The sequence below is a fragment of the Pararge aegeria genome, chromosome 10, assembly GCF_905163445.1.
Source record: "Pararge aegeria chromosome 10, ilParAegt1.1, whole genome shotgun sequence".
Taxonomy (NCBI): Eukaryota; Metazoa; Arthropoda; class Insecta; order Lepidoptera; family Nymphalidae; genus Pararge; species Pararge aegeria.
The window spans coordinates 14,454,315-14,698,737 of record NC_053189.1 but is presented as its reverse complement, the minus strand read 5'-3'; the positions used below and the strand labels follow the sequence as shown (position 1 = coordinate 14,698,737).

The 244,423-nt window shown below is 35.8% G+C and overlaps 9 protein-coding genes and 1 long non-coding RNA gene across 22 annotated transcripts; 4 read left to right on the top strand and 6 right to left on the bottom strand.

The window, feature by feature from the left end:
* Window positions 1–1,879: 1,879 nt before the first annotated feature.
* LOC120626793 (tyrosine-protein kinase Fer) lies at window positions 1,880–77,360 on the bottom strand. 5 transcript variants are annotated; one of them, XM_039894540.1, is made up of 14 exons: window positions 77,343–77,360; window positions 74,357–74,547; window positions 15,132–15,228; window positions 10,355–10,556; window positions 9,262–9,399; window positions 8,158–8,415; window positions 7,471–7,681; window positions 6,565–6,747; window positions 4,995–5,195; window positions 4,652–4,828; window positions 4,186–4,399; window positions 3,251–3,526; window positions 2,544–2,666; window positions 1,880–2,228 (listed from the first exon to the last, which is right to left on the bottom strand). In XM_039894540.1, exons 2-14 carry the CDS (start codon window positions 74,516–74,518, stop codon window positions 2,092–2,094), a joined length of 2,379 nt encoding a protein of 792 aa, XP_039750474.1. In that variant the 5' UTR covers window positions 74,519–74,547; window positions 77,343–77,360; the 3' UTR covers window positions 1,880–2,091. The 5 variants fall into 5 exon arrangements, with proteins under 5 accessions (XP_039750474.1, XP_039750470.1, XP_039750472.1 ...); XM_039894536.1 differs by lacking the exon at window positions 77,343–77,360 and adding an exon at window positions 75,596–76,166; XM_039894538.1 differs by lacking the exon at window positions 77,343–77,360 and adding an exon at window positions 74,937–75,139.
* A 1,989-nt stretch (window positions 77,361–79,349) lies between these two features.
* Window positions 79,350–94,253, top strand: LOC120626794 (eukaryotic translation initiation factor 4B). The gene is made up of 14 exons (XM_039894542.1): window positions 79,350–79,394; window positions 79,864–79,974; window positions 81,855–82,042; window positions 83,090–83,197; window positions 83,783–83,871; window positions 84,406–84,527; window positions 86,241–86,352; window positions 87,088–87,156; window positions 87,776–87,849; window positions 89,584–89,770; window positions 90,099–90,183; window positions 90,368–90,407; window positions 90,710–91,374; window positions 92,628–94,253. Exons 1-14 carry the CDS (start codon window positions 79,382–79,384, stop codon window positions 92,688–92,690), a joined length of 1,926 nt encoding a protein of 641 aa, XP_039750476.1. The 5' UTR covers window positions 79,350–79,381; the 3' UTR covers window positions 92,691–94,253.
* A 1,702-nt stretch (window positions 94,254–95,955) lies between these two features.
* On the bottom strand, window positions 95,956–113,224 carry LOC120626687. 2 transcript variants are annotated; one of them, XM_039894305.1, is made up of 6 exons: window positions 112,741–113,224; window positions 101,096–101,174; window positions 99,591–99,839; window positions 99,320–99,452; window positions 97,368–97,972; window positions 95,956–97,069 (listed from the first exon to the last, which is right to left on the bottom strand). In XM_039894305.1, the coding sequence occupies exons 3-6, from the start codon at window positions 99,750–99,752 to the stop codon at window positions 96,488–96,490; spliced, it is 1,482 nt and encodes a 493-aa protein (XP_039750239.1). In that variant the 5' UTR covers window positions 99,753–99,839; window positions 101,096–101,174; window positions 112,741–113,224; the 3' UTR covers window positions 95,956–96,487. The 2 variants fall into 2 exon arrangements, with proteins under 2 accessions (XP_039750239.1, XP_039750238.1); XM_039894304.1 differs by lacking the exon at window positions 112,741–113,224 and adding an exon at window positions 104,585–104,796.
* A 1,320-nt stretch (window positions 113,225–114,544) lies between these two features.
* On the top strand, window positions 114,545–131,723 carry LOC120626721 (transmembrane and ubiquitin-like domain-containing protein 1). 3 transcript variants are annotated; one of them, XM_039894370.1, is made up of 9 exons: window positions 114,545–114,561; window positions 120,256–120,437; window positions 121,080–121,139; window positions 122,728–122,874; window positions 123,132–123,296; window positions 124,160–124,382; window positions 125,535–125,712; window positions 126,309–126,442; window positions 127,097–131,723. In XM_039894370.1, exons 2-9 carry the CDS (start codon window positions 120,263–120,265, stop codon window positions 127,251–127,253), a joined length of 1,239 nt encoding a protein of 412 aa, XP_039750304.1. In that variant the 5' UTR covers window positions 114,545–114,561; window positions 120,256–120,262; the 3' UTR covers window positions 127,254–131,723. The 3 variants fall into 3 exon arrangements, with proteins under 3 accessions (XP_039750304.1, XP_039750302.1, XP_039750303.1); XM_039894368.1 differs by lacking the exon at window positions 114,545–114,561 and adding an exon at window positions 114,597–114,909; XM_039894369.1 differs by lacking the exon at window positions 114,545–114,561 and adding an exon at window positions 120,143–120,161.
* Window positions 131,724–133,537: 1,814 nt separating this feature from the next.
* LOC120626947 lies at window positions 133,538–134,439 on the bottom strand. The gene is made up of 2 exons (XR_005658881.1): window positions 134,070–134,439; window positions 133,538–133,600 (listed from the first exon to the last, which is right to left on the bottom strand). It is a non-coding gene; the product is annotated as an uncharacterized LOC120626947 (long non-coding RNA).
* A 201-nt stretch (window positions 134,440–134,640) lies between these two features.
* On the bottom strand, window positions 134,641–136,445 carry LOC120626946 (60S ribosomal protein L15). 2 transcript variants are annotated; one of them, XM_039894761.1, is made up of 5 exons: window positions 136,355–136,445; window positions 135,914–136,106; window positions 135,381–135,517; window positions 135,128–135,238; window positions 134,641–134,941 (listed from the first exon to the last, which is right to left on the bottom strand). In XM_039894761.1, exons 2-5 carry the CDS (start codon window positions 136,083–136,085, stop codon window positions 134,747–134,749), a joined length of 615 nt encoding a protein of 204 aa, XP_039750695.1. In that variant the 5' UTR covers window positions 136,086–136,106; window positions 136,355–136,445; the 3' UTR covers window positions 134,641–134,746. The 2 variants fall into 2 exon arrangements, with proteins under 2 accessions (XP_039750695.1, XP_039750693.1); XM_039894759.1 differs by lacking the exon at window positions 136,355–136,445 and adding an exon at window positions 136,336–136,354.
* Window positions 136,446–137,992: 1,547 nt separating this feature from the next.
* Window positions 137,993–161,035, top strand: LOC120626690. 4 transcript variants are annotated; one of them, XM_039894313.1, is made up of 21 exons: window positions 137,993–138,043; window positions 138,597–138,896; window positions 140,256–140,371; window positions 141,159–141,342; window positions 141,972–142,158; window positions 142,494–142,606; window positions 143,139–143,272; window positions 144,225–144,327; window positions 145,199–145,361; window positions 146,197–146,417; window positions 147,193–147,312; window positions 147,688–147,775; window positions 150,106–150,177; window positions 150,769–150,888; window positions 151,259–151,327; window positions 151,710–151,838; window positions 151,921–152,283; window positions 152,986–153,167; window positions 154,168–154,260; window positions 155,303–155,476; window positions 156,743–156,868. In XM_039894313.1, the coding sequence occupies exons 2-21, from the start codon at window positions 138,639–138,641 to the stop codon at window positions 156,866–156,868; spliced, it is 3,015 nt and encodes a 1,004-aa protein (XP_039750247.1). In that variant the 5' UTR covers window positions 137,993–138,043; window positions 138,597–138,638. The 4 variants fall into 4 exon arrangements, with proteins under 4 accessions (XP_039750247.1, XP_039750246.1, XP_039750249.1 ...); XM_039894312.1 differs by lacking the exon at window positions 137,993–138,043 and adding an exon at window positions 138,301–138,382; XM_039894315.1 differs by lacking the exons at window positions 137,993–138,043; window positions 150,106–150,177 and adding an exon at window positions 138,301–138,382 and having other exon boundaries at window positions 156,743–161,035.
* A 1,747-nt stretch (window positions 161,036–162,782) lies between these two features.
* LOC120626830 (ATP synthase lipid-binding protein, mitochondrial) lies at window positions 162,783–166,646 on the bottom strand. Of its 2 annotated transcripts, none has more exons than XM_039894594.1 (4): window positions 166,515–166,646; window positions 165,986–166,062; window positions 165,042–165,228; window positions 162,783–163,407 (listed from the first exon to the last, which is right to left on the bottom strand). In XM_039894594.1, the coding sequence occupies exons 2-4, from the start codon at window positions 166,028–166,030 to the stop codon at window positions 163,244–163,246; spliced, it is 396 nt and encodes a 131-aa protein (XP_039750528.1). In that variant the 5' UTR covers window positions 166,031–166,062; window positions 166,515–166,646; the 3' UTR covers window positions 162,783–163,243. The 2 variants fall into 2 exon arrangements, with proteins under 2 accessions (XP_039750528.1, XP_039750529.1); XM_039894595.1 differs by lacking the exon at window positions 166,515–166,646 and adding an exon at window positions 166,376–166,514.
* A 72-nt stretch (window positions 166,647–166,718) lies between these two features.
* Window positions 166,719–173,877, top strand: LOC120626829 (juxtaposed with another zinc finger protein 1). The gene is made up of 5 exons (XM_039894593.1): window positions 166,719–166,976; window positions 167,339–167,527; window positions 167,971–168,079; window positions 169,243–169,389; window positions 172,272–173,877. The coding sequence occupies exons 1-5, from the start codon at window positions 166,877–166,879 to the stop codon at window positions 172,759–172,761; spliced, it is 1,035 nt and encodes a 344-aa protein (XP_039750527.1). The 5' UTR covers window positions 166,719–166,876; the 3' UTR covers window positions 172,762–173,877.
* A 7,884-nt stretch (window positions 173,878–181,761) lies between these two features.
* LOC120626936 (vacuolar protein sorting-associated protein 16 homolog) lies at window positions 181,762–197,645 on the bottom strand. The gene is made up of 15 exons (XM_039894746.1): window positions 197,331–197,645; window positions 196,089–196,275; window positions 195,175–195,321; window positions 194,507–194,633; window positions 193,547–193,680; window positions 192,148–192,323; window positions 190,725–190,971; window positions 189,847–190,103; window positions 188,971–189,109; window positions 188,490–188,624; window positions 186,904–187,065; window positions 184,520–184,739; window positions 183,790–183,967; window positions 182,588–182,788; window positions 181,762–181,946 (listed from the first exon to the last, which is right to left on the bottom strand). Exons 1-15 carry the CDS (start codon window positions 197,378–197,380, stop codon window positions 181,805–181,807), a joined length of 2,502 nt encoding a protein of 833 aa, XP_039750680.1. The 5' UTR covers window positions 197,381–197,645; the 3' UTR covers window positions 181,762–181,804.
* Between the last annotated feature and the right edge of the window lie 46,778 nt (window positions 197,646–244,423).

The following is a 244,423-nucleotide window of genomic DNA, read 5'->3' as shown; positions in this document are numbered from 1 at the left end:
CTTCACGATGTCTTCCTTCACCATTCAAGCATATTTTTATTGCTTGTAAAGCATATCACCTAAAAAGTTAGAGGTGCGTGCTGGGATGCGAACTCGGCCCTCTGAAAGTGCAGTCGAATTGGGCTATCACCGCTGCGTTTTTTGCTTAATGATATTATAAGAGTATGTTCCTTTTTTTGAACGCCGCTGTGGTTATATCTGCCGCTACGCAGCATTGTTGCATCGCTGAATAATTTTATGAATTACATAAATGCTTATAATAAGTATAAAGTTTATCTTTACCCAGCCACTGAAAAACATTTATATTCATCACACAAACATTTTCCAGTTGTGGGATTCGATCCCACGGCCTTGGACTCAGAAAAATAAGGTTTGAGTAGAAAAAAAAGATGAATTCCAAAAGTATGTGGCACTTTATTAATATCATATTATAAGTATATTTACAGCATTATCATCGTATATCCATTATTGAAATACTAAACACTCATTAAAGTAGATCAATATATCACTTCCAGTTATGTATATTTTAATACCTACGACATAAAACTAGGCAAGAAAATATATAGAATAAATGGAAGCACGAAAGTTATCACATTGTCTATTTAATTCATAATAATTTTATATAATATTAAATAATTTTGTCAAAATATGAAATAGATTCGATTCTGGTTTATAATTATTATTATTTAACATTATAAGAGAGGTGTATGAATGCATGAATAATAACTTTTTGTACAATTTAATAACAGGGCTATAATTGTCCATGCTTTGACATCATTTTAGTTTATACAATGGCAACAATTTTAGACAGAATAAAGACCCTGGTGTAATGAAGATATAAACACTATGTTAGCCCTGCCAGCTCACTACTTTTGCAGAATTAACCAAAGTTGTACTATTTAAAATTGTTTACACATAACATATTCAATCAATGGTTTTACATCTACCAAAAAAAAGCATTACAATTTTTACTAACGAGAGCTTCAACAATATTAAAATAATACTGTTAAACGTGATGGTAGAAAGCCCCCAGGAGTTTCTCTTTTTTAAAACAATTTCTACACTCAGTAACAAAATATCATACAAGAGATCAACACTACAAAACATTCAAATTCAATTAATACCAATGAAAATACATAATATGTTTCTAAATAACTATTGATATACGATATTCTTATAAAAAATATGTAACTTACAATTCAGTAAGAAATTACAATTTCTTTTTATGAAGTCCTATGAAGGAGGAAAAAGCTATGACATGGAGTTGTAAATTAATATGTAAATAGGTACTAACTAACTAAACCCAAATTTCGAATTTATTATTTTTCCTTTTTCAGTTTTATCACAGAATAGGTAGTCTATTTTTAATATATATATTAAAGTGTAAACAACATTTACGTTGGTAGGTACTTCTTAATGGAATTATAATATTTAGAATATTTAAAACTTTGTAACGTACAGATTATTTAAAAAGAACGATGGTTTACACTAATTGGACAGATAATAAAAAAAATGTACCTACTCAATGTCTATCCTTTTCACGTTGCTTCTTTTGGAAAAGGATGCTATTTAAGAATGCGTAAATCCTAATATTTTTTTTTTAAATGAATACCATCCTTCACTCAATATTCGTTGCGTAAAATGATGGCACAAGTTTTTTAGCTGTCTAGTTAAGTTAGTTTTCGAATTTGAGTACCTGAATGAGCACAAATTATCAATAATTCTTTCTAGCGCTTTTTAAGACTATATATTTATATAAATGGGTGAATATTTTATACCTAACTTAATGCCTTCTAAAGAGTGTTTTTTAAAATAAAATAGACACATGGTTCTATTTGTGCTGTACCTACTCAAATCTCAGAACTAAAGTGACAGAATTGTGTGTAAGAATTGCCACTTATGAATTCTTTACAGTGCATAAAACCTTCTATACTTATTTCGTCTATATTTGAAAATACATATATAAATGATTGCACGATTTTGCCTGGTTGTACAACCAATGCAACGTTACCCGCCGTAAATGTAACGTTACCCGCCGTAGATGTAACATTACCCGTTGTAGATGTAATGTTACCTTTTGTAGTTGTTAGGTTACCTATTGTAGATACTGTCAATGAGGGTGTATATCTGGTGGAAATGTGGGCGTTTGTCAGGTTCGTACTCCCAGCAGCGCAGCATTAATGCGTACACATCCTCGGAACAACCTTCCGGCGCGGGCATACGGAAACCTAGAAGGAAAAATTATATCAGCGTTGGCAGAATGTTACTTTTTACGTTTCATATTACCTCCATGTTACACGACTCAGAATGTTACTTTTATGTTACCGCACATCCGAAAACTCGGTCTCCGCGAATGGAATGGAAAGCACAAAGCCTTACCCACTAAGCTATCACCGCTTCAGTTAAATGTAAACGCATGTGTTTAACTCCGAACATCAAAGAAGCGTGCCGCTAACCTAACTAACGATTGGGGGAACCGAAGCTCTAACCACTAGGATATCATAACCACTGCGATAAAAATTAATCGTTTAAAATAATCTTACCATTGTCAATTTTCTCCCTGGCACGCGAGTTGCTCATGCCGGCGTATGGCGTGTCGCCCTTGGAAAATATCTCCCACATCAGCACGCCGTAGCTCCACACGTCACAGAGGGAGGTGTATTTGCCTGGAAAACCAAACAGAATCCATTAATTTGGGTATTTCTTAAAGTTACACTATCGAACTTGTCCGGCCTGAAGTTTTAGTCAACGGATCAATGTGTTTTTGTAGTTATCCAAATCCGAGACGAGTAGCATAACATTTTAGTTTCTGGCCTGTGTCAGATAGTAACATATATTGAGCTACTCATTTACTGGATAAAAAAGAAAAGACGATATTTCGAAAAGCTTGAAACTTTCATTGCGGTAAAATACAATCATGGAATACGAAAACTTTGTTTAAGGAGGGAAAGTTTGACGTGCCCTTTGAAGTGTTATATATTTGTCTAATGTTTAGAACTAGAGCAACGAAATTTCTTAAAGTTGTATAATTAGGTAGATATTTAGGACCATCATTTTCTTGACGTATTTGTATGAGAAAAGATGCGAAAATGAGTGTAACTAAACATAATTATCTCATGTCATGCATGTGAACCCCAAGGGTCTGAGCAGGAGAACATAATAAATAGATTTTTTTTGTAAGAGTTTAGCATGAGAGGTTAAGCTGTTTAGAAAAAACGCACGTCGTGAAAGATTAGCTTCATTAACTTACCAAAGTTAAGCGCCTCCGGGGCGGTCCATTTGATCGGTATTTGCTTCATTCCGCCAGACACGATATACTCCTCCTCCTCTCTCGACATGCCAAAGTCAGATATCTTCACAATATTATCGTCTCCAACTAGACAGTTCCTCGCGGCCAGATCCCGATGGATGCAATTCTTGGACTCGAGGTAACGCATCCCGCCTGCAGCGTCCCGACACATCGCCAGAAGAGATCGGGAGCTGAGGTTCGACGCTCTTGTTCGCAAAAATGTGAGAAGGGAACCACCTGGAAATGACAAACAATTACTGCCCGTTTTCAGGAACAAGGCAATGCTTACATAAATAACGCCTAATCTAAGGAGATTCTTAGGCATGCATCAACCGTTCATCAATAGTTGTCACCTAAGAGTTGGTGAAAGATAATTTCTACAGGCATCGCCTAAATCATTAGGCAATATAGGCGATGCCTAGGTTGATGCCTAGGTTATATGAAAAGGGGCATACGTTTCTTATCATCATCCGCAACCTAATAATGTCCAACTACTGGAAACCGTTCTCCTCTTGCATAAGAGAGCTTAGAGCCTGATGCACCAATGTGATTAATGCCCGTTTTAACTAACGACGTACAGAGAAATGCCCAAGAATGTAACGCCTAATCAAAGAAGATTCCTAGGCATACATATAACCTAATTTGTCTATCGTTCTTGCCACAAGGCTTGTTTGTATTATCCTATTTTTCGTTTTTCCTTATGGATTCAAGGTTTATTACGTATATGTACATGTAGAGCATTTATTCGAATTATCCTATTTACACATCTTCAATTATTATATCAATCCCCATTATAACAATATATTGTGTACAATGTTTTCCATCCTACGGTGTGTGATGGCACTCATATAGTTTTAATCTTGGCTAATGCTTCAACTGCATGTATCAGTTCTTACCAGAGACTAGTTCCATGACGATCATGATGGGTTGCTTCTGCACAGCAATCCCAATAAGGCGCACGATATTGGGGTGTTGGTACTGCTTAAGGATACGGCCTTCTTGTAAGAACGTGCGTTTTTGCTCTTCGGGCAGTGCGACGCGGCAGGTCTTTACTGCAACTTCTTGGCCTGTAGTTTTGAGCCGTGCTTTGTAAACATCACCGAAATTACCCTGGGTAAACAAAAAGTTTATTTTTAATTTCCCACTGACAAGAAAATTTAGAGAGACAGTATTTTGAACTCATATTTGTTTAATAAAATTGGTAAACTTTATTTAGTTGTTTGGTCGACAACGATTTAGATTCGACCTTGATTCAAGATACCAGTGGCGACATATTCATTCATGCGAATTATAGATGTGAGAAGAAGCTTGCAACAATATTAAGCGGGTAGATATTCATTATTCTTCTTTATCATAACGTACCCGTCCTATCTTATCTAATAACTGCACATGGTCGTTGTTCAGCTCCCACGTCTCTCGCGGCACAGCTCTTCTCAGTAAAGCTCCTGAACGCGCAGTGACGGGTACGCCGCTCGCCCGCTGCCACGCTATCAGTTCTGCTACTGAAGGAAAAGCTGCACCTTCAAATCTGTAGTGACCCTGGAACATATTTAAATTATTATTTAAACAATTATCTCAAGAAACAATTGTTTAATGTTTTAAGTGGGACTGATCTGATCTGTGGTATTCATGGTCCCTAGTATTAAATAATGGATACTTTATTGACATTTGGAAACAACATTTAGAAAGTGTTTTATGATCTTACCTCTGGCGTGGTCTGTACAATAAAGTGTTTGTGTTGTCCCCAACATACGGACAGCACTAGTTGCCTCGCATGATTCCTCGTTGTTTCTCGAACCAAATAATCTCCATCCGCTCTCAGCAGACGAACCACCTCTTCTCTAGGTAATACCCCATGAAACCATTCCTGGTCCACTAATGACCGCTCTGTCTCACTCACACTGACCTGTTAACATAAGAAATAAGGAACTGACTAAACGATATGACATTATTTGACGTGTGTGACTTTATCATAACGACACAGTTTCACGTGCGTAGGCGCATGTGCAGTGCTGATAAATAATTTATAATATATAATATGCAATTCTGATCAGAAATATGTCGCACAACTTTTGGATTATAAGTAGATATATAGATAGATGGATTTGGATAGCTACAAAATATGAAAATAGATCTTTCAAATAAATTAAGAGTAGAAAACTTGCCTGAAATCTGTTGATATAATTAGTATCAAAATCTACATGCACATAACACATTGGTTATAAAAACAACAATAAAAGCACGACACGACATACACCATCTCTCTCGAGTTCTAATTCCAGTTCCAGCTGTAATTGCTTCAACCTTTTCTTCCGCCGTGGAAATGCAACCGGCGGCAGCAAATCCGCTTGTGTAATGTACATTTCAAAGGGATCCACCATTTCTATCACGGTCTAACACTTTTTATCACCGATGTATCATTTTATGACTAAAAACCTACGGCAATTGTCTGAACTTGAAAAAAATCTCCGACTGACACGCAAGACGCACTCGTGTAACATTTCTGGAAAGACGGAAGCGGCTTCACCTTGATTTTGAAATTGAGTTTTAGTGTGAACCAGTGCTATTTTAATTTTGTATGAAAGCATATTCCGGTGTGAAGTTAGCGCAACAAGCCGCCTGAAATACAGAAATAGACGTCGGGAAACACAGTGCACGGAACGTGTTCTAACAGTTTTTCCAGAATTTGGCTTTTGGAACTCACGTATCACAACCTATTGTAGAAAGTAGACTTACCTCCCTTGCACTGAAAATTATTCAATTCAAATAATTCAATTTTAATTTTGAACTTTACTTATAGTATACCGACATAAGTCGATAGTTGAAGCGTGACAACTTAGGGTACGGATTGCGTTTGTCGCAAGCATTTTATAATTGCATAAAACTTTGTAATTAAGGCTTTTGCTGGTTCTGTGAACGACTATCCTTGAATAAATCAATAATTAGATAGATCAAAGATATCGTGGATCAAGGTCAGAGCTGTCGCCAAATACAAAAGAGAAAGACATGGCATACAAGAGCTGCTAGTACCTATCGACCTATGCTTCACAGAGGAATGAGAATATCCTCATTTTCATGCATGTTAGACGTGACATGCGTGCGAATAACATTTGGTTAGTGGCACTCACCACGCGGTTAGGACATTTACAGCGGATCTTTCTCCGCTTCTTAAACACATCACTCTGCACTCTACATTGCACATAGACATCTAAACGTTTGCGAAAACGCCTTTTTAAGACCACTCTCTGTTTCCGGAGGGTCGATAACAATTTTACCGAGTCTGCGGGACCTTCGCTGCTGCTTCTGTACGTTTTTGGTGGTAAAGCTGGACTTGATGGGACTGATTTACGTCGGAAGGGACGTGTGAAAAGTCTGAAGAACGGCTTCGGTGGTATTATAGAGTGCAGGTGCAACCGCAATGTGTCCATTGACGCTTTCGACCCAAGTGACGCACCGTCCTGATGATTCAAGGTCTAGTTTTAACCACAAAGCTACTAAATCCTTTTCATATTCTAACAAAAACAACCTTTTATTTGAGTAATTAAATATTGTCAATATCGCATGCAGGTCGCTTCTCGCCTACGGCCACTCTTATTCAAATTACATTAAATACATTCAATGAAAACCATTTACTTTTATCAGTCTAAATTTAAAATGTTCTGTATTGGGCCATTAGGAATAAGCTTGAAATGTCATAGTATTGCTGATCTTATCGATCAGGTGACAGCTGTCAGAACTGGCTGACAGTAGATATATACCTGGTTCATTTGTTACGCAATACTAATATAATGTCAAAGACTTGCCGCTCATATATTCGAACTTATGATCATGCAATAAAGCAATCTAAAAAGTATGTTATTTTTATTTGAGACTTGCACTTCTGCTGAGTTAACAGATATCTATCTTTAGAGAAACAATCCTTCTAAACAATCACATTTTTCTTATTCCCTTCCTATTCTCTCCTCTTATCTCAAGTTTCCATTATTTTTACGACTTTTGTCGTCTTTAAGTATATCGTTGCTTTAAGTTTAGACAAATTTTAGTTAACTTTATAATAAACTAGCTCTGTTGTATTTTTGTCTGCGGTGTTTCTATAAAAGTGTATTAATTCATTTGTCTTCAATTGTTTGAATTGACCATTATTTTCAACGAACAAAGTTTGATTGTTCAGAAGTTCCTACCTGATGATCGGGTGAGCTGCCATCTAGACTGTCAACGCCAACCACCTCAGCGGAAAGGTCGGGACAGCCGCTAGGTGCTTCTTCGCAGCCTAATTCAGCTAGAGCTGCTCGAATCATCTCGGCCTGTTTAGCACATTTGCGTTCAGAAACTCGCAACTCCAGCAATTTCATAGGCTCCGGTGTTGTTACAGGTAGTGGTGGCGGTGAATGTCTGCAAAAAATCAAGTTTAGTAAATCTCGATACCAAGTTAATGGTTAATTCAGGACTAAACTAAAATGTTTTTAATTCAGTTATAGTGCGACCATGTTCTTAATAGTCCGATTAATGTTTTGAGGAAAGGTATTGTGCTGGCATAATTGTTCAGAAATTACAGTAAAAAGGTTTGTTTTTTCTATGGGATTTTTGAATGATCACAGGAACAAACCCTCCTACTTCCTATATTCATCTTTCTAAGAGAGTTATTGAAATTTTGACAAGATATCTGTCGGATCATCAGTACATTTATGTAGCTTAAAAAACAGTCAAATGATTCTTTGAATATTTATTTTTGGAAGTACCACATACTTACTAACATTAACGAAAGAAGGCTATCCATATTACGTATTCATAAATAAATAAATATTAATAGTAGTTCCACTGAAGGTACTATGAATGACCTGTGCCTGATTACCAAAATTTTGACTCACCTGTCTATGCCGTTAACACCATTTGTCATCCCTGTATTATTATTCTTACAGACGCCATTCCCAATAATCTCGGGTCCCTGTAACGCCGTCTGTTTCTCCCTATTGTCCAGTAGACTGGTCTCCAGTTCTGTTAACTTTTCCTTTAACCACTCGACTGTTAAATTATCCACTGTGAGCTGATTCGGTTGAAGTTTGCCGCTGGTATCTTCAACTAGACTCTCGTCGAAGTTGAAGGTAATTGGGGTGGAAGGTGGTGATCTGAAAATAATACATCGTCCAAATCTGGTATTGTTCTGGTGATTTAAATTGAGTGCATATTTTCGAGCACAAGAACTATATTTATGGATAAATAATTAGGTTTCCATAGTTGTTGTTCCTATACAAAAAGTATCGAAACCAATTTTTTCCCCCAACTATCTATCAAATGTTTTCTATTTGCTGTAACTATTAGTCCCAAATCTTCTTATATATATTTCAGTATAAATCAGAACCAGGTACTAGTTATTCAATACCATAATGATAAATAAAATAAACCAGTATTACCCTTGCCACTAACCGTGATATTGCATTTTGAGCCATGCATATTCTTAACATTAGAATACTGCCTATAATACCCTTGAGTTGCCGAGGCTGATGGTATTGGCCAAAAAGTGGAATATTCTACGTCTATCAGGGTTATAGGCAAGGGCCGCTACTTATAACGTACGTTAATAGAACTAGAACAAATTATGGTAAAAAAATCCCTTACCTTTGAAGACGCCAATTTTTATAATAAAATACCTATAGTTATAAAAAATCTAAACTCATTAAATGTATTCAAAACTAAATTAGCTTCTTATATATTAAGTAATATTAATAAATTTAAAGACGAATACATTGAATGAGTAGATAAAAGTAAAATTGAATTTAGTTTAGTCTAATGGGGAAGTGTATTAATTTATTGTAGAAAATTAAGTTTCCTATGTAAGTGACTTAGGTCTTTTTATGGGAATAAATGTCTTTAAACCTAACCTAATAGTCTTCTCTTCTAAATCCAACAGTCAACTGTAGTTCAAAATTTCATTCATTTTTTTTTTGTTTCACAGCGTGATTCAAAGTACTTACTTGTACTTCTCCATAAACTCTTTGTATTCGTCCTGTGGCCTCAGATTTTGTACAGTTGACTCCACTTTCGTTTGAATCTCCCTGAACTTGTCCGTGCTGAAGTCTGACCTCTGGACCACTTCTACCAATATTCCTTTCCTACGACAAAAATAATTGATTGACAATCACTTTCATGACACTATTCCTAGTAACAGTAGTATAAATAATGATAATACCGTGTTTTACAATGATGCATGTATTTAGTGTAAACACTTTACTTCGACCAGACATGAAACTTTCTACATCAGTCTATAAGACTCTCACAAAGAACTATTTACTGAGAAATACCCACTGAACAGACCTACAGAACCCTCATTCTGCTATTGTTGCATGCAGTACATTGTGTCCAAAAACAGTGAAAACGCGCACGTCTCAATTCACACCCGAGTTATGTTTTTAGCTTACAAACTTTTCCCATTTTTCTCCATTTTACGGTAAACGTTTAGAACATTGAGATAAAATAATTACTGTCAACTGCTAAATGGAGTGAAGTAACTAACTGCCTGTTCGGGAATATGGAATGGTTTTTGATGCTTCAATATTAGTTGTGAACACGGTTTTATTACGTTCTTAATTATTTGGAAAAACTCTTTACTAGAAAACCTGACACTTAGCAGACAGACATTACGACATCTATTCCAGGATTTACTAATTTTAAGAGAGGAAAAAATCCATTACATGAAAAGCTGTACCTGGGTTCAGCGGATGGACATTCAGAAAAATTGAAATACCTATTCTATTATAGTCTAAAAAAGTGAAGCGGTGATAGCCCAGTGGGTAGGACTTCGACTTCACGCACCTCTAACTTTTCTAATTTATATTCGTTTTAAGCAATTAAAACATCACTTGCTTCAAAGGTGAAGGAAGTCATTATGAGGAAACATGCATTCCTGAGTTCTCCGCAATGTTTTCAAAGGTGTCTGAAGTTCACCAATTCGCATTGGGCCAGTGTGGTGGACTACGATGCTGACTTAACCCTCTTTCATTGTTGGAAGTGACTCGTGCCCTGTAGTGGGCAGATAATGGGTTGATATGATGATAGTGTTTACTATACCATGAAGATGCAGTGGCTTCACCCTGTCTCCTTTGCTGGTCCAACAGAGCTGGTAGTGAAGCGGTGCGCAATGCCCGCTCGCATTCCGTCGCTTCAGCCAACAACAGCACATACTCGTTGTGTGCTCTGTGCAACCGACGACATGCTTTGCCATATTTGTCGCGGGTTTCGTCCAGCTTGCGACCGCCTCTACTCGTTGGACCTGTAAATAAATCTTTAATTAGCAACTAGCTTAGTAAGAATGAAGTCTGCGGAAAGTTCTGCTGAATCAACATAGAAAAGATGAAGTGGCGAAAAGCACGCATGATGGTATTGAAGGCTAAGATTATTTAAGCTAAGGCTAAGAGCATCTGAGTCAACTATAATTACATTAACAAATACATTTTGTAAAATACTGGGGGAATATAATAAGTAGTATAAGAATAATTCAATACATTATCAAGATAATATTAGGTTGTTAAATTTTAACTCTTCGTGAGTTTACAACATTATCTAAAACTTAACTTACTTAGGTTAGCCCTTGACTGCAATCTCACCTGGCGGTAAGTGGTGATGCAGTCTAAGATGGTAGAAGGCTAACCTATTAAGGAGTATTTTGGTCATACCCCCTAATCGGTTTTTACACGACATTGCACCGGAACACTAAATCGCTTAGCGGTACGTCTTTGTCGTTAGGGTGGTAACTAGCCACGGCCGAAGTCTCCTAACAGACCAAATCTTTCTTTGGATACTGTAAATACTGACGGATTAAAATTGAAGACTGCAAGAGTACCCATCTGGTTCTTGGGTATTAAATTTACCGAGAAATTTTTATTTCATGTCGAAGTTACAAATGCGTTCTTCCTCGGAAAAACAATTTAGATCTCTGTTCTGGATCTTAGTCATTACGTACATAGTTGCAACGGTTTTAACGGTAGTTAAACGTTAAAAGTGGTTAGTTATACTTTTTCCATAATTGCGTAAACGCTATAAACATTATAAAATGGCGTACGAACGGTTCGAGTGCATTGACACTAAAAAATTGTTGACGAAACAGCTCTCGCGCGCAATTTGTCTGAATGCATTTAAAGCTGCATTAAGGATGCCGTGAGCATATTATGTCTCGCGACCAAGAGACTTTCCTACGAATTTCCGTTCGCAGAAATAAGGCAAGCATCATAGGTAACAACATTGGATTTAGGTGAATTAGTTCCAGGAAAAGTTTATGTCTATTAATTTGCATATTGTAATGACATATTGAAGTTTGTTCCAATTTTCATATATCATAAAGGAATGTTAAATTTTTTAAGCTTTGTTAGTAATTATTTCAATGTACATATATATTATTACTTAGTTTTTATCGTCATCATCATCATCGTCATTATCAACCCATTACCGACCCAAAACCGGGAACGGGTCTACTCTCAGATGAAGGAGAGTTAAGTCTGTAGTCCACAAAGATGGCCTATTGACGATCTGTTGACATAACAAGCCTTAGAGAACATAAGAGAGAGACATAGGACATGCAGGCACGATGTTTTCTTTCACGAAAAAGCAACTGTTATTTAAGGACATTATTAATAAATTATTAACGATCAGTGCATAATTAGTTAATCCAACAAAATAATGAAAGAAAATCTTAGCCATGACCTATTCTTGTAATTCCTAAATACACTATAATTAGCTATGTGTCCCGCTTTAATTCGTATAGGTATGGCCACAGTTATATGGTGCATGGAGGACTGAATGACGTGCACACAAATCTGACCTGTACGTGAAATGGGAAGTGTTTAAAATAGCGTGAATAATTGCACGTATAATGGAGCTACTCGAGTTCGCATGTGTACTGATAAATAGGTTCACATTTGCGAAATTACGTCCCGGTGGCGCCAGTTAAGCTGTGTAGGGTGGTCAGTGCAGTGGTCTGGTCGGTATCGCCGAGATAATGTATGCCGATTAGCCGGGCAAATTCGTGTGCGTTTCATTTTAGCTTATGCCACTAATACACATGCCTGTAGCTCGTAAACACGAACTAGCAACTGAGGTGAGTAAGGTTGCTAAAGCACATGCTAATGGATAACATGCGTTAGGGTTTTTTGAAACTGAAATGTGTAATATTCCTCGAATATGATGTAACTACTTATACCAACCCATTTTCAAAACGACGTATACGCGCATTGGGATTATCTTTCTGTATTTTTTAAAACTATATGGGCCTCATAAGAAGGCTCAGAGTAACTCAGCGGGCGATGGAAAGAGCAATGTTGGGAGTATCTCTACGTGATCAAATCAGAAATGAGGAGATCCGTAGAAGAACCAGAGTTACCGACAAAGCTCAGCGAGTTGCCGACCGAGTTGGGGACCAATGGACGTTGGGGTTCAAAGGTGTTGGAATGGCGACCCTGCACAGGTAAACGCAGCGTTGGTCGGCCCCCAACGAGGTGGACAGACGACTTCAAACGAGTCGTTGGGAGCCGCTGGAAACAAGCGGCCCAGGACCGTGGATTTTGGAACTCTCTACGAAAGACCTATGTCCAGCAGTGGACTTCAATCGGTTTGAGTGAGGATTATGGTTTTTTTAAACTATCCTACTAAATTCAGATGGAGACAAGAAAAACAAGCTAAAGCAGTAATAGCCTAGTGGGTAATGCTTCGGCTTACTTTTCGGGGGACCGAGTTTGATCCCCGACGCACATTTTAGGAGTTTTGAGCGTTTCAAGGAATCAAATATCACTGCTTCAATCGCCAAGAAAAAAACCGTGATACAACAAGGCTGGTGAAGTCAACCGATCGACGCGTGGTGGCCTAAACCTTTCATATTCTGAGAGGAGACCCGCGCCCTGTATTTGACCGATAATAAGTATAAATGATGATTATAATAAATTAATAAGGTTCACCTCACTTTTTTACAATAAGCAACGTGGGAACGATTTGTCATCTGCATACAAAACGCAGCGATCATTGTGCAATCGACTCGCCGCTGTCAAATAAGGAGTTTTGCATGGACATACTGAGAACGTGATTAAGTTGCTAAATGTCCTAAGGTACTTATATGGTTATATTATGGATCCTAAATGGATAACGATCACCAGAGGAGAAATACTGTACGATTTTCAGTCCATAATACACTTGTCTAATCTGTTAAGACCTGTCATCTCATATAAATATAATGTCATGTTGATAGGGATGATTGCTCGTCAATGTCGCTATCATAAGTCATCTAAGTACAATCCTATAACACAAGCTATGCTTACTTTAGGTATGGCGAAGTATGTAATAGTTATTTATATGGCGTACTTTATTTATTTGCAATAGGGATTATTTTTTATAGATATACATTTATTATTATTAATCTTGCCAACTCTTCCTTATTCTTTTTAAGCTACAGGCATGTGTATCACGCACCTTATAGACTAATTATTTTCGTCTGCGTCGAACGCTACACTGTAGTAGGTACATATTAGCACCTGGGTGTTGGCGTCAGGCGTAGTCGGAACAATTGGCGGGCATCAATGTGGGAGTAACATACAGCGTTGTTTATACCGGCGGACATAATGGATATGAAATATGAGCGCTAATGGATTGTGCGAGAAAGAGAAATGGTTTTCAGTTAATTATTGGGTCGAAGGTTAGCTGATCTACTCCAGTACAAACTTTATACAAATACATAAAATGAATGTCTGCCATTATCTGCCAGCTGCTCATATGGGATATGCTGTCGGTTACATGTTATTAAAGGTTATTATGTCTATCTGTTTTCACGGCCTAATCTTTAGAACTGCTGGACTTACTTTAACAAAAACATTACAAAACACTTTTTTTAATTGTAATATTGTTTTAATAGTAATTTTAATTTTTTTAATAGTAACTGACAAAGTTGATTGCAAATCTCATAGTGAGATGTCTCTCAATAAGATTAATGTTTATATAAAACGTAAGCTAATAGAAAAATCCTATAATATAATATTAAGGATTACGCGTATGATAAAAAAGCTGTGGGTATGATTTGCTCTTACTTCATAGCTCAACATTAACTAGATTGTGAGATGGTGATAACAAAAATAACCTGACTCAGTTTGTTGTGGGCTCTTCTTAGACCAGGGCGCGTTTGGAACCCTCGTAGCTTTAGTTTTAAGTTAACGAATTCAGTTTTCACCATCATTAGTGTTAAATGTATGAACGCTTCATAAGTGACAATAATACATTTACATGTTTTCGGCAAGGATGAAGTGCAGTGAAAAGTGAATGTGGTGTCAATTTTTTATAGCAACGATAATAATATATATCAAACAAAAAAAATTAAAATTTTCTTTTGAAAAATGCAACCATTCCATTAGTATTTTCTTACGACGTTGTCACGTTCAACTATCGTCAGTAAGCCGACTTTACAGACAACCAATTTTTTAATAATTGGAAAACCATCGCCTATATACAGAGCAACTGAGAGAGCTTTATAGGGCCTCCAAGAGACACGTCCTAGAACGTGCCGCCCTTTGTCCATCAACCTGAGGCAAAGGTGTTTAGCCTAATTTGCCTGGAATTTCTCCGGTCCACCAATCCGCACTTGGCCGTGTGGTGGACTACGGCCTCAACCGCTTCTCATTCTGGTAGGAGACCTGTATCCTGTCGTGGGCCGGAAATGGTTTGATGTGATGACACCGGCAACTACAACATACTGGAACACAGCATTGCAACAATGCTGCGTAGGTGCAGAAATAATATGGCGGTACCACTTCCCCGCACGAGCTCTGTCACAAGCTCTTCAAAAGGTAAGCCTTTACCAGAATTATTCACTTACATTTGAGATAGTTCTCTTCGAATTTCGCCCTCATCTGCTTGTATGACTCGAGACACTTCTGATACTCGCTCTGCTTTCTTTGCACCTCTTCTGAGAGCTGTCAACAATAAGAAAATAAAATAAATAAATACACTTCGACAATACACACATCGCCTTCTAGCCCAAAGTAAGCGTAGCTTGTGTTATGGGTACAAAGATGTCTGATTTTTATGAATAATATACATATAATAATATACTTATAATAAACATATAAACACCCAGATACTGAAAAACATTCAGTTTCATCACACAAACATTTTCCAGTTGTGGGAATCGAACCCACGACCTTGGACTCAGAAAGCAGGGTCGCTGCCGACTGCGCCAATCGGCTGTCAATAATATAAACAGGAAATCAATAACAATATAATAAATCTCAAATGTAGGACCTGATCCACGCCGGTAATTAATAATTGATCTAAGATTGGTTTTAATCTCTTGACAGAGATTAAAACCAATCTTAGATCAATAGGTGTCGCTCGATCGATCTTTAATCCATTGGCTAATAATGAAATTCTGCATTCAATAATTTTTATATATTATTAGATCGTAAGCGTTTCGTTCTTAGCACAAAATTTTATATAAAACACATACAGACATATTTTGTATAAAAACAACCCAGTATAAAAATTTGTAGTCAAATTCAAATGTGTAGAAAACGATTAGGGGTATGACTACCATATCCCCTATCAGGTGAGCCTGCTACCATCTTAGACTGCATCATCACTTACCGCCAGGTATCATTGCAGTCAAGAGCTAACTTTTAGTGGAATAAAAAAATACAATACAAATTACCTACCTAGTACTTACGAACTTTCCTTATTTAACAAATCCATGTCAAAAGTTCTACTGTAAACATTTTTTTTATCAAAAATAAATACAACATTCTTTAATTAAGAGTTTGTTCTTGTTCTTTATGGGTTCATAAAATTAAATACAAACACAAACATTAATTGTCAACGGTACCATTTATCTTTACAATTAGAATAAATCAACAAACACATTCGTAAACAAATGTGAAAATATACACATAAGTGTGAAAAGATTTAATGGTCACAACATGTTAAAAACTACTTGAAATATCAGTCAATGCATTAATTTATGCTTTTTAAGCAAGCGCTTTACGTAAGGGTCTCACGTATACGTGAGATGGTATCCAATTAAGAAAAGCAGGTGACCAACCTTCAGCCAAAATAATGTATTAGTAAAGTCTTATAGATCAAGTAAAACCATCTTTATTAGTGAGCCTAATAAACAGTTCTTTAAAAACAAAGTTATCTCAAAGATGATAGTAACTGACCCTGATTGACTAACTGAAGTAACTGGCTGGTCTGACTCCGGGCCAATTTGGAACCAAAAGACCTTGTTAACCTTGAACTACTATAGGTTTGAATTTGGAGGACTAATATAGGTTTTGCTCTGCATTGCGAGATGGTGATAACAAAAAAAACACCCGGCTAAGTTTTTTGTGGGCTTCTTCTTAGACCAGGACGCGTTTGGACCCTCGTAGCTTTAGTTTTGAGTTTACAAATTTGGTTATCGCCATCATCTCACTACCGTGTAATTCTTATGTACACATCACCTATGGGCCAACTTGAATAAAGATATTTTGGACTTTGACTTTGACTTTTGTGGTGTGGTGCACTAAAAAAGATTTTTCGAAACGACAACTATATAAACTGAGTTATAGGGTGAGATCTTTTGATTAATTGATTATTGATTGATTTGTAAGTAATTGAGTTTGTTATTTGTTGGCAAAATTGTCTATAGCCGGATCATGATAGATTTTTTGAATTCGTCATCTGGCAAAATTTTTGAACAGAGTTTAATAGAGAAGTTCTTAATTAAGCTGGTAACCCTAATTTAATGGAATAACTAATCTATAAATTCCGCCGTCTTGCGCAAGTATTATAAACATGATTATGTGAGAATAGCATAGCGTATAAAATTCGCAATAAAACTACTGTGCTTAATTAGAGTAACGCAATATAAATCTTTTCACGGAAGACGACGTCGGCGGGTTTTGACATACAAATCGTTTTAAATGTAATTTTTATTATGCCTTACTAATTAAATTTAATTATATTATGTAGGTATTTACTTAACATGGTATCTGCTTCGTTAGGGAAATATTCGATCATTCGTTATGCATAAACGTAGCTTTTAATAATTCTAACTCAATAAAACTGACCTTAAAACTATTAAATATATGAAGACCTGGAATTCTTATTTAAAAACAAAAACTTCTGTTCATTTATTTTTAAAGGCCTATGTTATTTAAAAACCCGGGATGTGGAATCGAATTCGAAATCGAAGAAAAAGAAAACAGCGATCTATATTTTAAACTTAAAAGTATCATCAACCCATTACCGGTATAAGGCACGGGTTTCCTCTCAGAATGAGAAGGGTTTAGGCCATAGTCTACCACGCTGGCCAGGCTGGCTGGCGGATTGATGGTCTTCACACACCCTTGAGATCATTATGGAAAACTTTCAGTCATGCAGGTTTCTTCACAATGTTTTCATCGTTAAAAACACCGAAAACAAGCAAGAAATATTAAAATTGCTTGAATTAAAAACGCACATAACTCCAAAAAGTCAATGGTACTCACCATTGACTTTTTGGACCGGGGCTCGAACTAGGTTTTCGCGAATAGAACCAAAGCCTCATCCGCTAGACTATCACCGCTTCTGTAAGAGTGTCGTGTTATACAACGTGGAAATGAAAACAGAAATAATACTTCAGAGGCTTTAGAGGTACAATATTTATAATCTCTGAGTGTTATCATTGCCATAGTTGTTACTGAAAGAAATCAGATACCGCCCTAACATCACATGCAAAAGTACTGACACTTAATTGAGTACGCGTCGCGTAGCGTAGGTACTATGCACGTGTCTGTATTTTATCTTCAAAAGGACTGGCATAACTAAACACTTAGAAAGTTTTGATCTAGCTATTATAAAAAAATAAATACGCTTCTTTCGATTTCATATTTTTACAGGGTGATTCCTTATTAAATATACTTATGCACCTTTCAACATTATTTCTTTTTATTTTTTTCATAAAGTATTCTTAACCCCAAAACCTCTTTTTGCGGACATATTCCCATACCTATCTAATAATTTCACCCATGAACATTAAACGATTAATCAGACTATCGTTACGAAAGTCTCTCACGGCATCTGGAACAAGCTAAGTACTTAATAATGATCAATTTGCTCATTTGCAACAAGAAAACCCGAAGAAAGGTCTGCACGTATTCGGAGCTTTGTCGCAATGTTTAGTTTCACGGTTATGTATAAGGTATATCACGATATTTTATTTAATTAGCTCAATATAATAAATGTATATTTTGGGATCGAAGGAAGCACAAAACAGAGTTTGCTGAGCGGTTACTTCTTTGATATTTCGGTAAGGTTTAGAGTACAGCCACTGAAATTTGACTATCAAAAATGCGAGAGAAACCTCTAACTTTTTGGAGTTACTTATCCGTTATAAAACATCTCAGTTGACAGAAAAATAAAATTACGAAATCATGTTATTCTTATCACATAACCCATGGTAAAGTGATGATGCAGTATGAGATGGGAGCGGGTTAACGGGTATGCTAGTGGGTTTCTATGCGGCAACGTATCTGAACGCCAAATGCGGTTTGCGGCATCTATTTGTAACTTATTATATTGCCACTTCCTGACAGGGCCTCATGGCTGTGTAAGATTTGTGAAGAAATGCACTTAGGAAGTCCAGAGCGCCAGGGAAGTCAACAATAATAGAAAAGTATAAAATAATCATCATCATCTATCTTCATGAAATTAACCCTTTAACGGTCCACTACAGACCCACGGGTCTCCTCCCACAATGAGAAGGGGTTAAGGCCGTAGTCCACCACACTTGCCCAGTGCGGATTGGTGGACTCCATACACCTTTGAGAACATTATGAAGAACTCCATGCATGCAGGTTTCCTCACGATGTTTTCCTTCACCGTTGCAGCAAGTGATATTTTTACTTAAAACGCATATAACTGCGAAAAGTTTGAGCGCCCTGGGATTCGAACTCGAGCCCCCGAAAGTGAAGTCGAGCTTCTACCCAATGCGCTATCACCGCTTCGATGTATATAAAATAATATGTGGATTTAATTATTGCCTCACCGACTGTAACATGATGATTTTGTTAGCAAAAAAAGGTAAATTACTTAATAAATTAATAATAGACGCGGCAGTGACGAGTCGAGTTGGTGGTCGTGATTGGTGACGTAAGCGCAGAGCTTGGGAATGTATGCCAACCATTTCCGGTTCCACTGGAAGGCTGTCAGCGTGTAATGTAATATCATTATATTTATTACTAGCTTTGGCCCGCGATCTCATCCTCGTTTGTTTATTAACTTATCTTCCTCAGATTCAATCTCTTTGCAAAACTTCGCTATGATCGGCTTAACTGTGAAGCAGTGCACGGGTAACGAAATATATGTTTTAATGCCGCAGGTACCACTTTTACCCGGCTATTTTACTGGGACAATACATTTTATTACTCCATCTCTCTGCCAAAGGATGCAGGCTATCTCTCTGTTCATCAAGAATTGAAGTGGGTGAGCCAACATAGGCGAAAACAAACAAAACAGACATTTTCGCATTTATAATAAGTAGGTATTAGAATGAGTATGGGTTAGCAGTTTGGTTGATAATGATAAAATTATATATTTAGATGTATATTGTCGCAGACTTGCGGGCCCCTTATATCCTCTACAACTTTTCTATAGAAAACATTCATACCTACCTACCTACCTTTTACTCCTAATATAATTACTCTATACAACGTGTAACCGAATTACGAAATAATGTTAAAGGATGCATAAGTAAATTTCATAAGGATCATCCTGTAAAAATATTAAATAAAAAAAGCATATTTATTTTTCCATACAAACGAATACCAAATATTCTAAGTGATTACTTATGACAACCCTGTTGAAGCTAGAAAACCGACACGCGCATAGTACTAGCGCTACGCGACGCGTACCGTTACAATAGGTTAAATAAGTGGCAGGAGTCACTTGATTTTAATTTTGCTTGTGATGTTAAGGCTATCTTTTTTCATTAAAAACTAGGGCACTGGTTTACTTAAAAACTAATAGCGTTTCGGTTACACAAATAAGTCTCAGAGACAGTAAAGAATGTGCGTCTAAAGGCTGTGAAGTATTATTTCGCTTTTCATTTCGACGATGTATAATAATCGATTTAACAAATTATGTGTTTAATTCCTTGGGAATGCTTATCTGCCTCGTTGGTCTAATGCTTAGCATGTGTAATGGATCACGAAGTACTGGTCTCGAATCACTGGTCGGGCCAAAACTTGATAAGTATTGGGTTATTCAGTTAGAGAATTCTCAGTTCCAGACCGGAGTTAGGAAAGTGGCGATGTGTATCCCCGTGGCTCGGAAGGCACGTTAAGCCATCGGTCCCGGTTTTTATCCTTGTGATGATAGTCGTTAAAGCCCACCAAAATGCATTGGTGGGTTTATGATCTAAAACTCTATTTCGAATGAGAGGAACTGGCACATGCCCTCCTGTTAAAGGGCTGAGGATGTGGGTAAGGTGTAAGAAATCCTTTGTTTTCTCAATCTGTATATTCCTGTATGATAAAATCCTTCAAAATCGGCAGCTTTGCAGTATATCGGAAACAAATAATCGAACAAACAAACACACTTGCGTTTTCTAATATTAGTGTGTAAAATCATTAATAAAATTGACAGGAATTCCACATAGATATTTTATTGATTTATGCATTGTGACTGATTTTGGAAATGTTTTAATTAAATGCTTATTAATTTATCGGCTTGCAATAATTGGCTTGTAACTAATGTAATCTATAAAAAGACATGAACAAATATATTGGAGTAAAAACTTTTGGTAGTTATTAGAAAAAATAATTACAAAAAAAAAAAAAACAAACGAGATCTGAACTTTTGATATGGAAAAATTAAAAAGTAGAAAAAATATTTAATTGATGTTAGCAATTAATAGATAGAAATAATCGCGAGATAAGGGCTAGTTTCTGATAACGAAACCCTAAAATGGATAACGCAAGAAATGTCACGGGTTGAGAGGAGGGACCACTTTCACCTTTCATTCTTATCTTTATATATATGTTTCTTGTGTGCGTGTGTATGTCACTGATCTCCTCCTAAAAGGCTGGACCGATTTGAATGAAATTTTCGGTATGCGTTTTGGTGGCACCCTGGATGGTTTAGATTTACAAATCAGCCCCACAGATGACGCTGGGGTCCTCTAGTTATTTATAACTTGCATATTCCCAAGAAAAATGTCTATACAACATCCAAACAATTCTTTCGTTTTTAATTTTCAGAATCATCCTGAATAGTTCAAACTGATACTAAAATAAAATAACTCAATGACTAATTCAAGTAGATATAGAAATTAATTATTAAACTTGCTAACGTATGAAAAATTCGATAGGCACAAGCAAAATGTCTTTGTTGCTTATAATTGTGCGATTGCAACACCATCAAACAATAATACCTACTTAGTATATAAAAATCAGCAATATTTCTTGCAATACGTGAAAATAGACGGTTGTGCAACTACCTATACAAGCTGTTTAGACTTTAACACGTCCAATGCTCACAACAACCCATCGACACCTTAATTATTATAATAATTATAATATTGTGACCGTGGTAACTAATGAGTTGTTTTGTTGATTGTGTTGTGAGATACGAGGAAAAAGATGCAATATTATAAACGCTAATAGATACAAATACACAAACCTAGCTAACTTCCGTACCCGAATAAAATAACAGCAGGCAGCAGCAAAATCAATCTGTTTTTGTACCCACTCACTCATTCTTTACAAACCAAAAGTAAACATACTAAACTGACCTGTAGTTAAATAAATAGTAACGAGTACAGTCAATGCCGGTCAGTACAATATGATATACCGTTATTTTTAAACCGATACACCGAATCCATTCGCACGTGACTTGCACGCAATCACATAATGAGCGTCATGAGCACTCGGGCTGCGACTACATTAGAGAGCGATTTGAGAAGCGACTAGAACAGCAGATGGAAAGAGTTTTGGAAAAATCATTTTTAGTTCACTTCTATTACGCTGGTTGATGGAGCCTTATTTCTTAATAATGCACACTGAAGTTTTAGTTTTAAATCAGGTCTATTCAATTATGGTTTGTTTTATAAATTATATGTGATCTGTAATGACAGTTTTAAGGCCCTTAAAATTAAATTGTTACAACGTCGGAATAGTTATGCAGTGTTAAGTCCACACTACAACTGACAGCACCTTTCAAATGTCAGAGCGTGATAAAACACTGACTAATTATTTCGAATTTATTTCACGTTCAATTTTAAGGCACTTTATATACCTACTGTCAACAAAACTAAATAATATGACCGTATTAGTAAAGCTTATCTAAAAGTGGTAAATTATATATTTTACAAACGTACTTCGTACTACATAGGACCGACCTTCTTAAATAAAAAATATTAAAATAATTAAGTGTTCTAAATCTCATATTCTTTATTGTCTAACGTAAAGATTCGCTCGAGAAATCACACTGATGGGCTTGTTTAGCCGTAGTAACTTATATACAAACTATCGATTTGTAACCAAGTATATCCAAGTCTATGTTAAATCAACAAATATTGTTCACGGTATTCGCTGCAGTGTGTAGACATTAACATGATAATAGTAGTATTTGCTTTGATCGCTTGTGTCGCAAATCGCGACGTGGCCTAATGTGGCATTGGCCTAACGACGCGGTTGTATTGTGAATATCAATCCACTACGTAGAGTAATATTTTGGGAGCGGTCGGTGTTTAGGTGAAATTATTAGGAACTACATTTATCTTATAGCGCCCTCATCAATTCATCATAACCATTATTAATTCATTGCCACCCCACTTCAGGGCACTAGTCTCCTCTCTTATGGATAAGATGGGTTTATGCCGTAATCCACCACGCTCTAAGTCCTAATTGGTAAACTTCACACACCTTTCACGATCGTCACCACCCTATTACCAACACTACAAGGTGCGAGTCTGGGTTTAGGAAAGATTTTTTTAAAAGAGCGAAATTGAACGCGTTCTTAAATAGCATTGCAGGCAAATAGGTATAATGTTTTATTTCAGCACAACAGGTAGGGATATAAACCAGCATCATCGACTATTTACCTACAACAAAATGGAAATAAATGTTAAAATATTGTTAATTATTACAAATTTTGTCGTACAAAAAATTACACGGTTTTCGTTTTTTATTGTTTAGTTTAGATTGTCAATCTCAAAAAGTATTATTTGATTATGATAATTAAATAAGCACATAGGTAATTTTATGAAAATTTTCAAATGCCCACTTGATCAAACAAGTAACTACGTCACGTTTTCTTCCTGTTATATTTCGCTATGTATCTCATATTTATGATGTAGTTTAGGTAAGCTTAATATTTATTATATAGTTTAGGTAAGCTACAATTTTGTTCGTTCCCAAATTATCACCCTATATAATAATGATCACATTGACACCGCCAGAAAGTGAAGACGATAAAAAATAACAAGTGTACATTGAAAACGTTCGATGAACAACACTTTTTACAACAATGCAAAATGGCCAATCACGCGAAAGCTGTCCGATCATTTTAATTTCGCTATTGCCGATTCTGAGAAAAATCTTTTGTCTATTTAAGGTTTTCAATCTAAACGGGTGTTGCTTGTTGTTAAGGTGACTAAATTTAGTTCAAACCCTTTGACATTTTATCATTTTCGTGGTAATGTGTCTAGTATAATTATTAAGTATTAAGTACTTCCGATATAGGGTTAAACCAATTTGCGTATAACCTCACGTAAGTACAAGATTTTCGACATCTTGAAGAGATTGTTTTTTTTTGTCTATCATTTATTATTTTTCTTTTTTTTTTTTTTAAATTATTAACAATGCTTAAGAATAAATTAAAAAAACACTATTAAAAATTTATAAAGAAAAAAAAAAAAAAACTTCCATCCTCCGCTTGCGGGGCTTTTGAATGCCCAAGCAACCGGTGGTCAGGGCTCCAGAGTGAGAAACCTCCTCACAATACGCGCCGTTTCAAGGAGTACCTTCTGTATCCGACCCTTGATCCAACAACCAAGCGAAAGCTTCTTGAGATGTTTGTCGAAGCTTTTCGCGAGAAGACCATTGTCTGAAACGACTATCGGAACAACAACGGTCGACTCAACATTCCACATGGCGGTAATCTCGTGAGCAAGGTCCAAGTATTTAGATACTTTTTCCTTTTCAGCTTTCACCAGATTATCGTCATGTGGAATAGTTATGTCAACAATTATTGCACGGCGCACTGATCGATCGACTAGCACTATATCAGGTCTATTAGCTGTAATATACCTGTCAGTGATAATCGTTCGATCCCAGTAGAGCAATGCACTGCTATTTTCAAGAACTGACGCTGGGTCGTACCTATAGTAAGGCATCTCAAGATCGATAAGGCCAAACCGAAGAGCAAGTTGTTGATGAACTATCCTGGCTACTTGATTATGTCTGTGCAAGTATTCGCCGTTAGCAAGATGAGAACACCCGGAAACTATATGCCTGAGGGACTCCCCAGGACGATGACACGCTCGATATATGTCTAGAGTGCCATCTTTCATAATGTGTTTCCGGTAATTTCTCGTCTTGATGACTTCGTCCATAATTGCACAGACAAAACCCTCGGTTTCCCCAAATAGGTCACCGAACTGTAACCAGGAACACACCGAACCAACTGTAACAGATGCGATTTGATCTACATCTGGTCCCGACAGGGCCTTGTAGAATCTGCCATGCAACTCCTTACTCTTCCATACCGCCACACGATCTGAGTTGCTAAGTACTTTTGGCTTGCGCCAGTTCTCTTTGCCAAGGAATAGTGGAGTAAGACCCTTATCTACTGCAACGACATCCTTACACATACCCATATTCATTCTAAGAAAATGATCTCTAAGATTGCACACCTCACGATTATGAAGGTTCTTGGCATTCAGAAGACCACGTCCTCCACACTTGCGTGGGATGTACAACCTCATTACAGAGGAACGTGGGTGATGCATACGGTAAGCCGTCAACAGTTTGCGAACTCTACAGTCCAGGGTGTCCAGTTCAGTTTGAGTCCACTTTAGAATGCCAAAAGTGTATATGAGTAAGGGCATGACCCAGCTATTAAAGGCACGCACCTTATTATCACCTGATAAAAGACGAAGAAAAGACGAAGAGATTGTTATTATTATGGCTAGGATAATCTCCAGATGCGGAGTAGGTATAGCAAATTAAGCTTAATTTTCATAACATATCATTGAATTACGCAACTAGCGTCTGCTTTTATCCAATTTTTAAAATTCTTTTGACTGGATTCCCAGAATGAAATAATAACGAGAACTATAAGGGGATTACAAGTTTATAGGAACATAAGCTGAAAACAAAGAGCCATATTTTTAGCTTTTGCACTGTCGGTAATATAATCGACCGCAAACGACTTGTAACTATCGGCTTACGAATATTTTTCTTACATTTAGAGCTGTATTCTGTACACCTACATGGTAAGTTTTATTACGTTTCACTTTGGTCAGTCGATAATTCCAATGAAAAATAAAATATCCAAGTACCGAGTTCTAATTGATATATAAAGGCGAAAGTGTGTTGGTCTGTTTGTTTCTAGCGCCCAAAACTAAGCAGCTAAACAACTGTATTTTCGGCATAGGCTAGTTTTAGTCCAGGGAATTATTGATTTTCTTTATTTCAACGTGTACAGACTATTTCAGCATAGCTAGTCCTTACTAATATCAAAGTGAAGACGATTTAATAGTGAAAGTGTGTTTGTTTGTTTCTTTGTTTCTCCTCCCTTTACGTCCTATGTAATCAACCAATTAAGCAGCCAATTAAGCAGCAAACGACTATATTTTTGGCATAGAGCTAGATGAAAGGTTGCAAAGTAACATAGACTAGTTTTAGTCCTGGGAATAATTCATTTTCTTTTTTTCAGCGTGTACAGACTATTTCGGCACAGCTAGTCCTTACTAATATCATAAATGTGAAAGTGTGTTTGTTTGTTTCTTTGTTTATCCTCCCTTTAAGGCTTTACGTCCTATGTAATCAACCAATTAAGCAGACAAACGACTGTGTTTTTGCCATAGAGCTAGTTGAAAGGTTGCAAAGTAACATAGACTAGTTTTAGTCCTGGGAATTATTCATTTTCTTTTTTTCAGCGTGTACAGACTATTTCGGCACAGCTAGTCCTTACTAATATCATAAATGTGAAAGTGTGTTTGTTTGTTTCTTTGTTTATCCTCCCTTTAAGGCTTTACGTCCTATGTAATCAACCAATTAAGCAGCCAAACGACTGTTTTTGCCATAGAGCTAGTTAACATAGGCTAGTTTTAGTCCTGGGAATTATTCATTTTCTTTATTTCAACGTGTACAGACTATTTCAGCACAGCCAGTCCTTGCTAATATTATAAACGAGAAAAGAAGAAAAATTAGCTTAAAGTGCTTGTGAAATACACTTATGCATCCTTCCACACTTTATTTCGTAATTCGGTTAAACGTTGTATATCTTATTTTATTCTATAAAATAAGATATGATAATAATATATATCGAGATGCGTTGCAGATGAATAATGACACTAATATATTAAGTAAACACAATAATATAATGAGTTGACTTAATATTGAGTTGAAAAGAGAAAGTTAATGTTGCAGCAAATTCACAAAGGTATTGTGCAAGCTACCTAGAAACCTGTCCAACAACACCCGGATTGAGATTAAAATAAATATTAGTACTATACCTACCTGCCTACTTCATGTTAAGGCTGACTCACAAGTATTAAGTAGCCAAGTAGTCAATTAAGTTTGAACTTAATACTTTATAAGCTGGCGGATTATCTTTATCACCCTACCGAAAAAAGAGTGCCGCAAAGCGATTTAACGCTCCGGTACGATGCCGCGTAAGAATATAACAACTGCCAAACCCCGCAATACAGCAAGTCCGCAAACTTCTTGGACGGCATCAACATTTACCAGGTGAGATTTTAGTCAAGGCATAAAGTTGTATCGGAACAAAAAAACCTTAATTTTAAGTGATTTAATCCCTATGTAAATAATGAACTAAGTAAAAAGTTTGGCGTGCCAGTAAATAAATAGGTACCTACCATTACCATTACAATTTTGCCTTTTTTCATGTATTTTTTTTTTAATTATCTAAATTAAAGTGAAGTATGCATTAAGTTTACCAAGGTAAAATATAAGAGTTTGGCAAAGACTTTGGAGCTAGAAATTAATACCCATTGTTTCTTCAACTAGGTATTACTTTTTTAAGTTTTCTCGCTCATAACGAATTTATTTCTTTTTTCTCCAAAATATTACTATACTAATGTAAGCATTGAATTTATGAATGCGTTAAAATCATGTAAAAATTCTTACTTCAAATTAAGCAAGGTACTTGAACTTGAAACGTGTAAACCAGCCTTGACCGCTTAAATTAATCAGATAAATATCTAAATGCAGATATTAATACCCTTGGGCACCGAAACTCTAATCTAAACTACGCAGACACAAAATGCATTAAGTGACGTAAATTTTGGCACCTCTTCATAAAAGAACTGTAAATTTTACGTCTCAAATTACCATAATAGATTGTGTTACGATTTGAACATAATAGATAATCGGAGACTTACTCGTAAAGGCTTCGATCAATGGTAGTGGATGAGCAATCCTCAGAAAGTGTCCATTCAAATAAGTTTTACTAAAGAAAAGTAAAATTAGAGCATAATATTACCCAGTAGGTACATTGTAGTAATAGAGATTTGTGACAGAGTTCGGTCGGATGGGGTTCCAGTCCAAAGGGCATGGTTTGGGGTGTAATTACAGGCACAAAAGTCTTAACACCCATGCCAAAGGTTCCACCGTCCGATCAACCTAACGTCCGATCAGTCCACCAAATTCCGACGTCCGCCTAAACCGAGGTCCGAGTCTCGCAGGAGACGCCCCTAGGTAAACGTCACCTAGATATTCCTCCAGCCTTTTTATCAGGCGATGCTAGCGCTCGCCCCAACCCACCGGTGACGCTGTTGAGACCCATAAGGTTCACAGCTAATAACATTTGGAGTCCACACGCTACAGGCTGATGGACACAGGACGACACTTTGTACGACATGTACTTGGATCTTGCATGCCCTGCGAAGTATTTCTCTGTTTATAGGCCACGGTTTTCCACTTACCATCAGGTGACCCATCTGCTTCGTCTGTCAATTATTACTACAAAAAAAAATTGTTTCTAGTTAACGACCGAAAAAGTATATACACATTTATAAAAAAGTAGACATTGTCCGCGTTTTCTAGCGGTTTTTTTTCTAATCCCTTTCTTTGATTACCTGGGACAAAAAGCCCCTTTCAATTAACTACATGCCAAAAATCTAGTAGTAAGTAAGTAGCAAGAACAAACAAACAAACAAGCACACTTTCACATTTATAATAACAGTATGGGATATGGAAAAAAACAGGACTGACACATTTCGTTCATTACTGATCGAGGCTTAAAGCTTAAAAAGCTCGGAGGATACCTTGTCTTTTGGTTAAAAAATAAGTTATAAACCCTAAATGCGTCAGGCGGTTTGACAAACAACATAAAACGAACGGTATTTTATACTGTTTCCTTGAGCGATTATGGTTTGTGTTTACATAACTTGTTATCGTTTTGTATTTGTTCACATTTTTTACGTCAAATTTAAATTTAAAAATTCCTATTTAATAAAAATGAAGAAAATCCCCAGTACGTGTCATTAATGTAGGCTTTTTATAACTCTTACAATGCCTATCCTTAAGTTTTTGATAACTCTTACTGGAGATTTTCTTCATTTTATATCATCTGCATACCCTGTGCATACCCTCTTTGCACGCCACTGCACGTAAGTACCCAAACTGCCTATTTATTTTTCTTAAACATCATTGTGTTTTACCCAGGCTTGCGTAGTTGAAAGGTTTTGTACAGAGAACAAAGTAAAGCGGATCCTTTTGTTTATTGCTAAACATTATCTGAATGCTTATGACGAAGATATTGCTTTACCGTAAATTTATTGGTAACCTACATAACATTCAACGGTGAACAAGATGTTTAGATTACAGATTAGATGCACGTCCTACATGGCTATGACATCAAACCGTTTATTATTAGTTAATGATTACTGTACTAAATATTCTAACTTCTAATAATACAGTAGTATCCTTTGTACATTATTTACTCGCTCGCAATCGAGGAGTCATTTTTGCATATCAAACTCTGTATATTCAAAGTAAATTTAACTTAAAATCATTCGAATTAGAGTTGCAAATCCTGTACTTCTGATTTATGTTTTACAAACGTTCTAGCAAAAGAACTATAGGCAAATTAGAGCTTTAATGCAACTAGAATAAGATCCATTTACTCGGATGTTTAAATATTTCCAAACTCGAAAACGATTCCGATTGCGAGCGAACAAATCTTGTATTAAGGCTACTCGTTCTCAATGGCGACCTACTTACATTGTTGTCAATATGCCAATCCATAATGATATTATAAATGCGAAAGTATGTTTGTCCTTTCTTTACGCCCTAACTAAGCAACCAATCGACGTCGAAGGGCGGAGAGTAACAGGCTACTTGTTATCTCAGAAAAACAAACGTGGTTTCCAGGAAAAAAACCAGTACCAGTAACCAGGTTGTAAAAACCAGGCACTAGTTACTAGTACAATAACTTTGACTAAATTTATAACATTGTTAAATACCACGTGAGTAAAAGTCGCGAATTTTACATTTGGATCGTTGGTACCGTTTCTTGTATGAACCATTTTAATTTTTAACTTTACTCTATTTATCCTTTTAGCGTCGAGAGAAGCATTCTGTGAAAGTTTCAGCGATATAACTGTCCCTCCATCACGAGATACAGGCCGCTGACAGACGGCCAGATGGACGGACACACGGACAGCGAGCCTGAGCAGAGGCTTAGCCCCGCAAACAGAAGCGTGAGATAATCCTGTTTCTATAAAATGCCAGGATCTTTATGAGCATGTAAGACATTCCATCTATTCAAATGCCACGTTGATTAAAGTTTAAAGTTCATTGGTGGTATTTGCAAGCGAATATGACGACCGTTTTGCTCAAGCATCCATTGATAATATTCAAGGCCATAGCAAACAAGAAGAATGCCATAATTGAAATCAAAAGGGGCTAGGTATCCTTCATTATTTCTTTGCTGTTTATAAATAGAAAGATAATTTAAGCTGAATCAAACATGTCTTAAAAAAACGTGGCATTTGGCTTAGCTTTATAATTTCATTTTCAGCTATTTCTGTCACATAAAAATTTTGGCCAAGCGAAATTTTCGGATGCCATTTTTAAAACACGCTAAGTTGGACAATGTCTCAGTGAAATTGAAAACATTTAACATAAAGTTAACAAAACGTTCGTGTCACTAAACTCTTAACGGCACATATAATTCGCGAATTTGTCTCGCTGAATTTCAGGTCAATTACCACGCGCAGTTTTATTTTTTGTAAAACTCTCTCTCACTTAAAACGATACAACATCCATTCAGAAATAAAGTGAATGTTTTCTTCTACTACAAGTTAGAACAGCGGGTCAGACAAAAAAAGAAATGTTGAACCTGGGCACTGCTACTCATCTGAGCCAAAGAGAAGAAGAAGAAGAAAAAGAAACACTTTATAGCACGTATAACATACAGGAAAAGAAACAGTAAGGAATATACAGCAAACAATGTAGACATGCAAAAGCGGCCTTATTGCTGCTCTTACAGGCAACCTTTGATTGAAGATAGGACTTAGGTTAAGGAGGTTGATAATCAAAACTATATATCTACGTGCAAAATAAAATGCTCACGTCAATCCATTCCTTTTCAAAGAAGGACTTAAATTGCATTTGTACTACAAACTTTAAGCACTCAAAAATGTGGAAGTTCTAAAGCAAGGGTGAGACCCTTGACTCCTAAGATTTTGCTATTCAGTAATTTATGAGTGTATATTAACCTAGTCATTCTGCGTTTATTACGGTTTTTTGTAAAACCCGTCGGAATCTTTTGTTTTCCTGGGATAAAAGTAGCCTATGTTACTCTCCGTTCTTTCAACTAACTCTATGCCAAAAATCAGGTTGATTGTTTGCTTAGTGCGTGAAGGAAGGACAACCAAAGAAACACACAATTTTTTAATATTAGTTAGGATGGACGAATCGTCTCCCCAGGTCTCATTGCGCATTCAAGAGGATACATTTTCCTTACGCATAACTATTTAGCTATTTTACGAGCTGATTTTCTTGTAACCATACTCATTTCTAACTGCTACAAAAAGCCTGAGTGGTAAAAGAATTGAGATTTAAAAAAAGAAGTGCGTTGTATTGTTGAGCGTTTGCTTCAAGACATAAACTTCGAGGTAGGATTTTAAATGTAAACATCCCAAATGCACGTTATATAACCACTCGCCGCTACCTGTTGGAGAAAGCGCTTTTCTAAGAAAACCCGTCAAATCATGCCGACCAGCCACTTTGAGAGTCGAGTCCACTGTCACACAGCAAACAGTAAGCAGAACCATTAACGCGCTTCTAAATAAAATTATAACGATAGAACACACAAACTTAAATCATATTAAGTACCTACCTACCTTAAAGCCGTAAAACAAAAGAAAGAAAGAATATTTTTTTACCCACGAACAGTGCATCTTATTGTGGGTTACGAAAAGTTTGGTTTACAAAAATTGCATTGTCCATAGAAAACAGTAAGAAAATGTTTAGTTTAGTGTAAAGATATCAATATGTACATCCAAATTCGCGGTAAATCAAACTAATAACATCCATACAGATAAGCCTAAAGTTGTTTATACAAGATTACTGGATGATAGAGTAGATAAACTTCTGTTACAGTATCGTAACAGTAGATAAGCGAAATAAATAAAGTTATCACGGAAACTATTTAAATATAAAATATATTTAATAAAAGTCTTTGGTGTGAATATATAATAAACCCGGTAGCGATATCAGAGAGAGGGCTAAAAGGGTCTAAGAATGGCGAAGGAGAGTTGGGAAAGTAACACCGTGAATAAAGCAGGAGAGAGAAAATAGATTCACCTAGAATAAAATAGATCAATTGTTCCTCAATTAAGGAGTTTCCTCGCAATACTTCCAAAAGAAACTGCTGGAGGATCTTTTTAAGATCTAGTTAGATAGTTAAAAAATGATACCAAAAGTTTATAGACACCGCATTGGGAGCTTTAGATTAACTTAAAATATAATTAAATCACGTAAAATCTAAACAACGACGTAGGAAGTTGTAACTAAAACCCAACAGCCTCCATTTTAATATACTCGAATTATAACCATCAACTAATGCATAAACAAAACCGACATTGAATTACAATTTTTCCCACGTTTTTATACAACATTAATAAACAATTATATTCAATAAAATTTATAAAATCAATTAAAACGGAATATAAGGAGATGTTATTCAATGAAAAACCAATACACGGCGGATATCGGATAACATACTCGTAGGAGGAAAAAATTATCATGACAGTTTGTACAAGAATGCCGATCGTTTGAGGCGAGTGGCGAGCACGCACGTTTCATAAGTTACATTTTAATTGATGAGGGCCTGAGTCCTGTGTTGGAGTCATGGCTGTACGCATATTTACTGCTTAGTGATCTGACTTTCGGTACTTGGGAGACAATCCTAGAATAAAATTCATAGCTTCACTAATTCATAGTTATTAGTGAATGCCACTAGAAAAGCCTACTCTTCAACATCATTAACAACCCAGTAGCGATTTACCTATCCTAGAATGGGAAGTATTTAGGCCGTAGTCCAACACGCTCGCCAAGTGCGGATTGGTGGACTACACACATCTATGAGAACATTTGCCCTTAACAGCATGATACTTAGTAGCATAGTTAGGAGATAACGAAAAATTTATATGATGGGACGGTCGGAAGGGGTCTATAAATAAGGCAACCGCGCTGCAATTACATAACGACTTTTACAAAATGCGAATGAAAACGCGGATAACAGCTAGTGGGTAGAATTAGAAGATTTATAAGTTTATACGTTTCCTTCGATATCTATTACGTAGTAGCAAGGTGGTAAAAGAAAGAGGGACTACTTAGATCTTTTTTTTTCTCCGAAATACGTCTTGTAGACTACCGATAAACAGGCCTTGTGTTAATTCTGCAACAGTAGATTAGTATCGACTATTCTTGTTTTCCAGCAAGTCGTTTTCCTCAAGGACCCCTTCAAATTCAATGGGCAAATAATAGCACCATCTAATCTAAGTATGGTACCTGCAAGGGTCAAGGCAAAATGCTGTCCCGGCTTGCAGTGCTGCGTGATCTTATTGAGAAACCAAGTCTCTTGCAATCTGTTGTCGCCTTGGATGTTCAACAAATAATGACACTTTCAGGACACACCACTTAATATACTGTCCTTGGTAAGTGGTTTGTCTGGAGTCCCTAGTGGTGTAATTATGAATTCACCGAGTACATAGTACGGCGGGATACGCCCTGGGGCAAGTGACGTGATAGTATTTAAAATTCCTCATGTGATGCGTCTGATCCCTGGAACCTTAGTGTTGGCGTACTTGTGTCTGGAACCGTTGCGATAGCTTTCATTACGTAGGTTGTTGTAATACACTTCTGATCTGACATATTTATCTATTGCCAACTTTTAACTGCTTTAGGAGAACCAGGTTCTACTTTATCTCTGTTGAAAAATAGCCCGAACAAAGTTCTAAAGTGATTGAGAAGTTCTGAGGTTAGTTTTTAGTGCGTTTAACCCATTAGCCCGGAGTAAAAGCTCCAAATCCTCTTTTAAAAAATTTTGCTTTCGGCACAGTTACCTTTTTTTAACCTATAGCCGAGTAATTATTACTTCCATATCCTATCTTTAGCAACTTATTACTTAGATGATAACAGTCATCTGCACCTCTATTCTAGAACTATTAAAACATAAAAAAAAAAATTGTAATACAAGTTAAAAGGCAATTTGTTTTCGGCATGCTATAACGAGATCTCGTCTAAGAATTGATTAGATAAAGCAAAAATCTTATTCCAAACATTTGGCCCGCAAGAAGACAAGTGCGACGCTCTACAGAGGATGCATGTTTCATTTACATGTTTCATTTACATGTTTCATTTACATGTCAACTTGTTGATGGAACAAAGTTTTAAATGTGAATGAACAGAAAAGTCGATTGCAAGGTGTGGTCGGCTGCTTTCACCGATGACTATGAGCCGCGCGGGTGTCGCAATGCGCTTACGAACAGCTTACATGCATTTAGAATCCGCCACTGTCAACGCCCAATACGTAAATCAGAATGAAATGTTATAAAGAAATTATGGTGATATGCAACTTAATTCATGTGTTGCAAATAGTTATGTTCAATATAAAGACTGCCAGCCTCAGCTGGGCTGGGGAGCGTTCGGCAAACTCCGCCGAGTCTTTTCATCACCCATACCGCAATGCCTGAAGACAAAAGTTTTCGACAGCGAGGGGCCTCGCTGTCAGCGTGGACACTGACAGCGAGGCTAATTCACAAACTTCAAGTCGCTCAGCGTGCTATGGAAAGAGCTATGCTTGGTATTTCTTGGAGAGATAAGATCCATAACGAAGTGATTCGCCAAAGGACTAAAGTAACTGACAAAGCCTTTCGTGTTAGCATACTGAAGTGGCAGTGGGCTGGTCACGTTTGTCGGAGGACCGATGGACGTTGGAGTCGAAAGGTCCTCGAGTGGAGACCGCGTGTCGGTAAGCGGAGTCTCGGACGCCCCCCAACTAGATGGAGCGACGACCTCCGAAAAGTGGCAGGCATCGACTGGGTGAGGAAAGCCCAAAATAGGAAAAGTTGGCGCTGCTTGATGATGAATATAAAGAATTAATTTTTTTGACGACTTCCCTAGCGCAACGGTGAGCGCTGTGAATTTAAGTTTGAGATCCCGTGTTCGATTCTGTCGCAGGGGAAATTTGGAAATAATTTATAATTTCCGAATTTTCTCTGGTCTTGTCTGGTGGGCTTTGGCCGTGGCTAGTTCCCAACCGACAAAGCGATTTAGTGTCGCTTTGCAACTGATATGACTACCATACTTCCGAACAGGTTAGCCATCTTAGACTCCATCATCACTTACTACCAGGTAAGATCGAAGTCAAGGGCAAGTCAACTTGTAAAAAAATAAAAAAAAGGTTTCACAGATAGACAAAGCAGTTTAACTTTCAGCTGAGGTCAAAAAATTATGGTCGATTGTAGTACCAACAATTTGATCTGACGCAATCAGCCTTTGTCAGTCCTATTGTTGTCATTTCAACGAAACTTGAATGAAACTTTTTCCTCAAAGAGTAGCTCAGCGCTCGTAAGTTTTGAAGCAAATTTTCCTCTTAAAACATGCTTAAAACTCATTCATCGCCTGCATTCGCCGACGGCCCTTCCCACGGCTTGGAAATATGCCAATTAGATGCACTCCGCCTATAACCTGATATAAACTCACAATCTAATAAAGACCGAGCAAAAAGTTCAACGCTTACGTAACAACGGGTTTATTTTTAACTGCCGTCTGCGCGTGTTTTTAAGAACTATTATTGTTACATATTTTGTTCTAGATTTTGTCTTTATTTAAGTCAACCTTTAACCAGATGCCAGGTATACCAGGTTTTATTTGGTCATCATATTAATTACTCTTTCCGTAAACATCCGTTTTTTTATGTTTTTAGATATCGATTTACTTGCCTTTATATTTTTAGTATGTTTTAAAAAGGGTTTTATATGATGAAAACCCGGACTCCAAATTAATGAATTTATACACAAAAAATGCTTTGTTTCTTATTCTTCTACTAAAATCTTTTTAGAACTTGCCCTATCCTCAAAAACCTTATAACTATACTAATCGCTGCAAATACTTAGTCGCGGAGCTTCGATGTAACGTTTCCGACATAATGAATTCGATTTCCACAACTGGAAATTGTTTGTGATGAACATGAATATTCAGTGTCTGGGGTTTTATATGTATATCATAACTAGCTATTCATATATTATTCATAAAAATATTCATCCGTCGACTAATTACCTACCCATAAAACGAGCTATGCTTACTTTGGGGCTTGATGACGACCGTGTATTGTCGTATTATATTTATCATATCGATAACCTTTTTGTAAGCGATAGGCACTCAGAGAATCTATTCTGGACAAGCCATCGCAAAAAAATAAACCTAGACGCTTATGCAATATCACAAGTGAGTTTACGACAATTGTATTAAAATTCCAGGAATTCAATCAACAATATAATTCATTATTACTCATCACGCTGTATAAAAACTCTTACCACCATTCGTACTTATAGCAATTTTCAAGGAAATTGTACTTATGCATAAGTGAACATAAATTAATAATGCACTCAAAATTTATTGTTATTCTAAGAACGTGGTTGATGTACTTAACGTATGGTGGTGGTAGGTTAGAATATAATTCTCGCTATCCCTCTTCCTCCCGTGAGTTTTGTACGAACCAACTAAGGGAATATAACGGAGAGTTACTGCGATCACCAACCCGTCTGCCCAGCGTGGTAAAAGTTGGGAGAGGGCTTTATTCTAGCAGTGAACTGTTATAGGCTTTCGCAAGGTAAACGCAGCTCATGTAGACCACCAATTAGTTGGACTTAGACAGACGACATCCAACGAGTCGCAAAGACCCGTTTCATCTTCTTCTCGAGTCGACGGTTACCTCGAATAAGGGCAGCCCAAAAAGCTACAACCACAATAGCTCGGTCGGTAACCTCGTGCAGCTCCTCGACGTACAAGTAAAGTCCTCGGAGTACAGGGCATGTGGGGCACCCGGTCTTGAGCGCGATGGTTACGGATAGGTGAAACCCCACCTTGCATGATTTTCCTCGCCCTACCTAGCACCTACCCACCCCCGCAAATCTAGAATGGGCAGGAGACAATTATCTCAATGGGAAAAGGATAAAAAATTATCTTCTCCCACAGCTTAGTTTAATATCTTGTCATATATATGCAATAATAATAAACGGGGGTAAACTTCTCATATTCCATGTTCCCGTGCTTTACCAGGTGGACACGTTAATATCCTTTGTCAGGGGATATAATCGGAGTATATAATTTTGGTCTCCTGCCTGTGAACTTCTCCTGTTCCATGTTCCCGTGCCTTACCAGGTGGACACGTTAATATCTCTTGTCAGAGGATATAATCGGGGTATATATTTTTTAGTCGTCTGCCTGTGCTAGCCCTGCTGGCCTCAGGGGGTTGAGCGGTTTTCCAAATAGGCCCACTAAAGTTGTGTTCTCGGCTAGTCAGTTGTGTCCTTCAACTAGTCGTTGTGCTGCCCCTCGGCTAGTCACCTTTAAGAGAGCCGCTGCACACAAGCGGCTAAAGGATAGCAGGTAGGTAGCTGTTTGATATGTAATACAGGCAGGATACCTACAAAGTAGATATTATTTCGCTTTGTTGTCGCGTGTAAACACCATGTCAGGACGTTGACATGGCGTGCCGGCACGTAGTAACTGTCTAACGCGGCTTTCTGGACTTTTTATTACTAAAAACTGTTTGTTTATTTTAGTTTTATTTGCTGTATTGTTTTACTAAAGTATTGAAATGGTATCCTCAAGTGTCTACAATACCAGTCTTACTTTAAGTCTAGTTCTAAAGTACAGTTCAGTTGTGTACAACTGTTTATTTCAATGGTATCTAATAAATAACAAAGCAGATTGCCCACCTGATGCTAAGTGCCAAATCATCGCCTATAAACAGATCAACACTTTGCAGGATATGCAAGGAGTGAAGGAACACGAATAATGAAGATGTTGATCCTCATGTGCCTGTTATAAAACCGGCAACCACGCCGACTGGAACAATGAAATGCTGCTTGGCGGAAGAAAAATGCATAAAAATAAAGAAAGAAAAATTTATCTTTAGCACCACATATGTTATGTGTGGCACAACTTAGAAAAAAGGTGCCAGCTCAGTCTCTTGCTGCATGCGCCAGTGGGTGCATACAGCGCTGATTTGATTGATTTTCAGTTGGCACCTTGTACCAGGTAACACTACGGAAATACGTAGCCATCCACTGACCACATTTTAATATTTTAATTTAATAATAAACTAAGCAAAAGTTATATAAGTAACAAGAATCAATCGGAAAAAAAAACAAAAATTAATAAAAATACAACAATAATACGAATACTACTAAACTAACTAAATAAACCCACAACTTGCCATGAAATTACTATTTATTTAATGGTTCCCATAATAATAATTGTCGTCGGCTACAAATCTTTTCAATACACAAATATGTACGTTCACCGATTCTGAGAACGTACGCCCTTGTTTGAACATTATTTACCGCTTTATTAACATAAAACCGCTTAGTTACTGATACCGATTCCATTGTTTGGTATTTGTAATGCTCACTGTTTGGAAGAAAAGAAGAGTAAGTACCTGTAGCCTGTACCTACAGGCGGCGCTTTGAAGTTTGAACGTTGAAATTTCTTGGCAACTGTTAAGCTTTATATATATCAGTAGGGGATGCAATTCTCACGCCTACATTAGTGACGTGAGTTGTTAGCATCACGTACCTACCTATCCCTTGATTATGTATTGTTGAATTTCCTTAAGAGTAGCGTTTCTTGCTGGCTTCTTCTCAATAGAGTCTGCCTTCCGAACCGGTGGTAGGTATAAAAAAATGGCGTAAATCTGTGACGTTAATAGACTTATGTCTGAAGTTGTCTAAAGTATAGCCTCTAATCAATTCCACACATTAATCAAAATAAGGGCACCAATAAAAACACATGAGTGTATAAATTTATAGGCTGTGTTAAATATATAAGAGAGTAAGTGACAAGGTAAATAACCCGACCTAGTTCATAACGTTATTTATCGTCTAAAACACAATGGTAACTATTATTTTACCTGTAGTTACTTTTCTTTACCGGCGCAACTTCGTCATTACACTTTGATATAGCACAGCCATTTGCACCTGACCTGTTGAAGCACAACAGCACGTGGGTTTTATGCTCTAGTTTTGTCGAGACATAGGTCACGCAACGGTGGTTGCTGATAATAACAAACACTTAAAGTTTGCTTAGCTGTTCAAATATCGTCGTTTTGATAGCACCACGCGCCGATAATGAGAACCTTTCATTAATTTACATTTACTGGTTAAAACTAGTATGTTTTTTAATAAATATCTTTCGAAAAAATCTTCTTCAAACACATAAGTAGGTACTACTACGTATGCCTACCGGAATTTCGATTATGTACAACTAATGAAAGAAAGAGGAAAATCATCATCATTCATCACCTTGAACATAGGCTAGGCTAGAAACCAACAAGTTTTTTTTTAAAGTCCACTACGAATTAGCCCTTGACTACAATCGTAATTCGATCTAATCGGAAATCGGGCTAATCGCTTGACGTCAAGTCTTAATCGGTACGCTGGTAACCAGCAACGGCAGAACCCACCAGACCAGACCAGATAAATATCAGAAATTTAGCATCGAACCCGTTCCCTCGTTTATATTTATAGGTCGTCGAAATTTAATAAATACCAAGTGTATGTAACTAAAGCAACGTCGCATTAAATCGGCATTAAATCGTTACAAAAGCCGGAGCTGCTTAAAAATTCGCAAACTAATCGGCGCCCTCTTTGCAACAATATAAAGCCAGGAATTTACGTCACAAACGCACCAACGTAATAACATAACGTTAACAACTTATTGATAAATAACAAAATGACGTCATCAATATTAAATAATACGCGCTGCTTCTTTGTTCCATTCGACATTCGTGTATATTATTTGCCAGCTACTTGTATCTTATATGTATGGACAGCCGATTGGCGCAGTTTGCAGCAACCCTGCTTTCTGAGCCCAGGGCCGTGGGTTCGATTCCCACAACTGGAAAATGTTTGTGTGATGAGCATGAATGTTTGTCAATGTCTGGGTGTTTATATGTATATTCTAAGTATTTATGTATATTATTCATAAAAATACTCATCAGTCGTCTTAGTACCCATAACACAAGCTACGCTTACGTAGGGGCTAGACGGCGGTGTGTGTATTGTCGTAGTATATTTATTTATTATTTATTTATTGCGGAGCGTCATGTGAAATATAGGTACACTTCATCAACTCAATACTAGCTCACCACAGGGCACGGATCTCCTGTCAGATTGAGAAGGGTTTAGTAGCCGTAGTCTACTACGCCGGCCAAGGGCTGATTGGTAGACTACGCACGCCATTATAGAGAACTCTAACTAACTCTAACTTCTGTTCGCGGAGTTTAGCAAATGATAAACGACTAAGACACCGGGAGGTATCTTTGCATCGTTCGAGTCCATGTAGGACTGCGGTGCATCGATAATGCAGTCGTATTTATATCAAAATACCCACCAACTCAATGTCAGTTGTTATAGTTATCAAAAGTTTAATTATTTACCCACTTTATACATTTACTGTAACACAAATTAAGCTTAATTTTCATAACATAACTCTAAGCCAAGCAGGTTTAATCGCGATGTTTTCGTTTACCGTTAAAACAAATGATAAACGCACATAACTACGAAAAGCCGTGCGTGCCGGGATCGAAATAGGTCCTCCCAAAAGTCCGAGCCACTAGGCTATGCTTTTTTCTGCCCCAAAGCAGAATTGCTGTCGCCAAGCAGCATGGCTGTTATTCGGTTTGAAAGGTGTTGTTTGCCGGTGTAACACAGGCACAAGACAACTTCATAGATTGATCGACACAGGGCGGCACATTGCGACGCGTCTCTCGCATACCCTGCGAGCGAAGTGTTGGATTTTTATAGGCGATGGGCTGTCCAGTTACCGTAAGAATGTCTATTGGCTTGGTCTAAAATATCAATTATTACTATTAAAAAAAAAACATACGGGGCAGTCTTTGGGGACTACCGATGAAGTGAAAGCGGTAATAGTGCATTGGCTAGGAACTCGATTACACTTTCGGGGGGCCGAGTTCTTATCCCAGCTAGCACCTCTAACTTCTCTAAGTTATGTGCTATTTAACTAAACAAATATCACATGCTTCAACGGTGAAGGAAACCATCGTGGGGAAACCTGCATGCCATAGAGTTCTACATAATGTTTTCAAAGGTGTGTGGAGTCCACCAATCCGCACTGGGCCAGCGTGGTAGACTACAGCCTTAACCCCTTCTCATTGAGGAGTAGGAGACCTGTGCTATATTGAAAGCCGGTAATGGGTTGATGTGATGATGATCATGATATAAGTGAAAACTAAATCGATGCACATATGTGTACACAGTATACATATAGCTCATGGAAAGCATTCGGTGACGATGAGGACAGTTCCATGATTTTTGTTTACCCAATAAGTTCTTTACGCGCCTAAAGTAGACTTTTCACTTCGAAAAGGCTATCACCGCATCTAAAAATAAAGATACACTTATGTGCTTATAACGCAATTTTACGAGACAGAATTTTAAATTGGTCACGCAATGTTATAAAGGCGTCCAATGAATTCATAAGGTATTACACATGTTACATTAGCGGACCTTTCCCAAAGCAACCTAACCGCGGCATAGAGTCACTTTTACTTTTTATTGATCAGTATTCAGAAAGTTTTAACTTTCCCTCGCGCTGTCGAAGACCAGACAACTCGACCTTCGTTCTTTGAATTTTCTTGTTGCCTTTTCTGAGAAAATTGTAAGGTGTATACACACGGCGCGGCGTATCCTATAAGCGTAGAAGATGCGCCGAAAACACGCCCTATATAGTTTCCCAGAATTGTAACCAGATGATGCTCCTTCGAGACCGTATAAGAAGTAAACTTAAACGCGCTCGAATAAGTAAACTTAGGTGTCTTAGGGTCCCGGTCCCGGTCTCCTCCGTTTCGAATTAAACTATCTTAACAATGAAAAAAAATACCTCTATACTAACATAATAATAATGGTGTGTGGGTGTGTATGTTGATGTGTGTGTATGTGTGTGTGCGTATTTTTTGTTAAGCTCTAAATTTGCAACTTTAATAAAATCTCCCACTTGGCACTCTGCGCATTCGTCTTGACTAGTAACGCACTTCTAATTAAGCCATAGCCTAGCGCCTCTCAATTCGATACAGATTTAAAACGCGTCTCTACCAACGGCTGCCGACTCTTACATGCCTTACATGCAGTAAAAATATGAAAGAAAAGTTTTTATAAGATTCGTCGCCGGCCGATTGACGGTGACACCATTGTTTTTATACAATAAAATTTAAAGTGAAATAAAAAAAAAATTAGAAAGTTACTATGTATAGATTATATACTTCGCATTCCTTTTTTTATAGAAGCAAGGAAAATGCAATGATTTATGTTATTCATACGCCACAATAACGCACAAATGGCGAAAGAATAAAATTGGAAGGCGAATTTTAATCGTCAGGATTTGGCATTCATATGCCTAATAGCATGTCCTGTGAAATTTTGTCGTGGTTGTCGATTTATGATTAGGATGGCCATGGGGGCTTGATCCGCCAATTATTTATGACTAAAAAAATTGTGCCTATAATGATACCTACTTTGCCGATTGGCGCAGTATGCTGCAAGCCTGCTTTCTGTGCCCAGGGCCGTGGGTTCGATTCCCACAACTGGAAAATGTTTGTGTGATAAGCATGAATTTTTGGCAGTGTCTGGGTGTTTATATGTATATTCGTATATTCTAAGTATTTATGTATATTATTCATAAAAATATTCATCAGTCGTCTTAGTACCCATAACACTGTGTGTGTGTGTGTCTATTGTCGTAGTATATTTATTTATCTTATTTTACTTCCAAAATTGTATGAAGCCGTCATGAGTATGTCCTTTTTATATACCCCAATTACCAGACTGGGCCAGAATTAGCGAAGCGTAGAAGGGTGCAGCTAGTGTTTAAAAAAAACGACTAAAAAGCTAACAAAACACGATACCCGTTGGGATTTGGGCGCCGCTGCGGCCGCCGCCTGCGCCACGATGAGCTTCTAAACTTAGCGTAAGATCACACTGGGTTGTCTCTAAACTTTTTATTCTATTATGTCGCCTTCCGGTCGACGACATGACATTCTTTCAATGCTTAAGTGAATCTTTTTAAATAGATTACTGACGGAGAATATATAGCCCTACAAGCTGCCGCTCTGTTCTCTGATCTACACAAAGTTTGGGCAAAATTAAACACATATTATAACATCTATACCTAGTACTAAAATAATTATTTAAATCGGTTGTAATTTGTCGGAGTTATAATCTAAAATGTCAAACACTTTCATTCCCCTATCCCAAAGGATCAGAGCTTAATGTAATAAAAAGTATCCTATATTACTTCTAACACATCCAAGAATATGTGTACAAAGTTTCATGAGGATCGGTTAAGTAGTTTTTGCGTGAAAGCGTAACAAACAAACTTACATTCATATTTATAATATTAGTAGGGATGTTATATTTTGTGGAACCTTCAACTTTTGAAACACACACTTATCATGTCGTGTGTATGGTAGAGCTATATTATGTCTCGCTATAGTTATACATGGTTATTGCAAGGGTTTTTATTGAAGTTTTCATATAAATATCTCATATTTTGTGGAACATTCAATATTTGAAACATACACTTGTCAAATGTCATTACGTATGATATAGAGCGAAAAATTAAACAGGGGTAAGCTAGGGACAGGTTATGTCATGGCAAATATTAGAGAGAGTAAGATTATACAATGGATCATATATCTCTGTGCGGAGAATAAAGGTAATTCATTTGATCAACAATTGGTTAACTTTTTGATCAATCTTGAAAAATTAACTAATGAACATCCTAATGATATGTTCTTAATTTTAGGTGATTTTAACATGAGTTCCATTCGATGGAATGAAACTGAAGAGGGCCTTCAAGCTTATAATTTAAATGATAATAATTCAAGGAACTTTATTGATACATTAAGTTTATGTAACCTTAATCAATTTAACAATATTAAAAATAACTTCGGTCGCATATTGGACTTAGTCTTATCGAATGATTCAGTGACTGTTTTACATTGTGATGACCCTCTAGTACCTGAAGATCCATACCATAAGGCCCTTTGTATCAATTTACCGTTCTTTTCCATCCAGACACTTCCATTGTCATCTAGAACTATGTATAATGTATGCATATAAAAGAGGTAACTTTTCTCAGATTAATGAAGCCTTATCGAATTATGACTGGGATACTCTATTGCATGTCGGGGATCTTGAATCTGTTGTCAAATCGTTCTATAAAATTTTGTATGAACTGCGAGATAGATTTGTTCCCTTAATCAAAAATAAAAGTAATAAATATCCATCCTGGTATAGTATTCCACTTATTAAAGCAGTTAAAGAGAAATACAAACATTTAGTTAAATATCGTACGTATAAAAACCTAGAAGACAGGCTTTCATTCGATATACTAAGAACCAGAGTCAAACTACTTGAAGATAACTGTTACTCATATTACATTAATTCACTTGAAGAGTCTCTCACGAAAGATTCTCAATTATTCTGGTCACATGTTAAGCGTAGTATTGCCAAACGTGCAACTAGCTTCTATCCTAAGTCTAAATCTGACACTGGAACAGGTATATGTGAACTCTTTTCATCATACTTTCATTCAACCTATCAACAAGTAACTTCTTCATCTTCGCATGTGCAGCCAGGAGATTCTATTACAACTGACATTTATACAATTGAATTCATTCCCCAAGTTATAGAAAAAGCCCTAAAATCTTTAAAACCTAATAAATCAGCTGGCCCAGATGAAATTCCTGCCATTTTTCTGATTAGTTGTGCGCATAGTTTATCAGTTCCCCTTTCTATTCTTTTTCGGAGGTCTATATCTGAAGGATATATGCCTTCTCTTTGGAAATCTGCTTATATTACCCCTATTCATAAGAATGGCCCAAGAAATATGGTAGAGAATTATCGCCCAATCTCTAAACTTTGCCTTGTGGCCAAAGTTTTGGAACGTATTGTTTATAATCAATGCTATAATGTCCTAAAGTCGCAATTTAGTCAGAACCAACATGGTTTCTTAAAGGGTAGACCTACGGTCACAAACTTGGCACTATTCTTAGATTTTCTTACTGATAAGTTAGATAGTCGTGACCAAGTTGATGCTGTATATACTGACTATAGCAAAGCTTTTGACAGGATTGACCACATCTTGCTTCTAAAAAAACTGGCCTCCCTTGGGATCAGAGGAGATTTGTTTCGCTGGTTTTCTTCTTATATTAATAACAGACTTCAAACAGTTGTGTTAAATGGTTTTAAATCAAATTGGATGGCAGTACCGTCGGGTGTGCCCCAAGGGTCCTTGTTGGGACCCTTTTTATTCACTATTTTTATTCATGATATCGATCTCTGCTTTATACATTCAAAATTTTTACTTTTTGCTGATGACTTGAAGGTATTTCGTACAGTCAATAATGTTAAAGATGCGGAACTTTTACAAGCTGACTTGTTTAGATTAGATGATTACTGCATTCAAAATAAACTTGATCTTAATGTCTTTAAGTGTAACTCTATATCTTTTACTAGGAAAAGGGAACCTTTTCTCTATGACTACACTTTAAAACATCAAAACCTTAACAGAACTGATATTATAAGAGATCTCGGGGTACTCCTCGACACTAAACTAATTTTTGATTATCATATAGATGCTATTGTGACCAAAGCATTTAAAGCTTTAGGTTTTATTATACGTGTTAGTAAACCATTCAAAAAAATGAAAACCATCAAAATCCTCTACTGTTCACTGGTCCGTAGTCAACTAGAGTATGCTTGCCAAATATGGAATCCTGCGTATCACATTTATATCAATAAATTAGAAAGTATTCAAAAGAAATTTATTAGATTCCTTAAGCACAAATTTCACCTTCCTAAAACTTCCTACGAAATATCATGTTCGGATTTACACCTTGTACCCCTTTATACACGTAGAAACATTGCCGACGTTTGTCTCTTACTTAACATTGTTAGAGGGTCAATAGATAGTCCGGAATTACTTACTAAGTTAGATTTATTTGTACCCTCGCGATTACCTAGGCATAAAAAGATTCTGCACGTACCCTTAACTAAAACTAAGAATAGATTTAATTACTTTATAATCCGTGTCTCTCGCCTTCTTAATTCTGTTTACAATGACCACGAAATTGACTTATTTTATGGTAATATGAATAGTATACGTCGCAACTTAGTAGATAAACTGTTGCATGCTAGGTAAACTTAACACTTTGTTTTAGTTTGCTGCGTTTTTGCTGGGTTCTATCAGGTACCCTTGTTTATATAAGACTTATCTGTGGAAACCTGTTATTAGTTTTAAGTCAATCAATCTGTTAACTAGTTAGTATCTACAACTGTTGGTTTTCCAATTAAAGAAAAAATAAAAAAATAAAATAAAATAAGTTAATCAGGGGCCATGGACAAACGACACAAATATAACCACACCTTATAATGTTTAAGTTTATATGTATGTTTATTCCAAAACACACACTTGCGTTGTGACAAATGTTAAAAAAGGACGGGTGAATCAGAGTTAGAGTATCCAAATAGAACTACCGGCTTGACCTTACTCTCATAGGCCTTTATCTTATTAAATTTTTGATGAAAATCTTATTGAAATGGTTGCAAAAGCAGTTGGATACACTTTTATCGCCACAATGTAGATCAAGACTGTTGAATTGTGAAAGGTTGATATGTGAAAAGAGCAACTGCTGACTTCCTTGCTCTTCTATGTAGAATCTGCGTTTCCAAACGGTTATAGAATACAAACAGACAATCCTTTTGTTTCCAAAGGGCTATTAATTTAGTTCTACTTAAAATAAATAACTTGAGAATTTGATATTTCATGCAACGCAATGAACGCTACTACGAATAATCTCAAAGAACTTTTGGTCGAGCGACAAGTCGCTAATAGGATCTCGTCTCTGGAGTGTTTACAACAAATAAGTGTCCGATACACAAACGCACACACGTGCAGTGTCGTGCTAGCCCGCCGGCTCTGCAGTGCCGACACCACACAGACACACGTGACACGGGTTTACTCAATGAACTGTGGCCAGGGCTGGGCAACGCTTATTGCCTCGGGATTTATCGACGTTGAAAAGCAACACAAGCATCGGCTGCTAGTGTCATGTTTATTACACATTTATTACAAGGTTTTAACTCGTTAGATTTTTGTTTTCTTCTTTTTTGTAATTTATATTTGAGTAGGGTTGTCGGCAAAACCAAAATTTGCACAATAGCAAGTTATATTGTAGAAGTTTTAGTAGGGACTAGGAATATAGAAGTAATGTAAATTTTGACTTACGTCTGGGTGCTAGATTCGACTCAGTTAGTGACTAGCTCCCTCACATAATGATCGTAATGGAAAGTGTTGGTCCAGCTTTAAGTGGAACTAGCAAACTAGTTATAGAAGTTTACTTTTGCCTTTCTTGCAAAGTTGCGGGCAATCATCAATTAAATCATACTTTTAACTGGTATCTTTCTTCATGACACAAATTTATTATACCAAGCGGCTACACATTTATCAGAACAAAAAAAATGATAACAATGTTGTAAATTTACATTGACCTTGGAAAAGAGCATTTGCTTTTCACGATCGAAATAGACTACCATGTCGTGTCTATCTCAGTGCCGGTAGTAAAAACATTTCAGATTTGATCTTTGAAAAAAAACTGTAACTATCTTCCTAATTAAAAAAAAAAAAACAAAATAATTTAGTCTCTAGCTATCCACATTATAAATTATTTAACTGTCGTAATCAATTAGCACCTGTTTAACCTGTATATGCGTTACGTAGATCTAATGCATTGGATAATTAGGCAGATGGATTCTCTTGTCAATTATCAGTCGCTTAATAGCTATCAGTAACGAAAACAAACATAGTATTACAACGTTGAAATCCACATGTGCTTGGAGCCTTAGTACAAAATTTGCTCGCTCGCTTATTTAGCTTGAGCTTTCTACAGATCGTTTGGAACTCTAAATAGAGTGACATTAGGTTCATTTTACTTTTACGATACCAATTTTAATACTCAAAACGACTCTTCAATTGCGAGCGAGCAATCTTGTACTAAGGGTACTGATTGAGAATCACTGCCAATATATTTTGGTAGATGCGTCATGATCGTTAAATGCGGCCGCGACAAGGCGATATCAATAGACCAGTTTCGTTTATGATCAGTTTGATGTCAGTCACTTATTTTTATTTATCATCTGCAGCATCACGAACAGAAATAATAAAAGATAATAAAGATGCCTACGTAGTAAACGTTTGTTTGATATGCCCGCAAGTGAGCGTATCATTAAAGTTTAAACGAAACAAGTAATAGGTAAGGCATGATGTTAGAATTGTTTACACTTAATACTTACTCGTAATGTTAAAACTTACTATTACAATTTACATTACATACATAATTTAAATTACAATACCAACGTTATTGGGATCATGTCTAGTTGATAAACTAAGCAGGTACGTATTAATTTATCACTAATATTTTATAGTCCAAACTGACGCGACGCGGTTTCCTGTAATATTCTTGGTACAGCTATGTTCACAGCTGGTCAGTCTCAGTGCATTAGTAGATATATAAGAGCATAATCTATGGATATACCTACTTCATTTTAAGGAAATTCCACAACTCTACTCTCTCGGGTCGTGATTTCAAATGCTGCAGCTATTGGTTTTTTTGCAGTAAGAATGTTGTAGGGCTTATTCAACGAAACATTAATGTGACATATATAGATTATTTTATCCAGCTTAGGAAAAATGTACTACAGTCTGCATATAAGTCTATATAAAATTCAAAGATACATAGATTGATTTGAAATTTGTACACAACTTTGTATTACATAACAGTGTTTATATGTTTATTACACTTTTTATCCCTAAGGTATAGCGAAATGCATAAGCAGCGCCAAAGCGAAGTGGGGTGCAACTACTCATAAATACTATATAACCAGATGGTACTTAAAAATGTTAGCGTCCCATAAACAATCGAGTAACTAAATCGGTAAATAAGGACACTGAACAACACTACCCTTTGGAACAGGCGTGATTGGTGCATTGACTAGCGGTGCTAACGCGCTCTCGCTCGCACGCATCCACAGTACAGATTGATAAAGGTCTCTTTACACCTTCGGATGATAAAAATCGGTATAAAAACGTCATAACTCGGATATATATCTAAATAGTGCCTATCATAATGTGTAACTATACAACATTATCATCTAATATCTAATATTTATTTTAATTTTCAACTCTTATCTTACGCCAATTTCTCTAATATTAACAAAGCTTATGGTAAATGTTAAATGTTTTGCTTTAACAAAAATTATATTATGTAGTTTAAAAAAAACTAGCAAAACAAGCATATTTAAATAAACTAAATTTTAAGGTGTGTTTAAGTTATTTGAACTATTAATTTATTTTTTGAAACATTGTATGAGACGTAAATTTATATGAAAAATGCCAGTAAGTAAATACTTTTTAGTAATACTTTTTTTTGTGCACGTATTGAAAGAGCCGAAATAAATTATGTCAGCCGAAGCCACTAATTCCTCAGCAGGAATAGTATGTATGTATTGGTAAATGGTGTTCCTAGTCATAAATACGGGCGCGATAAGTATCGCCCGGGACGACCGGACCGAAGCCCGGGTCTGGGTGGTCGACGCGAAATTCGGCGGTGCGCTGGCCTCTAGACCGGTTCCGAGAAGGCTCTTGGAAGGCTCGGCTATTGTCTGCCCTCTACACGTTCCGTTTATTACTAACCGTCGTCTGACTACATCAATGTGTTAGTTGATAATGGGTTAGCTTGCGATTTAAAAATATTAGTGTCTCAAGCGGACGGTGTGAAACCCGAAATAAAAAAAAATTAGGTGTATGAAAAGATTATAAACAGATATTTATCATTACTCGCCTATAAAAGTCCACTACTGGACTAAATCTCCCAACGGGAAGGTTTGCCTATAATCACTACGCTGGGTAGACGGGCTGGTGATCGCAGTAGGTGGTAGTAGTAGCACTGAGGAAAAATGAGGATGCTGCCCGTTCTCATGTCAAAGTCAGTCAAAGTGAAATATTTCTGTATTCAAATAGGCACATAGATGGCACTTGTGATGCGTTGATTATATTAAAAATGTGTACATAGCAGTGAGTAGTGATGGCGATAACTACAATCGTAAACTTAAAACTAAAGCTACGAGGGTTCCAAACGCGCCCTGGTCTAAGAAGAAGCCCACAACAAACTTAGCCGGGTGTTCTTTTTGTTATCACCATCCAACATGTATATTGCCTTAGTCGCCTCGTAAGACCCCCGCTGTTGACCACTGTACTCTAATCTGCTATCACCGCACGGCACAGATAAAAATAAAAAAAATAAAAAAAATTAAATTTCAAGTAGGCCTAATAAGATTTTAAACGTCAAGTCTGTCTGTTTGTAGTGACTCTAGCACCGGTTCGGAAGGCAGATTGTACCGAGAAGAAACCGTCAAGAAACTCAGCAGTTGATAGATACACAGTATTCCAAACAAAATAAAAACAAGGTAAAACTGTACCATAAACAGACATTCTTATTTAGTGATTCTAATAATTAGTAATGTTAGCTTTTAAACAGTTATTTTATAATTATACCTTGATGCAAGTCCTTTGTTTTATGGAAAACAATATTAGCAACTTTTTTTTCAAGATGTCGTTTTAGGCAAAGGAGAAAATAGTTTTTAGGATAGAGACATTAAAAAATGCAGTTAAGTCTCGGTTTAAAATTACCTCTTCAAATATGTTTTTAGACAACCAAAAAGAGATGAAAAATTCAATAGTACCTACAATAATTCATTCATTCAGAAGTTTGCTTAAAACAAAGTCGCGGTTAACCACATATTTAACCAGCTCTTTTAACTAAACTTTTACTCACTTCAAATACCTGCGGATTATTAGAGATTAAATTTAGTAATTTAGTCCTTTATGTAGAAACATCGACCGTGAATTAAAACTATAAAAGTAATAAAGTTAGTTAAAATATATTGGTGAAAATTATGTTGGACCAATATATTTAACCCCAAGTATTTGTTAAGAGAATAAAACAGATAGATACCTATTATAACTGTTACTAGAACTATATTCCCACCCAACTAAAGAAAAAATTGATTTTGATGAATTTCTTACCGTACACCTGATAGATATGATAATAAATATACGACCATAATGTTATAATAATGTCTTCTTAAAATATTTTCGTCGCACAAAGGCGATAAACTATCAGATATGATAGATGCTGTGATCATAGGAAAACATTGAACCTTCGTCACGGCCAAACAGGTGATTTAAAAAAAAAAAACGTGACAGGTTTAGAACGGCAAACAGTGCCGCCATGGCCAACAATAGACGTAGAATATCGTCCACCTAATCTCTTCTACTTTCGTAACACTTGTAGAAGGACGAAAGTTTTGAGTTTTTATGCTGGGTCTCTGAATCTCTATGACATTGAAATCGTAAAGTAGTAAAAGTCAATCAACTATGGGCCTTTTTGACATCACAAAATCGAAATTATTTTTTTTTTTTTTTTACAAAAAGAACCGACTTTGTTATAAAACTAGCAAGAAATAAATAATACTGCATTTTTAGGTCGGAGCCAAGTAAAATGTAGAGAGTTACTGTAGATCATGTACTTCGTATTCTGTCTTTTATAGTAGTAGCACGGAAAGTACTAGTAATTTTCTGCATTTTACTTGGCACCGACTTACTTGTTGTAGAAAATATTGAAGAGTTCCCTCAATTTATCCGGGATGCCTCGATCAACCGATCAACAGATCTTCACCTGATGAAAAAATCTGCTTACTGGAGTCATTGTTTTAGGTATAATAGACAAAGTCAAGTCAAAGTCAAAACTGTCCCAAGTCCAAAGAATATAGCTCTAAGTGCTAACCTTCCTTCAAATTTACCTACATTCTATACGGATTAATATGTTATGTCCATCGTTTAATTTTCCTATTTGTGGTGAAAAATTAAAGTGTATAAATAAATTATTATGGGATGGGATGGAAGGATTCCATGCACATTAAACAACCAAGCCATATTTATTTTTTAAAAAGGGAGATTTAGATGTTGAGTTAGTAGTAGAAAATTAGAGCGCCAAAGCTTATAGATAGAGTTATTCATTGTTATAATTATACTCCAGAGTCTGACCTCAAATCTCGAATGGTGATTCATTGTAAATTTCGAACGATGTTACCTCCTAACTCCCGTCCTACCTATTGCGCCATTTTGAAAACTAGCTTTAATCAGAATCTAAAATGGCCGTAACGTGATATAAGCTATTCTTTATCAATATGTCAGTCATGCTGCCTCTGGAAAAATTGCATCTCAAACCTCTGTCCAGAAGTTTAACAATGCACGAAACTTTGTGTTTTTAACAAAACACTGGAAAGTAACGCGGTACCACATAACCCGAAGATTTCGTTACCGGCGCGCCATATTTCATTCTGGCAACCATTGTCAATAAGAGCCGAGGTCAGAGGCAAATAGGAGAAAAGAACCACGCCAGTTTTTGTTTTCTTTACCAAAAGACTCAAACAAAATAAACCCCGGCACAGTTGCTTGAACGCGCCGCCGTTTAAAATTCGAATCCAATTTTTTTTTACTCCATCTTTTCATTAATATATTAGGTTGGACGGGTGATGTCATTTTTTTTTGGATTGCCGGAATTAGTTACCTGAGCGATATAGCCGGAGGGCTGGTGGGAAATTTTGAAGAGGCACCTACCTAAGTAGAAAAAGCTGTACTTACTTAATATCTTTTTTGACTACGGGATCGAGGGCTTAACTTAGCCAATAAGGTAAGAATTGCCTACCAGCCCGAAAACGAACTTGTTAGCAATAGATAAGCAGTGGGTATATTATTATTACCTGCATAGAAGGTATGCAGTATATATAGAATAAAGAAAATCTCTAGTAAGAGTTATAAAAACTTTAGGGTAGGCTTTTTATAAATCTTACTAGCCTATTCTAAAGTTTTGTTTATCTCCTACCCCAATATTCCCGCTTAGTGCATACCTTGTGCATATGCACGCCACTGTAAATATGCAAACCACACTTCACAGCAGTTTGGAGGGTTTACGACTTAAATACCTCCTACGGTGTGCACATTATAAGAATGATGAGGATGAGAACTCCCTGTTGTTCCTTAATGTTTTTTTTTTGCTTATACAAAAAGTTATCGTCCCTAAACAAGCAAACAAAAAAAACACATCCGTTTAAATTGCGATTATGATTGCAGGAAGCGAATTTTCAATTTATAGCTAATGGGTACAGTTTATCATATTATATACATCAGAATGCTGGGCTAGAATAGAATAAACCTTTTTGTACTCTTAAGATGTGCCCTTTAGTATGTATTCTAGGTAGGTTATATCTTTGGCTGAATCAATTACATTGAGGCGGAATTGCTGTCAAGAAATGAAAGAATAAAACATTGAGCAATTTGAGATCTTTCATATTAGTAAGATGTCTTCTTACTACAGGTGTCAACCGATTTGTGTGATTCAAGAATTTAAGCCACCAGCTCTTGGGCCAACGTTTATTATTCTAAACGGAAGATAGGTATTACGAAGTATGCTATCTAAACAGTTTTGCGCTAAGTAATAAATTATTTTACGCGGCCATTAAAATATTGACGTCAATTGCATGTTTTAATTACCTATAACGAATTCTTTCAACACTAAATTTGGATAAGATGCACGCGTAACTTTGCGGAAGTCTATACAAGATACATATTACAAGAAACTAATAAGTAGGTAATCTGAAGTAGTAGTTTAGTAGTAGGTACCTAGCCTTTAGTGACCTCAGACTCCTGAGGCTTAACACCGCCTCCTGAGGCCTCAAATTGATAGGCACAGGGCGGCACTTTGTGGATCCGTATACGGGTACAGGTACGGGGGTACGGGTATATAACCCATATTCAAAAGAATGTCAAAATTAGAATAAAAAGAAATAATAAATAAACTCAAATTTAAGAAAAAAATTATACTATATTCGAAACAATTATTGGGATGCAACTTGTGTTGATACCCTAGCTGCATCACACATCCAGGCCACCTCGTCAATGGTGGGTGCGGCTGCTACCAGTGCTGAGCTGGCCAAGAGGCGTAAATATGATAACCTGGATAGCAGCTTCATTTTTGTGCCTTTTGGAGTAGAGACTTTGGGACCGTGGGGTCCGGAGGCAAGAGCTCTTTTCAAAGAATTATCGAAAAGGGTTATCCAGTCTACCGGTGATCCTAGACCGGGCAGTTACCTTGGCCAACGAATTAGTTTGGCCATCCAAAGGGGCAATGCTGCCAGCATCTTAGGAACTGTGCCTCGCTGCGGTGGTTTCGAGGACGTTTTAGATTTTATTTAGTTTTGAATAGTTTATTTTAGGTTATATTTATAAAACATATTTATTTTAAAGATTTAAAAACAATTAATAATTAACATTAAAATTACAGTACATTTCTATTACTATATAAAAAGAGATCTATTTTGTATTATTTTGGGTTCGGAATCTGGTGCACTTTTTACCAATGTTTCCAATTTTGGACTGGATATAACTATAAGCATAAACCTAAAATAATAAAGGTTTGTAGTTTATATCTTTATAGCGGAATAGCGCGTAGATTTCGAATTTGTAAGATCTGTGTGGTGTTGAAAAATATTCATTACATTAAGCCTGTAATGGACGCGGATGGACGCTAAAATTAATTTTTCGATCTATCACAATAATTTTTCGAACTAAGTGAGCTGCGTTAGTATTCTAAATATTACTACTGATAAGTAAACAGTTCCACAATCTACATACCTAACTATTACCTATGTGGAATTACTTAGATAGGATTTACTCATATTAATTACTGTGAATCATCAATCGTTACTTCATGGAATAAAGTCTGTTTGCACCGTGCTTTCACTATTTATTAGAAAGCTGAAAATTCTCTTATTAAGTCTCGACCGGAAATCAATAATCTGAAGATGAACTTTGTTGTACTTAGATGACCCGTATGCGAGTCCAGGGCGAGTCAGCTAATCAGCTCAGTAATGTAAACAGCTAATCAACTTAGAGCTATGATGAAAAATGTTACTTAAGACATATTGTTTATAATTTGTTACAATTCTTTGATTTCTGCCGTAGATCGTAAAAAGCATTAAAAAATTGTAAATAGCCGAATATGGACATCGATTAAGACAAGCATCAATTTTAACGTTTTGTTTTTATTATTTAATTTGATAAAATAGGTGATACTAAGTCAACTTTCAGCTTTTAATATTTTATAGCATTACTTAGGGGCTTCTAACTAACTCCTCTTTTCAACGGATCCCTACTTACTGGCCCTCCATATTTTTGGCCAACGGGTAGCCTTAGTATACGATTTGGTTGCTCACAATAGAGGATTAGTTTTCTCATTTCAAACTCCATATCGTGAAATAAAAATGGGTCTTACGTTAAAAGTTTTAGAGTTACAAATCCTGTACTTCTAATTTTCATTTTAGATCTGCCAAAAGCTAATGAATTGCAGATAAATTTGAACTTTAGTTTGATAGCATTAAGATTAATTTTACTCTGAAATTAAATATTTCGATACTTAAAAACTATTCCTCGATTGGGAGCGATCAAATCTTGTACTAAAGCTAGGTACAGTTATTTGTTATTCAATTCGATTTTTATGCCCGATAAAGTATTCTGCTGGTCACTTGCCTAAGCTCGTCGATCGTATTATGTAATATTCGAAATCCGAGAAACTGTCAGATAAATCAATTACATTGAAAAGTGCGGTTGCTTCTCTGTCAAGGCTAACGATTTGCGGTGGGAAAACAATGGAAAGCCTTAACCTTACTGCACCGCCAGTTTTTACATACTTGGGTAGGTAGTTAGTAAACAAGTGAACGACTGCCATACATTTCCTTACAATGTTTTCGCATTAGGCGGAGCATTGCGGATGTTGTAGGTTACTGCTAGTTTCTACTGTAACCTATAACGTTTAGGTCACTTCATGTCAAAAGAGCACTGACAATGTAAAACGATTTTAATCGAAGGGGAAGGGTTAACTTTGTATTTTCGATTCATAATTCAACAATTTCTCTTTATATTTTTTCAGACATGGCAGCACTGGTACTTATAGCAAATTAACTAAATCATGTTCGTAATTAAACCAAAAAAATCATAAAAATATTTCATTTGATTTGAATTTGAGGATTTCTCTCAATTTCCCATATTGTATCTAGCTACTCCCTGCGATTCTAAACCTGTCTTAAACATAGGTTTTGAATCTGCGACACAAAACGCTAAAATATATATATATATAACCTAGCTATGGAAAGGGCTATTCTAAAAAGTTACTCTTCTTGATCAAAACTAATATTAGGAAGTAAGAGATCAAGCTGTCCTTATCCCCTCCTCTTAAACCCGGGAGCTCCGGTACTCGGCTGAGACGGTTGACAGACGTCCGGGAAGGAAAGAATAGTTTCTTGAGCGTCTCGCAAAGCCAACAATAGGGACTTGTGGTTGTTTTTAATTCGAGTTACTGCGTTTCGGTACAAATGGGGGAGTTCCACATAACCTCATTCCTGTTCAAAGGACGGAGGTAGCTATAATGCTTTTCCACCACGACAAAAAAAGGCAGGTACCCACAAATGGGCAATGAACATGTCCCATTGCTTTAAGGACCTACAGTGGATGGTGTAATATTCTAATTAGTTCACAAGCATCACGATATGATCACGAGCTCAGCAGATTCACAAGTCTCAACTGGACAATTAGACGAAGACAATCACAAAGGAAATTGCCAATTGACCCAGCGTTTGACCACGGCAATTAAACGCGCCTATCCCGAGCAGAAGCTCCAAACGGCATACAAATTACGAAACACAAGTCGCACTCCATGTACTGCAGCCAAGCATACTAGGTGCTCGAAACATGGGATACACTTTATTGATACGCCCCCCCCCCTGGAAATCTGGCAGAAAATTTATGAACTCTCTTGGAAAATGTGTTAAAAAAATAATTGATTACAGAGGGCCCTTAAAAAAATGTTTGGCAACTTGTCATTAAGCAATTTACCAATACTAGGTACTAAGCTAACCTCGATGTACTAAGTGTAACCTCGGATGTAAACCCATACGCCTAATTGGCTTCTACGCGACATTGTACCGGAACCCAAAATCGGTTAGCGGCATTTATTTGCTGTTAGGTAGGCCACGGCCGAGGCCTCCCACCAGACCAGAAAATTCTAAAATTATAAGTTCCCAAATATCCCCCTGCCGGAGATCGGACCCGGGGCCTCGATTACTCCTGCGCCATCAGGAAGGTTCTTATTTTTCACAAATACTTTATACACTAAAGAAGCATATTTAGATCTCAAACAGATCTTTATATTTACCCAGCATTAAATCGCACTATCAAAGAATTACGCCAATTTTGAATAAAAAAAATTTAGTCTCGTATAAAAAAAAGTCGTATGTATGCGCTTAATACCCAAGTCCTAATAATCACAATTTTATTTAAATAAAGACACCTGCCTATTTGAATTTGTAAAATTACAAGTTTCGAGGTCAAGTGATTGCCTAGGTATACAAAAGAAGCTAGTTGCTAGAATACAAAAAAAACTACTTGGGTATCGTTAAATGTGTTACATTATACGCTACCTACCAACATAACGTAGATGCAGAGATGTTCTTTAATTATTATTTTGTTGCAGATAGGATAATTGTGACCCTACATCAAATCGTTGTAGACAAGTGGCCATTTATTAAAAAGCCGTCGAAGCATGCCGTCTGGTGACGGCGATCAAAATCACCTCCCCTCCTCTTCCCGCGGGTGTTGTACGAGCGGACTTAGGGAATATGACTGAGAACTGAGTGCTACTAATATCATCCAATGCAGCCACCAACCCGTCTGCTAAGCCTGTTAGTTTTTGGGCAACCCCAAACCTTCCCCTTGCGATATGCCTTTAGTCCAGCAATGGACTGTTAGTCTATTGAAGGTAATATTAGATATACCTTTACCTAAGTATAAACAATAAATAAAAACACATTTAACCGATCGCGGTTACTACACGATTGATGAATTCCGCAGCTACAAGGCTGCTTGGAAGCAGGCCACTCCGCTCTCATCTCTCACAAACAGAAAAATTATAAAGATTGTTAATCTATAAAATGATGTTGGAAAAGAGCAATCTGCTGAGTTGCTTGCCGGGTCTTCTCAGTGGAATCTGCCGTCCGAACCGGTGGTAGCGCCACTACAAAGAGACGTTTCAAAAGTGCTAAAGATAGATAAATATGAAATAAATAAATATACTACGACAATACACAAATCGCCATCTAGTCCTAAAGTAAGCGTAGCTTGTGTTATGGGTGGTAACATAACTGATGAATAATTTTATGAATAAGATACCTACATAAATACTTATAATATATAGATAAGCAGCCAGACACTGAAAAACATTCATGTTCATCGCACAAACATTGTCCAGTTGTGGGAATCGTTGTGTATCATTGGACTCAAAAAACAGGGTCACTGCCCACTGCGCCAATCGTTAATCAATATATATAATATAATAATAAAAGATTATACTTGAGAATGTTCACAACAAAGTTACGGGAGTCACAATTATTACGGCCGATGACATAATTGAATATCTGCCTAGTTTCAAATTGAATAGAGATGCAGAGCGCGGGAATGAGAAACTACGGCCTTAGTAACATGTGGGTTACTATGTTTGTTTCACGCATGGCGTTGTGGCATTTCGAGCGTTATTTCATTAGATTCAGCTTCTTAAGAGCAGTGACTTTTGATCGTTTACACTGACTTCCAAAAAAGGAGGCTATGAATTCGAGGCTTAACTACCTCAGTATATATGTTTTCTAAATAGGCGATGTGTTACATTACCGTTAAATCGGAACTGATTAAATCATACCATTTAATATTTTTCCAAGGAAATCTGATGAATAATTACATAAAACATTAAAGACTATTTCCCTTTCTTTTGTTTTTGATTTATATGTTATTATATGCGTTATTTTCTTTCCTAAGTATCATTTATTGTTTTATTTTAAGTAAAACTTTAAGAGATATTTTAAAGACGAGAATTGACTCAAGAAAAATATAACGTCGTGACGAAGCATAGAGCATTTATTCTTTTTTTTTACTAACGTAGGAACATCAGGTGCAAACTCTTAATGGTGTTATTACAATTCTGTCAGTTTAGTAGTATAGAGATTCCTATATTTCTGATATCGCACTTAAGAGTGCATTCCTTAAAATTTTTCTTTTGTTAAAACTACCCCGAGTTACGTCATGTTTTATAACATCCTTTAATAAATACTGAGCTTTGGTGATAAGTTGATATAAGGTTACTTCTGTGAGTCACTAGATATTTAGTTGAAAGTACACATGCAAGTCTCGGCCCCCAACTGAGTTGACAGACGACATCAAGCTAGTCGCTGGCAGCCGCTGGAAACAAGCGGCTCAGGACCGTGGATTTTGGAACTCCCTACAAAAGACCTGATGTCCAGCAGTGGACTTCAATGTGTGAAGTGGATTGAAGAGATGATGATGATAATGGTGCAAGTCTGTATCTAAGATATTTTTTATTCGACTACAAGTTAGCCTTTGAATGCAATCTGCCCTGGTAGTAGTAAGATGGTAGCGGGCTAAACCCGTTAGGGAGTATAGTTAGGGCGACATTGTACCGGAACGCTGAATCGCTTTGCGGCACGTCTTTGTCGCTAGGATGGTAACTAGTCACGGCCGAAACCTCCCACCAGACAAGACCAGGGAAATTCTGAAATTATATATTCCCAAATTGCTCCTGCCGGGAATCGTACCCGGGACCTCCTACTTAAATTTACAGCGCTCACCGTAGCGCCAGGGAGGTCGTCAAAGTATGTCAATAATTCGAAGACAGTTATATTACGAAACGAACTATTGCTCTAATTGTCAGGTTGATCTTAAGAACAATGGTATTTTGATTTTACTTATAAAAGTTACAAACCTATGTGTCTGACTTTTAACATTACGTATAGTCAGAACATATCAAAGTACGCTCTATAGATCTGTAAATGTTCCTCTCCACAGGGATCACATAGAGATACTAGGAGCAAAGCTGTTATAATCGCTCACTGAGTGCCGACATTGAGCTTTCTTTAAGCTTAGAAAGTTAAAGTGAAATATGCCTTAACCACTATGCCAATTACTTGCTTATTACAGTCCTAATCAGTATCTTTCTCCAATAACCGTAGCCACTATATTACTACTAAATCCTCGTTTCTATATATACTATGATTGTAAATGATTGTGAGGAATATGCTTAGTGTAAGAAAGTTCCTATGTTCGGCGTGTGATCTGATGGCTCAGTGTGCTTGGAAAATGTAGGTAAGTTTAGAGCTAATTCTTAACTAACGTTTTATTTATATTATTCGTAAAGGAAGGAATGCACCTACAAGGAGCGGCACGTAAAAAGGGCTCTGACTGACTTACATAAACAGGCGAATATCAGTGATCAGTTTTTTGTTTCATTATTTATTTATAATAATACCTATGTTTGTTTATTGTTTACACTAAAAAAACATTATTTAATGTAATTTCCGCAATGGCAGACAATTTTAAAAACTCGCTGGTCGTTCGTATCAGAACTTACTATACTGGACATAGGAGATGATGAGAAGATCTACATGGTTATCACAAAAAAATGTTAGGTTAGGTACCTACTCACAAATAAAATTATACAGTAACATCAAAATAGCATGTTCAGTACCTATTTTTTTAATGCATACCCTGACCGAAAACCCTATGCACGCCACTGACTACGAGTATATATACTATTGGCAACGTTGCGTTCTTTAATATCACAATATTCTATCGAAGCAGGCGTTTGCCATTACCGGCCCACTACAGGGTTTCCTCCCACAATGAGAAGGGGTTAAGGCCGCTGGCTTAGTGTGGATTGGTGGACTCTACACACCTTTGAGAACATTATGGAGAACTCTCAGGCGTGCAGGTTTCCTCACGATGTTTTCTTTCGACGTTGAAGTAAGAGATATTTAACTGAAACGCACAAAGGTTAAAAAAGTTGCGGACTGGGATTCGAACTCAAACCCCCGAAAGTGAAGTCGAAGTCCAACCGCTGGGCTATCACCGCTTTATGTATTCTTTACACACTTTTTGATCCAACATCGGAGCATCCTAAGGAGATATTGACTTAAGTTAGGTACAATGGCTTAGTAAATTGACTATAACTCTTATATAACTCACGTTTCCCTGTTTAAAGGCTTAAGTTCGTGTAACAGCTAGCTGCTAGAGCCAACTCTTAAAGCGGAACGTTATACAGATCAGCGGGCTTACTACCATCGTTAAAAGCAGTACTTAATAATTTAAAATTACTTCTTTAATTGACGTAATATTACGTCCATTAATTAAGGATATATCCTTATAATTCTGGAAATGAGAATCAGAAAGCAATGATAGTCTAGTAAGCATTACCTACAGAAATGATGATCTTAAAAATTAATAGTTCAAAAAACTAAAAAAAACAGCTTAAAAACCAACTAATTTCTACCTTTTAGTTTATTTATAAAAACGTAAAAGCAAAATTAAACATTAAAAATCAAATTAATAATTGGAAATTAAAAAATTAGTATCATTACTGCCTTATCGATGATAATTAAATAAATTAACTAAAATCTTATTTAGCAAATTTATAAATGGAATGATCTTATCAACTTAGTGTATTATCATCGGTCCTCGATATATCTACAAAGTCAGAACGAAATCAAACCGTTTGAAGAGGCTCAAAATAAAATCCAAAGGAGTCGGTTACAAACATACACACATACATACGAACATACAGTTGAAGCTAATAAAAAGCGTGTAAAAAGGGAATCGATCCATATATTGCACTTCTATGTTTTAATGTTTCACAATATTTTGAACACGCTTATTTCATACTAAGATTGTCCTAATTTTGCACGCTAGCTGTCTTTACTTACGCAATGTGATTTAAACTGATAAATGTATCGTTATTAATCGATAAGTTATTAATTCGATCTAGTCTTAATTCATTTCGACGTTAAACAAACGATCAATGACGCAACTTTATTAATGAAAATAAAATTTACTAGAACAATCCGACATAGTAATTAGTTATATTGTTATATTTATAATGCACTAATAATAATTGGAATAACCCAAATAAAAATAAGGACTTGACTTTAAAAAAAGAAAGCAAATGTCAAAAAATATAAAATTACATGTTTAAAATTAGGGGCTTACTCCTCAAATAAAAGGAATATGGTCTAACTTTCTAAACACCTGTGAATGGTGATTAAACATTTATTTACCAAAAAGGTAGCCTCACGTCCCTTAACACACCGACAGACTTCAATTTCAAACTACATAACTTTTTTAACATGGAATGGATATTTTAACTGGAAAAATATCGATGTCGTCAATACAATTAAATAAAACATTCGCACGTTCACTCCAATCTTTTTTTTTACTCCACTACAAATGAGTCCTTGACTGCAACCTCTCAAGCTGATAACTGATGATGCATTCTAAGATGGTAACGGGCCCAGCTGTTAGGGGTAAAGAGTATATTAAACCTATACCCCTAAACGATTACGCTAAATCGTCTGTACGTCTTTATCGGTAGGGTGATAGCCACGGCCGAGGCCTCCCACCAGACCAGACAAAATTCAGAAATTATTAATGCCCAAATTGCCTCTGCCGGAGATCGAACCCGGGGCCTCTTTAAAACTACAGCGCTCACTGCGCCAGGGAAGCTGTCGAAACTGAATCTGAAACTGGCTTTTGCAATGTGATACATGCGAAGTTGGGAAACCAGAGGAGCGAGGCCAGACGACAGTGCAACGAACTATTTAGAGCAGTGCGACATAATTCCCAGAAGCTCGGCCGGGAGCCAGTCTTTCAATATGAACTCAGTTGCGCCAATTAACAATATTTTATCGCTATGTCGGCCATGCAATTAATTTATAATAATAAATAAATTACTGAACATTACATTAATATGAACACTAACTATAACATGATATAATCTCGTTACTATTTATTAGAGAAATAAAATATATAATACACAGATTTAACACAAAAATAGGCAGATGATGTTGTTTAGATTAAGAATAAAATATATTATAATTCTATTTTACAGCAATACGGCTTAACGGAATAAGCAGAAAGAGCATGGTGGTACTACTATGAACATTGCTCTACAATTAGTATTTCTAAACACATACTTTAGAACCTAACTAATTAATTCGTTATTTAACTAGAACTTTTACGTAATATAATATCTTCATGCATCATAATATAAACTTACGGCGTTGATGAAAACGTGTGTGCCTATTTTTATACCCGACATAATAAACATGACGAGAAATTGATATCGATGTTACGAAACATGAATACCTACATTAATAAACCATCATCGATAAAAATAAAGGTTCACAGTTAGAAATAATCAGATGATATAAGAACGGAGCAATATGAAATTGTTCTAAAATCTAAAATACATTCATCATATCAACCTATTACCGGCTCACTACAGGGCTCGGTTCTCATCCCACAATGAGAAGGGGTTAAGAATGTAATCCACCACGCAGGCCGAGTACGAATTGGTAGACTCCACACACCTTTGACGACAATATGGAGAACTCTCAGGCATGCAGGTTTCCTCACAATGTGTTCCTTCACCGTGAGTAGCATGTGATTAAACGCACATAGCTTAGAAAAGTTAGAAGTGCGTCCTGGGATTCAAATTAGGCCCCTCGAGAGTGAAATCGAAGTCCTACCCACTGGGCTATCACTGCTTCTCTAATCTACATTGAAACACAAAAAAAAATTAATAAGTGATACCAAAACTTCACACTATTGGAGATTTCTTATATTAATAATACAACTTCACTGATTTTTAATTTCTACATTAATACCGCATGAGAGATCTTCATAATGACCTTACACGTTGAAACGTGTAAGGTCTACCAATCCACACTTGGCCATCGTAGTAAACGTGGCTTAACCCTTCCCATTCTGTGAGGAAGACCTGTGTTTGTAACGGACCTGTTGATGGTGATTTCAAGAGCCAAAGTTTTTAGAAATCTTAGACACAAAACCGAAAGAGCTTTAATTTACACCATTTCATTACCTACATAGCTTTTAATGTTCCTGCTGTTATTATGTTATATAATATTGATGTGATAATGAATAAAACGAATAAATAATTTGAGATCAAAAAGAAATGAGATAACAACAGTTTATGAAGGTCAATGTGCAAATTAAGCGGCGAAACTCAAGTTTATTTCGACAGTGGTGAATAGAAATCGAACGATAAATTACCTGTTCGATCTGGTTACATTGACAAGATTTCGTTCTATAAAAAGAAACTGCACGTAAATGACCTATTGTGAAACGTGAACTATATAGGGGCACAATGAAAACATAACAATAGCATCGTGGGAAAAACAACACAAATTGGCAAGGGTCAAGTGGCTACGGTAAATGCATTTACGTCATAACTCATAAGACGTGCAAAAAGTAGATCAGATAAGTACGTTATAATATAACGTACACATTGTAATTCGGACGGGATTGTACATTATCTAGCACACCTAAGAAATACACCTTCTTTCTTGTTATTTTCCGGCCTTTTCCAAGTGGAATCAGCATTCTAAACTGTTGGTAGAGTCACAATAAATAGACATACTTAAATTTTCGAAATAAGGAAAGGCAGAGCTACTTGAGAAAAAATATTTGTGTCGCGTGGATTTGAACATTTAAAAGATAATATTTATAAACTACAAAAATAACCCAGTTTAAAAATCTGTTTTGTTCGATTAATATTAGCCATTTTATTAGTACATATTTGCAATACGTAATCGCTCTAGGATTAGTTTAAAAAAATTCTGTACGATATAATCTTTATGTATAAATATGTGTATGCATAATCTCTGCATCCTAAAAGCCTACATAATCATAAAACAACGGCGTCATAAAAAAACGGAAAAACAAAAGTATTTTCTCGTTATGCCAACAGAAAGTAACCATCCAATGACCTTGGCATTTGCATGGATAAAGTCATACAAACATAGGAGCGATATTATTATCGTTAAAAGGAAATTCCAAAGATAAACATAACCAGCTACGAACAAATGGTCACTTATTGAGTCAGGGACTAGAATTGTAGATAAAAAGCCCTTTGTGGCATAAGCAACTCTATTGTTCACAGCAGTCACGATTTTAAGTTATCTGTTGCTATTTTGTTCGCAAACTGGTCTACTGTCTACAATTATAAAGTCTTCATAATACCTGCTTTTGCTTGGTTATCGAATTTAGATAACTGTGAGCGGTACTTTCACCTATCGGCAGCGTATTTCACTTTCTCGAGATAGACTACTAAGATGATTTGAGATTTGCGCAACAATACAATGTAAAGTAGATCCATCTGTGTGGGTCCCATCCATCTCTTTCATCCCCTCTTTATGGACAATAAATACCGTAGTCGAAGTTAAAACTATTTTACTTGGTTGTTGGTACATCTACCTAATATAACCTATAATCGCCATACAAAATTATTAGGTCTCTAACGGTAGAATAAATCATAATAATTATAGTTTTGTAGTATTTAATTAAAAAAATAAAATTATAAATTCTAGAGGCCAAATTTTCTAGATTAAAGCTTTCAAATAATATTATTACGTTCCACTTTTTATTTATCGTCGTGAACATAGACTATAGAGTTTCTATAAGCATTCATTAGAAAGTCTAGATATTTTCTATCTTTTCTATACTTAGACACACTTAGAAATCTAAAAAAAATTAGAAAAATACTAAATTTGGGGCTGAAATTTTAAGGAGCAAATTATATTCAGCGACGCGTCGTTGTGATATTTACTTATTAAGTTTTACAGTTTTGATAGCAAATAATTGTAGTTATTGTGTTGTTATTTGGTAGAAATTCTTATAGTCTGCTCTCCAAGCTCTCTAGATTGTTTTATCACAAAAGGCTACTCTTAGTGCGATGACGGGCATAATGCCAATTTTTTCGTCGACATGTAAATAAAACAGGCTATATTCGCGCCGCTTGCGACTAACCGGACAACGACTATCTAGCATATGTTTGAAACTATAACTGGAGTATGAAATTGGGATGGTGCCCTAGTATTTATTTTGAAATATCTGTAATAACTATTACAAGCACTTCTGCATAATATTTAGATTTCAATGGATTACATTATACAATTTTATATATTTAATTCATCGAATTGAAAATAATTAATAACCTTAGGCACTGTGTCTTGTATTTCGTTAACAGCATTTAACAACACGTCATGAAATTCTTATACATACAAGTTAATTCAACGAGCTTTGTCATGTAAGCCTTTCAATAAGTATAATATTATTATTGTGTCGTAAATGAAGTCTTTGAGGCTGACTGTCGTCGCCTTGGCATTTACTCCGATACGTAATTGTGCACAATGCACTAACAATAGCGTGCCAATCTATAAAAGCCATATAAAACATCAATGTCTTTAGCATTTAAATGAATAGTACATCGTTGTTATCTTGCATTCTATGTTTATCATAATTCCTTACGTATTTGCACTAAAAGCTCTGAAATTGTTAGTGAGCAAATAGTAATAAACAAAGGAGCGCAGATTACTTCACCTAGCAGCGATGCACATCATAATCCTTGCGTTGCATGGCTCTCACTCTTACGTATTGTAAGGACAGTGATCCAGAGTAGGAGATGAAATACGTAATTCTGTAAGCTCTAAGTGAATCGCGTAAAATCTTTGGTCTGTAGTGTATTGCGATTGGCTGCGCAGCACCTGTCATCGTTCATTGGCCCTGCGCCCGCAACGTCTCGTGCAACGACGATTTGTTTCTTTAACAATCTTTTAGTTTTCGTTATTGCCATTACATTCAAAAAAATATATATTTCTTGTTACTACTCGTTTCTCTTTTAGTTTAAAGCAATCGGTGTAATCTATTAGTTCAAACGTATTAATATTTTTGTATTCTAAATAGCAGCCAGATTTTATTTCCGTACAAATTACGTTTAATTCTTTTATAGAAATATTTTACGCGATCTTAAAAAACGTCAAGTCTGTCCGTTGATAACGTTCTTCTCGCTATCGGTTCAGAATATAGATTGCGTTGAGAAGCCGACAAGAAACTCGTAGATATTTAAATTCAAAATGATGCTATTTGGCCAAAATTAAATATTGAACATGCATTGAACGTTTTAACGATATGCCGATGAAATTTCGATGTGTCAATCGCATCTATGGCGTCGGCTCGGTCTGATTGGACCGGATCTGACCCAGTTGTTGTTCCACTACTTGGCGCGGATTGAAAATCGAGATTCCCGTTCGTGTCTGTGTTACCAAGTGAATAAAATGCAGGAACTAGGCCAAAAGAATCGCGAACAACACGCTGTCTACTTGAATCTCTGCAGCTGTTAATAGTACCGACCCAGTTCAATCTAGCCGGCGGGTGGTAAAATCTATAACTTGAATTGTATCGATAAGTAGGTACTCGTACACAACTTTTTGTTTTAGTTTTGTCTCTATATCAGTTCTTGGTAATAACTAATAACTATTTACCCAAAGCTGTTGCCCGCTTTCTCCGTTCGCGTTTATTACCACGTTTATCTCCAATCCTATGGGAACCATTTGTTTTCCTGGTATAAAATAAGTTACTTTCCCTCTCATGTGTTGACGGCCGATTGGCGCAGTGGGCAGCCATCCTGCTTTCTGAATCAAAGGCCGTGGGTTCGATTTCCACAGCTGAAAAACGTTTCTGTGATGAACAGGAATGTTTTTCAGTGTCTGGGTGTTTATCTGTATTTTATAAGTATTTATGTTTATTATATATATAACATGTGACCGTCAATTAATTATAGACAAATAATTTGCAATAAAATAAAATTACGACTATAATTAAAGATCTAAGCTATGATATCTGTTAAGTTGGACCAGCCCGCTCACGGTGTGCCAATTTAATTTAAAATCGGTTAAGTAGTTTAGGAGTCCATCGCGGACAAACATCATGACAAGAGATTTATATATATATAAGAATATCAACTAACTCTATACCAAAAATCAAGGTGTTTGGTTACTTGGGAATTGAAGAATAAACACAAAAACACTAGTTAAATAGTTACTATTAGTTTTATTATCAATGTTATCAATATTCATAGTTTTAAGCAATATACTCTTCGTATTTTATTTTTATGTATTTCGACTATGTTATTTTCTACCATATTTATAAGTATGGCTAAGAACACGTGTTGTATTTTTTACTATCGCATTTCAAGTCATAAAACATAAGCGACCGTGACGAATGCACAACATAACGCTTTGAACGTTTAATTCAATTACACCAAAATATCGTAACTAAAGACCATGGGAATCGGCGTGTTCTTCTTTGAAATTGTTAAGCTTTTTTCATTAAGACAACTTTGGTATCTAAAGTATCTTTTGCAAACTACGAAAAACCTCATTAACCTTTAACGAACGAAAGAATTTGAACTGATTGAACGATTGATGAACGATTTTGTTACTTATGATACTTTTTCGGTCCTTTTTAATCCATAACCGTTTGTACAATTGCACATAGCTACATAAAAAAATATTTCCTTATACCAATAGACACATAGATGCAAAAAAAATGTACATAGAACTGAGATGATGGCGATAACTAAATTCGTAAACTTAAAGCATTGGTCTATAGTCAAATTAAACATACTTTTTATGGTTATGAAATTTATGTATATCCTATCTAATTTTATACTTTTACTCGTTTGATATTCGGGGAACTAGTCTTTGCAGTTTTATCATTGTTACTCTTAGATATTTCTCACTTGTCCCACAACCTAAAATATTTGAACATTTGCCAATAAGGACGTAGTATCTGACATTGTTTTAATTACGTAACCATGTCGATGATTTAAGATAACTACTGGATACTTGGATAGGTTTGTTTAAATAATTAATTGTTGTAAATGGTTTTAGGCTTTTAAGTATAACACTATGCTTACTATCTTTTAAAAGCTTTTACTTATATGACTATTTTTTCTTTCGGATGTCTATTTTACCGGATAGAAATTTAATAATGTTATTATGATTTAGAAATATTTAACTGCTATCGTAAGGAGTTTAAATTTGTAAAAGATATGTTAAAGAAAATAAATCGGTGTATGAAGAAACGCCCTATAGCTATAGCGACTGCGCCATTGAAATTATAATTTGAAGACACTAGTAATCAGTGGCGTGCATTTCATACATGCACAAAAGCACTGCATACCCAAATTATTTTATATAAGTCTAGTATTGGAGGGGAATTTTTCCATTTTATGCCATGTACCGGCTTTATGCATACCCTGGTCAAACACCCTGTGCACTACTAGTAATGTACTAGTGTCTTGAAATTATAATGAATAAGATAAAATTCATGATCCATCCATGATCCATGGCTATCATAAAACTATAGACCTCCTAGTGTAACAGTCGATAAGAGCGTGTAAGATGCAAAGTTCTTCACTGTGGGATGCAATCGTAGTGCATCGTTAGAAAAATTTAATTCAAACTTATTTACTAATTTTGTAAATTCACTGCTTTAAATAGACGCGAACATAATTAATTAAATAATCAGCAATACATATATATTTAATCCTATACAGTTATTATTATTTTAAAATATTTTAATATATAAATCGTCAAAAATCTTAATAAAAAATCTGCTCCTTCATCTGGGAAATAAGAGTAGCTTTGACATTTATTTTGTCGGGAAACTTTTACTAAATCGTGTACAGCGAATAACCTTTTAGTGAGAAATATGGTCTGGAAGGACATCACACATTTATGCGGTGATAGCCCAGTGGTTAGGACATCTGCTTCACTTTCGCGAGGCCGAGTTCGAATCCCAGCACGCCCAAACCTCTTTAACTTTTCTAAGTTATGTACCTTTTAAGTAATTAAAATATCAATTGCTTCAACGGTGAAAGAAAACATCATGAGGAAACTTGCATTCCTGAGAGTTTCCATAATATGCTTAAAGGTGTATTAAGTCCACCAATCCGCACTGGGCCAGCGTGGTGGACTACGGCCTAAAACCCTTCGTATTGTGGGAGGAGACCCTAGGAATCTAAATCTAGGAATCGAATAATTGAATGTCTAATCGTGATTTAGGTGATCGTGGGTTAGAGAAATTAAACGTTTCATGAACTCCTGTGTGACACCGATTCACCGGATCGTAAAGTTTAGGGGACTTTCAGAAAAAAAAAAAATCTGTTTTTTTTAATAACCTTAAATCCATACGACAAATGAAATATGTGATAACACAAACACTACTTATATGATTTTGTTGTATTGTAAATCAATTGGTGAAAGGTAAATGTAGGCCTAGAAATCTTCTAAGATTAGGTGTTCCTTACCTTGTTTGTCGTCAGTGACGTGCACAGGGTTTTCGACCTGGGTATACATAAAGAAGGTAGATGGCATAAAATGAAAAAACCCTTCGCATTTATGAGTTAATCAAAAATTTTGGGGTAGGCAGTGCTTTTGTGCATGTATGAAGTGCACGCCACTGTTTGTCGTTAGTGAAAGATGTTAGTTAAGATGCTAATACCCGTTGCATTAGCATCTTAAGGCGGCAATATACTGTTAGTTATTTGCAGAATCCGACATCAACAAGATTGGAAAAGCTAAGTCGCAAACTAACCCTGACACAGTTCTTTCTTGCACCATTCTAAGACCTAATTACTAGTACTCAGTAATAAGAGTAGATCGACGATAGGAAACCGACGACTGAACTAGGAAACGTGCTAAACCGGTCAATAACGGAAAACACTTTAATGGTTCTACTAACAAGTTTAGTCGTGACGATACATGAATTAAAACATTTACCTACCAACGATTGGGAAATATATGTAACATAACCGCGTACGAAGTGGGGAAATTAGAACAATTTAGAGAACCATTAAACGCATATCCGTGTTATATTAACAAAGGATTAATAATGGGTACTAAACTCAATTTGCTATAATCCGCGAAAACCAGCCAAATAGGGCGTAATTGTGTAAGTTTGTCCATGATGCGTTAATGTATTGGGCATAGTTCGTGTTGGGCAAATTTGCATTGTGTTGTACATTCAGTGAAGCCCTTAAAATATCTGGTAACGTTATAATAATATAAATGCAAATTTTGACGCAAGTCACTATATTCATCGAAATAGTTATTTACTTTCATCATTTAAAGCATTAAATTTAAATAAAAATGATCGATATACAAATGAAACGAATTGAACTTATACGATTTTCGGAGACTACCCCCCCTGTACAGGGTGCAATGTATAATTTCTTCAATTATTATACACCACACAACCCAGAATTAGCAATTGTACAGACCTACCTCCGGTGTTGCCTTTTTTGTATAAAGATTAAAGAAATTATAAATTGCACCGTGTAGATTTGCCTGGTTTTTGGGGATTGTAATAAATAAAGCAATGTTCATTGTACATTATGAAATCCCGGAAAGTAACGCCTGCTTTTATCCAAACGATTGGGATGAATCCACGTTAACCAATAACAGCATAACATATAGGCTTCTACAAGTACAGATTCTGTAATTCCTTTCAAAGGGAAACATCCAAATCGGTTCAGATTTTCGGAAGTTTCTTCATAATAAATAAACTAGCTCTTGGTGATGAAGCCTAAGGTGGAAGATGCGTGCTTAGAAGACAGAACCCTGTCCACTCTTGATTGAATAGTAGTACATTAGACGGCAACCGGTAGTTTCAGGTATTTGCGGTGCGTATTAGAAACGAGGAAGCAGAACATAGGTGTCCATGGAATAACAACTATGTATCGTTTAATTTTTAAATTTCCTCCAATTGTAGGTTAAAACATTAAAATAAATAACACACACATCGCTTGCAATTAAGCAAATAAAAAGAATACATGGAATTAAAAAAATTTATCTAGGAGTCAGATTTCCAAAACGCATTTTCACTTTAGGAAGGTATTCCGTCAGTTCAAAGTAGACGTTAAGTTGAGCAGTCCCATATATATATATTTATTAACACACATCCGATAATAATTGTTAAAGCCTACCAACCTGCACTGGAGCAGCATGGAATTTTACCCTCTTTCATATATAATGATAAAGGTGATAATGGCATAACAACATTGACGAATTATTAATAACACGACGATGATTGACTTCTTCCACAGATACCAGAGAACTACAAGATAGGAGAGCATTTTACTTTTTTAGCTATACGAAGCCCAACGATGCGTTTTAAAAATTTAAAATGGAACGTGATGCAGCAGGAGATTCGGTACGCATAACATAGGGGAAAATGCTGAATAGACTAATGAGTCAGCAGCCAGCGCCGTTATCGACAGCGGAACGTGATTGGACACGCTGATAATGCGGCCTGATAAACCTACTACGGGTACGATATGAATAATTATGATGCCAAACACGCTAATTAAATAGGTACTGATAGGGATTATCAGGAATGGTAGTGAAGAATGACTAAGGATATAAAACCTATTTAGTTTTGAAGTAATACAATTATTGTTTATTTATTTTTTATTGAACTAGTGTCAGCATGTTAGTGTATGATTTATTTACTCTCAATTTACGACTACAGCACCAATACTTAACACTAGCAGCAAGAATAACAGTAATATTTTGTAAAATCAGGAGAGCATTCGAAAAGAGAAGGAACTTCAGGTAACGGTTTAAATGGCTAGTGGACAGAGCTATGTTAAAAATACATCCACGTTATTCATTCCGAAATAAAGAGGTCCTTAGAAGGAACACTCTTAATAAAATAGTTGCGAATAGTTGCGAAGTTAAAATGGCATAGCTTGCAGGACCAAGCGCCATTGCAGTCTAAAGTAGTAATGGCCACTATATTCTTACATTTAAAATTCTTGGTGGTGGCGAACGCGCACTAGTAAACGAAGCGTTATTGACCCCTCAAAAAGTGGACATACGAAATGTGAGTCACAGAGAGCCACTGGAAGGAGCGGAACAAAACCTTGGCTTTTGTCTTAATACTTTCAATTCATAGGTTTACATTAACAAATACGTTAAGCGGGTACTTAATTGCCTGTTCCGAGTGACAAGGGACAAAAGAGCTAGGTAATTTTTTTGCTTCAAAATTTACATCAATCATTAGGCTTTCAAACTTGTTAAAGCCTTCCCGTCTCTAAGGGTTGTAGAGTACTTAGTTATGTATAATACATGTTACATGTTATAGTAATGTTTGAAAATATGTTACAATATAAAGAATGAAGATGTTGGTTACAAACTGTCCAATTTGTTTTCACATTCAGCTATCGATACATTACGCATTACTCAATTATATTATGAATCCGTAATAATTTGGTTAAAAATTAATTACAATTTTTGAAGTTATACTTCTTTTGGCGCGTTAGGGAAATTTTAACGATGCGCGCGCACACCGACACCCTGAAGTTAGCTATAAGGTTTAACAGTGTACACATTCAAGTGTCAAAATCTGCGGGCCCATTCAGGTGATTTAATTGATTCAATTGTACAAAAATCTCAAATTGTAATGTTGAGTGAAATTTGGTCGTCCGATAATTAGTCTATTAGTATTCCAAATTTAATTATGTTTATTATATCCATTTCTTTAAAAAATTAGAAATATTTTTATGTGATATTTAAATAAACGTTATTTAGATTATGCGTTATTATAAACCTTTCAATATATTAAATACCTTTTTCTATTGTTAGTGTTGTTTTTTGTAGAATAAGGCGAAAGATAAAATTATTTAAAAGTTTTTTATCTTGTTACGCCAATGAATTATAACTTCTAACGCTTGTACATAAGTACACACACGCTTTTTTTTCTTTGCTTATCTTAATCATAGTGTAGACAAAAATACCGTTAAATTAAATGATCCTGTAAATTAATGTAAAGATAACAATTTTCATCCATTAACAGTTCCACCTAAACGGGATTTGAATATTATTACGTCACGAGATTTCACGGGCTGTTATAGATTCTAAAAACTTACCTGTGTGAACTGCGAAGATATCTTTGTGTGATCTTCCTGATAGACCTTGCGTGACTTCCGTCGTTCAGTCATAAGTGTGATCAGACGGTCGAGTGCCCTTGAGTCTAAGGCTTCAGCGTTTGCCTTGATCAGACGGCTTGTGTTCTCCCATTCTTCGGTCATCGTCCTCCATGCTGAGGCTATCACTGATCCTGTACGACAAGTAACATCTTAATTTCAGTTAATATTATTCATTTGGAACTTAGAACTGCAATACCCCCAAATTAATCTATGTACTTCTTCACAGAGCAAAAATAATACGTTATTTTTTTTAATTGTCTGCCTCAGAAGTTGTCGATGAGATGGTATCAAACTAGGTACAATGAAATACGTACCTAGGTACCTACTGAAATATATAAAGTACATGGGAACGACATTGTAACTGTTTGTTATTGTTCGGTTCTGCACCTATATTTTTATTGATAACAAACTATAACTACGTAGTACATACCAGCATTAAACGTTTCCTTTTTTCCCTTTTGGTTAAGTATACTTTTGGGTAAAACCGAATCGGAATTACTTTAATTAGGCTTCTACTTACCTACTTATTTAAATAACATTCGACAAAATAACTTATATGCAGTGTAGGTAATACGTAGTTCAACATTAAATTAACAAAACAAGTTTTGTATGGAAATTAATGCGTCAGTACGTATTACTTAAATTATTTATATTCAACTGAACTTCATTGCTAACAGAAGCAAATACTAGTTTTAATAAATAAGAAGTTACAGTAAATCTCGATCTCTTTGTTCTATAGTTAGCAATTTTTAACATAACGGCTACGCGAGTCGCGACAGATTTATGAGGGTAGTATTTTATGCTTTTTTGTTTACTGGTAATAATAACCGATTCAATGTCATAATTTTAATTGTTTAAAACTCTTCATCAATACCTAGCCATCTTATATACCTAAGTAATACTTAATGTCTAATTAAATAAAGAGTGAAAGTTTTTTTTGTAAGAAATCATCAGATTCTGCAATTAAATGTTGTTTTATTGAATTTTCTATAATTATATCCACACGGTGACATTGCAAAGTAATTATTTTCACATTTAACTCACTTAATTAAGTATTTGTTACACTTGAATACTTAGTTTGAAATTAATCTCGTTACATTTTTTAATAAACTAAAACAAATTGTCCTAAGTGAGCAATAAAAACAAACAAGAATAGAGTTGAACTTTCGTGTTCAGTACCGTGCAATTCCTCGCATTTGTCCATCTTTTGTCCTTGCACCGCTGCAGCGGACAGCGCCAGCGCATATTCTCTATCGCTTTTCATTTTTGCCTGGAGGCTTCGCTTCATAGTCTCCATGAGACGCAGTTCCGCATCCTGTCGTGCCAGTAACGCCTCGTGGGCCGCGCGCCCCGCACCGTTCGACGCATACCCCATGATATAGAGCCTCCTACACTATAACGCACATCGCAACGTAAACACAACACAAATCACATCACTCCCCGTTATCACTGCACCACAGGACAGGCTTTACGTCACCAACGAAACTATTTCACGAATTCAATTATTTGAACGTACTGAAAAAACGAAGCTTTTTCCAGGCCGGAAACTAAATAAAACGTTCGGAACAAAAAACAGACCCGACCAAAGTTCGTGGCGAACGCGAGACGTCCGTTCAGCAACGGCGCACGACGTGAATGCCATGAGCCATCTATCGCAATAAATGAACTACGAAGATCGTGTCCACTGTCCGCGTCTGGCCCAGTCACCCGCGGCTACAAGGATTCAGACAGGCTACTCCAGAATACGGAACAAGTTTTTTAGTACTTATCCTCCTCTCAATTTATCCTATTTATTACGTGAAAGAGATCGAACCAGTCTGCGGAGCGGCCGGATCGAGTTACGCTTCTGTTGATCCAATTGAAAATTCATCTCGCACATTCATATGTATGGTCTCATAAATTCCTCATAAGTATCTAGGATATAATAAAGTTTTATATACATATATTTTAGCAAATTTTTTACTTACTTTATATTTATTATTTTGTAAAAATAACAGAAACCTACGACTGATCCAGATGATTAAATATAATTTTCATCATTAACGATATATTAATTTCTTTCAGTAGTAGGTAATTAACTTCTGTTCATTACTTAGAAGGAAAAAAACTTAGTTAGTTTTAAAGACATAAAGTGGAAAATTAAACCCTGTGGAACACCGCTATTGAATGCTATGATGAAAAAATGTTAATAGAGCATTAATGCATTAAATTGCCGTTTGCAATTATAGGCAGATTGTACGATTATGAACAATTTATTAATTAACAGGGGTAGATCATAAATGTGCATTGCAAAACATTGGTTAGCATCTATAAACTTCCGATCATATTCATTCATAAATTTGACTATGAGTGTAAATAATTGGAAAATATTTTTAAATTAATACTTTGACTCACGTAATACTTTAGTCTTAATTTTTTATTGCTTTTTTCAATTTGCTCCCTAAGTTTTTACGTTTATACTTATTCCTTTTGAGATACAGGTTCAGTTTCAGCTAAGGTTAATCGATCTTAGAAATCAATCGAGAGATTTTGGATGAAAATCTCTAGATTGATTATTAGTACGACGGGCTGATAGGTATGTGTTTGACGCGTCTGTGTGTGTGTCACACAACTGCTGTGGCATCGTATTTACCGAACGGAGGAACCGAATTCAATTTTTTTTTTTTTTTAAGTTGAATAGTGTATGTTAGTTCTTACTGTTTTATGAAAATAAGTCCAAAATTACTGCCGCTACAATGTTGGTGGACTACATATTGTTTCACAACTCCCTCAATTTGAGTATCAAATGAATAGGCTTTACTAGGAGAATACTATAATACACGAAGGATACTATTATTCAGAGGATTAAGGATAATATTATTTAAGACATATTTCAAATCCAAGATGGCCGCCACCACAAAATAGCGAATTACTTTTTTTTACGTACCTATCCCTCAATATGGGTATCAAATGAAATGGCTTGACTAGTTGAACAACGTACTTAAACTATATTGAAAGTCAGAAGTTTTAAATTCAAATATATATTATATCATGTTATCTACACTCTCTACTTAAAAACCACGATTCGGTTTAAAATTAAAAACCACGATTCGGTCACACTAATTTTAATAATTTATTTAATAAGTAGGTACTAATACTTATTAAATAAATTATTAAAATTAGTGTGACCGAATCGTGGTTTTTAATTTTTATCCAACATCTTAATTCTTATTATTCAAATTCTAATTTGATCATAAACAGACATGAACAGAAGTTCTTCTGTTTATATGCTGTGTCACAAACATTATCTAAAATCCTGTTAGCGACATCTAGTAGTGGTGCTTTGCGATTTTATAATATTCGTAGACTGAATTACTTAGTCTACGGTATGGAAGGTAGAGGTAAGGAGGATCATCTGTGTATATGAAAAAGTGTCGTCAAAATGTATTAAATTAGGATGGCGCCACATTTGCATCAAGGTAACTCTTAAAAGAAGCGCCAAATATAAATATTGTTAGAGTAGGCTTGAAAAATAAACAAGGAAGTAAGGTTATATTAACCTTACAGATTTATTATAACCAAACGTGCGTTTAGAGTGATTTTATTTCGTAAACAGTAAATAGTACGGTATTTATATTTGGCGCTTCTTTTAAGAGTTACCCTGATGCAAATGTGGCGCCATCCTTTAATACATTTTGACGACACTTTTCATATACACAGATGACTCTGCTTACCTCTACCCTCCATACTGAAATGTCTCAGGCAAAATATTTTAGCCGCCAAAGAGCATTCAAGTAAGTTAGATGCCAAAGAAAATATATTTACTTTAAAAGTTAGCCAAAGATTGTTAGTATCTTCTTTGGCACCAAATGATCACCACAGTTTATAGAAGAGATCCAGTAGTTCAACTTTGATCTGGTGGTAAATGTTGTTCAAAACACGACAACTGGGTGTATGCCTACAAAAACGGCTCATCACTCATGAACATTAATATTATCTTGTCAACAAGAAAATAGTTCCCTTACTATTATGGTCATTAAGGGTCACAGTATTTATGGAATACAAACTATGCTACCCCGCACTCATCGCACGATTGATCTGCCTATATATCTATTGTTCTGCGGTCTTGTCAATTTCGCTTCGAAGGACCTCTCAACCACCGGCCAAAGCTATCCTAAGCTTGTGCTACCTTTACAATCCAAGTTTATAGCGCCAAGTAATAGCCAAGAAGTGAAACTTTATAGAAGGCCTTTCGATATTTATTTCGGCTGAGACTAGAAAGTATAACTGGAAACAAGGCTGCATTTAAGCATGATATAAACAAAATAGTAACATAAATAGAAAGAGAAAGAGAACTACACTTTAGGGTGATACCAGACGCTTAAATTCAAATTCAAATGCGCGCCTGCCTCTTCAAGGCGAGTTTATACCTGTCACTCAAACACATGTTGATGGGCTTTAATACATTCTAAATGAGAGAGATTAAACTATAAAAATATTCATAAAAGTGTGCTCAATAGAAATTTTTAATACCGAAGTTTCCCTTACAAACTTTCGCTGCCTATTCTACCAATAAAACTTCAGCTTTATTACTAATTTTTTTAAGATAACTTTAATAGAAAGAGGATACAACAACACTACAAAGGTTTATATTGGATAAAAAGCTTCTTGAACAATGCGAGATGCAAATCGAAGTTTTTTGATTTTGATCGTTTTGAGGGATCAAAAATAATTGATTTTTTTAATGAAACTCTTAATAAACAAGATAAAGTGTTTTTACGGTAGGAGTTGCAAATTCTAGTTCATCGTGTACCAAACAAAATCATATATGAATATCCCTGAAACTCTCAAATCTTTTGTCTATAAAAATAAAATAAAATGTCATAGTTTGGTAGCATTTGGTAGATATTTTAATTTTATGATATGGTATGCTGAAAATTTTAAATAAGTTTATGTCAGTAGCAACACTGGCCTCAGCCTTGTAATATGGCCGCTACAGGTTAGTTTTATTAATTTTGTCATTTGAAAAACTCTCGAAATTTACTATTTCCCCTTGTATTTTTGCATTTATTCTGCTTTTATTATGTTGTTAATAGTCCTGTAAGTTTTACACGTAGTTTTGTCAAGTATTGATTTTAATTAGGTAATGCTAACGTGTCATCAAATTCACCTCTGCAGACGTTTGGATTTACCGCGTGGCCACATTTCCTAACTTTTAATTTTCAACTTTTTAAGTACTCCAGAATTTGTTAAATTTAGAGGCACCACACGCATATTTTGTGAATATTGGCCAAATAACCAGGTGTTTGTAAAAAAACGTATATCTGGCCGTCCACGAATAACCACTTTCCAAACTCGGAGAGTAGGTCGATCACTTGCTATGCGTCATCGCATTTTACCCTTAATGCACACGTATCGACTCTCTACAGCATCGCTGATATTTATTTAATGACCATGTACCCTTACAGGCAAGAAATCCAAGAAAACAAAATGGATAAAAGCAGACGCCACAAACTTCATCGCGGAGTCGACAACAATCCCTACTTCAACCAATTGGGCAGAGTCTGTAGATGAAGAACGTGAGTTTTCATCTAACTTTTAAAGTAAATGTGTTAATAGTCTATGGTACCTACCGACATGCCCAATGATGAAATAAAGGGTAATGGCAAGCCAATGTTAATCTCGTACATGGGGCGTACATGCTGGGTGCTTGTCACTCCCTTCACCCCGGGAAGGTCTGAGGAAAGGTCTTTGTGTTTTTAATACATCCTAGCAGGATGCTTCCTCTATAAGGAAGGCGAGGGAACCAGAAATTACGATGCTGTGCCGAGCTGAGGAAGCCTGACAAGTTGGTTAAGGTGGAGGCGTAGTCACAGTGTTGTTGGAAACCCTTGTGACCAGCAATTTTAGCACAATCTACGAGATGGCTATGGTCATAACTCAATTCAGACTAGTCTTTCATTGGCTTGCTCCCTGTACTAACTGAGGGTATCAATTTGTCTTTTGTCTTACAATAAAAAACAAAGAAAGTCTACAAAAATAGTATCTTTCAAATTGTTACTTTTATTGCAATCAGCTGATTAGTGTTATAAATAAATGTGTTATGTAGCTTAGGGGGCTGGTTAGAATATGCCATGTGATGCTCATTATCAGCTAAGCATTTATATAGCATTATGGATGTCAAGGAATTGTTGGATGTAATTATATTATGCTTTCTTCAATATTTTGTTGCAGATAAAAGGCTAATAAACAACAATTTCATGATCTTTATAATATACATTCGCAAACAACAGTACAGTTATTGAAATATGTAAACAGTTAAACATGATTATAGTTGATGCCATGTGTTTTTAAAATATACTTACTGATTAGGTTTTCTTATTATATCCAGAATAAAAAATTAATTGTCCAGTAAAAATTCCAATGCTTAATACTATATTTTATCAGTTGGACTTTAGTTTAAAGCAGTTATAACAAACAATTGCTTTAGTTGTATATTATGTTAAGGATTATAGTACATTCTAGTGTTCTTAACCACCTTTTGTACAAAACACACTATGAATTCTTTGATTTGTTACTTTTTGATAGGCTAAATACAACCTACTTTTCCATTCTAATATTTTTTTGAGATAATAAATAGTTATTTACCAGTTATATACAATTCCACAGTAATAAAACATAATAACTTTGCTTACTGCAAAGTGCAGTATATCTATTACATAAAATGACATGACGTCATGGGGACAAATTATAGTTTTTAGTCTAAAATACAAACAGTTGTTGTCATTGCAAATTTGCATAGCCAATAGCAATTTTATGTCACTATACTATATAAATGATAAAATTAAAAAAGTGCTTTAGTTTCAATCCATGAAATTTTTTAATGACAAAGATATTTGTAGAAATTTTTATGCCTTATATTATTCTGTAATAGTAACAGCAATTTTACAATACTATTTTGGTATAGCCTATGCCTAGAATGTAATTCCGAGCTTAGTTTGTTATAGGCTTCTTCTCAGACCAAGATATGTTTCAAACCCTAATATCATTTGGCAATCTAATTGCCAATACTCAAGATCAGTTCAATGGTTTACAAATAATAGGTAAAAACAGGCAAAAATTCATTTACATATTACTAACTAGTAAACTTGTTTTACTTTGTTCATGGAAAATTTGATGTTTATGGCTATGTTATTATGTGACCCCTAAACTACGACTATGCAAAAATCATGTTAATGTCTCGTTCTGTGAAAGAAATCTGTCTAAAAGGTACAGTTCAGGTTTCTGGGCTGAAAAAATTGCCTATGTACTATTTTGGACAATCATTTTGTCTCTTTGTTAAGTTACACCCAAACCCGTTCAGCTGTTTTTGCAATATATTAGTTTATTAATTAAAAAAAACATAAATTGTTAAGCATGGGACTTATGGACTCATAGCTATTGGTAACATCCTTGTCAGAAAGCTACTCGTCGTCGACGCGGCACCGCGCGCCCGTGGTGCTGCCATCGGCCTCTCGCGCTGCCCGCGGTGGCATGGCCGTCGACGATGAGTCCATACCGCGCCGCCCGCCATTTATCGCCCACATCTCCAACCTGCCTTACGATGTTGAAGAGAGTGCGATCATGGAACTCTTTGCGGGACTCAAGGTAAGTTTGTTACCCGTCCTCTTGAAAATGTGACTGCAGCATGGTTTTTGGCAGGAGAAATTTTCTCCACAGGCAAGGGTTTATCTTCCCCCACAGTTTTATCCTCTTGTTTGTGAGCATTTGCGTGTTATTGTTTAATATAAAATGTTGCTAAACTTATGTTTCCACATGGACCGGAAAATTTTATCCCTGTTTGTGAATGTAATCTGGTATAAAAAAATTCTCCCCTAACTGGTTTCAGTCCTCGTCACATGACCCATTACTAATCTTTTATAAGCACCCAGTAGATAGTAGTCAGAAATGTAGACGATGAAGTACCATGGGGCAGATTTTTTAGATACGGGACAAATATGTGTAATTTATGTATGTTAAGATTATAGTGAGTCAAATCAGCTTCCCAACAGTGCAATGAATGGGTGTAGGGGCCTTACCACCCCATCTTACAGATACAGTGAAGCTATTTTCCAAACCAATAAACTTGTGCCTTGCTAAATTAAATCATTGACCATAATAATATGAAATTGAAATGTTTGTAGTTACATATTTTTTGGCCTTGTGTTTAACATTTGTGTCAATAGACAAACTTAATAAGATATACCATGTATTTTATTTTGATATTCTTATGCCCCATACCAGGACTGCCAATGATTTATTTTGGGGCTGTAAATATACAATTTGATTAAAAAATCTGGTTGAGAATTGTAGTATTCTGTAGAATTAAATTTAGGACTTAATATAAATATCACCATCACTTCACAATGATTTTTTTTTATTAGTTATTCATAACAGCATGTAAACACTTGCCTATTAGGATAAGGACTGACTCCCATATTTAGGCACATATAAAACTCCACCTAGCAGGATATAGTTACAATTAACTATTTCATACAAATAAGTGGGGTTTTATTCCAGTAAATTATTAATGTAAAATCCAAACATTTTCATATTTTTTAATCACATAAGCTATATACTTGTCATCTGGACAATTGTGTTTAAATACTTGTGGCTATGAATTTGTATGCTCAAAAGGCATTTGTTTGTTTACAGATCAATAACTTGAGACTGCCAAAGGAAGGTGGCCGTCTTAAGGGCTTTGGAGATGTAGACTTTGAAGACAGAGAGAGTCTTGTCAATGCTATGAACATGCCTGACTTGGTAAGTTTAATAAACATCTTTTGCGCCTTAACTTACAACTTATGATTATGTGGCTGTATAGTTACAGAAAATGGCTGTCGGGACTTGAAATACTGATGATGAAAAAATATTTAAGCTTAAGCTGAAAAACTGAATTTCACTATTCTACGTGTTGTAAAAAAAAAAAAATTCACCTTCATTCAAACAAAGAAAAACTAAACCATTGGTTCATCCTAGCTGTCAGATAAGGCCAGTCAGATTACTGAAATGTGAAAAATATGTTGACCACGTTGAACAATTTTTGAAAACAAAGTTCTCACCAAGCAGTTATAATGCCTTTAACGCGCGTAGGATTACAATCTGAAGATATTATAGAAGATGGAATTCTTGATGGGACAACAAAACAGTGTAGCAGTAGCAGTCAACTATTAGTAATACATATCACATGTCAGTTATAATTTTTCATGTTATGTAAGGTTATTTTAAAGATGAAAGTTATTAAGAATTACTAATATTCTATTTAAAGAAATGATTATAGTTCAAACTTCAAAGTTCATTTCAGTTTTCTAATCAAAGTAACCAAAAAACCTTTTTTTTTTTGTCCAGCTAGTAGGTGGAAGAAGAATCAGAATAGAGGTTTCCACTCAAGACAATGATCGTCGTATGGGCAGAGGTGGCAGGAATGATCGCGACAGGTTTGTTAGACTTTTTGGTTGTTAATTCAAAATTCTTGTATTTCAAGTAGGCCTAGTTTAATAAGCACTTTATAACATCCAGTCAGTCTGTTTGTAGTCACTACCACTGGTTCGGAAGGCAGATGTACCTAGAAGAGCCGGCAAGAAACTCAGCAGATTGCTCTTTTTCAACATCATATAACAGTTTACAATCTTTTCTATCTTGTAAACTTAGTAGTCGTTACACATGCAAAGAATCCTGTAAGCATTCAAGCAATTTATATGACATGTTTGAGCTGAACATAGGTCAAACATATCCAAATGAATAATTGTTAAGAATAATTATTCATTGTAAAGTCAACATCTCCTGAGGATTCTCCGTTGTTGGAGCGAAACGTGGGCAGACAGTACATTGCCGTAGATCTGTTTGTTTTTTGTATCGACTATAAAGATTGAAGAAATTATCTTATCTATTCTGTATCTCCTGCTTTTTGCCTAGTATAGCGCATTAGGCTTAATTTTCATAATAATATTAGTATGCATTTTCTCGATCAGAGAATATGATCCGGAGCGTACGATGGGCGACTGGCGATCGGGCCCGCGCGCAGTGCCCGTGAATGAACGCGATGCACCTCGCGAACGCAACCGAGACAGAGAACGCGAGCGTGAGCGAGACTGTGAGTATTACAACAACTTGTTTGACAGCAGACAGCGCTGTGGTTTTTAGTGGGAGGCGCCAGATTCGAGATCCGGCAGAGGATTTTGGAATTTAGATAGATGATAAATACTTTATTGCACACAATTAAAGGATAAAGATACTAAATATTTTTTTTAAGATATAAGAAATAATAAGAACAATTAAAGTTGTCACAGTGATGATTGTAAGTGATTAGACTATGGAGCAAGCTGCAATGTCACACTTGGGATGCACATACAGAGTACAGCGTATTGATTTTATAAATTAATACTCAGTTACTCTATCCATCTCGGGAAGGTCTGAGTAAAGGGCACGGTGAAATATAGTAGCCATTCCTCCTAGCCGGAGGCGTTGTTTAAAACAATGGCAGGGCACCAGAAACTATGACTTTATGGTTAGTCAAGGACTCCATAGAAAAAATGTACAGAAATTCATAACTATGACCGTATTCTGCAGTTGATTCCACAATATAGAAATATCTTTAATTACGCCAGAGACCTCTTGTGTTAGATATATGTATAATTTTATATGTGACAAAAATCTAACTAAATATATAAAATTCAAAGTCCTGACTGACTGGTATATCGACACAGCCAAAACAGCTGGGGTTAACTTGGAATTTTGTCAGCAGGTTTCTTTTATGATGAAACCGCACACTAATAAAAGATATTTCTGACTACCGACTAAAGAAAGGATATATTTTGACAATGGTAAACTGTTGGAATTTCTTCTTTAAAATTTGTATTTCTGTCGTATTGAAGAATAGCATTATATATAGCTTAGTTAAAGAGTTCAAATAACATTCTTCTATGGATGAGATGTAAACCTAATTATCATTGGAACTACCCTGTGTCCAGCGGTTTTAGTTTGATCTGTGACGCGGCGTTTATGTCGTAACTCAATTCAGACTAGGCTTGCTCTAGTTTAGTCTCATTTCTGAGTGACTCAAAAAAAGATCGATGGGTTTTGTTACCACTAAATCTTGTTGTCATAGCACCTTGTTAAGAATTGTATACGCTTATTAGAATAAAGTTTTCATGTAAACGTGTCGTTTATGTTAATCTTATCATTGTATATGAAAGCCCCATGGTCAGGAAAATGTAACATTTATGTAAGCACACATTACATAAACTGTTTAGCCAGTTACCCGTGCGGCTAGCCATCGGGTTGATAACAAGCAAATAAGAACTAAATCTAATTTTTTTTGCAATGCCCGCAAATAAAATGTTAGCTATAGCGGTTTTGTGAGTGAAAAAGTTACCTTTTTTTGTTTAGTAAAATTTTATAGATTTCGTGCGAGTATTGACTGAGTTGATTGCCCGCCATATAACAAATATTCAATGCAAATAAATGCTTCTTGCTGGTGCGGATAAACACACAGTGCGAATGTGCCATAAGTCAATTTTCACGTTTATTTACACGAAAATTCAACTGGTAGCACAGTATATAGAAGCGATACAAGAGTCCGACGCCTTTGATCTTGTGGTGCATGCCAATAGCATCGAATAAGTGTATAGATGTTATGTAGGACCCTTTATACTGAGGCCTGCAAAAGGTTGTTGTTTTGCTATTTTGTCACGATTTCTGTCGTGTCTTTTAAAATCTTAAAGTTGCCTGCTATAACATACATAGTCGACCTTAATGCTACAAGCTTTATCTATAGTTTCCTATCAAGAATTTGATTGTTTGACAGCGAGTGCGGACAACCGTCCTGGAGGCTGGCGCGACGCGGAACGACCAGCCGAGCCAGCTCGTGCACCCTACGGTGGACGGGACTCTTACGGCAGAGACCGCGAACGTGACGGGTAAGATATTTTCACAAGCTTATATTTAACTTGCCATGAATTTAGTCTGTGTGGATGAAATTTTGCAATTGAATTTTAAATTGTGCATACAGATAAATTGAGTTGACATTTTCAATCCAATATAACGAACTTTCATATATGCGGTCCAATTATTTTTTATGCATCCCTATTGGGCTGGATATAAAATTAAAGTAGTTGCTGAGAAAAATATGGAAAGCTGGTTTTCATGTATATTAAAGTCAAAATCAAACAAGACCTTTATTAAAATAGGCCTAGAGACTTGTGATACAGTGTAAGATGGCCTTAACCCCTTCTCAATGTTGGAGACCCGTGCCCTGTAGTGGGCCGGTAATAGATTGATATGATGATTGCAATGCGCGCCTAACAACAGTCTCGTTATAATATCGAGCTTGTTCCCGAGGTGTATGTACGCTTCAACGCGCAACAGAAAGCAAGGGTCAACTAGACACCGTGGCATGCCATTATGCGTGATTCGGTCGCTTTATACCCACATCTTTTAAAACTTCCTTTTATCTTGTTGATGACCAGCCTGGGTCTTACCTTCTATGTTGCCTGTAACTTCTTTTTCTAGGCTATCTTTGATTATTGTCTAAAATCAATGAAAATAGAGTGAGAGTTCCCCGTAAAGTTCACAAAGGCATGTGAACTCTAGCAATCCGCACTTGGCTGTTGTGTTGATGATAATGTTTGTATAGATGAAATTGTTGTTTACAGTGGGCGAGAGCGCGGCTATGGTGGTCGCGACGGTTTTCGCGCAGCTGATAGAGAAGGTGGTGGGTTTGGGTGCGTATTCTTTACGTTAGGTGCACAGATAATGTGTCTCTTCTTATTAAGATTGTAATATGACGGACCGGCTGATTGATTACGAATCTCGTCTCGTGTATATTTGTTCGCCTATCGCGAGTCACGTAATCAATCACCCGTTCATACGATTCGATTTCAATATGTAACGTTGAAATTTACATTAAAAAAAAAATTGACAATTTTTTATGCACTTTTAAGAGTCGTCGAATGCATCATAAATTAAATTACACATTTTCTTTAGAGGTAACAATTACACGGCAATAACACCTTTTTTTTTCTCTTGAAAGGCTATGGACTATATTAATATAATTCTTTCAACCTCATTTAGTAGCACCAAGCACTTAAGTCAACAATATTTTCATTGCTTCTTATGCCCGTTTTCACTAAACCTAGGCATCGCCTAAATCGAATGTCAATAATAAATTCGATGTCTATGGAAAAATAACGTTTCAACAACTCATATAACTATTGGTGAACGGATGATGAGGGCCTTAGATTAGGCTTTACTTATCTAGGCATTGCCTTGTTCTTCGTTTGTGAAAACGGGCATTAGTGTTAGCATAAAAATATAACTAAGAAAACTAAAAACATTTTATAGTAATCGTGAGCGAGACAGCAGAGGCTTCGGCGGCAGAGGTTTTGGTGACAGGGAACGTGACCCACCCAGAGAAGGTAAATGATAATAATTTAATAACAAATAAACTCTACATTATAAATACTTGAAATATTTAAAAATAATGTATTGGAATTCTTTTCTGCAACTTTTCTTTTATTTTTAACTATCTGTGCTCCACGGTGAATTAGTCTGTCATTATCATATCAACCTATTACCGGCCAACTGTATGGCACAGGTCAACTCCCATTATGAAAAGGGTTTAGAATGTAGTCCAGCATGCTGGTCTAGAGGTAAAGAATGATTTCTGGGCATAAAAGAAGCTTAGGTTAAGCTCGTTTCTTTCAAAGTATTTATCAAAAATGAAGTAAATACCCAATATGATTGAAAAACTTTAACAGTTAAATAGACAGTTCATTGATGGATGGTGATTGAAAGATGGTCTAATAAACATAATTATTATACTATACTCATACATACCTAAACTGACTAACAATGGGAATATTAGAAGCAAAAATAAGCTTGTGCAGTTTCATAGGCTATATAAAATTGCTAATTGATTCATATATTATTTTATAACAAATTAACGAATAAAATCTTTTTGATGTCGCTCAATAAGTTCAAAGTTTATATAAAACTTAAGCTTACAGCAAAATCCTATTTTAAACCTAAGGATTACTTAAACGTTAATAAAGCTTGGGTCTGAATTGCTCTAATGCTGTAGCTTAATATTAATTTACTGTGAGATAGTGATAACAAAACAAATTATCCTGCTAAGTTTGTTGTGGGCTATTTTTATACCAAAATGTGTTTGGAACCTTTGTAGCTTTTAGGTTTAAGTTGGCGGACGAAGTTATCACCATCCCCTTACAATTATGTAAACATATATGTACGAAGGCTTCATAAATGCCTGTGATAAGCATACATGAATAAAAAAAAATTGAATTTGAAATATAACCAAAAAAAAGCTATATTATCCTAATAGACTTTTGATACTGTTATATTTATTATTAGTGGGTTGGTACTGAATATATTTTAGTATTTTTTGACCTAGCTAAAGCTAGCTACAAACTTTACATACGCGACTGAAGAACTATCTTACAGCTCAGAATATCTAATATTGGTGGCTGTCAAAATTACTTTGACCCCATACTCTTGGCTTGTACGCATTTCTGCAAATAATGATGGTAGTATTATTATTTTCTGATCTTTACTACACTGTATTGCATTGCGCGCCTAAGAAAAGTCTCGTTATAATATCGAGATTGTTCCAGAGGTGTATTGCACGCTTCAACGCGCAACAGAAAAGCAAAGGTCAACTAGACACCGTGTCATGCCTAAATGCGCGATTTGGTCGCTTTATACCCACATCTTATATTTAAATATCTCTAAGTTGTTTCTGGTCAATGTTTTATAAGCAACACTGGCGATAGAATATTTGTAGGTCGGTTTTTGAAGCGAAATGTCTTGAAAATACTTACGAATTCAACACAAATAAAGTAAGAACTCCCAAGTTGATCTAGCTGAAAAATATTAAAAAAGCCTTTATTTCTAAAAGAAATGAAGAAGAAAAGAAGAAGAATATATATTCAAGACTAAAAAAGTTAAAAGAAACAGTGTATTAAAAAAAGGCATACGACACTTAAAGCGCCCTCTATTTTGACGCCCTTGGTGACTCACAAATAAATCTGGGTAATCTGTTGGATAGGTCGTTTCGTAATTTTTAGTACAACTAATGCATTTCTTATTTAAGTTCTCATTTACTAATACATACAAACTAATAAAACATCTAGATAGCAAGCCTCGTGAGCGTCCCAAGTTGAATCTCCTTCCAAGGACAGTTCCACGGGAGTTAGAAACACCCACAAAGCCAGCGGATGGAGCTCCTTTGGATGATAAAGTTCCGGAGAAACCCTTAGCCAAGCCTGTTCCAGCTGAAAAAGTATTTGGAGCGGCCAAACCTGTTGATACTGCTGCTAAGTAAGTGCTCAAATACTTCCAAATTTTCATACCCTATTTCATCTCCTTTCAAACCCCTAAGATGTCTACAATCTTCCAGAAATCTACTTTCCAGGTTTTAATGTCTCTAAAATAGATGACTACTTTCAAATTATATACATTTTTCCCTGAATACATTTGGAAGTAGTATTGCAACTTATATTTCTCTTACTAAGACATGCCTGTAAAGTCACATCAAAAACTGCCCTGAGTTTAGTCTTGGCAAATAGCATATAATACTTGTTGACTTTCAAATTTCATAAACAGTTTTATTATAACCTATTTCATTTATTTATATTATCAATTTTAGGGAAAGAGAAATAGAGGAGAGATTAAGGAAACAAGAAGAAGAAGCCCGCAAAGCTACAGAGGATAAAGAACGCTGGGGTCGTAGGGTAAAACATTATTTTTTCATAATATTTAAAAAACAATTTGGAACATTATTAAGACTATATTTGGTCCTTAATGTGTGTTATCCTACCTTTACTATTACCATGCAAAAATGTAGAAGGCCCTTGTGGAATAATAATAATTACACATTATTACTCAAACTTACAAACATTTTTATTTATTTTACAGAATGATCATTCTGGGGACCGTCGAGGGCCAGCAAGACGCGGTTAGTAACTATTATTATTTTAATTCATATAAATTAAATAATGCATAGTATGAATTATTATTCAGATTCCTAGAAGTTTAAGTATGAGGATTTAATAACATTAATTAAATCTAAAATATTCTACATAAATAAGGCTTATTAAACGACATGTTGTTAAATAATCCTAAACGTTAATTTGGTTCTCTTCAAATAATAAACTAACAAAAGTTAAAATATCTATCCCGTTTTTATTTATAAAGTATAACTTTTCACAGCTAGTAATAATGCATAAAAAAAAACTCAAATTAATGTTACATTTACAGATGATCGCGATCGCGGCAGAGACTCTCGCAGTTACAACAGAGATAGGCGCGACGACGACAAGCGCGACTACTCTAAAGACAGTGACCGACGCGATTATTCCCGTGACGACAGGGATCGACGCGAAAGAGACGACAGCCGACGCGACAGGGACGATAGAGACCGGCGCGATAGGGACGATCGAGACCGACGCGACAGGGACGATAGAGACAGACGCGACAGGGACGATAGAGACCGACGCGATAGGGATGATAGAGACAGGCACGATAGGGAGGATAGAGACCGACGCGAGAGGGATGAAAGGGACAGGCGTGATGACAGGGACAAACGCGACGACAGGGATAGGGATGATTATAAGGATGGTAGACGCGATAGTAGGGACGACGACAAACGCGACATTAGAGACGACGACAAACGCGACATTAGAGACGACGACAAACGCGATAGGGACGATGACCGACGCGACCGAGACGACGATAGGCGAGGCAGGGACGTCGACAGACGCGACGACGTTAAACGGGATTCGTCACGGGATAACTATACGCGCGGTGCGTCGCCGGAAAAAATAGAAGACGAATCGCAGCGCAACGGTCGCCACAGTCGCAGTCGCGACCGACACGACGCGGACGATAGACCAATGCCCAAGTTGAAAGAACAAGAGAAACCGGTATGTTTGTGAAATCACTCATGTACTCATACCTCATAATAGTTTATAATGTCTTTTGGACCGCTTTTTCTGTAGCGCCCTAATAGAAGAAACTATAATTTGATACTTTGTACATTATGTATGTATCAAGTGAAGGCTTAGATATTTTACAGCACTTGTTTCCTAAAAAGTTAATCCTAGGATCAGCAGGATTTTTTGTACCCTACAGGTATCACCCCCAAAGGCTGGTCCTAATTATGTATATTAAGGTTACTGGCCATAAGAAGTTTATTTAAATGCAAAGTTGATTTGACATATAAGGATGTCACTGCTCACAGCAGCCTGCAATTGACTACAAAGGACTTCTCCGAAATGCTTCTTCTTAAATGATACTTCCTCTTCTATGTACGAAAAGACATTTTCGTACATAGAAGAAGAAGAAGTATCGTGTAGTTACAACAGAGATAGTATATAAGTATAATTTATCAAGAAGTATCAGAAAATGTCTTTTCGTACATAGAAGCAGGGTAATTTCGAGTGAACTTAAAGCAAGATATTTTGTTAAACATGTAACCAAATTAACTTTTCATGCGTAGGTTAGGGTATGTAGGTAGATTCATTAGAATTAAAAATGGACCCATCAACACTAAAAAAACGTATATCAGAAGAATCCAACAGTCGAAGGACGACTTTAAACCTACCTACGTCGAACAGATATTATTCTTTGCATCTATATTTTAGTTGGGATTCAGAATGTATTGGTATTGGTTTCTTTATTATAAATAGGTACAGGACACTCCATTTTACTTTCGTTTATCTACCCATATCTTTCCTTGTCTTAATTATTCATGTTCGTATCTATTATAATAACCATAAGAATTAAATAGCAAAATAGTTTATTTAAGGTACAAGTACTGACATAAAAACAAAATTCACAAAAAAAAAAAGGCGTCCATGTAAAATGCCAAATTCTCCTGCCAGTGTACAAACACTATCAAATTGAAGATACTTTAATGTATAAATGTCGATGCATAGGCATCTACATGGACTTCGCGACGTCACAATGGCTATATAATAAAATAGTTCTAGAAGAGCAGACGTATCAAACATGAACGAAGCACCGTAACGCCGTAGACCCCTCCTTACCTTGCCTCAATAGGTGTAACGTTGGCTTGCGCGGTAGCATCCTATTGCAGTATACAGCATACATAGTAACAACTTAAAAGTAACTTGCTTCGTAAAAAGTCTCTAAACAATAAATTTTTCCTTTACAGAACTTTGTAGCATCAAATAAATTCAGCTTCCTAGAGGCTGACGACGGTGGTAACTCCAATTAACGCACGAGCGACCAACGTGCTCCAAAACAGTTGTTTTATAATATAACAGTTGGTTTACTGTTACTGACTCGAGTGTAAAGTGAAAAATTGCGAGTAACAAGTGTTTAAAGTTAAACAAAACTGTTCAGAGACTGCTTATGAAATAGAACTCATTAGTCTCAATACTTAGTGCGGTGTGTTGTGTCCGTGACGTGATTGCGGTCGCTAAATGCTGACACTGCCTCGATGGCGGCCCCAGCCTCTATTGTGACTTCTCTACTTGCGCGTCACGAAAGTTGTTAAAAACTGGTTGTATATTTTTAAGGCCTGCGGTATTCACTTCCCTTATTGATCTTTAGTCTGTATGTTGAACCAAATTGTCAATGATGACAGAGACATTTTATTGACATATTGCTTAGCTAATATATTCACTATTTGCTACAATTCTGTGGGCAAAACATTAAATTTCGCTGAAAATCAAATAGTAAAATCGGCTCTTTCTACTTTCGTGGTGTGTACTGTACTGGTGTATCCATGCAGCTTCGTCCTAGCAAATCTCATTTTGTTTTCATATTATTAAACTATCACTTCAGAAGAAGCATACAAAGCTGTCACAGTTTAGGCTGGGGCTTGCAACCGTGTTCTGATTGGTGTAAATTTTTCTATGGGTTTGTTAAATTGTAATAAATATAAGTGGGGTTGCATATAAACGATCGGCCGAGAGCATGCGATGTAAATTAATACTCTGGCACACTTATAACTCACCCGGCGCTCACGTAACTTGACGTATGATGAGCCGGATTAAATCATAGTGTCCTATGTCCAGAAACACTAAAAACGCGACAAGTAGTGTCGGTTTTCCAGTGTATTCTGGTCTAGAAAAATTCATGGTGCCGAGTAGTGTGTTATAAAAGATTTCCGGCCTTATTCCTAAATAGTCTTATAATATGAACTGGGCCCATGACTCTATGATATTGAAATCGCAAAAAATATTATCTTCGTAAGAAGCCTTCATATAATTAATTATACAGGCAAGTTTGTTAAAGAATCTATCAAAAGTTAATTACGGTTTGAATGTCATAGCAAATAAACGGCTTGAATACTGGAACAGGTGCTCTCGTTTATATAATCCTTTTGTGAATAATATTTTTTTATTTTTAATTAATATTGTTGATTGAGGTCTCATATAACATGAATTTTCATATGAAACATTTCAATGCCACCACAGGAAATCTATTTTTATTTTTTTATTTTTTATTTTAGAATATGTCTATACCTAAATATTTAGTCGATTTAGAATAATGTTAGCAAGTTAATTGTATTATTTAATATTAAACACACGAATTCATCAAACCAAGTGCTATTTCGGGCGCAATATTTAGCGCATACTGCCATAGTGTGCCTGAAAAATAGTTAATTATAAATAAATTTGAAGTATCTAATAAAAAAATTGGGTCCGGTCACAAGATATACTACTGTTGTAAAGTATATCAATATATATTTTTGTTTGTAAAATCTTCAAAATGTGTTTGGTTCATGTTGTCTTAATTGTGAATTATAAATAAATTACTCTTTTACAGCCAATCTATAATTTTTAATTCTTTCATTATAAAAATCCTACGATAGAATTTGGTTATCATTTATTTCTTTGTATGATATCTAAAAACAGCTTACGTGCACATTTTTCATTCACCTGCCAAAAAGCAAGCAAGCTTATTTTTGAAGTTGGGAATTCATATAATAATGGCTAATAATGGATTCACAGTACTAGTACTTCCTGTACACTCTACCGCTCCTATACCATAACAAGATTGGCTCGCTCGCAATCGAGAAGTCTTTTGGAATATCGAAACATAAGATCAATAATCTTACATACATTGTGTTTAAAGTTCTATTCTACGTTTGGCAAATAATCAGTAGTACAGAATTTATGACACTAAAACGAGTGACGTGAGGTCCATTTAACTTGGGCGGTTTAGTTGTTTAGACAACTGAAGATACAAAATTCATTTATTCCAGTTTATAAGTCCTTTAGAAACGTTAAGTCAGTCTGTTTGACTGACTTAACGGACTCAACCACCGGTTCGAAAGGCAGATTCCACCAAAAAGAGCCAGCAAGAAACTGCAGATTCTTTTTCAACATATTTTTACAGTTTACAATCTAACATTTTCTACATTGTAAGAGATAAGAGCAGAACCTGCTTCCAAGCAGCCTTGTCGCTCAGAACGGTTACCACGGTTTATTAAATAAGTTTTAGCGCAGTGTTCAAACTTATGCATTGGTCCAAAGTTACCTTTGGAATCATATTATAAAAGCACATATATACTCCATCCCACAAATGACTTCTGCATTTTCTGATAAAAGTTTTAGTGCCATTTTAGCAGCGTAGAATTTATGAGCTTAAGCACTTTTCTCCCACCGTCATGGCAATCTGCCAGCTTCGAGAAAAGGCCAAAATTTTCTGAGTGGTGTATTTAGATATAAAATAAATACTGAATCCGAGTCTAATACAATCATCATCCATGATATTTATCACATTAAAAGTGTCTCCACATAAATAAACATCACAACACAATAATATCATCACGTCTATTAACGTCCCATTGCTGGGCGCTGAAGGAGAGATAGTGTTAAGGATCATTTCGCCACCAAGCTGCTCCAGTGCGGGTTGGTGAGCTAGTTTTTCAAAATAAAACAGCCTCTTGTGAATAAGTGTTTAGATTTCTTTTTCAAAGAGTAATTAACCCCTACAATAATGACATCGATTATTCTAATTACTTTGTCTTTTTCATCATCTCTTTTATCTTTACTTGGAAAATCCTTTCCCAGTAGATCAACTTACTCCAAAAAGGAAACGAAAGGCCTAACAAATTAATTTATAATAAATAGGCTTCATCTAAATAATATTTATGATTTTTTTAGTTATTTGAATCTTTTAATCTAAAAGCTAAATTAAAATTCTTTAAACATAGAACTTTGAACACGTTCCAATTTCCATTACACTATCGGTAGATAGATTCTCAACTGATGCCAACGACCGAGGGGGATTTAAAAATAAACCTTTAAATTATTTTTTAAGTATAAAGGAATTCTGTCCTAATATTTAGAACCAGCAATTTTATTAGGGTTGTGCATTGATATTGTTCGTTCTGAGGACTAATATTACAAACGCAAATTGAAAAAGACGAAAAAAAATGCTCATTACAGCGAAGCTCAATTATAGATATGCAATGGTGTTGCATACAGTTCCTGTAATATGCAACCAGCTTTAAAAATAAAACCTCATTTAACAAAATAATTTCATTTATTTCCCAATACGAAAAAAGAACAATAAGCTATAGGGTAAACCTACTGCAATCAATAACCATGCACGTTTTAATTTAATAACTAATTATAATTGATAGGTAATTTAATTTTTTTTTTGTTTTTATTACCATTATTTCCGAGCTTCATTGCGGCATCGAAACGGCTAAAATTATTAAGACTAATATAAGTATAATATAACTTATAAATTCAGAACACTATCAGAAAAAACATATATCAAGTGCTTGTAATATTGAATTAATATAATTAACAATACTTAACTAATTAGGTATTACATCAAGGTCAAATCCGGGTAAAAATATTTTGTCATGTCCGAGATGTAAAAAAAAAAAACAAAAATAACACGTCACGACCTTAAGAGCTTTCAGAGCTCAACCAATAAGTGTAATATGTAATGTACATAACTCCATTTGCTCTAGCTCTCAAGACGCCAATATCTATAAAATAGATATAATCTATTACATCAGTGCATAGCACTTCGTCGAAACTAGTTTTAACCCGCTTTCTTCTGCACCGCCGACATAAATGCTTCGCGTAACTTCGTTGTCATTTTCTCTAGAAGCTCTGCGCGTATTTTCAATTTATTATTTCGTTCTTCTAGCTCGTCAGCGAGCTGTTCCCATTGGAGTTCTTTTAGCTTCCTATTCATCCTAGATCGTTTTGAGGCTTCATTATTCTTGTCTCTCAACTCCCTATATTTAACCTCGTGTGTGGATGCAGAAGAATTGTTGCTGACGGTTGACATGGTGCTTTGTCTTCTACCAGGTGGTCTGCCTCTCTTCTTTGGTTGTTGCTGCGCGCCCTCCAGTGCCTGTATCATCTGTTTGATATCCTTCTTGGGTGCTTTGCGGCTGACCTTCTTAACGCGGGGTGTTTCAGTGTAAGGTGTGTACGTCTCGTCAGAGTCTTCGCTGTCTTGTCTCGGTCTTTTCTTCCGAGGAGGTTTGCTGTCCTCATCGGACTCTGACTCAGTTTTCGGCGTAATCGGCAACGAATACATGACCGGTGTTGGTATCGGCGATTCATCGAATTTCGTGATTTCTATGGAGATGTCTTGATCTAGCACCGGCTGAGCCTGTTAAAAAAGAAAATGAACGTTAAAAATCATTATTAGTTCTTCTTTAGCTAAGCTATTGTCGGTTTAGCCCTTTCTAACCTTCCCCAAACCCAACCTTTCGTTTTATTTGTCCCACGAAATCAAGTCTCGGTCATCCTCTCGCCTCAATTATCTGTTACATGATAAAAATTTAAAATTTGATTTAAAAGTATTTGCGAGGTTAACAAGCAGTTTTAACCGGACCATAACGAAAACAAATCTTAATTGGACTAAATCAGACAAGAATATACAACAGAAATTCAAAATATAATCTTACCGAGTGGAGTAGTGGACATTTCTCTGTTTCCAACTGCTCGACAACGCTTAGGACTTCTGGCGTGCTGATGAGGTCTGCGGGCCAGGCCTCGCGCGACACGTCCACGGACAGGGCACTGCGGGACGGGACTGGCGCGGGAAAGGACCCGTTCTCCTCGTTGATGACAATCAGATTACTCTCCACTTCCTGCGGCGTCACTGATACGTATTTCATGTCCATTGAATCTTCTTGGTGGATGAAGGGCATTGTGTTATATGTGTTGATGGATTTTGTAAAGTCTGTGTCGTGGTGCCACACGGGGTCCGTCATTGGCCACGGATCCGCGTGGACCACACTCTCCGGCGCTAATTCGCCAAGCACCACGGGTAGTGTATTAAAATCTAAAAATGCTTCTTGGAACGGCACTTTATCGTTAGTGGACGGTTGGTTAAAAAGATCTATATTAAATTTCGCCATCTCGTCCACGCTTTGCGGGACGGGAAAGCTTTGAATGTTGTATGTGTGGGCCGGCGGCGAGTTAGCGTCGATTGTGTCCCAACCCTGAGGTGAGAATGGTGTGTGCAGTGTGTCTGTGTGTGCCCTTGCGTCGGTTGATTTGGGGGGATCTGTTAAAATTAAAGAATAAAAAAATTAATAAGATTATAGAAGTTTTTCCCATCAATCATTTTTCAATCTTTTCTCCAAGACGTATATGTATAAAAATACGCTTATATACTATCATTAGTACATTTGAAATCTTCACAAAGTTTAATTTTAGATTTCAGATTTTCCGTATCTATATCTCATAAACAAAAAAAAATTAAGGCACAATAACTTTTCATTATTCAATTCAATTAAAATTAAAATTGAACAGTAAAATTAAGTTTATAAGTTTTACCTTGAGGCACATTCAGTTCGATTAAAAACCCCAGTAACTAGGTACTCCCCACTCACTTCGTACATTATGATTCATCTTTGGTCGAATGCGGGAAAAAATTGTTGCCAACTAGATACCACACAGTCAAGAGTCGCACGGTTGATTCTCGTGGATTTTAAAGTAGAGAGCAATAGAATCTATGTGTAAAAGACACGAGCGTCAAGCGACAACTTCGATGCGCGTTTGAAAACGCCTACTGTCCTCAGTGTATAATATACATCAACATGAGTGTGGAACATTTAACGCACGTCGAAACATGTCAGTGCGGGTTGTGTGAATTGTTCAATTCGTTCGCACCAAACGGGGAAATACGTTAAGGCAATTTGAAACACCTCAATTCAAATACGCTAAATTTGAAATGTTTGCCCAAGAGAATCTTAATAGTTTTAAGATAACATTTGAAAGACTTTTGTCGTGATTATGAAAGGAACTCCTAAAAAAACAGTTAAGTACACGACTTAAATTAGGATGCAAAATTAAATTAGGAATTACTGTTTGTATTTATTTAGCAGATTTAATTGGAAAATCTAAAAGAAATCTCAAATCCATTATATTTAAGTACTGGGTACAAAAATATACTGGGGATATACTTGGATCTACTCAGATGGCTCCCTCCCAAAATCGTAGAGTACAAATTCATCTTAGATATTTGACATCGCCATCCAGTCTATCGCCTATCACTATTTGAATTTTTACGATTTTGCATTTAAAGAGTTTTAAGGACTATGTTTGACACTAGAAAGATATGGGTGCATTCCAATACATCAATTGAAACTAACAGTTCAATTACTTTACGAGATCAAATAAAGATCATGATTGTTGTATCATTTTCACTGATTGAAAGATCTATAGGTACGTGATACGTAAGAAAAGGTGCTGCCAATTTGCAATATTCTCCCAGGACATGATTTGTGCACTAATAATGGTATGTTACTAAAAGTTTTTTTGAGGCTTTAACTGTATGTATTGTGGTTATCGTATTTTACTTTAGTTTTCTTCAAAGGATTAAATTTTGTACACACAAGTACAAACTTACCAGTGGACTGTACTACTTCTTCCTGCGCGAGCGCGTCGCACCACTGAAGATCCAGTTCTTGGAAGAACTCGCAGTCCGATTCGTTGAGCATTGTATTCTGGAATATCGGCTCCGGTTTCAGATACTCGTAATCCTGAAAATCATAAAGGATATGTTAGAAAATGCCTTAAAAAGTTGCGGACACTTAAATAAATATAAAAGAATAATTAAATTAACAAATCAATAAATAATAATTGCGTTTGTACTCACGGCCGTGGTGATTCCCCCTTACCTCTGAAAGACTCGTAGCTGGCGCAGGCGATTGAATTAACTCGGTTCTCAGGTCGGTAGTGCCTCCGTTCTGAACCTGTTGATTCTTTTCGGACTCTAAGCGATTTAGTTCTATCAGTTTCAAAAGATGCTGTGTATTGAGACACGTTTGCGAAAAAACCATGTCTTTCTTTTTGTAATCTGTACTGTTTTCCGTTATCGTCTCCAGACGGACAGACGGTGATCTTTTGAGCAACCATTTTGAATAGAACTACAAACAGAAATGATACGACGTAACATAATGTATATATTTATATGAAGCAAGGGTTTGGAGGGTGATGGGTGTAGAGAAATTTAAGCATAAGAGATGTTAGTGAAAGGTTTTGAATGGAGTGGAGTTTAGAAAAAAATGGATTTTAGAAATGAATATGTTATGTTGTGACTTTCATGGTTTGTGTACGAAGGTACGCAGGTCAAAACCTTACAATTTTAATAACTTTATAAATAAAATTAATCTGTGACATTTGAAAAAATAACTGTTTACTAAAGATTACAATTCAATTATTCTTTTTGCTTATATTGTAATATCTGAGAATAACTCTTTAATGGATAACAGTTTCGAGTTGATTAACCTCCATTTGACTTTGAACTGCGCACACATGTAAATGCCCCCAAAAGTGCATAAATAAAAATTCGTTTACATGACATTGTAATGAGCGGCGAATATAAACATAAATACAATTTAAATATATATCGATAATGCGCTCATTTCTAAAAAAAAAATTAAGAATCGCAAAGGAAATACATGTAACATCAAAGTCATGTAACCGACACGAAAGAGTATTACAAGTATGAAATGATTTTAAGCTTGCAAGCCTGTGAAACCCTAAACCGTCTGTTTATACGTTTTTGAACGAAGATTATTATCACATTGATAAATGAGTTCGATTGGTTAAACGTCATGAGGTGGCATGTTAATTGTTACATAAGAAATTTTAAAAGTAACAAAATTATAGTCAAATAAACAAGAAACATACTAAAAAAGGAATTCTCAATTATTATCATTTCCTTATTTTATCTTATCTAAAGATAAGTCTAGTCTTCAGATATTTTTTTATTACAATAACAAGTAATAGTTATTTAATTATTATTCTTGATTCATTTGAAAAGTAACAATGTGACCTATTTTTTATAATCCTTATTTTTTCATTTGAAATGAGTGCCTACGTTGATAATATAATAGAAAACACAGTACATTTTTATTTTTTGACCAAAATTTCTGTACCAGAATCCAAATTCACCTATTCAATTATTAATTGCCAAAAAAAAAAAAAAAAAAGAATTTGCTGAATTTAGTACAATTTTGTACTTCAATACGATTGAAGTTGGTAATAAAAACAAAATTTTAGTTTATGACGTTTTCTTTGTAGATTTTCGTTTGATTTCTTGTTCAGCATCACGCTTTCCTTGAGCTTCTGCAACAGATAAAAGATTAGGGGAACTGACCGCCGTAGCGGCATTACTTACTTTGTTGAACTCTTCGTGAGTCCCTAAGGAAATTGCAAGTCTTTAGGCTCCCAACCACGAAACGGTGACTGTAGTTGGCCTGAAACAAGAAGAAAACTTACGTTAGCAGATATTCCCGTACTTTAGATTTGTATTAAATATAACCATAGATACTTTATAAGTACAAAAGTAGTTTCGGTTATTATACGTGTGAGTGAAAACCAATTTATACTTCACAGGCTTTAGAGATACATTATGTACGGTCACTGAGTTAACGAAAACCTTACAGTTTTCGAGTTGACTGAAAGAATTAAGATACAGCCCTCATGCAAAATTAAAATCATTTACTTGAGTCACTTTATTAGGTAAGCGTCGCGTAGCGTAGATACTATGCCCGTGTCGGTTGTTTATCTTCAATAGGGTTGGACACTTAGAATGCTTTGAATTCGCTTGTATGGAAAAATAAATATGCGTCTTTTGATTTAATATTTTTTCAGGGTGATTCCTTGTGAAATATACGTTAAATATAGAAATTTAGCTCCGATTATACGAGCATTTTTATATCGAGCGTATCCCCGGGAGTAATATAAAAAACATCTTTATATATTCCGTAGTATAGTGAATAGCTAATTATATAAGTAGTATAGCATTATGTTAGAAATTTTTAATAGTGTAATCTACACGAAAAAGTTACGGGCGGACCTTGATGAGGCAATAGTTACGACCTTATGTGTAGCGGAGTAGTGGGCGGCCTTAATTATGTATATTATTTTAAATATGATACGACAAAATTTATTCACGATGGACTAACGGCAATAAAAAATGTTTATAAGTAAACTGGCCTTTAGATTATTTTATAATATGGTTCTGCGTATAAAAAACTTATCGACGAAGACCACGAGGTAATAGTGGAAGATTTTTATGAACTAGATATGGTCACGCGAACAACAAATGATTCGAACATGGAGGCATTTATCGGCAATTGAAATCGTAATATATTTATCAGGTCCACGTTCACGTATAAAACTAACATAGGCTTAAGGTTATAAATTCACAAGATGGTGGTCATATTTCAAAATGTGGTCATTAGACTGAAATGTATAGAATCCCATTCGATTTTGCTTAGACTTTAGAAACAATTAAAAGAAGATAAAGTTAAGCATCTGGCCTGTATCTGTTTAGATCCTGCTTCCTGATATTCGTGCCTCAGACTTAACTTGGGCCACAAACCCTAACTAAAGTCGGTCTGAGGTAATGCAAAGTGTTCTTTGTATATCTCAGCATTAGAAGTACCTACTAGTAGTTTACAATTCACAATATTTTCCACGTAGTTGTTAATTGTACTAACTGCAACTCCTAAAGCTCTGACGTATGCCTTACATAATTTCTCTTGCTTTCATTTTCCATGCGTTTAAATGTGACTTCGAAATTTAATATCTGATTTAAAGAAAATAAAAAGCCACAACTTAATACAATCATCGACATTTACTTGTGTCCGGGCCAGACTTCGAATAGTAATGACCTAAATAATAAAAATAACAATCATAAAGTTTCAACTAAAAGCACACGGCGATGATGGGACTAGATCTGAAGATGTAATTATTTATGTAGTTAGACTAATAAATAAGTAATCAATAGTTAAAACTTTCATTAAGTCAAAGAAAACAACCCTTGCTATCCAGAATCGCATGGCTTTAACCGGCATGTCGCTTTCATGTTTGTATATAAAATTTGCCGGTAGATATTTTCATTAAATTATGCCCTGATGACGTCAAAGCTCATATGACCTCGAACTGGCGTTGGCTGCCCCCAGCTATTGATCCGTACACGCGATTTCAAAGAGTCTTAGTCATCATCGATAAAGTACTGAATCACCCATATCTATAGTGCACTTCAAAATGGAATTGATGATTACTTTAATGCCACGATTAAAGTAATTAAACAATGTGTTATCAGGAATCTACAGAGGTTTATTTGATACGTTCGTAATGGGACCTACCTATTACTTTTTATGAGTCAGATTATGAGAATGAGTTTTAGGTGAATAAGTTCATTGTAAGAAAGTAGCTATTGAATCAATTTTCTATAGTAACAAGGCACAGAGCACCCATAAACAAAAGTTTCCTTTATTTATAGTTTAAGCGTTGAACTGAAATCAGAAAGGTCTAAGATTCAAATTCCATCCGTTGAATTATTGTCGTACCACTCCTAGCTCAATATTTCAAGAATTCTCATCTTGAAGAAAATGGTAAAAAAAAGCCATATGAGATGCCTCATTTGGAATACCTTAAAAAAAAAAACAAGTACACGAAGTGTTGTCAGGTTCACTCCAAAATATAACAATTGTCCTTGCGATGGTTTTTAATTATAATGAAACAATTTTTGAACTGGTAAACCTTGGTTACCCCTGCGAGTACAACTTTGTGAAAATAAAACGTACATGCCACTTTAATCAATTATAATAACTCCATTCACATCTACTTTCACATTTTCATAAAAATCCACAAGGTCGTTTGTGACGCACTGCCCAGAAATGTTTGTAGCTTGTTTTTTTTATGAATACCGAAAGATAAAAAATAGAAACGGTCTGATCTGTTAAATGTAATGGATAACTAATGATAATTTAATCGCTCATCAAATTATAATTTCAGCTGGTAATAAATATTGCTATGTTAATGGTTACAAAAGGTTCAATTTACAAATACAAAACTATGGTGCAAAACACCAAATAGCAATTTGTTTGGAAATATAACGAATTATAATTTTAAACCTAGTCTAAAGTCACATCGATTTCACAGTAGTGGGGTACGTTTTCGGAACATTCACCGTAGTAAATGGCCAAGGTTTCTATTCCCCTTAATTTAACAAATCCCATTGCCAATAACTTTAATTGCAAAATGGACACAAATATCATTGGCCTTGAGACAGTCACAAACACTAATGGTAACATCGTGGTATCTACGTTCCGAGCCTGAAAGCAACAAAACACGCAAGGTATCCTATATTAAAGTAGAAATAACCCTCTAAATCCAGGAAAGACGAGTTATATAATATTATTTTCTGTCCGTTGCACTACTAATAGATCATCTATTTAGAAAAATAACCTCGAATTTAACTCTTAAATTAATTCTTGCGCAATCGAATTTTTTCTGATAAGTAGGTACCAAACTAGATAAGTGATCAAAGTTCAGACAAAAATATTTAAAAGTTAACATTTCGTGGTTCAAACGCTATTAGAATACATAAAAGTATACAATTATCTAGAAAACTCTACATTTATGGGTACATGAGACTCTTAGAAAGTTGGAACACGCGTGAACACAGCGTGAGCGCGACATGTCGAAACACGCTCACGTGCATATTGTTAACTATTAATAAAGTTTCTGAACTTTTAGTAGTACTTTCTATGTCATATTAAGTGAAATATGATATTTTTGTAAAGTTTATTTTCAAAGTAGAAACGAATTAGAACAACGAATGAGCACAACTTAATTAGCCTTTCCAACTCACCTTACAAGAAGTATCTCTTTGCGGGCTTATGGAGCACAGAAGAGATAAGTTACTCTTTAAAATAAATGAAAAAGAAGTAACTAAAAGCACTTTCGTATTGCTTGAAAACTTTACATAAAAATGCAAACTTTATAGGCCTTTTGGAACACTTTCCAAACTGGCATGCGTGCGCTCCGCGTGAGCTCAGAAATTGTTGTGCAAGAATAAACGAGCCACGACTCGAGGATCCGCATACAGTTTTCCTCAATTCCCCTCCATTCGCTTTCGAGTTCTAAAAATATCTCTGCTTCTTTGCGATTGGACCGTCCGTATGACATCAACTTTGCAAGCCAATGGGAACGGAGAGATTACAAGAATCACGAGACCGCCGCGTTTTCATTTAGCTATGCAATATAATGTACGTATATATTATACTTCAACTACTGTAAGTTAATGGAGGGGTTCATCGGGGTTTTACACCGCTCAAATTTGCCAACTCTATACGTATAACATGCAACATAGGTTTTACGCTATTCTTCCTCATGTTTGAAATGCCTTCGATCAATTTAAACTTTGCATTGTTTTTGTTATGCATTATTAACAACGTTAGTTCGGCAATAGTTATAGTTTTTATGTTATCTTTCCTGTTTACTTTATGGATGACGAAACTCAAGTCAATTATCTTGTTACTTTGATGTGTTTTCTATCTACATTTTTACGGACATATAAGGTTATTGCACTTCTTGGAATATAGACTTGGTTATTTTATCAGAATCTACCAATTACAGAGGAGAAATAGCATAAATCAATTTGTTTCTTAGTAGATTTGACTTCAATTAAAGACGCATCAGTTGATGCATGCGCAATTAATATTGTTCATTTGAATTATTCATCTTTACTTTATAATCACGAACTATGGTAATACCAAATGATTATGTTAAAATATAAGGATTCTTTATATATAGCTAATGCTTATTATTATACTTATAAAAGTTTTATTAAGTTGTTTTCCGTCTTCTGATGCTTAAAAACAATTCAATGGTTTTGAATGCAATCCCCAGATTCCTGAGATTGAGATTTCATACATTACATCTCTGGATTAAAATTTATCGAGATCTAGAACAGAACTCATTAACAGCCAACAGTAAACTCTTACATAAGACTTCTAATAAATCGATTAGTGACTACAACAGGTATAGATCACTTGATATTAAAATATTAGAGATCAAAATGGTTCTTAGAATAACCTTTTGCATACGTACCAACTAAGAGTAAAATTTTTAATTCTTGTTGTTCTTGAATAAGCGCATAACTTGAGAACAGTAGGATCAATTAATCTTTGTTTTAACCCTTTTCTTAACGGTCCTATTAAAATTTAAGGGTAAATTTGAAAGATACCAGGAAAGTTGCATGACTATAGACTAATCCCTATCCCTATCCCTACTAATATTATAAATGTCAATGTAAGTATGTTTGTTACGCTTTCACGCAAAAACTACTTAACAGATCCTCATGAAATATTGTACACATATTCTTGGAAGTGTTAGAAGTAATATAGGATACTTTATATCCCGACATTAAGCTCGGTTCCTTTGCGAGAGGGGATGAAAGTGTTTGACGATTTTACATAACTCCGACAAATTATAACCGATTTAAATAATTGTTTTTGTGCTATAGAGGTTATAATATGTGTTCAATCTTGCCCAAACTGTGGTTGGTGATAGAGGACAGAACTCCTCAGCGGACAGCAGCAAACCCCTTTAATTTTTTTAGAACTACAACTAAATTGAATGCCACATCAAAAAACAAAATCAAACGTAAGCGAAGTTGCGGGCAACTAGTATTACGATAAATTTTATAGGTTTGCTATTCCAAAGCGGATGCGTAGTATGATGGAATTACTAGTCTTCCATGAATTTTTTTAAACCGTCCCTTTTTTACGTTAGATAAATCCCTTATTGTATAGTAACCACGATTTATTAAATGTTTTTCAACACATATTTTAAACTTATAATGCATAAGTTTAAAAATTGTGTTGGACCTATAGTATTTAGAATTCTATAGGTCCAAAACTAATGCATAATGTTACTAAACATATTATACTGAATCCCACAAATGACTTGCACCTTTCTTAGACGATATGCAGATGCGACTAACTTATGTCCATTTGGAGTAAGGCGGTTGTTTAGAGACGCTTCTGCCCGTTCCCCGTTATAGTTAGTTATCTCCTACGATACCCGCGGGAAGAGATGCCGTCACCACACGGTACATATTACGTTTGAGAAACCAAAGACACAGCTAATATTGAATAAGTTCAATGGTCCTACATACTGCAAACATTTACGTGGTTATCTTATCATTTTCTAAGAAAAATTGCTTCCACTAACATCTTAACAGATAAGTATAATATCCATAACGCATACGATGTTTTTCGGTCAACTCATCACAGCCTGTTCCCACCCACGTAATTTTTAAGCTTTCCTGCTCGATAATTTCCTAGAAAATTACAATAACATGATTATTCATGACTTATTTTTACATTACTAGGTACACAAGGTATCGTGTGACGTAATACAAGAAAATTATGTGTTTTCAAGGACAAGTTCGCATTATCTAGTAGCTCTAACTGCGGTCTGCGGAGAATAATACTGTACACGTAATTGCAAAACAAATCATGTAGTACACACTATATCGCAGCAGGTAGCATCGCGACGCGGAAGGAAAGACGATATTTAGTGTACAGATACGAATATTTCTGTAAACTACCCTTAGAAATTTCCTAGATCTTTGGCGAGGAGGTAGCCTATATTCTTCTCCGTCCCATCCTTCCAAATATCTTTGGGCCAAAAACCAAGACGATTGGTTGTTCAGTTAGGGTGGTGAAAGCGCAGTGGGTAGAACATCGACTTCAGTTTCGGGAGGCCGAGTTTGAATTCCAGCACGCACCTCTAAATTTTCTAAGTTATGTGCGTTTTTTTTCAAATAACACTTTACCCAACAGTGTTCATAATTTGACGCAGTAATAGGTACGTGCCATAATAATTGTTCAGCTTCAATTATAATAACACTTACTTCAATCTCTCTCTCAGAGTTCTCCATAATTCTCTCGCACTTGGCCAGCTTGGTGGATTACGGCCTTAACCCCTTCTTATTCTGTGAGGAGACCCGTGCCTTGTTGATCAGTAATTTATTGATATGATGATGTAGTCATTTAGATATCGATTCCATTACAAAAAAATATATAACAGATTGAAAAGAAGTATGTTTTGATTGATAAAGAAAGAGTGCCAAAATCTCTCGTTATAAAATGACTCATTACCGTGATGTTCGTTTAGGCAATAAAGGTTAACAACCTTAAAATACATTTGTTTTCGTCATGATGTTGTTTTGTAACGAAATCTTACGCGATCCCAATTTTTAGGATGTGAGGGAACGTGTGAAAATAATAAAGACGACATCTAATGATCAATAATGGCGGTATGATTACAGTGTTGTTGCTATAATAACAATACATTTAGATATGAAACGTGTTCGCATGCTAGGTAAACAACATAATGGAACTCAGCCATTGTTGATTGCTAGATAAAAATATGACGTCACGTATAACCTTGAATCTTTCAGTTTACTCGGAGAGGAAACTACTACGTGGAACCCGTTTATCTACTTATATCAATGTTCTGGAATGATAGTGTATTCCTGTGCATATAGACTCAGTGTCCGTAAAAGTATTATACGATTATAATAAAAAAAAAAATTCAACATTCTTTAAACATCTTTTCGTTATATAATTTCGTTAGAAGTTCGTTAGGTAAATCAGAAAAGTTCTACTCTTGGTATTTCAGCAGCTAAACAAACAACTCGTTCATTCTCAGTGTATTATCGATCCACAGGTCTCCTCTCCCGTAAATGGGACTTACACGCTGTTTTGTAGTTAAGTTAATCTTTTGTTAATGTTACAAAATACATTTTTCAAGACGTACAATAGAACAACTAATCGAGAGTCCGCATTTTCTTACACTTGATTCTGGAATTCTGGCAAATTTTGGAACAAAAATAATTTTAAAAATTTAAAATAATAACAGTTAATAATGTAAACATATTTAAACATTATACATAACAAAATAAAGAAAACAAATGCGTATAATAATCTTAACATTAGAAGGAAAAAATTTAGATGTAGTGCACAATACTATCCTTTTCCTACTCTTCCTTGTAGATAAGGACAGCACTACTTAATTCAATCTGTCATCAGTAGATTTTGGATTAGGTTTATTTTAATTATTAGGTTTGAGCCATCTGAAATTCTAATTTTTGCTTTCATATTCATCTCAAAACCTTTCATTTATAAACGAAATCACTTCTCGTATCATGTACTTACATTTCAATACTTTTTACTAGATATTGGCTTACACGTACGTGGCTTTAGTTTCACACGTATTTTTAGCGTGTTCTGGTTTAGACAATTCAGTGTTTAGGAAAATGACGCCTTATTAGTTAATGTAGCAATGGCGGATTTGTTTATATAGCTTAGGTATATTTTGCCTACCTTTTGCGCGGCCTCTGTAGAGCTCGAGACGCGACGCCATCACATTTTGCCATGTCATGGTGTTAATGATAATACGTTTGCTCCGAATGTTTCGTTAATTTATAGTAATCGCAGTTTTCACTTGATTTTATATACACACACATCCATAACGAAATGTATGACCAAAAAAGAATGATTGATGAGTGTACCTTCCTAAATAAAAATGGCCGACCGGAGAACAAAGATATGAACGATTATGAGAATATTAAACAGCTTATGAGGTTTATTATTACCTATTAAATCAATGGGTTTTACTACAGTAAAAAGCACTCTTCGTTACTCTAACTCTCAAAAAATACGGTAACCTACGAATTAAATTGCTTTACTTTGTTTCAAATTGCGCGGACAAGCTCATGAATAAGAATCCCGTGAAGTTTCGAAAGTTGTCGCGCATAGACTGACGAAAGTTCACGTGAGTTTAGTTCTTCTATCCTAAAATTGCAAAGGTGAAGTTTCTTTTGAATGTTTGTTTCATTGAACGAGCTAATCTCAGAAAATACTAACAACTGACAGATTAAATTAAAAAAATATTTTTGTGGTGGACAGCCCAATTTTTGGCTATCATGTCGACCCATTACCGGCCCACTACAGGGCACGGGTCCCCTCCCACAACGAGAAGAGTTTACCGTAGTCCACCACGCTGGCCAAATGCGGATTGGTAGACTTCACACACCTTTGAGAACATTATAGATGCCAGTTTCCTCACAATGTTTTCCTCCACCGTTATGTTAAAAGTTATATTGTAATTGCACATATTAAAAACGCACATCACTCTAAAAAGTTAGAGGTGCGTGCCAAGGATCGAGCTGGGTCCCCCCGAAAGGAATGCCGAAGCTCTAACTACTAGGCTATCACCGCTTTTTTAAGCCTTGCATAGGGAGTTCCAAATGTCACTGTATTATGGCGCATGCGTCCAGCTACTCTCTGCGACTTATGTGATGTTATCAGCCCATATACTTGGAGTAGAGCCCTTGTAGTGGGCCGTAAAAGGATGATAATGACGATGACGAATGATGGAAGCCTTAACAAGATCTTTCATAGAGACAGAAAGCGTTCCAGAGACGGACATAGAATACTTTTTGAGCAGGGAAAGCTAACGAGCTCTCGAGATTATTAAAAGAAACTCAAATAAAAGCAGGCACTTCTATAAATAAAATCAGACAGATTGCAAAACGACTTAGTCTTGTAATTTCCAAACAGGGTTATGTACTTATTTTTAGACAAATTCATCTAGTACAAACACGTGATCTAGGAAAAATGAGTGCGTCATAACTCACATGCCTGCAGGGTACGAAAACACGAGGTTTGGAGAGTAGTGAGTAAAATTGATTGATTGATTGATTGCAGGTTGATGTTAGATGATGTTTCGAGAGCGGCCTAGAATTATTATTTCGACGATTTCTTAAATCCTTCACTAATTAATCAGTAACTCACATTTAGTAAGTAGAAATAAATATTGAATCTATATATCACTGTAAATGATATCTATCTGTAAGTGTTTTTGTATCATAGTCAAAGTCAAATATTTCTTTATTGAAATAGGCACATAGATGGCACTTTTGATTTTTACATTACATGTAAAATATGACAAATAAGTGAGTTGATGGTGATAACTAAAATCGTCAACTTAAAACTAAAGCTACAGGGGTTCCAAACGCGCCCTGGTCTAAGAAGAAGCCCACAACAAAGTTGTTTTTTAGATGACAATAAAGATGAACTGTTTGTTCATTGTTGGATAGAAGCAGGCGTTACTTTGCAGAATTCCCTGATATATAAAGAAAATAAAGCTTAATTCGCTATACTCCGCGAATTTCTTTAATATTTATACTCCACACCCAACAGATCTTCGGCAATGTACTGAAACCGGAGCATCCTCAGGAGTTGTTTACTTTACAATGAATTATGGTATAGGTCCTCTCTCTTTTCCTCTCTTTTTCAACTGTCAATTTTCTGTTTATAGGTCTATACTTTACGATCCGCCGAATTGTGGTCGTAACTTTAGACGGTGCTTAACGTCTAACGAGTCGAAAGTCGTCATCTAGCTATCTATATCACATAAAAGTTCGTGAAAAGCTTTTTTTAAATAGGAATCACCTAAATCACTAGAACTCCGATTAAGAAGATTCCTAGGTTTATTGAAAACGGACATAAGTCTATCTATATATCTATAAAGCTAGTTTAGTGAGCTAGTTAAAATGCTAATGGATCAAAGCAAACTTGTTTAAAAAACTCTGCATGGCTGACCTGAATGATGAAAGTGAAAGTTTTATTTAGGTTTTTCCATTGCGCTAAACCGGTAAAGATGGAGGACACAAAACACACTAACAATTAACATAGGTATCACCACAGAGCAGATTCTTAGATGCCTTAAAAATATGGGCTGCTGTAGAATATTGTGTTATTGTTATATTACTGTAAGTTATTTTTGGTACATACAGCTAATTGCATATATTTCTTAGCTTTGCACACCCAATCAGATTTATTTTTACCTTCTATTTATGATATGATTTGTTAATAATATTTTACTATTAAAGTTTTCTTATTAATGAATTTGTTGGTAAAGTAGCCTACAGGCTATGATATGGTATGTGATAGCCAAACGTTTATACTGCTCATAGCCCACCAACTGTAAGGTAAATATAATAAAATAAAAAAAGTTCCTATCATCATCCTTAGCCTATAAATTGATATGAAGAAATAGATCATTTATACCCTGGAGGATAGCTATTTTTTGGACTAGTCAGCTTTGTTCCATTTAGAGATTTATTTACAACATAGTTTGTCATAAGCACTGTTGTAATTAAAACTAAATCCACTAAAATTCAGAGATATAAAATCATTAAACTATATCTGCAATAGCATGCATAGAGACAAAGAATATCATCAATTTTGGTCTAAATCTGAAAGTGCCAGCAAATAAAAATAAATGCTGTATTCCATTAGACCTTGGGCACCAAAACATTTCTTATTATTACATTGAATCTGTAGAATCTATTATTTGATTTCTAAAATCCAATGAAATATTCACTAAATTTTTTTTATAAAGATAAAATACAGATGTATTATCTAATACATTGTGGAAAATGCATTTACCGAATGCATTAATTAACGCATATGTTGTGGAAATCAACTAGTTATATATAAGGAAATGTGGACTAAACAGTTATGCCATAATAATCATTGTGTTTATAATAACAAATTTTAAAGAAAAATATAGAAAAAATATAATTGACTTTCACTTTTGCACCAAAATTGTATGAATTGTGGATAAGTGCTTTATTATGTGGTCTATAAAAACAGTAATATTTTTTCCTGAGGTACAAATTGTCTGAGGACTTAGCCACTGCAGGATCTCTGAATCAGATCAAGATTGACAAACATCAAAAGAACAAAGTGCACAACAAGATTCACAAAAAATTTCTGAGTGTAATATAAATAATAATAATAATTGAGAATTAATTCCTTAAATTATAGCTGGTTTCACCTAGATATTCTAGGCTTTAAGTACTAATTTATATAACTTATTTAGGTCCAGGTTTGTTTTATGCCTTAGATTAGTCTTATACTAAAAAAAAATAGAAGTAATACTTACATCTTTATATGTCTTCTGTAAATAACTCTCTTAAATATCTTGACCTTATTTATTTGCATGGAAAAGTGGTTCATCTGATGCAAAATAAGATTATGTATGCAGCACTGGTGTTTTGAGTTGTTGTTCAAGTTTCGCAAATTGTTATAATATTTATTATTGTTTAGTTCAATGTACGAGTAGCTCATCATAAACTTAACTTGTATATTCTCTTCTCACTATTCGATTATTCTTTCAATTCCAATTTTATAATAGTAAAAACAACGGCGGTCTTGAGAACTTCGCTCAAAACCAAAAGGTGAGAAATTAAATGAATTAAATTATAAGAATTCGACCAAACTTTTTCAGCTCGGAAGTTTATAACTTTAAATACAAAATATTGAGCTTATTTGCTATGAATAAATGCATGAACGCTTTTGATAAAACTTTTGAATAGGTTGAACTTGTGAATTATTATAATTTGCAAATGCTAGTTAGGGCACTAGATGATATTCTTTAGAAATTGTAATTGATAATGACGAAATTCGAAGCTCGGACTCCGGAATAAACTTTCTGATGAAATTCAAAGAGTGAGATAGGACATACAAAAAAGGCTGAGTATGAATGAAATAGCGAATTTTTAAAAGCTACTTTTGATTCACATAGAGCAATAAGTTTGTCGGCTTCATGTAATCGAAAATGACGTTATATGTTATCCATTTGACGCATCAAAAAATAATGTCATTCTAAACTTATAAACATTCTTGTTTTAGTTTTGTGGTGAATGATGAGTTCATAGCGCTTAATTTATTCATGACTTTTTGTTAAAATTATTCGCTTATATATTATTACTGTGCTGTTGGTTTTTAAGTTCCTATTCAGAATAGTTACAAGATATGATAAAAGATATTTTGCGTAAAAAGATATTCACTCGCCAAGTACACCTTTGTGGTTTAGATACAAATCAATAAGATGAGATGAAAAAATTATGCACTTTATTGCATCATCTTACTCTTCATAAATTTTTCAGAATTCATTTTTTTCCGACTATTTTATTATTCTAACTTAGACCCTTGGGCGAGTTTGGTGCCTGCAACGCACCTCTAACTATTCGGAGAAATTCGGAGCTATGTGCGTTTTAACTCTTGCTGCAACGGTCAAGTGAGGACATCAAACATCGTGAGGAAAACTACATGACTGAGCATGTACAATAATGCTCTAAAAAAATATTTATATTTGGCGCTTCTTTTAAGAGTTACCCTGATGCAAATGTGGCGCCATCCTAATTTAATACATTTTGACGACACTTTTTCATATACACAGATGACTCTCCTTACCTCTACCCTCCATACTACTGGCTAAAACAGAAAACTATGGAGGGTAGAGGTAAGGAGGGTCATCTGTGTATATGAAAAAGTGTCGTCAAAATGTATTAAATTAGGATGGCGCCACATTTGCATCAGGGTAACTCTTAAAAGAAGCGCCAAATATAAATATTGTTAGAGTAGGCTTGAAAAATAAACAAGGAAGTATGGAGATACAAGGAAGTAAGGTTATATTTACCACAATATTTTGTACAACGTAAGTTGTTGAAATTCTCAATAATTAACTACTTTAGTCGATAATGACATGAAATTTTTTAACTCGGCATACTTCAATTCATCTACGATTGCTACATTCATACCATACCCTGTGCATCCACCAGCGCCATTGTGGAGGATTTTTGAACTGTTATTTAGCGCAACAACTGGACACTTTTTCAACTTTTCTCCCATATAAGATGACTCTCCTTACCTCTACCCTCCATACAGAAAACTAAAACACAAATACCACAGGCTACTACGGGTAAGACTGGCTCTGACCATAGACAAGAAGTTCTGAGTTCTGACACATTCTAAGTAGTTTTATGAAATGCCTAATAATTTTTATTATTATCAAATTAGTGTAAGCTGCATACACAAATAAATAATTATTTAACTGCGACTGTGTAAATGTTCGTAATTTATCGTTTTTGCAGTCAAAAGTTTTGCTTTCCTTTATATTTCCGAAGTTACAATGGGTTGTAGACGATCAACGTAATTGTGTTTTCTGCTGGTTTAGAGATGTCTTCATACTGCGCTATTGATTCTGAACCAATGGCATTATAAACAGCTGTTTTAAATTTCTTGTCAATAATCATTATTTGCAAGTGAGGTAAGTGCGGTGAAATATGTTTTTCATTGTAGGTACCTATTGTATTTCCGTTGTCAGGTATGTGACCTTGAACAATATCGAATGCACTTTGCACAAGTAAATAAAATTGAAATTTAAAAATATTGAAAGATTACGATGAAAATATACTTTCGTAGTGATTACGCACGGCCTATGAACTCAGAACCTATTTAATAATACCAAATCAATAAACGAAACACATCTGTATTAAGTTTTTGAGGAGTTGGGTATCCCTCAAAGTCTTGGTTTTAGCATCTAGCACCAAATTTCTTGCTGTTCAAATGTGTGGAAGAGATACTGTATAATTTGTATAACTGAAATCACACATAAAGAATCCCAAAAATATGCCTTGAAACTGTATATGTTAGTATTGTTTTATTTATTTATTTGTGAACAATAACATACCTTAACTGCTAATAAATGTTTAATTGCATATAACTAGAAATCTTCCAAACCAATGACAGGCCTTTATTTGGTGTTAGTTTAAAATTACAACAGTCGCTGCATAAAACAGTACTGATAGACACTAGACTGACGGATTGTTGTACTCTCAAAAGGTCAACAGAGTGGTCTCACCCATCATGTTCCACTTTCTTTCCATTGAACTGGAAACTTTTAAAACCAACGAGAGACCATTAACATGATTATTTGGTGTGATTTTCAACTACATACCTAAAGCTGTCTTTTCCTGTAAAAAAACAGTAGTAATTCACAGACTGAAGCATGAATATATAGACAAAGGGACAACAGAGACATGTTACCCTTAATATTGGTCCATCCATTTAATTGCTTAAATGAAACACCCAGCGGTTTGTAAAAAAGTAACAAAGTACCAAACATCTACTATTGCTGGAATGGCAGCCCCGTACTGGTAAGCGCAGCGTTGGTCGACCCCCAACGAGGTGGACAGACGACATTAAGCGCGTCGCAGGTAGCCGTTGGATCCAAGCGGCTCAGAATCGTGGAACTTGGAACTCCCTACAAAAGACCTATGTCCAGCAGTGGACGTCTATCGGTTGATGTGATGATGATGATGATGATGACTATTGCTTGATATATTCTACATACTTTATAATAATTTGTGTAATCCAGTATCTTATAATTGAACCATATTTATAAAAATCTAATTTAGCTTTAAATTAGTACTTTGAATACAAATGTTTTTAAAACAATGTAATAAAAACTTCAACAGCTCCATCCTCAACTAAATTTTTTACTTAAATAAAAAATATAAATTATGCAAATTGGTTCCGAAATAGCTGAGTATATTATATTAATTTAATTTGCATATTTACCTTGTTGTGTAAATTGAATAAGTAATCTTTACAACTAATAAGTACATTTTATGATAGATTGTCGTACCTGTTCTGATCTTCCCACACCCTAGTGCTAATGCTGCTGGAATAGATTCTGTCATCTGGTTTCTGGATTCTGTCTGTTATCTGGTTTTGGTCTGGATGGAGGCTTTGGCTGTGGCTAGTTTGTGTTGCTGTGTGGAAACAATCTAGGGGAATGTTTTTAATATAAATGACATACCCTAAAAAGTTATCCCGCTACCATTTTAGACTTGCTTACCACCAAGTGAGTCTTCAAACGAGAGTTAAAAAAACCTGTATTATAATGTTCACATATTTTTCATAGGACAATAAGGGTCTTTTTCTTATCCATACCCCTTTACGAGGGATCAGTACAATGTGCATGCTTCAAACTTGAACACAGACTTGTTCTTTTAACTGGAAGCGTCAAACCCTTCTTGGGTATGTTTTTGTTGATGGAATAGCCATGCATGTGTTTTTTGTAATGTATAACATGAGAACCTCCAAGCTATTACTAGGGTACTACCTCATCATTGCTTATCATCAGACATAATTATCATCTGATGCAAGAGCCAGCACTACCTTAGAGTCTACCACAAAAGCAATCAAAAACTTGAATGTTACTTTCGCTGCTCAAGGAGTATTAATTCAACTATGTATTTCAAAATACCACCAACATTTAATTATATGTTTCCTTCCAAGTTACACAACTCTCAGTGTGCAAATCTGACTTACTTGGGCTCTTTTATTTTATGGGGCTTTTGTACAATATTATGATTTATTTTGCATAAATGAGTCCTTATCGGAAGCAGTAATAGCCCAGTGGCTGACTTAGCAGCACATTATAACCACACCACATTTAAAGGCACTTTATAACCTGCATAATTCTTAAATTCAAAATTGTTCCTATTCCATAATAAAATTTAGTAGACATATATTTTAAATATTATTATTATTATTATCATATAATAGACTAAGCAGCTTTCGCTGATGCGTCTATATCATTTCTTGCGCTCTTTGTCTTTTTGATGTTTATCCAGTCTATTCTTAAACTGATTCAGTGATTCTGCAGTCACTACATCTTCAGGCAAGGCATTCCACATTTGTATAACTCTATTGCTGATAAAGTGCTTGGAAGGATTAGACGATGCCTGCTGATATTCAAGTTTGAGACCATAGCTCCTTAATCTGGGGTTACTCTTTTTTGAAAATATTTCCTCAAAATTCGGTATGTTGTAATACTTATTTAATATTTTATAAGTTTCAATGAGATCACCTCTTTCTCGCCTACTTTTAAGGGTGCTGAGTCCCAGGTTTGCAAGCCTTTGCTCATATGAAAGATTTCTCAATTCTCTTGGCAGTTTAGTGGCTCGTCTCTGAACCTTTTCAAGCATTTCTATATCCTTAACAAAATAGGGACTCCAGACCTGGAAAGCATACTCCAATAAAGGTCTTACATATGTCTTATATATCTGTATGAAGGTTTTCTTATTTATATTAAAAAATGCTTTCCTAATTGTGTAAAGGATAGAGTTGACCTTACTGACAATAGCCACAATGTGCGCTTCCCATTTTAGATCACTGCTTATGATCACGCCTAGGTCTTTTTGTGTATCCACCACTTTTAATTGCTTATTACCTAGATAATATGGCAGCCGTGGGTTCTTCCTACCAAGATGTAAAACAGTGCACTTATTGACATTTAGCGATAGTAGCCATTCCTTCGTCCACTTTAAAATAGCATTCAAATCTTGTTGAATCATTTTATGCTGATGCATAGGGTTCCCGAAGAATTTTGTGTCATCAGCGAACAGGGAAAAAGGAAGATGTAAAACATTTTGCAGATCGGTTAAGTACAGGGTGAATAATATCGGCCCTAGTACAGAACCTTGAGGCACGCCGCTGCGTACTGGGCGAATACTTGAAAATTCATTGCCAATCCTCACGCGGAATTTTCTTTCGTTTAGGAAGTCTTTTATCCAGATAAGAAGTTTACCACGTATGCCGAGGTGTTCTAATTTATGTACTAGTCGACTTATTGGCACCCTGTCAAAAGCTTTCTCGTAATCGAGATAAATAATATCAGTTGGCTGGTGATTGTCCCAGTTTAATATCCATTTACAAAGACAGCTCAGAAGATTAGTAACGGTAGATCTTTTAGGTGTAAAGCCTACGACTACGACTCTTGGTTGTTTCTCTTTCTGGTATTTTTTGTCACCATTTGTATAAGGTGTGTGTCTGTAATTATTTCAACAAACTCTTCATGTAGCTTGTTATAACCTGCAGTTTTCTGAAGAGGCCACTTTATATCAGGTAGATTAAAATCACCAATTATTAACAAGTTTGAGTTAAATCCTGAAGCTTTTTTTATACTGTTAAAAAGATTTTCATCAGATTTTTCAAGATTGTAGTGAGTGGGTCTATACACACAAGCTAATATGAGGTTAAAGGTTTGGTATGTGATATCTAGCCAAAGTGCTTCGACAGAATCATCATGCAATGATTGGTTGAGTTGAGCAATAAAGGGCTGGTTATTAAGTGTCATAAGAGTATATACTGCAACTCCACCTCCTTTTTTATTTTTTCTATCAAGGCGGAAAAGTGTGTAGTTAGGTAAATTTATTAAGCTATCATTAATTCCAGCGTGTAAATGTGTTTCAGTTATAAGTATGATTGTAGGATTATGAGTTTTAATTTCCATTGAGAATAAATCGAATTTAGCCATTAACGATGCCAGGTTGGTGTATAAAATAGTTAAATTAGTTATAGGAGACTTCACTAGTTTTTTGTAGCAACAATGATTTTTGGTTGTTTGTTGATGTACTTAATCGTAAGATCCTTTTCTCCATTATTAGTTCTTTTTGCTAACTCTAATCTCAGTTTTTTTAACTGTTCTCGTTGATAGGGTGTCATATCCGATTTAACAGAGACTGATGTAGGTAGTTTATTTTTATTTTTCAAGATTTTAATAGCATTATATTTATTGCGAAGTATAACTTTTATTGGTCTGGGTTTGTTGGTTAGAGGCTTTCCAAGACGGATGGTTGTTATCAGCTCCGCGTCTTGGAGTGGGACCTGAGCAAGTGCTTCTAAAACTCCGGATTTGTCATGATTTTTAATATCCTCTTGAGTGCCTGAGCTCACTTCCTCAATGCCAAACAAAATAACATTGCGGCTTCGATTCTCACGCTCAGCCATTTCTTGTATTATAGCATCAACATTTATCGCAGACGCATGATTTTCTTTCAAATCCATGACTTGCTCCTTTAATTCCGATACAAGTTTACGTAGTGCAGGCACTTGTTTTAAGCCTTCCTGGCAGTCAGCACACAAATACGAAAGCTTAGGGTTTTGTAAACAAAAGACGCGCAGCTCTGTTGCGGATAGTTCACTACACTTCCCACAAATCTCTCGGATGCAGCCTTTGCATTGAATTTTAGGGTTTTTGTCATCATACTTTTTAATTTGAAAACATTTATAACATGCTGCCATTTTTTTTACGATTAATTTTAGTTTGAAAAATAATAAATCAGATGAGGGTATGTTGAAAACCGTTTGTTCACTGGGTTGTTATTCTAACACTTTGTTTGAGTTTTACACTATAATTCTTGAGAACTATCACTGGATAACATTTCCCAAGGTGCAGGATATGTTAAACTAGATTTAAACAGGAAAAGATCACACTTCAGTTTAAATAAGACTAAAAAAAATAATTAAAATCTCAGAGCACAAGTTTTGCTGTTGACAGTTGACAGTTGTCATCAAATATTATGTTTTCACAGTAAAATATACATCTGACATAAAAATACTTATAAGTTATTGTACTTAACATACGTACAATTACAGTAATTGTACTTAATAAGATTTTTACGTTAAAACATTATCTGTTATACCAAACTTTGAATCCCTTTATATTTGGTATGTGTCTGCAAAATCATATTTTATTAGCTATAACAATCTTATATATATTATAGTAGTGAAATAATTATCTTTAAATTGTTGTTTGTTTCAGATACAAAATGACACTGATAGAAGGGGTGGGCGATGAGGTGGTGCAATTCGTGATAGTCTTGATAGTTGTGCTGGTGGCGTCGCTAGCATGGTGGTCAACTAACGCCAGGCCTGACAGATATCAAACTGTACTTGTAATGCGATCCCGATCAAACCACCCTGTCACAGTTAGCATACTTACAAGTAAGTAGGATTAAGGTAGTAGTAGTAGGAAGTTATATAAGGACTTCAAGGTGTCTTTCTGGTACATTATATATGTGTTTTTATACATTCCAACCTACATGTAATCCAACAATACGACATATGAGGTTGGTCTACAATTTTTGACACTGTATCATTTGAGCAAAAACGATTCAGTCCTGAATACATATTAGTGTATTTTCAACACTCGTTCGAATAGATAAATAAACATTGGATTTCTTCTGGATTTCATAATAAAAATCTCAAAGTAATTTATTCAGTGGCTGGCAGCAACCAGTATTATAATGGTCAGTGGGAAGCGCAGAGCATTCTTTTTACTTAACGTAAATTCATACTTAAACTAGTGGTAACAAGATATAGATTCTATATCTCTATATCAAAGTAGATTTCCCGGGTCAATATGGTCTAGTCAAGTACTAATTAACAGTGGGTACAGATAAAAAAGCGATACAGGGCTGTTAGTAGACGAGGAACAGTAGCAACTCCAAAAGCAGCAAAATAACTATAGAGAGAGAGAGAGAAATAGAAAGAGACCTTATCTCTGTCTCTCTTTCTCTTTCTCTTTCTCTCTCTGAGATTTACTCAGCATCATTTATATGTACATAAGACATTTATTATTTGCAGGGCCAAATGTATCCAATTCTCGTTCAGTCATTACTCCAGTACAACCACCGGAACCTATAGGTAAGAATCATATTTTAACACAGTTTTTAGCTTTATAATAGCTGTCCAGAGATGATGATAGATGATGAAGATGAAATACTCCTTCATGCTCCAAAGTTTGCGATGCAAAATTAGTGACATTTTTATATTAGTGTCACAATTTTTTTATCTCCAAACAACTACCATATAGATGTCTGAGAGTCTTGAGTCTTTTTCTATGTACCAAAGTGTCTTTGAATCATGATGATGATCATAATATGTCCCACTGCTGGATGCAGGTCTTTCTCTTGGGATAGACATTATAATACTCCAATAACAAGCTCTAAAAGGGCCAGAAAATAGTTACCTATTTTCTGGCCCTTTTAGAGTCAATCACAGAATTTAGAACATACAGAAACCGCGTACACGACTAATATTGAACCATAAAGTGAAGTGGTTCACTTTAGAATGGTTTCTCGAATAAACGGTTACTCATTTCATACTATTTAGCAGTTGACAATAATTATTTTACCTCTAAGGGGGCGTCCATAAGTTACGTGAGGTGTTATTTTTTCAATTTTCTGCCCCTCTGGTGAGATGTCGTGAGATTTTATTCAACCCCATCCCCCAATCTCACGTGAGATTTTTTAAATTGTGGGTTTTTTACGTTAACACGTTAAATTGTTATTGTAAAAAGACCAAGGGACCAAAATAGTTGCAATCAGGAAAAAAAATTGCGTGATATTTGCCGAGACCTCTCTGCAACGTAAGATTAGATGAGATTTGACTCTACCCAATCCCCCCCTTTAAACATCTCACGTATTTTATGAACACCCCCATTTTATGGTTACGCTTAGAAAAGGTTAACCATAAAATGGGAATACGGTTAAAAATTTGTGAGCTAGCAACACTGCGCGGGTGTAAAGTGAGACGTTCGCGGGGCGTTTTCACTGTTTTCAGACACAATGCACTGCATACAATAATGGCTGAATGAGGATTCAAAGTCAAAGTCAAAAATATCTTTATTCAAGTAGGCCCATAGGTGGCACTTTTGATGCGTAGGTACATAAGAATTACACGGTAGTGAGAAGATGGCGATAACCACATTCGTAAACTTAAAACTAAAGCTACGAGGTTTCCAAACGCGTCCTGGTCTAAGAAGAAGCCCACAATAAACTTAGCCGGGTGTTTTTTTTTTGTTATCACCACCTCACAATGTCATTTTAAATTATTAGAAGAGCAACCTGGGTAGAGCAATAATTTACACCCAAGCTTTTTTATCGTTTACGTAGTCCTTTATACTATAATAGGACTTTTCTATAAGCTTACGTTTAATACAAACTTTGAACTTTTTAAGAGACATCTCCAAGATGTCCATTGCAATTTCGTTTAAACGAATTATAAATTTTATGTAACCTAGTATATTGCACTGTAAGTTTATTCTTACTTCTAATGTTTAAATTATTGCAGTCACATTTTTTCTTAAATTTAGAAATGTTTTTATGAACGTACATTAAATTTTCAAATATGTACCTACTGACTATTCTGTATGTTACTAATTCAATAAAGCAGACAACAAAGGCAATTAACTCTGACTTTTGAAACATCCTGTATTATTGTGGTTTGGCAGCTGCAAGCAACCCTGTACCTGTCAGCAACAGCAGTAGAGACAGTAGAGACAACAGAGTGATACCGCTGCAGGAGATGGACAGTATCGTTGACGCAGATATGGCCATGTTAGACAACAATCGCTTGCACTTCTATCGCCGTATCGACTGTGAGTTTATCACTTTTCATTATCAAATATCCTAAATGATTGTCATTTGACAGCTGCAAGTTACTAAAAACCATGCTTTTATAATATTATTCCTAAGGTAATTTTGGACCTACCAATGCATAAGTTTAAAGAATATGTTAAAACACATTTATTGAATCCATCAATTGAAATCCTTGTAAATTCTTATAAAAAGAGTATAAAATCTATCCGTTTTCTTTTACCATCGTTGTTCATGTAAGCGACCATATTCATTATAGCTCCGCAAAGCATTCAAACTACAAGGGAGTCGACAAACGAAGAAGCAGAAAGCATTGAGGAGCCAGAACCAGCCAGCAATGCGCAGATACGGGAAATGGACAGCATAGTAAGCGCCATGGAAGCCGATGTCACCACTGGTTGCGATTTCTTTACGAGGTCTGGTGGTAAGTTGATCTGCATCTTAATTTATATTTTAGCCCGTGTTGTTACTTACTAGAAACTTTCACATGAGCATGCCAGTAAGTTTGAACTAGTGGAATGTATAAAGTGGTTTTACTAGTAGTTCGTATGATATAGGTATGTATTATACAACGTGTAAATGAAAACCGAAATAATACTTCATTCTTCTTCTTCTTCATTCTTACTTCTTCCTCAAGGCTTTTGAAGTACATTATCTACTGCCCCTGAAACTTATCTGTGAAAACTGAAAACCCAATAGTTTTTGAGTAAACTGCCATAGTTTTTACTGAAAGAAATCAGATACACATCACATACAAAATTAAAATGCGTGTTTCGGTCTTTTATCTTCAATATATAATAGGGTTGTCATAAGTAAACGCTTAGAATGTTTTGAATTCGTTTGTCTGGAAAAATAGATAGAGGGGGACGCGTTTGGAACCCTTAGCTTTAGTTTTAAGTTTACGAATGTGGTTATCGCCATCATCTCACTACCGTGTAATTCTTATGTACGCATCAAAAGTGCCACCTATGGGCCTACGTGAATAAAGATATGTTTGACTTTGACTTTGACTTAGATATGGTATATTTTGATATAATATTTACTACAGGGTGTTTGTTCCTTATTAAATATACTTATGCATCCTTCAATATTATTTCGTAGCCCACTTGAGCTAGATAGATGTTAGGCGTTTGCATTCGTGCAGGAAGTGGCAGATCATATGTAGAGGTATTTCCAGGGCCTGGAATCGGCCTGCATATATATGTCCTGAAGACACTAGTTTATCAGACCCTGATCACGTATCAAATAACATACAAAACATTAATCAAAGTCTCACTATTTATCCAGAGACAAATAGTAAACCGGGTGTCTCGAAACCAAGCAACATCGAAGTCGATGATTCTACAGAGCAAGACGCATCTGGTGACAATAATCCAGTAGACGCCGGTAGCTCCAACGATGAATCCATACACAGAGATGAGAAGAAGATTGTAATCAAACTCAAATACCTAAACGACACTCTCAAAGAAGTGGAAGGAAGTCTCGATGAGCTCCTGAAGGATTTTAAGAGGTATGTTTTTTTTGGAACGTTCTAGTATAGTATGCTACCAACCTTAGAGTGTTATGAGGACTGGAAGTGGGAATGTCAAGAGTTAACCTAAAAAATATGAAATGACCTTGAACTGCTCCTTTTGGATACATTATCTGATCGGAACTGGGTATGCTTATAACATTGATTCAAAAAATAGTTGTACCCGCACAGACTTGCATCCGCTATTCTACGGAACTTATACCACGACCCACCGCGTAGCGTCGCCCGCCCTCATGATTACTTCGTTAGCTCGGCTCTTAAGTGCTATAGCGTGGTGTTAAATAGTCTCAAGAATAGGGTTAACAAATCCAGAAAAGGCTTTTCAAAACCGACTGTTGTTTCAGAGTTTAAATAAATAAATATACTACGACAAAACACACATTGCCATCTAGCCCCAAAGTAAGCATAGCTTGTGTTATAGATACTAAGGTGACTGGATGAATAATATACGTAAATACTTATAACATACATATAAACACCCAGACACTGAAAATATTCATGTTCATCAACATTTTTCCAGTTGTGGGAATCGAACCAACTGCCTTGGACCCAGAAAGCGGGGTCGCTGCCCCTGCGCCAATCGGCAGGACAAACTTAATATAATTACGCTCGAATCGCATTGAAATTGTAAAACGTTTCCTAAAGTACAGGTTCTTCGTTCGGTAGAGGAATAGAATCAATGAAATTTCAATAATTAAAGTAAGTTGGAAGAGAAAGGAAGCGGTTATGGCACATTGGGTAGGAGCTCGACAAGGGGGGCCCAGCACGCACCTCTTCGAACGCAACTTTTCGAAGTTATGTTCGTTTTAAGTAATTAAAATATCACTTTCTTCAACGGTGAAGGAACACATCGTGAGGAAACCTGCATGCCTGAGAGATGTTCTCTTAAGTGTGTGGGGTGTCCACCAATCCGCACTAGGCCAGCGTGGTGGACTACTGCCTTACTCCCTTCTCATTGTGGGAGGAGACCCGTGCTCTGTAGTGGGCCGGTAATGGGTTGGACGATAAATAACTTGACGTTTCAAAAGTGCTTATATTAGGCCTACTTGAAATAATTGAATTTAGAATTTTTGAATTTTGACTTTTGAAATATGTAACGATTAATATAGTAATTAATGATGCGTGTTTTAGACGCCACTTCTCAGCGGAACTCGGCGCGGAGAGGCGCGTACGGCTGATATTCCGAGGCCGCGTTTTAGTGGACGAGGCGGCCACGCTTGGCGCGTGCGGACTACACCACCGGGCCGTCGTTCACTGCCTCGTGCATCCCTCGCGACCTCGAAACCGCGCCCGCCCCGCCGCTACACAGGTCAGTCTTCGTTTAAGGTTTTAAGGTTCAGAGTACATACATGAGTTTCATTCCCTATTCCTATCTTAACCTAACACTTTGAACCGCCAATTGTTACGCACAATCTGGTATGAAGATTTGTCACAAGAAGCGTCTCACTAAATATATCAGTTAAGGTTAAAATGCAATAAAGAATCGGGGTTCAGACCTTATACTCTATGATATCAGATATGGCTCACTCGTAACGAGTTCTTGTCTGTTTATTAACAGAAAATATGCCAATGCTCGTATCTTCTCATGACGTAGTAACTATGTCTTTGTGTATATTAATAACACCACTACATTATATATTGGATAGAAGCACGCGTTACTTTGCGGAAATCCATTGACAATATTATGAAAATTAAGCTTAATTTGCTATACTCCGCGAAAAGCGGGAGAATCGTGTGGTTTAATTTATAATTTCCGCTTTTCTTCCTGCTTTACGCGGTGTATAGCAAATTAAGTTTAATTTTCATTATATTGTCAAACCCTATCTGAGTTTTCTGCTATGTGGGTCTTACGGACTTACAAGTTACTTTATATAGTTTCTAACGCAGTCCATTTGTCTCGTTCAGCAACAGCCAAACAACCAACGCGCCGCGACTCACGAGCTGGTGACGGAGGGAACCGCACTTGAGCGCGCGTGGGACTTGGAGAACATCCTCATGACACTCGTTTCCGTCGCGCTCACCGTTGTGTGGTTCTTCAGGTGAGGTATCTTCTTAATACATAGAATAAAACAAATTCGCACTCGCCGTTTGTACGCCTAGATCTTTTGAACTACACGACGGATTTCAATACAGTTTTCAGCAATAGATAGAGGGATATGTGATTTAAGAGGAAGGAGGATGTTGTAAACATGCATAGAGAAATAAATAAATAAATAGAGAAAATCCAAGAAATTTTGAAGACTTTTAATGGTCGGGTTAATTATGGACACACTTTTCTTGTACTTACGCACAAAAACCACTAAATCATACAAACTCATGCCCGTTTTCACTAAACCAAGGAAACGCTTAAATCGGTTGCCCAATGTATTGGGTGATGCGTAAAGAAAAAGAAACGTTTCTTAAACTCTTAGATGATAAACGATGTTAGGCGCCATCTAAAATTACGTTAAAGTGCGTATGCATATATATATGCATCTAAAAGTGCGTAATGTGTAATCTGACACTTGACAGATGAAAAAACTATCAATTCTGTTTCTTTTTAGTAAAATCCGTACGAAAAAGACACTTGACAGATGAAAAAAACTATCAATTCTGTTTTTTTTAGTAAAATCCGTACGAAAAATGGAAACTGTGATAATACAAACACACCTTATGGCATATGGAATCATAGACAAGATTCTTATTGATTTCAGATGCGAGTATTCGAACATGTTCACGGCGAGTGCGAGCGTAGCGCTGTTCGGTCTTACCGTGTTCTACAGCGTCGCTATCTTCGGCCTCTACCTCTCGGACACCTTCTACGCGGACAGACGGCCCGCCCAACCCGCGCAGCCCGTACCTAACAATTAAATACTTACTGCATAATGACGACCATACTCCTGGCTATATCCCCAATCTATCGTTTCAGGTAACACTTAACGATAAGTCGTCGCCTAACTAAGCTAAATTAGCAAAGTTTCAAGGACACGTAAAAATCCCTCTTTCAATGTTATGCATAAATGCAAAAAAGCTTTATTTTTAACAAACCTCACAGAAAGCTATATGATTTGACATGTTTATAGTATTGATGTACACCATGTACATGTCCGATCACAGAACGGTTTTAGCAGTCTGAATGTTCCTTTGTCATATCACGTCATGACATATCCAAAATGGCGGTCATGACTAGCCAAATACTAAGATTGAGACAACGGTGTATTGCGTTTTATATCAAAGTAAAAGATTCATTATTTTAGCAGTCTGAATGTCTGTCATATAATGTCATAATAGCTATAAGATGATCGACGTGTTAAGCAAAAATTAAAATTAGATAACATCGTATCGTATCTTTTTGTCATAGGCATTTGTGATATGACAAGCCAAAATACTCTAATTGAGGATGTGCAATTTAAATGACAAAATTCACAGTTCACCCGTGGTGTGTGCAATTTCAAAAGTACTCACTACTTTTACCTCTTTCAGCGCCTCTTTGATCCGGCGCTGAAAGACGGGAAAAATGTTTCCATTCCATATCTATAAATATTAATTTATATCGATGAAAATATTATTGTTTATTAACAGAAAATGATTTAAGGCCCGATTTTGTTGATACGAATGATTGGATGATATGTTATCAGGTTTATGATCACCTTATAAAGGCATCTCACATGCGTAATTACGACTGGATCGAAACTTCGTATTCTGTCAGTAACCGAAATTAATAGACAGCCGATTTCACGTTCAGCTTAGCATTGCGACTCCTACATAGTACGAGTTTCTTAGGTCTTTGTAACCAAAAATTCCATATACAGTTTTACATACATCTCCATCTATCACATTATTATTTTTTCACGATATTTGTAGATAAATATCCGGAATCGTGATAGCATATTAAAATGATCATCTGAACAATCAATATTGATAACAAATTATGATTCAAACATCGCGTTACTGGATCATAAATAAACTCCAAGTTAACTCTAAGTTAATAATTGTGTAATTGAAGGTATTGGATTAGACTGATTATTACTTTGGGCGTTAGACTTTTGCAAAGGAATCTAATACAGATTCATTTTACTCCGTAAATAAAGGTTAAAGCATATTGTATCTTACTAACGATTTCTGTTTTAAAATGGGTTCGTTAAGCTATGGGCGCTGGCTAATGAGGTATAAACGAACTCAAACTATAAAATAAAGAGTATAAGGTATATTTTACTCTGACATTATATGTTCGAAAACCATATTGGTGAGGACTCACACGGAGTTATGCAATCTTAGTGCCTAATGTGAAATTTTCTACCTAAGTTTACTTATTCGATCGCGTGAAATTTAAATACGATTTGTATTAAATCTATAGAGCGCCAGCTAGTAAGGACAGCTGGAAATAGTATTGTTACTAAATGGAACTGTTGATGGTAAAAAAAAATTCACAGTAGGCAACATGGCACTAAATGTATAGTTAGTATTCGTAAATAGGTACAAAACTAAGGATGTAAACTCCGTTTAATATAATAAAATTAATTATAATTAACCTAACCGCCTTTTGTAGAAACTAAAAAAAATTTAGAGGATAAATAAACCAAAACAATGTACGACTTATCCCAAATAAGAATGAGAAAAGATTCGCGTCAAATTGTGACGTAATTTTAGTTACCTAAATAAAAGGCCATGAATAAGTAAATCAGCGATCTTTAAACAAGCCCGAATTCTCTTATTTTTTTTTAAATAGATTTTCTTGCACTTAGACATTGAAATGGTATCACATTCATTTATTCGTACGTGTTTTGTTCGTTTTTAAATTAAATTACATTCGCATAGATTATGGAGAGTCAGTGCCATAGGAGCTTATACTATAAAACTTGACAATCAAGATTTCCAGACAAGTTCGATGTTGAGAAAGATTCTTCTGAGCTCTGATTCGAATTCGGGGGATTTGGTTTGAAATCCTGTCAGCTGATAGCTTTTCTATAAAAATCAAGAATTGTAGGCCCGTATTAATAAACTGAAATCGTAATAAGACCATCAAATAACGGTAAATCTATGCTTAGGAATGATCTTGAAAATCTAAAGTTAGATAGGTAGATAGATGTCTGTTGATACGTTCCTAAATAATGAACAACGATTGTTCAATCACTGTTCTAACAGTATAATAATGTAGTGGTGTTTTTAATATTCACAAAGACATGGTTAACTACGTCATGAGAAGATATGAGCATTGGCATATTTGCAAACAAGAACGCGTGATTACGAGTGAGCCATATCATAGAGTATAAGGGCTGGACCCCGATTCTAAATGGCATTTAAACCTTAACTGACATATTTAGTATGACGCTTTTTGTGACAAATCTTCATACCAGATTATACGTAATTGGCGGTTCAAAGTGTTAGGATAAGATTGTAATAGGGAATGAAAGCCCATGTATAGTAACTCTAAACCCGTATGTCCATTTGAGCAGCCGTAGGCAGAGTAGACTAGTCGAGAAATAGTTGCGGAGGCTGCTCAACCTGATTCAGTACGAGACGTATTATAGAAAAAACAATGGTTACTGCAAAGACGTCTTTATTTTAACAGGCATTCTGAGACACGTCCTGAGGTCCCTTTCAACGTCACGAAAGTTGAAAAAGTTGCGGTCACTGTGTAGATTAAGGCTGTTATCTATGCAGACATCAGGGTGTCTTCCACACCGATCAGCGTAGTTGGTATTAGCTCTACATCAAGTTCTGTTCCAAGTGATACATTCAAATTATTTCCAGAGCTCTTAAACACCTTTGTATAGACAGACCTTTAATCCGGCGGTTTCTACTCTCGTGACGAGAACTCTGATTATTGTGAAGCCACACGCAACGTCATTCATAATCGAATTATACCACTAGAATTTTCCAAAGTGACTGTAAGTATGTAAATCTACAAAATTCTAGTACCTAGTTTATTAACATTTTAATATAAATTATAAAGAATGCTTACATAAATGATGTTAAATAAATTGTATATAGATATAATTTGTATTGAAAATATTGGTGATCTTAAAAATTGTCCCTATTCCTGATTACTTGTGTTTCGATACTGTAAATGCAAATTCCCTGGCAACTTTTTCAGTGTTTCTGAATAAGGAATCCAATTTTCTAACAGTGTCTAAACGGTGCCGATCTCCTACAACATTTTTAGTAAGTGTAAAAGTATCGGAGAAAAATTCACTACTTACTGTTCTTTCCTCTCATACGCAAATAACGTCAAACTTTCTCCAAACGCGTTTTGCATAAAGACAACAGGTTGGCAAATTTACTCTAAAATTGTTGGCAAAATTGCTAAATTGGACAGTACAATGTACTCATCGCCCACGTTCTGATCCGTATATCTGGACTACTGTCTGAAATCTGCATACATAACTGCAGCTCTGGACTGTATAATGCGATTGAAGTGGACAAGTGTAACATATAATATATATATGATATAATTATCGGGTGTCTTTGATCTTAGTTACGTACGTTTTCATTGTTTTACGGAAGTTTTGTTCATTTTGTGGAGTTTGGCCGAACATACTTCGGCCGATGACTGAGTAGCTTTTCGCTGTAGATATGGCGTTATTTCCTACATTCTCGAACGTGTTTCCCTAGGACGATTTGTGAACGCGCGCAATCCGATGCCGCGTTTTCACAATGTTACTCGATCAGAATCACGCAATTGTATTTGTCGTGGGGTTTTTAAAATATTTATTTTATTTCTTGTATATTATAATATCAAAGAAATATCCACGTGTATTTAAATATTCAATGATAATACATATGTATTAATATCTGTCATCATAGAAGCATGATTAAATAGCACAAACGCTTTTAATTATATTCAATTTTAACCGTCCAAGTAATCTCAAACAATTTGCTTAGGACCATTAAGCTGCTGAAGAAAAAAATGTTTTCATGGAAATACGTTAATCCAGTCAAATATTGCATAGGTATTAGAAATGGTATCGATTATTTTCAAGACTTTGTAACATCGACACGAGTTAATAAAAATAATGTAAGTTTTTTCAGTAGCAAGTCTAAAAAGGGTTGTTCTAGGCGGAGAAATATTCAGAACTATTGTCATAATTATATTCAGCAAAATGTAAATAAAATAGGTTAACTTTTTTTTTATTTATTTAGATTTAAGGTGATTGTTTTGCACTATCAGTTATTTAAATTTCTATGAACTTAATTTACTTCTAATATATATCTAAATACTTACATAGCTTAAATAAATTGTATTAAACTTTCGTCATTTATGTACATTTTTCTTTCTGCTATAACGCTATTGTTATTTAATTTTGTAAGGTCCTGAAATAAAACTATACCGAAGGCAAACCCGATTTTTATTTAATGTACTTTAAGGGTGCGCGACCTGTTTTAACTCATTTTGATTCTACCAATTTTTTTTATGAGAAAGGTAATGTCTCATTTTTGTTCTTTATGCGTGAAGGCCAGGAGAATACGTGTTGCCAGTAATGAGTCATAACCTCAAAAGACTCAAACTCAATTAAGGATTTACTTGAAACATCCTAAAGTTTGGTAATCATAGTTGTCAATGGGAGAAAATTATGAGAATCCTCGAATGAATCTTTCGGTGGAATGTTTCGTTTGTTTTATTGCCTAACCTATTATAAATGTTACTGCAAGTTTGTTTGTTACGCGTTCACGCAAAAACTACTGAACCGATCTTCATGAAACTTTGTACACATATTCTTGGAAGTATTAAAAGTAATATAGGATACTCTTTATCCCGACATTAGGGACGGCTCCTTTGGGAGAGGGGATGAGTGTTTGACGATTTTACACAACTCCGATGAATTATAACCGATTTAAATAATTATTTTTGTACTATAGAGGTTATAATATGTGTTTAATTTTGCCCAAACTGAGGTTGGAGATAGAGGACAGAACTCCTCAGCGGACAGCAGCAAACCCCTCATTTAAGGCTTAGCGACACTGAATACTTTAATTTTTTTTAGATCTACAACTAAATTTAATGCCACATAGCCTTAAAAAACAAAATGAAAAGCAGACGAAATCGCGGGCAACAGCTAGTCGGTATATAATACATCGGTGTCCAATGAAAACGGTCATAAAATCAAACTAACAAACCGATAGTCTCGTTACTTCTGTTTCGCGAAAAAATATTGATATATTTGTTTTAAGTGGAATGCTTGGAAACAAAAATGTTTCGCTCAGTGTTGTGCTGTGGTTCTAATTGTTGCAGAAATAAGAGTTTACTATTTTGAAATGGACGCGTTTATTAAGTTTGCTAATGAAAGTGAAGATTTGTTATATTATATTAATTAGTGAAAGTTCCTTCTTAAAAGTAATATGCAGTTGTAGGTAAATCGTATATACATACCTACTTATAATAAAACTGTAACGGGTTGAATTCTGTACATTGAAGATATTTAAAAAAAAATTGGGGGGCACCGATAATGAACACAATACAATTTTTATTTCATTCGTTTTTGTATTTGGGCTGCACACCACGCTGAAACTACCTACAGAATGAATTCAAATAAAACTTGGGAAGAGTTCATACTACAGGGGATGAAAGTGTTTGGCGATTTAACACTATAGTTACTTATATTATAAACTTTCAGATTTACCGAAATGTTATTTTTGTACCTACTGGATAGGTTATACGAACAGTTTAGTTTTGCTCAAACTTTTGTTTTACAAACGTTCCACCAGAAGAGCTCGAGAATTGTAGGCAGATTTAACGAAAGAGAATTTAATGTTACATAGAATTTTCTCGAGTGGCCCAGCGTAGGTATTGTAAGTTGCGAGCCACGAGATAATTGTCTACCATTTCCTCGTACTTGGATTTGATATCGTGCCTCAAAGCCGCAATTCTCTTATGGAGCAACACGGTAACATTAGATACTAACTATCTGTAACTTTTGTGGCTATCTTGTCGATTGGTACTCATCGCGTCCATACAACCACAAAAATAAATAAACTTCTAACTTTCGGCCACGTCGCCCCAGGAGCCCTCACCTTTTTTCCGCGGTCATACTTTTTGATTACCACGTTTAGATATTTCGTTAGAACCAAAATTTTAACTGACATTAAGACTGCTTAAATTTTGGCCAGGCCAGTGTTTTTATACAGGTAATAATGGAATAAAATACGACAAATAGAAAAAATAATTTATTTCTGGTACCAAACTTATCTACAGTAGTTTTGAAGGGCCGTAATATTACCTGCAAATAAAAAAAAAACTATTTAGCACTTTGATATAACAAAGTTAACAAGTATAATTAATCTGGTTAGAGATGGTGTATCTCGCCGGATTGAGGTTTATTGAAAATGTAAAGTAACAATAACCTCACCTAGACAAGAGATTAATCTTTCCAAATTAGCAATCACATTAACAAAATGCTAACGTCACAATAAAAACTGATTTGGATTATTTAAATGAACTTTGTATTAAAAATAAGTTGCATCTAGCCATTTCATTACAGAATATTCATTTAGTTGAGTTTTCTTGGAATTGCAAATAAATCATAATAGCTAATGTTAAACGAACCACTGTCAAAAAATAGATATGGCGTTATTACACTAACACAAACGTTAGTGTAAAATTTCTGGAACGGGAAACGCTTTTCTTTTTTAAATTCTTATCATTCATTAAATAAAAAAGTAAATAATAATTTCTGAAAATATAGTTACCTTTTTACATATGTGATTGCCTCCAGGTTAACTGCAAGCTGTCAACAAAGAAATTAAAGTTTATTAAGTGAACACATTATAAAAATAAATCTGAACATTTTAATCTTTATTTTCAGCCATCCAAGGAAGTTAAAAATGCGTGGTAATCATGGTTGCGCATTTCATAAAGCATTGTATCATCACTATATAAAATAATGTTCTTATATTAGCCCGTATGTAAATTGTTGGCCATTGGGAAAACAATGAGATGAAAAGAAAATTTTGAAAATACTAGTAGACAATTTTAACAAAGTAAAGTAGTATTAGAAGAACGTTCGTAATTTCCTTTTTTGTGGTGCATGCTGTCTTCTTTTAAAATAATAAAAAATAATTTTCAATTTACCTGTTTTTCTTTTTTCCTTCAAGTATATCCAATTTTGAACACCTTGACATCTGAAATAGAGACCAAAATCACTTTCTACATTGAAAATAATAATTCAAAGTCAATAAAATAAATACTTAACAGGATACTCACATGTAACTTTCACTAAGGTTAGGTGGCAGATCTCTACGACTGAATAAAAATAGAAGCTAATAGTAAATTTGTTTTATTAAAAACTACTGACTTTCCATTTGAAAATAAAAAAGAATACAGAATATGAACAAATGGAAAATCAATAGCCAAATATGACGTGTTTTTATCGCTTGCGGCGCAGTTGTAATGTGTTTCTTCTGATCCAGGAAGCACGCCTTGATCCTCCCTTGGTCTGGGAATAACGATGGCCTTTTCCAAGACCACGAGAGCTCTTTCCAGCAGAGGTAAGCCCACGCATCTCACGATGCTTGTGTACGGCGTTTACGATCCAGTTGATCTTAGGATCACGGCGGATAGCCTGAAAATTAGATTAGACTTGTAAATTTTGTTATGCACGATTGTTATGAAGATTGTTTCATGTTCAAGTCAGATATACTGGTAGGTGATTATTCAGCAAAACCTTTCAGATTGGTGCATGACAAATGTTCATCATATGAAAATCTTGTAAAGTTACAAAATGGCAACATTTAAAATTATAATTTACCTTGTGTGATGGATCAACTAGGATAACTTCAAAGTATTTGTAAGAAGAATCTTGGGCAACCCAGTAAGAGTTGAGTACGCGAAGACCTCCGCAGCGGCGACCTACACGCTCCTGTAAATTGTTTGCAATTGTTATAAAAGTGGAAAAAGGGGCAGTAAAGATAAAAAATCTTAGTTTCAAAGTCTTTCGGATATTCTGGAGCAATTTAAAAGAATTGTTTATGATCAATAACTGTCAGCAAAACTATATTTACCTCGGCGATAGATTGCAAGTTGCGAGTAGGCTTCAGTTGGTTGACTCCATGGCTCTTGGGCTTTCCGTAGGTGGCACCCTTGGCAACCGGGCGTTTGCGGCCACCGCGACGTACGCGGATTCTGAAGATAACGTAACCTGTGGAGATAATTTGATTTACATTAACCATATAAAAGTTATGAGCAACAAGTGTAATAATAATGAGGTATCGCGCATTGGCATAGCTTTAGAGCATCTCTTAAAGCTTCAGATGACGGTACCAGGCAAAAATAAGCCTAGCGGTAGTACTTCCTAGGATAAGCTGAATTCGTAGGTGTTACACCTCCATGCTTGAAGGATCACAATTATGGAGTCCTCGTTAACATGTGGATGATTGGAATGTTTAGTCTGCCTGCAATTGCCTAGTTATCAGTGTAAGCGGATATAGGACAAGCGTGTTGAAAAACAAAGATTTTAATGTGGAATATGTACTAACAATTAAGTACACAACCATGGTCTGAAACGTGGCTTAAATATAACCTTAATTTTACTAACCTTGTTTGGCGCGGTATCCCAATCTCCTAGCCTTGTCCGGTCTTGTAGGCCTAGGAGCCCGGTGCATGCGGGTCAACTGCCGATACTGCCATACTCTCACACGCAACAGAAAACGCATAACATCGCTAAGCTTTTTTCGATATAACTCTTGAATATATCTGTAGGCACCCATCTTGGGGACACTGTGGCAGACCTAGCAACAAAATCAATACATATTGATCAGAAGTCACATCATCGGTCTGGCCACAAATACGGAGATTCGAGATCGAGACCCGTCACAAACATGCCGTGTAACTCTGTAATCAGCACGTTAAGAACAATAAAATAACCAAAATAACGAATAATTAACAGCGCTACACTAGAACAATTGGTGAAAAAACATTAATATTGCCATTAAATTCCACGATTTAACTGATATTTACGGATAAAAATTTCACATACGTCTCGCGTGCTCCACAGGAAAACCAGAAAAGACAACTGCTGCTGACAATCTGAGCACGGACAATATATTTAAAATTATTGCCAGTTTTTAAAAATATCATTATAAGGTGTCCCACAAAAATCTCCAACATAGCGACCGAACGGCTTCTTATAAAATATGATTGTAAAAACCATTAAATATTTAAGTATTATTTTATTTCTATAAGATTAATCAGTTAAACTGTTTTTAAGGTTGACACACGCCGATCTTATTTACAATATTCTATATTTTTCGGAACCGACAGGAGTTGAACCTGCGACTCTGGCAATCGCGGCCTGATTTATAAAATTGATAATTCCTCCAATTGTAGGTAAAAACACTAATAAAAATTATAAAATTTTCTATATATTGACAATAATATTGACTGTGTGCTAACAGATGAATACAGGTAATATGAATTACAATATTCTGCATATTGTCATTCATATTACCTGTGTGCGGCGTATTGAAAAATTACCTCCTGGCATATATTATGTTACATAGGCATATGTAAATAAACCTAAATAAATAAAAATATAAAAATATACTACGACAATACATACATCGCCATCTAGCCCCAAAGTAAGCGTAGCTTGTGTTATGGGTACTAAGATGACTGATAAATATTATTTTGAATAATATACATAAATACTTATAATATTCAGATAAACACCAGGACACTGAAAAACATCCATGTTCATCACACAAACATGTTCCAGTTGTGGGAATTGAACCCACGGCCATAGACTCAGAAAACAGGGTCGCTGCCTACTGCGCCAGTGCCGTATCGCATCATGTTTCATTTAGTCTTAGATTCTGACTGCTAACTTTGAATCGTGTTCCGACACCTTTTTCTATGACGCTTCCAATGGAAATTAATTATTAGACCTCGGACCTTCGTGTTTCCCAATATTCTATTGTTTTTCGGAATTCATTACATTAAGTAACTAAGTAGTTATAAAAATAAAATTCATTTATTTGATCAAATATTCACTAGATGGAGTCAACGAACTGTACTATTTTACCAACATTTGGTTGATATGCCAACCAAATGTTGTAAAATGATTCGTGTGGTGGTGTTCCTGAACCCGTTGGCTACGGATTTCTAGTTTTTGAACAATTTAATTTACTTTTATTTATTTGAATAATTTTATTTTGTTGATTTATGTGAAAAACATTTTAATTTAAACTTATTAACATTTGATTCTTCTTAAAACTTTAATTTGTGTTGATTATATAAGAACTTACTATTTGTGTTATTTATTTTAAAATAATGAAACTATTGATATACTATTTATGGCGTTCATTTCATTTAATATATGTAACAAAATCAATTATTTTCTGAAGAAAAATCGATTATTATACAAGTCGATATTTCTCGGTAAAAAGAGAAACCGATTAATTAAAAATCGTTTTTTATGTACAATGACACATCCCTAGTCTAGAAACATTGCCATTCTTTTCAATTTGGTAGTAGTTTTTTTGAATAATATTGCTAGTCACTGGCTGGATTTCTATGAAAGATTGAACGATTAGGAACAAAGTAAAGTATAGTCGCTTATTGTATATCATATTGTATATGTAGAGACACATGCAGGGACTCCAGCAGGGCTAGCACGTGCTGTTGCTGATCGAGTCGCCCTCCGCGCCGCGCCTAGGACTGTGACATTGTACATAAAATTCAATTTTTAATTAATAGTAAATATATATAATTTGGTAGTAAATTAATCAATGATATAAAATATGTGTCATTAGAAGATAAAATAATATTTGTAGTAATATTATGTTGGCAACATGACATTTCTTTTAATCAATCGGCGTATTCTAAGTAAATACTAATTACTAAACTTAACTAAAATGAACTTAAGAACTGAACTTTAAGGTTTCTGAACGAATGTGACGGTTCATCATTGATTCATGAACTGTCGCACCGCCATCTTGAAAGTGTAATTGTTGTCATGTTTACGTTGTATGTGGATGTTAGAAATTGTTATTTCTAATAAAAATAGGTAAAAATGTGTTATAATCGAGTTTAAAATAAAATTTAATGCCTGTCCAATGCTCTCATATAGAATTTGTAGCCTTGTTAGTGTTGTATTCGTAATTTATTTGAGATATAGAATAGGCGCCAAATTAGTCTATAGAGTATTGGATTTTTGTTCATTTGTTTCAATGGTGATTTACAAGTAATTAAGTGAAGTGTGATCTGGTAATTGTTCGCAGAAATAATTTGATGTACCTGATCGGATAAAGTGAACTGGCACGATGTTTTACGCACACTTTGTGCTGGCCAAAAAGGGCCCGTTGGCCAAAATTTGGCTGGCAGCTCACTGGGACAAGAAGTTGACGAAGGCCCATGTTTTTGAGACCAACATTGAAAAGTCTGTTGATGGAATACTAAAGCCGAAAGTGAAGATGGCTTTGCGTACTTCTGGCCATCTTTTACTGGGTGTGGTGAGAATCTACTCTAGGAAGGCCAAGTATCTGTTGCAGGATTGTAATGAAGCCTTCGTTAAGATCAAGGTAAGTTTAGTTTTTCTTTATTCATTCATTAATAATCTTTGAACAATTCATGAAACACTAATGTTAAAGAGAAACTTCTGTTTCACTTCTTAATTAAATACACTGGATAGAGGTATTGCCTCACAAATCATGATCTCACTATTATTAATCTACCATCAACCATGGCTTGTGCCAAACAAAACCTGTTTAAATGTTATATATTGTGTCGAGATGGTGTGTCACAAACTATGTTTATTTATTCAAATCTGTGATCTATATTAAATGTGTGTTATTTGTCCATGGCTCTAAATGGGTTCACGATAGTGTAAATCTGTTAAGATACATTAGACTGATGAATCAGATTTAAGAGCTTTGTTAGCTGTTGTATTCAACTACACATTTGAATGGTATGATTAAAGGGTAGGTTCTTGTACCTTCTACATGGTGCATGAAACGTTAATAGGTTTATGAACAGTAATCATATTAAATACTTATATTAACAACGGCCAGAGGTTGGTGGATGAAAGATCTTAAAAGAATTATTATTTTTTATTCGTTTATACTCTTTATTTGAACACCACTATACAATTGAAATAGGAATTAAAGAAAAACAAAGATATGAAAGTAGTAGAATATAAAAAAACTGCCTTATATCGCTTATTAGCTCTCTCTGCCAGTCAACCTTAGGATTGAGACAACATGAACAAGAACAGACAGGAGGTGTAATATTATTATAAACCAACCATAACTAACTACATGAATCCATAAAAAAATAAGAAAAATACATGCATACAAATAAAACAAAATATTAAAATAAATGTAATTATATAGAGCTTAAAATTTTATGGAGGAGAAAAATTATCAATTATACTTAGTAATTAAATTTAAAGTGTCTTAAAATTAAACTTAGGTCTGATTCAAAATGAGACTACAGAATGTGATCCTAAATGGTGCCGTAGGAAGATTTGGCAGATAAACAGACAGATGCGGAAAGGGAGTAGAGCATGTAGCAGATTGGATGTAGAGAAGCTACTGCTAAATAGTAGTTAAGGGATAATTGAAGAACAAGAATCTTAAGACAATGTGATATGTGCTGCAGCTGTGTAATGTTGCTGCAATGGAAAGCAGCTGATTTAGCTTTTGTCCACATTTGCACCTGGGGTTTGCATATTCAGCTAAGCCTGTATAGTATTAATGTTTTAAAACAAAACAAGTGAGCATTAAACTTTCCACCAAAACTTTTAAGGCTTATCTAGCCATAAAAGTTGATGTTAGACTGACAGAAAATGCTTAATGTGCTCAATCAATTGATTTGCAATGTCAAAATTAAGCTACATTACCCTCCAAGAAGTCAATATTAATCTGATATTTCCATTTCAGATGGCCTTCAGGCCTGGCATGGTTGACTTGCCGGAGGAGCATCGAGAGGCAGCTATGAACGCTATCACTTTACCTGAAGTGTTCCATGATTTTGACACTGCCATGCCTGAGCTAAAGTAAGAAATTTTATATTCTATTATTTTGTTCTTCTACTTGTGGCTCAGGTTCACATGGTTCCTGCATGGTTAGCATGGGCAGGAGACAATTATATCCCCGGGGAAACAATATTATTAAATCTTCAAAAATTAATCTTCTCCCACAGCTTTAGCAACTCTCAGAGCACTGGCACACAAGTGGAAATAATATCCAAATAATATATGAGTATTAATAAACGGGGGTAGACTTTTCCTATTCCATGTTCCAGTGATTTAGCAAGGTGGGCACACTAATTATATCCCTTGTCAGGGGATATAATTTTTATGTCCCGCCCTTGCTAGCCAGCCCTGCTGGTGTCTTGTCAACTGGTTAAGATCTATTGTGACTGCTGGAAGAAAAAGCAGTAGCATCTTTTGGCAGTATTATATGTTTCTACCAAAAGTTTGCTACATTTATGCAATATAAGGCAGGAACAGATTAAGTGTAGCAGCAACACCATCTCAATTTCCAAACATTGGAATCTTTATCTTTATACAACTGGTTACATATAAATTTACTTTGGGCAAATATAACATGATCTATATTCCCTGATGTTCCTGTCTGCATACTTCTTCTTCTTCTTCTGCTTGCGGCTCAGGTTCGCCTGGTCCCTGGTGTCATGTTGAACGGTTAAAATCTATTGTGTCTCCATACTTAGATGACAGGAATTATTTCTTTTATGTAGAGCTGCAACATGTGACAAAGTACAAATTATGATATTATGTCTTAATGTAGAATATAATTTCTAATTGATAATTTTTATTACAGTGAAGTGGATATAGAAGCCCAGTTCTCCCTAAATCAGTCTAGGGCTGAGGAGATTACGATGCGTGAAGACTATGGTTCTTTGAATCTGGTCACACATGATGATGGATTTGGGGATATGGGTTTTGATGCTGACAACCCTGATATTATGCGAGAGGCTATTGGAAATGAAGGGGGGTTAGAACAGGTGATTACTAATTTTATTTTATTTTAAAAGGACTGTTCATCATTAGATATTTGCTTAGCATGGCTAATTTAACTGTTTCATAAAGTACCAATAAATAATTCATTTGAATTGTAGGAAATGAAAATTTAATACAAAATTTTAATAATTTTGTTCAGCTAAGTACCTATCAATCTGGTTTAACCAAAAAGTGATCACTCTAATCACTTTTTGTTAATACCTTAATTAGTTAAGATTGTATAACATAGAGTTATTAAAATTAGAAAATATATTAATTTTGTTGAATCCTATCTAGGGAACTGTGGTATTACATAGTATCATTTATCAGAGTCAGTAGAGCACCAAAAGACAAACAATGAACCGAATGATAATTAACATAATATATTTAAAATTAATAACTTATCTATGAAATCTATAAACAAAATATGTGTTAAAACTAATTGATGTATCCAGTGATTTTAACAACTTGGAGTGTAACTCTCTCACCAACCATATATATTTATTTTCTACATATATATATATATACTGTTCACTCGTATCTAGGTCTCAATTTATTTGAAGGAATTAAATGCTAAATTTGCTGTAACAACTTTTACCAAAAACAACAGCTTTAAACTATATTATTGTTGTAGAGCAACTTGCTGTTCGCCGATGGATCGTCCCTGGAGCTAGCAGGCAAAGATTCTGTGGCCAGTACCAGCGCGGCCGGGGTACCTGCCTTGGCCACACCGGCGCACGAGCCCCGTATGGAGACTGCGCCACACGGAGCTATGGATGACGGCTTTGGGGGAACTATCGGCGATGTCGGGGATTTTGGGCGTAAGTTTTCCTTTTGTCTATCCAAATTAATTAGCTAGTTCAGTCTGCAAGGATGACTATATATATTAGTATATTAAAATATTTAAAAACAGTACATATTTTTAAGATTTTCATACCAAATTTTTGATTAAAAAGTACTAAAAGAGTTTACATTAGAAAGTGATGTGACTTATAAGAACTCCTTCCTCTTCACTATTGAGCCCTAAAACTTTTTCATATGTAGATATTATTTTTTTATGAGTGTGTGTCACTGATCTCTGCCTAGTGGAGGTCCAATCAGATTCCAGGTTTTTTTTTACAATAGTAGTAATAATGTGAACATTAACATATTTCAGATGCGGGAGGTCTATTTGAAGGGGACCTGTTTGGCGATGTGACCGCTGGAAGCTCGACTGGTGGCACTGCCGCTGGGATGCAGGGCACTTCGGAACAACCACAGTCTTTGCAGGTTGGTATTGACTTATAACTTGGGATTTTAGATAAAATACCATATGTATGGAAACTTAAACTATGTATTAAACATCTATTATTATTCGCGTGGCAAGCTTTTATAAAAATAAAAGAGAGAGACTACAAAATGATAGAGAGATTCCATTGATTTTATCATCCAACTTAATTGGTTATAAAGGAGATAAATATTGAAGAAATTATAAATTATACAATTCTGCTTTTCGTGGAGTATAGCCAATTAAACTTTAAGTTTTTTGTTTAGCACCAATTGATACGAATTCTCCAAGTTTCCGAACTTGTAACATGCAAAATGTTTTGAATCTTCAAATTTTTTATGAATTTTTGAGAATATAGTAAAAATGCGAGCAGCGGGCCGGAACTATTTCAATTTTTAAATGTTGATGAAAAATAAAAAAAATAGGCCAAAACAAAAAAGTAAAATTTTTGTTTTGGCCGTTATGCTAATTCGGCGGTAAAGGCTTGATATATTGGAACCCTACATGTATAAAAAAGTTATTACTCATAACCAGGCGGAGATAGAAGCCGCGGGAGGAAGCGGACAAACGGAGGCTGGCGCCGCAGACGAGGGCGCCGATTCAGATGACGACATGCCCCACTACGATGCCCCACCTTCCCCCGGATCACCCCCATCACCGGGCACCAGGTACAAGCAGCCTTAAAATTCAAAATTCAAAATTCAAAATTCATTTATTTCAAGTAGGCCTAATACAAGCACTTTTGAAACGTCAAGTCTGTCCGTGTGTAGTGACTCTACCACCGGTTCGGAAGGTTGTTATCGGAACCTTATCATTACAAAGTTCATCTATTGTTTATTTATTATTTATCATAGTAATTTATGCAACGTTAAGTAATTACTAATTACGTATAGTTAGTTGCATTTTATTTACTACTGGGAAACAAATGAAAATAATAGTTTAACTACTATGGAAGAAAACAATTACATTAACCATTATATATAATATACATAATATACTATATTATCTTCTTCTTCTTCTTCTTATATACTATATATATATATATATATATATACTATATATATATATATATATATATATATATATATATATATATATATAGAAGAAGATATACTATATTATTATATATAATATAACATATGGGGTTTTGAAAATATGAATATTTGCACTTAAAATTGTTGATGTGAGTTTTTGTCGCGTTTTACCCTGCCCATATTACCCTGACTACTTTCCCATTATCTGTCATATGACGAAGACGTTTGTATTTAAACTCAATCAACAAATAATAATTTTAAAAGTAATCACAAAAAAAAATAATTTTTGCCGCGACAGTAAATATGTAGTACCAACCTATACAAATAAAAAAAAATATATGTTAAGATATTACGCATATACAGCCAAGTTTTCTGCATTAATACAATTTATAGTTATTTATTAACTGCCATATATATCCATATAAAATTATTTTACTTGTTGCGAATTTATAATCAGAATTTTATGGTTATTTAGTTTTTATTAATCATATTATTGTAATAGATAAAAATGAAATTAAATATTTATTTTATAAGGTGTTTTGTTCTTCAGGATAATTTGAGTATGCTTATTGGATTTAAATGCTAGTTGGGGCGGATCTCCCGCGCACGAGCCGGAAACGCCGCGGTCGGACGACGCGGGCCTGATGCCGCCGCCCGCCGTGCCCAGGCCTCCCTCGGTCAGGCCTATGGTGAGTTACAACTAGGGATCGATGTAGGCAACATTAAAAAATAAATAAAAAAAGATTCAATAATGCCTGAAAATATATGCATTAAAAGGACATCCATTTGATGGCCGATTAGCGCAGTGGGTACTGACCCCGCTGGCCCCGTTCAAGGCTGTGGGCTCGTTTCTCACAACTGGGAAATGTTTGTGTCTTGGACATAAACGTTTTTTGTGCCTGGGGGGATGTTTATAAAGTACGGCTTGTACCCTGCCACGGTTCGCTGTGGCACATTGTGATTGAATAGATAAAAACAATCCTTGATGCGTATTATATATCATGCTAAAATTTCAGCTGAGTTTTATGAAGCTTACACAAACCAACATAACATTTTTATATATATATAGATATTATAAGTTTTTATGTATAATTATTCATAAATATTGACCACTTATCATATCTTTACTTTTGGGGGTCTAGATGCCGATGTGTGTGATTGACTTAATTTATTATTTTATTTTATCCATCATCCATTTTGGCATAATTATTAAAGTGGCGGCCAAAAAACAAAATTTGCTGTATTGTTTGAACTTGTCATTTCTTATTATCACAGCAATCCCCCGCATTGCTGTGATAATAAGAAATAACAAGTTATAGCCTATATTTTTTCTATAAAATATTAAAATTTTTGTTGTTCGAAATGTTTGTAAACTTTTCGGGTTTAGGTTTCTGTAAATGGGTTAAAAAATCTTCAGCATCACCATCACATGTACAAGCGTGCGCAAGCGTGTGTTTAAGTTGAACTAGTTTTTTTTTATTAAAACCAGGGTGGTTTTGATAAAAAAAACTAGTTCGACTTAACTATAATTAGTTATCAATAAAAAAAAAAACTTTCCAGGATGTGGATGGTGTGGATCCCGCTGAACCAGGATGCTCCTCTTCATCAGCTCAGCCGGCAGAAGCTCCAGCCACCCCCGCCCCTGCGTTGGACAACACCACTTTACTGCAGAACGAGGAGGAATCCTTTGCATTGCCGCCCGTTGATACTACCGTACTCAAAGGTAAGGAATTATTTAATCGTACCACAGCGGGTTTTAAATTTGCACCAAGCTTCCTGATTTAGGCGCAATTTCGTGTGCCCATCTTTTCATCTCCCATCCTTTAATATTTTTTCCGCCCACCCTTGAGTCATATTCAACATCATGTCAAAATATGGATGTCCACTAACTGACCACAGTGTTTTGCCACTCGGGTACAACGGCGCCCTGAGACTTGTAATATGTCATATGTATGTTATGACGAACTCCCTGGTGCAACGGTGGGCGCCGTGATTTTAAGTTGGAGGTCCCGGATTCGATTCCCGGCAGGGTCAATTTGGGAATTTATAATTTTAGATTTTTTTATCTGGTCTGTGGGGGCGGCTTTTTCCGTGGCTAGTTACCACTCTACCGACAAAGACGTGCCGCTAAGCGATTTAGTGTTCCGGTGCGATGTGGCGTAGAGACTGGTGAGATTGCAGCCAAGGGCTAACTTGTAGTAAAATTAAAAAAAAAGTGCAAGCACGGGTGAAAATAATATACGTATAATGTCAAACGGGGGAGAACTTCTTTTTTCCCCTGTTGTAGTGATTCGGCAAGTGGACAAGTAAATTTTATCCCTCGATAGTGGATATAATCGGGGGAATAATTATTTGTCCCTGGTTTATGTCTGTGGGCCATCATCTTGATCTGTCAATTATTATTATTTTTTTAATTTGATGATGTGCGTGCCGGAAAACGAACTCGATCTCCAAGAAAGAAAAGCCGAAGCCTCACCCACTAGGCTATCACCGCTATCGCACCGCTTCTTCCTTCTATATATCTTTGGCATAAACCCCGTGTACGCTACTCTCCGTAGGTATAACCAAAGCGAAACGCAAGCGAAAACTCATCGTCGACGAAGTAAAGAACATATCTGGCGAAGAAATGAAGAACCAACTAAGTAACACTTCGGATATCGTCACTACTTTGGACCTCGCGCCGCCAACGCGTCGATTGATGCACTGGAAGGAAACTGGAGGCGTTGAGAAGTTGTTCACACTCCCCGCTAGGCCCATACCTTCGAGAGTTCTTTTCAAGGTAACCATATTGTAACATTTTCTTCATCCATGATCATAACCATTCTTAGAATATCAGTATACTTATGCAGACCTCATGGTCAGGGGAGTGTAAACTACTTCAATATGACACTAGAGAGATGACTCTCTAGTGTCATATTAAAGTAGTTTACACTCCCCGCTAGGCTTATACCTTCAAGGAGTCTTTTCAAGGTAACCATAGTGTGTCCCATTTTATTTATCCATGATCATAATCAATATTAGAATATAATTATGCTTATGCAGGCCTCATCTCTCTAGTCATGTTAAAGTCGTTTATACTTCTCGCTAGGCCCATGAATTTTTCAAGGTAGCCGTAGTGTATAATTTTATTTATCCATGATCATAATCGTTCTCAAAATTTTAAAATACCATTACTGGCTTCCTATGCCTGGGGGTATTTTCATTTTAACCGTTATTGACCAGGCCAACCAATGTTTTATAGTTTACTGTTTGTTTGCTCAACCTGTTTCCGCCCGTCGGCTCGGCATATACTAAAACCCATTTCCTTATGTTAGTTACGCAAAACTCGTGTAGTAGTTTCTAGAGTTTTGCGAACTAACTTACCGTTTGCGATTTGAGGCCATACAAAATAACGCGGTATAACGCCGTTATAGTTTTATTTACACTAATAAAGTGTTTTATCACTTTCTGACGTTTGAAAGATCCTCTCAGTTAAAGACTCATTTCACGTTTATTTGACCTTTTAACTTTAATCTTAGTTCAAGTGTTATAGAGATGATATTTATTTGTTCTAGAAATATCAACGCAACATGACGCTGCGTACTGATCCCGAGGAAGGTGAGGCGGCGAGTTCCCCCGGCCCGTCCGACCAGGCAGCGTCAAAACGCGGCGGAAGGAAACGAAGAAATGAGGAAGTATGTTGTAATTTTTCTGCTAGTATGCAGCTGACTGACTGACTCACTCACTCCATGACTCACTTGCTCACTGATTGACTGACTGCCTGACTGACTGACTGACTGATTGACTGACTGACTGATTGACTGAGTGACTGACTGACTGATCGACTGACTGACTGATTGACAGACTCACTCACTGACTGACTCACTCACTGACTGACTGACTGACTGGCTGACTGACTCACTCACTGACTGACTGGATCACTCACTGACTGACTGGCTGACTGACTGACTGACTTACTCACTGACTGACTGACTGACTGACAGACTGAGTTTTTACTTCGATGCTGGAGTATTTATATACTAAAGACAAAATATATTTTTTTCGTGTAGGCCGTTAACACCCCCGGCACATCAGCACAAGCTACCCAAGACATGGAGCCACCTACTCCCGTACCTCAAGGGTATGAACCCTCGATCGGTAAGTGTTACATTATTACACAAATAACCTGCTTTTGAATAAACAAATATACTAATATACATTTATTAAAATTGGTAATTTAATAGGGCCCTGATTCTCTAATTAAGGCAATTGAAACATTTTATACACTAGAAATGCATTTTATGACATATATTTTGACACTTCGTCATATATTACTGCAACTGTTAGCGAGTATAATTTTCATTGACTATATGATTAGAGTCGTTTGGCAGCGCTCGTCCGGGGAAGTACTATCGCGACGCTTATTTGCTGGTCGCCGCCGACCAGCATTGCTGTGTTCTGAAGGGTTGGTGGTGTAAATATAGGCACATGATCCTTAAACTTACCATCAGATTGATGGACAGGGCGGCACTTTGTAGGACATGTTGTTACTCGCATGCCCTGCAAATGGTTGTTCTGTGCTTTTGACCATTTTTGACGGGCAATTGACGCAATGGGCAGTTGATGAACAGGAATGTTTTTCAGTGTCTGGGTGTTTATATGTATTTTTTAAGTCTTTAGATAGATAGATATAAATACTTTATTGTTCATACAAAAAAAAAAAACAAAAAAAAAAAAAAATGTTCATAAAGACTATTCATTATTATTATTTATCAGTCACCGTAGCACCCATAACACAAGCTACGCTTACTTTGGGGCTATATGGCGATGTGTGTATTGTCGTATATTGACTTATTTATTGTTTTCACACAGGTGGGCCATTTGCTTCATCCGTCAAATATTTTTTAATTATTAAAAAAAAATTCTTTATTTTATTTCTGATGTCTTATAGCGCTTACGCAGAGTTAGCATTGCTATAAAGAATCAGGACCCTCACTCTAATGAGTTCACAGTTTCAGCTTTTGTGGCAAATACTGTATTTATTATGTAAATATAATCGTGGTGATTGTAAATTTTTTGGGCTCATTCACATTTCGTTCCTAGGTAAAATGTTCATTCAACCAGAACACTAAGTGTAATTTTTTCAAGTTATCAAGAGTCACACCTGCGTTAGTGTAAGGCTGTTTTAGCTCAGTCATGTGTGGTTGACCAAGCGTCAAACCAATAATTGAATTGACTTGTTAACTTGAGAATCTAACACTTGGGGCTTTTCAACGATTTTGATTGACTGTTAAACTGTATAAAATTTGACATTTCCATGTTCCAAACTAAAAATCTCATTATAACGCTTCAATTTTAACGGTATGTTAAGTACGGAAAGAAACAGCTGACGCTCATACAACACTTGAGGTTGACTTGCATTGATCGCGGCAGATATAAATGTGAAAGTGTTCGTTTTACCGAAGTCAACACCTGCAGTCATACTTTAAAATACATTGAAATCCGCAAACAGAATTTGTTGATGATGAAGCTGTTTCTTTCATCTCGAAGCAGGCCATATACCTTTACTTCTGCTTCAGTTCAGGTTTCCGTCACTCGACTATACCTCGAAGCACCCACAGTGCATCGTACTTGCTATTATGCTATTAGACAATCGGTTATCGTGGAACCAAAGTCTGCAAATTCAGTGTTCGCATTACGTATTGTTTAGCTAAAGACTTCGTGTTTTTATCGTATTGTACAAATTTAGCAGCTTCTCAACAAATCTTACCGGGCTTTTATTATACGCATTAAATTTTGAACTGATCATGCGCGCGCGCATTTGATGCGTGTGAAAAAGTCACACGCGTAGAAGCAAACCTTATCAAAGAAAACATTAGTTGGCGTTCCGCATTCCGTTACGTAGTTTGGCGGGGATTTTGAAACATTTAGCGAAAGACGTGAATAACAAATTTGGCACGGTCTCATAACATCTTACTATGTCCAAGGCCGTGGGTTCGATTCCCACAGCTGGAAAATCTTTGTGTGATGAACATGAAAGTTTTTCAGTGTCTGGGTGTTTATCTGTATATTATAAGTATATATGTATATTATTCATAAAAATATATGCATCAATCTTAGTACCCATAACAAAAGCTACGCTTACTTTGGGGCTAGATGGCGATGTCTGTATTGTAGTAATATATTTGTTTATCTATTCTCACTTCATTATTTGTACGCACGTAAGAAATTAATCTTCTAAAGCTTTACAAGTCAAATAAGGTTGAACTGAGTTTCTTAATTCGACAATATTTCGCGTTGTGTCAATAATATTTTCCGTGTGCGGGGGGCGTATTGAAGATTGAAGAAGTATTGATAAAAAATACATCTTGATATTTATATTATCAATAAAATATTAGACACTAAGAGTATATGGCCTGTCGATCGTACCCTGCCTTTATATATAACATGCACTGTCACTAACTCACGGTGTGGTCACGGTGGCGTAGAGTCGGAGCGCGTTCCGGAGCCGTTCCAAACGCCGCGCCACGAGACAGATGTGGAGCCGCCTAACACGCCAGGTACATCACTAATCACTATTAACACATCACGGGTGTATCCAACTCAATACTTATTTCTGTTAACTTCCCTGGAAAAACTAACAAATTATAGTGTAAAATGGCGGCAAACATCACTTTCCCTGTTGCCGTACCTTGGCAGGTGGATAAGCATATTTTATCGCTTGTGTGGATATCGTTGGGGGGTCTTCCGCAAACTGGCAAAGGAACTCAGCATTTTTTAATAAAGATCAACATTTTATTATATTTCACGACACATCGAGTATTTAAGTTGAATTTTCATTTGTTTAGGATCTCATCTATTTAATGTATGCTTGGCCATTTCTATTGTTATTACAATATTAAATTGGTGGATAAAGGCAATTGGTGTCAAACCCCTTTCAACACGTTGCTTTTTGTATTTGTGTATTCATTGGGATCATTTTCTCTCGATCATTGCTATCTCATTGGGAATGGTTTTTAGAACTTTAATTTGTACAGGAATCTAAGTGAAAATAATGAGTTTTAAATTTAAATATTCGTATTTAAACATGTTGTATCAACTACATTAACTATTAGCATTGATCGAGACGATAATATTAAATACAAATTTAGGTATGCTGAGTTCACTCGGTGCTCCGCTCACTCCTGGCTCGTTGGGTCCTCTGACGCCGGGAACCTTGCTGCAGGGAGGAATCACTCCGGGAAGCTTGCAGCATGGCGCTATGACCCCAGGTATGTAGATAAACTACAGGCCTGGACAAAAAAAATCCTAGGCCTATGATAACAAAATGGGGTGGCTCAAAACAAGGTGGTGGTGTAGTAGAAAAACTTGTGTCTCTGCATGGTGTACGGAAAAACCTAGATATCAGGAAAATGTCCGTCCATGTGTGGAAAAACACCCGTGTGTAAAATAAAAAACAGGTATATTACAATTCTCTGTATAGTAACAATGTAAACGTGTAAATGAGTCAGGAATGCCACTGTGAAAACGTGGCAAAAACACCGTATATGAGCCGCGCAATTAAAGAATAGATTTCAACTAACAAGATAAACTTGTTCATAAAAATAAATATAAAATTTAAAAGTTAACTTTTTCTAATAGGAGGATTAACACCTGTTGGACTTCACCACGGAGAACAACCAGAACTGGCCCTAAACGCTTTACATGGAGGTATGTCAACATGACCATTAACGTGCTTTGACTTTATGAAAAATAAAGCTTAGTTTGCTATACTCCGCGAAACATCTAAGGACGCTTGGGTTTTGGAGCGACGTGGTGTGCGTAGAGGGCACATTGAGAGAGAGATTCTCCTGCTTTTCGCGGAGTATAGCAAAATAAGCTTAATTTTCATAATATATTATGGAATTCCAATGCTTTGACTTTTCCAAAATATCGCAAAGAATAGGCCAGTATAATATATTTCAAATGCAAGTGATGTCTGGTACTTTAACATCAATTCTAAGTCATAAATTGATTTCTTCAAATTTAATTGAATGGCCATTTGTGCCTATGAATGTTTAAAAATAATAAGACCAATGTGTTATTCGTTTAGGAATGACGCCAGGAAGCATGACTCCAGGCGGAATGACTCCAGGATTAGGGCTAGGAGGATTGACGCCAGCGGGACTGGCTCACGGAGGATTGACACCGGCGGCATTACATCATGGATCGATGACGCCAGGTAAACGCATAAACTCTCGTTAATGAAGTCTTAGGGCACACAAATTCAATAAATACAATAACCACAAATATTTCCGTATTAGGTGGCTTAGACCATGGCGGTATGACGCCAGTTGGACTTCAGCACGGAGGAATGACGCCAGCGGGACTTGTCCATGGAGGCATGACTCCGGGTGGACTTGTTCACGGAGGAATGACGCCAGCGGGACTTGGACATGGAGGAATGACACCAGCCGGTCTCGCACACGGAGGAATGACGCCGGCGGGACTTGGTCACGGAGGAATGACTCCTGCGGGACTAGGGCATGGTGGAATGACGCCAGTGGGCCTTGGACATGGAGGAATGACGCCTGTAGGTTTGGCGCATGGAGGTATGACACCAGCGGGACTCGCTCACGGTGGAATGACGCCTGGTGGATTGCAACATGGAGGCATGACGCCATCAGGTTAGCTGCGTTGTCAATATGATACTGTTTTCGTATTTTAAATAAGTGAAGGGACCACTTCTCACGGAAACGCGTCTCCCATTATGGCTAATTTTGATTTTTTGGCTGCTTTCTAAATATTGATGAATAGATAGAAAATATTACCACAAAGAAAAACTCCTTTCTAATTGGAAATTATTCTGGATTAGAGGAGGTGATAGCCCAGTTATTGAGGCTTCGACTGCCTTATATCGGGCATCGAGTTGGGAGTCCGACACGAACCTCTAATTTTTAGGAGTTATGCGCGTTTTAAGCAATTAAATGAAATCTATTGCTTCAACTATGTAGTAAAACATCGTTAAATCTGCATGCAAGAGAGTTCTTCATAATGTTCTCAAATGCGTTTGAAATCTACACATCCAATGTTGGCCAGCGTGGTGGACTACGGCCTAAACGCTTCTTATTCTGAGATAAGAAGCTTGCTCTAAAGTAAAGGGCCCTGGTTAACAATAATTTATTCACCCTTAGAAAGAAATTGTATCATAATAGTGGGGTAGTTTACCCCCCAAGAAAGAGATTTTATCATCTACATTTATCCTCACAAAAATAAATTAATACTTTTTATCAAGTCTCATACACATAAAATTGTGTTTATGCATCTTTTTACAACATTTTTGTGATGTTTTAGCAAAGATTATAAATAAAAACTATCAACTTCCTCAGGTCTTCAACACGGGGGACTTCTCCAACACAGTTTGGAGCAGCTACCGATGATGCCGCAAATGGGGGGTGAACAACACCCTCTCTTGGCGCATTCGGTTCCCGCGCCACATCAAACACACCACGACCTCAACACTGGCCCTATGGAACCGTTGCCTATGCCATTGGACCAGGGAGACTACCAGGTGGGCATTGAAAGAGTCACCGTAACATATCTTGAGAGCAGATTTTGAAAGATCTGTTTGGTGAAATTATAAGTAACAGTCAACTCAGAGTACGATGTTGACTCTTATTTTAACAATTAGCAAGTATTCATTGTTAGTGATAGAAGCTGAAACCGACTAAAGTCAAATTCAACTGCAACCTTGCTACTTACCCAGCGCAACTGACTATTATTTGATATTGCTACTAGGCCACATATCTCACCCTGCGCAATTAACTATTTTTTGATACCTCTACTAGACCACATATCTCACCCAGCGCAACTGACTATTATTTGATACTGCTACTAGGCCACATATCTCACCCAGCGCAATTGACTATTTTTTGATACTGCTACTAGGCCACATATCTCACCCAGCGCAATTGACTATTTTTTGATACCTCTACTAGACCACATATCTCACCCAGCGCAACTGACTATTATTTGATACTGCTACTAGGCCACATATCTCACCCAGCGCAATTGACTATTTTTTGATACTGCTACTAGGCCACATATCTCACCCAGCGCAATTGACTAGTTTTTGATACTGCTACTAGGCCACATATCTCACCCAGCGCAATTGACTAGTTTTTGATACTACTACTAGGCCACATATCTCACCCAGCGTAATTGACTATATTTTGATACTGCTACTAGGCCACATATTGGCAGTTATTCGTGATAGTGAATAGAATCCTAACTAATATTATAAATGCGAATATATTTTGTTTGTCCCACCTTTACGCTTGAAATAAGCAACTAAACACTTTGTTTTTTGGCATAGAGTTAGTAGAAAGCATAGAGAGTGACATAGGCTACTATTTGTCTTTTTTTTTTTTTTTTTTTTTTTTTTTTTTTTCTCTTTTCTTTTTTACTTTTTTTTTTTTTCTTTTACTTTTTTTGATTTTTTTTACTTTTTTAAGAAATTATAAATTACACCATACAGATTCAGCTGCTTTGACTCCTAATTTTTTTTTCAGAGTGGTATGCAAATGACGAACTTAGGCTACGATGACCAACAGGGACACCAGAGTCCAGCGCACGACTACGATTTGCCACTCAGTGTGGAGAATGTAAGTATGATTGTTTTTTTAAACCACTACAAGTTGGACCTTGACTTCAATCTTACCTGATGTGAAGTAACTATGCAGTCTGACGTTGTAACGTATAGTATGTTACGTGTATGGCAGTTATCGGTATATACGCAACATCGTACCGAAACGCTTAGCACTACGTCTTTAACGGTAGGGTGTTAACTAACTAACTAACTAGCCTCCGAGCCTCCCACCGGAAAAAACGTACTATGGTTTTTTTTTAAAGGCACATTCAAAGCTTTCAAGTCCTAAAAGCTGTGATATCCTAGTGGTTAGAGCTTCAAACCTCAGCACGCACCTAGGATTTTTTGGAGTTATGTGCGTTCTATGTAACTAGATATAATTTTCTAATGGAGAAAAACATAATGAGGTACCCTGCTGAGTTTCCAATTTCCAAACTTACTCAAAGGCGTGGGAAGTCTAATAATCCGCACTAAGGCATCGCGCCAGACTTCAAGCTTAATCCCTTGTAGTGAGCCAGTAATTTATTTATTGTTTATGCACATGCTACATGCACTTACATAAGAGGCATGACGCCCCGCCGGAGCATTGCAGTAAAATTTGTCGAAATTATTTTTATTTTTTACTTAATTTATTTTACATCTTGTTAGTAAGACAGGGCCACTTACACTAACTAGATAGAACTACATAATTTATGGATAACTATAAGACAAATGAATGAAAGATGACATTAAACTTTATAATTTTTTTTTACATTATATCTATCTGCCATCGGCTTTTCCAGCCATAATCAGATTGTATGTTTACATGCTCTTTGATTTTGAGAGGTATTCCAGTGAATATCCTCCCCTATAGAGTTAATTATGGTCCGGTAAGTGAAGCTTTAGTAGTTTAGCTTTTCAGACGCTTAGTATTTGTGTCTGTAAGCACTTTAAACTTTATAAAATACATGATATTAATATAGTACTATAGTGATACTCTGCGAATATTGAAGTAAAGGACATTCAATGTAATGTTTTGATAATGATGATGATGATGAAAGTTTACATCCTCTTTTCAGCCGGAAGAGAGCGAGCGAGAGGCACGCGAGGCGGGCGAGACGGAAGAACAATTCGAGGAGCGGGTGTTGAATCGACGTGCAGCGCAACTGTTCTCAGCGATGCGGCCCAAGCTCGTCACCGGTTTGGAACTGTCCTTCGCGGAGCTCGCGCCCAGGCATAACATTAGAAAACAGGTATGTGTACATAACAGTTTTCTGTCACCCACACCTGTACGGCTGGCTTTTCTAATTTTTATTCCACTACTAGTTAGCCCTTGATTGCAATCTCACCTGGTAGTAACTGATGATGCTGTCTAATATGGTAGCGGGCTAACATGTTATGGAGTATGGTAGTCATACTCCTAATCGGTTCCATCGCACCGGAACACTAAATTGCTTAGCGGCAAGTCTTTGTCGGTAGGGTGAACCTCCAACCAGACCAGACAAGAGAAAATTCAGAAATTATAAATTCTCAAATTGCACTGCAGGGAATCGAACCTCGGACCTCCTACTTTAAATCGCACCGCTCATCGTTGCGCCACGAGGAATTTACGTCTACCAATTATCTCGTCAATCTCTATAGTCACATAGAGGATTTGTGGCCATTCATAATCACACATCCAGTTAAGGCTAGCAAACGCACCACGAGATAATTATGTCTATCTCGTGGCCACACATAGAGGTCCTTGGCATTGTATATACCTACTCACTCTCCTGAGGGAGAAAAAGGGGGGCGTGGAGATGTAAATTAAAGGGGGGTCCGGGTCATCGTCGCGGTCAGCCCCTGCCAGGTGCGACTCACTGGTGGGCGACCTGTGGTGGGGTATGGGGGACTGGAGAGTTATCAGCAGTATTGGTCTTGAGTTTTAAGGTTAAGCTCGTCCGGGGAAGCACTTTGGCAATACTTATGCTTGCCGCTAAGCAGCATTGCTGTGTTCCGGTCTGAAGGGCGTGTTTCCGGTGTCAAGCACATGAGGCTTAACACCTATCCTTCAGGTGGTCAAAAAGCGCCACTTTGAAAGACGCGTTCAAACTTGGTTTCCCTGCGAAGTGTAGACCCGTTTATAGGCGATGGTTTAACACTATTCGGTGTACCCTCCGCTTGGTCCGTCAATTATTACAAAAAAAATTAAGATCGTTCTGTAGGCCATTCGATGGCGGACTGTCGCAGTGGGCAGCGACCATGCTTTCAGAGGCCGTGGGTTCGATTCCCACGACTGGAAAATGTTTGTTTGATGAACATGATTGTTTTTTAGTGGCTGGGTGTTTATCTGTCTATTAAAAATATTTATGTGTCTTATTTTCATAAAAAAATTCAACAGCTATCTTACCCATAACACAAGCTACGCTTACTTTGGGGCTAGATGGCGATGTGTTTATTTTCGTAGTTTATTTTTACAAACCCCAATGCCATTTGCTTAGTAGAACTTTGAATTAACTTAATAACTTTTATTTCGATAGGTTGCGCAGAAATTCTACAGTTTACTCGTACTCAAGAAACACCAGATGCTCAAACTAATGCAAGAAGAAACGTATGGACCGATAACAATCTCAAAAGGCGCACAGTTCGAAACTGAAGCCATATAGTTAGAATTAAGTCTAGAAGTTTCTATATTCGTAAAAGGGTGCACCTATAATTTATATGGAGAGGAGACGGTACAGCTAGTTTTACAATCAGGTAGAGCCAAAAATTTCGTGTAAGCGATTCGAATTCATAGAAACTTTATATAGGACCAAAATAATGTATTGCATGTTGATCTCAAATCGGATGCCCGGTATATTGTTTTGCAAAGTAAGGTCCACTTTATATCAGAGTTGATTTTATTTTTGTTGTTAATTTTTGCAATGTATAGATTTTCCCCTAGTATAACTTACACATGATGATGTTAGATCTGAATTTTGCGACAGTTTACAATGCTTTTTTGGTATTCATAAAAGTAACTTTACAAACCTACATTGATATATGGATCAGCCACCTATAATCACAAGCCATTCTTTAAACTAATTACAACTTAATAACGGTTGATAAAAGCCCAAACAATAAAACTCAGTGAATATAATGTTCCTTCAAGCATTACCTTAATAAAGTTTAAAGTATTGCTTAAAGCTAAATATCATGATTGCAACATTGACCCCAAATTGCAGTACCCATTCCGAATACTGCTAATCAGAAAAAAACTATACTAGTTTCAAGCGCAGTAGTTTTTGGGATAAGTGATGTTATCCAAAGTAAATTTGACCTAATATTCCTCATTTTTTGGTTGGTTGCATACTGTACTGTGAATATGAATACGCAAAAGCTTTGTACCCCTTTTTACGAACAATGCGCTGACGAAGGAATATGAAATTTCCCACACTTATAGCCTATATAGAGGAACGCAGAATGCTTTTTTTTGTTTTTATCATGCATATAAATATATTAAATCAATAAACACAGCATTACACACTTTACCATGTATTTGAGACATAAGACAATTTTACAATGTAATCTGTGATTATGGAAGTAAAATCTGACAACTGAACCTTAATAATGTTCAAACTTATAATTTAAATTAATTATGGTTGAATTTCGACCACTGGGGGACCACTAGTTTGTTTAGTTATGCTTAATTGGCCGTGGAAAATCCCACGACACTGAAATTTTTCGAAGGAAACAATAGTTTCGCTCGAAGATGCAACACAGCATGAAGTTGGTCTTTGATGCGAATTATTGAAGTAATACTTCTTTTGGCGCGTTAGGGAAAAATGGTGAGAGTACATTTTTACGATGCGCGTTTTTTTCGCACACCGTCACGAAAAACCGACACCATGAAGTTATACTCAACATTTTAGTTTTTCTAAAAAAGGTTTGACAGTTGACTTTCAATAATTCAAACAATACCAATACACACTTTTCAACGTACAAAGATGGAAGAACATTACTAAGTGTGGTAATTATGTTACTCTGGTAACTTAAAACCTTCGGTATCGGATCGGCACGCTGTGAGCAATCGTATTTTTGGGGTTCCGAAAAAATACGGAGCCTTAATCAGGTCAATCCATTGTTTGTTCTTCCGTCCGTCCTTAACCGGTCTCACTCTCAGACTTTGAATTATAAAGGCGTAACGTATACCAAAAAAAGTCATTGGTCTCTTATTGGATTTAGAATTTAAAGCCTCTTGTCATTTCATGTTAAAGACTATTTCATCTAAGTGAAATAGACCTAATGGCTCTCGTTTTATTGTAGGTACGATTGATTTTTGTTTTTAAAAAGTTCTGGAGTATTGTGGACTTTGGTAACAAGTAGTCTAGGTACCGTTAAACAGGGTGAATAGATAGATCTTCGATATTTTGTAATATTGCAGAATTAATACCCAACTTTCTAAGCCTGCATTTATTGAGTCTTAGGTCAACCTACTGAACTATATTTTATTTCTATTTGGATAAATTTATTCTTTATAAAAATAAACCATAAAATACTCGAGATTTCCATTTATCTCCCATTAGGGGACAATAGACGTTATTCTCGCTTTGGGGGAGATTGGAAAAAAATCGTAGGGCTGCCTAATTGTTGTTTCCCTAAATTTTTTGACAAACTTGTCAGCTGCAATTTACTCATGTTTATTATTGTAATATTTATAATTTAATGATGTTATATTAAATCTCTTAAGATCCATCCGATAAGCAAACAATGATGTCTAATTTATTTTTGAATTAAAAAACGTGTTTGAGGAATCAACAAAAGTGGACTTTTCTTTACGATCAGTGCAGTTTCTGTGGAATTGAATGGAGGAAGTGAACAGTGTTTTGTTTGGTGGACAATATTTTTTAGATATGTAGAGAATTTGCCTTAAATTTGTTTTTTGCTGTAGAGATAAGTGAAATTACTTCATTGTTTCTTGATCAGATTTATAATGTGTTGTTGTTTCCATACCACAGATGTATTTGGCAAGTAGCGTATTTTAATCTACTGTAATATACTTCTAATATATTGTGAAGATTTATAATATCCGGCAGTAGTTATATAGCACTACGTACTAACTTGCGCCGAGGTCGAGTCTGGAGATTCCAGTCGGAACTGTCCAAATGTAAATAATTGGCTTACAAGATTTTGTCGTAGCAATCATAAACACGCCAATATTATTGACAACTGTATCGTCTATGTGCATTGAAGAATTGATAAAAAAATATTGACAATAATATTGACTGCGTGGAGTCATAGTTTTTACTTCTGCACGGCTAGCATGGGCAGGAGACAATAACACCCCGGGGAAAGGATAAAAATTTTTCGTCTCCCGCAGCTTTATTAACTCTCAGAGCACTGACGCACAAGTGGAAATAATATATATGTAATAATAAACGGGGGTAAATTTTTTCTATTCCATATTCCTGTGCTTTAGCATGCGGACACGCTTATTATATCCCTTGTCAGCGGATATAATCAGGGGATATAATTTTTGTCCCCTGCCCGTGCTCTAGCCCTGCTGGATGTTATGTTACATGTATAACCGTGCATATCTGGTTTGATTGTACTACATTTGTTATAAGTTAAGAAGTCCTAAACGATTTGCCGTAATGCAAAACTAACTCAACATTTAAGATTACCAACAGTATATAGCTATTTCTCATCGTTTAGAACTGGTTAATAAATATCCATTTTCTCTTGTACACCACCCAAAGAGGGTGTAGATGTCTTTGTTTATTTGATGACTTCATCTGTAAATAACAGTTCATCCCTTGACGTGAATACAAGACAGACTACGGATAATTGCACCACCCAAAATTATTCATCATTATCAGTCTGTTTTTTGTCACTGCTCCTATAATGCGGATTGGTAGGCTATACAATCACGATAGTTGAAGTGGTAACAACTGCTGGCTGACTGACCCGAGGTCTGAAAGCTCCAGAGCAACTGATCATTTCCTAAACGAGAAACTTTACTTTATGAACAGCTTTAATCAATACTTTAATTTATTATATGTACATAATATAACCAGCAGTATCAAAGAATAGATTTATCCATCAAGTCGGATGTCGTACTGTCTCATTACTCTTTTGTACTATTCTTTAATAGCGCGGGTTATGATTATTCAGTGGTTAGCTGTACGGCAAATCGTTTTTTAAGACGTCGTGTTAAAATTTGTTTTAATGTTATCAACCGTTCTCTATGTTAAATTATGGTGTAGTAATAATATTATATAAGATATACTTATCAAGTCTTATTATATACTTAAGGTGGCTGAAGGGAGGGCAAGATTCCTAGTGATAACAAGTTTGAATATTCTAAATACAGAAGATATCAGTTTTTGAATGTAATTAAAATTTGTACAAGTAGAAGTAAGTTGTAACTGATGGGAAACACCAAATAGAATCATGAAAACATCGTCTATTATGAGAAGATAAAAAAATATATTTACATGTTTATACAAGGTTGTCGCGTGCAAGATGTGTGAATGAGTTCTGAATATTATGTCTTAAACACTTATGGTAGTTTGAATCGGTAAACCCAAATTGCATGGATTCCATACAAACAATTGGATTGCATTCATTTTGGTTTATTTTTGTCTTCATACAAAGTTGTGTAAAAAAATGATAGAGCATTAAGAATGCCTTGACGTGTTTAAGAAATTAAGCAACATTTATGTTTATTATATAACATATCTAAGTGTGGACGTCCGTTGTGAATCAAATTGACTTCACAATGTCGCGGACGTACACACTTAGTTGTTTTCAAGTAAATTTTTTGCAATAAAACTGTTGATTGAAAAAATACATACATTTCTTTTATTTAAGTAATACCCTCCAGTCTATTATTGTATTACAATAATAATGATAGAATTTTGATCAGGACTACGCGATTTCACCCGAGATTGTTATAAGACACTACTTCATTTAATTTTTTAATACGTTATTATGTTTTCCATCGAGGCGTTGAATTTTATGTCCACAAGGCGAAACATCCCTAGAACAAAAATGTACTGTGTTCTCAGGACTTGTTCCTTCAACTCTGTCGTATGCCGGCTGTTTGAGCTCGGGTTAGTTTTGAGAGTACGAGACAAATGCCACTGCCCCCGTTGACAAGGATAGATAATGGGGACTATTTTATAGTACGTTATATTGCATTTTACAGTCTAGGCGCATAAGCTAAAATTGAATCGACGGCTTTTTTTTCGCGCGCCAAGGTAAACCGATATACAGCCAGCAACTTCCGCTGCATAGCCTATATTAAAAATATAATACATATAGAGAATATTTTCGTATTTAATACCGGACTAGTAAATAGTGAATAATTTGATAAAATTAAACGTTCATTTATCATAATTGAGAAGGTAAAAATGTTTGTACGTTTAAGGAAATGTCCATTATTTTTAGCTACATAAAACCGGTTTGTTGGTTATAAAAAAAAATTGTATTACCCGGCTTTATTTAGCCGGGTAATACAATTTTTTTTTGGTGTGGAAGTGGTCCATATTCATACAATATATAACTTGCAACTTGAGTAGAAACAGAATTTAATAGGGTCATCATAAATAAGCATAGGTACGCCAATTTTTAATAGAACACACATTTTTATATCTTGGATTATGAGCCTTATACCGATGTAATAAGGTTTGGTGGTTCTTGGATTCTTCATAACAGCGACATCTATCAAATGTACTTGATAAGCTTAAACTTTATAGACCCTGTCGTTGATGAAAACTTAACAAAATATAATAAATTTATTTGGAACCATCAATGCGTAGAATTAAACAGCTCAATATTAATTAATTATTTCTACTTTCGTTCAAATAAATTGTCACATTTGAACAATTTGAAAACGTCAAATAGTATCTGCAACCCGTGCGATGTTGTCAACGTCATTTTAAAATGGGCAAACAGCTCTTTTTCAACCGCAACAGCGAGTACTAAGATACTAGGTACTTATCCCGCATGAGTAATAAAAAAAAAAATAACATTGTCTTTGGACTAGCAATAACTATGGTGGTTGGTGGGTTTGTGTGTACAAATGGTCAATGCTTTGGTCACGAGAAATGCAATTAACGTACGCATTCTTTAAATGGTCCATAACCACAAAACAGTCTTCGAAGTTTTATTGACTCTCCGCAAAATCTGCGCCGGTGGCAGTTACGTTACAAATAGTCATTGCTGTCCACTACACATAATATGCCGGTGGCGTCCAAACACTAGATAGTAACGGGCTAACCTAGTCTAACCAGCCTTCAGGCTATGATAATGAGGCAGATAAGTTAAATCTAGGAAAGTGCCATGGCGCTAGAACATCTTGGCCGCTCTGAGGAAACGCAAAAAAACCCACAATCAGTTATTACTCGAGACATCCGTCGTAACGGAACGAAATTGTCGGAGATTGAACAAAGAACAAGAACATAGCGCTCACCGCTGGGCCAGTGAGGTCGTCAATGATATGAGATTTAATATTTTTCTTCAGAATCGTAGATTGTTATGAGAAATGTCTTAGGCAAATTGTTGTTAGATGGAGGTTTTATCATGAAAAAATGCTGGTCAATATTGGTTGGTATCATTTAATCGCCCTAAAAATGTACAATACAGATGCCGACATTCCCGAACGGCATAACAAGTTTAAAGTCGATGACAATACTCGCACGCAAAGTGCAAATAACTGGCTTAAAACATATCATCAGCGGCTTCCAACACCGTTATACTGTGCTTCTATGCGTAACATGATTTGGAGTAACAGTCTACATTATATTATAAATCAGGAATAATAATCAATAAAGTGTTCACGTACAACATTTTATTTGCAGATTTTATTTATACTACATAATTAAATAAATTGTATTCCTGATTATATGCACTGATAAGTGTAACACTTAACACATTAGTTCTCGCACCACTATGAGGGTAAGGTTTCACACATTTGATTCCATGGCCGTCCACTCCAGATAGTATACACTGAAACCTCATTTCGGATGGCAGTAGTAGTGTTCTTAAAAGTAACTAGCTTAGAAAGCGAATAACAGCAGGAAGGCCATCATAAGACAGAAGAGTCCCATGGCCTCAGACAGGGCGAAACCCAGGATGGCGTATGAGAACAGCTGTTGCTTGAGAGAGGGGTTCCTGGCGTAGCCGATGATAAGGGAGCCGAACACTGTTCCAATTCCCGCACCTGAACAAAGAAAAAAAAATTAAAACCCGAAAATGTACAAAAAATATTCATCACAAGTTAAATTTGGTATGATTGTTGAAAATAAAATCATCTATGAGCTAGAAAAGCTCATGATAGCATGCATATGCAGTATTGTATGTTCTCAGGGCACGAGAAGCCTACACAGAGTTTGTATTAATTACAGCCTTCTTTAATTCTGACCTGTGCCCTGTAGTGGGCTGTTATTGTTTTGATAATAATGACGATGCTTGCATTGCATAATGGAGAAAAGAATTTTGTAGGACTAAGAGATTTTAATCTGAGACCAATTGAACTCAAACACAAACAACAAAATCCTGAATTACATGTATAAAAAATTAAAAAGCACAAATGATACATACCTATGCAAGTCACAGCATGCAAACCAAATAGAATTTTATGAACACAGATCAAGCACATTAAAGTCACATTATTATACACTGTACAAAAACTTAATAATAAAAAAAGATTAAATAAACAAATGTCTAAAAAGCGAATAACATTAAGAAAGCAATCATTAAACAAAACAAGCCCATTGCTTCGGACAATGCAAATCCCAGAATGGCATATGAAAATATTTGCTGCTTGAGTGAGGGGTTGCGTGCATAGCCAATGATTAAACATCCAAACACCACACCAATTCCAATACCTGTTAATAATAGCAAGGAATAAGGAGAAGGTAAATGTAAGGAAAGTATTTAAGGAGAAAGGTGCAATTTTAAAACTGATTGCTCACCATAAGTGGATATTTACTTTGCTGTGTGGGGGTGAAAAATGTGATTATAAATTAGCTAAATAACCTGATATTTAACACAATAAAAAAAGAAGTTAATCCAATTTTCAAATGATGTGCAATCAGCTTTATATGTTAGAAAAAGATGGGGAAACATGAATATTATTAAAATATTTTAATTACTGTGATGTACAAATCGGAACTTATCAAGCAAAAGTTTTATAAGTGGGTTCTGCATATTTATATTCCTAGATAAATGTGCCAAGTTCTCACATTTCTTTTTAAAATGAAATGGTTTTGAATACTATCAAGAATTGAAGTGAAGCTTGCTAAATAATTGATTCAGTTCAAGCAACTCTGAAATAATGTCTGCAACCAATCTAAAAATCAATAGTGTTCCTCCATCTTGTGTTATGCAACCACTGTTACATAAAAACCACCCCTTTACTTGTACAGGATATCTTTTTACATATTAGCTTTCTCAGATAGTAATGAATCATTGAATGGTTTTGTTTTTGGAAAGAAAAAACACTCACTATTCAGATCTACACTTGAATAATCCTAAATTACATATTAGTGTTTTTCTTATTTGATTAAATGAAAACTTAGCACATTTAACATATGGAAAAAACACTGATCAAGCTGCAAATAAATAAAACGGGTATTGAGAAAATCTTTAATCTACTTTTTGATGGCTTCTCCAATCATTTTCCTTTATTTTGAAGCACAATCAAAACCCATTATATTTACAGGAATTGATTAATCTGTTTGATATAGATTGATTGACTGATGATTATTTGAGAATTTTATCATTCAATCTTCCTTGTCCTGTCAGCAACACCCCCAAATTCTGATTAGCCTAATATATGAAGTAATTCCTTACCAGATCCAGCTACTCCTACTGTGGCGGCACCAGCGCCGATGAATTTAGCGGCAGAGTCAATGTCCTTTGTTACAGAAGTGGTCTGGAAGGAGCGCACAGCAGACAACTGTGCAGGTGCAGCAGGGACCATCTGTTTTTGGCAGGGGATCGCCGCTAGTGGCCTCACCAAAGCTGTGTTGCTGAAGATCTGGAATTATGCAATTTTGTTTTATTCATTACATAAATTTTTACCAATTGTCATTTTATTAAGGGCTGCTATTGTCTATGAATTTCTAAGCCAGAAAGTTTAGATATGATTTTTTTTTAATTCCTTGAGCAGAGATCTTTAGGATTAGCTTATTTGAAAATGAGGTAACCATTTTTTGTCCAACTTTGTACATATTATCAATATTTGAATCTTGTTAATGAAGTAACCAAAAATTTATTCAAAAAAGTAATTTTGGTGCAATATTGTTGTGTAATAAGAAAGTTACACTTATATGAAGAAACCTATCAAAGAGTCAAAAGGGTTGAAAGAATATTTTAAATGTTCTAAAAGTATTAAAATCTGATTAGTTTCAGCAAATTATTCTATGCCTCTTGTGTGGACTAGGCTTAAGGTCCATGGCATTGATTCAGTCCATGCTTTGCATAGCCTGTATTTGATACTGAATAAAGAAAAAAAATATCTGTTACCTGATGCAAAAAATGGTTAACACCTGATTATGATGTTACATAACTGCTATCTAGTTGCAATTATGTGTTAAAATGTTTACACCCATTTTAATGGGACACAGTTATACTATAAATTAATTGAACTGATGATAATAACAATGAACTAGTGATAAAGGTACATCAAGTTATCTGATGGTACATTAAGTAATCATCCAAGTTGTAAATGTACAATTTTAAATACGAGAACCACTGGAAATGCCGCAATAGAAGGAATATTCAAGTATACTTACAGCAGACCTGGCTGCAGGGGCGATCAATCTAGCAGCAGACAGCATATTTGTGGTTATTTGGGTGCGGCGATCGAGAACTGAAAGAAATGTAGCACTAGTGAGTGATAACTAGGTATATTAAATCGGGTCGTTTGATGAGAGTTCAGAAGACTTGACAGTTTGACCGCAGAACGTTACGTAATTTCAGGAGGCTACGTAACTGTGGCAAGATAGGAAGTTTACTGTATATCTATGATTTTTCGATAATACCAAAAGTTATATCACTACGCACTAACAGCTACGATGTAGTCGGTATAATTTCACATAAATTAATTGCTAGGGAACAGCGGAAAATGGCCGAATCGGCGATCAATCTTTCGCTTTAGAATTCTGTCTTCAATGACAACTTACAAAATCACTGTTAAATATATGCACCGACACGCACTGTGCGCCTTTCTTTATCAATATTAACACTTCTTGCTTGATAATAGTGGAGGATTTGAACACTTTTTTACGATTTATATCGTACACCAATCTCTCTGACACTTACCAAAGAACACCGAGAAGGAGGAGACCGGCCTTTGGAATGTTCAATTTGTGAGTGGTCAAATGAAACAGAGTATAAATTCCGTATCGCTATTGGTTGACTTGCGCAGAATGCGCCAGTTCCGCTCGGAGCAGCCAACTATTGATCTGGCTGCGCGAGTGACACATGCATTTAATACTTATTTAAATGAAATATGATTCTGATTAGAATTCTTGTCTTTTAGAGTTTTAAAAATTCAAAAATTATTATTTTAATTGATTTTCGTATAAGTTTTATACAAGAAAAAATAGATTTTAAACGCCAGGTATAGAAATATTTCAAAGCGTACAGTTGCCAATTGACTAGTCCATCAGCCTCCGTACGACATGGCCGTCTTCATGATAAACATCTGTAAATTTAATGGCTGTGGCATAACATTTCCACGGCTATCGGACTTAATTGAGCACATCGAAGACGTACATATAGGTAATTATATATTTTTTTGTATCATTCGCAGTCAAATACGATATTTCAAGCTCATTATAAATAGAGTAGCCCATCCATAATACGTCTTATCAATATGTCAATGTTGCCTACATTGTGTTTCATAAAATCGATGAAAATTATTGCGGGAAATTTTACAGAAAGGTATATTGTGTTAAAATCTGTAGGTACTCTTAGCTATATAAAGCTTATAATATAGAGTTGTATCGTATAAAATAACCTTTAAACTAAGTTTTCAAGAGATTGTAAAATGTAAACAATGAACAGCTGATTCCGGTGGCAGTATGTAATATGGATGCTGCTGTTAGTCATCGCGTTGACTTAATTAACTATTTTTTTTTTAGATTATGACCCCGCTGTAGTAGAGCAAAAGGAAGCTTCGCAGCCATCATGTATCCCACTCAGCTATGTTTTGAAATTTTTTACGGAGGCATCGAGGCGGGAGATTCACAATATGCCGGCGGCTGTCGATGTTCGCCGGCGCTTGCTCTCCGCGCCGAAGACACCTTCGGTTCGGAGCAGCACTCCTACAGGTTATTGCAAATTAGATCTTAAAAGACTAATGTACGTTACATTTTATGTTTATAAGTAAATTCTCTAAATACAATTATATGACAGACTACGTTTCGAAAATAATTTTAGAACTATAATTTCCCATATTACTATCATATTGGAGTTGTATTTTTTTTTTGAACCGTAACAAACATCAAATTCGCTTTTCTGGGAACTAAAGTCTGAAATAGAAATATCCTATGATTAGGAGAGGTTTTTTAGATCTAAATGATTCTTTACATGATGAAATACGCAAAAAACCTATGATTTTCAGCTAATTTTGTGCAAAAACCTACAGATTCTATTAGGCACAAGCGGTTATAACGATATTGGATTTAGATGGTCCCCCTATCCATCCTTGTTTATTTACAAATCATTATCTTTATCTTGTGTGTTGACACGGTAATTAATATCATAATTTCAGGAAGTGAAATGGACGAGGAAGATGTTATGAGCCCTTCTGATGACAGCAACGACTCATGGGCGACTGTCGAGGAGTATAGTTCTGAGTTTATACTACGTTATGGAGTTAAGTAAGTACATTTCGTAGAAAAATACGATTAATTTTACTTTTTGTATCAGCTGCTGCATTATGTGCAATTTATGTTTAAATTTTAAATAGTAGGCAGATGAAACTGGAAATTATTAGTGAAACACGATTATTTTTATTATAAACCTCACACTATAACTATCATTTTTAAAGCGAATGAATGAATGAATGCAGGACAATAATGACACTAGAGTTACAAAGTGTGAAGAGGAATCAATTTTACATTGTGCTATTCATAGTTGTTGTATAGTTCTATTATTCAAAAGGTAGTCAAATTATAAATAAATAAAATTAATTATTATTATTAATATCTTTATTGCACACACAAAAACAAAATACACAGAAACACATTTACACATAAAAAATAATAAAAAAAACTAGTTTAGGTGTGCAAAGGCGGTCTTAACGCTAAAGCGATCTCTCCCAGACAACCTTTGGCGATAGTAGTTTTTGTAAGTTTAGTTGTCTGAACAACTGCAAATTACTGTCTTTACATCATCATCATAACATCAACCAGTCCTATACAGCCTACAGGGCATGGGTTCTTCCCACAATGAGAAGGGCTTAGGCCGTATATCACCACACTGGCGCAGCGCACATGGACTCTCTCTTTATCATATCAACCAATTACTGGCCCACTACAGGTCACGGGTCTCCTCTTACAATGAGAAGGGGTTAAGGCCGTAGCCCACTTCGCTGGCCCAGTGCGAATTGGTGCACTTCACACACCTTTGAGAACATTATGGAGAACTCTCAGGTATGCAGGTTTCGCCACGATGTTTTCCTACACCGTTGAAGCAAGTGATATTTTTAGTGTTTAAATCGCACATAACTGAGTTATGTGATAGTTAAAGGTGCCCCTGCACGCACCTATAACAATTACATAAGTAAGTTATGTGCGTTTTAAACGATTAAAATATCACTTGCTTCATCTGTGAAGGAAAACATCGTGAGAAAATCTGCATACCTGAGAGTTCTCCATACTACATTTATTCGAACTCGTCCCTCCGAAACTGAAGTCTAGCTCCCACCCTGGGCTATCACCGCTCCTATATTTCTTCGATATTTTTGTCCATCTATTTATCCATGCTAGTTCTCGAAATGAATAGATTTCGACAAAACTAGAAGAGGTATGGTTTCTTACAGAATGAATGCGAATGCATCGTCCGGCGCTCTAGGACCAGCTGCCCAAGAGAAACCATTCGCTTGTCCGGTGCCCGGTTGCAAGAAGCGCTACAAGAATGTCAACGGTATCAAATACCACTCTAAGAATGGCCATAAAAAGGATGGAAAGTGAGTTAATTATTCATTGTCATTTTTAAAATCATTGCCGCAGGGTGATTACGTATCTCGCGACAGCAATGCGAAAGGCGTAAATCTTGCAATCACTGCTTTCAAACGTAACTTTTGTTTATTTATTGTATGGAAAAGTGACGTTTGACAGCAGTGATTGCAAGATTTACGCCTGTCGCATTGCTGTCGCGAAATACGTATTCACCCTGCGGGTGTATGTTTGCGACTTTGCAAATCAGAGGGTCGATAAAGAAACGTGTTATTATAACATAGCGACTATTGCTACAAAATTTTGTAACTAGCGTAATTTGACGACCTCCCTGGCGCTACAGTGTACGCTATGAATTTAGGTCCCGGGTTTGATTCCCAGCAGGGAATTTTCAGTTTGGGAATTGAATTTTCTCTGGTCAAGTCTGGTGGGAGGCTTTGGCCGTGGCTAGTTACTACTGCCAAAGACGTGCCGCTAAGCGATTTAGTGTTCAGGTGTGATGTCGTGTAGAAACCGATTAGGCAGTATGACTTCCCACGTTGGTAGTCATACTGCCCGCTACCATCTTAGACTGCATTAGCACTTACCACCAGGTAAGATTGCGGTCAAGGGCTAACTTGTAGTGGAATAATAATAATAAAAAAAAAACTAATCGGGTAATAGTGTCAGCTAATCTGAAATAATTGCGATCTTATTATTGCTGTCATTCTTTGATAGTTCACACTCAAATGCTTAGAAACAAAGGGGTTCGAATTCTGATTTTATCTTTCCTGCGTGTCTCAAAGAGCGTGTTAGTCCCGTCGATAGTAATCATAAGAGTCCTCAAGTCTGTTAATCCATATTAGAGAAGCATGGTGGGTCTGTTAGCAATCAGACATCGATTAGAATGACGCAGATTAGCATGGTTGTTTTTATTATTATTTATTTATTTATTTATACTCTTTCTGAGCGAGCTTTCTTTTAAACGAGAAAAAAAAAGAACAAACATGAAGAATGAAGCAGGATAAAAAAGGCGGCCTTATCGCCAAGTAGCGATCTCTGCCAGGCAACCTTTGGATTAGGGAAACTAAAAAGAAAAACGAATGCCATTTATAACTAATGTTATTCTTGTTCCATAGAAAATGTCCTATTCTTACACCATCAAATACTAACAAACAAAAAAATCCTACAACTAAGAAGCGTCTTACTGCTCAAGAATATTTTTGGAAGAAATGGGTATCTTATAAATATCTTTCATAATAGTTGCATTCCCGTTTCCCTGTATTAATTTTAAATAGTATTTGAATAGTAAATTCTAGTTTAGAGCAGTGTTGAATGTCTCAATTGTGTCATTAACGCTTTAACTGTATACAAAATGATGCCGATAAGGAATCTTTCACTAATGATCGAATACGAAACAGTTCGTGTAACTACTAGAATGCCACCTTGATAGCAAGATATGTATTTCAAATACCGTCAGTCTTTTAGAATAAACTGTAATAATAGAAGTAGGTAATTCATATTAAGTAATAATCATCATAACACTACAATTAACATTTGACGTCTTTAGTAGTTCTATAAATCTTAATATTTTTTAACCTACAACACAGTTATTGTTTAGAAAAGGTAACAAGATATTTCTGTCCCAGAATTAATGTTAGATTTTTTAAATATAAAGACAAGTGCTTGACTGCAATCACAACTGATGGTAAGTAATGATACAGCCTAAGATGGGGCGCGCTTGCCTAGAAGATGCCTTTTCACTCTTGATTTGAAGGTACCCAGATTATAGGTATCGGGGAAGACGGAAGATGGGAGAGCATTCCAGGCTTTTGGGGCGCGTATCAGTAAGCAAGAAGCAAAACGCTTCGTACGTATTGATGGTATTTCAACAACGTAACGGTTCAGATTCTTTCGGTGCCTCGCAGTTCGATGGTAGAAAGAAGATGGTTTAACCAAATCGAATAGCTCCTGAGCACACTCTCTGAAATGTATCTTGGAGAATACAGATAGAGAGGCAACCTTGCGCCGGTGTTCATAACTTAAGTCCACTGACTAAAAGGTCGTTGCGTGAAATGAGTCTCCTAGCACGACGATCCATCGCATCCAAAGCATCGAGCTCGTACTTGGCAGAGCAATCCCATAAATGGCTGCAGTACTCCATGCACGACCGAACTTGAGCTTGGTACAGGGTTAGATACTGTTCCGGCGTTAAATAGCGCTTAACTTTGTTGAGGATGCCAAGTTTTGTGCCAGCAAGTTTTGTGCCAGCAGTTTTAGCTTTGGATTCGATGCAGTCATGAGTCAGTGCCTGATTAAGCAAGCGCGGGGCCCGTAGCAAATTCTTTAAAAGATGTGTTATGGGTTCTTAAGTATAAAGTAGTAAAAATACAATTCAATACTCAATACGTATCTTAAATACAATACTTACTTGCTATCTATAGGTTACAATTTTGTATAGTAAATTACAATACAATAGTATAGTAAATTACTATAGGCGATGTCTATGTGCGTGTTCGTGTGCGTGTTTGTCGGTTAGTCAGTCAGTCATGCAGAGATGATTGGTATTAAATATGCGGGGCCCTCTTTCGCGCGGGGCCAGTAGCAATTGCTACTCTTGCTACTTGGTCCTTAATCCGGCACTGGATGCAGTGTCCGAAGCTAAGAATAGACGTAATGTTGATACCTAAGAGCTCAATACTTTTCATGATTGTCACAGATATAATTCGGAAAGTCTGAGTTGGGGGAAAAAAAACCAGTTTATTTTATTTTTCTTTAATTGGAATACCAACAGTTGTAGATACTAAATAGTTAACAAATTGGTTGACTTTAAACTAATAACAGGTTTACCTGATAGAACGCGGCAAACTATAACTAAGTTTAGCAATTTTAATGTTATAAAATTTGGTTTCAGGGTAAAAAAGGCTTACAAATGCCAATGCGGCAAAAGCTACAAAACGGCGCAAGGGCTTAAGAGTCATTCCATAACACAGCACACTATCAGCACTGCTCATCAGGTTCATCAAGCGAGCGAAGGTCGTATTCATGCGTCTAAATTGCAAAACCTTGTCGTCACAGCCTCCCCGTCATCACGACCTCACGTTACCCCTCACATCGTACCTTCTCTAGAGAGCTTGGAAGCCAGCAAACTGGTCCGAATCTACGACACACTTAAAGCCAAAGACTTGCCTTCTTTCACGATTCCCAAACACAACCTGACTCATTTGAACATCATAAGCGCCAACCAAAACAGCCAAACCATACGCCATTCTGTTCATCTCAACTCGACGCCGGCCATTCCTCTTGATAAAATCAAGTATGAAAAACCTCCTAAAGTGACCGTTACACCGGAAACGACGTATGAAGTTCCCAGCTTGACACTGTCGAGCGATCGTAGAGGCTAGAGTCGTCAGAATGTTATTTATTTTATTTTCATATTATAAATATGACCACGCAGTTCCTATGTAAAAAAAAAAATCCTTATATTAAATGTATATGTCATGGTCGGTTCTTAATTAAAAGTGTCGCTTAAGTAGAAAGTGTTTCACATTCATGCAGGTCGACCATATAGGTATTTTTTTTCCGCTATTCAGCATATATTGTAATGTATGTGTTTGTATATTTACTGCAGAGATTGTTTTATTTTTAAGGAAGAATAGATTTTATTTTTGTTTTGTTTGTTTAGTTTTAGTATAGTTTGCTGTGATTCCAATTTTATTTATTGATTTAACTAATTGTTACCAAAGTGACCTAAAATCGCTAGCGTAGATTGAATCCAAAGGATTGAAGTAGATGATTTGATGATACAAATTTATGCCGGCTTTATGTTATTACGGCTGATGTTAAAGATATCAAGGGATTTTTTTCATATCTGTTGCAACAGGGTAATTATAATGTGGAAATAAGTGAGGTCCTTTGAATCTAGTTCTTGCGTGGGATTGAAAGAATGCAAAATGCAATTGTATAGTCAAATTCAGAATTCTTCGTGCCATCTTTTCATTATATCCGTGTACTTAATGTGTATTGTTGTGTTGATTACGACATAGATTCTTAAATTAAACGGAAAGAAGAAAAAAAAAACATTCGCTATTAAGTATCCCCGTAGGATAATAAATATACTCATAAATGTGATAATATATTATAGACAAAAAACAAAAAAAAAAGCTTTTAAGCGTATAACTATTTAATGGTAATTAGATGTTAAGGCTGACATTAATTTTAATTTCCGTCTGGCTGTCAGAAAATTGTTCGTAAATAAAAAAAAACAAATTGTATTCAGTAGTTTGTAAAAAATATGTATAATGAATAAAATAAGTGAGTGTGCAATATAATTATAGCAAAGAGTTACTTACATTCGAAATAAGGACTCTATCCCAAAGTACTAAGTACCATTTACTAATTAGGTATTTTTGTTACTTATTTATTACGCAGCTTGGGAACTTCATTTATGTGCAATTTTCTTACATACGGATTTGATGATTTTCGTCTTTTTCATTATATGACTGTACAATTTATCTAAATTAATATAAATGTTATATCAGATACTCATTATATTTTAATGTACATAACGAATCTTTTTATATATTTGGTTAAGTATTAATATTTGTCTTTGAAAAAGGTTAAATTCATAAAATTATATTTATTGTTCAGAAATTTTTGTATAATTTGTGCGATTTATTTCTATGTAATAAATAATTAATAACACTATATAAAAAGCGCGAATATTTTACCGTGCCTGTGAATTTCGTGTTAACGCGCCATTTGCCTTAATGTTTCTTCTAAAATTTCAGCCAGAATAGCTACTTCATAGAAATGCTATAATAATGCTGCTCAAGTTTGGGACATATGTATATATATGTTTGATATAATAAAACATGTTAAGTTACCGTCAAATATTTAATTCATGGTATAGGTGTAAATAATAAAATTTTCTTGCAAAAAGAAAAAGTACTGAAATTTTATTTGTATGGAGTAGTTATTTTGAGAAATTAAAAGTCTTGATTTATAAACTAATCCTAAATTTAATAGCTTGTGTTCATAAAATCTTTCATTTTTGTATTTAGAAAATAATATTTTTTTTTACGAAATTGAAAAAAATGTTAGGTGCTATGGAACAGGGATTCGGAGAATGCTTAGGAAGAATATTAATAAGGTTTGTACTTATTGGACAAAATAAAAAAGTAAAATTATTGGATCTAGTATCTACCTATAACGGTGCTTAATGGGTAAGAAGTGTGATATTCGGAGTAAAGAATGGAACAGGTATCGTGTGAATGCCAAAGAAAAGACATCTCACTTTTTACAAACTATATTATGTATGCAAAAAGTAAAGTTGTAGTATTAAAATGCAAAAACACAAAATATGATATCTAATTTTTTTGCATATACTACCTTAAGTCCGCAGTAGAGAACGGGTAAGTTTTTGAGTATTAACATGAAAAATGGTTTTGAAAATGGAGTTTCGTTTACCCAAGCTTACTTTGTAGTTTGGACCACATATTTTCTGTTCACCACATGTTGTTAAAGTAAATTAATTGATTATTTTGATCTATTTAAGGACTTTAGTATTATTATTTATAAAATATAACCACAACTTTACACTATACGATGGGTGTGTTTGAGATAATTCCTATTCAAAAAAGTAAAATATAAATCTTAAAAATATTTAAACTGTGATTCTCTTTAGCATTGTAATCGTAATTCTCTTATAACGACAGTTTGTGACGTAAAAGATGCAATTCTTGTATGAGTGATGATAAAATTTACGTCATAAAATGCAATTCGCGGGTAGTCAAGATTTGAAAGTCATTGAAAATCAGAAGTACGATTTTGTGAGAAAATCTTATTCATTTGGCAGCTCGAAAAGCACACTATGTTTCCATTTGTCAAAGGGGTAATTCGAATTTAAAGAATTGTGTTTGTGGTCTTTAGTAAATAAACGTAGGTAAGTACCTACTTTTATTTTAAAAAAAAAAAATGTGTTGATAAAATTGTATAAAACGTGAACAAACATTGCATCTGTATAATGCAGAGCCACTGTCCGCGTGTGTAACTCAGTTTTGAAGTAAACAAGCCTGAAAATTAGCTTATCCTAACCTGATTTTAATGATGTTTTTGTTTTATTTGAATAATTAATGGACCAAGCAAATGGGTCTGTCGAGGGACACACAGAGTTTTTAGTGGGTGCAAGCCCCACGTAACCACTCCGTTTCCCCTAAAAAGGTTAAAAAAAAAAAGGACATAAACAATTAGGTACTACAAAGAGCTGCCCTCTGTGTCCATCAACCTAACCCCCATTTGCCTATAATTATTGATTCATCGCTACTCTAATACCGATCAGCAAATAAAAAGCTTATTAATTCAAATAACCATGAAAAAGTTACTTCACATTTTTTTATATTGTAGTGACATGGTCGGTAGCATCGTATTGAGGTCCTATAATTAAAAGTACAGTCATATGGCCAATAAGGCATTTTTGATAATAACTAGTGTGCATGTTTCTTTAAATTTTATACATTTTGATAATTCTTTAAATGTTTTGGTTTATTTTTTGTTTAAACATCGTCGGTAATCTTTATGAAGAAGAAAATTATCGAACTAATTTAATTACATTGTGAATTGTGTTTATAGCTAAACTATGATTCGTTTGTTATGTTTACGTTAATTTAAGACTGATTGTTGAAATTTTATTGTAACATACTTAGTCTTGTTAGTTTATATTTAATCTACACCAAGTTCGAACGATAAGAAAGATAGTTATAGTTGAAAGAAAACAAGTTTAGTACTGCCCGTAAATGGTACACTGGATAGATATCTCCTTAGTTTGTTGTTTATGCTCCCGAATCTCGTGTTGTTTAAATTATTTCTAATCATACACTATAAACCTTAATTTGTGACGTAAAAATTGGCAGGCCTTGAATGTTAACGTCATAAAATAACTCAATTGACGGATCTAAACATAGTGCTATACTCTTCACCAGAGAAAATAACTAACTTAAATCTAAGAAAATAATAATACAATAAATAACATTTTTGATTTATATAAATTAATTGTAGTTCAACATCAATATAATAATATCAATATCTACATATATAATTGTAGTTCGACATAACGTTAAGCTCACAGCATAGATGGAACATTGTGAGGACGTGATATTTTGCTCAGTGTAAAAAAATAACAAAAAGTTATCTAGCGACATCTGAATTAAAATATGATCCCGCTTGGAAAGGGTTAATATAAAACTGACATGATTATGTATGTACCTAAATTATTAAATTCTTGTTAATTTAATTTATATGTTAACATTAGAAAGACATGCTGTGCTCATTTTTATAAGTTTTATCATTAGATCAATGACTGGTCTTTTGCGCTTCTACTAGATGGCGCTAATTTACTTATTAATTAAAATACGGCATTGCGGCTGAAGTCTGCGGACTCGAGTTAGTATTTTACGGATTTAGCTTTAACATTTGTGTAGTAAGTAACTGTATAAAATACATTTCCCCGTTAATCTAATATACAAAGGATTCAAACATTTTTAAAAGTGGAGAAAAAACTGAGAAAATTATATATTTGATTGTGACTTAAAAGTCTATGACAACAAATGTCAATGTTAAAAGTAGCTGAACATTTTAAAATTTCTTCCCAGAGGTACTGCGTTGTCTGCTGTCATTAACAATGACGTCACACAAACGCGTTAAATTTGCTGGAATCTAAAGTGCCCAAGTCGGTTGAATCACTTTGTAGCGCTTAATTTTTTTAATAAATTAATTTATAAATATTAAGGATATGTTTTCGGCATCGTTGCAAATAGGAAATACCAAGAAGTTTAAAAAAAACACGAAACCATGATATAGAGTAACTGGAGTTTAAAATATAATTTGAGCGTTGTTCAGTAGGAGCGGAGCAGAGACCAAGCATTCATCTATGATTCTATCACATACACGAATATGATTAAAATAAGTATAGTAAAAACAACTCGCTTGTAAATGTTCACTGAATTAAGAGAGTCCCGAGAATTTTGTTGCCCTTTTTGTCTGTTTGTATATCTCATCTTATTAATGTACTAAGCGAGCATGCTGTGATGATGAGTGTTGGTAAAAATCTTAGTAGATACTATGGTTTGATTTGACTTAACACGCGTGGTGTAGCGTGGGTTGTTGCAACCTTGCGGACTTATCTAAATTGTGCAAAAGAATGCAGGTAATGATAGGATCTACTATCTGATAGAATTTTCGTAAAGTAGTTACATTTTGTACCTTAATTCATAAGTGTGAATTTAAATATCAAAAAAAGTTGTTGCAAAAGAGTTTGCGTTCACCTTAAAAACGTAAACAAAATTAGGCTTTAACGATTAAGGTGATTTTTGAAAAAACAAATAATTTCAGATATTGATCAGAATTAATTTCTCAAAAATTTGAAATAAGTAGTTATTACCTGTAGCATGAATTCCCTGTACAAATATTGCTTTGCGGCTCAATATACGATCTGCTCAAGTTAATGATACGTAAGTGTCTTATAATGCGTCGGTTATTAAATTTTATTAAGAGTTGCTGGTAAATACAATTTCTAACGATACGGGTTGGTGCGACTACATTAGCTTTATTCAACGGTGAGCGATTGTTGAAGCGATGATAGCTCAGTGGGCAGGAGCTCGACTTCACTTTCGTGGGGCTGAGTTCGAATCCCAGCACGCACCTCCAAGTATTCTAAGTTATGTGCGTTTTATAGTAATTAAAATATCACTTGCTTCAACGGTGAAGGAAAACATCGTGAGAAAACCTGTATGCCTGAGAGTTCTCTTAAATGTGTGAAGTCCACCAATCCGCACTGGGCCAGCGTGGTGGACTACGGTGCACTGTAGTGGGCCATTAATTGGTTGATATGATGAGCGATTGTTTGCATTATCGCGATATTATTACCAAAATAGTCACGCCACGTACATTCAAGGAGTGTTCTGGCGAAGACCGATTTATTGTAGCCAGCGCGCTAAACGTTACATTAGCATTTCTCCATAAATAATTAAATAAATAAACTCCAACGGTTCGGCTGTTGCTAAAATGGTGTTTAGTGTTATTGTAGCGCTATTGAAGATCCAGCACGCTAAACGTTAAAATACCATTTCTGCATAAATAATTAAATAAATAAACTCCAATGGCTGTTGCTAAAATGGTGTTCCTGTCACGTCGTAATAGACTGTAGGGTGTAGATTCGACACCTTGTTGCTTTACGATGTAAAGATTACTTGTGTTCATTTACTAAAGAACTGTTCTCATTTAAAATACAACGGCCAGATTATAGAACTCAACTGCTGGCACAGAGTTTTAGCGTTTGCCTAATTTCCCCATTTCTCTGTCTGCTGAAGTGAGGACGAATTTGAGCTTTAAAACAAGGCTCTTAAGTTTTATTTTACTCTGCCGTTACAGTTACTCGAAAATAATTCTGAGGGCTTAGAAATCTTGTACTTTGGCGATTTACTGCTTTTCCGCAAATGTCGCAAGCCCATTATAATATCGTTTTGTCGCTTAAGCCGACGCGATAATGTAGCCGCACCATAATATAAAACCTAACAAATAGAATGGTGATATTTAAAAGTATATATTAGCTTTGTTATGATAACATTTGATAAAAAAAAATTAAGCGTTTCGACATTGGTATGAAATCGTTATGAAAAATATTTTGTATTAACTACTGTTAATTTAATTAAACTGATCGCATTTCTACTACACACATATCCAAGTCGTCGTTTGCAATTTTTTTTTCATTCTAATGTTCTGTATACACGAAGTCCAAACGACGATCAGTTTAATGTTTTGTAAAGTCGTACGAATGGTACATTGGTGTTGAACGCTCGAAGAAATTTGCGTTGCGTACGGTGCGTGCTACTAGATGCGTGACTAGCTTTCGGTATTCCTCACTCAAAAAAATATAAATTATAAATCCTTATCCATTAAATGGTTGTGAATAACAATATACCTTCAATTTTGTTATTAATGTTATATTTTGCAAATAAGCAATTTGATGTAAAATCTATAGATATCATATTATGTCGATATGATTGAATTATATGTTCAGTTTTCGTGCGGAGTATGGTCGTTAGAGTAAAAACTACACTAGCTAGCTAACAACTGGACTGGCCTCAGAGGCAGTCCCGAACTCCTTGAAAAGTGATCTTTTTAGCTCCGCCCCGCTCGCGTGGGCAAGCAGTATAGCCTTGCTCGCTTTTCAGTATTTCGCAAATCCACATCGGAATAAGTAGAAGGCCTTCTTCAGTTTTCTATAGAAGAGAGGAAGGCCTTTGCCCAACCGTGGGCTGGTGGCTAATGGTGAATTGAGTCCAAGGATTTGGAGCCTCGACCTTTACGTGACGCTGTCGGGCCGGTAAAAATTAAATCTTACCTTAGCCATTTTTAGTACAAGTTTATGAGTATCTGAGATTGAATCGAATATATATTATTTTAATTTCTCGTAAATTGGTATAGCCCGTTCATTATAAACTTATGCGTGAACTGTAAGGCGCGGGCGTGCCATACATAAATTTCTATCGAAAAAAATATTTTACATTTTTAAAAGTCGTTATTGCAATTGGGGCAGTTATACCGTAAACATCAGGACCTCAAAATCTACTAGCGTAGTTACCAAATTACTTATGCTGCTCCAGAGAAATAAATTTTTATCATTTATTAACAATATAGATATATTTGACCATTTCGAATCTACAAACAGGATGTGTAGGTACCTAGTGCTATTTTCTGAACCTAGCATAAGTGATGGATATGAAGTTGTAAAGGACTTCCCACATCTTGCGACATTTATATGAAATTGGAAGGTGTAGACTTGGTAGCCTCAGGACATCAGATTTTTATAAAAATTTTGTCGGAATGTGTGCAGAGTCCTTAAAAGTAAACGTGTGATCTGAGTTCAACTGCTTAAGTATTTTTTTCTTGTTATTTAAGCAAGATCTCGGATTTCATAATATTATTGTATATTTTAATAAGATTTACTATAATTTCAGTTCTGAGTTATTGAGGCAAGAAAATATGTGTCAATATAATGTTTTGTACCAATTTTGTATCGTATAGTATAAATAGGATTATATTCATTATCGGTGTTTACTGTCTATGATCGCATTGCGTATGCAAAATATACGAAATCTGTCATTAAAAAATTTATGAGTGTAAAAAACGAATAATAAAAGCCAAACTGCAATCACGCCAAACAGTATTTTTATTTTAGACTAGATGTGCCCTGCGGCTCCGCCTGCACAATCGTACAACAGGATCGGTTTTTTTTTGTTTGTTTCGGTTTTTTTTTTCTTCATAATACCAATTGACTTCTGGAGATGGGTTTAGAAAAACAAATGAAAATGTTGAGTACACCTCTTTTATTTAGTAAAAGTGCTATAGAGATTATAATACATTTTATTGCTTCAGCGGTTTAGATTTTTATCTTATGTCATAACATATTGTAGTGTACACGACAGTCTGCCGTATTATGGCGTGTATTTTAAATAAATATATATATCGAATAATAAAAGTGTAAATAAATATCTAATTACACTTTTATTATTTGATGACCTTTAATAACCGGTATATGCTGTAATTCTTTTTTTCTTTCTTTAATTTAAAAAAAACGGATGTGCCGAACAGTTTCAATCTGCCAATCACAGTCGGCTCGTGATTTACAAATAGAGGTAGAGGTAGAAGTTTGAGGTCGATAAACCGGATAGTTATTAGTTATAGACCGGATGTGCTTTCTCAATTCATTCAGTTAGATAAATGAAATAGAAACCTTTACTAAACCATAGATTCCAATGAAAACATAAAACCGAGTTAAAATGGTGTTATTTAGTTTAGTTAAGAGAGTACACAACAAAATCGACACCAAGTGTCAAATTTTAAAAACTTACTAAAATTCTAACATAATATAAACACAAATATATACAATTTATAATATTTAGGTTACTAGAATAAATAAAAATTATTACTTTTAATGCACGAATTATCAAAAATAATATGGAACGTAAAATATTTTTTTATTTAACCAGCCATTTTCAATTTGTTACCTACCTAGTTTCAATTTGTTTTTATTTGGTATATTCAGTTTTATAATGTGCATGAACACGTGATTAGGAAAAAATATAAGACTGTTGTAAGAAAAAGTTGTCATGTAGTATTTGTATGTATACTCTTTTTTCATCAGTCAACATTCTGTCATGTTGACTGATGTAAAAAGAGTACACGAGACCGAAATGCGTATGTTGAGATGGATGTGGTGTCGAAATTATAAATTACACCATACTGATCCTCCTGCTTTTCGCGGAGTATAGCAAATTAAGCTTTATTTTCATAATATACAATGGAATTCCGCAAAGTATTGCTTGTATCCTATCAGGAACGCCTTGTTATTGGTTTAACACGGACATTCGCAAAGTCTTCTATCCAATCTCATTTCTTATTCAACTGTTCTAGCAAGGCCATTATCTTGGCGTGCTTGCTAGCTTCGCTCGCCGGACACTTGTTCTGGACGAAGACAAGAGCACTGTCGTCTTTTTGCTCGAACGCCACCTGAGCAGCTTCTTCGTAGAACCTGCAAAAGGTGTGCGTATTTCAACGGAAGGATACAGAGGTCTGACAAAGTCGTCTAGAAAGAACATCGACACATTACCAGCCCACCCGCAGCCCAGCCCAGGGGTTAAGGCAGTAGTCCATCACGCTGGCCCAGTGCGGATTGGTGGACTCACGCACTTAACAACATTATCTAGATCTCTCAGTCATGTAGGTTTCCTGACGATGTTTTCCTTCACCGTTGAAGCAAGTGTTATTTAATCACTTCAAACGCCTTTTAGAAAAGTTAGAGGTGCGTGCGCAAATGTGAAGTCGAGCTTATACCCAATGCGCTATCACCGCTTCTAGACAGAGCATATAGAAGTAAATTATAAAATTAGTGCAGAGGTTCTCAAACTTCTTTTTTCGTAGAACACTTGAAATCCCTTGCAACTACATTTCTACTATATAACTGTGACAAAGCTCGTCCGGGGAAGTACTACTGCCATGTTTATATGCCTGAAGGGCGTGGTTGCCGGTGCAATTTTATCCACACGAGGCCTCCGATTGATGGGCACAGGACGGGTTTGCAGGACGAGTTTTTTGCATTCCCTGAGAAGGATCCACACCATCAGATGGGCTGTCAATTAACGCCCTAAAAAAAAGCTACTAAAACATACTTACTCTGCTTTCACGTAATATTTGACCTTGATATCGTCGCGGCACTTTGGCAGGTACTTCAGAGCCTCGTCGCGCTTGGCGTACTTCAAGCAGACGTCGACGAAAGGCTCGTACCCTACGGGGGATTTCTTCGATTTCGACAGAGTCTCCAGGTCTGACCACTCGTCCTTTTCCGCTAGTGTCAATATGCGAAGCCACCAGTACCTGTAGTAACGATAAAAGTAATGAGAATCATTTTTAAACTATAAAATGATGTTGGAAAAGAGCAATATGCTGAGTTTCACTGACTTGACGTTTCAAAAGTGCTTATAAATTAGGCCTACTTGGAATAATATATAATATAACCAAGCCGTATTGCAAACGTAGGGTCCGCAAGTCTGTAACTGTAGGCAGTTTCAGAATCATTCTCGAAATTACATTTACTTAGATGTACTTTTGTTTTTTTTTGAGTTTATGTTAAATGATTTCTTCCCTGATACTACTAGCGATTCCCCCTAATTCGTTTGTCCTTTTCACGAGATTTATCTCTACAGTCTACCCTATGTTATAAATGTAAGAGTAATATACAAATAATTAAGGGTAGACAGTGCTTTTGTGCATGGTTGAAGTTATGTTCCGGCCTGATGGGCTTGGTTGCCGGTATTATTACGCCTCTAATTGGTGGACCCAGGGCGGCGGCTGCGGTCCGTTGCGTTAAACGTCTCTAATTTGAACCGCCGCGGTTGTCAGAATGACGATTTGCCACCCTCGCCGCCTACGTTCCGTTTTGTCCCATTATTTAATTTATATACCATAGACAAACGTTGCAGCCTAAATTATATAATATTAATTATATATTTTTTATTAATTTAATTTTATCACCTGTTGCACTATCCCGTTTTCCCAAACTTAATTCTTACCATTAATTAATTCTGTACCATAAAGGTTTGTCTGGAGGAGATCGCTTAAAGCGATAAGATCATCTTTGCGCATCCTATATATATTTTTATTGTTTTTGTTGTTTCTTGTTTTCACTTTTTGTTTGTGCAATAAAGACTATCTATCTATCTATCTAATAATTAACTAGAGGGGAACTAACTACTATGCGTCGCTAAAACCAGCCACCTGCTTAATACGCCAATTTTAATCATAAATAAAATGCTTGGTAGTGTTGCCGAGTGAAAGAGGGACAAACAAACAAAATTTAAAAGATTTGTGTGTACAACCTTCGATCAGGCATCCGGTATTCGGAGCGTAGTTTGTCTGCGAGCTTAACTTCGCCGTGTTCTAGAAGCTTCTTCACAGTATCGTGTAGGGATAGACCCACGAAGCTCTGCCCGTAAGTTTCTTGTAAACTTGATTGTTGTTTGCAGAGTTTGCGCGCCTCTTCGCATATTGATACACCTAAGAATTTAACCATTTTATGAATATCATGAACATTCAAGCTGCGATAGCCTAGTGGGTAGGAATTCGGCTTTCTTTTAAAAGGGGACGGAGTTCGATTCCCGGCAGTACCTCTTAACTTCTTAATCATTATTAACGCTATTGTATTAAAATTGCATGTTTTTAAATTTATTGTGTTAAGTTCAATCAATGGTTTGTAACATTTGCACGCCAGCTAATGGCAATAAAAGTAATAAATAAACAAGCACATTTAGAAACTGTTGAATTTTTTTTCACTTTGCTATTCACAATTAATCGGTTTGAAAATATTGGAAATAAATAATCCTACTTGATTACGATATTTGCCACTAGCTGGCGTATAAGTCAAGTAGCGTGGAATATATGACACATACTTACGATTAATCCAAATTTTTGTTTTTAAATAGCGGAAAATAGACAGACGTCTGATGTAAGTATTACTTCCGTCAGAAAAAATCTGAGTTACTCCCTAGTCGCGCCTAAAGAAGTTTTACTTCGAAAATGAATACGCTAGATAAAAACGAAGTAAATTACCCAATTCATTCTTTCCTTTCTTATAGCACTCTCTAGCTGATATCAGCGAGGCCTCCACACTGCCTGGGTTTGTCTGGTCTATAGCGTCGCGAATGTGCGTCGCGGCTTGTCCCGTGAAGTCATCCTCTTGTACGTAAACTTTACGTAGCGCCTCGCGATTATGACTCGCACAGTACTTTATGTATAGCGCGTGTGCGAGTGGGAAACTCCTTATTGTTAGCTGAAATTTGTTTACTGTTTGAATAATGTAAAGTCAAAGTCAAAAATATCTTTTTTAAAGTAGGTGGCACTTTTGATGCGTACATAAGAATTACACGGTATTGAGATGATGGCGATATCCATATTCGTAAACTTAAAACTAAAGCTAAGAGGGTTCCAAACGCGTCCTGGTCTAAGAAGAAGCCCACAACAAACTTAGCCGGGTGTTATTTTTTTTTTGTTATCACCAACTCACATTGTCCTTTAAAATTATTATATAGCAAAGCGCTAAAATTTGTACCAATATTTAAACTGATAACACGTTTGTTTTATTACACTACAGGTTAGCCCAGGGCCCGGGTTCGATTACTGGCAGAGGCAATTTGGAAATTTATAATTTCTGAATTATCTCTGGTCTGGTCTGGAGGCTTTGGCTGTGGTTACCACCCTACCGACAAAGACGAACGAACTTAGTGTTCTTGTGCGATATCCCGTCAAAACCAATTGGGGTGGTATGACTACCATACTCCCTAACAGGTTAACCCGCTACCATCTTAAGACTGCATCTTATTACCACCAGGTGAGATTGCAGTCAAGGGCTAACTTGTAGTGGAATAAAAAAAAACGGATAACGGGCAACAGCGTCCTTTGTGCTACTACTACATCTTCTGCCTGTGGGCTAGCAGACAGCAGTACACTGTTATGGAGTGATACAAGCTAACGATTAATGAGAGAGTATATGAGAAGCAAACTTCAAAACGTATAAATCTTCTTTGTCTATGACATCTTTTTGCTTCTAAACTTTCAGACAAAACGAGACCTGTGCAACACACAACTTAGGATAAAAACAAACGTTTTTTTTCGTTTCAGAAAGTGTTTAGTCCGCTCAAAATGTTAAAACAAAAAGCTTTTTGTCCACTCCGTGATGACACAGATCCGCCATTTTGACAAGTCGCCAAAACACTCTCTGTTTCAAACGCAATCGTTTCTGAGATGAGATTTGTGTAAGAATATAAATAATTATTTATTATTATTTATATTCTTAAATAATTATTTATATTATTTATTTATACTTATTTCTTATAACATTTTCTTGTATGCCTTTGGTTGCCTGGAAGAGATCGCTATTTAGCGATAAGGCCGCCAAATTGTACGTTCTACCTTATTGTGCTGTTGTATTTGTATCTCTGTAAATTTTCTCTGTGGTGTACAATAAAAGTGTATTCATTCATTCATTCAATTATAAGTTTGTCAATGTTCATAGATGATTAAACAATATGGAGACATTTTATTTCTTTAAAATATCTATTTCTCATCATCATTATCATCACATAAACCGATAGACGTCCACTGCTGGACACAGGTCTTTTGTAGGGAGTTCCAAGTTCAACGGTTCTGAGCCGCTTGGATCCAGCGGCTACCTGAGACGCGCTTAATGTCGTCTGTCCACCTCGTTGGGGGCCGACCAACGCTGCGCTTACCAGTTCGGGGCTGCCATTCCAGCACCTTAGGAGCCCAACGTCCATCCCTCCTCCGAACTATGTGCCCCGCCCATTGCCACTTCAGCTTCGCGACTCGTTGAGCTATGTCTGTAGCTCTGGCTCTTCTACTTCCACATTTCCGATTTTATCACGTAGAGATACTCCGAGCATAGCTCTCTCCATCGCCGGCTGAGTGACTCTGAGCCTTCTTATGAGGCCCATAGTTAGCGACCACTTTTCGGAGCCATAGGTCATCACTGGCAACACGCACTGTTCGAAGACTTTGGTCTTCAGGCACTGAGGGATTTTTGACGAAAAGATGTCACGAAGCTTCCCGAACGCTGCCTATCGGAGTTGGATTCGGCGGTTCACCTCCTTCTCGAAAAAATATCTAAAATATCTAATCTCTATCTGTCTATTTCTAAAATACCTATATAATGCTGCCTGTAGCAAACTAAAAGCGTTTTGTCCCCAACTAGTTCAAACATAATGTGGTTAGTCCCTGGTAAATAACTACAATATAAAGCACATTCGACTACAAAATACTTTGTAATTATACATAATAAACACCCATTATTGTGAAAAATATCATACAGTGAGCCTAAGTGCATTATAATAATAAATACAAGTTTTAATTGTTAACCAAAAATCAGATTTTATTGACAAACATGTTTCGAAAGTTTGCTCCTTATATAGTAAGCCCACCTCGAATTCATGTTTTCCCATTTTCTCCTTGAGATGTAACAGCACTATATACACCAAGTCAGTGTCGCCGCTCGCTGTGGCCTTGAGCAGCGCCGTAGGACCTTCCCCAAGGGTCAACAGCAATGGTACTTGCAGCTTACTGTGAGTTTCGTATTCCAAGATCTGAAATTAAATTTTAATTAGTTCGGGCCGTGTTGCCCGTGATGACTTATGGCTCAGAAATGTGGTCATATGGACCTCATAAGGCTGTCACTCAGCGGGCGATGGAGAGTGCGATGCTCGGAGTATCTCTACGTGAACAAATCAGAAATAAATAAATAAATAAATAAATATACTACGACAATACACACATCGCCATCTAGCCCCAAAGTAAGCGTAGCTTGTGTTATGGGTACTGAGATAGCTGATGAATATTTTTTATGAATATAATACACATAAATACTTATAATATACAGATAAACACCCAGACACTGAAAAACATTCATGTTAATCACACAAACACTCTCCAGTTGTGGACGACAATACACACATCGGCATCTAGCCCCAAAGTAGCTTAGTTTTAGTTATGGGTACTAAGATGACTGATGAATATTTTTATTCTCTTCTCTGTTATATATGTATTTAGATACTTATAATATATACCTTTTAGCACCCAGCCACTGAAAAACACTCATGTTCATCACACAGACATTTTCCAGTTGTGGGAATCGTACCCACGGCCTTAGAAATGATAAGATAAATATATGATAGATCCGTAGTAAAACTATTGTCGGATTAAATGTCTCAATTCTTGAGGGCAATTTGACTAATAACACTAATTAGAAGTAGAGTAAAGTCAGAAACAACAAGCTAAATTGAACTAATAGCGGCGTGCGATGCGACTAGGTGGATCGGGGTAAACCGTTGAAAAATATGAAGTTGTGTATACGACAAAATAATTTAGGCTGATGTTTTTCTATACTTGGATACGCCATTCGTTGCCTGGGTGAGATCTCTATGAAGCGAATGGGCCTCTAAATTGTGTACGCTGTGTTTTTTTTTTAGTTCTTGTTTGTTGTGCGATAAAAGTTTTTTCGTTCGTTCATTCATTCATTCCCCGGTGATGTTATAACAACACTAACGATTTGCCGTCGAAGAGTCGTCTGTTAAACGGTCGACCCAGCGTGAACTAGTCGACTACGAATCGTCAACAGTCGTCTACATACATTTCCGCAAATGTTCTCAACTAGTTGGACTGTCGATTGGCGCAGTGGGCAGCGACCCTGCTTTCTGAGTCCAAAGCTGATTTGATTCCTACATTTGGAAAATGTTTGTGTGACGGATAATGGATGTTTTTAATTGTTTAGGTGTTTATCTGTTATATTAAAAGTATTAATGTAAAAAAAAATTATTCATAAAAATATTCATCAGTAATCTTAGTATCTATCATGAAATCCATAACAAAAGCTACTATATTTATTTATTTATTTTAGTATCTATAAAAAGTCATTATATATAAAGACATTCTACAAATCAATGGTTGTAACTTTTATTTTTTAAATAATGTACGGGACGGTTTGGTATTATTGAATTATGAAGAAACCTACTTTTATTGCTAACGCCTTCCTGCCTTTTTCAGCGGCTTTCATAGCGATAGTAGTGTAGGAGATTCCGGGAATGTTTCGTAACTTTTCACCAATTTCACGCGCGGCACTCTCGTTATCCAAATGAGGTTGTGTAACCTGGAATTAGGGAATAATTCAATACTTATTACAGTATTCATGATGATAAAAAAGTTTTGTTCCAGAACTTTTCCAACGATCAAATTTCAGAGAACCGCACTGTAAGTGTAGAGAAAACTTTTTAAAGTCATTACCTATACAAGGTCATTTAAAATTATCTTTTGTAGTTGAATTAATATTATGTAGTTGGCAGATCAGAATACAGTTGTCATAACCTCTGCTCTTCCCGCGGATCTACTGCGATCACTAACCCGTCTACCCAGCGTAGTGTTTATGGGGAGTCGGGGAATCCCCGATAGGAGAGGCCTTTAGTCCAGCAGTGGACTTTAATAGGCTTTTGATTTACCTTGTAACATGCCCAATGTGATAGCACCCTCGTCCGGCCGTCTTTCAACTGCAGATACGATGCGATATGTTCCGCCAAGCAATGCAAACGGCGCCATATTAGCCTATCTAGAAGAATTCTTTCGCCGAGGTTTTGAACTCTGGTTTTATGTTAAGGAATTACTTTGGTTTGAAGTTTACTTATACAATAATAAACTAATATTATGAAAGCTTAGTTGTCACACAAACTTTTTATATTCAGTTGGTTGGCGTATAAATATACTATACTACGACAATACACACATCGCCGCTATCTAACCCCAAAGTAAGCGTTGCTTGTGTTATCGGTACTAAGAGAGCTAATGAATATTTTTATGAATATAATACACACAAATACTTATAGTATACAGACAAAGACCTTGATACTGAAAGCCATTCATTTTCATCCCACAAACATTTTCACACAAACAATCGGCCGTCAAAATTATGAAAATAAACAATACCCGCATATAAATAATGAGAATATGAAAATTAACAATACCCGCACACAGTGCCGGATTAAGCAAGCGCGGGGCCGGTAGCAAATTGTTTTAAAGAGCCCTTGATCTGCTATACCTACTGCTCTGTATGTATGTATGTGTGTGTGTTTATGTATGTATGTGTGTGTGTTTATGTATGTATGTAACACTCTAAAAAAATTTAAGGTTTAAATACACGGGGGCCCCTTTCGCGCGGCTACGTGGTTAATCCGGCACTGCCCGCACATAATTCATGAAAATATCAAAATAAACAAAAACGGCACATAAATAATGAAAATAAACAAAACCCTCATAAATCATGCAAATATTAAATTACAATAATTAAAACCCGTCACTAAAAAATATCATGAAAAGGATACTGCAAGAAAGTCAAAGGTATCGCCACACGCGGATCTCTGACAGCGTTTAACACCCTCAACCATCGACAAGTGTTGACGTAATGATCGGTCAGTACTGGATCCATGATAAACCCTTTGCCGAACTGGGCAGCGCGTATTAGCATCTTTTGTATGTCTGTATTGAATTCAAAGGCGGCCGCATCTATACAGTCTTGTACTGCGGTTGATAGATCCGTTTTGATGTAACGGATGTGCTCGTCCGCTTTGTGACTACGATTCTGTAAGTGGAGTAACAACATTGATTTGTAGTGCTCAAGTATTGGTAGCTTTTTTTATATTAATTGAACAGTGAAATTGAATTGGTGAAGCCGTGAACGGTGGCATCGTTATGTGGTTGTCATACAGGTAACATATTATGAAAATTAAGCTTAGTTTGCTATACTCCGCGAATAGCAGGAGAATCTGTATGGTGTAATTTATAATTACTTCAATCCTGTGACCAAACAGATCCTCGGCAATGTACCTTCTACGCACGTTTCGCTCCGAAACCGGAGCATTTTCAGGAGATGTTGACTTTGTGAAAAATTAGCCAAATTTGTCGCCTTTTATACCTTTCGTACCCCTACCCCCCTACCCTTCCTCATCTATCTAAGCTCCTCTATATATTTAAAAAAAAAAATACATATCTAACTTTAATCCTGCGGCAAAATTAACAAGATATTCATCTTGGTATTTTTCCTAAATAATAACTGTGTTGTAGACAATAGACACTTTTTTTTTTTTTTTTAATATAGTGCAATTACAAGTGCTTTTCTGCTTGACATCGCCGCTATCTAACCACAAAATAAGCGTTTCTTGTGTTATGGTTTGGTTAGTCCCCGGTTTAAGGAAATACAAACCTGAAATTCCTTCGACGCTTCAACCAAATAAGTAGCCGGCGCAATGTTAGTCAATCTGAATATTTTCTCAACAACTAGCGGTACTTTTTGTAACATCTCATGAGACATCTCGGAAATGATCCTAACACAGTCCATTTCCGGTATGAGGTGGAACGGACCGTCATAGGGGTATTTCACCACGGAACCGTTGAAGCCGTAGATATACAATGTGTCGTCCCAGTGCCCTACTATGGCTTGTGAGCCACACCTAAAAAAAAAAAAAAATATACTACGACAATACACACATCGCCATCTAGCCCCAATGTAAACGTAGCTTGTGTTATGGATACTAAGATGACTGATGAATATTTATATGAATAATATACATAAATACTTAGAATATGCATATAAACACCCAGACACAGAAAAACATTCATGCTCATTACACAAACATTTTAAAATTGTGGGATTCGAACCCAAGGGCTTGGGCTCAGAAAGCAGGGTCGCTGCAAATTGCGCCAATCGGCCGTCAAGCACGTCGTCTCGACGTCGAATACAGCACGTGTCACGAAAGTTTAAAAAGTGAGAAGTCAGTGGATCATTAGAAACATTTCGAAAAACGCACTGTTTACTTTTCTAGGTTATGTGCGCTTTAAGCAGTTAAATACCGTTTGATTTAACGTTGTATTGAAGGAAATCATCTTGAGGAAACCTGCATGCCTGAGAGTTCTTCATAATATTCTCAAAGGTATCACACGCCTTTCCACCGATCCGCTATTTGCCAGCGTAGTGGGTTACGACCTTTTCATTCTGGGAGGGTCTCCCCTTGCACTGTATTCGGCCGGGGTCGTTAATGTCGTTTATGGTCGTTAATGATGATGATCCCTGATTATGAATCCCTACTAATATTATAAATTTCAATGTAAGTTTGTTTGTTACGCTTTCACGCAAAAACTACTAAACCGATCCTCATTAAACTTTGTACACATATTCTTGGAAGTGTTAGAAGTAATATAGGATACTTTTTATCCCGACATTAATATCGGTTCCTTCGGGAGAGGGGATGAAATTGTTGACGATTTTACACCATAACTCCGACAAATTATAACCGATTTAAATAATTATTTTTGTATTACAGAGGTTATAATATTTGTTTAATTTTGCCCAAACTGTCGTTGGAGATAGAGGACAGAACTCCTTAGCGGACAGCAGCAAACTTCTCATTTAAGGCTTAGCGATACTGAATACTTTAATTTTTTTTAGATCAACAACTAAATTTAATGCCACATCAAAAAACAAAATCAAAAATCAACAAATAAACGTACAAACACAATCAACCTATAACGCCGATTACATATGTACATTTCGTGATCCTTCGTATTATAAAACGACCATTTGTATATTTTCCTGCCAAAAAATTAAAATAAAGAAATCATTAACTTACCAAACAAGCCCCTTTGGTTGTTTTAACATTTTAGTATCAATTTCGCAGTATTTGCTCTTGAAATCCGAAGAGCCGATCCACAATATACCGGAGTCCGTGAAAAGGACAACGTGCCGGCCATTTTGTGAGGGCACTATCGATATGACTTGTGTATATGTGTTGTTAATATCTGGACGCTGGAATTATTTAAATACAATACTGAAATACTGAAATATAAATAAAAAGATTTTGATGCTTTGTTTGTGTTTTGCTACGCAGACCAAAACATCCCATATAAAAAAAAATACGACGTAGTTTAAGGTTTGTGGTAATATAAGTGTAAACTAAGTGATGTCTGAACACGGTCCTCTCGAAAGTAAGGCCGAAGCTATAATCACTAGGCCTCTATTCTATTAGCACGTGTAAAACGTGCAAATTACATACTCCTGTCAATTTATTAGGTACGTGTCGGGTAGCGTAGGTACTATGCGTGTGTCGGTCTTTTACCTTAAATAGAGAAGTCATAAGTAAACACCTAGAATGACGAATCAGTTTGTTTGAAAAAATAAATATGCTTTTTTTGATTTAATATTTTTACAGGGTAAACACCCTGTAAAACCCTCCACCCTTCGACACAATTTCATAATTCGCTTACACTTTTTATATTCAATATCGATGCCCCGTGTACTATTCTGATTTCTAGACTAGACTATTAATTCGAAACGTACTTTATTTACCGTATGGAGTTGCTAAAGCGCGAGGATTCCCCTATATGCTGTATGAGGAACTATCAAACAGAGAGTTCTTTGCTAATGGCCAAGTAGGTGACAATAATATGATAAATGTATATTTATATATTTTTTTCAGGCAGGCTTTTATTTTTAAATCTATAGACTAGCCCTTGACCGCATTCACACGCGATAATAAGTGATGATGTGGGCTAAGATAGAGCGCGCTTGCCTATAATACTACGCTTCAGCTACAAAAGCAAATGAAAATGTTATTAGAACTCTATCTACTCAGATAATCTAAGATATTAATTATATGTTTGAATGTTTTGTTTTTATTATTATTTTGAATTTGAATTTTTGGTTATTGTTATTATTGTTTTTTTTTTATGTTTTAATTAAATTTGTTGTAATTATTACTCTTTGTTAAATTCTTTTAATAGCCCCGGGGAGACGAATCGGGCAACTGTAATGTCTTCACAGGGTGCGCTGCTAAATAAATAAATAAATAAATATAAAGATACCTATTAAATAAGTTTGATTTATATTAAATAAGGTGTCTGACACAGCGAACTTGACTCACTGACAGACTTGGCAATTTCAGCCCAGTGGAGCACAAAGCATAGAATCCAAAATACTTTCCGAATCCATTACGCAGTACATAAATATTGGAAGCTTACAACTTTACTTACCATCAGAACAGCTCGCGATTCGCCTAGCTGGCAGCGATAAACCTCTTTATCTCTACAGACTAAAAATCCAATGACAGCTGACGACCTTAGACCAGAACTCAGAACACACCAGGAGCTTATGGGCTCGTTTGCTCCTGGAAATAAAATTAAAAATTGGATTGCATATAAATTCTTCTACATTGTAACGCTTACTTTACAGAAGAATATATACAAAGAAAGAAATCATTAAGTTTAAGGTTAAACGGACAAAGGTCGTTTGTAGGGAGTTCCAAAGCCCAAGGTTCCTTGCCGCTTATTTCCAATCGCTGTCTCCAAGCGACTCGCTTGATGTCGTCTGTCCGCCTAGTTGGGACTGTATATTCTTGTAGGTACTCTTAAATATTATTTTGTTCTGTTTGTCTTTATTTGTTTTCTATTCTTTTTTTTATTTTTTAATTTAGTGTTAATATAATTTTGTAATTAATAATAGGTTAAGAGGAGGTGTTTGTATTATCTTTGTTGTTTATCAATAGCTTCTCCATGAATATACCAACACTAAGAGAGACCATTTCACTGCCTGTCAGTCATCACCTTGGGTCCCTATTGAGAATCAGCGCTGCAGTATTCCTTGGAACTTGGCAGGTACGTACTGCTATGGTACTGCAACACAGAGCAGAAGGAGAGAGCAGCAGGAGCAGAGGATTAAGCAGAAGGACGCAACATAGTATTTATTTGTTTATGTGTTTTCCTTCTCTCTTTCCTCTTCTTTTTTATATTCTTGGTATGTTTATAAATAAATTTGTGGTAGGTATTTTTTTATTATTATTGCTTGCGGTTATCCTATAGCAGAGAATACTCATATACCGTGGTGTGGGGTCGCCATTCCAGCACTTTGGGACCCCAACGTCCATCGGTTCCCGAAGCTATATTCCGAAACAAATATAAGTGGCGTAATATATAAATATTCAAAGTTTCACTTACTAGGTATATCTGGTACAGATCGTATTTTAGGTTCTGACACATTACTGAGTAGAAACATTCGATTGGTGGTCGTCATGACAGCCAAGCCTATGCCGTGGGGGTTTGAGAAAAACTGTGCCTTGCATACCTAAAAAAATACAACACAAGAATATCAAATACGAGTTTTTGAAGATAACAAGACATCTAGTTTTGATATTTTCTAAATAATCATTCACCCTCCCATTCTATGGCACCCGGACGTTGTTTTTTCATACCAGTTCTGAAGCATATGCAATTTTATTCTTGATATGATAAAGGCTCGAGTTTGACCTGACCGCTTCTCATATGTAGGTACGCTTAGATTTACTCATGAAAATAGTAGAAATCATGGAGTCGTTTTGAAATGGACGTAAAGCTCGGTTTAAGAGTCGCAAATTCAAGATTTTTCTTTAAATTTACAGTAACGCTATACGAATTTGAGCTATAAAACGAGGTAATTAAATTCCATTTTACTCTGAAGTTACAGAGAATCAATAAATGATACCAACCTTCGATTCGATTAAAAATAAGTGTAAAATGTATCTTAAATTGGAATATGCTTGACATAAAGATGCCACACTTGTTTTACATGTTCAAATATCAACGTTTAACTACAGTTAGTATTTGCATGCATAAAATTACAGCAGTACCTTTGTATCTCTAACTTCTGGTCCCATGCTGAATGTCTTCTGGTAAGCACCAAACATGTCATAGATGAGCACATCACCACTCTCTTGAACACATAGCAACTGCTCACCATCCGACCAGCCCATGTGCACGAGATTACCACTATTCCACTGTAATTCAACAAGATATCTATATATGAAAATCAACACTCTTGAAAACTAGATAATGGTGCAACCTATTATTTTGTTTTATTTACTTCTATTGGGGTAATAAATACTGGGATAGTTTAGGAATTGAAAAAAAAAAAGGAACACCTTTAAAAAGTCCAAATTGGTAATTTTGTATTAGAATTGCCACTTCAAACCGTTTTAGTTTGTTCATTGTTCCCAAGTCATCTAGTGAAAATCAAATCACAAAAGACTTTGTGTAGTATTTATATTTATTTATATTATTTATTTATAGTTCTCAAGTCAACTAGTACTTCTACACATATAGAACATTTTTTTTGTCAGAAAAAAATATTTTCAACAACATATTTAAAAGTCTGTGCCCAGTTAAATGTAGAAAGATACTATGTTTTAATCATAATGTCCTTCTTATTCCTTTTTATATAGAAAAAGCATTTCTTTCTTGGGTTTTTTTGCAATCATATCTAATTATAATAGCCGAATGTCAACTGCTCATAACCTTCTACAAAATATTGCTATTCCCAAAGCAGGGGTGGGTTAATGCTTGAGGAGTCCTCCCTTCACTTGTGGCCCTTCACCATCAGCTCCTTAATTGTAACAAGCATAAATTGCTTAACGGGGATATACAATAATTGAAACACAACCAATGTAATACTTATATTTGTGTTGTTCCATTGGCCATCCATTTAGGGTATGGCAAACATAATTAGTTTCATAATAATAAAATGATTGATAAATAAAATTCTCACCACAATTTTGGATATAACATTCCCAACACAGTTATAAATGGTAATAACTGGTTTGGCAGCGCTTGGATTTCTTACATACTTCCTGTCCCTGACTACAGCGACTGGACCCCCATATGGAGCTCCACTCACAATCATAGTCCCCAGACCTTCATCCATGGGCCATACCATGTTGTATAGATCAAACTTCCTGTAAATTTGTATAAAGAGAATTATAGGGTTGTGGTGAGGTGACTTCAAAGGTGTGGTTTTAATATGGCTCTTTAAAAAGATTTTCATTCCTATCTTTTAAGTATAAATTTAACATCTTCGCTTCTAGGGCAGCTGGTAGATCAAATAATTGAAATCAATATATATGGGAATTGGGAACTAGCTACTGAATAATGCAAACTATTTGTTTCTCCTTTTTTGTGTTAACTTTTTGCATACATTTAAAAAAAAGAATTATATTTAAATTACTTGAGGATTTATTATATTCTTATTTGCTGAATATTGATCTTTTCTCATGTAACTAATTATTGCAAATCTTGGCAGGAAACGTGTTACTATAAAATAGAATTAACACCCAGTGGCGTGCATAGAGGGTATGAACAGGGTATGCAGATGATATAAAGTGAAGAAAATCTCCAGTATGAGTTATAAAAAATTTAAGTATAGGCATTGTAAGAGTTATAAAAAGCCTACCCTTAATTATTTATAACTTGTACTGGAGATTTTATTCACTTTATATCATCTGCATAACCTGTGTATACCCACTGTTAACACCTATGTAAACTTGTTAAGTGTTCTATATTCTGGCAAAAACAAAATTGATTGATTGATTCCCAATTAAACAATATTCCAATCTGAAGTAGAATTATTAAGATTGAATAAGAAGTTATTGATACAGCTTAGCTAGATCGGCAGTAGGCCAGGTAAATATCCCAGAGGTTTGATGGAAGTTGGGGTCATAAGGAGCTGTTGTTGCACCTAGGTAAAAAATATTAGATAATCTTTTGTTGGAAGCGGAGTCAAGACATCAAGAGGTATCTGTTTGATTTGGAATTTGTAAATCCCTTTTAAGCCCTTCTCATTCCAAGAGGAGATCCATGCAATCTTATAAACATACTTTTGACAAAAAATATTATTTAAAACAAAAGACAAGTATGGAAACGTGGACTGCAGTCGACCTTTAGCGCATGGGATGATGATGATAATAGCTTAGTGACTCTGGATGCAATTTTAATATAAAAAAATGAGACACACCTATAGTAGGAATCCAATTGAAACCAATCTGCAGTCAATAACGCCGACATGTTTGTACGCTTTATCAGAAAAATCAACCTTTAATTATGTATTTTAATTGGGTAAAAAAGGAACAGTTTCAGTGATAACAAAATAACACTGGCTCAAATCATTTTCTGCGAGTTATAAACGTAAATATTTAGGCGTAAATTATTATGTGGTACCAATAATCTCATGTGCGTTATATTACAATTACACTGAGGAATAAGCACCAAATTAAATTATCGTAATTTGAAAATACAATGTTTTTGTTTGTACACTGACTGTTTTTCGTGAAAAAAATGATAATGTGAAATGACAAATGACAACTGCATTTGACATGGACATTGACAGTTAATTTTGACAATCAAAATCGCAGTTTTAGTACACGTATTAGATGTGTTCAGATTATTATTTAACTCTAGTTGTGTTTCTGTTCCCATCAGCTTTTTCCGTTATATCAATGTAAACTTAATAATTTTATAAAGTTATTAATAAAATAACATGTCCAAAACATACAGTATGACCAAAACTGCATCAAGGATAATATTTTGTAAATATTTATAGAGAAGGTTGAAAAAGATTATAGCCTTTAGGAAAGGCAAGAAGAAATTCGGCAAGAGCTTAGTTCAGTTAAAAAAGAAAATAATATTTAACATTATCATTACATTATACGGTAGCCTTTTTTATATGGACCCAAGACGTCAATATTTTACATCTCCATATACTTAAATTTGATAGATGAACGTCACTGAAAGTTGATAGCAAGCTTCTAAAGTTACAGTTATGGGCTCAGAAGTTCGTTCTTACCAGGGGTCCCCCCGTGTTTTTTTTTCATTTATTTGTACGGTACGAGATACCTTTTAGCAATGGCTTTATGTTATTAACAGCGGATTTTTACAATTGTCACTTATGGTTATGTTTTACATCTTGACAAATTTCTTATTAAATACTTTAAAAAATTCAATTTTATCAATCAGTTAAAATTAACTATGGAAGTATTACTATATTATCAAATTAACTTCCTCGTTAGTCTAATGGTTAGCATGTTTAACTGCAGATCACGTCGTCCTAGGTTTGAGTTCCATGTTGGGCCAAAAATTGTTAGGTATTGTGTTTTTCCATTATAGAATTTTCAGTACCAGCCCGGAGTAAGGAAATTGGCGGTGTCAACCCGCGTGCCTCAGAGAGCACTTTGAGCCATTGAAGCAGATTATTATCACTAACTTGCGACAATAGTCGTTTAAGCCCATCAACACGTAACAACAAATTATTATTTAAATGTAGTTGACTTATTAGGAACGTTTATCTAGTTGTTTGAATAACAGATTCCTACTCGCCCGCATGCCGGTTTACGGTACGGGTTTTAATCGTTGATGTATTAACGGTTTTCACTTTCTCACTATGAAAAACCTAAAGGAAATTGTCCCTTGAGAGACCGCTTTCCAGCCAAACAAGTACCGGTTTTTATTATATTGACGATTTCTTTACTGGCTAGGCAATTTTGTTTAATTTTATGGTAAATATGGTATGAAGTCATAAATAGCTCATTTTAGTAGTTGAAAACAGCATGTCGTGAATATCGCATTCCGTTCCGAGATGACGATTTGCTAGCAGCATTTCTTTTGATAAGGGTAGGTATATACAAAGCTATTTTACGATATCCAGTGGTCCGACGGATTATTAATACATTTTTGTTTTCTGCACATTTTTTACATAATAATAATAATGCTGATATTATTCTCATGATTGCGTAAAAGTCGTCAAACAAAAAAAAATATGGACAATGCCAAATTTTTCAGCCCTCCGTGGCATGATAATATTGCGTGGTGATATTGAAGCCTAGGTATTGCGCCACGGAGGCCAAACGAAAAGGCAAAGTAAACATAGGCAAAGTTCTTTTAATCAATCAATCACCCGCGCTATTTCACAAATTCCGTGAGAACCTTTTGTTTTTCTGGAACAAAAAGTTGCCTATGTTACTCTCCGACCTTTCCACTAACTCTATGCTGAAAATCAAGTTCTTAAGTTGCTTAGTTAGATCACGAATAAGGACAATCAACAAACAAATATACTTCCGCACATATTATAAATTATAATATCAGTAACTATCCATGTCAAATTCTGTGCATTACACAGATTTAAATATTTTTTGGAGGGCATTCTATAACCGATACAGAACCCAAAACTGTATTTTTTTTCATTCATGTCTGTCTGTCTGTATGGGGATAAAAGTGTTTGACAATTTTACAGCGTAACTCCGACAAATATTAACCGATTTGAATAATCCGTGTTGCACTGGATAGCTTATACTATTAGTTTTGTTTTCCCATTTCGTGCATGTCTTATTGGAGATAGAGGACAGAACTCCTCAGCAGACGGCAGCACCCACAGCACACACAGCAAAAATAAAAAGGTTTATTGGTTAGCCTCATACGTATAAACTTACAATGCGCAGCCAAACGTTATTAATGCAGTCATTTGTTATAGGGAATTCACAGTATTTTAAGTAAGGCAAAACGGAAACTCGCAAATGCCAGTCCCGAGGACCTACTCGGGACTGCTGCATTTGCGATGGATTGATGACTGGATTTGGCCATGTTTATAAAGTTTTCAAATAATGATTGATTAAGCTCCAAAAGCAAGAACAGATATATTATTTACCTGTACCTAAGTCTTTTATTTTAATATGTTTAAATACTATCTGTACATAATATCATAGGTCTGAAAAACCTTTACGTTTGGTATCGGATTTATTGGTAGGTGTAGACTGTAGCAGTACGCTGCGTCCCGTGATTTACGCGGGCGAAGCCGCAGGGCACATCTAGGCATGAAATATAATTCTATCACTTCATTGATATTTTCTCTTAATGAGACATCACCATCACCATCACTTCAAGCGATTGGCGTCCACTGCTAAACATAGGTCTTTTGTAGGGAATTCCTAAATCCAAGACTATGTTCACTATTGGCGTATTCAGCGTTGATTGGTCCAAATGGTAATCTTTTACTATTTGTACCAATCAACGCTGTGTTTACCGGTGCGGGGTCGCCATTCCAGTGCCTTGTGACCTCAATATACATCGGTTCTCCGATTTATGGGCCCCTCCCATTGTCACTTCAGCTTCGCGACTAGCTGAGCTATTCAGGTAACTCTAGTTCTTCCACGGATCTGAACATTTCTGATTTCATCACGTAGATATACTCCCAGCATAGCTTTCTCAATCGTCGCCCGTTGAGTGACTCTTAGCCTTCTTATGAGGCCCATAATGAGTGAAACCTCTTCAGAAGTAATACATACTGATAGTAAGTAATACATATTGTTCGTTTCTGCTTGCCCCTCACTCCCTAATAAAGCAACCAATCGAATTGATTTTGCCACAGAGTTAGTTGAAAGGACGCAGAGTAATGTTTCTTTGGTCCTGGAAAAACATCAAATTCCCAAGGGTCTTTCGTAGGAACATTCGTATTTTTACGCCAAATATCGTCCTTCCCGTCTTGACAATGTAACCAAACAACTATTTACCGCGGGTAACACCGCACCACTAGTTTAAAAATAAACTTTAGAAGTATCGATGCGATGCCAGTTATCAACTTTTTTTAACGATCGTTTACAGTTTACATAATAACACGGAGCTACATAATATTACGGAGTCATATTTTTTTACCGAACCACTATTCTCTACAACGCCATGCAATTATATGGTAAAAAGTTTGTTGTTTTCTAAAGGTCTTTTTGGAATTAAATTTAATAAGGTTTAATGAAACTTGCTTTTAATCAAATTAGTTAAAGTAAGAACCGCTATATTACCAAAATAACTTCTTAATAGAAAATAATTTAGGTAGAAAAAACTAATACCTACACTATTTGCCTCCAGTGCAGTGGTGAGTGGGGAAAATTTGCAAATGGACTTATAATTTCTTTATAATTTCTGAATTATCTCTGGTCCGGTTTGATGGGAGGCATACCCCAGCCTTGCACCGTAACAATTTTTACCTAAAAATATTAGAAATAAGCCTAATTATATTATAAATAATGCCCATTTATATTGTAAATTATGATCATCATATTCAACCCAGTACGGGCTCACAATAGGGCAAAAGTCTCCTCTCAGAGTGAGGACGATTTAGGCCCACCAAGCTGGCCCAATGCGAATTGGTTGACTTCACACGCCTTTATGAACATGAAGCCACACTGTTTTTCCTAACAGGTTTTCCTTCGGCGTTAAAGAAAGCGATATTTTTTCTCAAAACGTACGTAACTCCGAAATATGGTGCGTTACGTTAAGCTTACATTATACACAAAAACAAAAAACGGTCAATGACTCCAAGAAACCAGTATCGAAACATTTTTTAGATCACCATTAAGATGCCATCCTAAAACGCGTTAATTTTTTTGCGCATAACTTGTTAGGGGCGAAATATTTCCAGATAATTAATTCGTTTGCGCACGAATGACTGAGGGCGTCCATTTTCTCACGACTCGTCTTTTGTCCGTGGACTCTTAAGTAGTGGAAGGAATTTTACATGAATAAACCAAGTAACCACGATACTGCTTTCCCTTTCTGATATGATGGAATTTGACGAGTGTGAAAGAGATGATGATAGATATAAAACTGTAATTTATCATAGGAACACTCACCGTAGAGCCGTGACAGGCGATTTGTATGTGCAGGTACAAAATTGTGAATATCTGCAAACCTAACACAGTGCTAAGAAAAAATATATTAATGATTTGATAATGTGATATTTCTTACCACGATATATATATATACCACGGTCCACAAAACTATTTTCTGTATTTGTTTTCTTCGCCATTGGTTGCCTGGAAGAAATCGCTATGTTTTGTTATACTTTTCTTTTTTTATGTACTTTTTGTGGTGTGCAATACATATAATGAATGAATATACTTTTATTCCCAAAACATAATAATTATAATTGTCGTCAATAAGTTGATTTCACTTTTTTATCAATTATTTTCTAGTTCATAGATACGTATATTACGTATGTACGTAAGTACGTTCATAGCGTACTGTACGTAATTGAACATTTTAACTCTCATGCTGTCCCGAAATATACCATTTGAGATAAACAGCCGTAAGCAGACGTAATTGTTGCATAAATATCTATTAGGTACATTAAAAGACAGATTGGAAAAAAGCAGTATAGATATATAGCCAGAAATACATGAAGAATAGAAACTCTTATAAATAATCAATCTTGGGGATATTTGCAGATAGTGACAGCACGTGCGCGAACAAGATAAATGAACAGAATTTTTAAAAGTACCTACCAAATGCTCCGAATTGAGATTCTTAGGCTATTTTTGGATAATATAAGTATGAAACTGATGTAATAAAAATGAATATGGTAGAGTTTCAACAAGTATCTCTTACGGAAAGCAGGCAAGAAATCCCGAGAAATAAATATCTATATTAACGTCAGAAGTTCCACAAACTTCGATTATTCTGCTGATGTCAGTTGGGAAACTAATTTACAAATGTTTGGTACTATTTGTATGGCTTTTCGAAATGTAGTTGAATTATTGTTTGTTAGGAATCTGAAGTTCTAGCTCGTTGCCAAAGTATGAAGTAAGGATGTATTAATCAGCAGTTTGGAGATACCTTTTTTGATTGATGTTAGCGATCTGACTAATATTTCAGCTGGTGCAGCGAACGAAGAAAATGGTAAGTAGCATAAAATGCGTAGTGAGTGAAATATAATAGTTTTTGGTACACTCGCTAAAATCACGTTAAGTCTAATCTAAACTTTTAAATTGTTAAGAATGCGAAGCGCATTGACGGTGCGGTGCCTACAAAAAGATTTTGGAGGGCAAAATAGACGGTTGTATTAGCCGAGGATGGCATATAGCCGATGAATAGGGTTTGAGAATGGTAAATGAATGACGGCTGGTAGAAGTGGCTAGTTCCCATTAGTTATGTGGAACATGACATCATCGGAAAAAAATAACACTTTTTCTTATTTGTTCGCTAACGTACATTTGTAGTTATGTATTGGTATATAACAAAATGTAGTTTAACAGTGTAAGGAAAGCAGAAAAAGAATAAATAGAGATTAGCGGTTACCAACGGCCGCGTAAAACTTACGATAAAGAAGTAATTTTTTATCCGCTATTTTGCAATAGCCTAACTTCCTACCCTCCACTTCCTTGTATTTTGTTTACCCAGCTTTTACGGGCTGTAACTTAATGTTGAGTAACCTTCTTTGTAGATTGGGATAAGAAATGTACCAAAGAGCTTTGAGATGCGACTCGTAATTCAAGAGATTGATGCGTTCAAACATACAAAAATGAAAGAAGCCTTACTATTAGTATGGAGATTACATAGATACAACATGTTTAACATAATTAAGTCTGACCAGTATTGCAATAGCAGAGGCGCATAAATAACAATAGGTGCTTAAGAGTGATTATCCTAATTTACGTAATATTGTTATGGAATAGAACTAGAAAACCACAGCCAAAATTTTGGTCAATTAGCATTCGTTATGAACATTGAGCAATAATGTACTATGACTACATAAGCAATCTACAAAAGTCGTCATGTTCGATGTAATGTATACGTACTCGAATTTATTGTAACCTACTGTGACTTTAACCCCACATTTTATCTCTTTAGGTGTTAATTTTCGAAATAAAAAGTAACGTAAGCTATTCCAAATTATTTGTCAATAGACTTGACGGAGTAATGTAAAGCACTACTTGTATTTTTCCATATTTATGTGAGCTAGACGAGATAACCGGTAGACATACCCTAATGGTAAATCTTCGACAAAATGTCGGCAGTTCAGATTCAAATTATTTCGTTTACAAGTATTGTTCAGTTACAGGTTTTTATTGAATATAAATGAATATACGAGTAAATGAATTTAGTGCGCGTTGAAGTCTTTTATATTTAATATGTAAGCGGTTGTACGCTGCGTACGCGCACTCTTTATGTAAGTAGGATTATGTAGAGATTTCATATGGAGCATAAGCATAGTTTTGTGTTATGTATTTACTACCGTATCAAACATTAACTTCCGCGTCTAGTGGTTAGGAAGTTTGACGATATATTACGACGTCTTAGGTATGACTTCCCAGTCGGCCCAAATATTGTAAAGTATCGGGTTTTTCCGATAGCAGGGTAAACGGTAATGGTCGTTTAAGCCCACAAATTCGCATTGGAGCAGCCTGAAGGGTCTTAGCTCTAATTCCATCTCTCTCTATCATATCTCTCCTATGATAAAGGGGATGATACTTTTGCAGAACTATTGGTATTTCCCTCAAGGTGCTGAGTATTTCAAAATGAGGTTAAAACATTATTTATTTATTTTTTTTATTTTTTATTAGTGTTTTTACCTACACTTATCAATAACCATTTTAAAATTTTTGTATGCATATAAAGCCAGAGAGTCGCAGGTTCAAATCCTGTCGGTTCCCAAAATTTTTATATGCATATTAAATTTATAAAACACATTAAATGTATGATTGATTGAAGTTCTTCAAAGCGTAAAAAGGATGATTTATTCTTTTTCTTCTTAGGGTTCCGTCTCCTTACGAACGTTGGCAATCAATCGGGCTATCTCTTCTTTTAATGATATGGTGCTCTTTCCGAACCAATTACCTTGTATGATAAGTTGAAGAAGATCATGCTTTTTGGTGTTCCGCATGACCTATAAATATTCTTTCTTTCTTTTCTTTTCTTCTTTTAATTGGTATGAGTACCTATGAAACCTTACCCATTCTCTGCAATACAGTGCTACAATGCTGTAGTGTACGGAATACCGTACACGTATTCCGGATATGATATTGTTGACTAAATCTCTGACTAAACGGTTATCTGCTGTACGCGATTATGTAAAACCTTCATAACATAACGCAAATTTGTAGTAACATTTTATTATTTATCAAAATTTTGCGATAAAATAATAATACTATATAATACTGTATGGATAAAATAATAATACTATATAATACTGTATGAAACGGCACGTATTGTGAGGAGGTTCCTCTATCTGGAGCCCTGACCGCCGATTGCTTAGGTACTTAAAAGCCCTGCCCTGCTGTGTTTTTTCTTTGTCTTTAATAATTAGCAGTGTTAAAAATTTAAAAAAATGTATACGAATTAATGATACTATATACCTAGTTGGAGTCTTCTTTTGTTTGTGGATATTAAAGAAAACGCGCTGTCCCTTGTGTACTTTGTGGTCACTCAGCAAAGCGTTCGTGACATCGAAATGAGGTAATGAAATAAGTAAAATGAATGCTTATCTCAACTCCACTGACGCTAGTGACGGGCAAACTGTCAACACTGATAGCGAGAGAAATGAGTAATTTTACAAAACTGCAACTAAAAACGATGTAAACAATTGAGAAGGGCATGAGATCGAAATGCAGTACCTATTGCGATTGATGACAAGTTACATGCCCTAATAAAACCGTGTATTTTAAGCGTTATCATTTCTCCACTGATAATCTTTATAAGCTTTGTTACCTATTAACTGTCAGAAAATTGTATATATTAAACTCTATTTTGAAAATGCATAAAACAATAAAGTTTGATACTAGTCGACTAAGTGGGAATAGAAGAATATGCAATGTTTTACTCAGTCATAGAACAAGCACTTCTTTTGCTCATCGACTCAATACATCACGCAAGCCACAACTCTTTACAATAAAATAAACAAAGAATTTGCTATATACCAAAAAACGTTTTTTGAATGTAACAAAACATTGACAGCCTGGCTGAAGACACTAACGTATGAAGAAACTGAGGCGCTTCTTCAGTTTATTTATATTTAAAATGTAATGGATACAGACGCACTTAATAACATGTACACACACACACAAACACACACACACACACGCGCGCGAACATACACAAACATAAACACACCATCCACACCAAGACACACTACTCAATCGTTTTATTTTTATTTTATCTTGTTTTTGCTATGGAAGAGTAAGGCCTCCTGACATAGATATTTTGATGCTTACTAGGAGGTCTTCACAACATGTATCATTTACAATGTAAGAAACGAAATAAACGATTTTTATTTTTTTTATTTTTATTTAATAAACTTTCATTATTACATTACGTTAAATCACCATTATTAAAATAGTTGAGGCTGTTGTTTAAGGATTATATTACTTATTTTAGGGACGTATCATAAGAAGGTTGTAAAAAGATAGATTATTCTATAAAATAAAACTGCTTTAAGCGTTGGTAGTAAGTTCGAGTAAGAGCGAATAGTTAATTAAGAACAACATAGTTAACTAATAAGTTTCTTTAGAAGTGACCCATTTCGATTAGTAATTGAATAATTAGTTCGACGCAAGTACTAAAAGCTTTTTCGCATCTATTTTTGTGGACCGTTAGCACACCTCAAAGGCTGCGAGTCATACCTAGGTGGCTTTTATTATTGATTATTCTGATCCACAAATTTAAGGTCACTCAACGAGCTATAGAGAATGCTATGTTGGGTGTTTCCCTGAAGAATAAAATGGAAACGAAGAGATTCGCAGGACAACCAAAGTTATTGTCATAGCTTAAACTACCAGCAAGTTTAAATGGCCATGCATGTTGTAGGTGCGATGGCCATTGGATCAGAAAATTCTAGAGCGGAGAGCACGAACAAGCAAGCGTAATGTGAGACGCCCTCCAGCACAATGGACTGACGACATAAAGAGAGTGACGGGGAGTGGGTGGGTGAGGAAGGATGAGGACTGGGTATGGTGGCGCTTCTTGGGAAAGGCCTACGTTCAGCAGTGGACGTCCGCAGGCTGAAATGATGATGAATTATGGTGATAATGACGGATTCTTGTCATCTAAAGTACAGTAGCGTTCTTCTGCTGGGCCCAGGCATCCTCTCTCGAAATATGTTTACGGGCTTTAGCGATTATAACATTTATATAATAATAGGTTCTGGCGACTTACAGTGCTTTCCGATTCCAAACTCTGGACTGTTACTAAGAAATTCGTACAGCTCAAAATGTTTGTCTGATGGGGAATATGACCCAGAATCCCATGATACTTACCGAAATATGTACAAACCTAAAAATAACTAATTTAATAAGCGTTGTTAATAAAGTCAAAATAACTGTACACAGATTTACATTTCATGGGACACTGAGTTAAAGCAACGCAAATTTCCTAATGGAACCGAGCCTATGAACAGCGTGTGGGTCTATGCTCTAAATAGCCTCTTGCCTATAAGAGGCCTGTACCATACGTAGGGGCTATAAACACTGATTGGTTAATTAATTCACAATAACTATTTTCTTATTATTAATATAAGGTAGGATCTAGGGATACGAAGTTAAACTAGACCTACGAGTTTTTATAAGATGGGTTAAATGACTAAGGTTTTAAATCCAAACAACAACCATTAAAAATAAGTGTTGTTTATACTGTTTACAAGCGCAGGCGCACCGCGCACATCTCTAGCCAGTTCCCTCACTGAACAACGGTACTAACGTCGTGGACGGCGCGAGCGGCGGACTTACACAGGTCTCTGCCCCCTGCATGCCTCAATGCGCCTGCGCACCTACATTCCACACCCGCTGGCTTATTTTTAAACCCATATTATACAGTGAAAATAAACCAAAGGAACCTAACTAGTGTCATTGCCACGTAGAAGTTATCGGTGTGACATCAAAAAAGTGGTTTTTATTCTGTGCTGTTATGTGAAATGATGCGAATTGTTCACACGAGTTTTTGAAGTGGTTTTCAATTTAAGCTCTATGGATCTTAAAAGCTCTGCCAGTTCAACATCAAAGGCAAGTTTTTATCATACTTTATACCTTTAAATATTTTGTACAATTATTAATGTTTATGTAATATTCACAGGTTCTCGTACTTTTATACGGATATTTTTTTTTAAAATAAATCTAACGAAACTTTTAAATAATCCACTCGTATTTAAAAATATCAAAATGCATTTACACGTTTTTTTTTAGTTTGCAGCCGTTTTGATTGTATTTTATTATAAAAGTAAAACCGCTCTACAATTCAATTAATTCGATAGTCCATCATTGGTCGCCTCGAGCTATTAAAAATCCACGTAGGTCCATTCGTTTTGGTACGTTTTTTCTCGCGAGGCGTGATTTGTGGAGGGTTTGGTAGAGATCTCCTATTGTTTATTTTACCTAGAGTTCGAACGGTCTAGCAAAAGCGTGCGAAGTTATTATTTATTTAGAATAATAAGTACAATCAGTGTTAGCATGACTGATTTTGTACTATGCTTTTTTGCAAAGCAAGTGATTACGCAGTCTAAGATAGTAGCGGGCTAACCTTGTGTTGGGGTATGGCAGTTATAACCCCATTATCATCATATCAACCGACTACAGGGCACGGGTCTCCTCCCACAATGAGACGGGGTTAAGGGCGAATTCCACCACGTTAGCTCAGTGCGGATTGGTGGACTTTACACTCCTTTCATAACATTAAGAACTCTCAGATATGCCGGTTTCCTCACTTTCCGTCACCGTTGAAGCAAGTGATATTTCAATTGCTTGAAACGCACTTAACTTAGAAAAGTTAGAGGTGCAGTCTGGGATTCGAACTCGGTCCTCCCCCTAGAAGTTGAAGTTCACTCCCTGGGCTATCCCCGCTTTTGAATCCCCATACCCATCGTAACGGAATGCTAAATGTATGCAGCCCATTTTTGTCAGTGAGTTGGTAACCAGCTACTGTCAAAGCCTTTCACTAGAAAATTTAGAAATTATGAATTACCAAATTGCCCCTGTCCGGATCGGACCCTGGGTCTCCCGCTTATCACAGCGCTCAATTCTGCCTCAGGCAGGTCAACCAGTTTTTTATGACTTATGGTAGAGACTTTTTTAATCTGTTCGTTTAATTAGTACCTACCTATTTGTATATTTTGTTATGTTCCGTCCACACACTTGCTGTTTGTCACAAACACCAAACATGAGCCAAACAGACCACAATCAACAAACACACACAGAGCATCCTCATGCTTGGCGAACGCTTTAGAATATTCCGGATGCGCAATCATGGTGGACGAGCTTCTGGCAGCAATTAGTTGCGGGTTGACCTACGAGTATTTTTATTTTAAAGAAATGTTGACGATATAAAACCGACTTTGTGGTCCAAGTAAACATCAAGAAAACTCACTACAACATTTTTAAGTCCGTGCCAAGCTTGTGGATACATCGCAAACGTGTTGGTCGAATATCCTTTGATTTGTGCACAAAAACCGCCACCGACGCCGAACACTGGCAAACACAAACAAAACCACAAACAAGGCCATTCACACGTTGGTGCTTGTTGTTTGGAGTTTGCTGTTTGGGGTTGTTTGACAAGCGTATGGAGACACCTTAAAGGTGTTACATGAATGACTAATGGTTGACACCGCTATCTTAACATGTTACTCACACTCACTTTTGCCACCAAATCGATTAATTAATCTCCTTAATATATATATATTTATTATGGATAATGTTACGATAAAACTTAAAGCTAAACTAATTCATGCAAAGGTTATGCCCGCGTGGAATGGTGCCAAGTAATGCTGGCTGCATTAACAAACTGAAAAGACAGGCTGATCCTTTGCGCAAAAAATGAGCCAGCCCTTCTGTCACCAGATGAGACAATCAACCGTAGTGTAATGTCTCGCAATAATGTATTTGCCCATACATATTTTCCATGGCCATACTGACATAATATTTATTGAAAATTTAATTTGGACTGCGGAACCGGTGGGATCTATTCGGCTATCATCGTAGGATTTACTTACTAGACTAGAGATTTAATTATGATGACTCGTACCTATGTAGGTATCTAGGCATTTCTGGAAATATTTCGTGTAAAAACTTAAAGAAAACAGTTAATGGTGTGGTACCTTCTTACTCAACGGGGAGACCCCGGTTCGCAATTTGGTTCAGGCTTGGGTGAATTTGACTACTTAAGTAATTTGAGTCGACGCAGGTAAGTGTGTGTTTAAGAATGAAATGGATTGGATTCACTTCTTATATTTGAAATTTTTTACACTACCTCTCTACCTCTAGAAAGAGGTCACAGTCTCATCAAGTGAGGAAATCAAGGCAAATCCTCAAATGCTTTAGCCATGTATATTCATGATCTAGGTATTTGTCTCTGAGAGTATTGAAGTCGATTTTTTTTACATCGGTGATTCCATTTTTTCGTAGCTGAAAACAAACTTAAGTCATGCCCTTATTTGAACTTACAAACTATGATGTAAATTAAAAACCATTTAATTGCGAAACAATTTATCATTTTTTATATATTATTTACGTGAATATCTATTTACCAACTCAACAACCAATAACGGTTGAAATTATACAATAAGACTGTTGTATTGCATTGCAACAAAATATTAAAGTCAAATAGGTGTACGAAACTACAGCAGAGCAGATCATTTACATTGCATCACCGTTTCTGAACGTGACCCACTAAAGTTATAAGGAAACGCTAATAGCTTGTAAATAACTTGGTTGGTAGGTACTAGGTATTTGTATGAAGAATAGAAAGGCGAGAAGATTTTCGCAATTCGATTCTGGACATAAAATGGGTATATTCTGGGCCCAAGATTAATTTGCGTTGCGTTGTTCGAAAATAAAAATAACTTATTTATTTATTCGAAATACTTTTTTATTTATGACGGCCGACTGGTGCAGTGGGCAGCGACCCTGCTTTCTGAGTCCAAGGCCGTGGATTCTATTCCTACAACTGGAAAATATTTGTGTGATGAACATGAATGTTTATCTGTATTGTATAAGTATTTATGTACCCAAATTATTCATACTATATTCATCAGTCATCATAGTACCCATAAAACAAGCTACGCTTACTTTGGGACTAGATGGCGATGTGTGTTCTATCGTAGTATATTTATTTATTTATTTACGGTTGCTTCGTAAGGGCGTAAGTAAGGACAAACAAAAAAAAAACACTTTCGCATTCATAATATTAGTATGGATATGGATTTTTATTTAATTCAATAAAAAAAAAAAAAATACCGAGAGGCGGACTTATCGTTATCATTATTAAATATTATTTACTTAATAACTAAACGGGTTTTAATATGTATTTCAACAGCCTGGCCGGTGGCGGTATACCTGGTCGGGAAGAAACAATACGACATTATATTGATACTGTCTGTACAGCTTCCGCCAAATCAGAATTAGGGTGCAAGATTGCTGCTGAGGCTGAAAAAAAAAACCGCTAGCAGACTATTTTCTGAGAAGAGCCTATCTGCTATCATGCTATTGCTATTTTCCCGGACCCTCGACAGTACTGACGTTGTTTTTTGCCCCAGAATGATCGAAGCTGTATTCGACCTGCACCTCTTTTCGAATACTGGAACTGAAGGCTTGCCGTTTCGGTCGCTGAAGGTTTTGAACAGCGTGAACTTTACACCTTCTTTACACCTTCAAATCGATGTTCAGTGAAGTTCGTTGGGTTCCAAGGGTAACACTCGATATATATACCTGATCCGGTAATCAAACCGGAATCCGGCGAAAATTCTAAACAATATATATCTATAGTAATAATAATAGATAAAGCTGAGAAAACTGATTATTTGAGAAGATCTAATATACTTATAAGACAGAATTTGATAATTATTGAGGAAAGTTATAGGTATCATCTCTATTAGAAGTCCAGCCACTGGCGGGTGATGGGACGCTGTAGGTTGTGTAATAAAAGTTTTTATGGGATTTTACTAATAAATTATTAACTTTGAAGTTGAACGTGGACAAAGTCGCGGGGGCCCGTCTTGATTTTAAATAACTGTTAATGCACAGGCATTAGTTAGGAATTTGACCCGTACGCTATTCTTAGATACAAATAATATACTATACTTTGTAATCGACTAGGAGTGAGATATAATACACTTTCCTTAACTCATGACTAAGAAATAAGTGTGTGCGGAAACGCATAATTTATAATAACCAGGTATATCAGCTATAATAAATACAAATAATTGTAATACAATTTAGTATAAAGTATGGATATCAGTCAATCTTCATCCGGAAGGTTTTTTAAATCTCACAATGATTTCCGTTTTTGTAATGTTGAATTATTATTTATGTAATAGTGAAAGTGCGCCCATTCGGTGTTTGTACGCCTTGAAATGTATGCAAAAAAAATGAAATAGTCGTATAACTATTAAAAAATCATGAACGTTTTTAGTCTATTACCGTATCGCTGCAGTCCACAGCCCTCTTCTCTTATACAAGAGGGATTTAGAGCTCATAACCAACACGCTGTCTAACATGGGTTGGTGGGTTGATGGACGACAATTTCTAATACCGGGGTGATACTGAGAATTTCTTAACAGAAAAGCAGAACACGTATGATCTGCAGTCGATGCTATTAAGCAATAGCATAAATATTTTAACTTTTGAAATTGTCGTGAGTGAGTTGAAATATAAGAATATGCAGCATTGAGGTAACTTTTGTCGTGCTTCACGTCAACAAGTTAATGAACGAAAACACTGAAGGGGGTTTTAAGTAAGGGCATACTTAAAAATCTACGTTAGTTAACCTTTATATATTTCATTGACAAAACTTTTATTGGCAATATGGTAACAATACCTACAATATATTATCTTCAATTATTCAGTGAAGTAATATTTTTTTTTTATTTCTCCAATATGTTTGGAGAGTCTCATTTTCTCCTCCGAGACCTTTTTTTACTAATGTAATTTTATAACTTATTGTTTGTTACTTTAGAATTGGGTTACTTATTGTTTGTGTAATAGTTTGTGTTTATATCCTTCATTTAATAAAACAACATAGTAATATATATTGAGTGTACAAACTAGAGTTGAAGTGAAATAAAAAGGAAAATCATGTACATACTTATAACTCATGCAGACGTTAAGTCAACCAACGGGTTAAAGAGTTTCGCTTGGAATTTCAAGATAAGTCTCAAAAGACGTGACAAGTTATTCCGGAAATGTAATGTAACCTACTCTCTCTGAATTACATCACGGGATGAGATGTTGCAGTTTTAAATTTAGCGATATCATTCACGTTACGTTTCGTAGAAGTAACCGCCATTTAAATCATCCTAATAATATTATAAATGTGAAAGGGTGGCTGGTGTTACTTTGTCACGCAAAAACGGGTGAACGGATTTGGATGAAATTTGGCATGCATATAGCCTTTCACATAGGAAAGAACATGAGCTACCTTTTATGCCGATTCCTTAAGTAGTTTAAAGTAGAGCTAAACCGCGGGCAGACAGCTTTGAAATTCGGTATGCATGTCACCTATGCTATTGAAAAGGACATCTTCTTTCCATACAGATGTGTCAAATAGTTCCCTTGGTAGGATTAAAAATTGTTAACGAGCGAAGTTTTAGACCTACGAGTATTTATGAAGTCCACGCAGACGAAGTTGCGGGCAGAAGTTAATATAGCCTTAAAGATGGCCTCATTTCTTCTCTACTTTTTATATTATAAATGTCAAAGTGTACTTGTTTATTTGCGCTGCCTTGACGCTTTAAATATAATAAATAAATATACTACGACAATACACACATCGCCATCTAATCCCAGAGTAAGCGAAGCTTGGTACTGGATATGGTTACTAAGATAACTGATGAATCATTTAATGAATAATATACATAAATACTTATTATATATAGATAAACAAACAGACACTGAAAAACATTAATGTTCATTACACAAACATTGTCTAGTTGTGGGAATCAAACCCACAGACTTGGAATCAGAAGGGTCGCAGCCTACTGTCCCAATCGGCTGTCTAAAAATATGCAACCATTTAAATTTTTGGCACAGAGCTAGTTGGAAGGATGAGTAGTAACGAAAGCTTTAAGAAACTTTTAATTCCTGGAAAACAAACAATTCACACTGGATTTGTAAAATATCGTAATAAATTCGGACGAAGAACGCGGCTAAACACTGTTATCGTTGAAATACTTTGGTAACCGGCAGATATAAAGTAATAAAAGTTGTTATCCACATTTATCGGTTAACCGCTAAGTTGATCTTCTCATCTTATCCACCACTTTTATATACAAACAAGCCTTTAATTTAAGAAACTATAATTTCTTTAGTGACAAAAACAACTTACAATGTGTTTTCTTTATGCTTTCCGACAAAAAATGTTGAGTTTATGCAAGCGAATTGTAAGCGTGATATTTTTGCAAACATTACGTCATTCGTTTCTTTCGACCCAACAATATCCGCTCAGTTTATTCGACGTCTAAAGTAGGAGGTTGTCTATTCGAGGCAGATAAGTATGTTCTTTTTTATTATAGGGACCGGTTTTTTGGGTTCATATTCTGATTTTTATATGATGCATGGTATCGACCTGCCTGGTGCAGGAATGAGAACTGTGGTTTTGTAAGTGGGTGGTGCCAGGTTCGGTGATTTGGCGAGCAGGCATAAATAGAATATGTTTATTTACCAGAACAACACAAACAGACTTACATACGGAGTAACTTATAATTTAATACCTAATTATTAAAAGTCTTTGATGATGCCGCGTAGAAATCAATTAGGGGTATAGGTTTAATATACCCCTAATCTAACAGATTAGCCCGTTACCATCTTGGACTGCATCATCACTTACCAGGTGAGATTGCAGTCAAGGTTTGGTTCATAAGTCCGTTTCAAGGATGCGGGCTTTGTGTGAAATTTCGTTAATATCAGTTCGGTGGTTGAGCCGAACAAGGGCTATAAACAAACAGACAAACTTTTACGAGTATAATATTAGTATTGATTCATTTTATTTTATGCCGAAGATACGTCATCGGCCGTGCAAAAAGTGGAAAATTGGATATTTGCGAACGTTTATTTTTAGATGTCTCTTATCATGTTTTCCTTGAAGATATACCCGGTAAGCTCTAACAAGGACATTTACTGTGTTCATATAAATTCACCCTCATAAGTTATTAATAATACCAATTCACACTAGTTTTGACTTATTAATAAACAGTTTTTTACTTAGAACTTTTATGTATACGGCAACTTTTAGAAATCGTTTTTTAACAAGGACTCTGAGTATATTAAACGTTGAGATGTTTTTATGTTTGTTCGAATATAATTTTGAAATGGCCCCATTTGAATTTCATATACCTACAAAGCATTCAACTTTTATTTTAAAAATATATATTTACATTTTAGTATAATATTTATTTAATTCGATTTTTTTTATTTTCTTGGGGTAGCATCACTCTTCCCCCGCTGTGTTTTCCTCTTACTTAGTCAGTAGGATAAATATTTTCTGAATAATGTTAGCATTGCCTCAAGCACTTTTACTTGACTCGTGACTAATAAGGTAGAGTTTATAACTTGGGTAGAGTATATTACTGCGAAATAGTCTATTGAAACGTCTAGCTTCAAAGTTTTTAACGACAGAAGTTAATATTTTAGTATTATTACAATGTAACACGTGAATGTAATGTGAAAGTAATTATGGAAAAGTTTTCTTTCTGGGTATCGCTGATGGAAAATTATTAGTGTGCCACTTAGCCAAAACACGCGACGCGTGTTGAGTCGAATAAAATCATGTTATTTTCTATCTATCAAGTCATATATTTTTATCTCTGGGGTGATTTCAGTATGTTTTTGTGTTTATAAAGATACTATGATGATACTAGTAAGTTGCCAGCTTAACACACAATTGACATCCGTTGTGTATGGTGATTAGAAACGACGTTGTGTAGGGTTATTTGGTGATTGAAATTTCTAAAGATTGTTAAACTATAAAATGATGTTGGAAAAGAGCAATCTGCTGAGTTTCTTCCCGGCTCTTCTCAGTGGAATCTGCCTTCCGGATTCGGTGGTAGTCACTACAATTAGACTGACTTGACGTTTCAAAAGTGCTTATAAACTAGGCTTCCTTGAAATAAATGAATTTTGAATTTGAACTTGAATTTGTTTTTAGTGTTTTTTTTTGTTATAAAGATATTATGAGTACTAGGTATGCTGTCAGCTTAAGATGAGATAAAACATAGAACGTCGTCTTAAGCTGGCGAAAAATCTTATGAAATAAATAAAATACCGCTTGTCCGTGAACTTTAAATAACTACTGTAATCTTTCAAGCTCATAATGATTATTAAGCCCACTAAGCTGCTTATACGCAGGTTGGTGGCTACACTCTAAAAACCACTCCTAGGAGAGAAGAGGCCTGTGTATAACGGTGGCCCATTAATAGGGTGAGAATGAAGATAGGTGTACCGGATCAGTGAAAGTGAGTAAAAGCGTTAAGCGATAAGTTTCCAAACTAGTAAGTTGAGTAGGTATTTGAAATAGTACTCCGTAACAGAGCCGCCTATACCTGTAATATTATATGTTTGTTATAACAAACTACTTTCCTTGCAATGTTTACACACCCGTTGTTTGTACATTGGTTTCTAAATTGAGATGTCATATTAGCCGGTTTAGTCCAAGCGGCTTAGTCAATAGCGATTTATGAGAATTGGTGTGAAAAGTACCCACCAATTGGCCATAGAAATTTACCCGGCATTGTATCCGTTCCAAATTATTTAAAAGTTTATGTTCCTCGATCTATAGTCAAAGTAGGTATTCGCCTCTTTGGTTTAGCGGTTAACATGTTCAACTAAGATTCACGGGGTCTTGGGATCGATTCCCGGGGACGAGTCAAAGATTTGTATTGAAAAATAAGTCTCACTCCTAGCACTTTTACCCTCATCCTAATCATCATCGTCATCATCATCATCATCACCCATGAAGTACCTGTCCACTACAGGGCACGAGTAACTGAGTGCGGATTAGTAGACTTCACAACACATTGAAAACATTATGGAGAACTCTCAGGCATGCAGATGTTCTCACGAAATTTTCCTTCATCTTTGAAGCAAGTGATATTTAAATGCTTAAAACGCACATAGCTCCGAAAGCTTACACTGTCGAGGATCGAACCCCGTCTTTCCGAAAGGGAAGCCGAAGTCTAACCCACTAGGCTATAACCGCTTCTCAATCGAATCTAATTAAATAATACTCCAGGTTAAAGGGATAAAGTTTGGTGATTGGATAGAGGCCAGCAGTGGCGTGCACAGAGTTTTTGACCAGGGTATGCATAAAGAAGGAAAATGGCGTAAAATGGAAAAATCCTTCCCCTTTATGAGTAATAGAAAATTTTTAGGGTATGTAGTGCTTTTGTGTATGTATGAAGTGCACGCCACTGGAGGCCAGGCTCTATTTTACTGAAATATTTTACAGCTTGATATAATCCGAGATAACCAGAAAAATCTGTAGAGTGGAAATAAACTTTTCTTATATACATAGCACTGTGTACAGATCCTCTAAAACTAACTCTCGAGCCACGTCATGCTCCGATACCGCAGCATTCTCAAGAGAGTCAAGATACGTTAACTTCACAACGCACAATTTCAAAGTAACGCACTATTGAAATGTGCGTAAAAAGTGAATTTACTAAATTCATTCAATCAGTTCTATTTTCGTCAATGTAACTTGGTAATTTTTGAATGTACTTATTTCAAAATGTACCTTCAAATTAATTTAAGTTTGGCACACTTATAAAAAACCATAAAAATTTGCAAGATTCGAATTCTATGTCGTAAAATATGTTTGGACTTTACCGTTTCATACCGTACCTAAATCTTAAAAGATATACTACAGTATGGTAAATTGTGCTAAAGAATAATTCAAAATAAATTATTAATATATTCATATCGTGTGGGCGACGTAATGTTAATAAACTGATTAACATAAACTTTGATGAGAATTTTGAGTCACGGAAAGGGCCGTAATCCACCACTGGCCAAATGTGGATTGGTAGACTTCGCATGCCTTCGTGAACATTATGGAGAACTCTGATCAGGCGAGCAGGTTTCGATGAACGAAGTGGTATTTATTTGCTTAAAACGCATGTAACCCCGAAAAATTCGAGATGCTTGCCAGTGTTCGAACTCGGCCTCCGAAAGGAAAACCGAAGTCCTAAACATTAGGCTATCAAATATTTTTTACTGTAACGTAATTCATTATTATTGTTCTCTAAAGTAATTTAAAGATAACTTAAAAATAAAAAATACATACAAACCATATCGGCATCGAAATAGTAAGGATATTGAACGGCCGATTGGCGCAGTGGGCAGCGACCCTGTTTTCAGAGTCCAAGGCCGTGGGTGCGATTCTCACAACTGGACAATGTTTGTGTAATGAACATGAATGTGTTTCAGTGTCTAGGTGTATATCTATGTATTATAAGTATTTATATATATTATTCATAATCATCAGGTATCTTAGTACCCATAATACAAGCTACGCTTACTTTGGGACTAGATGGCGATGTGTGAATTTTCGTATATTTAAAACAAAAAAGATAAACTCATGATCAAAAACTGAGTATTAGAACAATAAGCATAAATAAAAGATACACTAGCGATACAAGTAAATGGACTCTCGCCAAATTCCTCGGATAATCAAACCATTGCAGGCCTATGAGAGCATGACTTGCCGACGAACGCCACTATTCGGGGCGGCCTAAAGACTTTAGAGTGTGTTCAGATGTAACGAGCGTTAACGTTCGGTAAAAAGTAACTAATATTAAACTTGATAACAACAACAAGAAAAATCGCAGTCCTTTTAATCATCAGCATGTATATTCAACTGGGCACGGGCCTCTCAGCTCATCATGTCACCCAATGTAATTCAAAACGTTCTTAGTGTTTACTAATGCCAACCCTAAAATACCGACACGCGTATACTTCCTCCACTACATTACGCGTGTCTAATAAAGTGACAGGAGTCACTGGATTTTCATTCTTCACGTGATGTTAGATTCTCTAATTTCTTAAAGTAAAAACTATGACAGTGTTTTACTCAAAAAGTATTAGATTTTGGATTCACAGATAAGTTTCGGAGATAGTAAATAATGTACCTTTAAAGCCTGTAAAGTAATATTTCGGTTTTCATTTACACGTTGTATATTTCTATAATCTGAACACAGACTAACACCTGATTTCTAGTTTACAGATATCGGACATCAAGGATTTAGTTTCTTATAAAACCAATAATGAAACTAGCATTGATAAAGGTAAATCGAGAGAGATCTTCAGCGGAAGTTTCCTTATAGCTGCACCCTGCATAACTTATTTTTTAATTTGTTAATTGTAGTACTGTTGGAACGATTGTCTAGTGGTTAGCATGTTTAGCTTCGTATCACGTGGACCGGGGTTCCAATCCCGAGTACGGCCAAATTTTGTAGGTATTGTGTATTTTCTATTAAAGAATTTGCGGTACCAGCCCGGAGTTAGGAAGTTGGTGGTGTTAGCTCCAGTGACTCGAAGAGCAAGTAAAGCCATCGGTCCCAGTTATTATCACTTAATTGTAGAAATTGTCGTTATAGCCCACCAACCCGCATTGCAGTAGCGTGGTGGGCGTGTGTGTCCATCCTATGAGAGACGAGGTTTGTGTCTAGCAGTAGGACGTCATTAGGCTAATTGTCCATGGAGTACATTATTTTAAATTTAAATTTTAACATACTGCAATTCAAGTTTTTTAAATAATTTGAATTTATTGATGTAAAGTTTACCCTTATATAGAATTTTAATTATTAATAAATCCTGTTTTAATGGCATTAGGTCAGTATTTGTCCCTTTAAAGTAAGGTTTAATATAGATTTATAAGTTACAACGTACAATAAAAAAACATTCACAACGAAAATATCAACCACATGTGAGTGCTTCCACATTTATTAGCCCAAACATGACACGGCTGCTACTTTAAGGTTGTGCCGGTTGCAGCATCAGATCAAGATATTACCATGTTATTGTAGTGTGACTAAATTTTAAGTTGCTTAAAGATAAAAAGATTTTTACTCGTTTTTAAGTTAGTTGAGCTCTAATTCAGTCAGGGAATTCAGTCCGACATAGTTGCGGCATCTATTTACTCACCTAACCTTAGCGCCACCCTCAACAAGAAGAGGCTTAAACATATTTTTCACGACCCCGACGATCAGATTACTACTGACAATCAGGACACACAATAAACCTCTGCACAGCGTCTTCGCTGGTGAAGACGAGGAACTAGACTTCTGACTACATTCGGACGTGAGCTCAAACCCCGGCCTTGCAGACGTGTGGACTAATCACCGTCCGAAACCCCGTCGTTCCACTAGTCGCCTGAGCCGAGGTTCGCCCTCCAATGAGGCGCCCTCAGGCCGACGATCCTGTCGCTCCTTTGAGCCCTAGGGTTCAAAAGCGACATGCAAAGCCTCATTCCGAGGCTCACCAACAAGCCCGCCTTACGCTGTTATTATCATTAGGGTTAATCAGCTTCACAAACATCGAAAAATATTATTTGGGGAATAAATAATGTCTCCCTCCTTGCGTTGCGTTCCTCAGAGAGCACTTTAAGCCATTGATATCGGTTATAGCAACTGTACGTGACATCGTGAAAAATGTTAAATCCCGCCAATTCACATTGGATCAGTATAAGGTTAGAATCCCCCCCGCCTAGATCAGTAGGGAAAAAATAATTTGATGATGATGATGATTACTACCCTTATATAAGTAATTAAATAAAGACAAATGCGTTATAAAAAAAAATTAACTCCTGAGCGTCGACGAAACATACTCACATACCCACGGGAAAATTACATGTACGTAAAATCCCCTGTGTCGACAATTTCTTGTGTAGTTCCTACGATTCTTCAATGTCAGTCTTATATAGTAGCTGTAATGGGTGAATGACGTACACTGTATAAATCGCTGAATCTACGCAACAAAGTCTTATAAATGATCGTTTATGTTTACGGCTGGATTCAGAGACATTTCATGGAATAATAACCCTTTAAATATACTTACGTGTAATCATAGTCATATGCGGCTTATACTACCCTTTCTTCCCATATTTTTATACAAATAACTCCATAAAGTGCCTTGTTGTGCAGGGCAACTGTTGCTATGGTAATCTGTGACCCCAGTTGACCTTAAATATAAACACAGTTGATGTGTTGGTTGCCACTGCGTATTTTGCACGACTCATGATGCGAAGCATCAGAGAGTGCTTTCGAAAAAATTTTTTCGCCTTATTTCGATTCGCTATTTTTGTTTTTTATTTATGCATAAGGTATTGATCTCTGGAGTAAATTATGGACTCATACCAACCTTATTTCAAAAAATTAAACATCCTAACTCTTCCTTCCATATATATATTTATGAAATATGCAAATTTGTGAAGAAAAAATATACAATTTTACATCAAATGCAAGGAAAAGAACGGCGTTTTCCGGAAAAACTAAAAATAAATTAAATGCCTCCTATTCAAAATAAGCACTCCACAAGCAAAGTCCATACGCAATGTCTATAAAAATATTTAACTATTTGCCAGATTTTATAAGAACACTGAAAACAATTTTAATAAAATATTAAAAAAATACCTCATCGAGTTGGGTTCAAATAAATACCTCACAGGCCCTATTCTATAAATGATATTTTTTGATTTTGAGCATCCCCAATAAAATCGGTTTCCCTTCTATACGATGTTCGTATGTTTACGACTTATGTTTTTAAAATTCATAAAATTATTTAATTAAAAAAAAATGGCTGCGCCCAAACTGGGAGTACATACGTTACATTATATAAGAAGATTTATTTTAAATATTGTATTATGCATGTAACATTAAATATTGTTCTGAATAAATTAAAATTAAATTTTTTTCGAAAGTTTTAATTACTGAGGATACTGTTCCTTATAACCCTTAACCTTTAAGTACCTCATACTTTCCAACTGCCGTCGTGTACTTGATTAAAAATAAGTGCTATACAAAGACTCAAGCGACCTCAGTTTTTAACTAGCAATATTATATTATCTTTTGTGTCGGCAAGTATTTGCGAGCGTAGTTCCTACGATTCTTCAACGTCAACCGTTTTCGGGAGCTGTAAAGGCGAGCGACGTTTTATAAATAGGCGAATTTTTCCCAAGAAAATGCGACACATGTGTGTTATTCAGATTAAGAAATTGTTAGCTCTTTAATAAGGAAGAAACAAGTTATTTAACGTGATGTTATTTATCATCAGCTATATAGGTATTTCATTTTCCTTAGGGTCGAGGTCGATTTCCTGATCTACATGCTTTGTGTTTTTATTTATTGCCCTGAAACTACTGGGGTGATTTTATTACCCCTTACACATAATAATCAGTAATCCTAATAGTTAGAGTATACTTACCTAAACTTCGAGGTATAGACATTATTTTTTATAATCGACTAGCTGTTGCCCGCGACTTCGTCTGCGTTTGATTTTGTTTTTTGATGTGGTATTCAATTTAGTTGTAGTTCTAAGAAATTTAAAGTATTCAGTATCGCTAAGCCTTAAATGAGGGGTTTGCTGCTGTCCGCTGAGGAGTTCTGTCCTCTATCTCCAACCACATTCATCAGATCTACACAAAGGTTGGGCAAAATTAAACACATATTATAACCTCTATAGTACAAAAATATAATTTCAAACACTTTCATACCCTTTCCCAAAGGAACCGAGCTTAATGTCGGTATCCTATATTACTTCAAACACTTCCAAGAACATGTGTACAAACTTTCATGAGGATCGGTTAAGTAGTTTTGGCGTGAAAGCGTAACAAAGAAACTTACACGGACATTTATATTAGTAGGGATAGGGATAGGGATGTAAAGGCAAAGAAACACGTGTTCTTAATATTTTAATAATGACATACTTACTTTATGCATGTAGCTAACAGATGAAAGTCATCTTAATTCAAATTTTTTCTCACGAATAGATGCTATCATTATAACGTCGCGTGTCGCTTGCGTGCGACAAAACGATAGTTATCTGTAATGTCTTCACATTTCGTATTCACATTCCATCATAACAGTTCATCTGGTTAAGATAAATGATATAAATCTTTACTTTTTAACTATAAGCATAACTTTAGCCAAGTTTTGTGTTTGTTTATACCGTACTAGCTGCTTTCTTTGTTCTTACTCTAAGCATTAGCTTAGCTGAAGCTGTGATAGCCAGTGGGTAGTAGTTCGACTTAACTTTCGGGTGACCGAGTTCGAATCCCAGTACAAACCTCCTACTTTTCTAAGTTATGTGCGTTTTAAGTATTAAAATATGCTTCAACGGTTAAGGAAAACATCGTTAGGAAACCTGCATGCCTAAGAGTTCTACATAATGATCTCAAAGATGTGCGGAGTCCACCAATCCGCACTGGGCCAGCGTGGTGGACTACAGCTACAACCCCTTCTCATTGTAGGAAGAGACCCGTGCCCTGTAATGGGCCGGTAATGGATTGATATGAAGATGATGATTATAAGCTAAGCTAAGTTTTTCCTAAGCAAAGAATAATCAAAGAAAGGGTTGCAATTTTTTATCACGGATCGACACTTACCTGCATTCACCACTTTTGTTTAATTCCCAAAGTGTAAGTAAGTAATTATATGAGACAAAATCATTTCAAGCTTTAAGCCTAAAAGATTTCAACCACCAGCAAAAGAGATTTCATTTCAAATGTCAAGTGGTCTAATATTTAATAACCAAATTAATAATAATAATAAAAATAGTTTTCTAACTTCCTAGGAATTTACCTGAATTTGGCCGGTTACCTTCGCGCAAACTATCTTTTGATTATTTTCAAAAAATACACGTGTCATCAAATATTAGTCTATAACCGCTCTTTGTGTACCATTGTTTATTATAATATCGCAACAGCCCACATAATCTATGTTTCTTACCATTACCAACTCACTTAGCGAACTGTAAAGCACTTATTATTCACGATACACGCCGGTTGCACAACGCATTCAAACTTGAACTCTGCGTTATCTGATTGCCATTCACAAAGTAGGTTGCATTTATTTATTGGCTAAATTCATTTTTACATTTATTTAATATGTTATTATCGTCATTTTTACATTTAATATCATGTATCTCTGAAATTTGATTATGGTCATTTATATATGCAAAATTGGCTTTTTTACTTTCTTTGAAATAAAATATATTAAGTAGTTTACAGATATTCCAATGCGTGCGTTTGTAACGTTTCCCGCTAAAAAGTCATTATGTTTGTTTCAAGTGACTTGAGCGTCGCTAGTCCTTAGGTAATTTTTTTTATATAAATAACTTGATGATGATTTGATGACCATTTTAATTTGAAATTGGATTGTTTACTTTCACTTCAAATTAATTAACGCAAATACTTGAACAGACTGAATTATACTTCGGTTTCATGTACCTATTGAATAATTATGTATCTTGCGATTAGAATAATTATCTTACTAATTAATGATTTGATAAAATTGAAAAACGCATTGAAAAATGCCAAAATGGAGGCATGTAGGTATGGAGAAAAATATATTTTTTTTATTTCAAGTAGGTCTACATATAATTCCAATTAGAAGACACATAATAATAATTACAAATGGCATGGAGTAATTAATAGAAAACCTGTACAAATCGCAATCTTATTTTCTTGGAAGTTAGTTTTCATAGAATGCTAATTAATTGTTTAACATTTTTTTTTCATGTATGGTATTACTATAAATACATATATATTAAATAGGATAGCGGGATGTTATCTATGTTCCCTCAAGAGATAGCGCATGCGGGAGTTTTATTTTATTTTATCTATTTTACTGCTCAATAGTAAAAAAAAGCTATACGTAAAATACTATTTAAGATGTACTAAAGAGCAGTTTTATTGTCATCATCACCATATCAACCAATTATCGGCCCACTACAGAATACGGGTCTCCTCCTACTTTTCCCCACCGATTTCGGATTTGCGGATTTGTGGATTTCACACGCTTTTTAGAATATTATGGAGAACTCTCAGGCATGCACGTTTCCCCACGATGTTTTCACCGTTCCTTCACCGTTGAAGCAAGTGATATTTGAATTGCTTAAAACTGACTGCTGAGTTTCTTGCCGGCTTCTTCTCAGTAGAATCTGCCTTCCAAACCGGTGGTAGAGTCACTACACACAGACAGACTTGACGTTTCAAAAGTGCTTATATTAGGTCTACTTGAAATAAATGAATTTCGAATTGGGCATAACTTAGAAAAGTTAGAGGTCGGGATTCGAACTCGGCCTCTCGTTAGTAAAGTCGATGAATGAATGAATGAATACACTTTTTTTGTACACCACATAAACATAACAAATTAAAAGTAAAAATTTAACAAAAAGGTATACAATTTGGCGGCCTTATCGCTACATAGCGATCTCTTCCAGGCAACCAAAGGCGTTAAAAACAGCTCAAGAAGAGAGGTAGGTGGTGCATTTAACTGTACTGTGTTGCAAATAAACATGCATAAACCTATATATACAAATATAATATATACATATAACAAACTTACAATAAAATATATAGATAGTGATAATAATTAATATATAGTCGATGTTCTTTTCACCGCTATTACAAATAGAGATACAGAAAATGAAACCTTTGCTCTTTATGATATTAGTGTAGGTCTATGGATAATTAAGATATTACAGTGTCGACTATGCTAAGCTTCAGGCGTCCGAACAGCTGGCACTAAGTGACGCCAATCGAGCCGACACGATGTGACGTCGGGCTTAGCCACTTAACTCACAGTAAGTACTGGATGTCAGTTAGCTTCGGATGGTGGATGCACTTCAATTTCAGATTGAACAGTCAACTCGATAAAAGTAAATGTCTACCTACTTTTGTATTAGCCATAGATGTAGCAAGAGAAATAAATAAATAAATTTTCTACGACATGACACCAAATTGCACCATTCAGATTTTTCTTCTTTTCCCGGAGTATAGCAAATTGAGCTGAATTTTCACAAGATATATTTTTGTCCTAAAAAAACACCAAGGTAACGTCCAGAAAGACTTCATTTTTGGAGGTCCTGTAACTTTTCTAAGTTATGGGTGTTTTAAGTAATTGAAATATCAACAGTTCTCTTCAACGGTGAAGGAAACCATCGTGCGGAAACCTGCATGCCTGAGAGTTTTACATAATGTTCTCAAAGGTGTGTGGAGTCCACCAATCTGCACTAGGCCAGCGTGGTGGGCTAGGCTTCACTTCGGTAGCTGACTTCGAATAACGGCACGCACGTCTAACTTTTCAATGTTATGCGCGTTTTAATCAACGAAATATCAGGAAAACATCGCGAGGAAATCGTTATGCCTGAGAGTTCCCGTAACGTGAAGTAAAGTCCATAAATACGCTCTTGGCCAGCTTGGTGGAAGGACTCTTCTCAATGAAGACGGAGACCCGTGCCCTGCAATGGGTTGATATGATGATAAGATATTAAAGAGGCAAAAGTAGTCAATTAGTCGTAGATGAATGAAACATAAATCCTGCGAAAAATATGAGAGATAAAACGCAAGCATTCTTTCGTCTCTTGACGTGACACATTATTGCCATTCCTCGCATAAAGATAACCCATTTTTCCCCGAGGATCCTTGAGCTTAACGCAATTTTTATATTCCTTCATCAAATTAAGAGCTCTAAAGATAAATATAAAGCAGCGACAATCTCGCTAAGTACCAGGGCTTTTTGCGAGCCTGGGCGGAAAATCTTGTATTATTTCCCTAGAAATTGTTTTTCCGGCTGCTACAATGGTATGAAAGAAGTAAGAACAATGACATCGAATCGTCTGGTGACAATAGAGCAAAAAGTAGGACAGTGTACAATTTTGTATGGTGAGAGTCTATTAAATCGTTGATTGACTATTTCGTGATAAAAGTTTGATGTCCACTGTACAAAACAAGTTCATTACCACTGTACTATTGCCCCTTTTGTCTAGTAGTAGAAGGGTGGACAATGGATATGGAGTTCTTGGGTTTGAATACCGGTATGGGGAAGGTATCGTAAAGTATGCATCTTACTAGGTTTATTAATAAATTTTAGGTACCATGACGTGGTTAGGAAATTTGCCTCGTTGTTATCGCTAACGTGAGGTGATCATATAATCGTTAAAGCCCGCTAAACCGCGTTCGAGTAGCGTGGTGGGTGGCTCTGAAACACTGTTACTTTTAAGAGAGTATCGGATCGGATCGGGTCGGTGCCCAGCTATGTTTCTGGAGGGGTTTTTGAGTGTGATTTTGTTAACTATTCTATTCTATTGACTATTCTTTATAATTATATTAGCAGTGGCGCACGTTCTCAGTAAACGTTGATAACGGTATTTTACAAATCCTAAATAGGATAAAAAGAAGCCTAAATTACTCTCCCTCCTTTTGTGTTATATGTTATATGTCGAAAATAATGTTGACTCGTTTTTACACTTAAACAAGCGCACATTCACATTGATAATATAAGTAAGGATTATATAATAAACATATTTTATAAAAACAAATGATGAAAATGCTCTCTTACTATAATCGTTATAATAACACAGTTCGTGATAGGTATATGTGTTATATTTATCCACACTATAAATAATATTTATTGAGCTGCTGAAACGCAAAAAAACCAATTGCGTTGCGCGCTAGGGACTGTAAAGTAATTAGTTATGCGGAAATAAAGTGAAAGCGAACACTTTCTATGCGTTTTAGAGAGAAAATATCGTGTATTTGGTCACACGTATATTATCCAACACGTTTAAATACATAAAAAAGACTGCGATGTGCGGGAAAGACATAAGTTTCTACACGTACGTGCTGAACAAGAAAATTTCGTGGCTCTCCTTCTTTAAGGCCAGCAAGGTGGGTCTTACACTTTGGCAACTAATTACCTTTTTTAAAAAATAATAGATAATATGAATTAATAGGGGTAGGACTTCAACTAAACTCTCGGGAGGCAGTTTTCGGGTCCCCAGTATGCACCTAAAGTTATGTGATATTTAGAAATTAAAATATAACTTGCTTCAACGGTGAAGGAAAACATCGCGAGGAAACCATGCAGGTTTCCTGTAATAACAAGAAATTGCTTAAATATAACAAAAACGCATGCACCAACCAATACACACGCACACTAATACATACAAACATACAAAAAATTATATATAAAGATTTTACACACTAATACATACAAACATACAAAAAATTATATATTTCGCATTTAAGATTTTTTTTTTATTTATTTCAAGATGATCCGATTATTTTATGTTTTTCTGTACTAAAAACCGACATTGTGAAGGTTGGTCTAGAGCATTTTCCCATCGAAATTTACTTTGAAATGTTACGCCTTCCGCTTTCGATCATAATCACGAGGTCTGCTTGTCATGTTTTATTCATACTAAACATGAAACAAAAGAAATATCTTTACCTACCGATTTCTAAGAAACGGCAAAATACCGTGTAATTTGGAACTCCCTACAAAATAACTTTGTCCAGCAGTGGACGTCTATCGGTTGGTATATTGATGATGGTGACACCAGTCAAAAATACTTTAATGATATGACCTTAACCGTCGGGTCGGCACAACATATCTTCTTCGACCTTGAAGAATTGTTGTTTTGCTTTTGTCATATTAGTAGTAGAAGAGTTAACATTAAAGAGCTCGTCCGGGGAAGTAATACCGCCATGCTTATTTCCGCGGCAAAGCAGGATTGCTGTGGCTAAGTAGCTTTCCTATATTCTGGTCTAGGCATAGGAAATACGTTCTAAGCCTTGGATTGATGGATACATGGCGGTGCAGTGCCCCTCGTATGCCCTGCGAAGAATTGCTGTTTACAGGCAATAATAAATAAATAAATAATAAATATACTACGACAATACACACATCGCCTTCTAGCCCCAAAGTAAGCGTAGCTTGTGTTATGGGTACTAAGATGACTGATGAATAGTTTATGAATAATATACATAAATACTTAGAATATACGTATAAACACCCAGACACTGAAAAACATTCATGCTCATCACACAAACATTTTCCAGTAGTGGGTATCGAACCCACGGCCTTGGGCTCAGAAAGCAGGGTCGCTGCAAACTGCGCCAATCGGCCGGCAATGGGTTTAGACTTACCATCCTGATGACGTCGCCGGCTCAACGGTGCACAACTGTGAATTTAAGTAGGAGGTTTGTATTCCGGCTGGGTCAATTTGGGAATTTATAATTTCTGAAATTTCTCTGGTCTGGTCTGGTGGGCTTTGGCCGTGGCTAGTTACCACCCTACCGAGAAAGACGCGCCGCTAAGCGATTTAGAGCGATTTAGTTAGCGAGTTTCCGGTGCGATGTCGATGTAGAAACCGATTAGTGGTATGACTACCATACCTACGCCCTAACAGATTGGCCCGCTACCATCTTAGACTGCATCATCACTTACCATCAGGTGTGATTGAAGTCAAGGACTCACTTGTAAAGGAATAAAATAAATAAATAAATATACTCCGACAATACACACATCGCCATCTAGCCCCAAAGTAAGCGTAGCTTGTTTTATGGGTACTAAGATGACCGATGAATATTTCTATGAATAATATACATAAATACTTAGAATATACAGATACACACCCAGAAACTGAAAAACATTCATGTTCATCACATAAATATTTTCCAGTTGTGGGAATCGAACCCACGGACTTGGACTCGGAAAGCAGGATCGCTGCCCACTGCACCGGCCGTTAAAAAAAAAATGTTTAAAAAAAAAAAAGCACATAACGCCGTAAAGTAAGAGGTGCGTGTCGATGATCGAACTCTGTCCTCACGTAAGGGAAGCATCTCTAACCACTAGGCTAATGCATTAAACAACTACTATACTACTAGTAGTTGGTAAATGTTAACCTTACTATTGTAACTAGATTAAAACTGGCATTCGCACAACAAAAATCTTTGTCAAGCTCAACTGTCTAGATTCGAGGTCGACCGCCTCCTACGTAACTGTTGAATAAAACGAGCGGGCTCCTTATCGGCCAACTTGCCAATATTTGTCAGAACCAATCATATCCAGTTATGTGAAACCAGAATTCTCGAGATTTGTGCCATGCAAAACGCAAATATTACGCTACCATAGTTTACGTAATTTCAACATCAATTCTTACTTCTTAACTCATATCAAATAAAAAAGTAGGTAGTTTCTTGTGCCCTTTTTATGTTCTTACCAAAGAATAATAGAACGGATACTGAGCACATAGGTCACTGTTTTGAGTCAACTGAGAAATTACAGTGTAGGTACATATTTAACTGGACTTGAATATGCCACCATCTTCTAGAACAATACCGAGGCATTACTGCTTCCGAACAGACGGGTTTGAATAAAAATTTATAAAACTTAATAAGCAAGCATCAATTTGCGTTAGTTGAGCAGCTATGGGCCTCATAAGAAGTCACAGAGTCACTAACGAGCAATAGAAAGATCTATGTAGAGTATCTCTATATGATAGAATCAGAAATTAATTTAGGAAATTTATTAATTCAGGAATTTGTAGGCGGGGAGCTGATGGATACAAGCGGCCCAGAATCGTAGAGTTTGGAACGCCCTACAAAAAAAGACCTATGTCATCATCATTTCAATCGATTGATGTCCTATACGTGGAAATTAGGAGATCCGTAGAAGAACTATAACAGTTACCAACATAGCTCAACGAGTCGCGAAGCTGAAGTGGCAATGGGCACATAGCTCGGAGAACCGATAGACGTCGGGGTTTCAAGGTGTTAGAACAGCAACCCCGCACCGGTAAACGCAGCATTGGTCGACCCCCAACCAGGTGTAGACTTGATGTCTACAAGTCGCGGGGAGCTGATGGATACAAGCGGCCCAGAATCGTGGAGTTTGGAACGCCCTACAAAAAAAGACCTATGTCATCATCATTTCAATCGATTGATGTCCTATACGTGGAAATTAGGAGATCCGTAGAAGAACTATAACAGTTACCGACATAGCTCAACGAGTCGCGAAGCTGAAGTGGCAATGGGCACATAGCTCGGAGAACCGATAGACGTCGGGGTTTCAAGGTGTTAGAACAGCAACCCCGCACCGGTAAACGCAGCATTGGTCGACCCTCAACCAGGTGTAGACTTGATGTCTACAAGTCGCGGGGAGCTGATGGATACAAGCGGCCCAGAATCGTAGAGTTTGGAACGCCCTACAAAAAAAGACCTATGTCATCATCATTTCAATCGATTGATGTCCTATACGTGGAAATTAGGAGATCCGTAGAAGAACTATAACAGTTACCAACATAGCTCAACGAGTCGCGAAGCTGAAGTGGCAATGGGCACATAGCTCGGAGAACCGATAGACGTCGGGGTTTCAAGGTGTTAGAACAGCAACCCCGCACCGGTAAACGCAGCATTGGTCGACCCCCAACCAGGTGTAGACTTGATGTCTACAAGTCGCGGGGAGCTGATGGATACAAGCGGCCCAGAATCGTGGAGTTTGGAACGCCCTACAAAAAAAGACCTATGTCATCATCATTTCAATCGATTGATGTCCTATACGTGGAAATTAGGAGATCCGTAGAAGAACTATAACAGTTACCGACATAGCTCAACGAGTCGCGAAGCTGAAGTGGCAATGGGCACATAGCTCGGAGAACCGATAGACGTCGGGGTTTCAAGGTGTTAGAACAGCAACCCCGCACCGGTAAACGCAGCATTGGTCGACCCCCAACCAGGTGTAGACTTGATGTCTACAAGTCGCGGGGAGCTGATGGATACAAGCGGCCCAGAATCGTGGAGTTTGGAACGCCCTACAAAAAAAGACCTATGTCATCATCATTTCAATCGATTGATGTCCTATACGTGGAAATTAGGAGATCCGTAGAAGAACTATAACAGTTACCGACATAGCTCAACGAGTCGCGAAGCTGAAGTGGCAATGGGCACATAGCTCGGAGAACCGATAGACGTCGGGGTTTCAAGGTGTTAGAACAGCAACCCCGCACCGGTAAACGCAGCGTAGTCGACCCCCAACCAGGTGGACGACAACAAACAAGTCGCGGGGAGCTGATGGACACAAGCGGCCCGGAATCCTGGAGTTTGGAATGCCCCACAAAAGTCTGCTGCTGTGGACATCAATCTGATTTTTGATATACCAAACATCATTATAAAGTGAAAAACCTCATTAAACGCCTCATTGTGTTGATAGGAAATAATCAATAACATCGTTTGCGCGAAAGTTGATAACTCCAATAAAATTAAAATTAAGAAAACCGGCCAAAGTGCGAGTCAGATACCTTGGAAGGAAGTAATTAATATTATTATTGATTTGGTATTATATTACTACCTTTAAACTGTTGTATTCGTATTTTGGCCTTTAAAATACAGAATGAATTTGTGTCGTTCATAATACACAGAAATAAAATTACAATTCTTTGATATTTTTATTCTCATTCAATCGAATTAAAATAAACTTCATGCCACAAATAGTTTTTTTTGAAAATTGTAACACGTACAAATAAAAGCTTTTTTATTTTTTTATTGATTTTTATATGTACTATACAGTAGCAATCAAAATCATTCGAATTTTGTGTTATAGTTAATTTGTCTAACAATATATATGTACAATACTATATATTTTGTATAACTTTACACATACTTGTAGACTATCTCTCTAAATAAATAATAAATTTATTGAATGGTGATTAAGGAAAAAAATATGAGTTAGGCCACTTTAGCTTTGGTGACCTGATATATTGTTCTTAGTATTTTAATGACTACCGTAATGGAAATTGAAACATGCAACTTCGTATATGTAATGCTACGAAAAAAGGTCGCTGACAGTCTTACGATATTCATTTATTTTAAATAAAGTTTTTACACAAAACGCGCTAATCTCGGAAACAACTGATGACATTTCAAATATTTTGTAGACCCCTTACTCTACAAAATATTTGAATACAGAGAGCCCTTGTAACTTGTCTTACACATAAAATCGTACTTATTTATGCATGCGTTCGCTGTCGAGCGTTCCTTTTTCATGACACGTACAGTATATAGAATCGACAGTCATACTAATTAACAACTTTGCTGGAGCGTGAACGCCGCTGGCCACAATCTAGTTTGTTTGATACACGATTTCCAATATAAATAACAAATATGCATCAGGTACAGTACATTTTTTTGAAAGTATGAAACTAACGTGATTGTGAAATTTTGCCCCTTTTTCCATACATATGACCGGACTGGCTTAGCGCATTCGAATCCCAGCACGCACCTTTTCTGAGTTACGTGCGTTTTAATTAATTAGAATATCACTTGCTTCAACGGTGAAGGAAAACATCGTGAGGAAACTTGCATGTCTGAGAGTTCTACATAATGTTCTCAAAGGTGTGTTAAGTCCACCAATCCGCACTGGGCCAGCCTTAACCCCTTATAATGGCCGGTAATGGGTTAATGGGATGATGATGACGATGGTGATATGACCGGCTGGACACCCAGTGACATTGTCGCTTCATAAAGTATGGCACTAGATCTAAGTGTAATCATTTCCTTTATAAAAAAGCTAAGTTGTAGGTGTGAGAGTGTAATTGTTCTAGTAAAATGACGGCCGACTGGCGCAGTGGGCAGCGACCCTGCTTTCTGAGTCCTAGGCCGTGGGTTCGATTCCCACAACTGTAAAATGTTTGTGTGATGAACATGATTGTTTTTCAGTGTCTGGGTATTTATCTGTATATTATAAGTATTTATATGTATTATATTCATAAAAATATTCAACAGCTATCTTAGTACCCATAACACAAGCTACGCTTACTTTGGGGCTAGATGGTGATGTGTGTATTGTCGTAGTATATTTATAATTTATTTATTTAAAAAAAAAATAATAAGTTCACATCGTTTTTTTTTACTTATAATTGTCGGACCAAGTAGATGGCCTAACTAATGGTAACTAGAAAACCATCGGTTATAAACAAAGCGACACTTCGCAAACCATGAACATCATCATGGTCATCCTACGATGTTCCGCCCTGTGTCCATCGTAGGCGTAACCTGAGGCGTAGGTGTTAAGCCTCAAGCAAATGTATCTACACCGGCAACCACGGCCTTCAGAACGGAACACATAAATGCTGCTTCACGGCAGAAAAAAACGTAACATTTCCAACTGTAATTAATGGACGACATAACGTCATAAGTAAATACGCTTTTATTCAAAGTCAAAATGTCTTAAGAAATGTTTTCATGGTAGTGAGATGATGGCGATAACCGTATTCGTAAAAAATATTACTACTATTGTACACTACACAAAGTTTTCATGTATAGTAACGTAATATCCTCGCTAGCGTAAGTAATTTTATATGAAGGACCAAAAGTAAAAATCTTAATCATTAGAAAAAAATCATTAGAAAACTCCATACAAATTTAAGCTACTCCAAAATCAAGTTTGATAACATAATATTAGGTTGCACTAGGAAAACAGGCCCACGAAGATACTATAACCAAATTCCGGGGATGTAATTTTCCATAAAAGCTTATCAACTATCTCCTGCGTATAACGTGTTCATTTTAAATTAAGAATAAAGCTTAATAAAGAAAAAAGATCCCGTAATGAAGATATTTAAAAGAAAATTACAATTCAAGGAATTGTTAGAACCAAATTCCTTAAAAAAATTTCCAAGCATGCGCCATATAATTAATCTGTTAGAGCTTCTTGTTATTAATTACACCACTTGTACTCACAGGGGAAACTTTTACTTTTGATGTAAAATTGGGGGGGGGGGGGGGGGGGGTTTATATATAATATATAATAATATATAAGTTGACTGCTTTGGTTAGTATTTGTGTCGGCCTATCCGTCTTTCTGTGTATTTGCGTGTGTATCTGTGTGCCTATATGCACACTGGAAAAAGATAGGTTCTTTTGCAGGGGATTCCAGTTTAGTTTAGAGATTAAATATAAGACAGAATTGGCAACGATGTTGCTCTCTTTCTCTTTTCTACTTTTTGACAGCCAATTGGCGCAGTGGGCAGCGACCCTGCTTTTTGAGTCCCAGGCTGTGAGTTCGACTCCCGCAACTGGAAAATCTTTGCGTGATTAACATGAATGTTTTTCAGTGTCTGGGTGTTTATCTGTTTATTACCTATGTATATTAATCTATGTATATTATTCTAAATAATTCATTAGCCATATTAATACCCATAACACAAGCTACGCTTACTTTGGGGCTAGCTGGCGATGTGTGTATAATGTGGTAGTTTATTTATTTATTTTTATCTTTTTCTCTCTCATATAGCTAAATGTAAATTTGTCACGTCTTTTAAATTTGATCTCTGCCTGATCCCTGCCTAATAATTGGTACTGCAAAAATATTATTTTTACTAATACTATTTTTTATGTATGTAGCGTTATAGTATGTAGTTTATTGTAATTATATGTATGAACAATATATATCTTAATATATATAAATCTCCTGTCACGATGTTTGTCCGCGATGGACTCCTAAACTACTTAACCGATTTTAAATTAAATTGACACACCGTGAGCAGTCTGGTCCAACTTAAGAGATAGGATAGCTTAGATCTTTAATTATAGTCGCAATTTTATTTTATTGCAAATTATTTGTCTATAATTAATTGACAGTCACATGTTATATATATATATACTACTATACTCATTTAAGATTTACTTAGCGATACTGAATACTTTAAAAACAATATCATACGCAGACGAAGTCGCGGGCAACAGCTAGTTATATATAAAAATTATATGTGTAGTATTAGAATTTACACCATGTATGTAGTTCAGTTTGCAATATTTTTATGTAGGTAGAAATTTTTATTGCCGCACCAACCCGTTCTTTTCAAAAACTACTATCGCCAAAGGTTGTCTGGGAGAGATCGCTTTAGCGATAAGACCGCCTCTGCACACGTAAACTAGTTTTTTATTATTTTTTATTTGTAAATGTGTTTCTTTGTATTTTGTTTTTGTGTGTGCAATACAGAATTTAAGAATAATAATAAATATTGGTATGCATTCAACCTTTTCCGGTATTCTACAAGATACATTTCAGAGAGTGTGCTCAGGAGCTATTCGATTTGGTTAAACCATCTCCTTTCTACCATCGAACTGCGAGGCACCGAAAGAATCTGCACCGTTACGTAGTTGAAATATCATAAACGTTTACAAAGTGCTTTGCTTCTTCTTTTCTGATACGCACCGCAAACGCCTGGAATGCCCTCCCATCTTCCGTCTTCCCCGATACCTATAATCTGGGTATCTTTAAATCAAGAGAGAATAGGCATCTTCTAGGCAAGCGCGCCCCTTCTTAGGCGGCATCATCACTTACCGTCCACCAGGTGTGATTGCAGTCAAGCACTAGTCTATATATTAAAAAAAAAAACCTTTGGATGTTACCTACCGTCTTCGTTCCATTAAAAATTGGTAAAATCGCTCCATCGTTGCGCGATATAATAAGTTGAGGGGATCGTTTTGGAATTTGCACGCTCATTTCACTTTAAGGTTATAGTTAATTCCCTCGGAAGCGATTGAAGTTGCCGCTATGATTATAAATCGCTTATCAAGGAATTTTGTTGGGAGTTTTGGTAACGATATTGCTGAAGTTTGCGAACATTTCCCAATTCGTTAATATCCTTCGGGTTGCCGATAAAAATATTTTTTGAGGTTTGATTTTGTGATTTTTCCAAGGTTGCGTATTTAGAAACGACAACCGACGACGACTCTGCTTTTTGAGTCCAAGGCCTTGGGTTCGATTCCCACAACATGGAAAATATTTGTGCGATGAACATGATTGCCTTTCAGTGTCTGGGTGTTTTTATCTATATTATAAGTATTTATGTATATTATTCATAAAAATACTCATCAGTCATCTTAGTACCCATAACACAAGCTACGTTTACTGGGGCCAGATGGCGATGTATGTATTGTCGTTATTTTTTCAATTTATTTAGAAACAATAAATGGAACTCTTTTAATGCGGCTTTACAGTCTGCCCTGTATGTAGGAATTAATAATATTAAAATAACAAAGTATTAAAAAACCAAAATTGTTATGGCTTCATGCGATTTTAATAGCTGAGTGCTGCAAAAATTTTCGAGTTAAACGCAATTAAAATATGTCTTTTTAAATTTAAACAAGGGTAGTTAATATAAAATCGATATGCAAGTACGTCCGATACAGGAAAATGAACTTGGTTATGTTATTTCGAAAATTAAGCTGCCTGTTTTTTATTGTGGTCAATTGGTTAGAACGTTTAACTAAAGATCACGAGTTCCTGAGTTCGATTCTCAACTCAGGCGACTAACTGTTTGCTTTTTTACGTCAAGAAACTCCCAATGCCGGAAATTACAGCTAGGAAAATGGCGATGTCCAGCTCTGTGCCTCATCTTTTGTTTGTGTTTGCGCGTTTGTACGTTACCATTTTCTTAAAAATTATAAGGTAGATTTTCATAGGATATGGGTTCTCTACGCAGGTTTCGCTCTGAAACCGGAGCATTCTAAGGAGATGTTGGCTTTACAGTGAATAATTGTTAAGTAAACATATCAATGCTCCAGTTTCGGAGCGAAACGTGCGTCGAGGGTACATTGCCGAAGATCTGTTTGGTATGGAGTAAAAGGATTGAAGAAATTATAAATTACACTGTACAGATTCTCCTGCTTTTCGCGGAGTATAGCAAAGTAAGCTTAATTTTCATAATATATAATGGATTTCCGCAAACGCCCTGCTTCTATCCAATATTCAAGGAACACGTACTGCAACTTCATTCCCTGTGCCTAGTAGGTAACTTAAGGTGAAGATGTTACGCCCCATGTGCCTGTAATGACACCGGAAACTACGCCCTTTAGATCAACACAACAAAACACAAGGCCCGTAATAACATTCGCTTCTTTAACAATCTCACTCAAAGAAACAAACCAAAAAGAAGTCGCGTGCAAAAGCTAATGTTGTAAGCTAATATTTACGGCTATATGCCACAAGAGGCTGCTGCGAAAACTTTGTTTTGTTTTTAAATTTTATTACTTCTAACATAGTCTAACCAGAACGGCACTTTGTTCATTTTCTTTAAAAAATATACTTTTAAAGCTAAAAATTCTAGAGAAGGAGATTTCTTAATGCGAAAAGTTACCCTAGAAACTTAGGTCATCTGTCATGCCCGACAACAAAATTGCGAAAAATAAACGCTTTACTTTGAACCTTTAAAAAAGACGAATTATTGCTCAATAAGTAGATTTACGGTACATTACTTTGACTTTATCGAATAATAAATTACGTGAGGTGATAAATTTTAGCATCGACGTTAACAGCTCCCGACAGGATTATCTGTACCTACTGATGGAACGCGAATGATACGTTTCTACAGGTCTCTGGTAATTATATATGCCTACTGCAAAAAATGTAAAAATTAGACAATTACTGGATTTATTTTTCACTACAAGTAGCCTATGTTTTATAACTTCAGTATCTATACATAAATAGTATCTCTTTTATTTTCAACCAATTCCAACATTCTTTGAATATCTGTAACGCGATTACTCCACCAATTAGACACCTATTTTGATGATTCTTATTTTGTTTGGTACGTCATATCTCAGAGGTAGTCCCATTTTAATTTGGTGATGATCTATTGGAGGGATCCTGGAAAAAATTGAGGGAACTCTTCAGATATTGTGGGCCTTGACTACAAACTCATCTGCAGAGCTAGAACAGGCAGGAGATAAAATAATATCCCCCAATTATATCCCCTGACAGGGGAAAATGAACGACTCCACCTCAAAAAGCAAGGTTATAGAGAATAGGTACATGTAGAGGTACATTCTTTTTTTTTTATTTTTTTTTTCTTTTATATAATTTTGCCTTTTAAATTGTCAAACGTTTGATAATAAGACCATAGATATAGGAAAGACACTGCCTCCTGTAACATAGTTTAAACTACCGCAGGGGGAGGGGTTCACACTCATGAAATGTATACGTTTTTTTTTGATAAAATAAATGTATTATTATTATATTCTATCATTAATAATTTAATTTTTTTTTTTTCTTAACACTGTCAAATGTTATCTACATGAAAGCTGCACAATTCAAAATATATTAAAAAATATTGACAAAAACATGCCACACTTACTAGATAGATTGTCAAGGGTTAACTTGTAGTGGAATAAAAAAAATGGACATCCGACAGTGTGAAATGCTTTCTATAAGGAAATTTGCGAAGAAATCTAATAAAATATTGAATTTTACTCCAATATTTTATATTCAGCACGTATTTTATTTCAGGACATAAATTGTAGATTTCCTGCAGCTCTCGGCCGGCATTATTTTATCAGTGTCAGAGCTCCGTGCTATATCCCTTGCCAAATAACGTCATAGAATTCGATGTTCAAACTTTTCGAACATCGAATTCTATGACGAACTGTTCGAAATCTAATTTTTGCACGAAAGTGTTTATAATGACAGAGAGTACAATAATTACACCATAGAACTTAGAGAAAATAAAAACTACATTAACTTATTTACTTATTTATTTTATTCATTTATTGTTTGACTAAATATTACATAGTTTGTAAATTCTTCGAAACCTTTAAGCCTGGTCGACTTTTTGGTTACTGCGCATTCCGAAATAGCAGCTTAGGTACCTAAATACTAAAATAACATGAAATTGTATTAAATCTATAAAACTAATTTAACATTGATGCCAATTGTTTTATTAATACAGAATCTCATCATATCTGAACTAAACTAAACTCACAGCTCTAAAAATAATTCTATTTTTTAAGTTTTACTTACTAACTACGCCATTGATTGTTATAAAAAATACCTTACCGAAAAATCAGAAATACAAAAAATAGAAATAGGTTAACAAGCATAGTTTTTAAGAATTGAAAGTTAGTTTTTCGTTTCATTATTAAAATGGTTTTTTGTTAGTATCTTTGTGTCCTCTATTTAATGAATACACGTAGATAACAATAAAATCAAACATCAGCAGTTCAAAACAATTTATATAAAACCATAATATCATGGTTTCACTTAAATACTTTTTATTCTTTGGACGACAGATTGGCGCAGTGGGCAGCGACCCTGCTTTATGAGCCCACAGCCGTGGGTTCGATTCCCACAACTGGAATATATTTGTTTGATGATCATGAATGTTTTTCAGTGTCTATGTGTTTATTTGTATATTATGAGTGTTTATGTATATTATTAAAAAAATATTCATTATTCATCTTAGTACGCTAAGCTTTAGCATTAAGCTACGCTTACTTTGGGGCTAAATGGCGATATGTTTGTTGTCGTAGTATATTCATTTATTTGTTCTGGATACTCTTACTGGGCCGGTTTTTAAAGGTAATGTTGCAACAAAACATTAACGCGTTGCATCGCAGTTTCCAATTTTTTAAATTTTCAATCTGCGAATTTTATTTCCGGACTTAAATTGTCGATGTCCGATGTTCTCGTTTCATCTTTGTCAGCATTGCGATATCGCGCAAACATCTTCAGGCTTTAAAATCCGATGAAATATGTCGCGATGGATATCTATTCTCTTGATATCTGGAATTCAATTCCAGCACCTTCAAGCAAGCCCGTATGATCTACGATTTTCACGGAAAAAACGAGATATTTGCGATCTTCTCAACGCGCAGATTTATGAAAAGCTCAATTTAAAATAAAATAAAAAAATCTTCTAATTTTTCTTTATTCAAATAGGCAGTTGGCATTTTGATGCGTACATTACAAAATAAATATGAACATAGTAGTGAGATAATGGCGATAACTACATTCGTTAACTTAACTTACTAAGTTTCGTCCGGTGGGAGGCTTCAACCGTGACTATTACCCGTGCCGCTAAGCGATTTAGCGTTCCGGTACAGTGTCGCGTGGAAACGGTGAGGTTGCAGTCGAGGATTAACTTGTAGTGAAATCTATATATATAAGAGAAAGTGTGTGGGTATGTTCCGTAAAGGCTCCGAAACGGCTGGACCGGTTTGACCTGGCGAGTAATCCTGTAAAGTTTGGTGACGATCGGAGCATTCCTATTTTTGAACTGTCAAACTGTCAAATACAGCTTTTATTTACTATGATCGTATTCTATTATTGGGTGTACATGGGTGTAGATAATGATCTTCACCCGCTCGAGAAGAGAATAGAAGAGAATGAATACGGAGAGAAATAAATGATTAAATATATTATGAGACTTAAAACTAAAAATTTTATGATTGGAGTCAGGTTTTAGTGCGAGGTCGTAGTATCGTTACCACTAAAATCTAATGAAATTTGGTTATATTGCCAACGATACTATGGTAGTATTGTCATGTTTTGATATGCACTAAGCGGTAATAGCCTAATGTTATCGGTTTTCCTTTTGTAGAGACCGAATTAGACACCCGGCACGCACAATTAACTTTTCCGAGTTAAGTGCGTTTTTAATTTAAGCGATTTAAATATCACTTGATTTAACAGTGAGGGAAAACATCGCTAGGAAACCCGCATGCCTAAGAGCTCTCCATAAAGGGTGTCATCAAGGGTGTGTGAAGCTATTAATCCGCACTTGTCCAGCGTGGTAGGCTACGGCCTAAACACTTCTCATTCCAAAAGGAGACCGGTGCCCGGTAGTGGGCCGGTACTGGCTCGATGATAATTGGGCAAAGGTCCTATAGATTTGGATCCCGAAAACGTTTACTGCAAACAAAGAAGTAAGAAGTTAAAGTTTTTTAATGTTACCAAATGAAGGTCAATAGTGTAAGGTTACAAATAATTCGAAACGATCTAATAAGTTAAATGTCAAATTGTTTAGTACTTGCGTAATGAGATAGGAATGCGTTCGCGACAATGATTATAAAATCGCGAACTGGTTTTTACACATTATATCGAAACACAAAGTATTTTGAATGAATGATTGTTATTTGACGCGTTGTTATTTTAAGCTATTCTATTAATAATTATTATCAGTTTGTTTTTTCTCAATTTGAAGAGAAGGCTTCAGAGTTTTGAATCACCATGCTGCTCAAATGTGGTTTGGCGATTTTATTAACACAAGGCTGTGATATTACCGGAGCAAAGGCTAAACGATCTCTCCAAGGCAAGGATAACGCCATTAACTCAGGGCCTGATTATTATTATTTATGGTCCAACTTGGGACTCAAACTCAGGTCTCCTCCCTGGACATGCAGTGAGTGCTGTGGTTATACATCCCGGGTCCGATCGCCGGCAGAAGCAATTTGGGAGCTTATAATTTCTGAATGTTCTCTGTTCCTGTAGCTTCAGTCGTGGCTAGTCCTACCGATAAAGACGTGCCGCTAAGCTGTTTAGCGTTCCAGTACGATGCCGTGTTGAAACCGATAGGAGTATGGGTTTAGTATAATTGCCGTACCCCTAACAGGTTAGCTTCTTACTCTTAGACTGCGGCACGTCATTACTTACCACCACGTGAGATTGCAGTCTAGGGCAAGGGACAGTGTAGTGGAATATAAACGGAAAATTTACTAAAAATGAAGTCACAGTTTATTCTGTAGCACTATTTTATTGTTAAGGCCTGGGAAAATATATTTTCTGATATTACAACTCCACAATTTCACTTTGAGTTTCAAAGAATATTTTTGTATTCTCACGCACAGCTCAATAAACGTTTTCCGACGTCAAAACTCGTAAAGTTGACGTTTATCGCATTTCAAATATTCAAGCGAACGTGACCACTAGTATCACTTCAACGAATTGGTTACTAAATACTGAAATAAATATATGAGTGAGAGTTATGGTCGGATTATAATAAGTAGATGTTAGGATATAGAACTGGGCGGTAGAGTCAGTCTCCCTCAACCTAAAAAAATGATTTTATTTTCATATATATTTGAAAGTTGCCAAAATGTAGATGTTACCCTGTCCTCCAGAATCCAGAATCGTTCCCCTTTAAAGGTTAGATACCGCTGGCAAAGAAAATTTGTATATGACATCATTATACCTACCTCTCTTCTTGAGCTGTTTTTAACGCCTTTGGTTGCCTGGAAGAGATCTATGTAGCGATAAGGCCGCCAAATTGTATACTTTTTGTTAAATTTTTACTCATAATTTTACTAAATGTTTAGGTGGTGTACAACAAAAGTGTATTCATTCATTCATTAATTCATTCATTCATTCATTGCTTCATTACAAAGTAGTCCTCTAACGCCGCGGATGTCGTACGTGGCGTCTAAGGGAATATAATGGGGTACGGGCAGCAGCGTCCTCTGAGCTACTACTAACATCTGCTGCGATCAGGCTAACCCGCCTGCCCAGCGTGGTGATTATAGGAAAATCCTCCAGTTGCGAGAGGCCTTTAGTCCAGCAGTGGACTGTAATGGGCTGTTGATGAGGATAACGATGAATTAGAAGAAGAAGAAGAAGAAGAAACACTTTATTGCACCTATAACATACAGGAAAAGAAAGAGTAAGGAGTATGCAGTGCACAATGTAGACATGCAAAGGCGGCCTTATTGCTGCAAGCAATCTCTTACAGGCAACCTTTGTAGATAGGACTTACAGCAAGAGAACGGGATATTGCCAAGAGTGTTGATAAACATAAAGACCAAAATTTAAAGAATTAGTCTCGTAGAAGGATTCGGCCGTGGCTAGTTATCACTCTACAAATATAGACGTTCCGCCAATAGATTTAACGTTTCGGTAAGATGTCATGGAGACATCATGGGGGTATGACTTGTGAGGTTGTAACTGTCATACCATAATCAGGAGAGAATTCAGTCAAGGTCTAACTTCTATTGGAATATAAAAAAAATTGCCCATTCAGTATCCGTTTTTTCTACCGAGATTGAAAGGATATGTCAAGAGGTCAATTTGAAGGAACACCAGCACTGAGATACGCAAGGTAACGAAGTGGCAATAAAAAGCCAACATAATGCCGCGGGTAAGCATTTTGGCCACAGTCGTAAATCCACCGACACGGGATATAAATTTGGGGAAAAATATCGGAAACCGCTGCACGGTCGTTTTGCGTCGAAGACGTTGAAGATAAGGTTTAAGCAATTACATTTTTAATGTGAAATTGCGTGACCAATATACCTGAACATTTTATTTTTTTAAGTACCAGCTACTCCCTCTCAATTTTGTCCGCGTATAAGTAAACCTTAAAAAATAGACATGTGCTTTTGCGGACTTTTAAAAAGAATAACTTTGTTATACATGATTTAATCGAAACTTTAACCGTTTATGCAGCGCACGCAGCGCACGCAGATGGAAGCTCTCATAAGGAATTATTTTTTATATTGAAAATTGGAATAATCTTCTCAGATTAGTGTATTGTCATCGGTCCTCGA

What these genes read in the sequence shown, in the direction of transcription:
- LOC120626793 (XM_039894536.1), bottom strand. Translation starts at nt 75,791, where the DNA reads ATGGGGTATGCGTCGAACGGTGCGGGGCGCGCGGCCCACGAGGCGTTA. An exon ending in CAAATGCGAGGAATTGCACG is followed by an intron (nt 74,548 to 75,595) that starts GTACTGAACACG and finishes CTTGTCGTACAG; the next exon opens with GATCAGTGATAGCCTCAGCA. An exon ending in CAGGGAGAAAATTGACAATG is followed by an intron (nt 2,229 to 2,543) that starts GTAAGATTATTT and finishes TTTTCCTTCTAG; the next exon opens with GTTTCCGTATGCCCGCGCCG.
- LOC120626794 (XM_039894542.1), top strand. An exon ending in AACTCTTTGCGGGACTCAAG is followed by an intron (nt 82,043 to 83,089) that starts GTAAGTTTGTTA and finishes GTTTGTTTACAG; the next exon opens with ATCAATAACTTGAGACTGCC. An exon ending in TCGAGGGCCAGCAAGACGCG is followed by an intron (nt 90,408 to 90,709) that starts GTTAGTAACTAT and finishes TTACATTTACAG; the next exon opens with ATGATCGCGATCGCGGCAGA.
- LOC120626687 (XM_039894305.1), bottom strand. Translation starts at nt 99,752, where the DNA reads ATGGTTTTTTCGCAAACGTGTCTCAATACACAGCATCTTTTGAAACTG. An exon ending in CAGCTACGAGTCTTTCAGAG is followed by an intron (nt 99,453 to 99,590) that starts GTAAGGGGGAAT and finishes TATGATTTTCAG; the next exon opens with GATTACGAGTATCTGAAACC. An exon ending in AATGTCCACTACTCCACTCG is followed by an intron (nt 97,070 to 97,367) that starts GTAAGATTATAT and finishes CTTTTTTAACAG; the next exon opens with GCTCAGCCGGTGCTAGATCA.
- LOC120626721 (XM_039894370.1), top strand. Translation starts at nt 120,263, where the DNA reads ATGACACTGATAGAAGGGGTGGGCGATGAGGTGGTGCAATTCGTGATA. An exon ending in CACAGTTAGCATACTTACAA is followed by an intron (nt 120,438 to 121,079) that starts GTAAGTAGGATT and finishes TATTATTTGCAG; the next exon opens with GGCCAAATGTATCCAATTCT. An exon ending in CTTCTATCGCCGTATCGACT is followed by an intron (nt 122,875 to 123,131) that starts GTGAGTTTATCA and finishes TATTCATTATAG; the next exon opens with CTCCGCAAAGCATTCAAACT.
- LOC120626946 (XM_039894761.1), bottom strand. Translation starts at nt 136,085, where the DNA reads ATGGGTGCCTACAGATATATTCAAGAGTTATATCGAAAAAAGCTTAGC. An exon ending in ACTTGCAATCTATCGCCGAG is followed by an intron (nt 135,239 to 135,380) that starts GTAAATATAGTT and finishes AACAATTTACAG; the next exon opens with GAGCGTGTAGGTCGCCGCTG. An exon ending in TAGTTGATCCATCACACAAG is followed by an intron (nt 134,942 to 135,127) that starts GTAAATTATAAT and finishes TCTAATTTTCAG; the next exon opens with GCTATCCGCCGTGATCCTAA.
- LOC120626690 (XM_039894314.1), top strand. Translation starts at nt 138,639, where the DNA reads ATGTTTTACGCACACTTTGTGCTGGCCAAAAAGGGCCCGTTGGCCAAA. An exon ending in GGAAACGAAGAAATGAGGAA is followed by an intron (nt 147,313 to 147,687) that starts GTATGTTGTAAT and finishes TTTTTCGTGTAG; the next exon opens with GCCGTTAACACCCCCGGCAC. An exon ending in TGGAGGCATGACGCCATCAG is followed by an intron (nt 152,284 to 152,985) that starts GTTAGCTGCGTT and finishes CAACTTCCTCAG; the next exon opens with GTCTTCAACACGGGGGACTT.
- LOC120626830 (XM_039894594.1), bottom strand. Translation starts at nt 166,030, where the DNA reads ATGCTGTCTGCTGCTAGATTGATCGCCCCTGCAGCCAGGTCTGCT. An exon ending in CCCCTGCAGCCAGGTCTGCT is followed by an intron (nt 165,229 to 165,985) that starts GTAAGTATACTT and finishes GCATAATTCCAG; the next exon opens with ATCTTCAGCAACACAGCTTT. An exon ending in AGTAGGAGTAGCTGGATCTG is followed by an intron (nt 163,408 to 165,041) that starts GTAAGGAATTAC and finishes TTCTTTGTTCAG; the next exon opens with GTGCGGGAATTGGAACAGTG.
- LOC120626829 (XM_039894593.1), top strand. Translation starts at nt 166,877, where the DNA reads ATGGCCGTCTTCATGATAAACATCTGTAAATTTAATGGCTGTGGCATA. An exon ending in TCGGAGCAGCACTCCTACAG is followed by an intron (nt 167,528 to 167,970) that starts GTTATTGCAAAT and finishes TCATAATTTCAG; the next exon opens with GAAGTGAAATGGACGAGGAA. An exon ending in GGCCATAAAAAGGATGGAAA is followed by an intron (nt 169,390 to 172,271) that starts GTGAGTTAATTA and finishes ATTTGGTTTCAG; the next exon opens with GGTAAAAAAGGCTTACAAAT.
- LOC120626936 (XM_039894746.1), bottom strand. Translation starts at nt 197,380, where the DNA reads ATGTCGGCGTTATTGACTGCAGATTGGTTTCAATTGGATTCCTACTAT. An exon ending in CAATTGGATTCCTACTATAG is followed by an intron (nt 196,276 to 197,330) that starts GTGTGTCTCATT and finishes ACAAATTTACAG; the next exon opens with GAAGTTTGATCTATACAACA. An exon ending in GGAAGGCGTTAGCAATAAAA is followed by an intron (nt 187,066 to 188,489) that starts GTAGGTTTCTTC and finishes ATTTAATTTCAG; the next exon opens with ATCTTGGAATACGAAACTCA.